At 39.9% G+C, this 282,960-nt stretch overlaps 11 protein-coding genes and 2 pseudogenes across 24 annotated transcripts; 7 read left to right on the plus strand and 6 right to left on the minus strand.

The window, feature by feature from the left end:
* Positions 1–469: 469 nt before the first annotated feature.
* LOC143863604 (tyrosine-protein phosphatase RLPH2-like) lies at positions 470–6,872 on the minus strand. The gene is made up of 4 exons (XM_077374320.1): positions 6,168–6,872; positions 3,114–3,181; positions 2,767–2,946; positions 470–783 (listed from the first exon to the last, which is right to left on the minus strand). Exons 1-4 carry the CDS (start codon positions 6,715–6,717, stop codon positions 601–603), a joined length of 981 nt encoding a protein of 326 aa, XP_077230435.1. The 5' UTR covers positions 6,718–6,872; the 3' UTR covers positions 470–600.
* A 1,811-nt stretch (positions 6,873–8,683) lies between these two features.
* Positions 8,684–16,625, minus strand: LOC143863737 (protein BUD31 homolog 2-like; annotated as a pseudogene). The gene is made up of 4 exons (XR_013240956.1): positions 16,354–16,625; positions 10,674–10,853; positions 10,345–10,556; positions 8,684–9,768 (listed from the first exon to the last, which is right to left on the minus strand). The product of XR_013240956.1 is annotated as a protein BUD31 homolog 2-like (transcript).
* On the plus strand, positions 14,571–15,098 carry LOC143863347 (uncharacterized). Its single transcript, XM_077374030.1, has one exon. The coding sequence runs from the start codon at positions 14,571–14,573 to the stop codon at positions 15,096–15,098; it is 528 nt and encodes a 175-aa protein (XP_077230145.1).
* A 306-nt stretch (positions 16,626–16,931) lies between the features above and the next one.
* LOC143863774 (uncharacterized) lies at positions 16,932–43,024 on the minus strand. Of its 3 annotated transcripts, none has more exons than XM_077374539.1 (6): positions 42,867–43,024; positions 41,789–42,648; positions 40,103–41,563; positions 21,754–21,895; positions 17,447–17,463; positions 16,932–17,386 (listed from the first exon to the last, which is right to left on the minus strand). In XM_077374539.1, the coding sequence occupies exons 2-6, from the start codon at positions 42,587–42,589 to the stop codon at positions 17,198–17,200; spliced, it is 2,610 nt and encodes an 869-aa protein (XP_077230654.1). In that variant the 5' UTR covers positions 42,590–42,648; positions 42,867–43,024; the 3' UTR covers positions 16,932–17,197. The 3 variants fall into 3 exon arrangements, with proteins under 3 accessions (XP_077230654.1, XP_077230653.1, XP_077230652.1); XM_077374538.1 differs by adding an exon at positions 42,746–42,788 and having other exon boundaries at positions 16,932–17,463; positions 42,867–43,018; XM_077374537.1 differs by having other exon boundaries at positions 16,932–17,463.
* Positions 43,025–51,437: 8,413 nt separating this feature from the next.
* Positions 51,438–84,048, plus strand: HDA9 (histone deacetylase 9). 5 transcript variants are annotated; one of them, XM_077374441.1, is made up of 14 exons: positions 51,438–51,613; positions 55,702–55,814; positions 55,921–56,038; positions 59,739–59,813; positions 59,900–60,119; positions 60,239–60,302; positions 62,053–62,145; positions 62,310–62,367; positions 62,534–62,583; positions 62,665–62,755; positions 71,443–71,513; positions 71,795–71,896; positions 83,095–83,161; positions 83,641–84,048. In XM_077374441.1, the coding sequence occupies exons 1-14, from the start codon at positions 51,577–51,579 to the stop codon at positions 83,727–83,729; spliced, it is 1,248 nt and encodes a 415-aa protein (XP_077230556.1). In that variant the 5' UTR covers positions 51,438–51,576; the 3' UTR covers positions 83,730–84,048. The 5 variants fall into 5 exon arrangements, with proteins under 5 accessions (XP_077230556.1, XP_077230554.1, XP_077230555.1 ...); XM_077374439.1 differs by having other exon boundaries at positions 51,441–51,613; positions 62,259–62,367; XM_077374440.1 differs by having other exon boundaries at positions 51,443–51,613; positions 62,259–62,367; positions 71,798–71,896.
* A 1,906-nt stretch (positions 84,049–85,954) lies between these two features.
* Positions 85,955–114,832, plus strand: LOC143863292 (neutral/alkaline invertase 3, chloroplastic-like). The gene is made up of 7 exons (XM_077373977.1): positions 85,955–86,110; positions 88,508–89,290; positions 101,410–101,575; positions 101,754–101,965; positions 112,044–112,537; positions 112,648–112,696; positions 114,033–114,832. Exons 2-7 carry the CDS (start codon positions 88,595–88,597, stop codon positions 114,354–114,356), a joined length of 1,941 nt encoding a protein of 646 aa, XP_077230092.1. The 5' UTR covers positions 85,955–86,110; positions 88,508–88,594; the 3' UTR covers positions 114,357–114,832.
* LOC143864003 (protein FAR-RED IMPAIRED RESPONSE 1 pseudogene) lies at positions 95,255–97,455 on the plus strand (annotated as a pseudogene).
* An 8,559-nt stretch (positions 114,833–123,391) lies between the features above and the next one.
* Positions 123,392–156,055, plus strand: CYP71 (cyclophilin71). Of its 2 annotated transcripts, XM_077374170.1 has the most exons (13): positions 123,392–123,688; positions 127,066–127,151; positions 130,680–130,768; positions 143,503–143,742; positions 143,865–143,986; positions 148,116–148,191; positions 151,701–151,808; positions 151,895–152,071; positions 152,679–152,896; positions 153,241–153,373; positions 153,586–153,809; positions 155,218–155,371; positions 155,462–156,055. In XM_077374170.1, exons 1-13 carry the CDS (start codon positions 123,534–123,536, stop codon positions 155,543–155,545), a joined length of 1,866 nt encoding a protein of 621 aa, XP_077230285.1. In that variant the 5' UTR covers positions 123,392–123,533; the 3' UTR covers positions 155,546–156,055. The 2 variants fall into 2 exon arrangements, with proteins under 2 accessions (XP_077230285.1, XP_077230286.1); XM_077374171.1 differs by lacking the exons at positions 123,392–123,688; positions 127,066–127,151 and having other exon boundaries at positions 143,495–143,742.
* A 1,882-nt stretch (positions 156,056–157,937) lies between these two features.
* On the plus strand, positions 157,938–169,154 carry LOC143863931 (monodehydroascorbate reductase-like). The gene is made up of 10 exons (XM_077374728.1): positions 157,938–158,095; positions 159,063–159,134; positions 162,118–162,169; positions 163,344–163,424; positions 163,542–163,660; positions 163,979–164,198; positions 164,743–164,861; positions 165,512–165,637; positions 168,057–168,197; positions 168,716–169,154. Exons 1-10 carry the CDS (start codon positions 158,045–158,047, stop codon positions 169,031–169,033), a joined length of 1,299 nt encoding a protein of 432 aa, XP_077230843.1. The 5' UTR covers positions 157,938–158,044; the 3' UTR covers positions 169,034–169,154.
* An 8,364-nt stretch (positions 169,155–177,518) lies between these two features.
* LOC143863739 (IQ domain-containing protein IQM3-like) lies at positions 177,519–190,423 on the minus strand. Of its 3 annotated transcripts, none has more exons than XM_077374499.1 (10): positions 188,764–190,423; positions 187,450–187,528; positions 187,287–187,352; positions 187,069–187,157; positions 186,336–186,432; positions 185,535–185,681; positions 185,327–185,419; positions 179,745–179,846; positions 178,032–179,452; positions 177,519–177,897 (listed from the first exon to the last, which is right to left on the minus strand). In XM_077374499.1, exons 1-9 carry the CDS (start codon positions 188,937–188,939, stop codon positions 178,910–178,912), a joined length of 1,392 nt encoding a protein of 463 aa, XP_077230614.1. In that variant the 5' UTR covers positions 188,940–190,423; the 3' UTR covers positions 177,519–177,897; positions 178,032–178,909. The 3 variants fall into 3 exon arrangements, with proteins under 3 accessions (XP_077230614.1, XP_077230612.1, XP_077230613.1); XM_077374497.1 differs by having other exon boundaries at positions 187,450–187,564; XM_077374498.1 differs by having other exon boundaries at positions 186,336–186,423; positions 187,450–187,564; positions 188,764–190,422.
* A 9,565-nt stretch (positions 190,424–199,988) lies between these two features.
* On the minus strand, positions 199,989–225,421 carry LOC143863786 (WD repeat-containing protein ATCSA-1-like). Its single transcript, XM_077374550.1, has 9 exons — positions 225,149–225,421; positions 223,245–223,505; positions 222,991–223,150; positions 215,831–216,006; positions 214,130–214,364; positions 201,480–201,634; positions 201,281–201,370; positions 201,105–201,176; positions 199,989–200,357 (listed from the first exon to the last, which is right to left on the minus strand). Exons 1-9 carry the CDS (start codon positions 225,296–225,298, stop codon positions 200,301–200,303), a joined length of 1,356 nt encoding a protein of 451 aa, XP_077230665.1. The 5' UTR covers positions 225,299–225,421; the 3' UTR covers positions 199,989–200,300.
* Positions 225,422–228,880: 3,459 nt separating this feature from the next.
* Positions 228,881–237,789, plus strand: LOC143863617 (uncharacterized). Of its 4 annotated transcripts, none has more exons than XM_077374340.1 (9): positions 228,881–229,059; positions 229,895–230,017; positions 230,597–230,686; positions 231,829–231,978; positions 234,586–234,659; positions 234,829–234,947; positions 235,339–235,422; positions 236,603–236,725; positions 237,446–237,789. In XM_077374340.1, the coding sequence occupies exons 3-9, from the start codon at positions 230,680–230,682 to the stop codon at positions 237,447–237,449; spliced, it is 561 nt and encodes a 186-aa protein (XP_077230455.1). In that variant the 5' UTR covers positions 228,881–229,059; positions 229,895–230,017; positions 230,597–230,679; the 3' UTR covers positions 237,450–237,789. The 4 variants fall into 4 exon arrangements, with proteins under 4 accessions (XP_077230455.1, XP_077230451.1, XP_077230453.1 ...); XM_077374339.1 differs by lacking the exon at positions 228,881–229,059 and adding an exon at positions 229,642–229,769; XM_077374336.1 differs by lacking the exon at positions 229,895–230,017 and having other exon boundaries at positions 228,883–229,059.
* A 1,407-nt stretch (positions 237,790–239,196) lies between these two features.
* LOC143863695 (histidine-containing phosphotransfer protein 2-like) lies at positions 239,197–258,864 on the minus strand. Its single transcript, XM_077374451.1, has 6 exons — positions 258,670–258,864; positions 256,853–256,983; positions 256,690–256,758; positions 248,298–248,369; positions 241,829–241,901; positions 239,197–239,459 (listed from the first exon to the last, which is right to left on the minus strand). The coding sequence occupies exons 1-6, from the start codon at positions 258,727–258,729 to the stop codon at positions 239,415–239,417; spliced, it is 450 nt and encodes a 149-aa protein (XP_077230566.1). The 5' UTR covers positions 258,730–258,864; the 3' UTR covers positions 239,197–239,414.
* Positions 258,865–282,960: the final 24,096 nt, after the last annotated feature.

Consider the following 282,960-nt stretch of genomic DNA (forward strand, 5'->3'; position numbering starts at 1 on the left):
AGGAAGAGAGAACTTAGCTTCCGAAGCGAATTTCCCATCTTACGAGGAAGTTTCTTGTAACTATGGCTTTGGGAGGTTTCCCATGGTGACCCTTGTATTGCGACCTTTGATCATTTCTCCTTGTTTAATCCCATGTGCATCATGTGAATTGTTATAGCCTTAAAAGATGATTGGCCACTAGGGAAAAGTGTTTGCCTACACCAACAACTGATACAAACAAACGGAGTGGGTATTTAATGTGAAGAGACTTTCAGTTATCTGATGCTGGTAAAGGAAAGTTCTTTTGGCAGAAAAAAAACTATCTGATAATATCGATATTTCTCAATAAAATAGCCATGAATAATAATCAATATATCGTGATAAAACTCTTGACCACAGATAGGTACTGAGAATATGCGCAATATAGGTATTAAAATTATTAACAATGAGTAAGATTCATAAAAGACACATTTCAATAATCCAATGAAAATAGACAAACACATTGCAAGAAATTTTAATTGAAGCTTCAAAAGTATCCCAATTATTCAAAGTATTACATGGATTTGTTATGTACTACTGTTGAAAGTTGTGCAAAATTGATTATGACTGCAGAAGATAAAATCAGTTCTGACCGGTGATAACATATGTATCGGTATCTAGTATGATTTTAATGGAAGGAAGCACAACAGCGGCTATTGGACGGTGTTCCAGTCCACCACCGTTATCGATGATCAGCCTCAGACCTTCAATACAGAGTTCTCCATGGTGACCACTCACCACTATCGTCGGCTCCTCAGATAGTTCCTTGAGAACAGGAATCAAATTTACGAAAAATGTTACAACCCATACAAAAATTAAAGTTCTCTGAAATTAAAAGTGATAAGAAGCCATGGACTGTAATTAATTGGTCAAAAGATAAATGGAATGCGAATTAAGAAAAACATCAGACTACTGAAATTGGCTAGAGCAAGTTTGTAAGTCAATCATTCCCAGCTTGCACAATTGAAACTAAACTTTCCTGCAGTTTTAGTGTATGTGTTTGCAGCTTGTTACTCTCTTCCGACATAACAATAACATGTGATTTCACCTCTTGTTACTCGTTGTCCTACAAAAAGTCGTATCCATTTGAATAAGCCTATAATTGGACAATCTAATTTTGTTCAGGAGTGAGGAAAGAGTCTGATGGAAAATTCTGCAGGAGGATATATTCTCCAAAAGCATAGAAGAGTATTTACAGAAAATGAATACCACCTACATATGAAATTGCATAAGTTGGGTTGTTGGTTTTTTTTTTTTTTTTTTCAGTGGTGGTGTGGGTGGTGGTGCTGTGTGTGTGGAAGGAAACAAGAATTCCTAGCTAGGTGGGTTTTCAATTATGAGGAAAATGATGAAAGAATATGAATTTGCTGAATGAATGGAAATAAAAGAATTCCGAGGAGAGATCCAGGTGGGTTTTCAAAAACTTTCAGGAAAAAAAAGGAACTAGAATAGGCCTTTTTTCCAAGAAAATGAAAGAAAATTTAAGAATGAAAGAGAGCGTGAAAGAATAGAATAAAGCAATTGACAGGGGCAAGTTCAGATGAATGTTTTTACAATACAAAAAGAAAAAAATCCACAAACGCAAACATTGCTTAAAAGTTTAAACGGGCAGGGTCAGGTGAAAGTTTTTACGATACAAACCAAAAAAATCCACATATGCAAACATTGCTTCAAAGTTTAAGCATGTAAATCAACCAATTTAACTACTGAAAAAAAAAAGATAACCACTTATAATGAAACATCTAATAACATATAAATGGTGTTTCTTCCATGAAAATGAGAGAATTGACAGGAATGAGAGCCACTTGATTAGGTGGAGCAAGAGGAATAGAATTCGTTTCCGTCAAGGCATGTTGAATGACTGACTATAGTATGAAGGTACCTTGACTGCTACTGGATAGTGTGGGGAATCAAATCAATTGCTTTACAGCACATCATAAGGCTGACCAAGTCTACAGTATGGAGGTCCCTTACTAGCATTTTTCAGCAACAAGTATATCATTAACGCCAGTGTCCAATGATCATAGAAATGAAGGGAGAAAATAAAAATGGGGGTGGATGGACAGGGGAGGGAGCGGAGATAGCTGATCAGTAACTACTAGGATTTTAAATGCACTCCTTCAAACCCACGTAACCTCATTGTAACCTCTAGATAATTGAAAAGCAACAGTATTTTGGAATCAGAAATAGGAAATCCAACCCAAAGTCCAATCCAATGATGAGGGAAGCTCTCTCTGCCACACCAGCCGAAATTCTTTTAACCTCTTTAATTACCTCCATCCCAGACAATCCACTGCCTTGGTATTCACATTTTGCACAAGTCACTTAGCTTCGAGAACCTTTCAACAAGGTAATGGTGGGTAATCGTGTCAAACAAGCATGTAGATACACATCAGCATGATTGTACGGAGCAAACATAAATTTATTTTTAGTTTTTGGCATATATAAATAAATATTCCTACATTTTATAGATGACTAAAACCTCTGTAATAATACTTTGATATTATAATGCAACTGTGTAGACATGTTGTGTCATTGTGTTGGAGACCTGTCTGTGCCCTATAGATGAGTAATGTGTGCATGGTTCCTTTTGGGTGCTGTTGAATTTCTCTTTTGACATTTCAGTCGTGTCTTTACTTTCGAAACATATTTATAAATTGGGACGTTTTCATAACAAGAAGAATATCGAGATGTCGCTGATTCATAGAGATTTCTATGATTAATAGATATAAACGAAAAGGAAATTACCTTTGGGATTTCCCAAACATTTTTCCTCCCACTGAGAGCTTCCACCTTCGGCAGGCTGGTGTCCCTGGCTTTCAAAAGTTTTAGCTGCTCCTCAACACCTTTTGATTTGTCCAGTCCAGCATGAACAGCTATCAACTTACAGACGCACCTTCCTTTTGAAGTATCAATGCAAACGTTCTCCTGTGGTTAACATTACAAAAAGGTTATTCTAAAAAGTAAAAAACATCATAAAAATGTTCATAGCTCAACACTCTGGGTTCCAGCTCTGATTGCCAAAAAACAATAGCTTCTTTCTAGAAATCAATCAAATAACCAGTATTTCAGCAGTCGTGATTCCAACACTATACCTCTTCGTGGACCCAAACCAAATCCGCAAGGAACTTCTTGTGTTCCTCGGGGACTGCTTTAGCCAAATCTGCAGTGAAATGATAGAACCGAATGTAGGGTTAGTTGGCATTAAGGAAATTTCCATTAGATATCACTTCAAGAATGCCCTAATGTTGTTCAGTTTATTCATCGACATATTTCAATTTTCACCATATTAACATAAAGGAGAGAAATGAGAATCAAACACGTCTGAGGTCCCAAAGACCACAGTAACAAAGAATTCTTTCATGTTTGTCTAAACCATGATTTTTCCACGTAAATGTGTTTTGCTGACAAGAAAGTTGCAACGGACACAAAACCCGTGATTAAGCCCTCAAATCAATTTGTTGGAAATTTATGAATGTTAATTTACTTCAGATCAAAATCTGTCCCTAAAAGTCCATAAATATCAGAAAGTGATAGTTTAGGTTTTTTCAAGATTCTATAGCAACTTCAGCACCCAATTTATCAACCTTGTCATAGGTCTGAAGAGTTCCCTCCAAAGTTGCACAATAAATCATTTATCTTCGAAATTTTAAGAAGACACAGAACTATTGCCCAAAAGGCAAAGATTGCAAGAGATGACAACCCCATAAGCGGGGAGTCTAGAGACGAGGTTCAAAACATTGCAAGCAGCGAAATAATGATATTTCCCAAAGGTACATTCAAAACACCTTAAGCGGTGAAAGAACTGCCTCTAAAATACAGATCATAAAAATCCGGAAAATAAGTCTTAGATCATGTAGGAAACAAGTTTCATAGATATCTCCAAGCCTTCCACACTAAGAAGAACATATGTTTTAATAAGATCCTCGTTGTAGTATCATTTTCGCAATAGACTGATGATTATTGTTAACAATTGTGCCCATTGTCTTGCCGGCACCAAGTCCATTGATCCTTCTTATTCATTGCTGGTTTACTCGTGATTTGTGGCACTTTGTCTTCTGTCTCTTTGGAGTTTCTTGGGTTCTCCCTGGGCACATCGCTGATCATATTGAGTCGCGGAGTTTCGCCTATAGGCAGGACTTTATGGAGCCTATTTACAATTGCCACTATGCGGCTCTTTTAGAATGAAAGGAATAAAAGAGTGCTCAAATGTACATCCAAAGGTGTGAGAAGTTTACAGAGACAAATCTTCTCGGTAGTTGTTCAGTGAGCATCAGTCCTCTCTCTATTTAGTCTCGATGAATTCCTTCCATAGGAATTGGGAGGTGATTAGGTTGAGTAGTATTCACTTGGAGGGCCCTAAACCCAAATGAACCCTTCCACCTCCCGGGAGGTTGAAGCTGAACTTTGATGTGCTTTTTTTAGCCCGTGTGAAACAGATGCTATCTAGATAGAGGTATTGCGAGACTGCATAGAAATGTTTTGTGCCGACAGGGTGTGATGTGAGCTTTTTGAGCCTAATAGGTGAAAAGGATGATATCGAGGCAGAGGTCACGATGCTTCTTAGGGGGATTCAATTCTGCGGGACCAATTGCAGCATATGATCATCGAGGGAGATTCCCTCAATGTGGTCAGATGAGTGAGAGATGGGGCACCATTCCCATGGCGCTTTGCGGATGCCATAGATGAGATTTAGGATTCTTTGGAGGGACTTGATTCAGAGATTAGCCATGCTTGGCGATCGGCCAACTCGGAGGTAGATGCTTAAGCACAATCGAAAGTTGGCAGAGAGGAGATTCTGTTATAAGACCACGCGCTACCTTGAGAGCGTATAGTTCGGTGATAGTTTCTATATTGTTGTTCTTCTCTAATTCTCTTGTATAATTCCTCTTTTTTCTTTTCTTTTTTTCTTTTACTTCGAATTGTGCCTTTAAACCAACTAGGCCTTTGGGTTTTGATTTCTTAAAAAACATATAAATTAAAAATCTTGAGAAGAAAAACTAAAAAAAGAAGTTGATATGCTAGGTGTTGAAAACATCAATTTGCTACGGACAATAAGATGCCAAAAAAGTCCACTAGAGCTTCCCATAGCCGTTATTTATATAGAAAATCTACCCCAACTTATTATCTAAAAAGAAAGAAATCTGCAATCCATAAAATTCCCTCAAAATCTCTTACCAAGCCTAGACACTTTCCAAAGTACACTCAAGGCACAAAAGCGGGATTTTCATCCCAGATAGTAAACCTCCAAAAGGACTAAAGCATATCCTACGAACAAACTTAGAAAATTCATTAAAATACCCAAAAATGATTCAGTAAAAAAGGCAGGGCATGGAGGGATTCCACTCAGCTTTGACCATGTGGTTGTTGATGAAAGGAATGGCATGTGTTGACGTCACCCAATTCAGGTCCTCATTGACCCTTCTTCTTCCCTTCTTTCTATTTCATTTTCCTAAGTAAATTCTAAGAGGAATGCTAGACAGACAGGCGCCCTTGCAAAAACCAGGTAAAAGGGCACCCTCATTGGTCAATATCCATTTTATGATGGCGCGTAAAATTACAATTATAACTTTCATAAGTGGATACCTTAAGGTGCCATTTGGATACGCAGATTTTACAATCTTGGATTTCCTCAAAATCGTATTTGGGAGACTAGAGAATAAGGAGACCAGCCATCGTTTCCTGATTTCTCGCCCTTCTTTCCATCGGCAAGAGAGCAGGAGATCATCCCATGTTTCCAGGTTTTAGAAATCTCAGGATGGGGGAGAAATTTCTAAAACCTGGATTCTTAATTAAAATCCAAGACTCCAAAGAGAAGCGAAACGATTGGTCTCCTTATTCTCTCGTCTCCCAATTGGTCTCCTTATTCTCTCGTCTCCCAACTCTGAGGAAATCCAAGATTCTAAAATCCACCTATCCAAACGGCCCCTAAATCTCCTCCCCTTTTTCATTGAAAAATACTACTACTTAAATACAAGCAAAAGGTAGTGTCACATCACAAGCCCATCTACCCACTTCCCCCACAATCCTAAGAACACATACCCACATTTACAAGTACAACTACCCATAAACATAATAATAATATGCACATATCAGGCAATAACAACAGTATTAGGAAAAAAAAACAAAATGGGAGGAGAAATTCCCACCAGCTGATCCATGTGGAACACCATACGACTCGAACGTAGATCCGGCATCATAAATGGAACCCTTGTACGGCGTCCCCTTCTTTACATTGAACTTGATCTTAATCTCACCACCCCATCTCCTCCCTTGAACATGCATCCTCTCAAACCCTAACCCCTTAAACCACCCTTCTCTCTCCTCATTCGCCTCGTACTCCTTCCACGTCTCCGAGAACGGCGATCCATCCGGCGCCCGCGGGAGGGCTCCGACGAAAGCCGCAAATGCAAAGTCATGATTTCCACAGAGGAAGACATGGGTCTGATTAGGGTATAAAGATGGGAGAGAGATGAGGAAATCAATCACGCGGCGGGTATTGGGCCCGCGATCGCAATAATCTCCTAAGAAGATTATGAGGGCTGATTGAAAGGAAGGTGGGTCAATTAGGGTTTGGAGATTGGACCAGAGTTTTTGGAGCTTGGTGAAGTAGCCATGGATGTCACCTATACAGATGACAACTCTGTCTTTGTTGTTGGTGTTTGGGGATTTTGAATATTCTTCCCCTCTTTCTCCCATATCTCTTTATTTATAGAGGGAGTATCTATCTGGGTTTTTCTTTGTTTTTGCAGAGGGATGTGGATTTTGATTGGGAATGACACTGTGTTTGGTGTAAGACACAGTGTTGGGTTGGGTAAAGGAGAGAGGTTGTGAAGAGGAGTTGTAAGGGTAGACATTGGATTGGTATTGGTTTTGTAACATGTGGCATGTGGCTTGATCAAAGCATGATATTGATAGGTTGAGCAGCCATGGTGGACTTTTGTTGCGTAGTTTGTGGCCTAAAATTTCGATCTAATTACTTAGACAATAGAACAGGGGAAATGGTATATTCGCCCTATTCTTTGACTTTGGGACAGTTCCCTCCAATGTATTGTGACCAAGGTTTAAAATTTCGGTTTCGATACCGGTTTCGGACCTTGAAATTTTAAATTTTCAACCGAAATTTCAAAATTTCGGTCGAAATCTAGTACAAAAATCGAAACCAATATTTTATTCAATATTAAATTTCGGTCATTTCGGTTGAAATTTCGGTAATTTCGGTCGAAATTTCGGTGAAATATTAAATTAATTAAAAAGAAAACAGATTTTTGGGTCAAATTTCGGAAAAACCAAAATTTCGGCCGAAATAACTGACCGTTTCGGTTTTTGGTAGTTTCGGTGTCAGTCTCCACCGAAATCCGAAATTTTGGATTTCAGTCGAAATTTAAAACCATGATTGTGACTACCCAGCATATAATTCAAACCATCAAAAGACATAGTAATTACAGTTGGGGCTCTCATAATTAATGCTCCATAAGTTTATAATCTCTTATATCCTATTGCTAGATCAGGAATCGACATTATTCATACATTGGTAATTTATAATCTCTTATTTCTAATACTTAATAAATAAAAATATAAAAATCTAGTGATATAAGATATAAGAGAGTATTTTCATAGAAAATGTTGTTCAAAGTACATATACTTTACAATACTATATGTAGATACAAATTAGGAGAGTGAAGAAAAAAAAGAAATAAAAAAGAAAAGATTTGTCGAAATTCACAAATCCTAATCGCAAGACATACCCCTAGCATTCTGACAAGATTGGAGGGTGTGTATATATAGAATGTTTCTAACCAAAAGAGTTTAAGACCATCAACTCATCGCTCTCAGTTGAAAGTGTAAGACCATGAAAGTGTAAGACCGTTCATCTCTCTCTCTCTCTCTCTCTCTCTCTCTCTCTCTCTCTGATGAAAGTGTAAGACTATGGAAGACCGCGCATCTCTCTCTCTCTCTCTAAGTACATAGATGATATAAAAGAAACAAAATTTAAGGGGCGGTGAGATTGCAAGAAAAATCAGGTGATAGACTTATTTTCTAATACTTAATATGCTCTAATATTCTATATAAAAAACAAAGCCACCGACAATATAAAATATAAGAGCCCCGACTATACTTTTGAAATTATTGTTGAATTTAAAGTAAGGAAATGATATCAACCCAACCATGTTTTAATAATTGCACTAACTCTTCTTGTCTTTTATTATTAAAAGGATTGTCAGAGGTTAGGTTATTACAGTTCCCAAAAAACTCTCACAAGCCAAGTAAGAAAGAAAAGACTTGGTGCGATTATTAAAACATGGTTGTGCTGATATCATGGCCCTTTAAAACATTCTTCATTGATAAAATGAGTTAGGAATCTTGTGAATATTTTAAAGTATCATTCTTCTTCTTCTTTCAGTGTTTTCTATTGACACAGAAGTTTTTACCTAATAAGAGTTGGTTTGGGACAATTTCTTTTTCTATTGTTATAATAGAAGGGTCAAACATAAGGTTGTTCATTCGAGGAGATCCAAGTGCTTCTGGTACAATATGAAACGATTGAAGTATGTTTGAATTAGTTAATTTTACTTGTTGGAAAGGAAAACTATTTTTAAAATTTCCTACTTTTTTTTTTACACAGGACAAAAGATAATTGGAACAAATCCTATTCAAATTTTATGTAGATGGACTTAACAATTTATGAAAATATCCATCCAAACTAACCATAATCATAGACTTTTATGTAATCATTAATACTTCAACAGTTATTTCTGGTGCGGGAGAGATGCTGGTTGGGCCTGCAAATGCTCTCTCTTCATGGACGAGATATCCAATGGTCTAACGTGCTTCCAAGCTTAAAGAGCCCAAGAGTACAGCTTTGAAGCAAAGCAGCAGTACCACATCACCTGCTGTTGGAACCACCCTCCGCATCAGCTCTTTCCAGCATCCCTTAGGCCCGGTTTGGATGCCGAGAAGATTTTGATTTGGATTTTTCACATTTGTAGCCCTTTTTGCATTGTGATTTGGATACGGATCAAATCCTTGGATTTCCAAATCAGCAACTGACAGTGAAAAAAATCAGATTTCCAAATATGTTGCGGAAATAAGTAATTGGAAATCCACAGATCTGGCAGTTTCATTCACCCTCTTTGATCCTCAACCTCTCCACTCCACTAGGAAGTACCCCCTTTCCCTCTCTGTCTCCCTCAACATGAGCTGGCGGATCTATTCAATTTGTATTCAAAATTCAATTCCAAATCCAAATAGAAAATATGAGGTACCCAAACGGGCCCTTAATTCACTTTCAAGTTGTTCTATCCAAAGCTCGGATTCTTATCAGAAATTTCAAAAATAAGATTAGCAGTTTAGAGGAGTATACCTGAGCTGCATTCCAACACTATTGACTCAAATTGGATTTCGTATTTTCACTTGATACAGATTAAGGGTTCAAAGAGCCAATCAATTACAGGGTTACATGAAGCCCCAACAGTCCGCGGCTTCCATAAGTATCTGAGTATCTCAATCTCAAACAGATACTTTACAGAGAGAGAGAGAGAGAGAGAGAGAGAGAGAGAGAGGAATCGACGAGAACACCTTTGGCAACGAAGATCAATCTCCACTGGCACAGCCCCTGCAACCACAATGGACGCATTCTATAACCTTCTCTTCTCCCAGGTGTTTAGGGACTCGGCAGACACATGTCATGGCGAAGTTGTGATCCCGTGGTTGCATGCATCTTAGACACCAAAACCATTCGTAACCAGACTGCAAATCAAGCACATGCCAAGATGATTAGAAAATAAGCATAAAGTTTTAATTTGAATTGGAACATAAGAAAAAACCCCCAATGCATTCAGCTTTTTAAGGGAGAAAAGTTAATTAAAATTAAATAAAAAATAAAGAAATACGTGGGACAGGAAAGCAATGACAAATCATCGACGATGACAAATCCTTTAACCTGTTTGGCTTCAACAACTGAGAAAGAAACTGAATAAGATCAAAGAGGGAAAAAAGAGAGGGCTTTCAGGAAGAGATTTTGGGTTAAAGTGGACTATGGGATTACCAGTAATTATCAGGGAGAGATTTTGAGCTAAAGTGGATTATGGGGTTATCAGAAATTATCGGTTTGATCATTATCTAACATAACACCCTGAAAGAAACCTGTATCAGCTAACACAATGCATAACACCACAAAATAAGATCACTTGGAGCCAAAGCCATGTTAAAGTAGCAAAGCATGCATTGACCATGAGATACCTAAGCAGATTTGAGAAGGGCAGATATTAGATAGAAATGGGAAAAAAAAAAACAAATTGGAAGAATGGTAAGCAATATAGAGACACATAATCAGATTTACATCTAACCTTTTTTCCATTTGGCAACTATATTGAGATCAGCATAGCCTTGATCCAAGCAAAATTCATATAGCACTTCAGATATTTCTTTTCTTCGGTAGTAAAGATCAAATATGTAGCGACTCTTCTGATGAGCAATTCAGAAGATGGGCCACAGTGCTTCACATTTTCTCTTACCATCATGTGGATCATTTTCAGCTGTTCATGAATACAGAATTTGCGTTGGTATGCAGGCAGTAGTTAGTAGATGCAGTCTAACTAAAAAGAAGTGAAATAAATAAAACTTTTAAATAATGCGTCAAATAATACAACAACCCTCGCTCATCTTTGCCTCTAGCTCACGGAGAGTAGGCTCAATTAGCTCCCATCCATTTGGATATTTGACACGGTTGGTCTTGATCTTTGGCATTCTTGAAACTGCGGACAACTTTGAATTTGTATTTTCCACGAGAGAATAGGCTCGTACTTATGGATCATCAAACTAACAGATACGTCCTGTAAAATATTATTGTCTTAGACACCCTTGTAATAAAAGAAATATTAACCAATAACTAAGACGGAAAATGGCCAGGGATTTTGCTTAATCAAGGTCAAGAAAATGGACAATGTAAACCTTAAATATGAGAATCATCTACAGACTATCAACTTACAATGCCATTCCGGGAAGAAAAAAAAAACAAACAAACAAACAAAAAAGATACTATCAAGTTACAATAGAACATGGCCTTCTGAATAAAACCAGTTTGCAAGCATTTAAAATATTTTTTTACACACCCACATAAGTGTTAGTGTATAGAGTAAACAGCAAACCCAAGACAAAATCGAGATTAAGAAAAATGAAGCTATGGAAAGTTTAAATGAATAAAAATAACTCTGAAGAGAAAAAGAGATTTGTGATGGAAGCACAATTAAGGAAGAAAAGATTAAACTAAAAGAAGAATAATAAATAGATAGAGTAAGATAGATAGATCACCTAGGAAATGACACCGATGGTCTTCCTAGGCCATAACATCGTTGGGTTTTCAAGGCATTACGCTATACCAATGGACATCACATCCAATGTTTTGCAATGAGAGCAAAGAAATCTTTTTCATTCAAAAAGTCATCTTTAATAAACACTCGGCATTCATTGGAATTTCAAATGCCAATGAATACAGATTCCATGTTTGGTTGCCAATATTATAGTGAAGTTCCATTTGACTCCCTGACATGTTCTAGACATCATTATTGCTTTTTTGCACACTTGGCGCCCATGTGGCACTAATGTCCCCTCTCCTCATCTTCCAACCAAACTCTACCAAAAGTTAATTTTTTGGTAGAAGAACGGTGGAGAAGGCCCTCTCTGGTAATGACACCCCTACTTTTTCCACTACTCTTCGAGAAAAATATAGTGCAACCAAACACTACTTACCACTATTCCACCATTCTTCTACACAAACCAAATGCTTGTCTCCTCCCCTTTGACTTCTTATTCTACTACTCTTTGAGCCACCCCCAAACAACCAAACAGACCCTAAAGACTTCTTCCATGAGTTCTAGAAACTTCTCCTACTAAAACTCTAGTACATGGGATGACTTAAACAAACAAAACATTAATCTCTAAAAGTTTCTCAGCTGAACCTCATGAAAATAAAACTAATAACAATACTGTCAATAAATGTCTGAATAGTGTCACATGAATAGTAAAACCCAAACTAAAACAAACTACTAACCCATTACATTAAAATTACTGCCCTTACGAACACAAGAAAAACAATTAAGAACTTATGATGAAACCCCAGCATCATATTCAGCCCCTTTTTTCAATTCTCGTGAAGGATGGTCCCCATCACCCACTCCTAATCCGAACACTTATCATAAAAGAAAAAAAAAATACTAAATGAAGAATTCTTAGATGCTAGCTATATAAACAAATTGGCTGGCATTTGCATAATTTGAGCAATTTATAGTTGCTTCTAAAGTTGGAATGATAGTTCTCCAAATAGAGGTCGGTATGGTGTAAAAAGGTTCCGAAAATCAAGTATATAAAACCAAGATAAGGTGATATCAGCCTTACCCATGGGCTGCTAGACTGTCTATTATGCTTTTTATATACATTAATGATTGTGCAATGCCCTTTGTGCCAACATGGTGTTAAAATAGTTAATAAGCTTTGAAATTGGTGCAAACCTAGGGTTCAGAGACTGTGTTCTGGGAACTTTGGAGCAAAACCTGGAATTGACAAGCAGATAAGGACTAGAGCCGTAAAACAATCTCCATAAGCCATCTGCAAGAATTCTTGAATAAAAAAATTTAATTACAAAGAGTGGTGTAAAAAGACCTGTGATGGTCATTGGGCAACCTCTGCCCGATGATGTCATTTTGTAATTCATTTTCTTTTCTTAATAAATTCACACTGAGCAACCTCTGCCCAATGTCGTCTTACTATAATTCTTTTTGTGCAACCTCCGCCCGATGATGTCATTTTGTAATCCATGGAGATTCGTGGATTTGATTGATGAGATCCGTGACTGTATGGAAGGACACCCTGTCCGGTTTCAGCATGTCCAGCGCTCAGCAGACAGCGATGCCGGTGGATTAGCCAAGGATGGGGTGAATCGGACGTCCTTGGAGATATTTGATATCCTTCCTCTGTGATCTGTATCTTTTTTAGCCTTCTCTTGTTGTATTCTCTCTCTCTCTTGTCTTTTATCTTGCCCCTAGAACTCCTCGGTCTTGGGTTTGCCCCCTTATTAATATTGATTTCACAATTTCAAAAAAAAACAAAAACTCTAAAAGAGAAATTAAATTGGGTGTCAAGAATGCCTGATTAGCTATACATCCCTATCATCGTTTTAAATTTATAATGAAATTGACACAAAACAACCGAAATGTTCTCATTTTCATCCCCGGTGAAACACATACCAAAACTGAAACGCATAGCAAAACCAAAACTGCAAGTGTATTAGTAGAATAGTACCAGTATACGTTACATAATTATATTTATTTTAATTGTATGAGAAATGTGGTGTATGCATTATGGATAAATATTTATATGAAATACATATGAAATGTCGTATGTAGTGAATCATAAGACATGTGACACTACAAGTGTTCGATATTATTAAACCATTATGCATGGTTTTCTTTGCTTGCGTGATATTTGTGTGTATTCTAGAACTCCCTAAAGTTTCATCTTAATTGTTCATTATTTGCATATATATCAATACGTTTTCATAATTTTATACGTTTTTCACCAAAATTTCTATTTGAAACTTACATGTTTCTATTTTCAACATGATCGGAGTGCAAACCAAAATCGAAACCTAAAACCCTGATCCCTATAGACCCCACTTGGTACGAGTCCCTTACCTCATTTGCAAACCTTGGAATAAGCGAGGAGGAAAACTCCTTCCCTTTTTTAATGGTATTTCAAAAAAAAAAAAATGCTTCTAATCTAATGGAAAAATCCTTCACATCACAAATACCACTAATCTTATTGATTATATGTGTCAATCACTCAATTTCCAAGGTCCTCGAGTGCTCTTCTTTGCGCATGTGATCAGTGTTTAAAAATGTGAATGAGGGTCAAAATGCGGCCAAGAAAAATCCTTGTCAACTCGACACGGACGCGACCAAGAATGTGGTTAACACGGCTGAGTACTAGGTTGACGTGATCATATCTTAGGAGAGTAAGGAATTTTTTTATTGACTCTGTAGGGCAAAACACGGAACGCGGTGGCAAAACGTGGAACGCAGCCAAGGGAAAAAGGAGTTGACTCGGGGGAGTCCACGATGGCATGGGGGAGTTTTAAAACTATGCATGTGAAAACATTTGAGGAGTGACCCTCCATCCAAACATTGCTAACAAACGTGTCGATGAAAATAAGAAGACTGGTAAAAATAGCCCTGACCTCCACTTCATTAGAGTCAGTCACACCTCTCGAGCCAGAGAACTCCATCAAAATACCCCCAAATAAAGTTAAGAAACACCCCACTCCCACCGGACCAGCATTCACTAAAGAAGAACCATCAAAGTTAAGCTTTAGCGTATTAGGAGGTGGGGTATCCATTTTGTTTCTTAGAATTAATCTTTCTATCCCTTCCACTAGTGTACTATTTGATAATTCCCCACCAAAGAGATGGCCCGCAGGTTGGGCGATACAAATTGATACATATATGCACTGATTGGACAACATATGTGGTCAATGGGCCAAGGCAAAACGAGGGATCATGTACCCCACTGGTACTATCCTCCGAAATTGGCTCCCCGTGGTGACGGAAAAGAAGCAGCGTACAAAACTCCTTCCCAGATGGTGCCCACCTCCCAAATGTTGGATTAAACTTAATTTCGACGGGAGCTCCAGTGGGAACCCAGGACGGGCGGGGATTGGTGGGGTTTTACGCGACCACTTGGGCAATCTTATAATGCACTTCTCCAAACCTGCTGAGATTTGTGACGCCAACGAGGCCGAGGTCTCGGTCCTTTTATTCGCATTGCAATGGTATGCGAACCACAATTTGGGCCCCCTTATTGTTGAAGGTGACTCCTCCAACACTATCGCATGGGCTTCAAACCAAACTGGTGGGCTGTGGAGGATGGCTTCCAAAATTGATGAAATTAGGGATCTTAACTCCTCGCCTCGTCCGTTATTAAGACACAGAAGGCGATCTGCGAACGACTGGGCAGACTCTCTGGCGAAGGAACGAGTGGATCAAGATGGGCTAAGTATATTTGTAGTCGGGAATTTGACTCTGTAAACTTTCTTTTCTGTTTCTTGTGGCTGGATTCCTGCCTCCAGGGGACTGCTTGTCCCCTTTGTATCGCTTGATCCTTTAGCAATAAATTGTCACATTTATAAAAAGAAAAACATATGTGGTCTAGTTTATACAGGGTTCTGGTGTATAGTTTATGCACAAGGTCATTCCTCAATAAAAAGACTTAGGGTGTGTTTGGTTGCACAAAAACTCGGCAGCCGTAGGAATTCGGCTTGGATTTGGCATGCCATTACACGTTTGGTTTCCAAAATAGCATTGGACTCCCCTTTGACTCTCTTGGATGCCTCTCATGTAATAATTGCTTGTCCGGTGAGGTGGATTCCTTATCCCCTCCTTATGACCAAATTCTTCCAAAAGCAAGGAATTTTGATTGAAGTCTCTCTCTCTCTGAATATATGCCGCGCAACCAAACACTACTTGCACTATTCTCCGAGGTAATTCAAGACAAATCAAATGCTTGTATCCTCCATTTTGACTTCTTATTCCACTACTCTCCGAGACACCCCGTGCAACCAAACACACCCTTAGGTATAGATACTCAATTACAAGTTTACAACAAAGTCATTAGTCAAATCAGCTACTCTATCTCGAAGCTCACTTTAGTCCAATCAGCTACTCTATCTCGAAGCTTTTGAACTGCTTCTAGCCTTCTACTATATGGAGTGGATTCTTAATAACAATCTCCACACCCTTCTCGTACAAAAAGTAAAGATCTTCACAAACTACCACCTTGGGGCTATTCCACCAACATGAGAAGAAGAGCTGGCCCGGTTCTCATTATAAATCTAAAATATTTCACTACCACCGACTAAAAACCCAAAAAAAAAAAAAAAAAAAAGGAAGTCCAAATGTCAAACAAGAAATCGCCTCATAATACAAAAAAGATGAAATATTTCTCTAACCTGCTTGAAGATTTAATGGTGATTAGGATATAATGGGTTTCAATAGAGCGAATCAAATAGTCATATTATATGTGCATGTGATTAGAAATCTGAAATTGACATATCGTAACATGATGTGGGGTTTGAAGGTCCACAGATTCAGTCATAGAACTACTAGAATCAAGGGAAAGAAATTCTTGATCAGAAAAATGATACAAACTAGGGTTTAAATGAAGATCTTTACATGAATCAAAGGATGTCGCTAGAATACAGAGAATCAACTGGAAAATTAAGATGATGCACAAAGAAAAGAAAAAAAGAATCTAGTTAGGGTTTTTGAAGAACAGAGAGCTTGCCTGTCTGCAGTTATTTAGAGTCTCCAGACTGAAAGAAATGGAATTATCAGGCAGGGATTTTCGTTTCCCGTTGGAAACCCTAGAGCGTAGAAGAAGAAAGTAGAGAGGGATTTTCATTTTGTTGAGGCCCTGTTTGTTTTAGATCTTGAAAATTGATTCGAGTCTTAAACTGATTATTAGACTCAATATTAAATGTAATTAGTTTTGGACTCATAATTGAATACCAAAATCCAAAAGCCTGTTCCTTCAGGCACTGTTGTTTTGGATTTTGAGAACCGATTGAGCCCAAAAGTGCCTATTTGACTCAAATTTATGTTATAATCAGCTTTGAACTGACAATCAGCACTCAGAATCTAAAACAAACAGGGCCTTAGATTTTAAGAATAGATTTTGAGTACCAAACTGATAATTGAACTCAATTAAATGCAATTTTGAGACCAACAATCAGTTTTGGACTCAAAAATCGATTCTAAAAATCCAAAAACGAACAGGGCCTTAATTTATGTAACAGAAAAGCTTGATTAACCATTTTTATTATTGAATTATTACCAGCTTCCTGCTCAAAAAATTTCTGACGCTGGGCTTTGATTTTTCTTCCATTTTTTTTCCTTTTTATCTTTCTCAGGATACTCAGGAATTTTCAGTGTTACAAATTTGGTGTGATAATATTACACAATCTACAGAATCATCAGCTATACAAAAATTAAAGATTTTTTTTTAAGTACAGTTTTAGAATCCTTCACTTGACGTTTCAAAATCGGCCACCCCACAGCCAAAGTCCGCTAAAATTGCAGACCGACAACAAAAATGCGCTCAGCATTGTGTACATAGGCGTCTCAAGCATTCAATCAAGAACCATGGAAACGACCTCGAGAGATTCTTCGGCTGCTTGGGCGATTTTGAGTGCCACAATGGATTTGTAGGTTACCAATTCAGCATTTTGCATTAGCATTTGGGCTTTCCTTCGCTTCACTAAAGCAATTTCCACAGCTCTGTTTACTGCGTGCTCGGCTTCCTGGACTCTCTTTATGGCCTCCTGTTTCTCGGCTTCATGGGCTCTCATTATGGCTTCTTCCTGGGCTCTCTTTATGGCCTCCTGTTTATCGGGCGCTGCATATGGACATCAAAGAAAATAACATTAGATGAAGCACTTCTGCCGAATTTGGAAACAGTAATTCAGAAGAACCCAGGAAGGTGGACGCGACGAAAATGTTTCTAATCTTATGTTGAGTGTTCCTTTGCTTTCTCTTTCTTTTGTCTTTCTATCTCGTACATATCCTTGATCATATCAACATATTTAGTAAGCACTTTTTTCCTTTCAAGGACCCACCATATAACACTCCTGGGAACCCTATCATACACTTTCTCCAAATCAATGATATAAAGTAAATTTTGTAATATATACAAACATTACACACGCAATGATAAAATCCCTAAATAACCTACAAAAAGAAAATAGTCATACAAAAAGTGAAAAACCTAAATAAACTACCTTTTAAACCGAAGAATTTTGTGTCATCCACACATAAAAAAAAGTACAAGAAAATTTAGCAGTTTTGAGCTATTGTTAAAAAAAAAAAAAAAAAAAAAGGTTTGAGCTCTGAATTTTAGGTTTGAGCTCAGAACTCACACTTTCTGGATTTTTTTTCTTGCTGCACTATTTTTTGCTACTGTGAAGAAATTTCAACGGGTTTAGATGTGTTTTGATTTCTCAGCATTCGTAAGAATTTTAGATTTAAACTCTTTAGTATTGGAACAGATTTCCAAGGGGTTTTGATATATTTTCTGGTCATTTTAAGCCGATTTTCTGGTTTTTAAACGCATTCTAGTTTCAAGTGATAGCGAGCAGAGTACAAGTGAATAAAAGTTGAAGAGGCCTCCCTTTTTTAAAAAATTTCTTTGTAGGGTTTGAGTTTTGTATCTTTACTTTTTTGTTTCCTTCTCTCTTTTTTTCCAATTCTTGAAGGCATGCGTGCATAGTGTTTTTTTTTTTTTTTTTGTACTTCGTGCCTTCCTTGAGGTTTCATTGTGTTTTCCGCCGACCTATGGTATGTGCAGCACATTTTAGTTTCAAGCGGTTTCTACGAAGTTTGAGCAGAGAACAAAAGAACTTTGAACTCAAGCGATTTCTGGTCTAAGTTCCATACTATATGTTTCCCTTTTCTTTTTTTTTGAATTTTTAAAGGAGTGCATATGACTTTTTCGGAACTTAGAGCTCTATAGGATGTTCCAATGTGTTTTTCGAATATCTACGTTAAATGAAGAGTATTTTTTGTTTTAAGCAATTTTTAAGGGGTCTGACCAGAGAGATGCTTGGTCTTTAGGTTTGAGGCGTGTTATGGGGTTCATGTTTCTAATTTTAGGGCTTGAACTCTGAACTGTATATTTTCTCATTCTTTTTCAATTTTTAATGACATGCAAAAGTTCTTTCGGGTTTTTTATAGAGATTTTGATGAATACGGACTTTTCTAATTCTGTTTTTGCGCTATTCAAGGGATATTTTAAGGTCGAGGTTATTTGAAGTTTTCCATGGAGTTTCTTTTCTTTTTTTCTTTTTTTGGCAAATATTTGGTGCCATGCCTTTCCTTTTTATGTAGTTTCGTTGCTTAGCCTGTAGATTCTCTTTGCCTGTTTTAGTTTTAGTTTTGTTTTAGTTTTTTATTCTATTATGATTTTCGTAACAAGTTTTGGTGTGAAGCTTAGATCCGTGATCTTTTATTAGCAGGTTCTAGTCAATGTCGAAAGTTGTGATGATAAGATTTGTACCATAGTTGTAAATTTAGTTTCGGTGGCCATTTCACTTTGGCCACCGAAACGAAATTTCAGACAATTTCAGACAAAACGTTTCGGTAAGTTTCGTCAAATTTCAGTCAATTCCGGTCAATTTTGGTCGAATTTCAGTCGATTTCGGCCAAAATCTGAAACGAAACGAAATTTTCGTCATTTCGTTCCGGTTTTCGGCCGAAACCGAAACGTTTCGTCCATTTCGGACGAAACGAAACGAAATTTACAACTGTGATTTGTACAGTACCTTTGTTTTTAAGAAGGGCTTGATCTCGGTCTAAAGTGTTTTTATCTAAATTTGGTGTGTTTTCAAAGTTCTGCTTCTGTATTTATCTATTTATTCTTCAATAGGTGGTTATGATCATGGTTTTAAATTTCAACCGAAATCCGAAATTTAGCCTCACTCGAGACCGAAACTAAAATTGGTAATGCAGAAACGATAGTTTTTTTCGGCCGAAATTTCATTTACCACGAAATTTCGTCTGAAAATTAAGGGGCAATTTGGATACGGGGATTTTAGAATCCGGGATTTCTTCAAAATTTTCGCTAAGAGACGAGAGAAGAAGCGGACCAAACGTTGTTTTTGACTCGTTTTTTTACTTCTGGCCCTTCTTTCTATCAGCAAGAGAGTAGCAGATCCTCCCATATTTCCAGGTTCTAGAAATCTCTGGATGCAGGAGAGAATTTTAAAACCTGAATTTCTCACTTAAAATCCAAGAAATGATGTCAGGACCGCATATAGCAGCTTGATCATGAACCCTCTTTTACACTGTTTTCAAACTAAAAACCTGGATTCTAAACTCCGCGTATCCAAACGGCCCTAAGGGATTTCCCCCAATAAATCGAGATTTTTGATAATTATTTAAAATTATCCTGAAATTACTGAAATTTCAGAAATTGAAATTTCGGTTGAAATTCTATACGAGAAAGAATAGCCATTAATTTCGTCGGATTTCGGCCGAAATTTCGGTTTCAGTGAGGACCGAAACGCATTCCGAAAGCGAAATTTGAAACCAGGGTTATGATACTGGTTTAAATTTTCACTGAACTTTCTTCCTATAAGATTTCTGCAGATACTTTCAGGTCAAAGGTTCTCACACTTTCCTCAATTGTGGTGAAAAATTAAATTTATGCAGATTACTTCAAATTGGAAGTCCTATGATAGCTTGCTTTTAACTTTTGCAATTAGAAAATCATATTTAGGTGAAATAATCATAGTTTATACTTTTATACAATTATTTTCAGTTTCTATTCTTTATTATTTTTAGGTTTTTTCGCCAACCGTTATGTAGTGTCAGCTTAGGTTTCCAGCTTTCTATATTTATGAAAGTTTCTTTGTGTAGTTAACCTTAAAGTCTTCATTTCAAAGTAGTTTTTGATAATGTTATTCTTCAATTTTGGGTTGCTTGTTAAACTGCAAAATTTTATATTTTGTTTCATACGTTATTTCTTTCTTTATTTTTGCTATCTTCAAAATTTTAATATTTCTGTGGTAACCTTATTTTGGAGGATCTTGCGGGTTGTGTTTCTCATGTTGTTAAGTTGCCCTGCTAATATTATTCATTTTATGGCTGTTCATTTTCTGTGTCAGGATTCTGGGTCGCACGATAGAAGAACACCCAACATAAAGATGCACACTCCTCCATGCTAAATATGTATCTTCATTGGAGCTTTTTGGTAGTAGTCGTGACCAACAGCCATCAGCAGTCGGCACGTTGGAAAGGCGAGAGCTTCAAGCCCGATTTCTGGTGGCACACCCCCCACACAGGCACTACCCGAACGGAGTGGGGACGGGGAAAGCTACAGGCCCAAAACCTTCGACCCTTCTTTCTAAATGTGGGCGCCCAGTGCACCTCATCCTCATGTTGTTAAGTTGCCCTGCTAATATTATTCATTTTATGACTGTTCATTTTCTGTGTCAGGATTCTTGAACGCATGCGGGTTGTGCTTAACAGAATAAGATGATAGGAATTGATATCTTTTAACTAAGATATCAAACTATCATAGCCATTATTTGTATATAAGATTACGTGCAAAAAAGACAATGCTTGTAAGATTACAGGCAAATAAGAGTATAAGACTGTGTATAACTATGCTTGTAAGATTACATGCAAATAACATTGGGGGGTATCCCGTAAGGCCCTTGGGCTTAGCAGATTACGGGAATGGAACCACGCCCATATGCAAATGACGTGAAAATCGCTCAACGTATTCTCATGACACTGGCAAGTGCACACTGGATTTGCATATAAATTGCATATATGCAAGAACCATTCATTGTCACCCAAACACCCAGGCAAAAAAACATTTAATGGAACCATGCGCATCTCAACTTAACCATAATTTTAAGATGCACAAGTGCATACGTAGATGCCCCATTTGTGGTTGGTCAAACACTTGTGACCTGAAAAACAAAAACACTTCTGACCTAAAAAACTTATTCTCGTAGATAATATAGAACGAGATGTGGGCTTGATTGTGCGTGGGTGGCGGAGCCTTGGATTGTAGTTTAACAGAAAGACTTCATTGAATGCGATCAGAATTAAATCCTTGTGTGTAGCAGCAGATGCAAGTGCAATGGATCTTGCTTTTAAGGAAAACAAAAGCAAAACTAACCTTGCGAAAAACTTTCTGGCTTGCCTCTTCCAAAATGGCTTGCCTGACGCTTGAAAGATCTCTTCTTCCGAAAAAAGGGCTGTTGTATTAGTTGAGCTCTCTTTGGTGGCTGTCCCTGTTCAGCTTTATTTGGTGGCTGTCCCTGTTCAGAGAGATCATTCAGGTTATATTAAAAGAAAAAAAGTTAGGTCAACAGGCAGAATAACTCGGAAAAAAAAAAAAAAAACAGGTGGAATAATTCGAGTGGTAACAACAATTACAAACAATATCATGCCACCAGGCATAATGAGATCAAATATTCCGAGAAAGCAGAAAATTCTAACAAATCACTAACAAACAGATTTCTCAGAAGTAACATACCTGAGAAACACTACTACACTAGCAAACAGTATAAAAAATTATATGATAGTTTTGTCCAAAACCTGACACTTGTCATGAATACATTTCAAGCGCCTGATCACTTTGACACACCATAATGAAACCAAAAAAAAGTAAAATTAAGCATTCAGATTTTTACCATACATCACCAAGAAAATGGGCTGCTATGATGAGCTGCACCTCTCTGATTTCATGGAAAAAACTACAAGCACAAGGAGCTTCTCCCCACAGAAAACATGCATCCAACACAAACTAAAAAGTCAAATAAAAAACAAGCCGTATCATACTATGACTACCAAAGGAGATCCGCATCAAATTTTCAAAACTGCAAATAGTAAAGATACATTGAAGACAAATAAGAAGCAACAATGTGATCCAACACAAATAGAGATGCTTTGGATAGGCAGTGATCCAACACAAATGTGATTCGTTGGCTTAGTTGTTCCCATCATTTTCCCTGGAGATTTGCTAGATTCTTTGATGAAATTCAAGATAGAGTAGCAGGTTTGCGGATCTCTTTTCGGCACGTGAGGAGCTCGGCTAATAGCGAAGCCGATCGGTTAGCCAGGGATAGCGCCTCTAAAGAAGGCTTGGAGATTTACGACTTCCTCCCTTCCCCATAGCCATAACTGGAGTTATTTCCTTATTGTTCGCTCTGTATATTCTCTTTTTTCTTTCTTTGATGTTGTATTGACCATCTCGGTCTCCTTTTCAATGAAAATCTTAGCCATTCCAAAAAAAAACAAATAAGAAGCAACAATCCCAGGCCAAGGACCCAAAAAAAGACTTCATTGGGGCAATGAACCCCCATATGCATATTATCCCTCACCATGCCATAGCTACCAAGAATGTCAACTAGAGAACCACCAAATTCACTTCTCTATCCACATGATAAATTATTTACTAATCATGTCAAAACACTTTTCACTCTACGGTCACAATAATCCTTGTCAAAGAGCTTCAATTCATGGCAATTAGGACATGAGTCCAACCAAAATATATAATGTTGAACTTACATATATCATGGAGTAAGAACAGCCTAAAAAATTGAATTCTACATACTTATCTTCGAGCAACATAAGTGTTACAGATACGGGATGCCGCTCCAGTTACTCTCTTCGATGACTATAATGTTTATCCCTAAGGGTTCGCAAGGGACTTGATTAATTACGTAGTTTTAAAATTTTGCCGAAACCGACACAAAACGAAGAAATGTTTCCGTTTCCATCCCTGCCAAAGCACATATCAAAATTGAAAAGCATAGGGAAACCAAAACCGTCAGTGTATTGGTGGTATATTCGTTAATCTCAGCCCAACGATCTCTCCCGATCACCATTCCTACAAACTACCATCCAGCACAACTCAAACAGCACACTTCTTCACTACTTTGCTGCCCTTTTCCCCACCATCCTTCCAAACCCCAAAGCCCTGTTTGCTTTCACCCAAAACCTCTACCTTACCCATATTTTAATCACCATTCCCATCATCTTGTAAAACAAATTACACCCAAGCTATCATTCCCAACAGCCACTACACTTCAATTCTTTAACCGAGTGCCCATTACCTTAACCCAACTTTCTTGAATCTTGATAGCCAATTTAACCACACCAGCTTTTCTTGATCTTTTAAAAGCCCAAGATTGCTTTTTTTTTTGTCTGGGCCAAAATTCCTTTCTTTAACCTCTTGTTTAACCTTCCAGAACCACACTTGTTTCTTGATATCTTTAACCAACTAAGATCTCTTCTACCCAATAACCTAACCAACTCCCTTCCACCTTAAAGTAACCTCCCATTAACCCACCCAAATAATTCCCTACACAACCACATGAAAGATTTCTATTAGTTTCACTCTTTTCCAAACCCTTCTCAACCCTTTTAACTTCCCTTTTCCCAAGATATAAGACTACCCCTTAACCCCAAGCTTCTGCTGAGTATATTTTCGTTTGGTATCAAAGCTTCCGCTATCCACCCCCTTCGTCAAAGACTAACCTCAGGAGATGACATCACGATCTTTACTACATGAAGCTTGCAAGTGAATCACACCTTCATTCAATGAAACTAGCCAAAAGTACTAAAATAAAGGGCAGTGATAAATCGACTCCCCAAATGGATAAATCGACTCCCCATGTGTCTATCTCTCTCCTCTTTCTCTCTCTAACCTAGAGGAGAGAGAAAGACACATGGGGAGTCGATTTATCACTCCCCAAAATAAATTGACAAAGCAACCCATTTTGCAAGGGCAACTCCAGTTAATGAGAAAAATAGGTAATAAATAAAATTACTCCAATATCATTTAAAAATAAATAAAATTACTCCAATACAACTTAGGTATAACAAAAGGCGTAGAAGAGACCATTCAAAAAAAAAAATGATGATGATAGTACCAAAAATTTGTAGCCGAAAAAAGACGGGAGAGGTTGAACATGTAGCCCACAGGACAGTGCTTTGCACCACAACCATAAGGATCCAGGTTCAATCCCAGCTTGCCAGAAAGGAAATAAATAGCAATAACAAACTTCCAAGCCAAGATGACTCATATATTGTAGGTATAGGTACTTAGAAATGGTAATGAGCATCATCAACCACTAATGGAGTGTAAGAAGCATTATGAACCACTAATGGAGTGTAACATTCATCACAATTGGTGCTCTACCAACAACAGGAATCAACTACAATGTGACACATGGAAAGGGATGACTCTCCTAGTGGCTCGGCTTTGTTTCACACCTACATGCATAGACGACTGATAGTCTCCATTCGCAGCTAAGACGATGGATAAAGAAGGAGACTTTGAACCTCTAAAAACAGAAGTAAATTAATGATCTACGATCAACAACAATGCAGCTAACAAGATTAGAATGAAGCAAATGATACTAACTAAGTAACTAGTAATAGCCGACAAAATTTAAGACACTTTTGCACGTAGCGATTTTAGACAGATAACTAAGGTGGCAAACATGGCACCCCTAAAATAACAAGAACATGTTTTTTTTTCTTTTGAATGGTAATAACAAGAACATGTTACAAGGTAGTAATATGAAAATATAAAAAGATTAATTCACTATAAATTTTTTACTTCATGTAAATAACAAACGCATTTCATGATATTGATACAAAACAAAAGCAGATTAAAACTGCATAATAAATAATGCCAGAGAGCAAAAAAAAAAAAACAAAGATTTTATTTTATGAAGTTGTTGACAAACTGACATGAATGCCGAGAAAAACATTTCCCCAAAACTTGGCACAAATGCCCAGCACATCTCAAAAATTAGACTTTCCTCGTTACGTAATATGAGTAGTGGAAAGGCATCGTATTAGTAGTGTCATAGTGTGAAACAACCAGTTACTCCAAAAGCATAAGCTGTTGGAGAAGGCGTTATTTATTCTTTTATGCTTTAACACTCCCCCTCACGCGTGGCTCCTTTTTCTTTGGGTTGGCCTACACGTCGCACAGGTGGCCCCACTTTTGGGTTCACCATTGCATGTGGATTTTTTACATCAAGGAGGTTTGACCTCAGGAACTTTGCTCTGATACCATGTGAGACAACCAACTACTCCAAAAGCTTAAGCTGTTGGGGAAGGCATTATTTATTCTTTTATGCTTTAACAAGTAGCAGAAAGGCTGACAAAGGCCGCAAATAATTAGTATCTAAAAAATAATTAGTTGACACTGGCCAGAGGTGCACAGAGATACAACAAATAACAAAGTAGTATATAGTAACAAAAATGGTTTTAAATTTTAGCCGGAAAATTTTGTTTCGGCTGAAATATTTCGATTTCAGCTGCTACCGAAACGAAGTCCACTTGTTTCGGAAAAATAACAGATTTTGTCAGAAATTTCAGGATTTCATTAATGTTTCGGTCAAAATATGTGAAACATGCAACTTTTCACATTAAAAAACAAAATCTTTTTTGTCAAAAATGTCAACATTTCGACATGGACCCTGACAAAAATCAACTCCAATCGCAGAAAAGATAAGAACAGCGAGATTAAACTCAACTAAGCCTTTTTCCCAAACTAGTTAGGGTCGGCTAATGAATCCTTTAGAAAATTTTCATGAAAAAGGGGAAAGGATCTACCCGGCTCAAATTGACTAAGTCTAATCCTGACACTAGTTGGGTTCGTCAACATGGATCATTTTCTTCCATGTAGACGAACAGCGAGATTCTTTTAAAATATTTCTAAAAAAATGATAAAAGAAAAAGAAAAACCAATGGCGAAGATCTTACTTGGTTTCGGCCGTGATTTCATACCGAAATGTTTCCTTGATTTTACAAGATTTCTGTCGAAATTTCGTACCGAACCCTAAATTTAAAACCTTGGTAACAACTTTCACTACCATTCGAAAAAACTAACAATTATCACAGCAGAAAAACTAATAAATACAATTAGATAACCAGTAAAAGAGCCCCTCTTTGATGTTCTCGTGACCTTCCTCTTCTCATCTGGGCTTGAAAGTTTTGCAATTGAAAATTTCCAGAAGACACTCTTCTTCTCTTTGGGCTCCCCCCCCCCCCCCCACCCTCCCTCCCTAGGTCGACAGAATCCCCAGTAAAAGAGCCCCTCTTTGATGTTCTCGTGACCTTCCTCTTCTCATCTGGGCTTGAAAGTTTTGCAATTGAAAATTTCCAGAAGACACTCTTCTTCTCTTTGGGCTCCCCCCCCCCCTCCCTCCCTCCCTAGGTCGACAGAATCCCTAGGGAGGGAGGCGGCTCTCTCTCTCTCTCTCTCTCTCTCTCTCTCTCTCTCTCTCTCTCTGGGATGGGAGAAGATGGTGGTCGGATGTTGCCCGGAGATGGGCTGTGTTGGGCCTAAAATCGGTAACAGATATGACAGTGACGTAAGAGTCGAGCTGGAGGATCCGAGAAACCAAGGTGAGGGAGCTGAGTGGCTGAGCCCTGCGTAAGGCGCAAACGGTGACCAACCCGAAGTGTTACTCCGGACAGGCCCTTCGACACTCAAGTCAGTATGAGCAGGAGTGCAGAGCGAGTTTAAGAGTGGTGGGTGAGAAGTGATTACCCTCGTTTATGAGCTTTGGAAGCCCTTTTATAGAAGGAAGCCTGGGGTAGTTGGGGAGTTATTACTCCAGGACAGGTGTCAGCTAGCTATAGGTTCAAGCTCACCTACTCAGCTGTAATTACCAAACTACCCCTGCTGACGCGAGGTCTGTGGTGGGCCATACTTGGGCCACGTGTCGACAGCTAATAGGCTGTTGTTTTTATACCCCATCAGTTGCCCCCCAGTTCTCCAAGTCATTATGGTGACTTGGGGAAGTGTGGTGAGTTACATCTATGATCGGTGGGAGTCTGTCCGGCCTGGGAATCAGTCCGGAAATTTTTCAATCGGCCTGGGAGTCTGTCCGGAATTTGTCAGTCCGCCTTGGGAATAGTCTGGAATTTGTCAGTCCGGCTTGGGAATCAGTCCGGAATTTGTCAGTCCGGCGTGGGAGTCAGTCCGGAATTTGTCAATCCGGCTTGGGAATCAGTCCGGAATTTGTCAGTCCGGCTTGGGAATCAGTCCGGAATTTGTCAGTCCGGCTTGGGAGTCGGTCCGGAATTTGTCAGTCCGGCTTGGGCCGGACTGATTTTTGTCGTCTAGCGAGACGCGTCATATCCAGTCTGGCTTGGGCCGGACTGATTTTTGCACGCGTCATATCCAGTCCGGCTTGGGCCGGACTGATTTTTGTCGCGTAGCGAGACGTGTCATATCCAGTCCGGCTTGGGCCGGACTGATTTTTGTCGTGTAGCGAGACGCGTCATATCCAGTCCGGCTTGGGCCGAACTGATTTTTGTCGTGTAGCGAGACGCGTCATATCCAGTCCGGCTTGGGCCGGACTGATTTTTGTCGTCTAGCGAGACATGTCATATCCAGTCCGGCCGGACTGATTTTTGTCGTCTAGCGAGACGCGTCATATCCAGTCCGGCCGCCGGACTGATTTTTGCGCCGGACTCAATCCCTTTTGAGAGCTATCCTTCACACGAGCACCTTCACGGATGCCCTTAATCTTTTGGAGATACACGTGTATTTTTACTTACGCCCTTGCCTCGGAGTTCGTGCCCATCATTAATGAAAGACACGCGGCACCGTACAGGCGCCCTCGACTCGCGTGCCCTTCATTAAATGCAGACCTCCATCGCCAAGGCTTATAAAAGGAGGGTTTTCACCCTTCATTTTTTACTCTTCACTTTTTACTCTCCTTCTGCTTTTTGCTCTGCCGGTTCGACTCGCGTGGTTGGTGGTTGTGAACGGCTGGGATTTGAGTGCTTTCAGTTCGAAACCGGGAGATTTCAGTTTTGACCGGTAATCTTCTTGAGCGCGCCTTCCATTCGTTTCTTTTCCTGCTTTCATGTCAAGTAGTAGCTCTGGTTCTGAGTCCGGCTCAGGGGAGTCGTCTTCTAGTAGCTCAGGGTCTAGTTCGTCGGTTAGGACCCAGGATAGGCCGATCAGGATTCCAGTGTCAAAAATGGCAAGTCCTGATATCAACGTGGAAATCGTAGATAGTGACGACGAGCTGGTTGGGGATGAAGTGATTTTTGGATTTGAACACCACTCCGCTCCCAACGGACAGTTATCTCCGAGCAGAGGGGAGTGTTGGTAGTGACGCCGCCGAGGCGTCCATAACGTTTCTCCCTAGCCGGGCCGTTGAGGTCATAGCTAGGGCCCGGATGGACGCCAATCCTAAATACAACGTACGGGCTCTTCACGAGGAGAATTACCTTGATGAGTCCATGATGGTGGACATAGGGATAGGTACTGTGTTCCCCCCAGGTTTGGCCTGAGGGAGGCGACAGAGGGAGATAGGGCCTGTAATGAAAGCTCAGAAGTTTGTATTTACGATGAGTCGATGAGGGCTGGACTCAGGTTCCCGTTGCACCCGTTCTTCATCGAGGTCCTCCGACATTATGGACTGGCTCCGGCCCAAGTTCTGTCGAACTCATGGAGGATGCTGACTGGGTTCATGTACCTTGTTCATGGCCGGCTCGAAAGAAATGTGTCTGTACCGCTATTCCGCGCCCGTGCACACTTGAAGAGGCATAAGGAAGGGGGCTGGATTTACATTAGCCAGCACCCGGAGGTGAAAATGATCACTGGCATTCCTTCTTCCATTCACTTATGGAAGAACAGGTTCTTCTACGTCGAGGACAGGGAGTCCACCGAGCCCTGGCCGGTTCCTTTAAGATGGGACGTCCCGGACACAATTGCGCTGAGTCGCAAACCGCTCCTCGAAGGCGAGGATGTGAGGACGTTCGCCCTAATCCGTGAGGAGGTGGAACGAGGGGGCCCCATTCATTGCTCACAGTTTTCTGGGGAAGCGGTTCTAGTCGGGCTTGGCCTTAGTATTGCGACCCCGGCACGTATGTGGCTAGTCTTGCTTTAAAACTCCGTTTCCTGTTTTTCTTGCTTCTGACTAGTTTTGTTTGTCTATGTTAACTTTCATAGATGCAGCAGCAGTCCATGGTAGAGAGAATGAGGCAGGGGGCATTCGGGAAGGCCCAGCAGGGCCAGAAAAGAAAGGCCGTTGAGATGTCGAGTCCGGCTCCGGCCCAGAATACGCCGCCTGCCAAAAGTAAGACCACGGTGAAGCCGGTTGGCCCCTATGGCCGGGGGGGCAGGTTCCTCAAAGACGGGAGGCACAACCAGCGGAGCCCGTCCACCACCACCAAGGCTCGGAGACAATGTTTTTCGGCCCAATTGGGCCGTTCAGAAAAATGACACCAGCCTTGGTGAGAGCCGGGTGGCTAAGGAGCTCCTCAGCAAAGTTCTCCTCGGCAATGACAAGCTTCAGGTTCTCAACGAACCTCCGGCTGCGGCTAATGAGGCCATATTTTCGTCAGCTATCAGGTGAGATGGCCCTCGAGTGCTTGTTTATCTTTATTTCTTGCCTCGCTTTCCTGAGTTAACACTGGCTGGTCTGTAGATTTTATTGTACTATAACGACCTCCGAGAGAAGAGCCAGAAATTTTCCGAGGCAATAACGAAGTCCGAGGAGGAGAACGGAAAATTGATGCAAGAGGCAAAAGAGCTACAGAGGTCCGTTGAAAAGAAGGTCGAGGAAAATAAGCGGATCAGAGAAGAGTTTGCCACTCAATTGGCCGCGCAAAAGGAGAAGGCAACAGAAGCCCTCAACGCTCAGAGGGAGAGGGCCCGAGAGAGGCAGATAGCGGCCATTCAGAAAAGGGAGGACGAACTCTTTATTCTGTCCAGCGAGTCCTATAAGATTGGGTTCTTTGACTGCCTCGAGCAGGTTAAGGAATCCAATCCGGCAGTGGTTTTGACGGGAATGGTTATCCCTGACCCACCGACGATTGGCGGTGACGAGCTAGCCACCACTGGTGCACCCGTGGCCCCGGGGGCGGATCCAGCACGGGATGGTAGCCAAGGGGTGTCTTGAGCTCCCCTCCTTTCTTCTCTTTTGACGATTTCTTTTTGTAATGGTCCCTTGGAGACCCAACTTTTGTAACAGCCTTTCGAGGCCTTATTTTTGTAATGGCCCCTCGAGGCCCTACTTCATGAATGGAAAGTAAATTTAATTGTCCACCCCTTCTCCACTTGTCTGTTTCTGGTCAATACTGTTTGGTTCTATGCTGTGTTGATAACACTCCAGACAGGCGTTTCGAGCTTAGGTTGAACCTGGTCCTGGCGGGGGCAAACCGTGGTGTTCTAACCATCGAGTACCCTAGCTTCAGCGACCAGGTTTCCTAGTGGCGAGTACCCAAGTTTTAGCGAACTGGGTTTCCAAGGAGCTTTGATTTTGCATCCGGACTGGTTCCGGACCAGAAGTGGGCTCCCGGTCTTTGCGGAGACGAGCCGTGGCGAACCAAGCGTCAAGTACCCTAGTTTTAGTGAATTGGGTTTCCAATTTGATGAGTACCCAAGTTTTAGCGAACTGGGTTTCCGAGGAGCTTTGATTTTTGCATCCGGACTGGTTCCGGACCAGAAGTGCGCTCCCGGTCTTTGCGAAGACGAGCCGTGGCGAACCAAGCGTCAAGTACCCTAGTTTTAGTTAACTGGGTTTCCAATTTGATGAGTACCCAAGTTTTAGCGAACTGGGTTTCCGAGGAGCTTTGGTTTTTGCATCCGGACTGATTCCAGACCAGGAGTGCGCTCCCGGTCTTTGCGGAGGCGAGCCGTGGCGAACCAAGCGTCAAGTACCCTAGTTTTAGTGAACTGGGTTTCCAATTTGATGAGTACCAAAGTTTTAGCGAACTGGGTTTCCGAGGAGCTTTGGGTTTTGCATCCGGACTGGTTCCGGACCAGGAGTGCGCTCCCGGTCTTTGCGGAGACGAGCCGTGGCGAACCAAGCGTCAAGTACCCTAGTTTTAGTGAACTGGGTTTTCAAGGAGTACGAAGAGATTTGCAAAAGAGCTTCTTTCATTCACATTCAGTATATATTTACAAAGTCACTTTTACGGCGTGCAGCTTACTACTGATAGTATTTCCGGAGATTCTTGGAGTTCCATGCATGGGGTAATAGGTGCTCCTCCAGCGTTTCCAGCTTATAACTTCCCGGGCGAATCACCTCTTTTATTCGGTACGGCCCCTCCCAGGTCGGGGAGAGTTTTCCGGCCTTTTTTGGTTGGGAGATAGCGGCTTTCCTTAAAACCAGATTCCCTGCTCGGAATTCTCTGGGGCGCACCTTGGAGTCATGATAGTTGGACACTTTTTGCTTGTAGGCGGCGACTCTGATTCGGGATTCTTCCCTGGCTTCCTCCAATAAATCGAGATTTGCGCGGAACCCGTCACCATTGAGCTGTTCATTGAAGTTGGTGACTCTGGGAGACAGGGTGCCTACATCGACCGGTATTACTGCCTCTGTTCCAAAGGACAAGTTGAATGGTGACTCCCCCGTTGGTGTGGGCGGGGTGGTGCGATACGCCCACAAGATATGATAGAGCTCGTCTGCCCACCGACCAGCTTTTTCGTCCAGCCTCTTCTTTATCCCCTGCAGTAGGATTCTATTCGTCACCTCTGTCTGCCCATTGGTCTACGGGTGCGCTACTGAAGTAAACATCTGCTCGATCTTCAAGTCGGAGCAGAACTTTCGAAAGTTCCGGCAGTCGAACTGTTTACCGGTATCAGTTATCAAGACGCGTGGGATCCCGAATCTGCAAACCACTGACTTACAGAAGAAGTTCTGCACGTTCTGCTCTGTGATCTGGGCTAGAGGTTCAGCCTCCACCCATTTGGTAAAATAATCGATGGCCACTACTACGAACGCGCGCCTTCCGGAGGCCGGTGGAAAGGGGCCCAAGATGTCCATCCCCCAAACTGCGAAGGGGAGTAGGCTGATGATCGGAGCCATAGACACAGCAGGCTGGTGAATGGTGGGAGAGAACTTCTGGCATCTCTCGCACTTCTTGACCAGGGTCAGTGCGTCTTGTCTTAATGTGGGCCAGTACAGACCTCTCAGCAACACTTTGATCGCCAGGGCGGCAGGGCCTTGCCCCCTAGATGCTCTCCGCAAATACCTTCATGTGTCTCTTGCAAGGCGTACGTGGCATCGCTGGGCCGGAGGCACTTTAGGTACGGGAGGGTGTACCTAAAGTCTTTGGGAGCCGGTTTGGACTGCGAGATTCATTCAGGCGAGAAGGGCTTCATATTCAGCCTCATTATTGGATGCGCGGAATCCGAACCTCAAGGCGTAGTCTAAAGTGAAGTTGTCTGGCCCGGTTAGAACCAGACCGGCTCCACAGCCGCCCTTGTTCGAAGATCCGTCTACGTGCACTTCCCAGAGCGATTCGGCGGTCGATGGATCCTGTTATGCTGGTGATATGGGGATGATTTCTGTTTCCATTCCGTCTTCTGCTCGCTCATCAGTTGCGATTGCCTTTCCCGCAGCTGGGGTTTGGACAATTTCGGGCTCGGTGATCTGCTGGGGGATGGTGCATTCAGCCACGAAATCTGCCAGCACTTGAGCCTTGATTGCTGGTCTTGACATGTACCGGATGTCGAATTCGCTCAGCTCCACGGCCCATTTCACGAGTCGTCATGAGGTGTCCGGCTTATGGAGAACTTGCCTGAGCGGCTGATCAGTAAGGACCTTTATTGTGTGAGCTTGAAAGTACGGCCACTTCCTGATTGCCATGATTAGGGCGTAGGCCAACTTCTCGACCCACTGGTATCTGACTTCGGCATCGTGCAGGAGTTTGCTAACATAGTAGACCGGTTTTCGTTGGCTGTGCTCCTCACGAACTAGGACAGCTGCTAGAGCCAGGGGGCTCACGGACAGATACAAGAGTAGCTCCTCACCTGGTTCCGGCTTTGTGAATAGTGGTGGGGAGGATAAGTACTGCTTCAGATCTTCGAATGCGGCCTGGCACTCCTCTGTCCAGGGCGCCGTCTTGAGCCCTTTGACTGCGTTGAAAAAGGGCAGGCACCTCTCTGCGGATTTTGAGATGAAACGCTCTAAAGCGGCCACCATTCCTGTCAGCCGTTGCACTTCTCTGATGGTTTTTGGTGGAGTGAGCTCCACCACGGCCTTGATCTTCTCTGGATTGGCCTATATCCCTCTCTAGCTTACCATATACCCCAAGAACTTTCCTGAGCCGACGCCGAAGATGCACTTGGTGGGATTGAGCTTCATCTTATGCTCTCTCAGGACCTGAAATGTCTCTTTCAAGTCGGAGACGTGATCTTGCGCACTTCGGCTTTTGACCAGCATGTCGTCGACATAGACTTCCATGTTGCGGCCGATCTGGCTCCGGAAGAGCTTGTTCACGAGCCTCTGATACGTGGCCCCGGCGTTTTTCAGGCCGAAGGGCATGACACGGTAGAAGTAGGTCCCCTGGTCCGTTACAGAGGAAGTCTTCGGTATGTCTGACTCATACATTCTGATCTGATTATATCCAGAGAAGGCGTCCATGAAGCTCAGCAGTTCGTGACCTACAGTGGCGTCAATGAGCTGATCGATTTTTGGGAGCGGATAGCTGTCCTTGGGACAGGCTTTGTTCAGATCAGTGAAATCAACGCAGGTCCTCCACTTTCCATTTGTCTTCTTTACCAGGACTACGTTTGCCAACCAGTCCGGGTATTGGATTTCTCGAATGAAATCAGCTCTCAAGAGCCTGTCCACTTCTTCTTTAATCGCCTGCCGCCTTTCGAGGGCGAAGTGTCTTCTTTTCTGCTTCACCGGCCTGCAGGTCGGGTCAACACCAAGTCTGTGCGTGCTGACCTCCGGATCTATACCGGGCATGTCCACGGGAGCCCACGCGAAGACATCTGCGTTGTCCTGAAGAAATTCCGTGAGGCTGTGCCGGGTGCCGCTGTCTAGAGAGGAGCCGATCTGAACGACCTTCTCATCATCATTTTTGCACAAGGGGATGGAGATGAGGTCTTCGGCGGGCTGAGTTCCCTGAGCTCCATCCTCAGATCGAGTAACTCAATCGGCAGCGACTCCACCGCGCTTTTGCCCTTGAGTGCCATTGCATAGCACTCCCTGGATTGCGGCTGGTCCCTCGGACTTCTCCCACGCCGTTTGGCGTAATAAACTTCATCTTCTGGTGATATACTGACGCGACGGCGCGGATTAAGTTCTGGCCAGGCCGACCCAAGATAGCGTTATAGACCGAAGTGGCCCTCACTACCAAGTAGTTGATCATGGCGAAAGCTTGGCAGGGCGGCTCTCCGACGAGGACGGGGAGTTCAATCTGTCCCTCCACTTTGACGACCTCTCCTGAGAAACCGAAAAGATCTGAGTTCGCCGGCCTGAGGCGGTCGTCACCTATCATCATTCTCTCGAAAGCGTGATAGTACAAAATATCGGCCGAGCTCCCATTGTCGACCAGGATTTTCTTCAACTCCCAGTTTGCGACGAGCATGGTTAAGACCAGGGCGTCGTCGTGTGGCAGTATCAGATTGTCGAGGTCCGCATCTGAAAATGAGATCTCATTCTCCATCCTCATCTTCTTGCTGCACATGTGCACGGCGTTGACTCGGCGTGCATATGTTTTTCTTGCAGCTGACGATGTGCCCCCAGCGGCGGGTCCGCCTATAATCGTGCCGATGACCCCCTGGGCTGGGATCGGTGTGCCTCTGGTGGTGGACTGGACGGCAGAGGAGATTGACCCTGGGTAGGGGGCGGCGGTGACCGCCGAGGGCTTCGGCCCTGAGGACTTTTCCCTTTGCGCTCACTTCTGTGACCGTCACTTCGAATGTACTTTTTCAAATAGCCCCGGCCAATCAACTGCTTGATTTCTTCCTTGAGCTGCCAACATTCGTCCGTGTCGTGGCCGTGGTCCTTATGGAACCGACAGTACTTCGACTTGTCTCTCCTGTTTCCCTTGGAGAGCATTCTGGTCGGCCACCTCACGAACTCTTCTCTACTGATAGCGGCTAGTATGTGTCTCCGAGAGGTGTTGAGAGGGGTGAAGTTCTCCTCCCTCCTCTGGGGGGACTTTTCTCTTCTGACGGCCTTGTCATCCCTACGCTGTTTAGTAGGGTTCTTGTGCTCAGAGGTTCTCCTCCGATTTGAGTCCAGGGCAGCGAGTGTCTCTTCCACTGATATATATTCCTCTGCCCCGGCCATTAAGTCTGCTAGAGAGTGTGGAATCCGGCGGGCCACTGCTCGGCGGAAATCATTAGATTTAGCATCTGCGAGAAGCGCGTTTGTAGCGGCTGAGTAGTCTAGATTCGGCACTTGGAGTGCCTCCCTGTTGAAGCCGCTGACGAAGGCTTTTAGAGGTTCATTATCCTCCTGCCGCAAGGCCATCAAGGATGTTGTTGTTTTCCTTGGCCTGCAGCTGCACATGAAGTGGCGGACCAGATCTTCCCCGAAGTCGTCGAAGTTGCTGATGGAGTTCGGTTTGATTCTTGAGTAGCAATCCCTGGCCGCACCAGTCAGTGTGGTCGGGAATGCTCTGCAGAGGAAGCCGTCTGACGCGTCGTGGAGGAGCATCATTGTCCTGAACGTCTCCAAGTGGTCCACAGGGTCAATTGTCCCGTCGTATTGCGGGACAGTTAGCATCTTGAATCCTTTGGGCGCTGGGGCGCCCATAACATCGTCGGTGAACGGCGTTCTGCTTGAGAACGCTCTTGAAACAGGCCGGCTCTGATCTTTTGCCAGCTCCTCTATGCGGTGGTCCATTTCCTCCATCTTTCGTAGAATCGGATCAGCTCTACGATTTGGCCAGTCCAGTGACCGGTTTCGCTCCACCGATGGGCTCGCCGCAGAGCCGGACTGACTTTCCGGGCTCTTTCGACGAGGCCGGGATTTTTCTTGTGGCGCGTGGTCTTCATGGGCTCGGTGCTTTTGTGCAGAGCGAGACCGTGACCTCCGGTGACGGTGGGGTTCGGTATGGGCATGCCTTGATCTGGAGTGATGGACTCGCCTGGTGGAGTGGTGAGTCTGGTCTTCATCGTGGCGCGCTGACTCTCCCCTGTGAGCGCGTGACCTTTCCTGGACAGGTCGTGGAGCTTCTGGAGGAGGTTGGGGAGGCGCCTGGAGTAGTTGCTGGTACTGACCGACAAGAGCGGCCATCTGTTGAAAAAGAGCTTGAACTTGATCCGGAGTGGGCGTAGGATTGAGGTGTTCCGAGCGAGCAGGGCTCTGTTCAGCTGTGGCAGAGGTAGCCACCACCTGTGAGGCGATTCGCTCACTCCGGGTCCTGCGAGGTATCGCGACTCGGGTAGCCCGTGCAGTCGGTACCCGAGCACTCTTCTGTCCTGCCATTTAGTATATAGGGGATTCGAACAGCTTTTAGTCTGTGGTCCCACGGATGGCGCCAATCTGTTATGCCTAAAATCGGTAACAGATATGACAGTGACGTAAGAGCCGAGCTGGAGGATCCGAGAAACCGAGGTGAGGGAGCTGAGAGGCTGAGCCCTGCGTAAAGAGCAAACGAGGTCAGAATGACTAACCCGGAGTGTTACTCCGAATAGGCCCTTGGACACTCAACTCAGTATGAGCAGGAGTGCAGAGCGAGTTTAAGAGTGGTGGGTGAGAAGTTATTACCCTTGTTTATGAGCTTTGGAAGCCCTTTTATAGAAGGAAGCCTGGGGTAGTTGGGGAGTTATTACTCCAGGACAGGTGTCAGCCAGCTATAGGTTCAAGCTCACCTACTCAGCTGTAATTACCAAACTACCCCTGCTGACGCGGGGTCTGTGGTGGGCCACACTTGGGCCACATGTCGACAGCTAATAGGCTGCTGTTTTTATACCCCATCAGGCTGATCTCGCAAGAATTGCAGAGATGGTGGCTGGAGGGGCGGAATGGACGGATCTAGGCTCGAGAAGGCTGGATTTAATGGTGAAAGGGCGGGATCTGGTTAGGGTTGATGGAGAAAGTGGGTGGGAGAGTCGTCAGAGGCTGTGAAAGGGCCAGAAGTAAGGAAAATGGTGTCCGGATTCAGGGGAAAAGGAGGAGGTTGGATGTGGAGGTGAGGGAGGTTGTGGACGACGGCATTGAGACGCATTAGTAGCCATGTAGGGTTAGGGTTTGAAGGAGGAAGGAGGAGGGGAGTATTATAGTCTTTAGAGTTACAGTTTAGGGTTAAGGCTTGGAGTATACTTTCGAATGGGATCTGAATGATTTCATTCTAGTTGGGAGGAGGATTCTATTTTTTGAGTTAGTGGAAATAGGTTTTGGAGAGGATGGTGGAAGGATTTGATATATTTTTAATTAAGAGCTGCCGGTGTTTGGTGGCGGTTCGAGGCGGAGGCCGTCGGAGATCGGATGATGATGTTTGGTGGTTGGCTATCATGCACAGTTGGGGTGCACAATAGCTCTGGGCCTTCGAGCGGGATTTTTGAAAATCGAATTTGCCAGCTTGATTATGGTGGATAAATCGATGTGACGTGGCAGGTCACGATCTTGACTTGGTTGGCCCCACAAATATGGCATTTTTTCTGGATTCGATTCAATTGAGGCTATTGGGTAATGTAAGGGCTAATGGGTTTTTCTTTTGGGCAAAGGAGAATGCTCCTGGGCAATTCATACTACGAAAGCCTAGTGACTACTGGTCCCCATTGTAATTTTGTTGGTATGAATATATTGGTCAATTTTCAAAAAAAGATAACCAATAAAAGGGAAGACTGATGTTGCACGAGAAAGATGGTAGAAGGCTGATACTAGGTAAACAGCTACAATTGAAGAAATCTTTACAGTTTCTAGTTTTGAGCCTTCTTGAGTGGCATTCGCAGAATAAGGTAGCTCAGTGAATACTTGCCGCAGACAAAATGGAATGGGATTGCCAGTGTGGAGAAAGGGGCAAAAACATAGATTTTCATTTTTTTTTCTTTATTTCCTTTTTAGTGTGTGAGTGTGTGTGTGTGTGAGAGAGAGAGAGAGAGAGTGTTTGTGTGTGTGCGCGCGCGTGTGCGGCCATGTGCCCATACCAGACTTCCAACAACTCGACTTTATCTTGCACATGGTAAAATGTATACACGAGGAAATTGATACAGTATGAATAACTCATATATTGAAAGGATCTTAAACAATAGGTGAAACATAGAGAGGTGAGCCCTCCCTAACACCATAAAATAACTCAAGGCTTTAAAAAATATGTCCCGGTCGCAAGGTTTGAAGTTAAAGACAAGAAAATCTAAGACAAACCTCACTGATTTAAAACATCGATACCTTCACTAACTTAAAAATACATAACAAATAGCTATGGTAGATTTCAAAAGATACAAGTAGAAATGCATCCAAATATAAGAAATACAAAAAATAATATAGATGATACAAAAAAAAAATCATTCAAAAAATGTGCAAAAAAAAGAAATATGGAAATATCCCAAAGTTTCTCATGATTGTCTTGCCCAACAAACTCGTCCAAATCAGTAACATTTTAAAGATGAGGTACCATTACCCAACACAACACAACACAACAAACTCGCCCAACTAAGTAACATTTTAAAGATGAGGTACCATTACCCAACACAACCCAACACAAGATGAGGTACCGTTACCCAACCCTAGATTCCGGCAATCTCACTATAGCATCCATGTTAAACTAGCCACTCTTTTCCTCCCTCTAGCACTTAAAAAATTCAAGCTTGATATCATAATTTTACAAATAAATGAACATGTATGTATCCAGATCAAGTAAAATAATCTTAAATGACATTCAATTAAGCTTGGAGGATTTAAAATTTTAAAAAAAAAGAAATACGAAAAATAAATTGTTCTCCAGTTTTTATAGAATGCTAGGAAAAAAGACAGTGCACACCCTCAACAACGAAAAGCCATGAGAATCACATTGCAGATTACTGTCAATATATCATGTGATACATTCCAGTCATGGTAGCTTTTTATAACCTTCACCCACATGATGTTGATCCAATAACACAAATATCAATAAATTCCCATTGTTAATGATCAATTGTTCAATTCCTTCATGTGGAATTCCTTCATGTGGAAAGAAACGGTATCGTCATGGCATCTACAATTTACACTTCTGGCATCTACAATTTACACTTCTATACTAAGTATTGCATCTTTTCCATCATTTAGTATTATACGTCCAAGCTTGAAATTTTCATTAACAGCTAACTTACTTTACTGAACCGGGTCATGTAAAAAATATGCAACATGGCTCTATACTGTTGCAGAAATGTCAAAGAAATAAATAACACCTAAACCATAAGGGAAAAAAGAGGACGCGCACACAACTTTAGACATTTAGGACCATCTCATTCAAGAGTATCCAGGCGCAGTCTAAACTGAAATTATAGAGAGAGAGAGAGAGGCACGGCCTAAGCCAATCCTACAGTGACATACTTTCTGTAATAAAAAAATATATTAGTAAAATTGGTCCTACAAATCAAAAAAAACAATAGTAAAATGGGTCCTGATTACCAATAGTACAAGTTAATCACAAACAATATTCCGATATACACATCTTCAACCAAACTGGAATAAACTTATGCAGACGGCCCAATAGCAGAGGGATCCATTCCATGAGAACATATCAAAAACAAAAATATAAAATTGTATACTGCAAGAAGAGGAACACAGTAAGGCATTTTTTACCTGGAAAGCCTCGAAAACCCTAACCAGCGATGATTTTTTTTCCTCCTTCTTTCTTAACCAGTACTCATAGACAGATACCACCATATCCCTCGTCCCTAGATCTGGACAAAGACTAGTAGCCCTGTTCTCGTCAAAGACATCATTGGGATGAGTATAAGCAGCCTTCTCAAACGAATATATAATCTTCTCGAAATTGTCTTCTGAAATATGGCCAGCACTGCCATCGCTGTCATGAAACTTGCAATTCAACTGTTCTAGCCACTCCTCGTCTACAGAATCCAAATCGTAGTTGGCATTCTTACTCATTAGAGCCCTCCCAATTTCATCATCTGCTGTGGTGATGTACACATCAGGCCGCACAAAAGGAACTGCGTCACCATCCCCATAGCCAGACACCTCTCGTATTCCAGGCACGGGGATAATCCTAACAGTAGCACCCTGTGTATTCTTCTCACGGCATTCCCTATGAAGCTCCTTGAATACAAACCAGTCTTTTCGATCACAGAACTCTAGCTTCCAACCACTTTCACCAGTCCAAATCATGGCATGTGTGTAACGATTGGTTGCGCTAGGTCTCATTTCTTGTGCCTTGTGTAGGTATCTTGTTGACCCTTGTGCCTTCACCGCAAGCAACCATTTCTCCTTGGAACCTGAATATTCCAGCACAACCTCAGCCCCACATTCCCTCCAACATCTATCAGATTCGATGACTAAAATGTTCGCACTGCAACATAGTGAGTCTATGTTCTGCTTCAGATCTATTGAGAATGACTTCAATTCCTTAATCTTCTCGACAGAACTAGTCCTTGTACTCTTCCTCCGCCTGTGATTAGTCCTTGGGGAAGAGAGTACAGCATAATCATCCCTAATTCCAAAGAAATCACCACACATGTCAAGGGATTTTTCACGGATAGGAACCGCTAACCCATCTTCTATCGGTGAAACTTTAGCAGCTGAGCCAAACTTCAAGAGACCACTAACCTTGGAATGTAAACCACCATTGCTTAATGTTGTCAGTAACCTTTTTGGAACCCTAGCAGACCTCATAGAACTCCTCCTCTTTTGATGTTTCCGTGACCTCACACTGTGTTGTACTGCTGCATTTTGGCCAGCTAATTCAGTTAATTCGGCAGTGAAATCTAGTGCTCTCCTTGTCACAGCAAGACTTCCAGAACCCGCAATCTCGATTCTGGAAATATCCATCACCGTCGAAATACAAGGATCACTCTGTTCAGAGCCAATATCCAGGGAAGTATTTTCAAATGGGCGTGCTAGATATCTCGCTAGTATGCCTGGAAGATATTGAGAACCAAGAAGTACAACCCAAAACAAGCTCATGAAATACAATGGAGCAGCAGCAAAATTCAGGGAAACCAATGGAACAAAACGCCGAGCCCCAAAAATCGTGCAAATTCCAGCAGCAGGAAAAGCATCACGGCAAGAAGTGCTGTAAGAAAGATGCTGAACACAGAAAAGTTAATAATGAGACTATTCGAAATACAAGACTCGTGGGGAAAGAATCTTAATAAATGCAAATACATTCTGGAAAAATGAAACTTCCATGGAAGAGAAGCAAATGAAACTGTTTCATAAAAATTCGTTTAGAATCGAGAATGAAGTTAAAAGGAAAAACCCAAATCAAAAATTGTGATTACCAATAGAAACAACATAGCAAGAAAAACTTACATTTTCTGACCTACGAACGGCTAAGAAACGAACACCATTCGTGGAGAAAACTCTGGCAATCGACTCTGATGACAAAAAATCCGCCAATTCCGACATTCTCAGCCTCCACCTTCTCATCCAGCCGAAAACCAAACCGAGAAAGAACGAACTAACACTAGAATACTCTATAAACCCGATAAGAAACACCCTCCGACGAACAAAATTGTGCGAATTTGTAACTATCTCAGCAATTTCACACTCTTTATTCCGTTCCACGATTCCAGCTCTAAGCGTCCGAAACAGATTCTTCCTTCGATGTTTCCTAACAAAAGGGATTCCATACATTCGATCTTTCAAAACCCTAGCTTCCAAAACCCTAGCTTCCGGCAATCTCCGCCGCTTCCGATTATATACAATTCCACACATCCTATCCCTATCCACAATTCCGGCCAGATCGCTCGCCGCCGTTTCTCCTCCGGCATCAATTGTGATGTTATCACACTCCGCCGGAGCCGCCGCCTGATCAATCCATCCATTTTCCCCTTTCCAAACCCTAAAATTCGCCGCATCAGACGCATCTCTGCGAGGATTCTCAATCAATCGGAGCCACTCATCTTTCTCTCCCTCCGGCTTCTCCGCGCCGGACTCCAACGAGAGCCTTCTCTTTCCCGACCTTAAAACCCTAACTCCGTCAGAATCTGAAGATTTTACCACAGATTTTGGCACAAAAACCCTAGTCGATCGTCTCGTTCCCACGGACGGCATAGATGATTGAATTTCCGAAAAAGGAAAAGCCTTATCAACTTCTACATAACGTTTCATGATCTAGAAAAAAAACCTGAAAATCTTCCATTAATGCTCTGCAACTCCTCCACTCATTACTGCAGAAAAATCAAAAGAAATCAAACAAAAAAGTTAACATCTCATCGATCGGAAAGGAAAATACCTGAAAGCGCTTTATAATAGAGAAAAAAAAACCTAAAAATCTGCCATTAATGCTCTGCAACTCCTCCACTCATCACTGACGCAAAATCGAAAGTAAGAAATCAAAAAAAAAAAAAAAAAAGGTTAAAATCTCATCGATCGAGAGGGAAAATACCTGAAAATCGAAGCCTCTGAAAAATCTCTTATCGAGGAAAAATCGAAATATTCGTCTTTTTTTTATCTTTTTCTTTTTAAGTTTTCACGTTTTTCTTGTTGGAGAGAGAACGAGAGCGGCCGCACGTATGAAAGTTGTGTCTAGGGTTTTATGTAAAAGATAGAAACAGTGGCAACTAATTTGGACCGTTAGATGAGAAATTAACGGACTAGATTTAAAGTTGGCATAGAATCGTTCGATACCTCCAAAATCGGAGAGATTTAAGCGAGCGGGAGGATACTTTAGATCTTCCCACTAACTACCGGTCTGATTTGAAATGACAAAAAAGCCCCTGACGTGACCGCCAAAAGGACGCTTGTGGAGGAGCGAAAACGGAATACATGAAAATTAAACTATGTTTTGAAATTTTAGATTTAAATTACATGGGGTATTTCTGTCTTCTTGGTCAATGGCGGTGTTATAAGGAAATGACGTAAATACCCCTGATAGGAAGACCGAAAGACATAAGCTTACGTCATTCCCTAATACTAGGAGTGAAGTTACGTAATGAACCTGTAGACTTTTTATAAAAGAGGGGCATTTATGTCTTATTAGACTGAAGAGTCTTAAATTAGCAGGACACCGACTCAACTCCGAGTATTTTGGGAAAAAAAATTAAGGCAATGATATATTTGCACCCCCTGAGGATGATTCACTCCCCTTTGTGAATTCTGGCAGACTTTAACACTTTTTATGGGAAATGATAAATGCGCCCCTTTTCATCACATGGGACACCCAACTGCAGTGTACGTGGCAATCAAATCCATTAGAGTCCTTCTTACGTGAAGTACATTAGCCCCCTGTAGTCATGACACACTGCTACTGGGTGGCCCAAGTGATGAAAAGGGGCGCATTTATCATTCTCCCTTTTTTTATGTGTACAAGGGGTGCGAATCATCCTAAGGGGGTGCGAATTTATCATCTCTGGAAAATTATTTCCACGCTCTTCAAAATAGCCCTTTTTAAGGGTAATTATGACGTTCATGTCCTTAGAAACCCATGTTAATGCTAGTAATCTTCGCTGAATCATCGTGCAAGGGGGTCACAGTCACTCTGTCATGTGGGTCCCACATCACTTGATTGAAAATCATGCCGTGCAGTTTGTGCCGCGATTGACGCTGGGAGTCAAGGAAGACGTCATGATATGTTGATCTGACCGTCAATTTGAGGGCCTCATTAATTGTGCCCCAAAATTCACCACAATGGAATCATCTTAACCGTCCAACATTCCAACCCATTGAAATCAGTTTAATTAAAGAAAGATGCTAAAAAGACAGTTGTGATTATGCACTTTCCTAACTGTCGCTTTTCGGGACCTATGTGTGGCGTGTAGACTTAATCAGGTCCGTTGATCCGATTGGTGACCTCATGTTTGGTTTGAATCTCCTATCTCACCTTGATTGAATGATCTTAGACCCTTGATCTATTAGGCTATTCGTTGAGGATTTGACCAAGATATCTTACTTGGTTATTTTTGTGGGACCAAGACAATATCTATGGTGTAGATCACACATAGTGCCATTATCAAACTAAGGGGGAAATAGGGGCATAACAAATGCATAGAGAAAAGATACATAAAGAAAGAAGAGTGATAAATCCCAAGACACTACTACCAAAAAAAATTAGTTTTTCAAATAGTTCGATAGGGAACAAAAGTCATGCACCTAGCGAACAGTTCATGCGCTCGAGTCCAGGAAACATAGTGCCCGAGTCCAGGAAACATAGTGGGTCCAAATTTTTGGGGTATCCTAAGCATTCATCTAAAAGGTCCCGTCATGTATGGGGTGTGTACCAAAAATCAGCTCCATTAAATCAACCTAACCCTTCCATTTGTGGGGTAAAAAAATTAGTATATGTGGACAAACAGTATTAGTACATTTCATTTTCTCACCTGCAGATGGACACCCTAAGATGATCCATTGGAGCTGAGTTTTGGTATACACTCCATCAATGATGAGGCTTTTCAAATGAATGCTTATGATCACCCCAAAATGTGGGCCCACCCTTGTTTCCTACACTCGAGCGCAGATAAGCCAACTGCAATCGCATGAACTGTTACTTTTCATATACAATGTGTTTAATACGCTAGGATAATTTATATTTAGGGATAATCACATTTACACCCCCTCTAGTTTCTGACACATCCACTTCAACCCCTATAGTTTAAAAGGTGACAAAGACATCCCTTTCTAGTTTCGTTTTGTTTAAGGTTTGCCCCCTCAGCTGAAGGTTCGTCCATAGATTGAAGGGTTAGGATGATCCGAGGGAGCTGATTTTGGGCACACCCTATTTATGTCAGGACCCATCAAATGAACGCTTTGGATCATCCAAATAATGTGGGCCCATACTCGAATCCAAAAGCGTTTGGTAGTGTTTAGATTCAGGTATGGGCCCACATTATTTGGATGATCCAAAGCGTTCATTTGATGGGTCCTGACATAGATAGGGTGTGCCCAAAAAATCAGCTCCATCGGATCATCCTAACCCTTCAATCTATGGACGAACCTTCAGCTGAGGGGGCAAACCTTAAACAAAACGAAACTAGAGGGGATGTCTTTGTCACTTTTTAAACTATGGGGGTTGAAGTGGATGTGTCAGAGACCAGAGGGGGTGTAAATGTAATTATCCCTTATATTTATAAGGTCTCAAATATCCAAGGGAGCTAGTCATGGCCATCAAATTCCAACACAAAAAAAGTACAACAGCTGTTAGGAAGACACCCATGCCAACCTTTTGTCTTTTAATGACAGTGCAATATTTTTTAGGAAGAGACAAAAAAAGGAAGCTGAAAATATAAGAAAATGGGTAGAAATATAAATTAATAGCTATAAGGTACTATTAATATTCCCATCTGTATAAGGTCCTTTATAGCTATAATAATAATCTACATTTAGAAGGTTTTTAAACCTCCGGGGCTTGGCATGGCCACCAATCTCTTTATATATGTACTAGTAAAAAAACCCTTGTGATGCACGGGCCGACAAAGAACTGTACGGACCACGTCATAGGTTGATCTAAACCGTCCATGTGATGGAACACAACATAAATAGGTTGTGCCCCAAAAATCATTTCCATAGGCCGATCCTAGCCCTCCAATCTATAGATGTTTCCATAATTCCTCTTATCTTAAATCGGATGGTCAAGATCACCCTATAGATTTTTAATTAAAAAACCATAAAGGAGGGGGGTAAGATCGAAATTATACGGCTTTAATGGGTGCCTTTGTTAAAAGCATAAAGGAGATGGTAGGATTGAAATTATATGATTTAATGGGTGCCTTTGTTAAAAGCATAAAGGAGAGGGTAGGATTGAAATTATATGAGTTGAATGGGTGCATTTGTTCAAAAAAGTCAAGAAATGTGACGTGTAGTTCTCACGTGATTTTCAAAAAAATAAAAAAAACTCTCCTCTTTTCATCCCGGCTTATTGTAGTAGATATATGGTAGAGGTAAGGTTCTTATTTGGCGCACTCATGTAGGTACTGTAGGTGCGTGTAAATATGATGTGGCCAACCTTGTTCAAAGATTCAAATCGTTTGTTTGATCCAATGATTTCCGTCTTTTCAAAAGCTGTGGTTTAATCAACCTCATTATACACAGCAACGTGCGAACACCATATATTTTCACATATACGACAATGAGCGGTCCATGTAGATTTCATATGGAGTGCGCGTGAAGTCCGGATTTTTTTTGTTTCAAAAAGTACCATGGGCCCACTCCATAGGATAATCCAAACCGTTCATTTGTCGGGTCTATAGAGTCAGACAGATAGAGGGTTAGTATCATCCTATTGAAATGATCTACCTGTACAACAAAGTCCTACTGGGCCCAACAAAGTAACGGTTTGTATCATCACTAGGATGATCCTAAGACTTCTTAAAAAGGGCAGTGTTATCCCCCCTCACTTGCTCTCTTTCCACAGCCTCTACAACACTACTCCAACCGGTCCCTCCCTCCAACATTAACGGTTGGTGGGCCCAACAATTTGTTTGTTTAAATGTTTGAGCAAGGTAGGCCTCACCCATGTATCTTTCAAAATGAACCGTACGGCCCACACCATAGGATGATCCAAACTGTCCATTTGATGTGCCACATCATAAATAGGATGTGTCCCAAAAAATCATTTCCGCATGATGATCCTAGCCCTCTGATCTAGAGAGAAACTGCATATATATTATGCAAACCTCTATCGATCTTAGGGTTGCGATCATCCTGTGGCAATGATTTTGGGGCACAACCTATTTACAATTTTGTACCGAGGCACGAAGAAAATATTTTGTGGCTTGGGTCATCCCGTGGTATGGACCGTACACTTCATTTTGAAAAACATGTGTGGGGTCTACAACTGTGCCTTAATGTTAATGCACGACTCACACCATAGGATTACAACCCGTCCATTTGATGGGCCGCAACATAAATAGGTTGTGCCCCAAAAATCATTTCTATAGATGATCGCAACCCCTCCAATCTATAGAGGTTTCAATAATATGCAGTTTCTCTTTAGATCATAGGGCTAGGATTATCCCGTGGAAATGATATTTTGGGGCGCAACCTATTTACAATGTGGCCCATCAACTGGACGGTTTGAATCATCCTATGGTGTGGTCCGTACGGTTCATTTTGAAAATTATGGGAGGGCCTACCTTGTTCAAAGATTTCTTATTTTGGAAAATATGGGAGGGGCCTACCTTGTTCAAAGATTTCTTAATTGTTGGGCCACCAACTGTTCATGTCAGGGGGAGGGAGGGAGACCGGTTGGAGGAGTGTTGTACCGGATCGATATCACTGCCCTTTAAAAAATATTGGAGTTCACGCTCACAAACCAGATAAAAACGCTCACCGACAAAGTTGACCACCTCAACTCAAAGCCGGGTTATTTTGGATTTTGAGAACCAATAGTGAGTCACCAATAATCAGTTTTTAACTCACAATCGGTTCTCAAAATCCAAACCAAACAGGGACTGACAATTAACAAAGGGAAATGGTATCCACACTACTATATTTTGATGATCACACTCCTCACTTTATTAAAGTACGGTATGTCCCGCACCATAGGATTATCCAAAGCATCCATTGTGGATTGTGGAGACTATTTCAATGTTAAAAAAGAAAAACACATATACAGAACTTCTTCAGATGGAACCCAAATTCGGGTTTCGGGTCGGGTCAGGTTGCCCGACAGCCTGACCCGACCCGACCCGATTTCCAATTCGGGTTGATTTTTCCCAACCCGATTTGTGAAAAAGCTTAACCCGACCCAACCCAAATTCGGGTTGAACTCGACACACGTGGGAATATCCAAGTAACAACGATGGTTTCAAATTATATATAGTGCTAACGTCCTCACTACCATATTTTATAATGTCACTACTCACTTTATTAAAATATACAGTATGGCCCGTACCATAGGATGATCCAAACCGTTCGTTAGATGGGCCACTGCCTACATAGGTTGTGCCTGAAAAATAATTTTCATAGGTTGATCCGAACCCTCCGATCTATAGCGGGTTATATGTTGATCCAAACCGTCCATGTGATGGAACACAACATCAATCGGTTGTGCCAGTAAAATCATTTCCATAGGTTGATCCTAGCCCTCCAGTCGATAGAGGTTTCTATAATTGTTGTTCCTCTTCAGGTGCACGAAATCTGTCAATATTTTGCAAGTGTCCTGCATGAGTAATATTAAGTAGTTATTTCGTCATTGTCATATGTCTTTACATCTTCTTGGTAGTTTTTTCCGTAATTGTCATAGACAGGTACCCGGGTCGGTACTTTTCATATGTAGATTACGATTTTACCTTCAAATAATTTGTCAAAGAGATAGATGTTAGATACCAACAAAGGGGATAATGGTAAAAGAGTAATGCTGATGTGTAAATCTCACATAAAAAGAAAAGAAATTCCTTTTTTCTGTAGCTATATAGTAGTAGATATGTTGTGGTATATGTACAGGTAGAGCCCACTCTCTTCAATAATACAGCCATGAATCAAAATTCATAATGAGAGAATTTATATGGTGGCTGACCGTTAAACAACAAGGGCAGAGAGAGAGAAAAAGCTCTCCCCCCTGTTTTTTTATCCAGGTCAAACCCCATTTTTTGACTTTTCCGTTGATAAAAAATCAAGGGGTTGAAATTTTCTCTCTCCACCCTTTATATGTCTTTATATGTGAAGGGCGGCCACCATATAATTTCTCTCTTTATGAAGACTTTATATTGCACATGGCATGCACGTGAAGTCAGTATTTTTTTTCAAAATGTACAGTGGGCCCACTCCACAGGAAAATCCAAACCGTTCATGTCGGGATGCAACATAAATTGGGCCTAACTCAGCTTATCACCGTAAGACGATCTAACCCTCCGATCTAAAAAGTCATACAGATAGACGGTTACGATCATCCTATGGAAATGATCTACTGGCACAACAAAGTCCTACGGAGCCCAATAAAGGAATGCTTTGTATTGTCCTATGGAGTGGCCCCAAAATGAGTTCGTATTTTTATTTTTTTTAAAAATGGAGTTCACGCGCACACACCATATAAAAACTATCTTTTATGATGAATTCATATGTTATGATAGATGTACAAGTAGAGCCCACTATGTTCGTCCTACTCTTGCATTTGTTATTGGAAAAATTGCCACGGGGGACGTCAAAATACGAGAATTGCCCACGGGGGGCACACTTTTGAAAAATTATTAGAGAGGGACGAAATGGGGTTATCAAGTCTCTAGAAGGGGGTTATCAACCCTCTTTAACAATTTTTCAAAAGTGTATCTCCGTCGGCAATTCTCGTATTTTGATGTCCCTCATCGGCAATTCAGTTATTCTTATCAATAAAATTTGAGGTGGGGTTCCTAGACAAATTCCAGGTGAAAAAAGAAAAAAGAAAAACACACACTTTGTTCAATGATCCAGCGATGAATAAAAATTGACACCCATCGGACGGTCTAAGAGTCCGATCTGTGGCTGTTAATTGGACGGTGTGAAGACAAAAAAGCAAGTGTCCGTATTAATAGTCCAGAGTTTTGAGGGGTTTTGGAGCATAATTACTGAAAAAATCCTAGTAGGATGAAAAGCTCACTTCCCCCGTAAAATTGGCTTCGAAAACTAAGTTATTATCCCTTCCCAATTTCATGTGCATCACACGTTTTCTATTAATTAAGGGTACATTTCATATTCAGGTGATTATATGTTTTCTCCTTTGGATAAGAACAAGAGAGCATATTTATTAAAAAAGAAAAAAGGGAGTGCATTTAAAACATGAAAATTCCTTTCAAGTTTCAAAAGAAAATTATTTGAATTTCTTCCCAAATTTGTTTATTTTTTTATGGGCAAGCTGGGGTTACGCAGGACCCCTACCAGATATTAAGAAGGGATTTGCTAGCGTCCATTGCATAAGGCATTTCGCAGATGGTCTGACAAAGGCTCGCTTTTCAGCAGAATTTGTCTTCACTCACAAGGTGGCAGCTATCAGATGCAACAGACCATCCGCGAAATGCTTTATGCGATGGACGCTAGCAAATCCCTATTAAGAAATAGAAAAATTACAATCTTCCAAAAAAATCTTAACATTAAATAGATACGAATAAAACATGTGAAACTATGAATTTCTTACATTTGTAATTCTAATTAGTTGCAAAGTCGTACTTCCTGCATGTAATCCTTATCTTATCTCTGTACTGCCCATTCCACCCTAACCAAATACAATTCTACTCTTTCTATGTACTTGTTTCATGTTTACTTCTAATGAAGCTTTTTTCACACATTTTTCTTTATATTCTTTAATCTGTTTGCTCCCCGCATTTTCTCTTTTTTATTCTTTTGGCCTTTTGCTTTTGCTTCTGCATTGCTCCTTCCCACTTTGGTAACCAACAGTTGATTTTGGTGCCGTAGCCAAAGCCTCCATAGATGGTCTGGATCATCAAACAAGTGGTCCCACTTATATTTCTACTTGCTCATCGTCATGATGAGATTTTATAAGGTGTAAGCCCTTACAGTCCCTTATTTTTCGATGAGATTTTATAAGGTGTAAGCCCTTATAGTCCCTTATTTTTCAAAAAGTACTGTACGGATCACGTCATAGGATGATCCAAACCGTCCATAAGATGGAAATAGGTTCTTCCTCAAAAATCATTTTCATCGGATAATCCTAGCCATCCGATCTATAGAGATTTCCACAATATGCAGTTCCTCTTTAGCTCCGAGGGTTGGGATCATCTAATGGAAATGATTTTTGGGGAACAGCCTATTTTAGTATTTACGCTGTGTTCCATCTTATGGACGGTTTTGATCAGCCTAAGATGTGGTCCGTACAGTACTTTAAAAAAATAAATAAATAAGGGACTATAAGGGCACCTTGTCTTTTCTTTTGCGATAGGCCTGAGCCTCGAGGGAGTTTATTGAGAACCGTAATAATCTTTTGCGGCGGCACTTTAAATTATAAAAGACAAGACATATTTGTGTAATTATTAAAACATGGCAGTGCTAATATCATTTCCCCTCATACAGTATACTCATTACTCGATATTGCTGATTCGGATTTTATCGATTGAATCCCTTGAAAAACCCTAACTCCTGCAGTATTCCCCTCTTTCTTCAGAAGCCTGCTTCTCGAAGGCTCAGCAATGGCGGAAATCTTATGATTATTTTCATTCTTCTTCACCATTAAAATGCCTTCCAAGGATAGGATCGCCTACTTCTACGACGGTACCTTGCTCTACTCAAATAAGTTTTTTTTTTTTTTTTTTTCTTGATTGGATTTTCTGCAGGAGAATAGCCTCTTTCCTGTTATTATTCGTTCGTTCTTGAATAAATTCGATTACGCACTCACTATAGAACATGATCGTTAGTTCTTTTGCTGTTATCATGAGGAATTTTTTTTTTCTAACTTGCGCTAGGACTGACACCTAACACACGACAGTTAAGTATAGGTTTTCAATTCTACCCTGCAAAAACTCTTACGAGTCGTACAAGTCGAGTCGCTGGGATTTTGAGTCGAGTATCATGGGTGACTCGCCTCGCCTCTATTGAAGACGCTTACGAATACGAATTGTCTGGTGACTCTTACAAGTCGCTGGAGTTGAGTCGAAAAACTAAGACTCTTACGAGTTAAGTTGAGTTGCTGGGCCAGGCTTTCTTGTTTTGATGGTTGAAAACTCGGAAGCTGGAACTTAGAACTTAATTATTATTTTTGAATGGTAGGCAATTCCATTAAATGCGAAAAGAGGCCAAGGAGGTCTATATAAATAAAGAGATATAATAAGAAAAAGAAAGAGAAGAACAAGCCCCACTACAAGGGTCAAGGAGGAACAGAGTCAAATAGCCCAACTCTCTCCCTAGAGACACCATCTCTAGCTAAACTGTCTACTACACCATTAGTTGACCGCCTAACACGTTGGAAAGAAATCGATCCATCCCCCACCCTATCTTGGATCTCATCGAAAAAAGAGGCAAATCTCCAAGGGAAGGATGAGAGCCACTAAGCCACCTTATCACATTGAGCGAGTCTCCTTCTACTACTACCTTATTCAAAACTTCATTCTCAAGATACTTTATTCCTTGGTATGTAGTAGTCACCTTAGCTTCATCAATGTCCGTCCCAATGGGACCCGTAAAAGCCCATTTTATAGCTCAAAATTCATCCCTCAAGACTCCCCCAATTCCGACAGAACCAGGGTTCCCCATGCTAGACCCTTCAAAGTATAGCTTCAAAAAACCATGTGAGGGAGGCTCCCAGTCTTATTAGACAATCTTGGGTTCTTGGCCTGAACCACACCAAATCTCCTTCCAACCATACCATTAATCATAGGTGGATACAAATCTAAAGCAAGGAAGGGTTTTCCCCCATGATTAAGTTCCAAGTTCCACCCATAACTTAATTATTTTTGTGCATGTAAGTTACAAGCCTATAGTTATTTATATTTTTGGCTTAATGCTTTATCCATGTGCTATTGGGTTATATTGTTTACATGCTTCATCTTTTGATATATAATTATATTTTTTCAACTAAATTTCTGTTCCCGTAAAAAACTCTTACGAGTCACGAGTCGAGTCACGGGTTGACAACTATATATGGTATGGGACTAGGTGGGACCCATCTTGGTATGGGATAGGTTTAAAGGGCCAAGACTAATGCGCTCCATTAGTCCCAAGGCATTTGGTATAATTGTTAGGTACCTAACAGAAACTTTTCCAATCCCTTTCGCGTCCTATATTTCGGTGAGGGTCTTTGAATTATCAAAAGAGAAATTACTTGTTTACTTCGAGGAGAATCAAGACATACAACTCAATTTTTTAGATAACTTCAAAAATTATCTTCTTCGTTAATTCACCACAACTTAAATATGAAAACAAATTTTGTAACTAACTCCACTACTACCCAAAGACTCAAATCAACACAATACATAACCTTTATGACCCAACTTTCCTAAACACTCTCCAACAACTCCTACTAGCACTTACCCATGACTCTACTAATCCTTAACCGTTCAAACTAAGAGATTCACAATACCTACATAGATTGTATCCCATGTAATCGCATGCACATTGCCCAACCCCAAGCACATTATCCCATCATTCTCCCCTAAGAACTATCTTGTCCTCAAGGTTATGATCTGGATAACGTTGAACACATTCCATTCAACAAAAAAAGATAACGTTGGACACATGAATGATAGTGCCTACAAGTAGCATCTTCCTCATCAGCTCCACTCCATTGGAAAAGCACTTCAATGACAGCCCTTTTGTGGCGCTTCACCATGCGAGAACCTAAAACACATTATGGGAATCGTTCTTCTTCCTCCAATAAAATAGGTGGAGACCTTTGGATTTCCACGGCTGACCAAATCATATTCTTTAACTGTGAGACATTAGGCAACCAGACCGATGCGTTGTGCTGTTTGATATGGACCGAAATACTTAGAAGATAATTTTTGTGGCCTCCTAGACCCTGCAGACACCTGTCCATACGGATGCAACCTTAAGTATACCCAATCTCCAACTTCAAACTCCCTATCCATCCGATGTAGATCAGGTTGGCATTTCATACGAGCTTGGGCGTGCTCCAAATTGTCTTTCATGATTTGTACACAGGATACATTGATCTAAGTTCATCCTCAACATCCTTCACCTTTTTTGTGCTTGGAATATATGGAATTACTGTAGGCGGCACACCGTACAAGGCTTCGGATCCTTGGGTTGTGTTATATCATTACTCGACCCAAGTGAGCCACTTCATCCATTCTCGAGGGTGTTGACTGCAGAAGCAACAAATATGGGTTCGCCAGTTCTAAAGAAAAGCAACAATGTTAGGTTTCTGGGCTTCTATTTAAGATGTCGGTTAGACCATTTGTTTGAGGATGATGTGGCAAAATGAGTTTGATTTGATTTCCTTGCACTTTGAAGAGCTACTGTCAAAATAGGCTTGTAACTATCAAATCACAATCATTGGAGTTCAACAAAGGAAGCCCGTGTAATTTAAAAATATTGCAAAGAATGCCTGTGCCGTTGTTGTTTCTGTGTATGGGTATGATAGAGCAATAAAATGTGCATATTTCATCAGGTAGTCCACCACCACAAAACTAAGGACTTTCTATGTGTGATCGACAACCCTTCTATGAAATCCTTAGAGATATATGCCCAAACCCGAGCGGACATTGGCGGGGGCCCAAATGGCATGATCAAGCTGCAAAAACAATGAATTTTCCTAATTACAATGTCTAAGATTCCTAATTGCATAATTTGTGAGTCTAATTTTATAACAGGTTGGCTCACCCATTCCATTATAGTCATTCTAATATCTATTATCCCTGGTCCCTTTCTTATATTCTATTTGCCACTAATTTCAAGTTCTATAGGCACACAATCTATATCTTTAGACTAATGGGTGTATTGTGCGATTGCCCACAACAACGCTAGTATGAACCCCTTCCTGTGCAATAGCTTTCCTTGCCACTAGTTGTGATCTCCACACTGTCCTCTATGGATTTCAGTCTTGATCTCTTGATGTTCGACTGCGAATATGAAAATTTAAAGGCAGTTCCATAAGTTGCTTACAAAATGCAGTACCTTTTGTAGAGTCTCGTTGTTGGCTTCTATTTGGGTTATTTGAAAAGAAAGAAGCGCTCATATCTTAAAAAATTACTCCAGAGGTTCTTTTTTCATACATGTGAGGATCGTATTGCTTGTCATAATGCGGGTGAAGATCTTACCTGGCTTTAGACCTATCCCTAGCTATGACCTTTGGACGGGGTTTTGCTCGTTTGAGGAGGGGCCAATATTCCCTCTCCTCTATGGTCTCCCTCGAATCCAGGCATGGTAAAGCTGATCTTTGATGGCTCAAGCATGGGTAATCCTGGACCAGATGGAGGAGGAGGAGAGAAGCGCGCGCGCAGGGGGGGGGGGGGGGGGGGGGAGGGGGTTGGCGGCGTCCAGGAGCGCACTAAGGGATTCCTGATCCAATATTGCCATGTGAGGGGATAAGCTAATAGTGATGGGGATAGATTGGCCTGAGCTGGAGTTGTCAGGGCGATGATGGAGTACTATGACTTCTTCCCCCCCTTGATTTGTTGTACCCTTGTAATCTGTTTTTGGTTTGTTAGTTTCCTTTGTCTTGGTTTGGCTTGTAGCAATCATCTCGGTCGTGGGGTTTTCCTCCCCCCTTTTTTCGAATTTTTTTTATAGATATATATTTTATTTAAAAATGCAAATCTAACATAATTTTGCTTTGTAATTTATTATTTCAGCTTACTACCTTTTCGTTTGCACTCTTGTGAAAATGTGTACAAATGTTTCAGGTGACGTCGGCAATGTTTACTTTGGACCGAATCATCCCATGAAGCCGCATCGTCTTTGTATGACCCACCATCTTGTGCTTTCATACGATCTTCACAAGAAGATGGAAATCTATGTTAGTTATGGATACTTCAACTACTATATTTCTATAGTTTTGTGAATGATAATTAAGGCCATATTGTTCAAATGGATACTGATGGAATCTTTTTTAATCCATGCAGCGGCCACACAAGGCATATCCTGTCGAGTTGGCCCAGTTTCATTCTGAGGATTATGTCGAGTTTTTGCATCGGATAACACCGGATACTCAACATTTGTTTGCAAATGAGTTAGTTAAATGTATGGCTGAAATCTGCAAAATCCTTTATAGTTTTTGTTTCCCCTTAGTTTGCACACCGATTCTAGTCAAAAACTTTGTGGCTGACAGACTCTTTTGGTCCTTTTTTTTTTTTCCTATTTTCAACGGGATTTCTCATGTTCTCTTGGATTTTCCTTTTTTTTTTTTGTCTTTTTTTTTTTTTCTATTTTTCTACGTAATTTCTCATTTTCTCTTGGACCTTTCTGTAGTTTTTTACATTTTTTTCTGTTTTTGATCTCATTTCTGCTGTGAATGTTGTGAATGATAGAGCATCCCAAATTTATGCTGGCATTTGATCTCATTTCTGTTTTTTTTCCTGCATTGGTGTCATCGAGTTATTCGACATTACTTTGGGATGCTCTATCATTCACAACATTCAAATTGTACGTACTAAAAAAAATCACCTGCTCTATCATTCACAACATTCAAATTGTAGTTACTAAAAAAATCACCTTTATCGGTAAAACCTTAACATGTCTAACTCAAATTGAATCATATATTGTAAGATTACTGAAGCATTTTAAAAAGAGCTGCTAGGAAAACGAGAACCTGTTTTCCTTAGAAAAACAGGTTACCTAGTGTTGACACATTTGCAAGAAGACAGAAAGAGTGCTGCACGGGTATGGACTGAACATGGCTTCCCACATTATTAATTTTCAGAAAAATAAATGTTGATCTCTGGCAATTGGATGCAGAAAATCCAACCGGAGTCTCTTCGCCCCGTCAATATGGCATTGGAGTTGGAGGAGATTCCGATTGGTGAAAGATGGTCCGCCGCCCATACAACAATGATGTCGTATTTGTCAGGGGGAGAGATTTCGGTCGACATTTGTCACATTTGGTCCTGGGTGACAGCTTTAATGGTGATGGCATTTGTTTGAAAATTTAACCCTTGAATGAGGCTATTTTTGCTATTTTTGCATTTGTTTTGATAACCATAATATGATAGCGTTTTAGAAATTTTTTCCTATTAGAAAATAAAAAAAGAAATATTTAAAAATATGTAAACAATAAGATATGGTCAAATTAACCATATTGTAACCTATGATTTAGCCGACGTTGTGAATTTACTCCTTGTACCGACACGTGTGTACACGCATGTTGACACTCCTTTTGACATTTACAAACGTTCTGCTAGAAGTAGGGGTGCAACTCGGGTCGGGCTCAACCCGAACCCAACGGGTTCAACCCGATTTTTCCTGGGTTGGGTTGGAGTACCAAGAGTTCGGGTTAGGGTTGGGGAAAGCAAACCCGATTCAAATTCGGGTTGGGTTTGGGTTGAGCCGTCGGCAACCCGACGAACTCGAAACCCGATCTTTTATCGTGTGGTATTTTGGTAAATTAGTATAAAGCTAAGGGCTTAAGGCTCTTCAGGTAGTTTCGTAAAACCAAACCCAAACAACTGGGTATAAAATCTTTTTTCACTTCGTCTCTCTCTTATTCGTTTCATCTCCCCTTTTCTCTTTCGCTTGGACTCCAAGGCCAGATGCAGAGATGGCAGACACACGAAGAAGGTCGGTTTTGTCTCTATTTATCTCCCCTTCTCACTTCCCATGATTTATTTTTGGTTCTCTTCTTCTTATCTCCAAGTGTAGTCATTTGAATATTTCCATTTTTAAAATTTTTTTAACAGCTAGAAAAATTTCTGTTTCTCTCTCCCTGTCTGTAGCTGATGGACCACAACCGATCAAATGAGGAGGAGGAGGAGGAGGAAGAAGAAGAAGAAAGAAGTAGAAATGAAGGGTTTACTGAGTTTGTTTCTTTTTTCCCTCGTCTGTTTCTCTGTCTGCATTCAGTGGTCAGTTGAGGATGAGGTTTTTTTCCTTTAATTTTTAATGTCAGATGAAATTTTGATCCGTCCCTGTATGCAGCCTACAGTAAATTTCCATTTCTGATTTTTAATGGTGGAAATTCGGGTAAGTCGGGTCGGGTTAGGGTTGAATGAATTCGGATCGGGTCGGGTTCGGGTTGGCTGTCCTCGGGTCGAGGTTTGGGTTAGGGTCGGGTTAGGGTTGAGCTAATGCTTGTTCGGGTTGGCATCAACTGGACCCAACCCGACCCGAGTTGCATCCCTAACTAGAAGTGTCAGACTTAATGTTGGTGCGTCGACACATTTTTAACCATGTTAATTATGAAATACTATTTTATTATTAAATATTATGTTTACGTCTTTTTAAAGCTTTTATAATGTAACTCTTCTTTTATTATTAACTCTTTAAGTAATTTTATTGCAATCTTCTCTCCTCAACTCTTCTTTTATTATTAACTCTTCTTTAAGTAATTTTATTGCAATCTTCCCTCCTCCACTCTTCTTTGATTATTAACTCTTTAAGTAATTTTATTGCAATCTTTCCTCTTCTATCCCCCTCTCCTCAAACCTAAAACCTAAACAAACTCTCCTTCCAATATTATATTCATTGTATCCAATTGGTATCTCTTTCCCATTGCATATTGGATACTGAAGAGAATTAGATTAGATTGATGATTGAATTGTAATTTGAGTATTTTATGTGTATTTTACACTTGTAGTTGCTTGATCCTACAATTTTTTTTTATAAAATGAATACATATTTATCTTGATGCATATTATGTTTGATAATGTGTTATTTTATGTGTGTGTGTGTGTGTGTATGTGTGCGCGCGCGCGCGTGTCCCCATTTTGTTTAAGCGTGTCCCCATTTCTGGATTTTTAGGGGTTGCTGTGTCGAACACCTCATATCCGTGTTGGCACTAGACACACGAATTCCTGTCAACATATCGTAGATTGCAATTGTATAGAATAATCAGACCAATCAAACATTGGAAAGAAGTATTTCATGTCAGTGTGTCTTGTTTCCCATCAGCCCATACTATAAAACTAACCTTAAATCCATAAATACTCATAAATCGTGTATCCTTGTTTTTCAGTGAATCATTTACTTCTAGTGAAACAGGAATCGGGTTTGTTAAAGGAAATTCTTTATGTTTATTTAAGTTTTGTTTACGTTAGTATGATGACCCATTACATATGGCCCCGACGGCATGGATGCAAATATGTTCTAAGTGAATTATATATAAAGCAAAGTGGTCGGAGGCTTCGTTCCTCTTTCTTCTTTGTTCTTCCCTCTCCTTCTCTCTTTTCTTCTCCATGAATTTCGTGCTCCTCCAGGGTTTGTTTCTTTTTATTTTTACTATAACAAAGCTGAATTATAAATTGTTTTCAATAAGTCAAATTATTTAATTGGATTTGGATTGTAAGGGCTGGGATTTTTAATTTTTAACACAGATTTCAACGCTTAAGTTCTTTTTATTAAAGGTAGTAGACTTTTCAGACCTTTATGCTGTGGCAGTTATTATCCTTGATTGTTTAGTGCGTGAGTGCTACGATCCTGAGTCAGGGTGAAGTGTAATGATCTTAGTTTAAGTTATTTTTCATGCATCGAAAAGTTTGCATTTCAATGCCAAATTCCCAACATTTTTTTGCATACAATATCATAACATTCAAAATGTATATTTCCATTAAGCAAATAATTTTCTTTGCTTTCAATTGATCAAAAAGAAACTTTAAATTTTGTCTCTGTCAGGTGACAATCATACTTTCGTATAATTATTTAGAAGCAATATATTTTAGAAGCAATTCGTGTTATTATTCTGTCCTGTTACTTGGTTTTGAAGTTAATTACTGACAAGTCCATTTTACAGATAACCTCGGTGAAGATTGCCCTGTATTTGAGAACCTATTTGAGTTTTGTCAAATTTATGCCGGTGGTACAATAGGTAAGCTCAGGTGTTGCAACAATGCTTATGAACACTGGTTTTATCATGTTACTTATGTGTCTCTTAACAACCTATTTATTACGCAGATGCTGCACGCAGATTAAACAATCAACTCTGTGACATTGCCATAAATTGGGCTGGTGGTTTACATCATGCTAAAAAGTGTGAGGGATCCGGGTTTTGCTATATCAATGACATAGTCTTGGGAATTCTAGAGCTTCTTAAATATCATGCTCGAGTTCTATATATCGATATAGATGTCCATCATGGCGATGGAGTTGAAGAAGCCTTTTATTTCACTGACAGGTAGTGATAATTGCTTGTTTTTTAATTAAAGTATGGATGTGCTCAATATCACATTCTTTTGAAGGATTCAGGTGAGTTAAATAAAATTCAATTAAAGATCAATGTCTGCAATGTGACAGGGTGATGACTGTTAGTTTTCACAAGTATGGTGATATGTTCTTTCCCGGAACAGGTGATGTTAAGGTGATTTTCATCCCTCTGATCATATTTATGAGTACCTAAATGATGGGAATTTTGAAATCTTCATTCTGTGTCGATTTGTTACTGTTAAGATCTGCATTGGAACTTGGCATGTAGGATCATCATCAAGTCAACTATCCATGGTTCAAATTTTGTGCAAAACAGATCACATTTGCTATGGTTTTGGTGGCTAAAAGAGGGTTGATTTGTTAATTAATACAAAAATGGGCCATGGGCCATTTTTCTATAAATAACTTACGGGGGTATTTTAGCAACTTCACTTTATTTATTTGTGTGAAAATTCACATGGTGGGGCATCTAACAAATGATTTTTATCTTTCTTGGCTATTTTTTTCCTTTTTTCTCTATTGAGACTGTTAGGGTTTACTCCATCCCTCTTCCTCTTCAACTTGATCGTCTTCTTTGATCCTTTTTTTTCCCTTCCTTTTTGACTACTTAGCATTAAATTTCTGTGGCAAAGCACATGTTTGCTGTGAAAGCATGATGAACATTTTTATGATCTTTCCATGATCAATTTAGTTATAGGATCTGATATGCGCATCCTGGTATGACTATGATCTTCCTAGTGTAAATTTCTTTGAACGATTAGAACCTTTTGTATTTTTATTTAAATTTGATGAATTCTATGATTCAAGTTCTTGGCCCTAATATACCACAATGGATTTGTGCCTTTGCCCATTTTTTTTTGGAGACAATGAGATGTTATTAAGGGAAAAAAGAAAATTCCAAGAAGGGCAATGATCACCCAAAATTGAATTAGTCCTATGAACACCTTCGTTTGCTAGAACATTTGCCACATTGTTGGCCTCTCACGAAACAAAAACGAGATGCCCCCCCCCCCCCCCCCCCCCCCCCCCCACACACACACACACACAACCAATGTGCCCATCTTGACGATTCCAAGCTTTTTCGAAGCACCCAAGGTGTTGGGTCGCCTGCCACTCACAGTTGCCACTCATTTCGTTTACAAAAATCTTTAATCTCATTAGGAGCATTATAACCTCAGCTCCCCTAGAGTTTGCCTGGTCAGTTGGGCCGGAGAATGCTTTCACCACCTCACTTTTCTCATTCCTAAATATGCCACAAATACTCATCACACTTGGGTTTCCTCAGGAGCATCATCAAAGTTCAACTCCAGTATTAAGCTGCGTCGTTCTCTAGTGTAAAACTGTTTTCTATTTGGGGTTTGTTCCAGAGATAATTTCACTCTTAATGCAGCACAAACCCAATGGTCCTTCAATCCAGAAATAGCACTTCCTTTCCTCTCGGAATATCTAGAGCCACAAACCAAGGAAGGCCTTATTCCTAGGGAATAAATTCCCTAGCTCTAGACCCCAAAACTTCTTGGGTCTACAAACCTCCTCTCAGCTTACCAAATGTTTCAGCCTATAAATAGCCTTCACCACCTCTGTTGGAATCTTGAAAAGTGACACAAAATAAGTGGGTAGATTAGAAATGGATGCTTTAATAAGTGTAGCCCTGTCCTTGGAAGAGATATCTCTTATTCCACTGCTCCAGCTTCCGTGCCTTTATGTTTGTTAAATATAGCGCAAGACATCGGGTTTTTAATTGCATGCTTAGGAAACTCAAATATAGAGGACTGTACTTTTAAATTTGAGTATAGCGCAAGACATTGGATTTTGCATTTGCATTGGAGTTCCGTCCTTTTTCAGTTTTATTTTTAGATTCACAATGGAAGGCAAGTTTTAATGAGATTCTTTTGTTTTTGAAGGAAATAGGCGAAAGAGAAGGAAAGTACTATGCCATAAATGTCCCACTCAAGGACGGAATTGATGATGCCAGTTTTACTCGACTTTTTAAAACTGTAAGTTCTGAGTTTGTATACGGTATGCCTCAATAAGTGTGCATATATCATCACGGGATATTATTTCATGGTGTTGATGGTAGAGTTTTCCTTACAGTATTTCAACTCTGTAGATTATTGCCAAGGTTGTTGAAACATATATACCAGGTGTTATCGTTCTGCAGTGTGGGGCTGATTCACTTGCTGGGGACCGCCTGGGCTGTTTCAACCTCTCAATTGATGGTGCTAGTTTCCTTCTAATTGAAATTCCATTTTTACTATTATTTCTTGAAAGCATGAAATATCCTTAGCGGTAGTGTTGAGAGATGTATTGTTGGTAACAAACATGTATATATTATGTTTGCCTGGATTTAAATGTCTGCCTTTGTCATTTTTTCATTTCCAACAGGGCACTCTGAATGTGTAAGATTTGTAAAGAAATTTAATTTGCCCCTATTGGTGAGTTTACGAGGCTAAAAGTTGTACTTGCTATTCAAAATTGCCATCTATTAGACATGAAAAATAATTCTCTTCTTGCAGGTTACTGGGGGTGGAGGATACACAAAAGAAAACGTAGCTCGTTGCTGGACTGTTGAAACTGGAGTTCTTTTAGATACAGAGCTTCCAAATGGTATGATGATGTATGATGTATCCCTGTTTCACATATTTTCTCTTTCGAAGAATCACATTTGTAAATCTTGAAGCAGATGGCGTGTGGTTATGTTGTGGCGAATTTTCTATTGGAACTGATGTGATTGATCTAGATTATCTGTAGCCATGAAAAGCTCCCTTGTTGGCTTGGAATCTCGCTTTTGAAACTAAATTCTTCTCGCTTCTCAAATTTAGCAGAAGTGCGCTTTCAAAATGCTTTCTCTTAATAAGAGCATGGTTCCTATTTAGATGATTATATTTTTCCTAAAAGAGTATTTTTCTCTTTTGGCAATTCCAAATGAGTGCTTTTAATCCTTAAAGAACCCATCTTAAGTTTCAAATAAAGTTTATTCGATTTTTTTTTCAAGAAATTAATATATATATATATATATATATATATATATATATATATATAGAATAGCAAATTTGTAAAACTATGAATCCCTAAACATGTAATTCTAATAAATCATTAATTTTTCTTTAATAACTTGTGACCTAACTTACATTAACCCTTATTCCTCTTATTCCTTAACATATTGTAACACTATCTCTTTTTATACACCTCCTGTTCTCCGTACTTTCCGAAGTGCTTTCTTTCTTGCATTTTCTCTTTTCAAACCCCTCGCTTCCTGCTTCCGCTTCTCTCATTCGCTTCCCACTTTGGCAACTATGAGATTATCTGTATCAAAGAGTTGTATGTTGAGGTCTATTTTATACACATCCCGTTTGCTTCAAATGAGGCTTAGTACATACTTGATGTTTACTTCCCATGACGCTTTGCACATGTTCTCTTTACTTACCTAATTGCTTCCTCAGTGCTTTTTGCTTCTTTCTTGTGCTTCTTGCATTCGCTTCCCACTCTGACAGCTATGAGATTATCTGTATCAAAGAGTTGTATTTAAGCGGTAAATTTCTGTTACGGATCTGCCTCAAATTACTTTTTTTAATGCATCTCTTCTTTGACCGCATTGTTGCAAACCATGGGTTTATGATTTTGTTGATTTGTTTTATTTAGTCAGCATTTTTTTATGCATGCCTGTTACTTTGGGCTGATAGATTATGTCTTGTGCATATCTTGTTGGAATGGTAGAAGACATTTCTAGTTGTCCTGGCCTCCTAGGTTCTGTGGGTTTTATTATCTCTCAATAAAATAGGAGCAAGGGACAGCGGATCCCTAGTCCATCTCCCGCTTTCTCATAAGTCATACCTACGGTCCATGAGTTGGTTTGTTATCTCTGGTGCACTGTTTCCCTTTTATCATGCGTTGGTAACATAATTTTTCTCTCAGGAGTCTTCCCAAATGAACTGATTGTTGATTGTTAAGGCACAAGTGGACAGGATCTTTGTTTGTGAAGACATTTGTGTTGCGTTTTTTTTGAAAAGTGACAAAATTTCATTGATAATATGAGGAATACATTGGGGACAAGGAGTCCCAACTGGCACTCCATAATATCAAATAAAACTTGCGAGGGCGTACCCTGGGACAAGATGAACTAACAACAGAAATTCTTGATCCTCATTCCGTGCCTACAATCAATCGAAGGGAGACTTTTCTCCGATTATGCCCAACCAACTACCCTTCACTACTATCCATCTAACCATACTTCGTCTACCTCTAAAAAACTTCGTTAGCAGCCACTCTACCGCAGTCTTTTAGTGATAGCATAAAAAATCCAGACAAGATAACCAAAACTAAGCGAAAGATTCAGACCTTTCAAGCCTTATTTTGGTGAAAACCATGCAGAGCGAAACTGGATGTTCTCAATTCATGGGACAAGTACTCAATTCTGCTCACCGTGCTCATGCTTCACTTATAGGAAGAGAAATCAATAATTCCAGAGGGGAGCCTTTTCTCTTCTATCCCTCTCCCTTTCTGAATATGCTTCTTTACCTAAACTTTTTCTGGCCTAACTCCCTGGCCAGTATCACAAAAATACCCTTGAACTTTTAATAAAACTCTGATCACCACTAAGACCACAGGGATTGCTATCTACCTGTGACTTAGCACCTAAGGTAGTCTCCCCAAACACCCTAATTTTTCCAAAAAAAGACCCAAAAATCTCAGATTCTAGAGAAGGTACTGATGCATGAAAGAGATTTAATGATTCGCAGACTGAAACAGACTCAAAAACCTAAGGACTCTTCAATATGTCCATAGATAGCTCCCTAATTACCTAGGTCCTCTTTCCCATTCTTCTTTATAGCCTCTTTTCCCTTTTCTCTCTCAAGTCCCTTCAGTCATGGATTCAAACATTGCTTTTGTTGCTTCAAAATTCTCCTCATACCCTATTCCGAAGACATCCGCAATAGATAGCATGTCTTCAAATTCTTCCGATGGATGTCCGCAGTCCTCCGGTGGTGCTAAATTATCTTCCACCAATTTTCCTTTTCCTTTGAAGTCCTCCTCCGGGTACAAACACTCTCTGACTAGTTGACTAACCTCCTGATTCAGCGAGTCAAGAGAAACTGGTTCCTCATGTGATCCCACCTTCAACTTTTCCAACCTCATGATCTCTGCTGCCTTCCCCTCTTGCCAGCGAGCCCGGCGAAGTCGCCTTTCCCCTTCCAAAACCTCCTTGAACTGGGAAGAGTTGAAGAGAGGCCCGCAGACATCCTGGACCACATTCTTTTCCAATGAATTGATGGGGTCCTCCTTAGAGCCCCTAGCGTCTGAATTGAAATGCTTCCACTGCTTCTTTAAAATACTCAGAGTTAATTCTCTCGGCGTATGGGATTCCTTTCTGGCTAGTTTCTGTAATCCAATTCCTTCAACAATTCTAAGTCATTTACTTCAAAAGTAAATTCTTGATTACACTTTCTTTTCCTCTCCTGGACTCTTTCGACCCCCGACATAATCGAAGTGGAAGGGTTATCAACCTCTTGTAATAAGTTTTGAGCTTCAGCTACAAAATTGCTCTTTCTAATTTCATCCTTTCTGAAGCCACTGAGAAGACCTCTTTTAAATAAAGAGAGACCGCCTCTAGTGGCCAAAAAGCGAGCCTCATGTATTGACCTTTCTATGCATGCCCCCCCTCCTCCTCTTCCAAATCTGAAGGCACTTGAGAGGCCGAGATGGACATGCGCTATCCTCCTTTCCAGAACCAACCACGTTTTTCGAATTCCTCGCCTTCTTTTTTTTCCGTTTATTCTCATTGGAGAACCTTTTTTCAATTTAAACACCCTTTTGTCATCCACCGACTGTAGCAAAAAGCTGTCAGTGAGATCTTTTCGATTGGCCTTTCCCAAAGCGCCAAATGTTTCGGCATTTAAGGATCTCTGATAAGCCCCTTTTCTACGCCAGTCCATCGATCCACGCATTGACGCTTTTCTGCCACCCGACCTCCCTGACGATTTTTTAGGAGGCGAGTTAGGAGACTCAAGAAGGGGCAATTCAAAAGGAACAGGTGGGCTTACCAACGGCTCCTTGTCACTAACACTGTTCTCCTTGGGATTAAAACAGGGGATACCAGTTGTCTCCTTCGGATCGGCTAACTCCGGTGATCCCTCATCGGCGGCATGGGTCTCAAGCCCTTCAAACCGCACATAATTCTTAACGCTGAGATCCCCGACCACCGACACGCCAGTGCTATTAAAACATTCCTCATCCACCGCCTTAACTCTCACAGAGTAAATGTTAGAATCAATCCGAAGGTTGATAAATGAGGGGAGAGAATTCCACTGAGGCGAGAGGACCGGAGCAAAAGCATAAGCCAGATAGTGTTCATGGTTTCCAAATAACTGGGCCTGAGAAACCTGTCCCAAATGCTAACCAAGGGCCTCAAGAGTAGATAAGGACCAAGTATGAAGAGGGATATCATAAAATCTGACTTTAATAGTTATGGCGCCAATATTAAAGGCAGGGAACCAAGGCTGGAGGGAAGATATAAACTCTCCCAACGCTTCCCCGCCACGCCTGAGGATCGATTGGCCTGGGAAACTGATTCAAAACAAAACAGGATAGCCGATGAACTAATGGAAAAAGGTTTATTCAAATGAGGAAGACCCCAGCAGCAGTGCTTGGCCCAAACCCAGATATCTTCCAAGGGCCATCCATTATTTTTTTAAGATCCCAATAAGGCAATTTTTGAGGATCCTCTTCACTCAGACGGAATGTCTATTATCGGATGATCATGTAAAGTTTCAGGAACCGGTATAAAGGCTGGCTTTGGTCTCCAAACCTTGGCCGGAGCGGGCTTGTTCTTTGGCCCGGAGCACTTCCTACAGGAGATGCACGCCCCAAAATTTCTATACTGGCAATGTGGGCACATCCAATTGCTTCCATTTGAAGGCCCCTTATTGTGAAACTCACTAGCTCTTCGACCAGGGACTTTACGGGCTCCAAAATCCATCTGTCTCGTTCTAGTATCCCATTCCTCAATACTCCCTAGAGATCCATAATGGGATCTAGGGGGGGGGGGGGGGGGGGGCAAAATGATCTTACCAAACCTTCGCCTTGACTAAACGAACTTAGCGATTTCCGACAACAAATATTAGGGACCCCCAGAGATTGAAATACCTCCATTGCAGAGTATCCAGTATTTACACAGGCAAGGAATGGCTCCGTCAGGCGCCCCAGGTTGAGACCACATCTACATATCACCTGCGGGAATATCCCGGCGGCGACTGTAATAATCCCCAATGCTCATCTTCTTTGCAAAGCCGACATTTGTGTTGCGTTGGTAACATAATTTTTCTCTCAGGAGTCTTCTGAAATGAACTGACTGTTGATTGTTTGTGCCTTGATCAAGTGGACAGGATCTTTGTTTGTGAAGACATTTGTGTTGAGGTTGTCCCAAACATCCCTCGTAATTCTTCCTTGTGAACTGAAGTTGGCATGTGCTTGTCATTTTATATGTTTAGACATGCCATTTCAAAAAAAAAAAGTGTTGGGGGGGGGGGGGGTGTCAGACATGTATTATAAAAAAAAATTGTTAGTCATGTGGCACAATAGAGATGGCTGTTAGGGGCATCCCTAACACGATGCGTCTTCCTAACATCTCTCTCTCTCTCTCTCTCTCTCTCTCTCTCATCCTTCAGAACTTGGTTGGAAATAAATGGTACGCTGAAAATATAATTCAGTAGGGGGGGGCAATGATGGGGTTAAAACAGAGTTTTTTTTTTTTGCATTTCTATGTAAGTGAGGGTCAATATAGTCAATTTAATAATTGATAAACCATTTTTCATAATTTAGGACCGTATTGTCTAATCCTTGCACCTGCAACCTTCATCTTCCTCTCTTTCCATTGGAAATCCATAATCCCTTCTCCAAATGCAAAAGAAAAACTAGATAGCCATTTAAGCTTATGGAATTCTGTGTGATATCCAGACAGATGATTCCAAACTATATGATTTTAAAAAACAAAGGCATGCTATGATTGGATTGAGAGGTGGCCGGAGGACCGAGAGCTTGCCGGAGGACTGGCAGTGTCCCTGTTGCCGCTACCATAATTTCAGTTGGCGGAAAAGATGTAGAAAATGTAAGCAAGATAAAGGGAAATCGGCTTCGCTATCTTGGGGGGGGGGGGAGTGATTTCAAAGGGAAATCTAAACCAGAGGTAGGTTCTACCCGTAGGGACTGGTTCTGCCCCCCCTGTAGGTACCTTAACTTCAAGTGGAGGGAGAACTGCTGTTGGTGTCGACGGATCATAAACTCCTCTAACTGGGTTACTCGTGCTCGCCCTTCACCTCGACTGGAGATTGATTATGGTGAGAGCAATCGTTGGCCTGATACTGGTAAAATTATCTCACATGAGATTGGAGGTAATTCGATTTTGACCATCTCGGGTAGGGAAGTGGAAGTCCGAATGGATTTCCTAAAAGCCTGTCTGATAGGGAAAAAGAAAGACCACAAAGGATCTTTGGAGGACCTCTGGCTATGGGCTCAAGAGTTTTGAGATATTCCATCTCTACAATGCCCCTGTATCTTGGCGAAGGATGAGTTCCTATTTATGTTTGAATCAGATCTGCAGGCCTCTCAGATCCTCACCAAGGGCCCTGAGGCTCTGGGGAATCAGTTGCTCTCCCTCTCACCGTGGAATAGGGAATTTATTCAAGGAGTGGAACCTTTGTGGGTCAACTTCTATGGTATCTCGTTACTTGTTTGGGCTATATCTACAGTGGAGGCCATAGGGAGTCTTTTTGGTAAGGTCCTGGAAAGAAAGATGGAAGGCAGTCATCAGTACTGTATGAGTTTTGTTTCGGCCAAAATCTTAGCCCCCTGATGGAAATTTTCAGGTCCCTTTGTTAAAATCAGGATTCTAGATCATGTCTATTCCATCGGGATTGAAATCCCGGAAAAATCAGACGAGTATTCTTCGACTAAATCCTCTTTGGATCCTGCTGGTTTGGACATTTCGACATCGTCTCTGGCTGAAGGCCATATGAAACCTCTAGGATTGCTTTCCGGCGAACTCTCGCCCCCCCTGCAAAATTCAAATTTCGAACCAGACCAGAGCGCTCTACCCAAGGTTGGATTTGACAAAGGTCTTGAGATTGCCGTGATGGGACTTGGAAGCAAGAGCCTTAATCAATCCTGGTAGGGTCCGAGTCAATTGATCCTCCTCCTGCCCCTGGACGGAAAGTTTCGTGGCTGGAGATATCTACCAAGATGAGCAAAAAAAGTGGTTACCAAGTAAGAGCAAGGAATATTTCTTCTGGAGAGACCAATCTTGGTATAAAATTTAAGGCGAGGTGGCAAGATCAAAAGAAAAACTTTGTTCAACCTTTCTAGAGAAGTCCTTGGGAGCGATAAGGGTGCAAAGCAGTAGTTGGCTTCAAAAATCGCTTAAATTAATCACCCACCCACCCAGGGTTGGCTTCGCCTGCTGCTAATTCTCTATAAATTCCCCCAGTCACTAGAAGACTTTCGCTGTTTGGATAGGGGGACCAACCTTCTAGTATTTTCTACTGATGAGAGGCCCTTAGGGTTAAATTGTACTGCACAAGCTTCCCTAAATCTATTCTTTTTTGGTAAGGGGGAAGTAGACAATAAATTTTCCCTGTTAGGAGCACACTACTCTAAGCGAAGTCCCCCGTGATCTACGGACACTACTCTTTACTTTTGCTTATTTATCTTTACTATATAGGGGTTGGCCTGGGTATAGAGTTTTGAAGAGGAGTAAGAAGCGCAAAAGAAAGCTTTTGGAGCCTCTAGGTTTTCTGGGCAAATTTCTCTTAACCTCAATCAAGTAGATATGGATAACGAATTTTCTTCGTGCTCTGGAGGTAGGAATAGACGGTTTATTTGGAATAGACGGTTTATTCATGGAGATTCTGGTTCTAGAAAACATCCTCAAGAAAATGAGGTCGATGACCTATGACGAAGAGAGGGCTTCCATCAATGATCCGACCCACAAAGAGATATCGGGAGACCTTCTTCGAAAGCAGTGGAAATTATTTAAACTAGAGGCTGAAGATCGTCCCTTCACTATGTACAGGCTCTGTGAGATGGACTCGGTCAAGGATATCCATTAGCCGCTGTACAAACACCCTTTCTTCAAATTGCTGTTAAGCGAAGAAAGGGATGCGAGGCGGCTGAATTGGGAAACCAACAAGGTGGTAGGTATCCGCCTGTTGGAAGAGAGGATTGCCAACCGTAAAAACCCTGAATTCTTGAATCAGATTCTGTAGCACCATCTCATTGACATGCCGGATTTCCAAATCCAACATATAATGGAGGAGTTGGAGAAGTGCTCGGCATAGGTGAAGATCTAATAGGGCTTTTTGAAAGGAGGAATGAGGTTGTAGAAAGAATCATTTGGAGTCTTAAAAAGAAGATTGTTAATGGAATGATGAAGGGAAGAAAAGATATGTGATTGCCTTTTCTTTTTTCCTGGTCCTGGGTATGCCCATTCAAGTTCTCTTTGATATTCTGTAATGCAGGAGGGGACTCCTGGTCCCCAATGCTATTCCAATATCAATGAAACATGTCATTTTTCAAAAAAATAATTTAGTTTACCCTTTACCTCTTCATCAAGCTCTCAATTGCAAGAATCTTCTACCCAAGGTGCTGTTTTCACTTCAGAATCCTACTCCTGCACCGTCACGCATATTGAGACCTCTTCTTCTCAGTGTAGGTTTCTTCAAAGTTGACAATCAATTCCCCTTTTACCGCCGCCATTGTAATATTTCTATATTTTTGGAGTTCAAGATAAGTTAATAATCTTTTTTTTTTTTCATTGACCAAATCAGGAACTTTTCTTTGTTGTATCAAATATGTGTTTGGTTTTTAATGTAGGTAGTCTTCAAAGGATTTCCTACACCTCGGTAGTTGCCTAGGTGACCAGCCATGGGTTCGATCGCCTAGGGAAAACTCACATACACTTCCAAAGCCTTGGAAGTTGCTTGTGTTTGTTGGTGGCCTCCTGTGACTAGGTGTTAAGAAATTTTCTCATAAGAATGTTTTCTAAATGATCTTGTGAAGGGTGATTTGTTATTTTGGTTATCTAGTACTTGTCAATCTACTATGTTTGTTACAAGTTCTATTGTTCTTTTCCTTTGCTTATGTGATCCTTTATACATATGCTTATGTTTCTCCTCTATGTTCACCTCAACCGTGGACTATGTTAGTGATATGAATTAAGCATGTTGCAACAATACTGACTATTTAGTGTCACATGATATGCCTAGTAGCTGAACTTGTGGTTTATGGATTATCTTTCCTTGCAGAAATACCAGATAACGAGTATATCAAATATTTTGGTCCAGATTATTCGTTGAAGATTCAGAACGGGAATATAGTAGGCAGTTTTTCCTTGAGAACTCATTGCTACTATTTGTGTTTTGATCATGTTCAAATCTCGTACTCGATTCGGAAAATAGGCTTCTGACTTCCATGTTCATGTTGGGCCAATCAATCATTGACTCAACTTTTTCATCTATGTTGGAGTTGACTTGGAGCCCATCTGAACTGAATTGATTGGCGAGCTCTTGAACATTGATGTCAATACAGCTTTTATTCTAGTGCAACCTGTGGATTTTAGCATCGTCCTAACTCCAGCTGTGTGTTTGGTCATTGGAGCAGGAGAATTTGAATAGCAAGTCCTATCTTGGGACAATCAAAATGCAAGTTCTTGAAAGCTTGCGGTGCCTCCAACATGCTCCTGGTGTACAGATGCAAGAGGTAAAGATAGCTTAAGGTCTTTTAATTGTGGAGGAGGTTTTTCAAGCCTTCCAATGTTTTACCATGGGTGCTATTATTCATTTGGATCTCTTTCTCATGCTTTTCATTTGTGCCATGCTAACTTCATCCTCTATGAGCATTTTCCTTCGTAATATAATGCGGACTATTAAATAACTTTATGATATCTCTAAAATGATTGTGGCCTTGATGAATGCACAGCTTTTTTCTTTTCTGTTTGAAAAAGTGGTCAAAAACTTATTGGTTGACATGGAATTTGGCTGATTCAACTTGGTCTGTTTGTGGTTATAAGTAGTGCCATGACCAAGTCAGGTTTTATATATAAAAAGAAGAGAAATTGTAGTCTCCAATGATCTACTTGCCAAATCTATTATAAAACTGGTGAGTTTGCATTGACTTGGCTGACTGGGACTCAGAAATTGGAAGGTGATTACTGTATTGCTGCGTTTTTTGAACATTAGTGTATAAGATGATCCGAGAGATGGATCACTCAATTTCAAAGTAGTTAGAAACATGGTTTGCCATAAGAAAACAAACTGGAAACCAACATAGAGATGATCCCTATGAGAGGGATATTGTAATTATTTAGACCCGGGATCTTTGACCAGGATTGAGGCGGTCCCAGAAATGGGTGGGTTCTGTAGGATTATCAATGGCCTTAATTGCTGAGTGACCCTTCTGAAGCCCATCCTGTCTTGGCTCAGGGACCATGAGCTTAACCAAGGCTCATAATAGTCCCAAGGATAATACATTGATTAGTGTCATTTCTAACTGAATAGTTCTCAGTTAAAAGTAATCGAATTTCATATTTCCTGTTTCTCTGTTGCCGTAAAAAGTTGAGATTCCTACAGGTGATGAGTCCGGTTATCTTTTATCTTCTTCTTCTTGCAATAAACCTCTGATTTTTTTATGAGTAATGCTATAGTGTAATCAACTGACTTCAAAATTTTGTTGCAAGAACTAAGCAAAACAACCATCATCATTTGTAGGGACCACCTTGAATTGGGCAATTCTCACTTCTGACTGCTTGCCTGCTTGGTTAGAAGGTTGTGGGTTTAATTTGCTTTTCATGGACGACCTTCTCTGTTCTTAAGGCTCCGTTTCTTTCGACGTAAAAATGAGTATTTGTTTTATGTTGTAAAGTCATACCCGGGGAGTGTTTAGTCACACAACATATGCTGGTGGTGTTGGATATATGCATCAAACGTTGGAGAGAAAAGATAGAGATGTTAGACATCCGAGGACTAGATGGTGGGATCTTAAAGGGGAAAAACTAAAGATGTTTAAGGATAGAATGCTTAAAGAAGGACCTTGGAGTCTTGACGAGGGGACTAATATTATGTGGAATGGGATGTCTAGTTATATCAGGAAAGTGGCTATGGAGGTACTTGGAGAATCTAGAGGAAGTGGGCTGCCGTCTAAAGACACATGGTGGTGGAATGAGGAGGTCCAAAAGGCGATTAGGTCTAAAAGAGAGTGTTATAAATGCTTGTGTAAGTGTAGAAATGAGGAGAACATTGAGAAGTATAAATTGCCTATTTAAGAAGCTAAGAAGGCAGAGGGAAGCTACATGCAAGGCATATAAGGATTTGTACCATAGGTTAGGGACGAAAGAGGGTGAAAAAGATGTCTACAAGCTTGCTAAGATGAGAGAAAGGAAGAGCAGGGACTTGAATCATATAAAATGCATCAAAGACGAGAATCAAAGATTGTTAGTAAAAGAAAATGAGGTTAAAGTGACGTGGAGAAGTTACTTCGATAAGTTGTTTAATGGAGAACCTGTAGCGAATTTGGGAGAACTTGATGACGCTTTTGATGATACTAATTGGAGGTTTGTTCGTAGAATCCAAACATCAGAGGTACTAGTAGCTATGAAAAATATGAAATTAGATAAGGCTAGGGGGCTTAACGATATTCCTATTGAGACTTGGAGATGCTTGGGTGATGTGGGTTTGGTTTGGTTAACTAGATTATTTAACAATATTTTGAAGACTAAGAAGATGCCTGATAAGTGGAGGAAGAGTACATTAGTACCCATTTATAAGAATAAAGAGGATATTCAAAGTTGCACCAATTACCGGGGAATTAAGCTAGTGAGTCACACCATGAAGCTTTGGGAGAGGGTAATTGAGCATAGACTAAGAAAAGAGACTAAGGTGTCAGAGAATCAGTTTGGTTTCATGTCTGGACGATCGACTATGGAAGCTTTCTTCTTGATTAGGCGGTTAATGGAGAGATTTAGAGAAAATAAAAAGGACCTTCATATGGTTTTCATTGATTTGGAGAAACTGTATGATAGGGTTCCCAGGAGTGTTATGTGGTGGGTCCTTGAAAGAAAAAAGTGCCTACTAAATATGTTGATGTGATTAAGGATATGTATGATGGATCAATAATTAGTGTCAGAACCACGGATGACACATCTAGTGAGTTTCCAATTACAATAGGACTGCACCAAGGATCAGCTCTAAGCCCTTATCTTTTTACGCTAGTTATGGATGAGCTTACGGAGGGTATCCACGCCGTGGTGCATGTTATTTGCAGATGACATAGTATTAATTGATGAAACCAAAGCATGAGTAAATGCTAAATTAGAGTTATGGAGAACTACTTTGGAATCCAAAGGTTTTAGACTGAGTAGGACTAAGACATAATATATGGAATGCAACTTCAGTAATGTAAGGAGGCGGGACGAGGTTGTAGTAAATATGAGTGGACAGGAGGTACCTAATCTTTCGCTATCTTGGTTCAATTCTACATAGGGAGAGATTGAAGAGGATGTTGACCATAGAATAAGAGCAGGTTGGTTGAAGTGGAAGCTTGCTTCAGGAGTTCTGTGCGACCGTAAAATCCCTACCAAGTTGAAGGGAAAGTTTTATAAGACAGCTGTGACGCCAGCCATGCTGTACGGCTCAGAATGTTGGGTCACCAAGAAGCAGCATGTGCATAAGATGAGTGTAGCGGAGATGCGAATGCTTAGGTGGATGTGCGGCCACACAAGGTTAAATAGAATTAAAAATGAAGACATTCATAAAAAAGGTGGGGGTAGCACCAATTGAGGAGAAGATAAGAGAGCACCACTTAAGATGGTTTGGACCATCCGTCTCAAAAAGATGGTTTGGACCATAGTTACCGAATTCTTCATCCGTCCTCCGACCTGCGATCCAGGGTCGCACGATCCCAAACGTGGTACACTAGCGACCCGAATCGCAAAAAATGACAACCCGCGGGAGAGAAAGAGAGAGATGCATATAGACTAAGGGAGAGAGAGAGAGAGAGAGAGAGAGAGAGAGAGAGAGAGAGAGAGAGAGAGCTACAAATTTTATATATTTTGGGTTGGATTGGAACTAGAGCTTCTTTTTGAAAAAAATATGTAGGGCATACATGAGGTTTTTTTTTGTTTATTAAATGGTAGTATGGACCATAGTTGCTGGAAACTCCTTGGGTGGGTGGGAAACCCGTTTCCCCTAAAACGCGTTTATCGTGGGTGGGAAACTCGTTTCCCCTAAAATGTGAGAAACGTGTTTCGGAAACGTTTCCGAAATATGATAAAAATTTGGAGAAATGTTTCCGAAATGCATAGGAACATATCATAAACTTATGTAAATCATGTGTGAAACGCACGATAAACATATGCAACACTAGTAGAAAACGCACACGAAACATGTGGAACTTATGAAAATCATTTTGGAAAAAACACATAAAAAATTGTGGAATAGATATTAAAAAAGAAAACAACACAAAAATAGCTGTGGTGTATTGCCCATTTGGTCAGGTTGCCGAAGGCCTCAACCCTAACCCAACCCAGAATTAAATCATAGTTGGCCTTAACCCATCAAACCTAAGCCAAAATCAGGCTGTCAAAAGTCTTTTGGGCCTGATCAAGTTGCACCCCTAGGGCAACGGACATACGGATCAATCTTGTACTTTTGGTCACTTTCGGGCCCAACCCTGTCTGTTATTCAAAACCTGACTTTTGAGTTTTGAAGTGAAAAAAGTCATGTTGTTTACAAAAGGGAGTCAATTCGGACAGTTCTCATTCACCCATTTCCAGACACTTCATCAGCTCGAAGAGAATGAGAAGCAATGCCAAACAAGACCCAAAGGCCCATGAAATGGATGGTCTGGAGCAATCTACGCAATCATCAATGTAACAGTGGTGTATGTGCATCCTTGAATTACAATGAGGTTGGGCTCCTCTTTAAGTGAAGTTATGAATGAGATGTAGCTAGGTAATGATTCTTTAGTAAAAACACAGAGTTACCAGAGTAAAATGTTGACATTTAGAAATGCCATAAGCAAATATTCCTAACAAAAACAATCCAGAGCATTGGTTCCTACAGAATTTCCGCAGCGCTACTCACTTTTTCTTCTCTCAAACGTCAACAGACCTGCAAAAAAGAGCAGCCGATAAAAAAACTCTATTAACTATCGAATGAAAGCTCAAACTTTTCAGATGAATTTTCAACACGCAGTAGAGTGTTATATGGGCTAGGAATAATAATGGATCAAATGTATATCTATACAAGTTGAATGGAGAAAAAAGAGAGCGTTGAAGGTAATAAATAAAAATGTTCCTCATACCTTATTCAATGTAATGTAATTGGCACCAAGGTCCCGGAAAAGGCAACCATGCTCCAAAACAACGATTTTTATTTGATAGATGGAATCTCAATGGTAGTAAATGTTTCACCATCGAGATAGTAGGAACACAAATGATCTTGTTTCCAGTCCACCTTAATTCTCCTATTTCCCCATGAACCTTTAATAAGACTAAAATAGTTCAGTTTGTTGTCAACAAGGGTACATACTTTGGACCATCCAGCACCATGTAGTTCCCATATCGTAGCAGGAGGAAAAAAAAACCCAAGGTGCTCTCCCAATCTGAACATGAGATTATCTCAAACATCTCCGTTCCAAGATTCAGTGAAAGTATGCACATATCAGGATGGAATACAGGTCAATATATAAACCGATTCACGCTCACAGAATTTAAAGCAGGTGGAAAAGGGACTGGCACTATTAATCAGTCTCCATTGCTCATCAATGCCAACAGTAATTATCTCGCTTGTAGATTGATCTTCCAGAAATCGAATCACTTTATACTCTTCGGTGGCTTGATGAAATCCAAACCCTGTCTTTATAGCTCTATCATTTTTCAGATATAGTATTGAATCCTTTGTAACTGGATTGAGTATGTTTATATGCTCCTGTGATTCTTGTGGGTATGTAGAGTAACACACAATTCCATTAACTGAGCCCCAAACAGTGCCTTCAACTGGTCGCTCTCCATTCGTCATCATCCTGACGTTATTTGCGTCATCATCCATGGCATACATATTTTCACCATCAAAATCCTGGACAAGGTACCCAGAATTTTGCAGTGTCCGATTTAGCTGAATGAGAATGAAGGCATTGCTGTTTATTATACTAAACCAACCCGAACATACAAACCTTAGTCGAACGAGAGACATAGCCGGCATGAGAGATAGGATTTTGAAAATCATATCATCTGGAAGGTCATCCAATACTGTCTGGAAATAATGAAGGCATTTAATGAGTGGTCCATATGAAATACATCCAGCAAGTACATTATGTAATAATTTTATCATTAGAAAAAGAACAGAGTAGAAATATACATATTTCTATTTTCTAAACAATAAGGGCCCGTTTGAATGCAGAGAAGATATTTGATTTGGATTTCTCACATTTGCAGCTATTTTTGTGTTGTGATTTGGATCGGATAAATTCTTGAATTTCAAAATTAGTGACTGGCAGTGAAAAAAAAAACAAATTTCCAAATAAGCTGTGGAGATAAGAAATTAGAAATCAACAGATATGGCAGTTTTCTTTACGATCTTTGCTCCTCAACCTCTCCCCTGTAGTTAAGAAGTATCCCCTTCCCTCTCTGTCTCCATCAACATGAGCTGGCAGATCTATTCATTTTGTATTCAAAACTCAATTCCAAATCCAAATCCAAATCCAAATCAAAATTGAGGTATCCAAACGGGCCCTAATAGAAATAAGGGATTTGCTAGACTCCTTCGCTGAAAGCACCTTTGCGCCCATCCTCTGCATGTGATGACAGCCACAGCGGTGAATAAGACAAAATCTGTCACAAGTCAACATAGATGGCTGTCATCACATGCAAAGGACGGGCGTGAAGGTGCTTTCTGCCAAGGAGGCTGGCAAATCCCTAAAAATAAATATAAATCAATGCTTTTACGGGATTATTAAGAAACAATTTTCGGGAAAACTGAAAATGTTGGAACAAAATGAGGATGATTTAAGCAATTGGAAGTTCACATCTTGGAGTAACTATCTTGAAAGATTAAAGAGCCATATGTGAATGACGTACAAATTTATATTATGTGACATACTTTAGGTAAGGATTAATAAGAGATTCTACCTCCATAAATACCCTACGTATCTGTTAACAATGTATTTTGTGTGTATATGTGCCTTAGGGGCAGTATGGTCATTGTACTTTTCTTCTCTATATAAATACATAAGTGGGGGAGAAGACCTAACTCACAATTCTTCTCTACACTGTTCATCTCTTAACATGGTATCAGAGTCCTAGGGCATGAATGCCTTGGGACCACCATTAAAATCACCCCACCCTGCTTCTTCCTCACCATCATCAAACCCTAATCCCTCAATCTCTTCCCGGCATTGCCGCCCCTTCCCCCCTTGCTTTTCCATTGCACCCAGCCCTCGCCCCTGGTTCTTTTCCCTCTTCTCTGTTACCCCTACACCCCCCCCCCACCTCCCCCCAATCCCTCTCTCTCTCTCTCTCTCTCCTTCTCTACGTGCAACAACCCAGTCCCTCGCCGCCTGTTTTCCCTCCTCCCTGCACTACCCTCGCCCCCCCTCCTCTGACCTTCCCTCCTCACCCCAACCCTTCTCCCTGCGTTTCCAGCCCTCGCCCACTTCCCTGCACTTCCACCCCACCCAGACGCACTTCCCTGCTCCTTGCCACCCCCCCATCCCTGCGATTCAGCCCCTCGCGGCTCTAGCCCTACCCCCTCCTCCCCTTCGTTGGCCTTCTACCTCTCTCATTCTCTCTCATTTTCTCATTTCCCTTCCTTACCCTAAGTTTTTCCTCCTCCTTCATTCCTCTTCCTTAATCTCTCTTCTTCTACCCTCTTCTTTCTCTATGGCCTAAATTTCCCTCTGTATTCTCGTCTATTTATCTCCGCAGCTCCGATGACTTGTTTCACCACCTATTTCTCCTTATCTGTCTATCCTTCTCCTTCCCCTTGTTCTATGTTCAGGTCCGGGGCCGCGGCTTTCTAGTTCACCATCTTCTCTGAGGTCCATCTCTTATTGTCTTATCACCCGTCTATCCACGCACCACAGTGTGCTTGATTGTCTTCTGTCTCTTATCTTCATATGGAGCCTCCAGTCGTTACAGATTCTACTAAAAGTCCTGCCCAAGGGGACAATGCTTCTATTCCCCCTCTTTCTACATCTTCCACTTCTACAGCTCCATCTTCTAGCTATACCCCATCTTCATACTCTTCGTCTGTAGAGCATTCTTATCCTCCTATGACCTAGGAGAAGCTTGATGGATCCAACTATCTGAGTTGGAGTATTGCTGTGGAGACCTACCTACTTGGTCGTGGTAGGATTGCTCTTATTGAGCGGGACCCCCCTCTCCCTTCCGATCCCTCCTACGATCGTTGGCGACAGGATGATGCTGTGATCCGCTCACTTCTTTGGCAGAGCATGACTCCTCAGGTTGCTTGCCCCATGATGACCTTGCGGACGTGCAAGGCCATCTGGGATCACACATCTCTGTTGTACTCTGGGTTTTCTAACCTCTCTCGGATTTGCTCTACCTACTCTGAGTGGATCTGTCTTCAGCGTGGTGATGCCCCCTTATCTGATCACTACAACCATTTTATCTCATTATGCCAGCAGCTTGATGCATTTATGCCTTTGAGTACTGATCTAGCCGTTCTGACGAGACAACGTGACCAGCTTCGAGCTGTTCATTTCTTGGAGTCATTGGGACCAGAGTTTCTTCCATTTAGACAGCAACTTCTTGGCTTAGGGTCTCTACCCTCTCTGACGAAGATTTATTCGCGCGCCCAGTAGTGTCTTCCTACTGCTTCGTCTCAGACGCTTCATTCTGATGGCACGACCCTTGCAGCATATGATGGTGGTGGTCGTGCTGGTCGTGGTGGTGGTATGGTTGGTAGGGGGAGAGGCCGTTCGGGCTGCGTCAGTGGAGGCCGGGATATTTCTAGCTGTCGTGTTTTTAGTGCTCGTGGCCGACCCTATTGCACCCATTGTCGGAGGGAGGGTGATTACGATGACACCTGCTAAACCCTTCATCCAGAACTTCGCCCTCCTTGCCAGGCTCACCTCAGTGCTGCAGATTCCTCTGATGTGTCGCCTGCTCCATCTATCTTGGGCGGTGCTCCACAGGCCGCTATTCTAGGCGGTGCTCCACAGCCAGCCATTCTGAGTAGTGCTTCCTCTTCTGCACCGAGAATTACATTCACCATCTCCAGAGCCAATTATGAGGAGCTTCAGCACCTACACCTTAGCAGCCATTCACCCACAGCTGGTTACGTTACCCCATGTAGTTCACCCACTACTCTCCTCACTAGGTCGAGTCCCTGGATTATTGATTCTGGGGACTCCAACCACCTTACTAGTAATTGATCCTCAGTTCCTTTAGACCCTTCTCCTCTTTATCTCAGTCTGTTACACTTGCCGATGGGACTCTAGCTCCCATTTCTGGCATTGGGACTCTCGACACCCATCAGTGCTTTACCTTATCCTTTGTCCTTTGTGTTCCCAAGTCCCCTGTATCGGACTCCACTCCTTCTCAGGTCCCAGAACCTAATCCACCTCCGGCTCCATTGAAGGTCTATCAGCGGCGTACGTAGGCAGAGCCTCTTCCTCCTCCTCCTCCCGCGTTGTCGTCGTCCATTCAGCCGGAGAAACTCGTCCCTCATACTCAGGTACCTTCTCCTTCCTCTCCTGATTTAGCGGTAGATGCACCTATTGCCTCACGCACTACTGCCCATCCTATTTCATCATATGTTTCTTATGATCACCTAACTCCATCATTTCGTACTTCTGTCTCTTTGTTGTCTTCCGTTTCTTTGCCCAAGTCTGTGCAGGAAGCTCTAGATCATCCTGGATGGCGTGCCGCTATGGACAGTGAAATGGCGGTGCTTGAGGCAAATCACACTTGGGATCGATATTCATATATTCCAATGAGAACTTTCTTTTTGAAAAATTATGTATTACATAAATGGGGTTTTTATATTTTGTGTATTAAATGTATGTAGTGTGTACCATTGAATGATATTCTTGTAAAAATATATGAAATTATATATATATATATATATACATATGAGAATAGAGTTCCTAAGGTGTCACCTCATATAGCTTATATGAGGTGGCGCTCACAAAACATAAGGGGCCCACATTTTTGGGGTGATCGAAACCACTCATTTGAAAGGCCCTTAGATGGGTATGGTGCCTACAAAAAATCAGGTCCATAGGATCATCCTAACCCTTCCATTTATGGAGGTTAAAAATGGGCAAATTTATGGAGGTTTCTACCCATCCATTTCAACCTCCACAAATGGAAGGGTTAGGATGATCTTATGAAGTTGATTTTTTGGGCACACCCTATCTATGTGAAGGCCTATCATATGAATGCTTTGGATCATCCAAACAAAGTGGGCCCCTTATGTTTTTAAGCGCCACCTCATATAAGCTATATGAGGTGACACCTTAGGAACTCTATTCTCTCTCTCTCTCTCTCTATATATATATATATATATATATATATATATATAGAGAGAGAGAGAGAGAGAGAGAGAGAGAGAGAGAGAGAGGAAAATGATTGTGAGCTTGAAGCTCATATAGCTTACATGAGCTTGAGGGCCCAAACACATGTGGGCCCACATTGTTAGGATGATCCAAAGCATTCATTTGAAAGGCCCTTACATAGATGGGCTATGTACAAAAAATCAGCTCCATAGGATCATCCTAACCCATCCAAAAGTAGAGGGCAAAATGGACAGACACTGTTTGCCACAAATCTGCCCATTTTTGCCCTCTGCTTTTGGAGGGGTTAGGATGATCCAATAGAGCTGATTTTGGTACACACCATATCTATGATGGGGCCCTGCAAATGAATGGTTTGGATCACCACAAAAAATGTGGGACCTATGTGTTTGGGCCCTCAAGCTCATATAAGCTATATGAGCTTCAAGCTCACAATCATTTTCCTCATATATATATATGGGAAAGGTGTGCGTACTCGGTCGAGTAGATAAGCTTATCTACTCGGTCGGGTTAAAAACAGTGGGGGCCCACATTTTTGGGGTGATCCAAACCATTCATTTGAAAGGCCCTTACCTAGATAGGGTGTCCACAAAAAATCAGCCCCATAGGATCATCCTAACCCATCCAACAGTGGAGGGGAAAATGGGCAGATTTGTGGACAAGCTGTTTTTAACCCGACCGAGTAGATAAGCTTATCTACTCGACCGAGTACGCACACCTTTCCCTATATATATATATATATATATATATATATATATATGTGTGTGTGTGTGTGTGTGTGTGTGTGTGAGTCTGAATTAGCACTCCAAACTGACCATGACCTCGAATAGCGAACAAACATAGCATACCCTAATCGTACCGCGTACTGGGCTACCATTGTACCCATTCCCGTACCCCGTACCGGAACGAACCGCGTTCCAGGTAACATTGGCTTGGACATATCCAACGTAGGCCTTTGGATGCTTTGGTGAGAAGAAGCGACTCGTGCCAAATTGATGGAGTAAAAAGAGGTAGGGGCAGACCGAAAACAACTTGGGTAGAAACAGTGAGGAAAGACTTGATAGCTATGAACATGACCTTGGATAGGATAGAATGGAAGAAAATGATCCACGTAGAAGAACCCAACTAGAACCAGGATTAGAGCCAGGTAGATTCCTTTTACTTTCTTCATGAATTTTTTTCTAAAGGATTCATTTTAGCCGAACCCAACTAGTTTGGGACAAAGGCTTTGTTGAGTTGAGTTGAGTGTTGTAAAAATGAACATAAAACAAATTTTTTGTCCTTTTTATGTCAAAAGAAACGGAGCTTAAGTGATTTCATCACATAACCTCTCAACTGACCACCGCGGCTGTAATTTATTGCAGGTTCCTCCCGATTTCTATCTTCCAGATTTTGATGAAGATGAGCAAAACCCCGAGGAACGAGTGGACCGTAAGTGAAATTCTGAGATACATTTACCTTTAAGACCATGTTTGGCAATAGTGATTTTTTTTTTCATAGAATATTACCTTATCAAGTGTTGTGAGTGAGGTAGATAGAACGGGAGATGGAGAGAATTGATAGGGTGTGAGTGAAGAGAGGTTGAGAAGTGGCTGAAAAACCGGAACAAGAAAATCTCTACTCAAATTAGTGTTTTTGTTGTCCTTGTTTTTCAGCAGCTCGGCACCTTCTCTATACTCATGCCCTCTTAATTCTCTCCCTCTGCCACCCTCCTCGCCCCTCTTCCACCACTTGATAAGCTAATATTCTATGGAAAAAAACTTTCATTACTTCTTCCAAACATTGCCCTAGTGTCTTCTTGACCTTTACTGCATTTCCTATTTAGTTGAGATTTAAGTTTATATATGCAAGAAATCTACCAGATATTGGTTTTATGTTTCTTATTCTATGGAAAATCATTATTTCCTCAGAGCATACCCAAGACAAACAAATTCAACGTGATGATGAATATTACGAAGGCGACAATGACAATGATCACAACATGGAGGATGGTCTGTAAAGATTTTGGTGTCATTTCTCTTCATTTTTTTCTTCTGGTGGTTGGCTGGATTCCAAGCTTAATTAATTGCCTGTGGATTTTGAATTTCTAAATTAGTCGGATTTGAGCCAAGTACTGTTCATGTTTATGTTTTCTCCCCTTATTTATTCTCTAAAATGGCAGTTTCAGCGTTCTGCTGCGTTGGTGTCAGCAAATATTGGCAGGCCAATACTGCCTATGTTGTATCGGATGATAGTGAGAATCTGTAAATTGCATTGGTCAGGTGTATGGGTGTATACACTGGATATTTTTGTATATTTATTTAAATCATTTGTGACCACCACTATCCAATCGAAGTTTGTTCTAGGTACACTAATGTATGGCACTGAAGCTTGGTGTATTGTAGTGTGTAGTTTTGGGGCATGTTTGGCAAGTGGCAACCATGAAAATAAAATTCATGGAATATTTGTTTACCCAAGGTGAAAAGAGGAGCAGAGAGGGCTTGAGAGAGACTTGAGGCGGCCTTGAGGAGAGAATGGGCTGGAGAGCAGAGACAATAATTTTTTTTCCTGTTTTACACTTTCATAAAGAAAAAAATCCTGTTTTCCAGCCTAACTCTAGCCCTCCTCACTCCCTCATCATCTGTCTCACCTCTCATGTCACTCTTACACTAGGTAAACAAATATTCCAAGAAATATTTTTTCATGGTTGTCAAACCTATGGAGCAAGACCATGTAGTCCAGTATTTTTCAAAATGGACTATGCGGCACGTACCATAGGATGCCCAACCCGCACATTTGAAGGGCCACAAAGGTTGTGCCTCAAAATCTCAATTTTCATAGGATGACCCTAGCCCTCCTATCTATAGCGAAACTTCATAGTATAGAAACCTCTACAGATCAAAGGGCTAGGATCATCCTATGGAAATGGTTTTTGTGGCACATTCTATTTACATTGTGGCCCATCAAATGGACGGTTTGGATCATCCTATGGGGTGGGCTGTACAATCCATTTTGAGAAATACTTGACTATACGGGCTTACATAATATAAAAAAATTCTATTCTCACAACCGGTGTTTCTCTCTTCAATCTTTGGAATAAAATTGTAGGAATATTTGTTTACCCAGCAGCAGAGAGGCTGGTGAAAGAGAATTGAGAAGGTCGTGGGAGAGCATGGGACTGGAAAGCAGAGAGAAAAAAATTCCTGTCCAACTCATGCTCTCCTCACCCCCTGGCCCCTTCTCACCTCTCATCTCCCTCTTACACTGTAAATTCTACAAGGTAAATTCCTGTTTTGTACACTAGTTACCACTATTCTACAAGGTAAATTCTAGGTTAATCATATGCTTGTCTCCTCTCTGTTGACTATTTAAAAGCAAAGTTTTAAATTTCGGTTTCGGGGGTAATTTCGGTCTCCACCGAAAATGAAATTTTAGCCGAAATTCGGTAGACGCGCTCGAAATGTAGTTTTGTTGGACCGAAATTTTCTGCTGAAATTTTGTAAAGGAATAAAAATTAATATTTTATCAAGAATTGCGGCGAAATTTCGGTTTCGGTCCCACCGAAATCCGAAATTTTGGATTTTGGCTGAAATTTAAAACCTTGCTTATACCACTAATCTACGAGGTAAATACCTGCAACAAGGTAGAGGGTTTTCCTTTTTTGAGGGAAAATGATATATTTGCCCCTTTTTTTTTTTTACTCTGGACAGCCCCCTCTAGTGTAAAAGAGTACCCAACAACGATAGATACAAGGGAACCCTTGCACAAAGAGCCTCAAAAGGGCTCTTCATTGGATCCACGTCATTGTCAGTAACATTTTAAAATCGGTTGAAAAAGTAAAATCAGTTACATCTGATGACGTGATCCAATCAAAAGCCCTTTTTTGGCTCTTAATGCAAGGGCTCCCTTGTATCTATCATTCCTCAAATTTATAAATACACTAGATGGGGCTGTCTTAAGTTAAAAACAGGAGCGGACAATGTTTTAATCCACGAGGAAATGGGGATTGGTGGTATTATCTACGAAATGATGGTGTTTGCACCATACACATGTCAATTACACTATGATCACCATTGTCGGTCCCACCTAAATTTATGCAACTGAAAAAGAAGAGAAAAAAAGAGGAAGTTCAAAAAGTACAGACTCACGTGGAGGATATCTTCATGACGATTACAGCGGGGCCCCTCATAAGTAGCAACAACCCGAATACAAAATAGAAAGTACAAACAAGAGGGGTGCGATATCAAAATAAGGGGGTCCAAATTATTATCCAAAATGAAACTCCTCCCCTCTCTGGCTCTCTCTACTGTATAAAGTTGAGGTAGATATCAAACTCCTGTTCGAAAGCTCACATAATAAATAGCTGATTTTTTTTGAAAGATTTAGGACTTGGTGAGTGAGGTGAGTTTTTTCTTCTTCTTTCTAATCTTCTCTTTTTATCATTTTTTTCTCTTAATTTTAATAATCTCTATGCTTGATCTGTTCTTTTTCTTCTTTTATGTTGATGATGCTTCTTTTCCGTAGAAATGGAAAACCTAAATTTTGAATTTTCGATTTTTCTGGTTAGATTTTTTTTTTTGAACTTGATCGAATCAAGAACGTTAATTCATTTTTTCTTTTACTTCTTCAGATTTTTTTTTTTTTGTAATTTCATACCTGCTTTTCCACATTTTTTGTCAGAAATCGTAATTTGTATGTACGCGTTCTATTTTTGTTGATTTTAGTGTTGATCTGTAGAGAAATGGAGAACCTAATCTCTGGATTCGAAAAAAATAGTAGGAACTGAGAAAGAGAAAAAAAAATTTTCTTGTTTTTATGTTGTTCTTTTTCTCAAGATTTGTGATCGGAAGTCGGTGATCTTGATTACTAATTTAGTAGAAATTGATGAATGAGAGGAGTTTTCTTGTCGTAATTTTTACTTTTTTAGGTCTGTGTTGATCTGCGGCTCTTTGTCGATATATAGGGCTTTGATTTGAGAAAAAATTATTAGGAACTGAGAACTTGCAAGTTTTTCCTTATTTTGTTTTGGATTGTTCTATTGTAATTTCATGTCAGCCATTAGCAGATTTCTGTTTCTTTTCCTGTATAAACTGAATAGCTAGAACAAACTGATTTGTGAGCTCTTCCAGTAAGGGATTGTTGGATTATATGGAAAAGAAGTTTAGAAGCTGATGAACTACTAAATGCAATTCGCATGGACTTTTTTTATTTTGAATGGTAATTCACATGGACTTTAAGCAAGTTTCTTCTCGTGTTGTTGATCTCATCGTCTAGAATTTTGAATTTTATTTGTGTAACTGTTGGGAAAGTGGGCTTGTTTCCCAAGTTACTCACTTCGAGTGGGAAACTAAATAAAGTTAGTTTTTTTTTTTTAGGTTTTTCAAAAACCTATGGTATAAAGGCCTCTTCTCTTAAATGAGAAAGGTGTGACAGCTACACATAGAGAAAACTGTGCATAGGTTTTCTCTTGGGGTGTGAGGAGAGAAAGAGAGGAAGAGAGAGAAGGAGAGAGAGAGAGAAAGAGAGACGAGGAAGAGGGTTTCTTCTTTGGGTTTCTTGAAGGTTATCTCTCAGGTTTTTCTCTCGGGTATGATCTTGGTTGAGAAGCAAGGAAATGGTTATAGTTTGGTTGGTGGGTTTGGGTTTAATCCATTGTAATCCTTGTATATTGTTTTTCTCATAGTAGAAGATCGTTTTCTTGCCCATTGATGTAGGCATCTTGCCGAACCACGTATAATCTCGGTGTTCATCTTGTGGCTTGTCTTTATTTTTATCTTTCCGTTAATTTGTGCACGATTGGATCGGATTTGCCCGGCGGATTTTCTCAACAATAGTAGCATTTTCTGAGCTTTTCTGTTCAGAAATTATGTGAATCGAGGAAATCATTAGGAACTGATGTCTGAGCAATTATTCTTGCTTTGTCCCTGATTTTTATGTATTTTCATGTCTGTGGTGTCGGTTAGGTTTTCTGTCAGTGTTGTCCTGTCGGTGAATCAAAGCTCTTTGTAGCAATTGCCTGTCTATGTAGGTTTTATGTGTTCTGTCTTTGCAAATCACTGTGTGAGAACCGCCATTTAAAAAAACTCACTGTGTAAGACCTAGATTCTTTGGATGAAACGGTGATGTTTTGGTGTGATTCCATGAATGTTTTACTTATTTTATCTTAATGTAAACTGATTTAGTGTGGAGGAGACCATAATCTTTTGCTGCATACATTTGGGATTTGTTCCTGTTTATCGCATTCCATGGAATTTGTGGAAGAATTCTTTCTGTCTGCATATGAATTTTTGCCTTACGGGTGTCCTGTTTGTCAATCTCATTCAGTACTCAATACCAGAATGCTCTGTATAAATTGGTAAGATCATACTGTAATGTATGCTTAGATTTTGGGTTATGTCATTAATTTGTTGCTTTAAACACTGACGACTTGTAGAGGAAAAAACAGTTTTTTTTCTGTACTTTGAGTTTTGCTTAGAGTGTGAATTTCTGTCTCTTATTTTTTTTTATGCAGATAATTGTATTTTTAAAATGAAAAGGTAAGGCATCTCCATAAATCGTAGCCCTGCGAGTATCTGTCTGTAAACTTTATGGAAACTAGGCTTTGAAGATAAAACAAGGCAGTCAAATACAGAATCTCTATAAATTTTACTCATATAGTATTACCTTAATTTCATATCTCATGGACCTGCAGAGTTTGAAAATCTAATAATGTAGGGACTAGATTACTATGTCTTTTGGCAGTTCTGCTTTGCTCCTTTTCTGGAATTGACTCCAATTTACTCTGTCCCTTCTGCTTAGATATTGGAGCTGAATACCGAAGTTGATACACTCCTTCTGGAAGGATACTGAATTGAACAAAATCAATCAATTCTCATTTATATAAATATGACAATGAGCATTTCAGAGGCAGGTTTACAAGTTCTGCCAGGCAGCGGACCAAGCCAGTTCTGTCCTAATCCATGTTTGAGTAGTTCAAAGTCAAAACTCCCTTTTAAATCCAATGTAAACTACAAGAAGAAGAGCGGGTATTGGTCATTAAATTATTTGATGCCCCTAAATTGCATGGGGGCATATGAAATTCATCAGGTATCTGGTGTAAATCATAGAAGTGCTTCAATTGATCAGTCTAAGTTTTGGAAATGTAAATGCCAACGGGGTGACAGTATCAATGAGGCAATCGGCGAACAAGGAAATGGAGGCTGGTTTAAAGATTCCTCCAACATATTAAGCCCAATCCATGGCGAGGTGAATGCCCAAAAGGTTCTATGTTTGGAGGAGGTTCAACACTTGAATCATGAAAAAGAAGGTTTCATGACTAACGGTGCTGCAACTAAAGAAACTACACACTTGAATGACAGAATCTCTGCGGAGGATGATGCATGGAATCTTCTACGGGAATCTATAGTTTACTATTGTGGTAGTCCTATTGGAACAATTGCTGCGAAGGATCCGTCAAGTCCCAATGTCCTTAACTACGATCAGGTCTTCATTCGCGACTTCATTCCATCTGGGGTCGCTTTTCTTTTGAAAGGGGAATATGATATCGTTCGGAACTTCATCCTTCACACACTTCAGTTGCAGGTACTATTGTTTCTCTAATATTAATAAATACACACACAGACACATACACATATATGCATGGGTAATTATATGAAGAGACACTCGTGTCAAGGTTGTCCCAAACAGCTTTCATGATATTGCCAGGTCTACCAAAACATAGATATGTTTGTCATTCTATAAAAAAAGGGTCACTCTTCTCATAAAGAAATGGTTATTAACGAATAGGGCAGAATAGGGAGGGTTGTAAGGGACATCTCCGACACTGATGGGTCGTCCTTGCATCTCTCTATATATGTATTATGTATATGGGATTTGCTAGGGTCCATTGCAAAAGGCATTTCGCAGCTGGTCTGTTGCATGTCAGACCAGCCATCTCGTGAATGAAGACAACAGGCTAGCAATTCCCTATTCCCTATATATATATATATATATATATATAGAGAGAGAGAGAGAGAGAGAGAGAGAGAGAGAGAGAGAGAGAGAGAGAGAAGTGTCTCTCTCTCTCTCATATATATATATATATACTCTCTCTCTCTCATATATATATATATATATATATCTATATCTCTCTCTCTCTCTCATATATATATATATATATATATATATATATATATATATATATAGGATTTGCTAGGGGCCATCGCGGAACGGTTGTTGCATGAGAGAGCAGCCACCTCAGATGAATTAAATGAATAAGGACAACATCTGTTGAAAAGTGAGCCTATGTGAGGTGGCTCCTCTCATGCAACATCTGTTCCGCGAAATGCCTTCTGCGATGGTCCCTAGCAAATCCCATATATATGTATGTATGTATATTATATATGTATGTATGTATATTATATACATATATGTATATATATGTATGTATATAATATATATTATATACATATATATACATACATACATCTAGAGAAAATGGTTCCTGCAAACGTGTGCATGTAAGCTTACCTGCACACGTTTGCAAAAACAGGTGTGGGCCCACATTTTTTGAGGTCCAAAGCATTCATTTGGAAGGCCCTTCCATGGATAGGTTGTGGCCCAAAAATCAGCCCCATTGGATCATCCTAACCCTGCCATTTGTGGAGGGAAAAAATGGGCAGAAACATGGACACACAGTGTCTGTCCATTTCCCCCCCCACCTTTGATTGGGTTAGGATATATATATTATATATGAGAAAAGTGTCTCTAGTCTGCCGACAAGAGATCATTCTCTAGTCCGCCGACCAAATCACATGAGTCCCACATTTTTGTGGTGATGCAAAGCATTCATTTGATAGGCCCCATCATAGATAGGTTGTCCACAAAAAATCAACTTCATAGGATCATCTTAACCCTTCGATTTGTGGAACTAAAAAATGGACAGATTTGTGGCGGTTTATAGCCGTCCATTTTTTAGCTCCACAAATCGAAGGGTTGGGATGATCATATGGACCTGATTTTTTGTGGACACCATCTCTATGTCAGGGCCCATCAAATGAATGCTTTGCATCACCCATGGGACTCATGTGTTTTTAGTCGGCGGACTAGAGAATGATCTCTAGTCGGCAGACTAGAGACACTTTCCTCATTATATATATGTATATAATATACATACACGAGGAAGTCTAGCGTCAAGCGGCTAAAATCCGCTTGATGCAACGTGGGTTTCTATTGGTTGTAAAACACCTTGGTGGCATCCCCTGCTTTTCACTACGATTGATACATCGGCAAACTAATTGGTTAAAATGGCCAAGCTGGCATTCCCTTCTTTAATGCATTTTCCTTGCTATATTGATATTCTTGACCGGAGTAAATACTGAGTAAATGGACACTTCTAAGGTATCACATCTCAGCATGTTGGGGCTATTTTAGTCCACCAAAAAACAACTATTTATTACGTATCTCCCATCTACCTAACGAGTTCTGTATATGGTGTAAGACCTTAACAACTATATGGTGGAGGTGGCACCCTTGATATTTGATCCAACAACAGCTCACTTTTTGAGAAGATGCTGTTGGATTAAATATCAAGGGTGGACCCCCACCGTACCAAGGCCTTATAGTTTGTAAGGCCTTACACCATTTAATCGAACATGCTCTCAAGGGTGGTACCTCCACAGTACCAGGGTCTTTTAGTTTGTAAGGCCTTACACCATATAATCTCTCTCTCTCTCTCTCTCTGTCTCTCTCTCTCTCTCTGTCTCTCTCTCTCTCTCTCTCTCTCTGGAAGGACGTCTCGAGTGTATTTGAGACCTTTCAATTAAATGGTAATATTACTTTATGCGTGTCAGCGTGTGCTGAATCAGTACACTTTTAATATGTAGACAAACTACATTTAGAAACATCTATAGATCAAAGGATTAGAATCATCCAATGAAGATGATTTTATGGGCAAGGCTCATTTATGTTGGGGCACAATAAATGAATGGTTTGGATCTTCGAACCAGGTGGGCCCCAGTTATTTAAAAAAAAAAAAACGCTTTTGTTGGTATCCACCTTGTTCAAGGATCTAGCTTCATTATCTACCATATCGATTCTTGACCTCATATATGGTGGCGCCTAACTATCTTAAAACCCATTTTGGTTTGGTGAAAGCTCTAGCCCATTTCTTTATGCAGACCTAAACCTTTATTAAGACCTATTTTATTTTGTTCTTCAGCTTTCCATATCTATTGTGTAGCCTTCTAAGTACCAAAACATATCATAAATAAATAGAGTGTATCTTAAGATACTTTCCTGTGTTAGAATTCACAAAGAATCCCTAACAAAGTAGCAATTAAAAAAAAAAGCCTCTATCGTTTATAGAGAAATACTAATCCCAGACTTTTAAGTCCATTTTGGTCCTTCAGTGCATAATCAAAACACATATAATTGAGGAAAACAAGAATGTAATGGAAAGAAACAAAAAAAAAATTATAGTAAAGAACACGTTTCAACTTTCAAGCCTATCAAAACAAAGTCATAGCATGACTTGGAGCTTCTAACACTTAGAAATAATAATAGCATACACGAGTCACATTAGAATGTATAACTGAAATCAAACTTGACATTCTTTATCTACAACAAATAGAATTTGTATTTGAAGAAGACATTCAGTCAATATTCTTGCTTGAAACCTCCTTTCTAGCTTTTTTTGCTTCTCTCTCCTAACTCTTGAGTCACCCCATTAGCTTCACATGCGCAAAATGTTGGATCATATTTATCATACCATTAGATGGAGTCACATTTATATTGACCTTGCAATTATAACCAATTAAACCATTTAAATAAGATGTCAAAGAATATATAGTAAAAGTCAACAAGGTAATGTCTTATATTTATCTTTTACGGCAATCATAAAACTCTCTCTTTGTTTTTTTGCTTGACTTGTGAATATGATAATTCCTGATTCAAAGATACCAAATAGGGTATAGTTAAAGTGGATCAATAAAATGGTAAAAAAATTAACCTCATTTAAAAAAAATTTAATTGCTCTCACATGGACAATAAAATCTCTCCCATGTGCTATACTAGTTAGAAGAATTCTAATTTCCAACATTTAATTGCTCTTGCATAAATAAAAAACTCTTTTAAAAGATATGTAGTTATAGAAAAAAATAGTAATTTTAAAAATATCGCAATTAAATGGCATATCCACCATTAAAATATTACTAACCTCTTTGCATGTACTGGCATTGTGACCTGACTTCTTAGAAATACTATATTTCCTTGTCTTCGTGTGGCTCAGCTCCACTCCACCTTTTTATTCTTTTAGGGGTATCCTTTGTTTTTTTTTTATCTCGGAGGACACTTCTCACTCTTAGTTTTGGACTTCCTTCTTCGCCCTTACAATGACTATTACTAACATCTACTTTAGTATTTAGAGGTCACTCAACAGATTTATTCTCAATTTTGATTTTTTCAAGCCCATCTTCTAGAATACGCAATGCATTGTTGAAGCTCGCTTATGATAATGATGCCTCTTCTAAATATTTAATAGACATTTGAAAAAGATAGTTGATACATTGCACCCTATATTTGAAACGCTCATTGTCTTCTATATTACGACCTTCACCAACGCTTTGTTTACTCTTTGCGTTTATAGTCCATCTTCTTAGTTTATAATCGGATGGGATCTCTTGAATTAATGAGAGTTTATATTACGACCTTTGTTTACTCTTTGCGTTTATATTCCGAAAAGTTCAACTTGGCATTTCTTAAATATTTCTCATGTATATGAAGACACTAATTGTGCTTCAAAGGCTGATCTAATATTTAATGTGAGTTTTGTATTCAAGGTTCTAAAATCAACTTCCATTTCTGCCTCACATCTATTCTTTATAGCAATCTCATTTTGTTTTACAAACTCTGTCAATGATGTTTTCGACGTGACATAACTATGAAAGAAAAAATTAATACTTTCGTTTCGTTGTGATGTAGACATTTCTGCATAGAAATTATCTTTTATAAATATTAGAACCCATTGGAAGCGATAATCATATAATGATTGAAGCCACTCTTTCTCTTCCTAATGTAGGGTAGATTTTGAAATCATCATCCTCCAACTATCTTCAAACTCATCAATTGTTAGACAGTTATAAATGCATTTATCAAATGCTGGTGTAAATTTTTTTGAGAATGTGCCACAGACAAAATCGGTGTTGAGCTTTTGGAAACACCTCTGCAATCGCTGCTCTAATTGCCAAATCTTGATAAATAATTATCACATTTGCCGGTTGGACACCCGTTGCTTTTAGCCAGGTATTCAACACCCAAACAAATTATTCTTTTCTCATTTGATATCATGGCACAACCAAGCAATACAGATTGTCTACGGTGACTGACACCCATAATCGGAGCAAATGGCATTGAATATTTATTGGTCAAGTAAGTGGTGTTAAAAGTGACCACATAGGAAAAATAATAACAATTCATCTTAGACTTGACATTCACCCAAAAGACGTTTCTCAGACGATCATCTTCATCTAAATCAATAGCATAAAATATGCAGGATTCAAAAGCTGCATATTCATAAAATACTCATAAAGAGTTTGGGCATCTCCTCTTACAAGGGCTCGACGTTGTTCTTTGTCAACAAAGTTTCTGCAATCTTTTTTACTATATAATAAATTTTCAACTCCACCCCTCTGTGCACCCAATGCAACATAAATCTTAGGGTTTGAAACTCCTACTTTGGCCTTAGTCAATATAATGCTCTTGTCCGGTGTACTTATCTTTCTATGCGACTGATGATGACCAATAAGTGCTGGTAAGAGTTCATGGTTGTGTTCTTTAATGAATGTAGTGCTGATAGAGTTCATGGTTGTGTTCTTTAATGAATGTTGTCACCTCTAGTTTCCCTAATTTAGCTCTATTGACTTTCGTCGATGCCTTACAACCATACCTCGTGATTGCCCGTGGCTTGTCAGCTTTGGAGTTATCCTTTTTTAAACCATATTTTGAACAAACAAATTTTCCAGCAATAAAGGTATGATCCTTTTCTGATCGACGACTCCATTCAACTTAAGTACCGAAGCCCATTCTGTACCCATATGCATTGTAAAGTAACTTTGCTGCTTTTAGGTCTTCAAATTCCATACATACATGTGGCTCTAAGTTCAAATCATCATCTATACTGATAACATCTCTCAAAGGAGAATGCTATAAATTCAAATAATCATTGTGTCTTTTAGTAATGTCATCATGTATTGAGCTAGATTCAACCATGTTTTAATGTGATCCAAAACAAGGTGAACATTTGTTGAATCTATGCACAAAAGCAAATACAATATTTAGCACATTTCGCCCTTAACAAGCTAAACTATTAAATTTTCAGAGTTTTGAAACAATGCATGACATCACAAAGAGACAAATGAAAAATGGTGTGAATTTGAATATTTTTATTATATAAACTTGGGTGAGTCAACGGAGCTTGCAAAACCTCGTACATCAATACTTAGACCACTTATTGGTCATCATCCGTCGCATAGAAAGATAAGTACATCGGACAAGAGCATTATGTTGACTATGGCCAAAGTAGGAGTTTCAAACCCTAAGATTTATGTTGCATTGGGTGCACTGAGGGGTGGAGTTGAAAATTCACTGTATAGTAAAAAAGATTGCAGAAACTATGTTGACAAAGAACGACGTCGAGCCCTTGCAAGAGGAGATGCCCAAACTCTTTATGAGTATTTTATGAATATGCAGCTTTTGAATCTTGCATTTTTTTATGCTATTGATTTAGATGAAGATTATCGTCTGAGAAACATCTTTTGGATAGCTGTCAAGTCTCAGATGGATTGTTATTATTTTTCTGATGTGGTCACTTTTGACACCACTTACGTGACTAATAAATATTCAATGCCATTTGCTCCGATTGTGGGTGTCAATTACCATAGGCAATCTGTATTACTTGGCCGTGCCTTGATATCGAATGAGAGAAAAGAATCATTTGTTTGGGTGTTGAATACCTGGCTCAAAGCAACGAGTATCCAACCGCCAAGTGTGATAATTACTGATCAAGATTTGGCAATTAGAGCAGCGATTGTAGAGGTATTTCCAAAAGCTCGACACCGATTTTGTCTGTGACACATTCTTCAAAAAATTCCGAAGAAATTAGGTTAAGTAACTAGGGTTGATAAAAATTTTATGCCAGCATTTGATAAATGCATATATAACTGTCTAACAATTGATGAGTTTGACGATAGTTGCAGGATGATGATTTCAAAATCTACCCTACATGAGGAAGAGTGACTTCAATCAATATATGAAGATCGCTTCCAATGGGTTCCAGTATTCTTAAAAGTAGGGGTGTAAACGGATCGAATTCGAATCGGATAGTGCTATATCTGAATTCGAATTCGATTGCAATATTCAATATCCGTATCCGTATCGACGGATAATTATTATTCGTTACCGAATTCGCATCCGACGGATATTGTTCGAATTCGGATATTATCCGTATCCGTTTATTCGGATTCAAATCGTATCCGAATATCCAAATTTGAATAAATCATATCCGAATGTCCGAATTCGTATCTGTATCCGAATTCGATTCATGTCTGTAACTTTAAATCAACTGGTTAAATATCCAAAATTATCTAATTGAAGTTGAATTCGAATGCGAATATCCACATCCGTAACCGGATATCCGAGTTTGCATGCGAATCCGGATATCCGAATTCGAATACGAATTCGGATATACGGATACGGATGCGGATATACGGGATAAACGGATGTACTTATCGGATTCGGATGTTAAACGGATCGGATGCACCATTTACCAGATTCGGATCGTTAAGAACCGGATATCTCCTAAACGGATTCGGATAATATCCGCTTGAAGCAGATTCAGATAATATTTGCTTTAAACGGATTCGGATGCGGACGGTAATCGAATTTTCGAATATCCATTTACACCCCTACTTAAAAGATACTTTCTATGCAGAAATGTCTACGTCACAACGAAGCGAAAGTGTTAATTCTTTCTTTCATAGTTGTGTCACATCGAAAACATAATTGACAGAGTTTGTGAAACAATATGAGATTGCTATGAAGAATAGATGTGGGGCAGAAATAGAAGTTGATTTTAGAACCTTGAATACAAAACCCACATTAAAGATTGGATTACCCTTTGAAGCATAATTAGCGTCTTCATATACACGAGAAATATTTAAGAAATGTTATGTTGAACTTTTCGGAATAGCTGCTTGTATCATAATAAGTTGTACCGATGAGGGAGAAATCAGACGATTTGTAAAAGAAAAAACATTATAAAGTGTCGTGGAAGCAGTCGACAAGCGAAGTTTGTTGCATTTGTCGTATGTTTGAGTTTGAAGGAATCCTTTGTCGGCATGCAATGTTTATCTTCCAACTCTCATTACTTCAAGAGATCCCATCCGATTATATATTAAGACGATGGACTATGAACGCAAAGAGTCAACAAGACGTTGGTGAAGGTCGTAATATGGAAGATAATGAGCGTTTCAAATGGAGGGTGCGGCGTTTCAACTATCTTTGTCAAATGACTTAAATTTTTAGAGGAGAGATCATTATCAGAAGCGAGCTTCAACAATGCATTGCGTATTATAGAAGATGGGCTTGCAAAAATCAAAATTGAGAATAAATCTGTTAAGCGGCCTCTAAATACTAAAGTAAATGTTTGTAATAGTCATTGTCAGGGCGAAGAAGGAAGTCAAAAACTAAGAGTGAGAAGTCCTCCAAGATAAAAAAACAAAGGGTGCCCCTAAAGGAATAAAAAGTGGAGTGGTGCTGAGCCACATGAAGACAAGGAAATGTAGTATTTGTAAGAAGCCATGTCACAATGCCAGTATATGCAAAGAGGTTAGTAATATTTTAATGGTTGATATGCCATTTAATTGCAATGTTTTTAAAATTACTATTATTTTCTATGACTTCTACTGCATTCTTTTAAAAGAGTTTTTTCTTTATGCAGAGCAATTAAATGTTGGAAGTTCGAATTCTTCTAACTAGTATAGCACACATGAGAGATTTTATTGTCCATGTGAGAGAATTAGAATTTTTTTAAAAGAGGTTAATTTTTTTATCATTTTATTGATCCACTTTAACTATACCCTATTTGGTATTTTTGAATAAGGAATTATCATATTCACAAGTCAAGCAAAAAAACAAAGAAAGAGTTTTATGATTGCCGTGCAAGATAAATATAAGACATTACCTTGTTGACTTTTACTATATATTCTTTGACATCTTATTTAAATGGTTTAATTGATTATAATTGCAGGGTCAATATAAATGTGACTCCATTTAATGATATGATAAATATGATCCAACATTTTGCGCATGTGAAGCTAATGGGGTGACTCAAGAGTTAGGAGAGAGAAGCAAAAAAGCACAAATGAGGTTTCGAGCAAGAATATTTAGTAAATGTCTTCTGAAAATACAAATTCTATACATTTTAGATAAAGAATGTCAAGTTTGATTTCAGTTATACATTCTAATGTGACTCTTATATGCTATCTTTATTTGCAAGTGTTAGAAGCTCCAAGTCGTGCTATGACTTTATTTTGATAGACTGGAAACATTTTCTCTGCTATAATAAATTTTTTTGTTTCTTTCTATTACATTCTTGCTTTCCTCAATTATGTGTTTTGATTGGGCACTGAATGAGTCAAAATGGACTCAAAGTTCTGGGATTAGTATTTCTCTATAAATGATAAAGGCTTTCGTTTTGAATTGCTATTTTCTTAGGGATTCTTTGTGAATTATAACCTAAGAAAGTATCTTAAGATACACTCTATTTATTTATGATCTGTTTTGATACTTAGAAGGCTGAACAATAGATATGGAAAGCTGAAGAGCAAAATAAAATAGGTCTTAATAAAGGTTTAGGTCTGCATAAAGAAATGGGCTAGAGCTTTCACCAAACCAAAATGAGTTTTAATATTGTTAGGCCCCACCATATACGAGGTCAAGAATTGATAAGGTAGATAATGAAGCTAGATCCTTGAATAAGGTGGATACCATAAAAAGCTTATTTAAAAAAAAATCACTAGGGCCCACCTGGTTTGAAGATCCAAACCGTTCATTTGTTGTGCCCCAACATAAATGAGCCTTGCCCATAAAATCATCCTTATTGGATGATTCTAACGCTTTGATCTATAGATGTTTCTAAATGTAGTTTGTCTACATATTTGAGAGTTAGGATCATCCCATGGAGATGATTTTTTCACTTGTGCTTCATAAATAAAAGTGTACTGATACAGCACACGATGACACACGCATAAAGTAATATTACCATTAATTGAAAGGTCTCAAATACACTCGAGACGTTCTTCCAGAGAAAGGTCTCAAATACACTTACCTAGATAGGGTGTGTACCAAAAATCAGCCCTATAAGATCATCCTAACCCTGTATTTATGGAGGAAAAAATGGGCAGAAACATGGACACACATTGTCTGTCCATTTTCCCCTCCACCTTTGATTGGGTTAGGATGATCATACATGGCTTATTTTTGGTACACACCCTATCCGTGGAAGGGCCTTCCAAATGAATGCTTTCTTTCGGCGTTTCATTATATAATCTCTCACTCTCTCTCTCTCTCTCTCTTATATATATATATATATATATATATATATATATATATATATATATATATATATATATATATAGCAGAAGAGAAAAGGAGAGTGAATTTCTCCCAAAATTCTATGAGAATTACACATCACTTTTTTTTGACTTTTTTAACAAAGGCACCCATTCAACCCACATATTTTCAATCCTACCCCCTCCTTTATGCTTTTTAAGAAAGTCACCTATGAAAGCCACATAATTTCAATCCTGCCCCCCTCCTTTATGCTTTTTTAATTATGGAAACCTCCATAGATTGGAGGGCTAGGATCAGCCTGTGGAAATGATCTTATGGGCACAACCTATTGATGTTGTGTTCCATCACATGGACGGTTTGGATCAACCAATGATGTGGTCCGTACAGTTCTTTGTCAGCCCGTGCATTGCACGGGGTTTTTAACGCGTGTGTGTGTGTGTGAAAAGGAGAGAATTATTTGAATTTCTCCCAAAATTGTATGAGAATTACACTTTTTTAGACTTTTTTTTTAACAAAGGCACCCATTCAACCCACATATTTTCAATCCTACCCCCTCCTTTATGCTTTTTAACAAAGGCACCCATTAAAGCCACATAATTTCAATCCTACCCCCCCTCCTTTATGCTTTTTTAATTATGGAAACCTCTATAGATTGGAGGGCTAGGATCAGCCTATGACAATGATTTTACGGGCACAACCTATTGATGTATTATTCCATCACATGGATGGTTTGGATCAATCTATGATGTGATCCGTACAGTTCTTTGTCGGCCCGTGCATCGCATGGGGTTTTTTACTTGTGTGTGTGTGTGTGTGTGTGTCTATATATATATATATATATATATATATATATATATATATATATATATGAAGAAAGTGTTAAGCTCACCAAACTTATGGTGAGCTTAAGCGCCCCAATCACATGGGTCCCACATTTTCTGTGGTGATCCAATCCATTCATTTGCAAGGCCCTATCATAGATAGGGTGTGTACAAAAAATCAGCTCCATAGGATCATCCTAACCCCTCCATTTGTGGAGGACAAAAATGGGCAGATTTGTGGACAAATAATGTCTGTCCATTTTGACCTCCACAAATGGATGGGTTAGGATGATCCTATGGAGCTGATTTTTGGTACACACCCCATCTATGTTAGGGCCTTTCAAATGAATGCTTTGGATCATCCTAACAAAGTAGGCCCCCATGTGATTGGGCGCTTAAGCTCACCATAAGTCTCACCAACACTTTCCTCTCTCTCTCTCTCTCTCTCTCTCTCTATATATATATATATATATATATATATATATATATATATATATATAGAGAGAGAGAGAGAGAGAGAGAGAGAGAGAGAGAGAGAGAGAGAGAGAGAGAGAGAGAGAGAGTTGATATCAGCACTTGTTTTGACAACGGAATCACACCCTTCATTTTGAACTTTTTTCTGTCTAGCTATTATAAGTTGTCATAGCTCCCAAAAAACTAACAACAGCCAATCAGCAAACTGTTTAATAAAGTGAATTGTGTCATTATCAAAAGAAGGGAGTGCGGGCAGCTCGGTCCACAACTTACTCCAGTCGACTGAGCCCGGGCATTTGTAACCTGAGACACTAATTGGAGCTCATCAAGTAGTATTCCAAGTCTGGATTTTAAAAGATCCAGTGGAAAAGAAACAATCTGTATGCATGCGTGCACAAGCACTGAATTTTAAGAAAAAGCACTGAATTTAAAAGTTCTCCTGGTTGTTTCATAAACTGATGTAGCAGCCATCATTTAGCAGAAGCATATCTGAAAACGTATCAACCTTCTTATTGATCTTTCCTATAGAACCTTAGGCATGCTATTTTGTTATCCTTAAGTTTTGAATCTGGCATTTCGTCATTGCTAAACACTCTTGAAACCCTCATATGATGACTAGTCAGTCAATAGTTGTTAAGATTAGGACAAATGGCATGCACAATGCTCAGAAATGATTTCTTTAAGCTATATAGTTATTAATGATATTAGGTTAGTATGATTGGATCTATGTGGCTATGTATCCTCCTTTTCAATCTAAGTTAATTTTCTTATGAACTTCTATCTGCTCATTATGAACAGAGCTGGGAGAAAACAATGGATTGCCATAGCCCAGGTCAAGGGCTCATGCCTGCCAGCTTCAAGGTGCGGACTGTTCCTCTAGATGGTGATGATTCTGCAACTGAAGAGGTGTTGGATCCTGACTTTGGAGAGGCAGCAATTGGTCGCGTGGCACCAGTTGATTCCGGTAACGAAAGTTTATAATGCTAACTAAAGTTTATAATTCCAATTCTTTTTCATAAAGATGTTTGTTTATCTTGGTATTAATTTACCCTATGATTTTTTTTTCTGCAAAAGTTGAAGGTTGTTAAGATGTGATTTAATTTCTCGCTTTGGTGTCTGAATGTCTTCATCTTTCATTTAAGGATTATGGTGGATTATACTGCTAAGAGCGTATGGAAAATGCACTGGAGATCTGTCAGTTCAGGGGAGAGTTGATGTCCAAACAGGAATTAAGATGATTTTAAAGCTCTGTCTAGCTGATGGTTTTGACATGTTCCCGACATTACTGGTGACGGATGGTTCGTGCATGATAGACCGTCGCATGGGAATTCACGGCCACCCTTTGGAAATTCAGGTGAGTAAAATATCTTTATCCTGAACAGTTCAACACCATTACCATCCAATTATTATTAACTTTTGTGTTGTGTTTCTTTTTTATTTGTTACGGATTCAAGACCAAGAAGATCAACCTGTACCTATTACCATGATTCTCTGCTCGACAACATGATAAATCAAAGTAAATAGGTACCTAGTTGATTACAACTTTAAAACTAGTGTAATCTTCAAGTATTATTGTGCTTCCTCCCAAAGAGATGCCCACTAAGAATTTAGGGTTCAACTGTGCTATTTCCAAAAGATGAAGTGGAGTCTAAATGAATGCCTAGTCTTTAGCTTAGTGTTTCATGGGCTATCGAGTGGGCTTGTAATGCCTGTCAACCTCCAGTAGACTTAAGCAAGGCTTTAAATTTCGGTTTTGTTCAGCACTAAAACGGAAACTTTTCATTTTCAGTGGAAATCTTGTAAAATTACGTAAATCATCACATAAGCAAGAAAGTCATCCATAATGGCTTAATCACATACACCTATTAGCATGCGTTGTCGCACATATCTGGAATAGTGAAGTCAATAAAGAAGTACAATGTAATGAAGTATAAGAAATTACAATGACCAGTCCCCCTCCAAGGACCCCAACTCTATGTCAATACCACATTGAGTTACGAGGTATTATTGGTCTTATGTCGTTCCGACATCCCATGCATAGGATATGGTTACTTTGCTATGGGTGGTGTTGTCTACCAAATAGCATTCTCTACATTAACAAAATGAAATGCAAATCATAACATCTTTTCATTTTTTTATCGTTATGACCATTTCGGTCAAAGTTTCGGTATTTCGGTTGAAATTCAGTCAAATTTCGGGGAATTGAGTTCATTGATATTTCGTTTCGGTGGGGTGGAAATAGAAACATTTCAGTCGTTTCGGAGAAATATAAAACTATGGACATGAGAGGAAGGTGACGACCTCCATCCAGGTCATGCAAAACCGATCATGAATTTCGTTGGCAGTAACATAACAATATGAGCTATACTCATAGTTTCAAAACTCTTCCACATCATCTTTGACCCCCCCCCCCCCAGTCGACTCCCTCTTTCCTTGGCCGTGTTCTTGTCCGAATCCGCGTTTTGCACTCCAAAGTCAATCAAAACTCCTTTGAATCTCCTAATTTATGACCGTGTCAACTGAGTACTCAGCCCTGTCAACCGAGTACTCGACCGCATCATACCGAGTCGACTAGGATTTGCTTGGGCCTCCTTTTGATCTGCATCTGCGTTTTGAAACACTTTATGGCCATTTATTCGAGTATATAAGATTCCTCAGGTTAGCAGCTTCAACCACCTTAGCTGGCTTCAAATCTAAACTACCTCTTAGATGTCCAAGAACCAGGTTGTCCAAAATTTCAAATTGATAACATCTTTTTGGCGCTCTACTCGAGTTCTTGGTTGTAAGATGTATTGATTGTGCATAATATAGGCTTTTGAGATTGTAATGAGCAAGATCAATATTTCTTTTATCTCATGGCAAACATTAGAAGACGAATTAACACTATCAACAGCATCAAGGATGGCGATACGATGATTGAAGATATGGATAGAATCAAAGACATGATCATTGATTTCTACTCAAGGCTCTACTCACAGAACATGATTGGCGTCCCAAAATTAAAGGAATCGATTTCAAATCCATCAATCACTCACGGCAGATGGAATTGGAAAAGATATTCGCAGTGGAAGAAGTGGAGAATGCAATCTTTTCAATGGCTAAAGATAAGGCACCGGGGCCCAACGGGTTTCCGATGGTGTTCTATCAAGAATACTGGGAAATCATCAAGGAGGACATCATGGCGTTCTTACATGAATTTCAGGAGAGGGGAGTCATCAGCAGGGAGGTAAATTCGACCTTCATCACTCATCCCCAAAATTGAAGGTATAAGAGGTATCAAGGATTTCTGGCCGATTAGTCTGATCCATGGTGTGTATAAAATACTGGCAAAAATCTTGGCGAGGCGACTGAAAGGGATAATGGCTCACATAATTTCTGAGTTCCACGGTGCTTTACTGGACAAGAGGCAAATTCTGATGGCATTTTGATCGCAAATGAGATTCTTGATACATTAAAAAGGGAGGGAAACAAAGGACTGATTGTAAAGATTGACATTGAGAAGATATATGACCACGTGGACTGGAAATTTTTGGATTTCATCCTCAAAAAATGAGTTTCGGACACATGTATCATTCTCTATACTCTTAAGCTCTAGAGGACTAAGACAAGGAGATGCATTGTCTTCTTATCTATTTATCATGGTGGTAGAAACCCTAAGCTTGATGATATCCAGAGCAGAAAGTAGAGGGTACATTAGAGGGCTGAAACCAAGTTGCAACTCACCATCGATAGCCCATCTCTAGTTCGCGGATGATACTTTTATCTTCATGGAGGACTATGTTGAATGGATTCTTTGGCCCCCTATGCCGAATCCGTGTCGGCACGTCTCCACATGCGAATCAGATTCACGAGGGACATACACCCGGATTCTTATTGTAGCCTATTGTTTTGGACGAATCCGATTCTTCGTTGTCTCTTTTCCGCACAAATCCTGTTTTTTCGAGCAAATCCGATTTAGCGTTGTCTATTTTAAAATGTGAATCCTGTATATTTTCCCTATAAATGTGTTTTCTTAACTTTTTTTTATATGAAAGCATAACCCGTACTCTTTTAATAAAAACCCTAGTGCCTCGACCCTCGAACATCGACCCCCTTCCTTCTTCGACTCTCTTAATACAAAACTCGCAACGACCCTCTACCCTGGATTTTTCCATGAATATATTATACATATACAGATACATACACACACACACACACACACATATATATATAGAGAGAGAGAGAGAGAGAAAAGTGTAGCTACACATACGTGTAGCTAACTTAGCTACACCGACGGCTTAAAATACAGTGGGCCCCACATTGTTTGGGTGATGCAAACCATTCATTTGATGGGCCCTCACATAGATAGGGTGTGCCCAAAAAATCAGCTCCATAGGATCATCTCAACCCTACGATTTGTGGAGGCAAAAATGGACGTGTAAAAACCTTCACAAAATCTGTCCATTTTTGCCTCCACAGTTTGAAGGGTTGGGATCATCCAATGGAGCTGATTTTTTTAGCACACCCTATCAATGTGAGGGCCTATCAAATGAATGGTTTGGATCACCCAAACAATGTGGGCCCACTGTATTTTAAGCCGTCGGTGTAGCTAAGTTAGCTACGCGTATGTGTAGCTTCACTTAACTCATATATATATATATATATATATATATAATTTTAATTTTGAATAGGGATCCTGGGGAGGAAGAGGGTTCAGGCTACCTACAGCTTCTGAGCATCTTCAGAAGGACAGTTGAACGTTTGCTCGAAAGGAATTAAGTAGATAAAAGAAGGCAGGGATAAGCAAAACGGTGGAATACTCTTAATAGTGTTCTGGGGTTGTACCTTGCTGATTGGACGTTTTTTGGAAGGCATAGTGGAAGGTTGATGGAGAATTTGATATGCTAGGAAATTCAGATGTTGGAGTTCTGTGAGATTTTGGAGTATTATACAGTCTTTTGTGCCTTTTCTTTTGGAATCCAGGAGTAAGTTCCTGGATCATCATACTATGTAATTTCTAGAGGGACTGCTGGTCCCCATGTATATTTCATGGTATGAATATAATAGTCGCTTTTCAAAAAAAAAAAAAAATTGAAAATTTTATTTTATTTAAAATTTACCGATTCTGAATCCTACTTTTGGGGGCTTGCCGAATCCAAGACCTCGAATCCGTGTCGGATCCCGACACGCGAATCCGAATCCATGCAACATAGATTGAGGATGATGATGAGTCTATTGCTAACTTGAAACGTACCTTTCGGTGGTTTGAAATAATTTCCGAAATGAAAATCAACTTCTCGAAAAGCTCAATGGCCGGTATCAATGTGGAAGAGGAGGAAGTTGAGAGACATGCGGTTGCATCTCTTTGGGATCCTGTGGTGGAACGACTGGAAAGAAAACTCACCACTTGGAAGAGGAAATACATCTCACTTGGAGGTCGAATCACCTTAATCAAGGCCGTGCTTGCAAATATGCAGGTTTATTTCATGTCTCTGTACAAAATTCTAGCAAAGGTAGCTATGCGCATTGAAAATTGCAGAGAGATTTCTTGTGGGAAGGAGATGGAGAAGGAAAAAAGATGAAGCACCTAGTCAATTGGAAGAGGGTATCTAGAATGAAGAAACATGGGGGTTTGGGGATAGGAAGAATCAAGTTACGAAACAAAGCACTGCTGGGTAAGTGGTTGTGGCGATATGGTGAGGAAAAAACAGCTCTATGGCACAAAATAATAGGTGATAAATATGGTGATGAAATGCGAGAAATCCAAGAAGGGCCAAGTGATCTGGGGCATGGAGATCAATCTGTAAGGTACAAGATGATTTTGAAGCACTGGTTCGATACAAGATCGGGGGAGGGATCAAGTCAGATTTTGGGTCGATACATGGCTCGGATACGTCCCAATGAACACTAGATACCCTGAGTTATTCCGACTGGCCATCAATGGAGATGCTAAAGTCTCAGATTACATGAAAAGGGATGACGAAAATGGGAGGGGATTCTAGGACATTCGATTGAGAAGAGATTCAAAGGAGGAAGAAATATAGGCTTTCATGTCAATGCTCCAGATTCTGAACTCATGCTATTGCTCTTAACCGAAAGGTTAGAGAGAGAGATAAGTGAGTTAGGGTAATCTCCCCCTGACTCATATCTTTATACTAAAACATAAAGGAATGTACAAAGTCCTAAATGCCCTTAGGCAAGTTGTATATTCCAACACTCCCCCTCAAGCTGGAATGTAGATATCATACATTCCTAGCTTGTTACATATATCACTCAATTTTGACTTATTTAAGGACTTTGTAAACATATCAGCTAATTGGCCCCCTGACCGAGTAAACACAGTGCAAATCTCTCTTTTCTGGATTCTTTGATGGATAAAATGACAGTCCACTTCGATATGTTTGGTGCGCTCATGGAAGACTGGATTGTTGGTAATGTATATTGCAGCTTTGTTGTCACAATAAAGCTGTGAAGGAGAAGATGAAATGAAGCCAATTTCATAAAGAAGTGAACGTAGCCAAATAAGTTCCGTGCTTGTCTGTGCCATTGCCCTGTATTCAGCCTCGGCACTGGACTTAGCTATAACATCCTGCTTCTTACTCTTCCATGAAACAAGATTGCCACCCACAAATGTACAATACCCAGTGGTGGACCGTCTATCTGCTGGGGATCAAGCCCAATCTGCAGCAGAGAAGCCTTCAACTTTCATATGGCCATGTCTTTTGAACATCAATCCCTTCCCTGGAGCCCCTTTCAAATACTTGAGAATCTGTATCACCGCAGCCCAGTGAGAAGTACGTGGAGAGCTCATATACTGACTGGCAACTCCAACAACATATGAAATATCTGGACGAGTAACCGTGAGATATATTAGTTTACCGAGAAGCCTGCGATACCTGCCAGGATCCTCTAACAACTCTCCTTCTGGAACAAGTTTCACATTAGGATCCATGGGTGCAGAAGCTGGTTTAACTCAAAGATTAACTCAAAGATTGCCTGTTTCTTTTGACAAGTCCAAGACATACTTTCTCTGTGATAGGAACAAGCCTCTAGAAGAACGAGCAACCTCTATCCCCAAGAAATACTTGAGCTGATCCAAATCCTTAGTAGAGAATTCCTTTTGCAAGAAGGTTTTCAATGTATACCTTGTGAATTGCTCCCTGTGATGATTATGTCATCCACATAAACTATCAATAAAATACACCCAGCTGAAGAGTGATAACTGAAGACTGAGTGATCCACTGCGCATTGTTTCATGCCAAAGCGCATGACTGCCTCACTGAATCTCCCAAACCACGCACGCGGAGATTGTTTGAGGCCATAGAGTGACTTGCGTAGGTGACACACGTAGGAGGAAGTCTCCCCCTGAGCAACAAACCCAGGTGGTTGCTCCATATACACCTCCTCAGTCAGGTCGCCATGGAGGAAGGCATTCTTCACATCCAGCTGATGAAGGGGCCAGCTATGATTAACAGCAAGAGACAGGCGCACACGTACATAGGGAATTTTTGCAACTGGACTGAAGGTCTCAGTGTAGTTAACACCAAAAGTCTAAGTGTATCCTTTCGCGACTAATCGTGCTTTTAAGCGCTCGACAGTACTATCAGGGAGGTATTTGATGGAGCAAACCCACCGACAACCAACAGAACGAGCACCAGGGGGTAGGGAAACCAGATTACATGTATCATTACTATGAAGAGCGCCCATTTCTAGGTTCATAGCATCACGCCAGCCACGTTGTTCAAGAGCCTCAGCCACTAACTGTGTTAAGGACATAGAAGACAAGGAGGAAACAAAGCTCTGGAAGGTACTGGTGAGCTTATCATAAGAAACAAAATTCGAACTAGGATGTGCAGTGGAACGGGATCTCGTATGAGATGCAATAGGAGAATTAGAAACAACAGAGGAAGGCGGAAGAGAAGATACTTGAGAGTGGCAGAGAGGGATCATCGGCTCAGAAGATGATTGTGCGAGAGGAGGTAGAAGAGACCTATCGGTAGCTTGGCGCCGCTGATACTGCTGTGTAATTTTAGGTGGAGCTGGCTTCTCCAACGTGGCAGAAGAAGTAGAATCTGCAGAAGCTGGCTGTACGGAAACAGGAGATGACGGAAGAGAAGCAGGTAGATCTGGTAAGGGAAGCGAGACCTCGGACTAAAGAAAAGGGGTGAAAGATGTCGTGCCATGTTGGAAGGATGCCTCAGACTCAAAGAATGTAACATTGGCTGAGACAAACCAGCGACGCATACAAGGGCTATAGCAACGATAGCCTTTTTGCATACGGGATACCCCAGAAAGACAACGCTCAGACTGTGGATCGAGTTTGTCACGGCCAGGTCCAAGGTGATGAACAAAACAAACGCATCCAAATACACGAGGTGTTAGAGGAAACTGTTCCTTACCAAGAGATAAAATCTCGAAAGAAGAAGCACCCTCTAAGACGGAGGAAGGCGATACACATCGTGAGAAGGGCATCACTCCAGTATGGCTTAAGAACACTCTTCTGAAAAAGAAGAGTGCGACCTACTTTAAGCAAATAACGAAGTTTCCTCTCAGCAACATCATTCTGTTGAGAGGTGTACGCACATGAAGACTGATATAGAATCCCATGTTGGGAGAGATAGGATTGAAAGCCATTAGTATCAGAAAAGTATTCTCTAGCATTGTCAGTACGAAGACATTTAATATTGCAATTATATTGATTCTTAATTTCAGAATGAAATGTGCGAAAAGCAAAGAACACGTCAGATCGACTCTTCAGTAAATATAACCAGGTCATGCGTGAGAAGCCATCAACAAACACATTAAAATACCAAGCCAGTACTGGACGCGACCCTAGAGGGTCCCCATACATTAGAATGGACTAATTCAAATGGACTAGACACTCGACTAATGACCCGGGATGGAAACGACACACGACGGTGCTTCCCGAGTTCACAGGACTTGACTGAAAACTAGAAAAAGTTCTGGGAAGCAGAGAAGTCTGTTGTAGCCGCTGAAGTGAAGGATGCCCCAGGCGACAATGCCACTGAAATGTATCCACAGAGCTATGTAAGACAGTAGGCGGCCGGCCGTCAAGACGATAGAGTCCATCTACCTCACGACCCGTTCCAATCTTCTTCCCAATCGAGAGATCCTAAAACAAGCAGTAAGATGGGAAAAATGAGACAGAACAGTGAAGAGATTTAGTAATTTGGCTAACTGAAAATAAACTAAATGGTGATTTTGGTACACATAAACAGAAGATAAGGTAAGAACAGGATGAGGGGAGATATGACTAACACCAGTGATAGGTGTAGTGGACCCATTAGCAAGGGTGATAGACGAGAGAGCGAAAAGAATGAAGTTGAAACTAATTTCCAAGAAAGTGAATTTGGGGGGGGGCGCTGATACCTTCGACTCAGAGGAAACGACTTCTTCTCAAGAGGAAAAAGACAGCATACCGTCGTGCCTCATATGAAAGTTTGGCCGGAGTTGGGGTTAGGGTTTCGCGACGAGAGGGAAGGGGGGGTTTCGGCTATGTGAGGGTGGCGGAGAAGGTGGAGGCTGATAGAGAACCCTAGGGATCAGAAAACCCTAAGGCTCTGATACCATGTTAACCGAAAGTTTAGAGACAGAGATAAATGAGTTAGGGTAATCTCCCCCTGACTCATATCTTTATACTAAAACATAAAGGAATGTACAAAGTCCTAAATGCCCTTAGGCAAGTTACATATTCCAACATGCTCAATATCAACCGAGGATGCCAGAATATGGAAGCTCGATCCCAATGGAATTTTCTCGGCAAAATCTTTCTTCTCGGCAATGAACAAGGGAAGTAAGAATCGAAACAATGAGCAGTTGTTTGGAAATCAATTGCTCCTCCACGAATTAGGGCTTTCGCTTGGATAGTCATATATGGAGGAATCAATACATGCGAAAGGCTTAAAAACCGGAAATTACAGATGGCTAGTATGTGCATTCTGTGTCGGCAACATGAGGAGACAATTGACCACCTATTGCTTCATTGCCCCTGCTCGAATTACCTGTGGACAGATGTGTTGGAAATCATTCGATGTCGCATGGGTGTTTCAGCAGAGTATCAGAGGGGTACTTTTGGGATGGACTGGGGGAGCATTCGGAGACATTGGCCAAGCACTATGGAAATTGATACCATATGCTATTATGTGGAACATCTGGAAGGAAAGAAATAGTCGAATATTTGAGGAAAAGACTAGGAGAAGAGGCTGGGTGCTACTCCAAATCAGGATAGAAATGATATCCTGGGTCAAAAGCAAGAATGAATACCCACTATGGAGTTGGGGAAATACTCAGAAATTGGAAAGATGTTGTATGGGAGAGGAGAGTCAAGGTCAAAATCACACCTAAGTGGACACCACCACCGGAGGGATGGTATAAACTCAATTTCGACAGGAGTGCTATTGGTAACCCAGGAAAGGCTGGAATAGGTGGGGTAATACGTGATTCTATGGAGAAGATATGGATGTCTTATTCTGGTCCTGGGGGTACCGTGAAGGCTCATCTCTTTGGTTTAAAATGGTTCTCACGGAACAACCTAGGACCCCTCATTGTCGAAGGCGATTCAACTAACACATTCACGTGGGCTGCAACTAGTTCAAATGGACCATGGTGAATTCGGGATTTGATTTCAGAAATTAAGGACTTAGTGGCTCAGATCAGACCCACTCTGGAACACGGAAGGAGATCTGCAAACGAGACGGCTGATTATATGTTATGTAAGAGATGTCTCTATATACGGCTCCTGACTTGCAGGACCTCCAATTGTTATCAGGCTTATATGTGATGTAAGCCAAAGGCTATTGTAAACACGGGGCTTTGGGAACAACTTGTTCCCTGCCCGGTTTCTCTTTTTAATAAATGTCATCTTAAAAAAAAAAATTTCTTTAATCTCTATATAACTTGACCTACCTCTCGTTAATTCAAGAAGCACCTTTAATTAAATTTTGTATTTTTTTTTTTTTTGGGTACATAAGTGTGGGTTTCGCCAAAGCAATACCATGTCATTTATTGTTTGGAGAATTTTGAGTATAGATTTCCACGAGCTCTATCCATATCAATGATGTTCCGAGAACCATCATCAAATCTTTGAATTATTAGGATTGGGCTTTTATACTTAATCTACTGCAGAGTTTGATTCATGCCATGTGAGTAATCTTCCATTTATTGAGCTTCTCTAGGAAGTTTGGACTGTCAATGCATTTCCTTCCAACGATTTAAGCATGCATCTCCTTCCAAAGGGGATTACTTCCTAATGATTTGGACTGTCAATAGAGAACCAGGCTTGAGCCATAGGAATCAGTAGATATGGTCTCTGTGATCTGCAATCTACATTGCTTTGCGCACAACCTCAATTTCAATTAGACGGGTTTTCTTTAAGACTGAAATTGCTGTGAATTCTAACAGTTTATCTTCATGATTTGTGAACAATAATGCAGGCACTATTTTATTCAGCCCTACTCAGTGCTCGGGAAATGCTTGCTCCAGGGGATGGGTCGGATGACCTCATAAGGGCATTAAACAACCGTCTGGTTGCATTGTCATTTCATATTAGAGAATATTATTGGGTTGATATGAGAAAACTCAATGAAATCTACCGTTACAAAACAGAGGAATATTCTTATGATGCTGTTAACAAGTTTAACATCTACCCGGATCAGATTTCTCCATGGCTTGTAGAGTGGATGCCCAGCAAAGGAGGCTATCTCATTGGAAATTTGCAGCCTGCTCACATGGATTTCCGTTTCTTCTCTCTTGGAAACTTGTGGTCTATTGTTTCCAGTCTAGCAACGAGGGATCAATCACATGCAATATTGGATCTCATTGAGGCCAAATGGAGTGATTTGGTAGCAGATATGCCATTCAAGATATGTTATCCCGCTCTCGAAGGTCAGGAGTGGAAGATTATCACAGGCAGTGATCCAAAAAACACGTTAAGTCTCTATAATTGATCATTATCATTGTCATTATCTTATGCCTTCGTATGTAGGTCATTTCTCTTCCTCTCTCATTCTCCATCCCTAATCTCAATTCCTGGTGCAGGCCCTGGTCATACCATAATGGAGGTTCTTGGCCAACTTTGCTCTGGCAGGTTAGTCAGCAGTTTCTTCATTCTTTTTTTTTATGATATTTCTTCCTTCTCCTTTGAATTTTAATTAGCTTCCCTGTATCCGGTAACATCCACTTGAACTTTAGTTATATTATGAAGAAGGTTAGTAATGTTGGCACTTTTTTTTTTTTTAAAGTTGACAAATATTTTCATTGATACTTGTGAAAGATACATTGGGGACCAGAGGTCCCATCTTGCGTTACTTAGTATCGATAAAGCTTGGCCAGGAGCATACTCCTGAGCCAGAGAAGCTAAAAGTAAGTTAATAAAAGGAAAAATTCAGGGTCGCACCATTCTGCATCGTGCCCTCTTCACTAACCTGGCACTGCCGCCCAAACAAAAGGAAACCCCTTTCAACTCCCTTCAGAACTGACCTCCTCTATTATTATATTGAAGAAACATCCAGCAGCTTTTCACACCAAACCTTCACACTCCTTTTCTAAGAAAGTGATGTTGGCACCCACTACCAAGGTTTTAAATTTCGGTTTCGGGCGAAATTTCGGTCGAAATTGGGTAAAAGGTCAAAATATCGTTTTTGTAGACCGAAATTTCGGTAATTTCGGTCGAAATTTCGTAAATGATTAAAATAATATTAATTTATCTAATATTTCCCGAAATTTTGTACATTTCGGAAATTTCGGTTTCGGTGCAATTTCGTTTCGGTCGAAATTTAAAACCATGCTCACTACCATGTTTTGTTAATTGCACTAACTCATCTGCTCTTTTATTATTTAAACAGCTGTCAAAGGTTATTACAGTTCCCAAAAAGCTCTCACAAGCCATTTAAAAAATAAAGACGAGCTAAATTTGTGCAATTATTAAAATGTGTTAGTGCAAATATCAATCGCATATGAAGAATGATATTTGCAAGTGCGCCACAGTTGCTATTTAAGTTGGCCAAAAAGTAAAACTGTGCAGCAATCCAGCCTGTTTCCTATCGGATGGCCGGAATCTAGAGTTTTTAACAACTAAGGAGCTCACCTGAATTAGGTTGGACGTTACATAGGATGGGCAGCTATAGATTCAGACATAACATGAAACCTAGACTCATGAGGTCTAATAATGATCAGTTTATAAACTATTAGACTTGCCTCTTTATAGAAATTTCTAAAGCTTGCGATGAAAATTGTCATTAGCCTAAAACATGACCAAGGGTCGCCCGAAATAAAACCCCATCATCAAATATACTAGCACTATTGTGTGATGGTTCAACACTGTTTATGGTTCAATTTGGCAACCTTCTTCATATTGAAACTCTGCTCCATGGAATTGTAGATGGATTGATCTTTTGTAACATGTTTTGAGTGTCTTGTTACAGCTGACAGTGGCATGCATAAAGATGAATAGACCAGAGATAGCTGCTAAAGCCATTGAGATTGCAGAGAAGCGGATAGTAGCAGACAAGTGGCCCGAGTATTACGACACTAAAAGAGCACGTTTTATTGGCAAACAAGCATGCCTATTCCAGACATGGTCTATAGCAGGCTTTCTTGTGTCAAAGATCCTCCTTGCCAACCCGGATGCAGCGAAGTGTCTTATGAACGAAGAAGACTCAGAGCTTCTCAATGCATTCTACTGCATGATAGATTCAAATCCAAGGAGAAAACGCACTCGAAAGGGACTCAAGAGCTACATAGTATGAGCTTTCAGAAATTCCAGAATTAAAATGGCGTTAAATTGCACTTACCGTGAGCTCAAGTTCGGTGGAATGACAGGTTCGGGTCCTTACACTTTGTATTGTTGTATGTAGCTGTTAAATTGATTATTGGTGGGTAAGTTGGAATTAGACCCTCGATTTGATTATTGCGACCCTCACATCCTAAACCACTGGGGCACGAGGTTCGACCCTGTATAATATGTATTTCTTTTAATCTGAACACTAATGTGATAAAAACCAAAATGTGCTGCTAGGATGAGGAAGGGGGAAGGGTGTGACCGTAAAAAGAAGAGGAAAAAAAAACATAACAGAGACTAAGAAATGCTGTGTTCTCTATGTAATTAAGAGTCTCAGATACAGTCTGAAAATTATTTGCATATAATCTCATATGCATATGATTTAAAGTTAAAATTTATAATTATTTGCATACAATATCATTAATGAAATCTATGTTCTTTGGATATCTTTGCATTCAATATCATGGTTCTCCTGTCCGGTCTTTAACTCTTCATCACTGTCTGATCATCCTTTGCTGATGCTGATTGGATTGTGATCCGAGCCCTTTTTGGTCGGATGACACTAAGCTCATCATCGAGATCCAGCCAGACTGAACCTTGCTGTTGATTTTCTTACTTCACCATTGCCGAGTAAAACCGAGAAAGGTATGTTTTTGAATCGCTTTCTGATGCTCATCTTGTTGCCAAATCTGACATTACCAAAGTCTTACTGCCCACAGATGTTCTTTCCGTTGATCAGAATTTGGTCAATCCATGCCTAGAAGAAATATTGTCATTTGCAAATAACTGTTATATGGGTTTTATCTTGTTAGTGGCTTTCAAAGAGGCTTAATCTCCTATTTGCAAATAGGGAACTGCTAGCGTCCATCGTAAAAGGGTTTTCTCGGCTGGTCTGACGTGCAACAGACCAGCCGCAAAAAGCCTTTTGGAATGGATTTTAGCAAAAGTTTAGGATTTTTGCCAATATGCTTCTATTCTTTAAAGTTTATTTTATCAATTGGAAACAAGAAATAGCAGATTAGCCAATAAGCTAAAAGCTAATTTCCAAAGCATCCCTAAAATTAGCTTTCATTAATTGTCTTAGTTATTATTTTTGAAATGACAAATTTACCCTCATTTAAAAACTTAAACTCACCATTTTAATCGTTTTTTAACTTGCACCTGTAGCATTTCTCCAAGCACTATTTATGTGTCATTTTATCTTCTATGAAAGAAGGCTTAGGGTCTATTTTTGAAGAGTTTCTCCTCTTTAACCTTCTATTCTTCTTCTTTTTTTCTCTCAGTACGGGTATACTTGTGGTCTCGAATTTGGAGTGCAGCCTGGGGTTCTCAGCATAAGCATTGTATCCTCGGGGCTTGTTTCCATGTGGCCATATGCATAAGTGGGGAAATTAAAGTCTATAAGAGAAAGCTTCAGCTTGTCTTGCCTACCTCTAACCTTCTTTCTATCTTCTCCATTCAGTGTATGCCCGTCCCGCTCCACTCATATTCCTATTGGGGTAAGTTAGTAACTTATAGAAACTTTATGCCCATCGATTCTATTTTGATTCTCACATGATGCATTCTAAGTAAAAATACGAATTACTTTTGTAGTGGCAATTGGAATGATGAATAAACAGAACCATATAAAAGAGATGCTGTGAATATTCCCAAATAGGCTACTGGGGCTATCAACTACTCGGCCATCTTGGAGATGAATAAACTGAACCATATAAAAGAGACGCTATGAATATTCCGAAATAGGCTACCTGGGCTATCAACCACTCGGCCATCTCTCCGAGAGACAATCTCTATTTTATTCCCCAAAATAGAACATGGCCATATAAGTTGATCTGTAGAAACATCCCAGGTATGAATCTATATTTCGATGTATCGACTTTGTATATTTGCGTCTTCACCATTTGATCATTCACCCTACCAAGTTGTCCCAACAGTTTTTCAAACAGATTGGAAGCTATGCCATTAGTTTCCATAGATGCAATTTTGTCATGGCAGCAATATGGGTGGCAAACACTGTTTATATGTCTTAATTGAAACAGAGCTGGTCCCTGGATCAACATTCTTATGAATTTTTTTTCTCAAGAAACCCAAATTTTCCTGAAGATGTTTTCCAAACAGATTGTCGGCTATTCGGAATCCAAACTTAAACAGATAGGATCTTGACACATGATTAGAATCTATGCACAAATTTAAGATCCTTATCATAGTATTCGAAATTATTTTCAATCCAAGTAGGATCCGAAGAACAATCTAAATCTGATCAGACTGAAAAGGGATCGGAATGGATTGTGCTTAAGGCGAAGTGGATCTCCGGGACCAGCTCTGTTTCAATTAAGACATATAAACAGTGTTTGCCACCCATATTGCTGCTATGAGAAGATTGCATCTATGGAAACTAATGGTATAGCTTCCAATCTGTTTGAAACACTGTTGGGACAACTTGGTAGGGTGAATGATCAAATGGTGGAGACGCAAATATACAAAGTCGATACATCGAAATATAGATTCACACTTGGGATGTTTCTACAGATCAACTCATATGGCCATGTTCTATTGTGGGGAATAAAATAGAGATTGTCTCTCGGAGAGATTTTACCATAATCAAATCATTTCACTCTGTATCACGAAAAAAATAATGATAATGTCACTCATTACATCATTCTTGCCTTCTCCATGCTTTGATTGATTAAGCTTAAATTTTACACCTTAATAAAGGATTTGGTGGGATAGATCCCATTCTCCAACAATACCAAGACACGAATGTTTAGGATCATCCCAAACAGCCAACCTAATGTTGTCACGTACTTGATGTCTTTTCCATCCATGATGCCATTTACCACGGAATCAGACATTTACCATGCTTTTTACTAGAAAGAAAATGACGGGAAAAAAACAGTTTGATTTCTAGGGCTGTTTGGATGCACGGTTAATCTTTATTCCCAAATTTTTTTAATGTAAAATGGATTTTCCAGCTCTTGGTACACTCATCTTCTAGGAAAATCTATCTAACTACTATATGTAAAGGCGGAATCGTGGGTTAAGTTCTTCCACCCTTTGCCAAAAATCACATCTATATCCCAGCTGTATTATGCCTATTTTCTTTAATAATAAGTTATGATATTAATTACTTTCTTTAGGGTAAAATCGTAATTTATATACAATGATGAAACAACTATTTTATATTACTCATGCAGGACACTTGCAAAATATTGACGAATTCCGGGCACCTCAAGAGGAACAACAATTATGGAAACCTCTATCGATTGGAGGGCTAGGATCAGCCTATAGTGATTGGAGGGCTAGGATAATATTAAATAATATTAATAATTACTGAAGAGGAACAATAATTATGGAAACCTCTATTGATTGGAGGGCTAGGATCGGCCTATATCGACTGGAGGGCTAGGATAATATTAAGGGCAAGGATAATATTAAATAATATGAATAATTATTTAATATTATCCCAAAATTTCAGCCAAAATTATTGAAATTTCGGTCAAAATTCTATACGAGAAAAATAGTCAGTCGTTCATTGATTTAGTCGGATTTCAGGCGAAATCTGCGAAATCCATAAAAATCAATTTAAAAGATACTTCAACTCAGTAATTTTGGCCGAAATTCCAGGATAATATTAAATAAGAGATAAAATCCATATTTTTTTGGGATATTCTTTAAATTTCGGAACGGGATTTCGGGGAGAAATGAAATTTCGGAACAAAATTTCGAGGCAAAACGAAATTTTGTTAGAAATTTCATACCATTTCGGGTTGACCGGATTTGGATTTCGGTCGAAATTTCAAACCATGCTTAAGAGCAAGATTTTAAATTTCAATTTAAGTTTCGATCGTCTTGGAAATGTGGACGTTTCGGTTTCAGATGAAAATTTCAGTAAAAGATAAAGTAATACTGTTTTTCTTATTATATGAATAGATCCTAGGTAGTTGTTCCTTTTAATCAACTCCAATATTAGATTGGCACTTTATTTTGCACTATTTGAACTGATATTTGGGTCCCACGTGCAACGCACGTGCATTTTTCCTAGTATTTTCAAAAGCCTCAGCTTTATTCCACGTAGAATTGCATAAAACGAAGGGATTTGCTAGACACTTTCGTGGAAAGCCATTTCATTCCCGGCTTTTGCATGTGATGAAAGCTATGTCAGATAAATTAAATGAGTAAGACAAAATATGCCAAAAATTCATGTGCGGCTGTCATCACATGCAAAAGCGGGCGCAAAATGACTTTCCGCAAAAGTGGCTAGCAACTCCCACAAACAAATTTTACACATTTTTTAACCTCCATTTTAAAACAAATTTTACACCCATTTGCACTTAAGAATAGTCTTACTGCTGAAAAGATTATGACAGGAAAAAAAAAGTTTGAATTCTAAAGGGCCCTTTGGATGCACGGACTTATTCTCAACACTTTTTCATGGAAAATGAATTTCTCCGCACTTGGTACACATCTTTTATGAAAAATATTTTCAAAAGGCTCACTTTCTTTTTGGGAAATGATTTCTGCGCTCCAATGTTTTGATAAACATGCGTTCAAATTTTTGCCGTGTAACATTTAAAGGGCTGTCAGACGGATATTACGGTTCTCAAAAAGCTCTTAAAGCCCTTAAACACTACATATGTTTATCAAAACAATTGAACACAAAAATGGGCATAAAATTTGTCTTACACCAGGGGCTCAATTCCTCTTTCTCCCTCTTTCACTTACCAGTGACAACCATAGCTTTATCATTGTCTACCAATTGAACGATCATGTCACTCGGTGTTAGACATGGAATTTCAACCACGAAGGCGTATGAATTTGGGTATTCCTTCTCTTCTGTTCGCATCAGTGCGAAGGATGCTGCTTTGTTTTTTGGAACAATGGCAAGGAGGGTGATGTCAGCTTCAACTATACACGCATCATTTACAATATATATCCTCTGACTGGCTCGTGAAGTTCACTGAGAGGCATGAACGCAAAACTACAATATTCATCTTTAGCTTTGAATTGATGTTTCCTCACTACAAGAAAATGAAAAGAAAGTTGGAATCATCAAAGCCAATTTATGTCTGTCCTCGATACTTGATACTCCACGAACTTAAGAGACGCATTAGAAGAGAGAATTAGGTTGCACCAAAGAAGCAGGATTCTTCCCTGGGAGCCTTCGATTCCCGCTTTCGATTCCCGCTCTGGCAACATTGAGAAGGATTCTTCCCTGGGAGCCTTCGATTCCTGCTCTGGCACCGTTGGGTTGCACACACTCAAGCTAGCCCTGGATGCATTGAGAAAGAGAGACAGAGAGAGAGAGAGAGAGAGTAATTAAATATGCAGCAAAGAACAAAAAAGGAGGAGCAAAAAATTTAGTAATTAAATATGTATTTTAAACATAAACAATTTTAAGTAGATTTTAGTAAGAAAAAATAGTTCAAGCAAGCTTGATCTAGATCTTCTTGGGCTTCTTGTCTTCTAGCTTAACAACGGTCATGGTGAGCACCCCATCCTTATAAAGGGCAGAGATCGCATCTTTATTCAAATCATCTGGAAGCAAAAATTTTAGAGAGAAGGTGCCCAAATTCCGCTCTGCTCTTACGTACTTCACTCCTTCCTCTACCTTCCTCTTTCGCTTACCGGTGACGAGCAACACTTTATCATTGTCTACCAATTGGACTTTCATTTCACTCAATTTAAGACCTGGTATTTCGACCACAATGGAATATTAATAGGGGTACTCCTTTACGTCTGCGCGCATGGAAGTGAAGGATGCTCCTTCGTTCTTTGGAACAGTGTCGAAGAGGGTAATATCAACCTCAACTTTACACGCATCATTGACAATGTATCCTCTAGCTGGGTCGCGAAACTCACTTAGAGGCATCAATGTAAAACCATAATAATCATATTCAGCTTCAGTATTGAATTGGTATTCCGTCGCTACATACAAATCGAAAGAAAGTTAGAATCATCAGGCCCAAATAATAATAATTATTATTTTGATCGGTAAGCCAGGGTTAGCCGGACCCGTACTGGTATATTAAAGAAACAAGACTACTCCCCAATCCTTTGGAAGGGAGCAGAACAACCAAGGTCATGATATCCTTGATATCAAAACAAGCAAGAGAAGAGAGAAAACACGTGAACTCTAGAGCCGGTCCTCATGATTAAGCTCCTAATGATCCAAGATGTCTTTTATCTTCTGGCTAAAATACCTTAGTCTCTGGCTCTTCCTTAGCTTTTGAAACTTTTGGTGAGAGGGAGAGAGATTATGGCTCTTCCTCATCTTCTGCCCCAAATTATGGCTCTCCTCAATACTCAAATCTTCACGAACTCGAGTGAAAGAAGCATTAAAAGGAAGAGAGAATTAGATTGCACACACCCAAGCTAGGCCTGGATGCAAGAGAGAGAGAGAGAGAGAGAGAGAGAGAACCACACTTAAAGCATTAAAAGTTATTGATCGTCCATGTTAGTCTCGAAGATGGAAGTGGAACCACACTTAAAGCTTCTATCTCCTTCACCACTGAAGAGAAAAATATAGGTTTGAAACTAAAAAAACATAAACACTTTCTTGTAATTCAAAGAAGTCAGAGAATGTTACCTTCCATCGAATCCATCCAAACAGACACCTTTGTAGAGCACACAAACAAAAACCCAAAAGCTGAAGAAGGATAGATTTTCTTAGCAGGCTTTAAAAATTATAAAAACGGATATGATATACTTTGCCCACTCATATTCCCAATTTTGCCTCGTTTTATGGTTGTGAAGATCAACAGGCAAAGAAGTCACAACCCTTTTATCGGATGGGGAATCCAAAAGTCGCATGGGAAAATCCAAATGTTTTAAGTTCGTATTTAAAAATGAGTTTTTGCTAACAAGAACTACCCACTAATGCTCCTCCTTTTTGTTATGATATCGACACTCCTCAAAACCTATCTCTTTCTTACAACTTTCTAGGGGTGTCAATGGATCCAGACAGTCCGATGGATCGTCCGAATCCGAACGTTAACGAACGGGATCTAAACGTATGAAGAGGATCCATAGGCATATTTCGGATCATCAAATTTGGGATCCGAAAAATTTTGGATTGTGTATGGGCACGCCACAGATGCCCATTGGTTAGTCACGATCCGAAATGGTTTACAAAAATACCCTCCAAATTTTGTTAATGTTAACCGTTCTATGAAGGGTATTTTGGTCAAAACCTCTCTATCACTTAATGAATCGGATGGGAATGCAATTTCACTTATTCCAATCGTTTCATTTCATACTTTGACGAAGGAAAAGAGGGAGGGGTTTTGTTCTTTATGCATCATATTCTTTGATAATAATTATACATTTGTGTATGTAATTTTGATTAGTTTTATTGTTTACAAGCATTATTATACACATAGATTAAACATAGATAAATTTTTAATTTAGTTGAAGAAAATGCATAGAGACACACTAATAGTGGACTGTCATTCTATCTCTTTTTTTTTAAAATTAATTGTTTACTTGCTTAGTGGGACATAATAGGACACTCCGATGGACGGTCCGAATTAAAATGGATCACGATCATGACGTGGAAAGTAAGATCCGAAGAACAATCCGACTCCGACCCGACCGAAAAGGAATTTGAATGGATCGTGACCGTGACATAGGTGGATCCGACCCGACGTGGATCCATTGACACCCCTACAACTTTCCGGTCAAAGAGAGGACTGTTGATATCAAAACAACAAGGAAATGGAAGAAGACAACTTTTACATCCTTCTAAAGACAACTATTTGCTTAGTGGGCCCCACTTGATTGATGATCCTCTTATAATAAGTCGTTAGAAATGAATGGTTTGGATCATCAGACAAGTGGGGCCCACTAGGCAACTGTCAGGATCTTCCTTACTTCCAACCATACTGTCACCCTCATATGCATACATTGTTTCTTGTTCAACTGGGTATCTTTTTTCTCAGCCTACACAATAGTACATATATTAGGACGATAGATCACACCAAAAATCCATCTCCGATGGCAGTCCTTCTCCAGTCTATTGCCTTTCCCATTGATTGTTAGACACCAACATTATGCCCAGTTTGGATTGCAGGAAAAATGTTTCTTGTGGAAAGTTTTTCCCTAGATTTTTTTTGTTTCTGCGATTCAGATGGAAATGATATTGTTGTGGCTTATTTAGAGTGGGGGTGTCAATGGACCCATACAGTCCAATGGACTATCTGAATCCGAACATAAACGGACAGGATCTAGACACAATATCAGGATCCATGGACACATTTCGGGGCCAATCATAGGATCCGAAATTATTACCGAACGGATCCAAACAACCAACAACACAGCCCTAAATTCAATTTTATTATACTATTTTATGAAAGGGAAGTGATATTTACGCCCCTTTTGATCACCAGGGACACCCAACGTCAGTGTATCGATGGCAAAAAGGGAGATGATGTACTTTATGTCAAAAAAATCCAGTGGCTTTGATTGCAAAGTACACTGGCAAATGGGTGTCCCTAGTGATAAAAGGGGCGTAAATATCATTTCCCTTTATGAAAGTATCCTCTAACATTTAATAACTTTAAAGTATTTTTGTTAGGAGAATTTTAGTAAAAATAAGGCAGTTGTGTTTTTTTTTTTTCGAATGATTCCTATTTGTAGTAATTTTTCATTCATCTCTCTCAAGTCTTCACTCATCATCTTCTCCTCCTTCTCTAACCATTGACCCCAGTCCCTAGCAAGGTTTTAAATTTCCACCGAAATCCGAAATTTCGGGTTTCGGTCAACCCCGAAACTGAAATTGGGTAAACTCGAAACGTTACAAAATTTCATTTTCCCTGAAATTTCAGTCCGAAATTCAAGGAAAATCTCCAAAATTAGAGGAGAGAGATAGACACATGGGGAGTCGATTTATCACTCCCCTGGATTAAATCCGGTTGGCTTTTTCCAACCCTAACCCTAACCCAATCTAACCCGAGGCAATCCTAACCCAACCCAACCCAACCCTAGCCAAAATGGGGTTGAACCCGACCCAAGCTGCACCCCCTACTCAGGGAGGCGTGGGCCAAAGCGAGGGTTTTATTCACTTCTCCCGCCCTCCCGATTCTTATTTCTTTTACTACCACAAAACCTCGATTTAGGGTTTACGGGTTGGACTTAGATCTATATAGTAATGGAGGAAGCTGAGAACGGTAAGGAAGCTAAGAAAATGGCGGAGAGCGAGGAAGAGCAGATGATCGGTCCCGGTCCTGTAATCGCCCGTTCTCGCCCAAAACGCCCTCTGCAATTCGAACAAGCCTTTCTCGATGTTCTTCCCTCTGCTCACATGTCAGTTCTTTTCCCTCTTTTTTTTTTAGGGTTTTGAATTTGTTGTTTTCTATACTTAGGGTTTCTAATATTTTTCTTATTTTCTTCTTTGTTTGTGAGTTGTAATGCTTTGTTGTTTATGTCAGTAGGATCTATTCTTCTTACACATCATTTGATTCTTTATGTGTTATGCCGAGATGAGATATGAACTTTGTAACCCTAAAAACTTTTTTTATTGTATAAGATGTTTTTTCTCTGTCTGTTTGATTAAATCTTTGGGAGAATCCCACCAACATGTTATAGTTTTCATTTACTTATTTGGGTTGATCTTTATAGATAAGGTCTATATTTGACATCTACTTTTTTAATCTTATGGATATTGCGAGTGAGAGTCCCTCACTTTGCATCTTGAAAAAAAAACATCACTAGTATTTGGTGCCGATCTCGTTATGAGGCGGTATTTGTGGAGTTTGATGCCATTGCCATTGACTTCTTTTTTGTTTGTGAATAGTTAAACTATTGATATTATTGGAAACAAATAACAGAAAACAAGAGCTCCTGAGAAAAGGAGCAAAATGTTATAAATCTGACTTTTAGTGTCAATACACTATACAACAATTGATTCCAAAATTCTCAAGATAACCCATAGCTGGATTGCATACTCGATGGATGTGAACAATGCTGCCTGATTTGAATGAAACCAAAACCTTCTCCGTTGCCCCAATGGATATGACATGGTGAAGATGTTTCTTCTCTCTTCAACATCTTAATCACAATGGAAGTAATGCACTAGAGCTGATACCAAATATTATGGAGCATATCAAGTATGTTGAAGCTGACAGATTTTACGAATATAATCCCATAAATCAGGGAAATATCATGTCAAGAGCCAGTGCTCTTATAATGGGGCAGAAAATAGAATGTAAGGTGCTGATTTTCAATGAGTGAACGCAACAAAGTAGAAGATTAACCGTAAAATTTAAGTTATAAAAAACTGGGTGAAAACAGTTTTTACATCATATAGAAAGTTCCTCCTTACCTGCAAAATACTTCCCTTCCTAGAAACAAATGCCATAAATTTTTACCCTAATTCCTCTCGCTAGCTAGTATGGCTTCATGAAACTTTTCCATTTAATGTACTCAGTGTTCATCAAGTTTCCTCAGAGAGAGGAATGATGAGTAGCGATCCACATCTCTTTGATCTTCATGTTTGAATTTCTTCATCAATTGCACCCTCATTTCCTATGAAATTCACAATTTTGTTGTAGGTTATTTCCTTAGGATTTGTTTCCTTTTCAAGTATGCACTCTATTAGCCCAGCTGGCAACTCGAGAGGAGGGGGAGAGGGAGAGGAGAGGGGGTGGGGGGCGGGAGGGTGAATTGGGTTTCTAACTAAGATTTGTGGACACGGCCACGAGTGTCGGACACGACAAACCCCAAAATTTAGAAACAGGGACACGGCTAAAATATAAAGTATATATAATCTTGATTTGTGGATATAGATTTGTGTGCCGAATTTCGACACGATATGGGTGTTTGGCATGGAAACCCCTAAAAATTTAGAAATAGTGGTACACCCATACATGTACATACATATAATGTTTCCGTCACTTCTAGCAGGTATTTGGAAGTGTCGAAAAGAGTGTCGACACTTGTGGACATGGGTGTCATGTCGTGTCCGACACGGCACGTGTGTCAACAATAAATTCAAAGTGTCGGCCCAATCATAGGTTTCTAAACTTTTGCTCCTTTGAAAGACTAATTAAAATTAAAACAAAGAACAAAAACAATGAATTACTTGGAGGGTAAAAAGGAAGATGCACAATGGTTTGGCACAATCGGGCCTACATCCACTCCACGTATATCCCATTCGTGGCTTCTGCTTTATGGACTTCTTGCGGGCGAAGTTCAAGCCGTTTACAAGCTTTATCCCCAAAGCTCCTTCCCGAGGTTGAATCCGTGCGTCGTACACTTGTCCGAGCTTCAACTGAAAGCTCACTTCAAAAGGTTGACAAGGTGCCCTCCACTGTAGTACAAAGATGAAAAACAAAGCCTTCTCAAAAGAAAATACAACAATAAGCTCAGTACAAAACACTCACAAAGATATACAAGTTGAAATCCTACTCTAATACCTCAAAAGATTACCAAATAGATGCAAAAAGGGTTTAAGCACTCAAGAATATGCTCAAATAGGTTTAGAGAGTGTGTATTAAGGGTTTAAGGGGGTGGAACTCCTTTATATAGAAAATCCAAGCCAAAAGTAGCCGTTATGGCCCTGTAACAGCTAGTTAAAAACTAGCCGTTATGGCGATCATTGCATTTGTCTTGGAGGAGATAAAAGTCAAGTCTTTTTAAGTATTGGATTGTATAAATAACCAATTATCATTGCATTTTCTCCGATGCCAGTGGTTAATCAGAAATTTATGTCCTATTATCTGCTAATGTCCTATTCATTTTTGAATTTGGGGGGCAGGTTGTAGGTCTGCTTCTAATATTAAGTTTTTGGTCCATGCTGATCTTCCTATTTGTTCATCAGCTCCGTGCTAATTTTAGGCTAGGTTTTAAATTTCGGTTTCGGGGTCGGTGTCGGTTTCAATCATCATGAAAATAGACACATTTCAGTTTCGGTTGGAAATTTCAGCGGAAATCATGTAAAATACACGGAAATGTATGGAAACATATGCAAATGACAGAATTTCAAGATGAAACTTCAGGAAATGTTAGAATAAGCACTTACTTAGAAAACATCACACAAGCAAGACAATCATCCATAAGGTTTAGCAGCATCGAACACCTAGCGATAATTCAGTACATTTCACATTTCTCATGTAATTCATATAAATATTTCTATATAATACACGCACAACATTTCACATGCAATTTATATAAATATAATTATATAACACATACTGATATAGTATACCACTAATAAAACTTAGGATCTTGGTTTTGGTATGCGTTTTGGTGGGGATGGAAATGAAAACATTTCCTTCGTGTCAGTTTCGGTGAAAATTTATAACCATGATTTTAGGAGGCTTGGTGTTAGTGCTTGGGTGGAAAGGGCTCATCATAGGTCCTTTTATATGTTCTGGATTCAAACAAACAACTAGTAAGATTAACATCTCATGTGAAGACTTGGTGGAGCTGGGTATTTCTTTATATATTGGGAAAAACTTCCATAATTTCGGACAATTTTGAATTTGATAGTGGCTTAGTTAGTTCCTATATGGTGCAAATGTATTTGTTCTTTCCGAGAGTTGATTTATTTATTCTTTCAGGAAATGCATTTATGCCAATGCTATATTATTTTAGAAAATATTACCAGATGCACCATGGTATCTTGATAAAAATATTTGAAGTCTTGCTCATAGTCTTTTATGGATGACATTTTATCATAGGTATGAGAAAAGTTACATGCATCGTGATGTGGTCACACATGTTGCTGTGTCAACAGCAGATTTTTTCATAACAGGAAGCATTGATGGTATGGCATTATTTATTCACCTTCTCTTTTTTTATTCTTTTGAATATGATGATACTTTAATCGGGCTATTTCTTATATTCACATATGGTTAATATGCTTTGTTTGAAAAGTCATAAAACACAGCATTTCCATATTGGATAATTCATTCATGGGACCCATTTGTGTTAATATCAAAGGAATACTACATGACTAATTGATGTAGTGCAAATACGTAGGTGTTTCAAACCCAAACATTGGATGAGGAAGGGTGACTTTTGACGAAAGAATTTTTTATGAATTTCTGGTAATTTAATTTGAAATTTTAAAATATTTTTGTTGGATTTAAAGAAGTCTGTTTTTTGGAAAAAATAAAGTTGTTCGAAGCTTCAAGAGTTTCTATTTGAATAAGGAGTTTTAAGTTGAAGTAGGAAGGTTAAAATAGGACCGATTTATAATTAGATTAAGTTAAGATTGGAGTAATATCTTTAGAAGAGATTTGAAAGAGTTTTCTTTGGGAAGTTTCTATTTTTGTTATGAAGGAAATTTAGTGTGTTTAGAACTATTCTAGAAGTGTTTAAGGTTACAAAGTACTTTGGAAAGGTCTAGGATATTTGTGTCTAGGAAGGAAAGTATTTTGGAGGCGAAACGAGTCTATTTATGTGATGGAAACACAGTATTTGGGTAGTCTTTGATTAATTACGAAAATTAAAGTTTATGCAAGGAGTCTTGTTCTTTTCTGCTGTTTTCCCTTTGAGCCAACGCTATATTCTGCTCCCCTTGTCATTTATTGATGTGTGTGCTTGGTTTTGTTCTGGGTTGAATTTATGTTCGAAGATTGATATTGTGTTTCTGCTGTACTTCTATCTACGCCCTATCTGATATATATGTGCGCACGTGTGCGTGTGGGAAATGATATATTCGCCCCTTTTATTTACTTGGGACAGCCCCCCTCTGGTGTAAAAGAGTAGTTGTAAATACACTAGAGGGGGCTGTCCTAAGTTAAAAGGGGGGGGGGGATATATTACTTTCCTTTATATGTATGTATGTAGGGTTTTCATTTTTGTTGAATAGTAGAAAGCTTCATTAAAAACGACCAAGATGGTAAAAAATACAAGAGAACTGAAAAGGAATATATGAGTAATGAGAAAAAACAAAGAAGACAAGAGAAAAGTCAAAGGGGAAGATAATCAATGTCCGCAACAATTTCATATGCATGAAAAAGAGAATCACACACATAAATTGCATTGACATCAAATTTTCCTCTTATCAGAAGATGTTCTATTAATTTTGGTAGGGATCGTACACCTCCGGCTCTATCGACCATTAATTACATTTCTTGAAAAAAGAAAACATCTCTGATTATCCATCAAGAGGTTCCCTGTCTAAATACTACTTTTAATTATTCATGCTCAAGAAGGGGGACTTCATCAAATATCTGTTTTTGTAAACAGATTCTCTCGGGTCCGACATTTCTTTTACTCCTGGAGAAATAGTAAATTGAACTCTAAAGATTTCGTTTTCTGAGTTATTGTCGACTCTTCTGTAAAGGATTCTCTCCGAACTGAAAAGGAATTATTCATGCCTGCCTTTGAGCCATCTCAGATGATTTCATTTAGACTCTTTTGTAAGAGAGTCCTCCGGAAGAGGAATTTCCTTGAGTCATTTCATTTTTCTCCCGGATCCCGGAAGAGAAAGGTTTGTTTGTCATCTTTCTCCCGAATCCCAGAAGAGAAAGGTCTTCTGTCTGTCATCTTTCTCCCGGATCCCGGAAGAGAAAGGCCTTCTATCATCTTTCTCCCGGATCCTTGAAGAGAAAGGTCTTTTGTCATCTTTCTCCCGGATCCCTGAAGAGAAAGGTCTTTTGTAATCTTTCTCCAGGATCTTGGAAGAGAAAGGTCTTCTTCCTTTTGAGTCTAGAAGAGACTCAAAAGAGTTCTTTATCCTCCTTCTCCTGGATCCCGGTAGAGAAAGGTCTTCTTCCTTTTGAGTCGCCCGGTAGAGACTCAAAAGTACTTCCCTCATTTTTAGATGGAAGGAGAATTGTTAGTTCTGGAAATATTTACCTTTCCTTTCTTTCTTTCTTTCTTTTGCTCTTCTCTTCCTTTTCATAACCCTTTTTCTCTCTCTAAAGGATCGGATCCTCTTTCTAAAGGTTCTTCCTTCTATTTATAGAATTCTCTTGAAGTGATTGGCAACTGTCACCTCACCCCCTATCTCTTCGCTTCACGACCTCCACTTCCCCCTTTTGTGGGGAGTTGCGTAACTTCCTCTTTTTGAAAAGTGGATGACACACTTCTTCTTTTGCGAGAGTTATTTTGTTCCCTAAAATTAGGGATCTCTTTTCCCTTAATGGTGTGCTCCTTTTTTTGTTTTCTTTTCTTATTGAAGTACTTTAACTTTATGTTTATCTTTTTTTACTTTAGGGAATAACGTGATGCGTAACCACGCCTTTTCTCTCTCTTCTTATTTTACTAAGAGATTTTACTATTATCTCCTTTTTATAAAATTTCGAGTCCAACAATCAAACTGCTCAAAAGCCTCTCTACGAGCCCCATCCCCGGCAAGCCTTGGCAGAAAGAAATATTCGAAGAGGCAATGATTTATTTAATGTCATTAAAAAAGTCGTTGAATCTCCAAGGGGGAAGGTGAGAACCGGACAACTATCGATCCCTTGATGTATTGTGCGCACCTTCGCCTCATTAGAATACTCCAGGCTGATAGGGTTTTCATTAATTAATTTATTTATTTAATTGGAAACACTTCAGAGCCAAATATTTGAGATAATTTTCATGAGTTAGGAATATGGGATTCTCTTCCACTGCCTTCGTGTTGTCGTATTATTTCGAGGTTCTGTCAATTTGTTGATTCTGATTCTTTCCTTTCTTTTTATATGTTATCGTCTCTTCAGTCTAGAAAATTCTATGCTTGGGCTTGATCCGATGTCTCAATTGGAAGGTGCTCTGTCGCAACTCGCAGCCATGAGGTTGTGAGAACTTAACAATCAAAGAAAGAAAGAAAAAAGATAAAAGAGAAAAAATAGTTGTGCTTAAAATTGGACAAAGGTGTACCAAAAAGTGTGTCCCACTGCACACCTTGTTTCCCACAGACCTGTTATAACTTCTTGCAGCTCGAGTACTTTATATGAAGAACATACCTGTTACAACTTCTTTCGAGTACTTTATATGAAGATGCTCTGTTTCTCTTTGTACTTTAGTTCTGTTTTGTCCATGTTATATTTTGTGCTGTGGTGAGTTGTGGCTTCTTGTTGTTGTTCTTCTTTTTGACCATGCCATCTTTAACCTAAGTTATTATTTGTAAGTTGGCATGCTTAACAGAGGCAATCATTTGCTGTATTGAATAAGTTTCAAGTCATAGTAGTTACAAAATTGATGATTTTAGTGGTATGATGAGGTGTTCTGAGATATCTTACATATATTTATTTGGCATGGTATTCTATTTTATATGCATTAATTGCTTGAGTATCTGGTTCCACTATACCATTTCTTGTTTGTAGACTGACTTCTTACTTTGTAATGCTTTTCTAATTAGGGCATTTAAAATTTTGGAAGAAAAAGGCCTCCAGCATAGAGTTTGCTAAACATTTCAGGTCTCACCTTGGTGCCATTGAAGGTCTAGCTGTGAGTTATCATCTTCCATACATGTGGTGGATCATCGTAGCTTTTCTTTTTATTTTTCTAATGGATTATATATTGCTTTATGAATCTCAATAAATCTTAAGTCTAGTTCAACACTTGTTTTCTATGTTCAATTAGAAATTTGATGCTTAGGTAAGTGATAGTGTTTTGAATCTTTGATAGTATTGGGTATTGAAGCATGTTGTTTGATCTGATGTAAATTTGTAACTGTGCTTTACCCACCATGTTGGGGTATTTTTAGTCATATAGCAACTTTTAGTCGTGGAAGGGTATTTTTGTCAAATTTTGAATATGTGAGGTCATGGTATATAATTTCTTATTGAAAGGGTAAATTCATTGTGACGTCGACTTGTTTTTAAAATGTCACATGATGTCTGAGCCAACCATGGGGCTCTAAGGTTGATCTTTATGCCAGATTGTGTAAAGGAAGTATCATTACACATTATATGTTACTAAAGCAAGCTCTATTTAGATCTGTTAGGTATTTTCTCTTTTCAAATAAAATAATCTTCTCTTCATTTTTATTTTCATGCCCAACCATGAATCCTAGGTCTTAACCTATAGCCTGTCACCATTTTTTATCAATAACAATTAAGACATTTTATTAAAACAAAAGTAGGGTGTGCAAAGATGTCCTAGATTATCTATAAAGCTATAAAGGGAAATAAACCATATGATCTCGTCAACAATAGGGAAATGGTCTTTCAAGATGGTCAATAAAGCTATGTATCATCCTAAAAAATACCTATAGCGGTGGCTAAATCGAGATCTTGACTTAGCACATCTGTAGCTAAAATGGAATAATGGCAACTAATAAGAGTTGACCTCTAAGAGCCCATCCAATATAGGTAGGATTGGGTTCAGAATGTGTAGGATCATCATGTTTGGATAGAAAGGGCATCATTCCTAGGCATGGTTGGGAGATGAAGGCGGAGAATAAAAGTAGTTTAAGGGGATGCATGTTTGGTTGGGCAGCTACCTTTGAGAGGATACACACTATTGATTTTCTTAGACAAAAGAATATGTTGATAATTGATCATTGCGCTCTTTGTGTTGAGCTTGGAGAATCAGTGGACCATCTCTTAGTCCATTGTAAGATGGCTAGTGAGATTTGGGGAAGATTACTGGCCAGATTTGGGATAGCATGGGTGTTCCCAGCTAGGTTTGTAGAGCTTGTGGAAAGTTTGGCTTTGGGACCATTGAAAAGGAAAGGAAAAATACTATGGCGGATCTCCTTTTTGGCTACGATATGGGTTCTTTGGAAAGAAAGAAATGCAAGAACTTTTAAGGGATTCTCAAAGGGAACACAATTTCTGTTTAACAAGGTGATTGCGTTAACCATATCATGGGCAAAAACTTTAGAAACTTTCAGATTTGTATCAGCATATGATATATGGCATGGGTGGAGAAAGATTTGTAAAGGGTCGACCATCGAACCCAAAATTGTTCAAAGGTGATCGCCTCTCGGACAAAGAATTCTGAAGTTAAATTTTGATGGCTCTAGCATGGGGAATCTCGAGCCGTCAGGTATTGGAAGCATGGTTATAAATTTCGGCCAAAACGGAACGAAACGGCCGAAACGAAATTCACATGAAGTCGTTTCTTTACAAGATTTCGGCTAAATTTCACCAAAATCCCGAAATTTCGCTGAAATGTCGCTAAAATTTCGGTTGAAATTTCATTTTTAGCCTTTTTTTTTTACAAAATTTCCACAAAAAATTTAAAAATGTCCACCGAAATGTTATAATTCCCACCGAAATTTATGAAATTTCCACCAAAATAGCCGAAATTTTAACCGAAATCGCTGAAATTTACACCGAAATTTTAGACAATTTGGTCGAAATTAAAAAAAAAAAAACCGAAATCATTTACATATTTTTACATGATTTTTGCCGAAACCGAAATATTTTGGTTTCATTGGTGGCCGACATCGAAACCGAAACCGAAATTTAAAACCTTGATTGGAGGTCTGTTGAGAAATGAAGAAGGGGTAGTGATTTAGGCTTTTCGAGGCCCGATTGGGGTGGCGGATGCGAACGAGGCGGAGTACGTGCCATACACCAACGTATCAAATTGCTCCAAAACGTGGATTTGAACAAGGTGGTGATCGAAGGGGATTTCTTAACATTATTAGATGGCTTCGAAATTCACACGGGATCCCTTGGAGATTTGCTGCGTTATTTGATGAAATTCAGGACAGGATTGGGGGCACATCAATTGTATTTAATCATGTAAGGCGGTCTGCCAATTGTGAGGCAGATAAATTAGCTAGAGAGGGAGTATCTAGAGAGAGTTTAGAGTTATTTGATTTTCTCCCTCCCTAATTTTTGATTCCTGTAATTTTTCCTTATTCTGGAGTTGAGCTTTATCATTGTATTCCAAGGACCGCCTCGGTCTCTATTTCTTATCAATGAAAGTCTCTTACCATTCAAAAAAATAAAATAAAAATAAAAGTAGTTTAAGGGTGTAATGAAGGAAGGAGGAAGGGGGAAGAGAGAAGAGAGAAGAGAGAAGAGAGAAGAGAGAAAGATGGTAATGTACTAATGTTGGATTAGGATTAAAATGATCCCTAGCCCTTTATATTATAATGATGAGAACAGATAAAGACAAAGGGACCCCTAAAGGCAATACATACTTGGCCCATTAAGTTAAAAAGAAAATGGAAAAATGCAACCCCCTCCCCCTCCCTCCCTCACACACACACACACACACACACACACAACCCCACGCCACACACACACACACACAAAACTGGATTAAGGATACCGTTCATGCCTAGTGCGACTTGACCAAGTCGCCTGAAGAAGTGAAGGGCCCAAAGACTTGGGAGATCTGCCAACTACTGGGAAGATGGAATGAATGGAGTAGACATGATGCTGGCTCGGACCTTCTCTCCCTCGAAATGAATGTCGATCTCGATGTGCTTCATACGCTCATGAAACAGAGAATCAAGAGTAATATGGATGGCAGACTGGTTGTCACAGTGGAGATAATTAGAAAAATCAAGGGGCAAATTAAGTTCTGATAGGAGAGACCGTAACCATATAATCTCACAGGTGCCATGGGCCATCATGACCTGATACACTGCTTTGTCCTTGGAATGGGAAACAACTGCCTACTTTTTATTCCTTCAGGTGACTACGTTTTCTCTCACAGAGATACAATACCCAGAAGTAGAACGTCGATACAATATTCCTTCAGGTGACTACGTTTTCCTCATCATCGTACTAACTAAAGATCAAGGTTTCCAGGGTAGGATTCGAAAGCGGGATTCGAAGGTTCCGGGGATGGTGGGGAGCGAGATTCGATTTTTCGCCAGGGATTCGCCGGAGAGTCGTCGGAGAGCGATAAAAAATTAATAAAAGATAAAATTTAAGGAAAAATACCTGAAAATCAAAATCTAAGCATTCAACTGTACACCATTAAACATAAACATGATTCTCCAAATACCGAAATCATAACAGTTTTTCATTCAGGAGCCAGGAGGCCCAGGACTCCACCATTAAACAAAAAATTCAGTTTTCAAAAAGCGAAATATCAAAATTATTACAGAATTTCTCCAGTATTTTCAAATAAAAAGAAATAAAGTTAGGCTTTTCTCTTTCCCTTCGAATAAATATGATCAGTTCGTCCTCTTCCTTCCACATTTTCTGTAAAGGAGAAGTTTAAATAAATGAATTAATATTTATAAGACTAATTATCTTCACTGGGAAATTGAAAGTGTTAAAGATTTTGTACCTCCCCTTGTACATTCTCCACGCCCCAGGAAACTAGTAATACGACCTTGAGTGTTGGATGGTCGTCCAATTTCAAGTTCCGAGCTACTGACCACTCTTGGAGTCCCAGATCCTGCAGCTTCGTCATTGTCGTCTAAGTCACGACTAGTGAGTGAAGGACTTGAAGGTAATGACTGAGATGACGCACGAAATGTAGAAGGTCTAAGGAAATCATCATCGAGATCCTGCCATCGCATATCCTCCATTCTGATAGAGGAGTCATCCATAACTGGGAGCTCTGGGTTGATGTCCTATTTTCTATTTGGTTCTTCTTTGTATGCAGCCGCATTATATCTAAATAATAGATTCCAAATTAAATAAATAATTTGACATAAGTAATGAAAAACAATTATTACATGCAAAACGAAACAAACTTAAACCTGGATAGGAGTCGTAGATTTGAGTGGATGTACACAAGGGTATCACTCTCTGCAGAAGATGTGCTGATAGGCTGTGTGAGAATTTTGATGGCCACTGACTGTAACTCTGGTACATGACTTCCATGAAATTTCCACCATTTGGTCACACACATTGGGATCTTTCGCATCCTCACTGGCAAATTTACTGGAAAACCTTCTAACCCTTCCTATGAAATCATATAACTGACGTCTAATCGTTCCACTCATCTCATCATCAAGGGAGAGATCCTTAATGGCTTCATATACAACATCTATGATTTCAGGGTCTTTATCTGAAAATAAAATTGAATAATCGATCAGTTGGTAACATAAATGAAGATAAATACAATTACATTATGAAATTCACAATATGAGAAACAATTACATACCTGGGGTGACTCGTTTACCACCGCATGGTGCTGGAATATTGAGATATGCAGGGTCATAATATTTTGGAGTGAGTACATGAGCCAATGCATGCATTCGAATATTGATCTTCCCCCATCGTCCCACCACAATACCATGAATATGATTGTACATGTCAGGCACATCTTTCAAGTTATCTTTTATTTGTCATAACATATTGTCCATGCTTTCGTACACTTCTGATATCAGACAGCCTTCCTGGTCAGTGAACTTAATCATTTTATAGATGGGCTTCGTAATTAATAATGCCTATGTTATGTTCGTCCAAAATTCATCAGAGACTACACAAGTAGTTGTCATCTCGCCTCTCTCTATCATCACTTTGTCGGTGCAAGTATTTAACCAATCTTTCCAAGCATCTGTTAATACTAGACTTGGCAAACGAGTGGGTCGGGACGGGTCAACCCGCGGGTGGTGCGGGTGCGGGTCACACGGGTCAGAATTTTGGTGACCCGCATTTTTGCGGGTCAGAAATTTGATGACCCGCGCGGCCCGCGGGTGGGCCGGGTTAACCCGCGGGTCACCCGCAATTATAAGCAAATATAATATGGGATTTAAATTCTCCTGATTTGACGTGATTTGACCGCACCCAAGTTTTTCCCGTAATTGTAATAACTCTACACATGTTTGTCGTATTTTTCTCGTTATTTTATAATTACATAACCATTTATCCGTAATTTTTCATCTAAAACTTTATAACTCAGTTATTTACTTTTCTTTTGTGTAATGATTACGTTTTTTTTACTTTTTCTTTTGCTAGAAACCTTCGCCCTCTGTGCGCATCTTTGCACAGCGTTTAAAAAAAAAAACGAAATGTTACCAACACTGCTGAGGGCACTCTCACTTTTTTAAAGGTATGGTATGGCCCACACCATCGGATGATCCAAACCGTCCATTAGATGGGCCATAGGCAAAATAGGTTATACTCCAAAAATCATTTACATCTGATGATTTTCCAAGAGCTGGTAACATTCTCCAATAAATTCTTAAAAATTACTTTAAAATGCGGGTGCCCGCGGGTTGACCCGGCCCAACCCATCTTTTTGCGGGTTGGGTTGCCCGCGGGTCAAATTTTGGCGGGTCACTAAAACCCAGACCCGTGCCCGCAAATTTGCGGGTGGGCCGGGTCAACCCGCGGGCATGGGTCGGTTTTGCCAGGTCTAGTTAATACTGTCATCTGCAACGCTATAATGAGTTGCAAATCTAGTCTTCGCAACTTTCAGCAACTCAAACTTCGAATTGCTTCTAAATATAGCAAGAGCCTGCGAATAATTGGTAATATATTTGACGACATCCTTGCTGGAACGGTAAGTCTCTCCAATCCAACCTAAGTGGTTATGCTTGGTCAAGTCTTTGAATATCAAATTTAATATGTGAACCACACAAGGAGACCAAAATATGTGGGGACAAACTTTATTAACCTCTGTCCCAGCAAGCTTGCAATTGGCTGCATTATCTGTCAGCACTTGCACAACATTAAAAGGCCCTACTTCTTCAATGGCATCCAACAAAAACTTTGCAATGTTTTTCCCTGATTTCTCGATGGCAGAGAAGTCGTGCGCATAGAGAAACATTGAACCAAACATATTCGATGCCAGTACATTAATTAGGGCTTTGTTCTTCACGTTTGTCCATTCATTTTTCTCTCAGAACACCAATAGCTCTTGTTACATTCTCTTTCTGGTCCAATAAAATTGTTCTTGCTTTCTTATAAGAAGGCAACTTGTATCCAGGCACAAAATTGGCGGCAGTTATCATCTCTTGAAAATATGGAGATCGGAGGACGTTAAAGGGAATCCCATTGGCGGCCAAAAATCGCAGCACTTTATGATCAACATCGTCTCTATCCTTTGCTCTAAAAGACTTGCCAATTGGTGATTCACCAACCTTACTTGAAGAAGTCGCACCAGAGCTGGTAGACTTGCCAAGCATGTCTAACCGCGATTTCTTCAATGGCAGTCTCCCAGGTAAATTCTCTGCTCTTTGGACTTGGCTTCTGATGTGCTCTTGTAATTGTTTGTCTTTTGCAATTGCACTGCAATATGCTATTCCTTGACCTTGACCTCTTGGTGCTTTCACAAGGTGTGCGCGCACCCTTGTATAAGTCCTAGTGTAAACCTTCTTACAGTGCTTACATTTTCACTTTTTGGTTCCCCCATGTTCTTTGCCAGCTTTCTTTCCTTTGACTACGTGTGACCATAAAACTGTCGCTGACCTTGCGTTCGGACCCAACACTATGTCCCCATCATAATCTTCTTCCACATATTCTTCATCATAGTTGTATTCTAGGTCCCCTTAAAAAACTATGTCATCATCACCTACACCTTGGCCTTGAAATTCTTGGTCGACAGTCTCGTCCATCTTTCCTCAATTGCTTCTGACAAAATCAAATTGTAAAATATTTGAATAGTATGATAGATATTTTCTACTGTGAGTGTCTTAATGCATGCAAGGGTATGTAGGGGTAGGCTCAGGGTTGGGTTTCCGTGAGAATTCCCGAGGGTATTCAATATTTTGCAGGGGTAGGGTCAGGGTTGGGTTTCCCGTGGCGCAGTGTCGAATCCATTGGATTTATATCCAACAGACCGTCTTACGTGGGAATTTTCGAGGGTATTCACTATTTTGCAGGGGTAGGGTCAGGGTCGGGTTTCCCGTGGCAGTGTCGAATCCATTGGATTTATATCCAACAGACCGTCTTACTTGGGAATTCTCGAGGGTATTCACTATTTTGCAGGGGTAGGGTCAGAGTTGGGTTTCCCGTGGCGCAGTGTCGAATCTATTGGATTTATATCCAATAGACCGTCTTACGTGGGAATCCCGGGGGTATTCACTATTTTGCAGGTATGTTGTACTTGAGAGACTGTATAATATTTGTCTTTCATCAAAATATAAAACTACATGAAACATTACAAAGATAAGAAATAACATTAAGCAATAATTGAACAATAAAGTTAACTACCATTACATAAGCCCTATTTGAGAATACAAAATAGTAATCAACTAATTAACTATTACATAGACCTAATACCCGTTCAGCAAAATACATCATCAAAATACAAATAAATCACCCCCTTGCACTGCTCCTAGAAGCAGCACTTGCCTCACCAGTCCCATACCATTCCCAAAAAATAGTTGTTCACCTCTCCAGGGGTGGGGTTGTTCTGAACGACAACGATGGTTCGCCGATTCCAGTCTCTATCAATCGCATTCACTGTCCTCATCTTCAAGGATTGAGGGCGAATGGAGTCCGGTACCTAAACATCCATCATCGCTATGTGATGTTGGGCTCCAAAGTACTGTCGGAGGATGCGCAGAGGCAAGTAAAAGGAAGTGCTCTGGAAACCCATTATCCGAAAGCACTTCTGACCAGAAGTCTCGAGGACCACAGAGGAAATGGGAGCTCATGGGAGAGTCCACTCAATGTCCTTACTTTCGCGACCCTCAAGCCATATAGCCCAACTGTCGCGATCATCGAATGAAACCAACACCTCCCGAGTATTAAAACTCCTCGTCCAGGCTCGTCTTGGCAAAGGTGGTGGAGCCAAAATTCGTAATCTCTCCACTAGTCAAACCTAAATAAAAAAAAGTTAGAAATAATAATTATCCATAACCAAGTACATCATTCAAGCATTTTTAATAAACCATCCAATACTTACATAAAGAATGACGAAACTTCCCAAGAAGTCAGATCCAGTAGATCGGCGAGCACTATCTAGGCTATCAAAAAGTTCCGCTAAAACAGTAGGAGCTAGATTTGCACCTTGGCGAACTTGATCAACCAAGTCTACAAAATATAATGGAATCAAGTCTGTTGACTCTGATTGGCCCGGAAAGAGAAACATTGGATAAGCACATAAGGCTAATGCATTTTTACGGCAACGGCGATACTCCATATCCAGTTATCTACTAGGTGAAAAGACTAGTACTAGCTTATGCACGAAGATACTACTTGCCTGACGGTAGTGACCTAGGGACTTCTGTGGCACGCCAACCAGACGTCTCAATGCCTTATCATAGCCTTCCTTAAAGGAAGGCTTGAACATGGGACCATCAGGAGAAATGCGGAGCATCATGCAAATATCTTCATGAGTCGGACAAAGCTCTTGCATTCCAAAATGAAACACATGCAAATCTGGATCCCAACAACTGATTGCGGCACGAATCAAACCCCAATTAACACAAACAATGGTAATATTGCGTAATCTGCATAGGCCCACTGTGCCAAGATTAACTCCTTCCACTTGATGCAACCCATTGATCCATGCCAGTAAACCATTGTTGGAGACTTCAGCCATTCCGCTCGCCATCACTCGTAAAGGGCCCACGTAGGCTCGTATGTAGTCTCGTATTGTTATCGAATGACAAATGATAAACAATATCTTATCAGCTCAAAAGATAAGCTAATAAGATAGGCCCACCGTAAGCTGCATTGAATATCAAAATATGGCTGGGAAAAATAATTTCCCTTTAATAATTTCCAACACATATCTGGGGAAATGACTGGGCTAAAATCACTGCCAAATGAATGGTTGTACAGAGACATTAAGTCAGAGACAAATTGAGTTTGTACAACTACAATGCTACAGTCAGCAATTCAACACATTCAATTTGAGTCGGAGATAAAAAATCAGCAATTCAGCACATTCAATCATAAACAATATTTGATAAAAATATATTTGCACAATGCTATAATCAGCTCATTCAATCTAAATAATATTCAATTTTGAACTCAAACTCAATTCTCAAATTCTAAAATTAATTGGGCCTAAATGTAATTTTGAATCAGTAAACACTTTTGGAATCAAAATTCACATCTCATGTAAGGGATATCAATTTGCAACACCTTTAGTGCCACTAACAAGATCATCCATCAGCCCCCTATTAGCCAAGTATATGTTTTTTCAAAAAGGACAGTGAGGCAACTTCTTAGGATGATCCAAAGTTCCAAACCATTTGTTGGGCAACTGAATGTACCCCATTGATCATTTTCACAGGATGATCATAATCGTACCATTCGAGAGATGATCCATGGCGTACAACACGTTATGCCTGACAAATGAATGGTTTGGATCATCCTATCAAGTGAGCTCCACTGTACTTTTGAAAAATCACTCAGTTGTGCTATATTAAAACATGGTAGTGCTAACATCAGTAGCCAAAAGCCACTGCCAAACCCAAATGTTATCAGCACTACTGTATTTTGATGCGGGCACTCCTCACTTTATTAAAAGTATGGTATGGCCTGCACTACAGGATGATCCAAACCGTCCATTAGATGGGCCACAGCCTAAATAGGTTGGGCCCCAAAAATCATTTCCATAGGTTGATCCTAACCCTCCGATCTGAATGTTTGAGCGTTGATCCTAACCCCTCTATAGATCGGAGGGTTAAGATCAACCTATGGAAATGATTTTTGGGGCAAAACCTTTTTAGGCCGTGGCCCATCTAATGGATGGTTTGGATTATCCTGTTGTGCGGGTCACGCCATATTTTGTAATAAAGTGAGGAGTGCCCTCATCAAAATACAGTAGTGCTGATAACATTTCCCACACAAACTGATTAAAAGAGGGGGGGTATCATTTTCACAGAAACTGTGTGAGAATGGTTTCTGTGTTCGGTTTCTCACACAGAAACCATTCCCACACAGAAAACCCATCCACATAAACCATTCTTTATTTTTTAGTTTTTTTTAAAAAAATAGAAAAAAAATATAAAATACCTACCTTCTTCTTCTTGCCGGCGGGAAGACGTCGTCGGATGGCGAGGAGAAGGGGGAGTGAGAGGGGCGGCAGTGAAAGAGAGGAGAAGAGATAAGAGAAGAAGGGTTTTTTCCTTTTTTAGGGTTTGATTCGTTTTATAAGCTTTTAAAATGAAATTACCAAAAAAACCCCCACTGAAATACCACCCTTACAACAAAAAAGATGGCCATAAATGTAATTTCACGTCAAAAAGTTGGGATTCGCGATTCCCATCACTAAAAGAACGGATTTGATGTAATGGGAATCACGATTTTAACTTTTGTGATTCCTGAATCCATATTACTAAAAACCGCGGATTGTATAATCATAAAACGCGTATTTACCATTTCTGAATCGCGATTCCGGTGGAAACAGAATCGCGATTCCCAAATTAGGATTCGCGATTCCGATGGAATCGATTCGGGATTCCCCAGAATCGGGGAATCGAATCGAATCACGATTCCGATTCGCGATTCGGGGAATCGCGAATCCTCACCTTCAGCTACGAATCCTGCTTCCTTGCTAAGATAGCAAGTTGCCATCTGAGGAGTATCAGAGCCCCCTTCTAGGAGTGTGCTTTAGATAGCGAAGGATATGGTGAACGACAGCCTGATGCGGAGCACGAAGAGCGTGAAGGGACTGGCTAACAACACTCACAACGAAGTTGGGATCTAGTCAGTGTTGGTTTAGATATATTAGCTGATGTACCGGACGGTATGTGGTGGAGGCAAGGAGAAGCTCTCCCTCATCAGCATGAAGGGAGTGTTTTGAATCTATCGGAGAGAGAGAGAAGGACGGCACCCAACATGTCAGTGCCTCGGAGAAGATCAAGTACATATCAATGCTGAGAGAGAACAATCCCCTAAGGGGAGCAGGCAACCTTGATGCCAAGAAAATATCGCAGATGACCATGTCCTTAATGTAGAAGGCGCTCCCCAGATCATACTTCATCTAAAAGGTAAAGTTATGAACTTATGATCAGCACCAATGATGACAATATCATCAACACAAGAAGGAAAGCTATCCTGAGGATGACACGCTGAAGCACTGAAACTAGGCATGAAGGGATTGTTTGGGCCCGTAGATCGACTTGAGAAGGTGACATACCTTTACAGTTTCCCCTTGAATATGAGTCCCAGGTGGCATATCCATGTACACTTCCTCTGTCTTGTCACCATGAAGAAAGGCATTCTTAATATCAAGCTGATGGAGAGGACAATCATGATAAGCTGTCATGGATATCTTCACACGATCGGAAGAAAACTTAGCCACTGGGACAAATGTGGAATTGTAGTCAAGCTTTGTATCGTTCAATAGAGCCATCTCCCTTGTGTTTTGCAGGAAAGACCCACTTGCATCCAATGGCGCGATTACCATGATGTAAGGGAAAAGTTCCCAGGTATTGTTATTTTGAAGAGCTACTATTTCTTCAACCATCACAGTTGTCCAAATCGAATGGCTCATAGCCTCACGAATAGAATGAAGAACCTGATCAAACGAGACAACCGACTGAAAAGTTGGATACGAAGGGGATAACACCTGATATGAAACTTAGAAATAGGATAAGGAGTTGTACAAGTCCTACCTTTGCGAAGGGAAATAGGTAAATTAGTGATGTCAGATCATCAGTTTGTCTGGAGGAGCAGATCGTCAACATGAAACACCTTTACAATTAAAAAGAAAGAGACATTGGAGGAAATAGTTTAGGAGATGAAGGCACTGGGAGAGAAACAAGGAGATGAATATTACTCTCAGTAGGACTCCCATTGTTTTTTTGTCTGGCTGCTATATGCCTTTATCACAGCAAAGAGGGTTTTCCCCATAGGCAGACCTATTTTCTTGTATCTTATGGCAGCGAGAGGGATTTTTCCATCAGAAGACCTCTTCTCCTTTTACTTGATAAACCTGTATCTCTCTTCATATTCCTTCCTCTAATTTTTGTTATATTTAAAAATACTAAAGAGGAATTTTTCCATCGGAAGACCTCTTCTCCTTTTCCTTGATAAACCTCTATTTGTTACTGCTCAAAAAAAAGAGACCTCTTCTCCTTTTCCTCGATAAACCTCTATCTTTCTCTGTATTCCTTCCTCCTCTAATTTTTGTTATATTTAAAAATACTTCTTACCTACCCAGTATTGATGCATGACTCTATCGATACTTGCCAAGGTCTTAGTGTCAACTCTACCTGTAAGCTCTCAGCTGAATTCAATTTTACCTTTCAAATTATGGTCTTACCTTGGCATATTCTATTATTATGAGAGAATAACTACATTGTTTTATTTTTGCCAATGTTGCTTTTAAGTAATTTTTCTCCTCGTCCTCAAACAATTCCATATTTTATGGGCTGTTGTCAACCATGGTTTGGTTCAGTGATGCAGGTTAGTGTTGATGGCTTACTGTGCTGTACAATTTCAAATGATCGTTCCGTGAAGATTTATGATGTTGTTAATTATGATATGATGGTCATGATGCGACTGCCATTTATTCCTGGTACTGTTGAATGGGTTTACAAGCAAGGGGATGTCAAAGCTAAGCTTGCCATTAGTGATCGAAACTCCCCATATGTGCATGTATATGATGCACGTGCTGGTTCGAATGAACCAATTATTTCGAGACAGGTTCGTTACTATTTTGGCAGTTGACTATTTTGGAAGCATAGCGATTAAAATCTAAAAAATTGATAACCTTTTCCTTATCCAACATGGTAGAAGTTCTTTCATGTGTCATATTCTCTATGCAGATACACATGGGTCCTATAAAAGTTATGAAGTACAACCATATATTTGACGCTGTAATATCTGCAGACGACAAAGGGGTCATAGAATACTGGTGCCCTATAACTCTCCAGTTCCCTGAAAATGGGTATGATCTTGTGATAGCAAATATTCTTTCAGTGCAGTTCTAGATTATTGTTTAATGCTGACTGGGTTATGGGTATGATCTTGTGATAACAAATATTTTTTCATTGCATTTCTAGATTATTGTTTAATGCTGACTGGGTTACAGTAACTATTCTGCAAATCATAATTATTTGGTTCAGAGTTTGTTATATTGATTGCAACAGGCTTTTATCGTGCCTGCAGTGATGTTTGATGAACATACGACATCAGAACAGAGGAACAGGCTCTTGCACATGCTACACAAGTCTTGATCTACTTTCATTTTGACCAAGTTGATCTAAAGTTAGCCATGTCCTAGTCCTAGCATCAGTAGGTCAATCTGCATGTTGTGTCTGCGATGTAAACAAACCTGGGGCTTCTGCTGGGTTTAGCAGTAGTGGTCATGCGAAGAAAGAAAAAAAAAAAAGTGTCAAATTTATTCTTCCCTTTCCATCCTTCTTTCTTTCCCCCCTCTATCCTCTGTCTTTTTATTTCCCTCTTGCAATTTCCCCCCTTCTGCACAAACAGTAGCCAACAGCCAGCCTGCCTCTCTTTCCCTCATTTCTCCACTTTCCCTTTCCCCCTTTCTTTGTTTCTTTCTCCCTACTTCACCCTTCGACTAGCCTAGGACTGCTGTCCCCCTTTTCCCTGATCCAAAATTATATTTTTTGGATATTGAAATATATTATTGCGGAATTAGAAGCAATCATATAATTGAGGTTGATGCAGCTTTGATACCACTTGATTCGTCGCGGATGCTAGGATCTTGTCCGTTCTAATGATGGAACACGATCTCACGGGTTTTCTTGAAGACTCGTGACTAAGCTTGGATCTTCCTGGGACTCTGGAAACTCTTTATCTTTCTTGAGGAACATGCATGTGATTACAATTTGAGGGAGAAAAGAACATCACAAATCTAATGGAGAGGAAAAACTAACCCTTCTTCAAAGACTCTTTCAATAACTACAAATACTAAACATAACATGAATTGCCTTTCCAACCTAGAAAGATAAACATACTAACAACTAAATAAACTGTCAGACTACTTCCTCTACTTCTGTTACGTAGGGAAGGGACATCAATTCAGTAGTGAAGAAAAACAAACATAGGGAAAAAGGAGTGGGAGAGATTCTCCCAACTCACAGATCTACGTCTCAGTGCATGGTGCCTCTGTTTTAGAGAAAAGAGATATTTTTCTTCAAACCCTCAAGATGTGTCCTTCAAAGTGCCCTCTTCAATTCTCTTTTATCCCCCTTGGTAGACATGCATGTCCCCTTATAATGGTAGGGGGTTCCCTTCAACCCATATTTGTGTGCTTACTAAAAATAGTTAGTTTGCATACATACTAAAAAGTTAGTTTCCTATAATTCTAAAATTCAACTTTCTAAAAATAGTACAATTCGAGTCTAACCAAACTCACTAAATATCATTAATTATGTTCTAATCCAATGGGACACTCAAACTCCATCTAAGATAAGTTCTAGTACTCCTAACGTAGTCCCTATTAACACAACTCAACTCTCATAGAAAAGTTGCAAAGTGTACGGCTGGCTGCCAACCTGACGCCAACCCTCCTCCTTTATCTTATCCTGGCTTGGGACAGACTGTGAAAAATACAGGCGGAGTTAATGTAGCCCCTATTAGGACTTCTAATTTAACTCTAACTAGGACTAGAATTCTTCCAGCATCATATGCAGTTGCAACCTAATTTTTCATTCATAGTATACATCAGTGTGCAAGCCACATGTTCTGAATACGCCATGTTTAATGATATATAGTGCTCCCATCTGGGCTTGCGTAGCTTCCTAGGATGCTTCTCAGTATGGACCCTTGATCTTGGCCCATGCTGCTCTGAGATCCACTTTGATCATCCCTCGCACCTGCATCCCTCCTTTCCCCTTTGCCTCTCCTAGAGCTGTCGGCCAGCACAACCCTTCGCTACATCCAACAGCTCAGCATCCTTGCTAATTTGCCGCCCTTCTGTGACAGCCATCCAGTGTTGTTACTGTCTTCATGCTTTTCTGCTGTATTTCATCAAATCACAGAGGATAGTCCTCCCTTTCCCCTCTTCACTCTCCTTGCTGTCCTGTTTAATTTTTCTTGCTAAAACTGCAGTTACAACCGTTTAGATTCCCTTCATCACCTTGTGGATGCCTTCACCTCCTCTGATTTCTATGCATTTCTACCATTTCATCACCTTTCTCTTCATCACCATCAGCGGCGGTTGGTACAACCCTTGGATGGAACGCCGCTACTGCTGTTGCTCCATCCCTTCTTAGGAGCTCTTACCGGGGGACAAATGTCGTCGACTGTATTTGCATCCCTTTTCCCTTTTGGTCAGCCCACTGCCCGCCATCTGCCCATACCTTTACCCTATCCTTGCTGTACTTTCTTCTAGCCCTAGTTTGCTTATTTGACGTCATATCACATTGTGAATAGATTGGTACATTATTGTTTCAGCTCATTTATAGACTTTGGTGAATTTGCCATGCCATAGAAATGAATTTGCTACTTTAATTGAAAATCTTAATTTATGCTCCTAAAGTTCTCTAAAAGAACTATCGAACCCTAGGTTTGCACCAGTGATGCAAGCGAAGTTCATAAACAAGCCCATAATTCCATAAAAATTGGTTCGAGAGAAATAGGCTCAAAGGCAACCGAAACATCATACCCACATCAATAGTGGGCCTTATAAAGCTCCATTTGTCACGGAAATTTGCAGGCTTGGTCATTATGATTTTTGAAATTTTTTAATGATTTTTACTTATTTTTTGGGTGAAATTTTAGTAATTTTTATTAGGCCATATGTAATGAAAACATGATTAAGCAACATGTAGTACACTTTTTTATTTTTATTTTGGACTGCTCTAAAATATAAATGAGGTTTATTTAGTTTGATCTTAGGGCTAAGATTCTTGTACCAATGGTTATTGTTAAACTAGAGTTTTACGATATTTTGGACCTGTATATATGAAGTTTTGATGTACTTTCCAGGAGTTTAATGAATAGTTACGAGTTTTCCCTTTTGGGCTGTGTTTCACCCTACTATGTTGATCATGTTATGATAAAATGCTAGTGTCATTTTGTCTCTTTGGCTTTGCTTCTTAATCTCTATTGGATTGTTTTTGTGATTATTCAATTATTTAGCAAGTCCTTTACTTTTGGTGGATTCCTAGTAGATTTACTTTCACCACTTATTTAATGTGTTCCTACGCTTCAAAGATTGACACCTTGTCTCATTCTGGCTGGTTATCCATCCTCTTCAAAATTGGTGCCCAAAGAATCTTTGATGGAGTTCCCCCTCCAAGTGGAAGAGCCAAGTACGGAATCACTGAAAATTCAATATCGCACATGAATAATAACTCTGCTAACTCAAGAGCCCTACAATCGGGGAGAGTTTGAAACCAGCTATAGTGCTCTTCCTTTTGTTTATCCTCAGCCCGGACATTGCCTTAAGCTACCTTAAAATACACTTAAAATTCACAAGCTAAACCTCACAATCCTACAATTGTAATTAGAGACTTTGATTTTGAAATAAGAATTTGAATTGGTTTTGGAGGCTAGATCTAGATCTAGCAAATTTCTAATTTTGGAGGGCTTGAACTTGTAAATTTCGTCGAAGGCAAGAGACTCCATTGGGCTGAGCAAGATACGACTTATTTGAAATTCATTGAATGAATAATTCATCAAAATGAATCTTTCTGTTAGATTTCAGATATTCTATAGTTCCTTCCCGTGTTAATTACCAATTCTTGGTCATTGAGATTCATGGGCGATTCGGATTAAGATTTAGGGATAGGGTTTCATTTGTGAAATGCAAATGGGCGATTCGGAGTAAGATTTAGGGATAGGGTTTCATTTGTGAAATTCAAATGGGTGATCGACATGAAAGACTGAGGTGGTCAATACTATATAAAACCTAACCAAAACACCAACAAAAACATAACAAATGCTTAAGGGCAAGAGAAATCAAGGAGGGTAATCGAACAACTCCATGTTATTTATTATATTGTTATTTAACCTAGCATAAGCACTAATTTTTTTTTTTTTTTTTTTGAAAATGATAAGCACCAATATTGTTATTTAACATATTGTTTGTATGTGGCATGCAGGGTGAGTTTCAGGTTGAAAACTGATACAAATCTTTTTGACATTGCAAAGTGCAAGACCACTGTCTCTGCAATTGAGGTACAATATATACAGATATCTTGAACATCTTACGGGTTTATTTCCATGTGATCATCATATATTTTTCTCTAGGACTTCCAAGTAATGTTTCACATCTAGTTCCAGGGGTCTGTAAGGGGATTAGTCAAAGGTACAGCCCGACCCGAAAAGTCTTGGATGAACCTACAGTAGTAGTTTACCAAAGCCAAGAAAAGATCTTCAAAATATATATACCTTTGATGGGGGATCCCATTCCTCTATGGTGAAGGCGTAGCTATTTCACTGCAATCTATAGCCGGCACATTGGATAACTTGTTGGAAGAGGCTAATGATTACTTTTGCTAGATCTCTTGGACATCTTACAGGTTAATTTCTACGGTTTTCTTCATCATATATTTTTCTCTAGGACTTCCAAGTAATGTTTCACATCTAGTCCTAGGGGTCTGTGCTTTTTCTGTGCTAATGAGAGGTTGAGCTTGATCAGGTTTACAGCTATTTAAGAGGCGTAGCTAGCGGAGATGTGAATGCTTAGATGGATGTGCGGCCACACAAGGTTAGATAGAATTAAAAATGAAGACATCCGTAAAAACGTGGGGGTGGCACCAATTGAGGAGAAGATGAGAGAGCACCGCTTAAGATGGTTTGGGCATATCCAACGTAGGCCTTTGGATTGCTCTAGTGAGAAGAAGTGACTCGTGCCAAGTTGATGGGGTAAAAAGAGGTAGGGGCAGACCGAAAACAACTTGGGTAGAAACAATGAGGAAATACTTGATGGCTAGGAACATAATATAGAACATGACCTTGGATAGGAGAGAAGGGAAGAAAATTATCCATGTAGACGAACCCAACTAGTGTCAGGATTAGACTTAGTGCGTGTTTGGCATACCGTTTAAAACACCGTTTGGCGTTTGAAACACCGTTTTGGGGCCAAACGGCCGTTTGGGAGTGTTTGGGTACCCAGCCACCGTTTGAAACGCCGTTTGAAATGCTGTTTTGAACCCTCAAAACGGCGTTTTGCAAACGGAGGGGGGAGGTCCATTTGCAAAACTCCGTTTTGAACGGAGTTTTTGGGCTGTGGGTTTTTACATGTTTGCCCTTACCAAAACCCATTTTTACGTATATGCGTGCGATTTTATGCGTTACGTCAAATACAAAAAAGTGAGGGTGTTAATATCATTCTTGAGGACACAAATTTGTTAAATTGTTAATATTTAATTCAAAACAAGGGGCTGCTGATATCATTATATGATCTCTTAATTTTAATTTTTTAAAGACAAAAGAATTAAAAGAAACCCTAGTTTCTTACTTTCTTCATCTACTTTGCAAAGTTGTAAACCCTCTCACGCTTCACTGCCTCAGCGCCTCCACTCGTCCGTCAAATCCGGCCGCTGAGAAGAAGGTGAAGAACCCCAAAGGTATAGCCTTTTTTTTTTTGGCAATGATGTTTAATTTTAATAGTGTTTGAATGAGATCGTAATGACCTTTTAATATTGGGCCTAATGAGAGAGTAGTTGAGTTACATTCAGGCCAACCAAACAATGCCCTTTTTGGTCATTTTACCACTAAAACTCCATTTTGGGGCATTTGCAACCAAACACATAATACCTCCGTTTGCCGTTTAAATGCCGTTTTGATCTGGCCAACCAAACATGGAAACGCCATTTGGCAAAACGCCGTTTTAAACGCTATTTCAAACGGTACGCCAAACACACCCTTAGTCAATTTGAGCCGGGTAGATTCTTTCACCTTCTTCTTCATGAAAATTTTCTAAAGGATTCATTAGCCGACCCCAACTAGTTTGGGACAAAGGCTTAGTTGAGTTGAGTTGAGTTGAGCTATTTCATTGCAATCTATAACAAGCAGATTGGATAACCTGTTGTAAGAGGCTAATGGTTACTTTTGAAATTTAGGGAAAGGGAAGGATTCTGTCAGTATCTCTGGATGGATTTGCATGATGCCTAGATGCCTCGATTTCTCTTTGGTATTTTTGGGCGCATCCTAATGTAATCTTAAAGTGCAATTTGGTGTTTTCTGGATTAGTTGACCACCCTTTTATTGAATTGCAAGTTAGTGCGAAGAAGGGCTTATATGCATTTAGAAATACTTCAAGTTATACTTGACATTTTTCTAATTGCAGGGGAATAGGAATTTACTTAGTCGAGAGTTGAGAGCTGAGGGAGGAGTTGAGGCTCGAGTTCCACTTCTTCTCGGAGCTTAAATCTTATTATATTCCTTCATTCTCTTGTTTTGTGTCTCACTCCGCTACATAGGTTGCAAGACTTTTCACTTCCTCTACTTCTTGTCTGTCTTCATTTGGAGAAAACATGTCCTTATCACCACTAGGACTGCCACCAGCAACACTGTCATGCATATCACCAATCTGGCAATTCACTAAGATTGGGTGAGCCTCTTATTTTTCAAGCCTATATCAAAATGACCGCCAAAAATGATTTGCCCTGAGAGCTACTCAATTTCATTAGTTTTTAGTTGCTTCCGCAATTGAAAATACAACCATTCTTTTGTTGTTTCTTTTCTGGCAGAAAATATGGGAAAGAAAGGAAATGAGCGAAATGCTGTGAGGATATAATGGGGAGAGTAAAAAAAAAGGATTTTTGGCAGGGCGGTTAATTGTGCCATTTTTCTCAGCATTGACTCTCTCTCTCTCTCTCTCATTGCTAGAAAAACCAACATCAAGAAATGGGTTTATGATGAAGAAGATGTCATAGAACAAAGAAGTCAGAAGAAAAAGGAAAAAGGACAAACATAGCACTTCTATTATTTTGTTGTTAGAAAGAAAAAATATGGTTATTTTTGTCATTACAGTTTCATCTCTTGCATTTCTCAAGTCACGAAATAGAAATTGCTACCAAATTTTTAGTTTAAATAGATTGTTTATTTTCACCGAAGGTGATGTTTCTTTCCGGAAGCGTTAGTTGTTCGGTCCCTCGATTGGGGACCTCACTTGCGCACACGACTCTAGCACTCTAGCATGCAAGCACAGAAGGGAGAGGTTTTACTGAGCTATGCCCTCCTTCTCAGTCAGAAGCCTCCCTCGCACGACTCTCAAAAGGCCAAAGATCTTTCTTGTCTCTCTTTTTAACAGTGAAGCATAGTGATTCTTGTCTTCACTTTTAGAGTACTTGCTCCGTAGCAAAAGATATTTCTTTTTTAGATACTGCCGTAGCAATTAAGGATCACTGATTGAATGTTCTTGTATTTTTAAAGTACTTGTGAATATCAAAGAGTTTTGTGTTTATGTATATTTTATATGCATCTATGTAATATTATATTGCATTTTTTACGCACAAATAATATCAACAGAATATATCTTAATTTCTGCATTGGCATATTGGTTCTCTGAATTTAATTTGTCACGGACCTCATTTCGATCTGCATTCCAGCATACACAATTGTGGCCAAGTTATCGTAGATGCCTATATATCAGGATTTATTGAAAGTCATTCATGATCTCAAATACCTGTGAATATTTTTCCTTCCGCAATTGCAATTTCATTTCAGTGCTCTTTCAGGTGAGCTCTGATGGTAAGCAATTTGCTATTACATCTCCCGATCGTAGGGTGCGCGTATTTTGGTTTAAAACGGGGAAACTGAGGAGAGCGTATGATGAGTCTCTTGAGGTAACAGTTATTTCCTTTGAAAGCTCATCTTTGAGATCCTTAATTTTTGCTCATCTTTCCAATAAGCTAGTGCCTCTGGTGATTAGGTGGCCCAGGATCTGCAGAGGAGTGATGCTCCATTGTATCGACTAGAAGCTATTGATTTTGGGCGAAGGATGGCCGTTGAGAAGGAAATTGAGAAAACAGAAAATGTGCCACAACCAAATGCAATTTTTGATGAGAGCTGTAACTTCTTAATATATGCAACTCTGTTGGGCATAAAAGTAAGACCCCTGTCCTGTATTCTCATGTTAATCAGTTGGTTGCATTTACAGTGGCATATTAAATTCTCGGGGCTTTATTTTTAACAAACTATTTATAGATTTTTCAAAGCATGTGTTATTAGTTATTACGCCCTTTTCTGATTTTCTCTTAATTTTTTGAGCTCATGTAATGCAATTTATTCTTGTAAGCAAGTTCAATGCTCATGACTTATATTTTCCTTTTCTTGTAAGATGCCAACTAGCTGACTGTACCGGAGTAAGAAGAAAAACAAAAAGCTCTAATTTCACCGTTATGCCATTTTTTCATTTATGTAAGACTGGCTCAAAAGTGTCACTAGAACTATACAAATAAATGTTGAAGTGGAAAATTTTTATGAATAGAAGTTTAAGCATTGAACTAATTGGCAGTTGCCAATAAAAATGTGTTAGCAATTCTAGCAAATGATCTATATCGGATGTGCTTGAGATCTCTACAACAAGATTGCCTTATCTTTATTCACGTTTCTCTTAACAATGTTCTCAGTTATATGCATCATGTCTGCCTGGATTCCTATTCCGCCTCGTTTCATACATCAGTTGAGGTTTCTGAATCATCTTTTGCCAACAGATTGTAAATCTGCATACAAACAAAGTTGCCCGAATTCTTGGGAAGGTGGAGAACAATGATAGATTCTTGAGAATTGCTCTGTACCAAGGTGACAGAAACAGTAAAAAGATAAGGAAAATTCCTGTTGCTGGAGCAAATGTTAATGAAAGCAAAGAGCCTTTGACAGATCCTACACTTTTATGTTGTGCTTTCAAGAAGCATCGGATTTATTTGTTCAGGTACTGAAGATTTTCCACAAGATGTAATTTATTGTGATTAACTGTGGTTTAGAATATTTAAATCGTAAATGATGAACGTTGGAAATCCTTGGAATTGTGGACGTGAATGGAAATTTTGAAATCATTCCTGTTGTAAACTTTTTGATATAAAATTTCTTAATGTTTTTTTTGTTGTTATTTAAATTGGCTTGTGACCACAACCAAGTGGTTTTTGGGAAAAAAAAAACTCTTCCATCTAAGATATGGGCTCAAGCCCTAACTTGCTAAACACTTCTATTTTCCAAGTATTGAATGACCTTGCTAGCTGATTCCAAATTTTGACTTTCGTGCTGTGGTGTAAACAGCCGGAGAGAACCAGAGGAGCCCGAAGATGCAACTAAGGGAAGGGATGTCTTCAACGAGAAGCCTCCTCCCGAAGAACTTTTGTCTGTCTCAGATATTGGAAAATCTGTCACGACTTCTCTTCCTGACAATGTGGTAAATTCATATCATATTTTATTCTTTTAATGGGTTATTGGTATTACTATCATTGGATTTATGCGTGGAGTTGACTTACTAACATATTGGTTTTGTGCTACATTAGTTTTTGGCTGTCTGGATGTACAAGATGAACACACACATCAACCTTGACGCATATGCTTTCTTCAGAGATTGTGTGTAACGGGCTTCTTCTTTATTTTTTTTATCAGATCTTGAACACAACACTAGGGGATATGCACATGAAACTGTACCCTGAAGAGTGCCCAAAAACTGTGGAGAACTTCACAACACACTGCAGAAATGGTTATTATGACAACCTCATTTTCCATCGTGTCATTAAAGGGTTCATGATACAGACAGGAGATCCTTTGGGAGATGGCACGGGTGGGCAGTCCATTTGGGGAAGGGAGTTTGAAGACGAGTTCCACAAAAGGTAAATTGCCAATCCACTTATTTACAAGTTAATCAGTATGCTCTACTAAAGAAAAAACGGAAGCTAAAACTGTATTGTGTATTCTCTCCAAATAAAGCTCTTCTCCTAAAAGACACTGTGACTTTTGTTTCCTTACCTGTTAGTTGACACTTGCCAGTATATACTAAAAAGTATATCTTTTCATGAGTTTCTATTTGAATTGGAGAAATTAGTGATAAGGCGTATTTCCTCCTGAGGTGCGAGGCTTTAGGCCTGACGAAATTTCTGTATTTTTCAATAAAAAAGTTTAAAAATAAAGCAAAAAAATAGAAAATACCAAATAAACTATACCTCATGAAACAATTTGAAATTTTAAGTACAAACATAAATTGATGTCATCGTTCGGTAAAAGTGGAGATAACAGTAGTTTGTTCTGAGTTGGAGCTTCTGTGGGATTGTTAAGGTGTAGACTCTGTTTTTTGAGAGTTTACATCTCCTGGCAGATGTAGGGATCTGCAGCAAGGTCTTTTGGTTTTTGTCGGGGACATGTTGTCCCGTTCTGAATGTAATTTGGTCCATTTTATATAAAGCTGTTACCTTTAAATAAAAAAATTACAAACATAAAAATAGAAAAAAATACCAAATAAATTACTTCAATATTTTTTAAAAAGCATTTGTTTTATGTATGCATCGAATTCTATCCCATGTATACTCCTATGGCCCTCTACAATTACAATATGGACCCAAAGGACACACGTCTATGATGGCTGCCAGGGGGCAGCGCCCTCGATGCGTATAATAGGGGCATTTTCGTAAGGTAAATATAGCATAGTTTCCGTGTATGCATGAAACATTTATACTGGAAAAAAACTCCCTGAAACCTAAAAACTCCTTAAAACAATCAAGTAGATGATTTTAAAATATGAAATAGATATTATAAGACCCCCCCATCCCTCCCATCCATTTAAACACCAATGAGGGTTTAAGTTTAAAGAAAATTGAAAAATCCAATTAAAAAATTAAAAAAAAATTGAGGCTCGGGTGGCAAAATCGTCACCACGTGATGGAGTGCCTGAAAGGATTACGCCTTTCATCTGAGGCACATGCCTTAAGTTAAATGGCGCACGCCTTTTTGCTTCTCACCCCAAAACACATGCGCCTTTGTTGGGTCATGCCTTTCCCCTTGCACATTGATGCGTTTTAGCTGCGCCTCACCTTGGGTCATGCCTTGAGGCGTACGCCTTTGAAAACGCTGGGAGATAGTTAAGTTATTTGTTTAATTTCTTGGACCATGTCACACCCTTTCGCTTCATACTAATTCTCGAATTTTCTACCATTTTATTAAATTCCAAATCTATGATTAGTTGATTGCAGTTACTGTGGCTATACTTACAGCTGGTACATAAGCAGATTCATATTTTTCCTGCAGCTTAAGGCATGATAGACCCTTCACTCTGTCAATGGCAAATGCGGGAGCCAACAGCAATGGGTCACAGTTTTTTATTACCACTGTTGCCACGCCATGGCTAGACAATAAGCACACGGTCTTTGGTAGAGTTGTAAAGGGAATGGATGTGGTACAGGTAGGAAGATCGTGTAACCCTGAGTCCCTGACTAGCACCACATTTCTTGTTCTTAACAGCTAATTTGTGAATCCTATTTGTATTGGGCAGGCCATAGAGAAGGTGAAGACAGACAAGACAGACAAGCCATACCAGGATGTAAAGATCTTGAATGTGACTGTTCCAAAGTCTTAAATCTTGCATTCTTTTGGTAACCAGAATGTAAAGATCTTGAATGCGACTCTTCCAAAGTCTTAAATCTTTCCTTCTGATAATTTATGTATTTGGTATATGGGAGACCTTTCTTCGCTTATGGGGAAGCTCTTGCATCACATGTCAAATATGTATTACTCCAGATACCTATGTTAGCACTTGTAATGTACTATCCAGAGTATGTGAGATATACTTATTTTGTAGGTAGTATATGAGAAATACTGTAATATAAAAAGGGCAGCCCAGTGCACGAGGCTCCCACCATTGCGGGTTCTGGGGAGGGCTAGATGTCCGCAGCCTTACCCCTGCTTTGCAGAGAGGCTGTTTCCGTGACTCGAACCCGTGACCACCAGGTCACAATGTATTATCACAATGGACCACCAGGTCACAATGAGATATACTGTAATATGTGATATCTAAATCCTCGTACAATTCAAGAGTATCTTATATGTAATACAGTCTGTCATATCCTCTACTTTGAAATTTTTGCAAGGCACCATGATTGTTGTCATGACAGTGATGCATATCCATGTCAAAGTATCGAACCCAATTCTTTTCTGTGCTCACAAATCTGAATTATTTGTGGATTTTCGAACATTCCGAGTACGTCCGTGGCTTGTGGAGAAAGCAACGGTTCATTAGAATGTTGCCACCAACTGATTGTAGTAAAGGTACGTATGGTATTAGTAATATAGAGCATTCTCTGTTCTTATTTGTTCTTGCAATTGATTTTGTCATTGTATAATGAGCAGGTGAGTCGAGCAATTTAGTGTAGCCAACATGCATGATCATTCAGCATCTTCTCTTTTGTGATTCCTCCTTATCCTGTCAATGTCTTACATATGACATTATATTCTTTTGTTTTTTTATTCCTTAGAAGTCTTTTTCTTTTCAAACTGCTGCCCTCTAAGCTTCACAAATATATCATTGATTTTTTTTTTTTTTTTTTTCAGGCAATATGCTTTCTGTAGGACTGGAACAGGATGAGAGCGGGTTACTATCTAAGACTCATCTGTCTATTGAATTTTCTCTCTTAAGGCCGTGTTTGTTTTAGATTATGACAACCGATTGTGGAATCACCAACCGATTATTGGACCGAAATTTGCATTAAATTTGAGTCCAATAATCAGTTTTGGACACACAATCGGTTCTCAAAATCCAAAACAAACAGGACCAAAGCAATAGAGGGATATGGGAGTCGTTTCCTAAAAATGAACACAAAATATTCAAAGGTTGACATGAAAAATGAAAAGGTTTTCATTTGTCAGCTTTTGAATGGAGTGACGAGCGTGAAAACAAGAACATTTGACTGAGTGGTGTCTTCTCACTCTCTTTTCTGTACTGACGTCATTGCCAACATCAGCTTGACAATCATGGAAATACAAGGATATGTAAAGGGGCATGTTTGGCAACCATGAAAAAGATATTCATGGAATATTTTTTTACCTTGTGTGAGAGGAGGAAAGAGGCCTGACAGAAAGGGGGATTTGAGGGGTGGTGACTGGTGAGTAGAGCATGGGGGGTTGTAAACATGGTTTTAAATTTCGACCGAAATCCGAAATGACCGAAATCGGGTACACCCGAAATGTTACTAAATTAGTAAATTCCAGTCGAAATTTCATCTGAAATTTAAGGAATTTCACCCAAAAATCTCGACTTTTATTATCGACTTTGTGATCATAGGTTCAATCCTAGCTTACCTACCAAAAGAACTTTTTCCTATAGAATATTTTTACATATATTTTTTACCCTAGATCCAATTAGCTCATTATAAATTTCTTCAATCATGTTTGGCAACCCTGAATTTTTTTTTTTCTGAAAAAAAATCTTTTCCGTTGTAAAAGAATCAATCTACCCTTTGATAACACCCTTTTAAGGTAAAAACTATAGGGCGATGATATTTTCACTCCCTCTGCAGCACGCATTCGCCTCGTAAAAAAGCGTTAATGTTGCCCACTGTTCACATTATAAGGGGGGCGAATGAGTACTGCAGAGGGGGTGAAACTATCATCTCTCAAACTATATATCACAAGAAGATTTCCAAGGTTTTGTAGTGGGAAAATCTTACCTTAAATAAAATTTTACCCCAAAAAATAGGCATTACCAAAAAAATGTTAATGGTTGCCAGACATAGCCAATCTATATAGTTGGTCCCACACAAGATCAACGGTCACGATCAAAACACCATCTCTTTGGCTAAAAATCATACTAGCACTGCTTCTAATTCTAAATCAGCTACTAAAAACACAGTCGTGGCAAATCCAACGTCAGCAGCGATTGACGGTCCAATATTTGCCACGTGGACGAACCTCACTGAATTCTACCTGCCCGAGCATCCACGGTCAGCCAATCCCGGGCAGCCCACTACCTATAAATTTGACTATTCACATAACTACTTTAAAGAGAAAAAAAAAAACAAACCCTCAAATTTCTCATCTTTCTGGGTTGATTTTTTCTTGAAGAAGCTTCGAAAATCCATCCATGGCGGAAAAGCATTTCAAGTACGTGATCGTTGGTGGTGGTGTTTCAGCTGTAAGTTCAGATCCGATCTTCTCTATTACATGATTCCTCTTTTTTTTTTATTTTTTTTTATTTTATCAATTTCTACTTTTTTTGAGTTGTTTTGATTATTACTGATTATCGATGATCGGATAGAAATTCGAGTTTTTACTTTTGAGTTTTTTTTTATCCTTTGTGGATTTTGTGTGGATTTGAATTTGTACGAAATTTAGTTTGAGATGTTGATCAGATTCGGTTTTGTTGTTTATATAGATCTAGATTTAGTTTTAAATTCTATTTTATGGTAGGAAGCTAGGTGATGCAATCCTAGGATGGATTACAGCAAAAACCACAAGAAAAGACGCAAATTTATTCCAAAACTCAAACAAACAATGAAGTAATGAAGGAAACAATGATCAATACGTGCTTAGATCCTTAGTAGAACATTAAGAGATCAAGCGAAAGAAAATTCACAGAAAAGTTCTCAAAGAACTCAAAAGCCTAAAGGCAAATTTCCATTCAATAATTCAAAAAAGTCTGCCTAAAATAACATAACTAGAATCTAAAATCTTGACTAAAACTTACCTAAAATGCCCATAACTTGCTCAAATCACAATAAAATCGTGTGATCTTGGGCTCAGTAGATAGGTAATTGAAAAACATTTCTAAAAATACCAAAATCATGCCAAACGGATTCGATTTGTTGCCTAAAATGGTGGCTACAAATAAAATTGATGAAAATAATAATTAAAAATAGGAAACTTCTTCCACGCCTCACGTTCTTGGCAGTTTCCATCTGCATCACTAGGGTTAAGGATATCGAAACGTTTTGCATAATTTTCACAATTTATCTCTTGATTTCAAGCAAGAGATTTCTAAGCATTCATCGTTGATTTTTAGATATAATTTTGTAACAAAACTCAACTTACTTTGTTGAAATATATTTATTCACTCTTTCGCTTGAAAGTTTTAACCCCTTTATTTTATTTTATTTTATTAGGGGTATGCTGCTAGGGAGTTTGCTAAACAAGGTGTTAAGTCAGGAGAGCTGGCAATCATATCCAAAGAGGCGGTATGTTCTTGTTTCCTCATCTGCCTTTCTAGCTGTTCCAAAAGTATTTCTAGCTGTTCCAAAAGTATTGGTAACTACTGGTTTATTTGTTGGTGATTTCGTAATCTGGCTTAACTTCTGTGGGTGATAGAGTACTTTTCAACTTATTTAACTCTGTTCTAGATTACAGTTTTAAACGGCTTATGGGTTGTAGATGCACTTATTTATATCCAATTTTACTATTATATGGGTAATTTGTGATTCTCTATATAGTATATCTATATTAATCATTATATAGAAGATGCGAATGTTTGAAATTTACTTGTAAATTTTTAAATGAGTTTATTTTAGGTGACTGACTGGCTTATGGGATGAGATTACTTTAAATGGCCAATTGGACCTACTGGATGCCGCTTCAATAGATGTCTTGTGTCAACAGTGACACTCCAACAACCTTGTGTACAAAGGCATCAAGTGATTATTGAATTTCTCACTGAATGGTGTGTCCCATTCTTTTCTAAAAAGCTCTAAATTTTCGTCATCAGAGTTCAACTTGGGTCGAGTTTTGGGAACTCGATTTGAGTTTTTACCTTAAAATAGTATCGGGTTGATTCCTATTCAGTTTTTAGCAAAATTTCAGCCCGACCCGACCCAAGTTGCATCCCTAGCTCTTCTCTTTTGCTTCCATATGTTATATAGATGTTCATGAATCACACAGAAATAACTCATCACAGAAAGAAGCCATCCAGAAAGTAGTCATCCAGAAAGTGTCTGAATACTTCACTGGGGGTTGTAGTGATTGTCACAAGGGCTTCTGTAGATTGACATTAAGGAATATGAATTTCATGTTTCTCGTTTTTAAGTTTATAACAAAACTACCTGATGAGAGCAACATCAGTGGTGGTGAATGTATTTGCACAATTGAGTGCCTTGTTGAAAATGTCGACATTATGAAGTAAACCATAAACATTAAGGATGAATTCTAGTGGTTGCTGCTAGATATATAACACCAAATGCCCTCTGATGCTCCCATTAGTGTACGGAAGAGATCAGTGACGTGTCTTGTTGGTAGGGAACTTGAGCTTATGCTATTCACATTGGAACAAAAGGAACAATCATTTGAGACACTTTGGAAAATTTAAAACCAAATGCCTAAAAATGAAAGTCCTCTCATCATCTAAGCCATTCCTTATAACTTCAATTTATCTAAAGCGAAGTAAATGAAAATCCAGAGTTTAGAACTCGTGAAAGAAGAACAATCTGACAATGATTGGAATAAAGAAGAGATAAAAGAAAAGTTGTTTTTCACAAAATGCAATCTGGGACTGTGCATCGAACCTGGAGGGAAGAACAAAGTTTGTCAAAATTACCTAAGGTTGGTTACAAAGCCAATGATAGTGTTAAAATATATCAGGTGAGACCGTGAGACTGATAGCAAAATGTTTAAACCAAAGACATGGTGTGATTATAACAGCCAGTTTGTCAAGATGGCTACAGTAGGAAATAGGAACTATAATCTCATTGATAAGCATGAAATGAATGAACTGGTGTGAAGAAGTGTCAAAACTGCCTTTCTGCATGAGAAACTAAGGGGAAAGATCTACATGGATCAGCTGTTCAGGTATAAAGATGAGCACTTGTGCAAATTAAAGACGGCTGTTTATGGTTTCAAGTAAGTCTTAAAGCCAGGTTCTATCATCTATATATTGCTTCCATTGTAGAGACATAAATATTTAAAATATTCGTCAATTTAGTCATAAGATAATCTCATGTTTGACTTCATAAGGAGGGTGTTTGAAAGAACAAAAGAACTTATAGTGATGTTTCAAAAATGCGACTTAGGTTCACTAAAGTACTTTTAGGGTTGATGTAGATGAAACCAATGATGATTACACATGCCCAATTATAAGAGTGACTTCATTATGCATGTGCCAAATAGAATTTTCTTTAGAATTCATTAGAGAGCGTAATGCCGGTTAAGGAGAGTGTCTTGAAGATACTCTGTATTGGTATTTGTTGGGTTACTTCAATGTCTTACACTTGCACAACTTGATTTTCACATATTAGACTAATGGCTCATGCATGGATCAAGCACCAAACATTTCGATGCAGGGAAATTCCCTGGAAATGAGTTTTTCAATGTTTGATTAGTTCATTTTCCATGGATTTTTTTCCAAAGTGAAAATTTTCTCTCTTGTCTAAGACAATTTCAACCCAGCTAGACCCTGGAATTCTTTTTCATGGAAATTCTTTTATGAGAAAATCTTAGATAGGTGGAGTAGTCAATGATGAAATCTTCATGGGGGGTTATGGACAGGAATGGTAATGCTGATTAGGCTGTAGATCCAAATGATTGGAAATGTATATCCGAGTTCTACAGTTCTGTTAAGAACTTACATTATGAATTGGGCAAGAGCCACAAGACAAAATATTTTAGATAGGTGAAAATGGTACTGAAAATATAGCGCTTTAGCAGCAGCAATGACTGGAATAACATGGCTTAAACAAATCCTTGCAATCCTAAATGAATAAATTTGTGCCTCTGTGATCAATTGCTTTCCCAAGGGATTCAAGGGAAAGCTCTCTTTGGAGTTCATGCAATGATTTTTTAATCAAACTTGTTAGTATCTTTGTAATTTGTGTTACGACTAATTTAGGTGATCAAATAGAATTTAATCCATTCAGTTCTAAATGGTAAAAAGTTTGTAGTCTAATACAAATGTTGATTACATAAATTTTTTCATTTCTGTTGGCTTTTTACAGGAATTTAATTGGAAAAATATTTCAGGCAAGAGTTTAAAAAATTTCTGATTTTTTTTTTCATTTTCTAAGGTAAAAACGTCATTGTATTTTATGCTTTATATTTGATGGCATGGTTTATCATCATTTCAACTGATAGTAACAAAGACAGCTGTAGTTTTACAGTTGCTGGGGAAAATATTTTGCATCTCTCTTTTACATTAAAAGCTTAGTCCATACCAACTGATATGTGTTTTTTCTTCAGGTGGCTCCTTATGAGCGCCCGGCACTTAGCAAGGCTTACCTTTTCCCTGAAGGTAAGTAATACAATTTATGCTTATGTCTTTTGCTCTTGTTTTGGCAATGCAACTCTTTCTGGTGATGTCGAATTTTACAAAATAGCTGTAACTGTTTCTATAAGTTTCAGGGCTTTTGTTTCTTTGCATAAGTCTAAACTTTCTTTACCTCAGAGAAGGGAAAATACAAACCAACTCATTCCCTAAGAAATCACTGAATGAACAATCTACAGATTGCAGTATTGCATACTCCAATTATCCAGGCTAGCCGCCACTACATTTTATTTCACTGTTGACCTACCTAGTTAACCCTGGAACACCCCCAAACCTTCCGAACGAGGGACTCGGACATCCTCCACCAGTTATTGGTTCTGGTTAGCCCAACACATTGTTGAGGATGCCCAACCACCCAATAGAACACACTGAATGAACATTTTTCAGACCCATCCTCATACTTTCAATCTGCATTCAACAACATTGGATCGGTTTTGACAGCATGCAGGGTGCAGGCTTTTACAGATACCTTTGTTAATCACGTATATTAATGCAAATGAATTTCTACTATGAATTATTAGTGTACCTTCTATCAATCAAATGGAAGAGGTTCCTTAAAAGATATTAAAAACTTTAAATTTTGGTTGATTAGATATATTTTTATGTGTGCTCGATAAAAGTATAAGTTTCTGCATTTTCTTTCAACATTTATTTATTGTCTTGAATGTGGTTTACATTGTTGCTTTATATCTCAATATCGAATACTGTTTCATCAATTCAAAATGATCTTCTTTTTTGCCCATCCTAGAAAATTTTACTGTTCTTTATATTGCATACTACCAATGTGAAAATGCTCCAATGTAGGTTTTTTTTTGGTTTTATTTCTGTAATGAATTTGCCACACCTTTTCTTCCAATTTGTTGTTCCATCAGTGCAGACACCTTTTGTTTCGTTTTCTAATAGAATTCCACTATTGCCATGGTTCTATGGCCAAAAAAAATAAAATCACAGTCTAGTTGTGGCTTCGACACACATTCTGAAAATTCATTTCAGGGGCATGTTGGTCATTTTCTGGACGCATGCCAAAACAGCCACTAAACCTTGATGATGTTCTACAATGGAACCCTGACTAGTATTTTTTGTTTTCATGTATCTTTTTTTCCTTAAGCGATTTCTCCTTACTGTTAGTATCCACTTTCAGGGGCTGCAAGACTCCCAGGGTTTCATGTCTGTGTTGGGAGCGGTGGCGAGCGACTACTTCCTGAATGGTATACTGGAAAAGGTACTTGTTTGCTCACCATGTCAATTTCAAATTCTACTTGTAATCCTTAGGACATGGGATTAGTTCTAGCATTTGCACAGCATATGGTTTGCCTAATGTTCTGACTTGTGGCTGCAGGCATTGAGCTGATTCTTAGCACCGAAATAGTAAAGGCGGATCTTGCTTCCAAGACACTCACCAGTGCAGCTGGAGCAACCTTCAAATACGACATATTGATCATTGCAACTGGTTCTGCAGTATGTATATAACAATGAAAACATTAAACAACAATGTAATTTTTTTTGTTTTTTTATCTGTTTTCTTGTGCTATAATCTTAAAAGTGAAGCCAGAGTTCCCTTATCTCTTATCTGCTATCATAATATTGCAGTATTATGGTACAGTGGAAGAATGTAGCAAGTTACCTGCAAAATGATCAAAAAAAAATTTATATAGCATGTAGACTGTTGCCAAAACATCCATGTTTGAAGCGTGACACTGGACTTATTGACAGTTCCTGCATTTTGTAGAAACCTTCCACAGTCATGTATTCATTAATTTACCAAGTGTTTTGCAGGTTATTAGGTTGACTGATTTTGGTGTTCAAGGAGCAGATGCCAAAAACATCTTTTATTTGAGAGAAATTGATGATGCCGATAAGCTAATTGAAGCGATAAAGGCAAAGAAAAATGGAAAGGCTGTGATTGTTGGAGGAGGATACATTGGTCTTGAACTTGGGGCAGTGATGAAAATCAACAACTTCGATGTTTCTATGGTGTACCCTGAACCGTGGTGCAGTACGTTTCAGTTAAAATCCAGCATTTTCTTGGATTTCTAGCTAATGCTTGCTTCCCTTTGATTTTTGTACTGGAATGAATTTTAATAGAACAAACCTTTTTTTACCGACAGTTAGCATCCACTTTAAACCCATACTTGGGGACCTAAATCTGAAGAATTTTAAGATTTCCATAGAAGATATTTATATGTACGTCTTAGAATGAAAATTCTTGACCACGCTCGAGTTATTATTCCATTTTATCTGAAATTTGCACCTCCCAAATTGCTGCTGTATGCACATTATCTATTCTTGAAATGTGCTCACTGTCTAGATTATTGATGTACAGCGCTATTTATTTCATTTTCAACACATGCTACAATCCCACATGAAAGTTAGAAACCTGAAAGAAAAATTACTTGGAATTTCCATGCCTCTTACCTGCCTCGTCAGAAATTCCATGCTTTCTCCTTTTAGTGAAAACCTCACAATAATCATTAGTTTCTTTGGGATGCCATTCATGAAAAAAGCACTTGAATTTCTGACTTCACTCTTTTCTCGTGCAGTGCCTCGGCTTTTTAGTTCAGAAATAGCTGCTTTCTACGAAGGTTACTATAAAAAGAAAGGCATTGAAATCATAAAGGGGACAGTGGCAGTTGGATTCGATTCAAAAGCAAATGGAGAGGTAAGCTGCTAAATTTTAATGTTTAAACTACTGTTTCAGCATTTCATGCAAGTGGCATTTAAAAGCTAAACTCCATCAAATATGATAGAGATAATTGTAATGTTTAAACTACTGTTGCAGCATTTCATGTAAGTGGCATTTAAAAGCTAAAGTCCATCAAATATGATAGAGATAGACAACCCTTACAGCCCCTCCTTTTTAATTAAGGTTGCACTATTTCACCAAAAAAACAAGAGTAAAGATAGACAACCCTTGGAGCTTTTGGATCCCCCACCCCTGATGTTCGACTTTCAGCTGTTCTTACATTTGTTTGACTTAGTTTTGTATTGACCATCTCAGTCTTCAGCTTATGGCCTTTTTGCTTTCTGATTAATATATCATTACCATTCAAAAAAAGAAAAAGAAGCTAAACTCCATCTAGACTTGGTTTGGGTAAAAAGGGGTAACTATTTATTTCTGAATGCGTAAAAAAACATGATCTGAGTAATCGAAAAACTCCTTGAAGAAAAGGCTTGAAAAATCTCTAAAAATTAGGCTACACAAAAGCTTTTAAAACTCGATCAAGTGCTTAATCAAGTTTCAATTCCACTCAGATATGGACCCTCGTTTCTAGTCAAGATTCAAGTTCTCACAACATTGAAAATTTTCAGGTAAAGACAGTAAAGCTAAAGGATGGGAGAGTGCTGGATGCTGACATCGTTGTTGTTGGTGTCGGGGGTCGACCACTAACAACACTATTTAAGGGCCAAGTTGAAGAGGAGAAAGGCGGAATTAAGGTAAGTTACTTTTCTATTCCCTTGAAAATCTGGACCATACTAGTCACTTTACTTAGGTGATCTGTGATAACTGCCCTTTTGGGCACTACTTTTTTCCCACCGAAACTTCACAAATATAAGAAAAAAGAAGAAAAGAAACATTTAATCAGATTCTTAATTTAGTTTATATGTGACATACAGAAGTTTGTCGTTGATATTAAAAAAAAACAGGATTTAACACTGAAAATATCAAATTCTTAATTTAGCATAACTTACTCTAGTTTAGTATTTCTCTTGAAATTGTCTAGCATATTATAACAAGTACTTATTTTCAATGAACAAATAACTGAAGAATGTTTTCTAATACCTGGATTCACATGAATTATAGACAAAATGCTGCAGCTAAAGTAGGGACCCCTAATCATGTTTAGTCGAGTTGCTTTCAACCCGAACCCAGCCCAGCTCATATTTCAACCCGACATTTCCAAACCTAACCAACCTAATTTACTTATTCGGGTTGAAAATCGAGTTGAATTTTGGGTTGAAAGATCAAGTTGAGTTAGTTAATCTGTGCAAAGATAGAAAAATTGAGCTGAATGGACTATGGAGTCATAAATCATAATGCAATATCCATAACTTATTACTTTATTGATTGCTGCACTAACAAAGTTTTATTGGGACAATGACACAAGTACAAAGAATTTAAATGCTTGCACTGAAAGGATTCAAAATTTTACAGACTCGGTCTCAACTTGGTTTTTTGACTAGGTTGAGAAATTTCAACCATAAACAAACCCAAGGTTGACAAAAGCCAAACAAAAATCGCGTTAGATCACAGTCGGTTTTTGGGTTGTAGCTATAATGGTCAAAACATAATTGACCCCACACATATACTAATCAGTGATCTATGCATATTGATAGAACGACAACAAAAATGAAAAATCCAATAAGGACCATATAGTTATGAGTTATATACTAGTGGGACTTACATAAAGCGCCTAATGGCAAACAAATAATGATCACCAAATTCATATTAATCGATGATCTACAACTGAAGCTAAGATGGAGGGCCCAATAGTTAAGAAGTCCAAGGGACCCTCATATCCGTATGTTGCCTAACATTTCTTTCCAGCTAGAAAAAAGCCATATCCGAGGTTTTAAGATGAGTGTTTTCCTTTCCAGATGGAAAGGTCCATCCATCTTGCAAAGCCTTTATTTATGCTACCAAACAAAGGAGTGTGGTGAAAAGTTGGAAAAGGTTTTCCTTTCCACCAGTTTCCACCAGTTTCCTGCCTACCAAACATGCTATGAAGGCAAACTGGTACGGGCCAGTTTGGGTGGCAAAAATAGTTTTAAAACTCCCCCGCAACCGCATTAACTCCCTTTTACCTTCGTCGCGTTGCGTGTTGCACCACATCCTCATTCCGCAGTTTGCCCTACGAAGTCTAAAAACTCCTTTCACTCTCCCGAATTATGACCCTGTCAACCGAGTACATAGCTGCATCAAGCACGTTCTTGGCTGTGCCCGCGCCGAGTCAACTAGGATTTTCTTCGGAATTAAACACTTGGTGTGATTATTGATTCTTCTGGTGTTGTGCTGAAGGCTTTCTTCTGGCCCCGCAAGTGAATGCGATTCAAAAAAAGCATAGGCGAAAACTTTACTATTTGGAATTTTGGACTTTTGTATCATCTTTACATGTGAACGAAATGATTGAAGGGGACTCCACGTATGTTCCCTCACGCGCATAAAATGAATCATTGGGTCCGTGGAGATTGGCAGGGACAATTATAGAAAATTTTAGATTTGTCTGATAGACTTAATCTGTCATTCCAACACAAACAATGATATGCAAATAAGATGGAGGACATTTTTTGAAAAAAAAGGCGTAGAAATAGATCAGTTAGTAATAGATGATAGTCCCGTTGTAGCAGTCTTGATTTTTAGGAAATGGGGCGACTTTGCACGTGCACAGTAGGAGATTCATGGCATCAGTTTGATGGCTGATTTCAAATCTGTCTTGCTGAAAAAGTTATTTCTGTGTAGTTTGGCATTTCAGCAGGGACACCTCATCCCATGCTCTTTTTTTTCTGTTGTAATGATTAGCTAGATAAAACATTGAATTTTGTAGTTTATGATATGCATGGGATGTTCATTGGGATCAAGACCATTTGGATCACTCATGATGTTCTATAAGATCAATGGTTTCAAATACACATGTATGTCCTGCGTTTTTTTTAATGGTACATATATGTCCTTTGTTTGGGAGACAAATTGATCAATAGCATAGATCTAATGCTGACTTTTCATCTAATCATTCTCTTGATAATATTTCCATGTTATTTCTTCCAAAACTTACTTGATTACCTGGCTATACGTTTAAAATAACTGCTTCAACAGAGTTTTACTAAACCCCTTTATGGCGGGATAATATGAATGCAGACTGATGGATTCTTCAAAACAAGTATCCCTACCGTGTATGCAGTGGGGGATGTGGCCACCTTTCCTTTGAAGATGTACAATGAATTGAGGAGAGTGGAGCATGTTGATCACTCCAGAAAATCAGCTGAACAAGCTGTCAAGGTATACTTTTTTGCCATGCCTGCATTTTTGTTTCTTTCTTTCCTTTTTTATTTTTTGCGGATTGAGCCTTCTACTCAATGGTCAAGGCTTTGTTCTTCAGCCGGCAGGTCGGAGGTTCAATCCCAGCTTACCTACCAAAATAAGTTTTTTTTTTTGTTGAAAAAGTAACATTTTATTAATCGAGATGCCACAATACAAGAGTGGGGACAAGATGTCACAAATATACCTCATTCAAATTGCCACCCGCTTACAACAAAATGCATTTGCTGAATCTCCTTCAACAATAAGAGGGCCAGACGAAGGCTTCACAAACCATCTGAATTCGTATATGAGGGCTCAAGTTTCCGTTTCATTGGATCCACAATACTCAACTGGTCCCGAGAACGATTGAATGATATTCACATCCGAATCTCTAAAGAGTCAAACCAATTCCCTTACGCATTAACATCTTTATCCATGCTTTCATGTTTATCACGCCAAGTTGAGTAAAAGAACACTAATTTTGTTCAATTTTACAGGCCATCATGGCAACTGGAGGCAAATCGATCGAAGAGTATGACTACCTCCCATTCTTCTACTCCCGCTCCTTTGATCTATCATGGCAGTTTTATGGAGACAATGTTGGAGAGACTGTCCTATTTGGCAACAATGATCCAGCCTCGCCGAAACCCAAGTTCGGATCATACTGGATCAAAGATGGGAAGGTGATTGGAGCCTTCTTGGAGGGCGGAAGTGGTGATGAGAACAAGGCTATAGCCAAAGTTGCCAAGGTTCAACCTCCAGTTGATAATGTGGACCTTGTTAAGGAAGGTCTCACATTTGCGTGTAAGATCTGATTTGAATGATAGGAAGTGGGTACTGCTTTTAATATCTATGCTTACTTTTAATGTAGACGTACTGCTTTTAAGTCTGTTTGAGAATGTTATTTTTATTTGACAGTTTCAACAGGTTTCTTGACTTCCAGTGTTAGTGAGTGATGTTTTTACGAGTGTGGTCTTATAAAAGAGAAGCAGAGGGATGGTTTTGAAACTTTACACACCATCTCAATGCAATATCTTTGAAGAATATCCTGCTGCAGTCATTACAGAAAATTCTTCCCAACTTTACAAATTCTTCTCATTCCAAGCTGAAGAAACAAGCAGAAACGACTATGATTGACGGCCAAAAATAGTACTCTTTGAATACCAACAAAATTGGGTTCTTATTTAAAAATAAGATTAATTTAATCTTAATTGCAAACAAGGCAGTGAGGCTTTCATTAAGAAACTCTTTGAATATCATTTCTGAAACTAACCATACTTGCAGATAATAATATGTAACTTCAAAACCATCTGCATGTGACCACAGCTCAGATAGCTTGAATCCTTCAACAAAGAAATATTAATGGCAAGGACCATAGTAACAGGGGCCACCAGTGTGTGTTATTGATCAAAATTCCTGAACAAATTGACACATAATTGGATGGATCTCTTTTTCAGCACAGTAATTTGTCATGATAGAGTTGCACCTCAAATAAAACCCAATGAAACTAAAATATAAGACAAATTTGCATTGGCAAAATCTTATTAAATGGAGATCTGATTTCTTACCTGCTAGTGTTGCCTCGACAAATCGAAGGGTTGGGATGATCCTATGGAGCTGATTTTTTGGCACAACCCATTTATGTGAGGGCCCATCAAATGAATGCTTTGGATCACCCAAACAATGTGGCCCCCACTGTACCACGGAGTAGATAAGTTATGTACCTCTTCATTTTTATCATTTACCACAAAAAATACTGCTACAACATTGCCATGATTTTACATATATAAAAATATGAGAAAACATTTCCTACACACTTGTATAGGTAAGTTACCTACGCACTACCTTAAAATACAATACAGTGGGGGCCCACATTGTTTGGGTGATCCAAACAATTCATTTGAATGGTCCTCACATAGATAGGGTGTCCACAAAAAATCAGATCCATAGGATCATCCCAACCCTACGATTTGTGGAGGTAAAATGGACGTGTATAAACCTTCACAAATTAGTCTATTTTTTACCTCCATAGTTTGAATGGTTAGGATGATCCTATGGATCTGATTTTTTGTAGACACCCTATCTATGTGAAGACCATTCAAATGAATTGTTTGGATCACCCAAACAATGTGGGCCCCCACTGTATTTTAAGGTAGTGCGTAGGTAACTTACCTACACAAGTGTGTAGGAAATGTTCTCTCTCTCTCTCTCTCTCTCTCTATATATATATATATATATATATATATATATATATATATATATATATATATATATATATATATATATAAATGTTTCTTGAATTATATATTTTCAAATAATTTTATTTTTATTGTTTTTTCACGATATAAACCCAAAAAAGTAAAAATAAAATGAGTAAAGGGTTTCTGCGCTGCGCTCGAGTGCAAAAACAGGGGTGGGCCCACATCATTGGGGGATTTCTAATCAGTGGAGAAGTCATCTTTACTACTTTTAATCCTTACCTACATTAATCCTTCCTCAACCAACTAAACCCCTCTCTTCCAATGAGGCTTATTAAATGTTTCATGTGATGCTTCCCACACATTTTTTTGGTTATTTTCTTTAGAGTATTTTGTTTCCCACACTTTCTCTTTTCTAAACAGCTTACTGTCTGCTTTCACTTTTCATTTGATTTCTCACTGGTTGAGAGTGTCCGGAGTGTGTAGATGAAAAGGAACTGCAATGACAACACCTTAAGAATATAATACCAATTGCAGGTAAGAAAACATTGGCCAGCCAATAGTGTTGTAATCAATGAAAGTTTCTGTTTGCAACAGAGAGTAGGCAATCAACAAGCAGATCTTCCATTCATCGTAAGACTCATTATAATCATCTATAGCATCCATCTTCTCATTGTGCACAGAATCATCTGTATTAAGGCCCTTTTCGATTTAGATTCTGACAACCGATCGTGGGGGACCCAACCGATTATTGGCTCAAAATTAAGGAGCTGTTCGTTTAAGATTATGGCAACCAATTGTGAGTGCCAAACCGCTTATTTGACACAAAATTATGTTTAAATTTGAGTGACTGAAAATCGGTTGCCACAATCTCAAACGAACTGGGCCTAAATAATTTTGGTCCACTAATCAGTTGGGTCCCCTGCCATCGGTTTTCAGAATCTGAATCAAACAGGGCCTTAATAATCCCAGACAATCCTCATTTGATGGAAGGCTCAGTCTTTCACATGTTTTACTTGGAAGCTTATTATCTGTTGGACAAATTATATGTTGTCCAGTAGGGTCTGATATATGGCTTGATTGAATCCAGAAATTAGAAATGTAAATAAATCAGTACTTAGCTTTTGTAGAAAACGTTTATGTAAAACAGATCGAGAAGAAGAAGGCTGAGTCGTGCCACTGGTCACTCTCCTTAAGAATCGTATCCGCCCCCTACCGGTGCAAACCGGGATCGGCGAACCGATGCTCCAAGATAAAACAGCCAAAGTTGGCTCCAGTCCACGTGCACTCGCTGACTGGTCCACCCAGAATCACCGTAGAACTGTGCTCAGATCAGAACGGAGGAAAGGAAGAAGACAAGCAGAAACTTTGATATTTCTTCTGTAAAAAACTATATCCTCCAATGGTGCTGTTCTCTTCTTTTTATAGATGAGAATATGACTGTTGGAGGATAATTAATCACCATTAAAAGACCAAAACGTTTCTCTTTTAATCACCATTAAAAGACAAAAAACGTTTCTCTCTTAATCACCATTAAAAGACAAAAAACGTTTTCTCTTTTAATCACCATTAAAAGAAAAAAAACGTTTCTCTCTTAATTACCATTAAAAGACAAAAACGTTTCTCTTTTAATCACCATTAAAAGACAAAAACGTTTCTCTCTTAATTACCATTAAAAGACATAAACGTTTCTCTCTTAATTACCATTAAAAGACAAAAACGGTTTTGGTTTTGAAAACACACCACAAGCACACTCACCAAGGTCTTGGGTTCAAGTCCCCACATATGCAAAAGTCTTTTGCTTTAAAACAAGAGAGGGAAACATAATTTGAATATTCCCTCCAAATTTTTTTAAACAAAAAGAAAAAGCATCTTTGATTTTTCAAATCTTTTTATTATTTTGTTTAAAAATTCTAACAATCCCCACAAGATTCAAAATACAGTTGAAAATTGAAAACGGAAGTATCTGAGCACATTAGAAAATAGAGTGGATTCATACCGGTGTCTTTTGGACTTCAACCGATATTTAGGATAAACAGATTACGTTACCGAGTACGGGTAGAGTTAGACTCCTTCAACCTTTCCTCGTGGGTGTAACTGACTAACCTGTTATCCACACTCTACATTCGATTCCTTGGTGATTCATTCACAGTTTTGGAACATTTTGACCTTGTTCCCCTCTTGGTTCTCATGAATGTTTTAGAGAATTACTCGTTAAATTCTCATAGGAAGCGGCCTTACCTCCACATTCACTTAGGTCAGTCATCAAGTATGCACTGCAAGTAACATACCACCCAATACAGGTTATGATATGATTAAGAGTCTATAACTCATCCTCTCTCATTTGCAGTGAACACTATCTTTCATCATTTTGCATCTAGGAGTAGGGGGTGATAGTGTTAACAAACCATCCGGTGACTTGTTAGTACCCATTGAACCAAATTCCAGGGATCTCCTTTCACATTGGTTGGGTGTCCATCACTAATGATTCATGCCACGAGCTTTAACCCCATTCCTTGCGATGTCTCATAAACCACCTTGTTTATCTGTGGTTTTGTCAGAGGATCTGCCAGATTCCTCTCCGACCTTACAAAGTCGAGTGCTATTGTTCCCTCACTCAAGTATTGCTTTACCAAATTATGCCTCAGGCGTATATGCCTTCTTTTGCCATTATAGGTCTTACTTTTGGCCTTGGCTAAAGCAGCTTGACTATCACAGTGTAAAGACACTGAGGGAACCGGCCTTGGCCATAAAGGCACATCTGCCATAAAATTCCTGAGCCATTCGGCTTCAGCTCCTGCTAGGGCTAAGGCTATAAATTCTGCTTCCATAGTGGAACTTGTACTACAAGTTTGTTTAAGCGATTTCCAAGAAGTCGCACCACCACCAAGGGTGAATACATATCCACTGGTAGACACTGAATCTCTTGAATCAGAGATCCAATTCGCATCACTATAGCCTTCTAAGACAGCATGAAACCCCCTAAAATGCAGTCCAAAATTTATTATACCTTTTAAGTACCTCAACAACCTAGTCAAAGCCCGCCAGTGTTCATGTCCTGGTCTATGTGTGTGTTGACTGAGTTTTCCAACTGCTAGTGCAATGTCAGGTCTAGTACAGTTCATTAAATATGACACTGAACCTATAATACTTGAGTATTCCTTTTGGGATACCAACTCACCTTTGTTTTTCTTTAGGTGTACCTGACAATCTAAAGGTGTCTTTGCAGGTGAACTATCATATTGTCCAAATTTCCTTAGAATGCTCTCTACATAATGAGACTGAGATAATATTATTTCATTTTCTTTTCTGATGATCTTCATCCCTAAGATTACATCAGCTTCACCCATATCTTTGGTTTCAAAATTTGACATTAAAAATCTCTTAGTAGATTTTACTATGTCCAAATTAGTACCAATAATTAGTATATCATCTACATATACACAAAGTATTACACCTTTATCCCCATTAAACTTACTATAAACACATTTGTCGGATTCATTTATCTTATACCCATTTGTAATTAAGACACTATCAAATTTGTCATTCCACTGTTTAGGTGCTTGTTTCAAACCATACAGTGACTTAATTAGTTTACAAACTTTGTTTTCATGACCAGACACAATGAATCCTTCAGGTTGTTTAATGTAAATTTCTTCTTCTAAATCTCCATTTAAGAAAGCTGTTTTTACATCCATTTGATGTATTACCAATTTATGAATAGAAGCTATAGCTAATAATATCCTAATGGTGGACAACCTAGCAACAGGAGAATAGGTATCAAAATAATCTATCTCATTTTTCTGTCTAAAGCCTTTAGCTACTAGTCTTGCTTTAAACATGTCAATTGTCCCATCAGGTCTTAGCTTCTTTTTAAATATCCACTTGCTATCTAGTGCTTTTGTTCCAGGTGGAAGGTCCACTAGTTCCCAAGTGTGATTTTCTATTATGGAATCTAATTTACTTTTAATAGCTTCTTTCCAAAATACAGCATCTGGAGATGTTACAGCTTCAGAGTAAGTTACAGGATCTTTATCTATTAGATAGGTGAACATCCCATCTCCTAGATTTGTTTCTTTTCTTTGTCTTTTACTTCTTCTGAGTTCTTGAAACTCAGAATCCAATTCATTTTCAGTTTCAGGTTGATTTCTTGAATCATTACTAGGTTCTTTAGGAATTTCTTTCTTCATAGGGAAGTGATGTTCAAAGAACTCAACATCCCTAGATTCAATTATAGTGTTATATTCAAGGATATTTTCAACTGATTTCAAAACTAGAAATCTATAGGCTGTACTATTTTGAGCATATCCTATGAATACACAATCACATGTTTTAGGTCCTAGTTTTCTTTTCTTAGGTTCTAGTATTCCAACCTTAGCCAAACAACCCCAAACTTTCAAATGAGATAAACTAGGCATTTTGTTATGCCAGAGATCATATGGTATTTGACCTTTTTTCTTTGGAGGTATCCTGTTATATATATAACAAGCTGAAAGAAGTGCTTCCCCCCACAAGTTCAAGGGTAAACCAGAACTTATCAACATAGCATTAAACATATCCTTTAATGTTCTGTTCATTCGTTCTGCTATACCATTTGATTCAGGTTGGTACGGGGCTGTGGTTTCATGGATAATACTATTATCATCACAGAACTTAGTTATAGAGTATTCTGTACCTCTATCTGTTCTAAGTCTTTTAATTCTTCTATCTAACTGATTTTCCACTTCATTTTTATATTTGATAAAGGCTTGTCCAGCCTCATCTTTAGTTCTAAGAAGATATACTTTAGTGTATCTAGAGTAATCATCTATAAAGGTCACATAGTACCTTTTACCTCCTCTAGATTCAAGATTTCTAAAATCAGCTAGATCACTATGAATTAACTCTAATAAGTCAGATTTTCTTTCAACACTAAAGTGAGGTTTCTTTGTAAATTTTGTTTCAACACATATTTCTTTACTAGGTTCAATTTTTTCATTTATTAAACCTAAATTACAAAGTCTTTTAATGTAAGATGCACTTCTATGTCCTAATCTACCATGCCAAATATCAAAGGATTCAACAATGTAAGCAGAAGAAGATGATAATTTTTCATTCAGGATTTCAAGTACATTAAGAACAAATAAACCATTTGCATTGTAGCCCTTCCCTACAAATACATTATTTTTGCTAATGATTGCCTTGTCTGCTTCAAAAGTGAGCTTTAGTCCATTCTTGTTCAAGATCACACCAGACACCAAGTTACGCCATATATCCGGCACATGCAGCACCTCTTGAAGTGTAAGTACTTTCCCTGAAGTTAACTTCAGCAAGACCTTGCCTTTACCAACGACTTTTGAGGTCTGTGAGTTCCCCATGAAAACTTGATCCCCTTCCTTAACTAAGGTGTAGTTGTAGAAGGAGTTTCGGTTTCCACAAATGTGCTTGGTAGCACCAGTATCCAGAACCCACTCCTTTGGATTTTCCACCAAATTTACCTCAGTCACAACCGCTGCAATCACATCTGCCTCGGTTAAATTAACCTTGGCACTGGACGAACCAGTCTTTCGGTGTCGGCAGTCCTTCTTGTAGTGTCCGGGTTTTCCACATTCAAAACAGACTCCTTTCTTTTTGGGTCCAAATTTCTTGAAGTTCTTTTCTTTCTTCGGTTTCAGATTCTTAGACCCATCATTCTTAGTCTCAACAATGTTTGCCTTAGAGGTATACTCTTTGGCATTTTGTTGCTTATATTTTAGTCTGTTTTTCTCTTCGATTTTAATCCGAACAACTACTTGGTCTAAGGTCCATTCTTTTGTCTTGTGTTTCATTCCGATTTTAAAATCTTTCCAAGACAAAGGCAGTTTCTCAATAAGAGAACCAGCCACGAATGTGTCAGGTAACTTCATACCTTCCTTAGCCAATTCTCCAATTAGGAACTGATACTCATCTATTTGAGCAGATATAGGTTTCCCATCTTCCATAGCAAAGTCTAAAAAATTCCCTATCACATATTTCCTATTTCGAACATCCTCTAAATCATATTTAGTTACCAATGCATTCCAAAGATCAGCAGCATGTTCAAATGAATAGTATACGTTATAAAGGTCATTTGACAAACCATTCAAGAGATGGTTCTTGCAAATATAATCAGCATTATTCCAGTTTTCAAAATCAGCAGAATCTTCATATGGTTTTGATTGTGTAAGAACAAAAGCGGCACCAATTTGTTGTAGAGCAAACAAGATCTGTTGTTTCCATCTTTTATAGTTCAATCCAGTAAGGCGTTCGATCTTGGAAAAATCTGGAATGATGTTGAGAATTCTGTTCACAACAGAGGTGCGAACAACCGTTGGATTGGAATTCTCAACAGAGATGGTATCAACAGAAGTTGGGTTCGGATTATCAGAAGCCATATGATCAGATTTGAAAAATACGATTCTTAAGATTGTTGGACAAATTATATGTTGTCCAGTAGGGTCTGATATATGGCTTGATTGAATCCAGAAATTAGAAATGTAAATAAATCAGTACTTAGCTTTTGTAGAAAACGTTTCTGTAAAACAGATCGAAGGCTGAGTCGTGCCACTGGTCACTCTCCTTAAGAATCGTATCCGCCCCCTACCGGTGCAAACCGGGATCCGCGAACCGATGCTCCAAGATAAAACAGCCAAAGTTGGCTCCAGTCCACGTGCACTCGCTGACTGGTCCACCCAGAATCACCGTAGAACTGTGCTCAGATCAGAACGGAGGAAAGGAAGAAGACAAGCAGAAACTTTGATATTTTTTTCTGTAAAAAACTATATCCTCCAATGGTGCTGTTCTCTTCTTTTTATAGATGAGAATATGACTGTTGGAGGATAATTAATCACCATTAAAAGACCAAAACGTTTCTCTTTTAATCACCATTAAAAGACAAAAAACGTTTCTCTCTTAATCACCATTAAAAGACAAAAAACGTTTCTCTTTTAATCACCATTAAAAGAAAAAAACGTTTCTCTCTTAATTACCATTAAAAGACAAAAATGTTTCTCTTTTAAACACCATTAAAAGACAAAAACGTTTCTCTCTTAATTACCATTAAAAGACATAAACGTTTCTCTCTTAATTACCATTAAAAGACAAAAACGGTTTTGGTTTTGAAAACACACCACAAGCACACTCACCAAGGTCTTGGGTTCAAGTCCCCACATATGCAAAAGTCTTTTGCTTTAAAACAAGAGAGGGAAACATAATTTGAATCTTCCCTCCAAATTTTTTTAAACAAAAAGAAAAAGCATCTTTGATTTTTCAAATCTTTTTATTATTTTGTTTAAAAATTCTAACATTATCATCATATGTAACACACAATGTGCCTCCTCCATTTTTTTCTCCTTAGGCAGTTGGACCTCATTCTGTGCATGTAGCTCAATAGGGTCACTCAATGTCTGAACATCCAGCAACTCTGGGATGGTTGATGCCCGATGTTGCATCAGTACGGGTATCGAATGTTCGATTCAGCAAACCTATAAAGAAAGATTAGTGGATTTACCAAAATATTTTTAATTTTATTGAAGTAAATATAATATTATAAAACTCAAAACATGCGGTAATTGTAAAGTTCGGTAAAAGTATCCTAGAAAAGACAATTAAAAGATACCTAAAAGCATCACCGCGGATCCTCAAGTATTGGAATCTGAGATGTGTTGGACATGGGTACTTCACCCATTCAAAAGAATCCATGTAACAAAGTTGACATCTCTTTCAGACAATCTTTCTCATGTTGCAATGACACCGCTCCACTTTTTATTCCATCATCTTCAGCAGATTTACAAAATTTTGGCTCACCAAGTTCAAGAGATCCAACAATAATAGACTTTTTCCTGATTTGTCTATATGCTGCTCCAGCATAAGAATGTGAATAGAATCTGGAATAGCATCTATTCTCTGCTCCTTATGCACAGGCCCGTTAACAATCCTGGACAATCTTCCTTTGTTGGAGATCTCTTTCACATGTCTCACTTGGAAGTTATCACTACATAGATCACACCTATGCAATTGGCTTCATGAATTTTCTACTACTCGGGTCACCACTGCCTTTTCAGAATCCTAACTGTTCTTAAACACTTCAGACAGTTTTGGAAACTAAGAGACATCTGCAGTAGAAGCTCACTGTTACATGATTCTACTTCCATTTCATTCCGACAATTTAAACATTGATTCGATCAGCGAAGTACAGAATTGCAGGTTCAGATGGTTAGACATTTGACTGTCTGTTATTCTGCCTTGTGCTCTAGGATGGTGAGGGGATGAACAGAACACTTTGGAATTGAAATTCCTTGGATTGCATTTAAATAAGCACTTTCCAATAACTTTAAGATATTGAGAATGAACAAGGAACATTCTCTCGATTTTCAGTGAGATTTTCCAAACTAGGAAGAAAAACAGTACAAGGAATTTACATAGAGGTGATTAGGAGAAAACATCCACGAGGCAGTAGCTGAATGCTGAGAGTCAGATGGGACCATGGTAATTCATCTAGACATCCAAGATCACATCAGCACTATGGATATTGGGCATGCAACTGAATGTGGGTGACATGGAACTTAGGGGAATCATACACGTGGAGGGCTGCCTGGACACTGAGGAAGTGGGAGGGGCCATTGGTGAGAGGTTCACAATCTCCAGAGCTTTTAGCCTTAGTTCCAAAGGATAGTCTTTGACACATCCAATTCTTGGACCAGCTCCTGTTGACCATTTTGAGGGCAATTGATGCCCCAACTGGTATGAATTCAATGCCGTCAACGAATTGATCCTCTGCAATAATGCTGACGGAGGCACCACGGCTATTATTGGGCTTTGAAGACCACAAGATAAAGTACTTTTGTAGCAAACTCTAATTTCATCAACTAGTGTTGCTTCAATTTGGGTAGCTTTAGATTGTTCTGATGTTACGAATTTTGCAACTTCGTCAGAGATCTCATGTCGCGTAGTTTCCGGATCTGTTGGGAATTCGGTCTTCTTTTCCTCTGGAATTGTTTTGCCATCCTCATAATAGTCTTCATTAGATGATGCACAAATCTATATCAATTCAAGAATTATAGACACATCATCAAAATCAATTGTTGTTATTAGAGCTAAGAGCGCACAAGTTAGGCCCTGTTCATTTAAGATTATTCCAACCGATTGTGAGTCCAAAACCAATTATTGGACTCAAATTTACATTTAATATTCAGTCCAATAATTGGTTTTGGACTCACAATCGGTTGGCATAATCTCAAACGAACAGGGCCTTAATGTGGTACGAGTATGGATCATAGGATGCAAGAAAAAACCAGAATAAACTTTTAAAAGATCAAAAAGAGCTACATACCTGAACTTTATCAAGGTTGACTCCATTCTCTTCAAGGAAGGTAGAGAAAACCTTGAGATTCTCATCGGTTGGACGGTAATGTCCGCTGTAAGCCCAGATACACTGCCACAAAAGAAGAGTCGGAGGATAAGCTATAGGAATTGAAGATTCAAGACAGTTTCACGGATGGTAATATCCACTAGAAACCCATATAAAATGCAACCAAAGGAAGTATTTTGGAATCAATTTTAGTTTATCTTTGTAATCTGGACAATTAGAAATTGTAGAAATTGTAAGTACACTGAGAATAACATTCGGTTACTAAATACGAAATTGTAAGAATTCGCGCGTCTTTATGTAGATGAAGGTATTTTGTATTTTTGTGTCCAAGAGACTTTGTACACTTAATGCCTGCCTCGAAATGCCACAAATAAACCAATTCTTAAAACTAGTTACCATTAAGGTCTCTTTGACACGTCACAGCTGTGGTGCATCGGCATGATCTCCCATGGCACTGAGACCTCCTATAGGCATTACACCAATGCTTAAAACTAGTTACCATTAAGGTCTCTTTGACACGTCCCAGCTGTGGTGCATCGGCATGATCTCCCATGGCACTGAGACCTCCTATAGGCATTACCAGGCTCGCCTAATATAATTGACCTTTATTAAACAATTCATGATAGCCAATTGCTAGCATAAAGTATCCACTTAAACTCATCTCTATCCAACTGCCCACCAAACAGAAATACCAAGTACAGATACCCAATCAGTTTTCCAGAAGGCATGGTTCAATATGTCATCAAACACATCCTGATGAGAACAAAAGTTCAGCTAGTTTTAAGTGCAACATCACTACCATCAAGAAGCGGTACCGCCAACAGTGTTCTATGTTATATTGTAATGGAACCCATTTGAAGAGGAGGTGAGAGGTGATCTTTGAGCTGGATATGGATAAAGCCCCATGCCCAGATGGTTTCACTTTTGCGTCCCTTTAGGAAATTTGGGACCTTGTGAAATCTGACATAAATAGGATGCTTGCAGAGTTTTCTGAAAGTGGAAACATCTGCAAACATTGTAGTGTCACATTCATCACTCTCATTCTGAAGAAGGATGAGACGATGAAGATAAAATAATATTTTAGTCCCATAGTGGGAGTTTGTATAAGATTCTTGCAAAGCTCATAGCAAGAAGATTGAAAGGGGGTTATTACATGGTATCAGAGCGGTCGATCCAAGCGACCTGCCGATCACAACATCCGTGAGTGCGTCCTCCGACGGACCGCCTATCTAGCCGTCCGTCGGGCATTGCACCCATAATCAACACTTCTACTAGTTGCGCCAATCCTACCTCTTCTTCCTTAGCTTTTCTTTCCCTATTCTTAGGTTGCAGTATCTGCCCTAGGTTTTCGTTCCTTTTGTTTTCCTTGATATGCCATTCTCCATCTCCATAATTGCACACCTTCTTTTGGTATTTCAAAATCCAGTCTTTTGATTCATGCACCCATCAATTTCATTTTCTATATTTCCCCTAGTATTTTTAATGCACTCATTTTTTTTTCAAGACCCCATATTTGATATATGCATTGTTTTTCACGCATTGTCCCGATATTTGTCATCTGAGCCGCTTGTTATTGTTTTTTTCCCTTCCCCATCCCTTTTTCTTTGTCCTATTTCAGTTGAGGTACTTCTTCGAGGTACGTGCCTAAAATTGATTACTCTACTTAGTTGAGGGGCCTCCATTCTTTGAGGTTCGTGCCTGAGAGAGTCAAGTTCCATGAGGATCGGTACTTACTGACCCAGGATTTTTCGCCTATCGTGGCCCATTCTTGCCTATCATGGCTCATTCTTGCTCATTCTGGCATTTGTCTATCTTGTCCAATTTAGTGATCCATTTCTACTCGCCCATCAAGGCTTGAGTATCATCTAGCTCCTTTGAGGCTATGATCTATTAGCTTTTAAGCCCTCTTCGCGACACATCAACAAGCGACGTCTTCTTCGGCATTCAATATCGGTTATCATCGGCAACAACATCAAGGGATAGTCATCATCAATCTTCAGCAATGCTCTTCAAATCAAAAGATTCTATTTTCTTATGGGGAGAAAATTTTATTTTCTTATTGGGGAATTTCATTGTAATCAAACGTATGTTGATTTTTCAATCCACATACGTTTGAGGGGGCATGTTAGAATATGTGAGATCTCACAATCAGATTATGTTGAATTCACACCGTTGGATGACCATGGTGCTAGATTAGGCAATTGGGTTGAGTGGGGTAACCTGGCTAGATTATGTAGATACCTTAGCAATTAGGCTAATCTTAGTAGGTAGGATTTCTAGAATTATTTCTTGCCTTGGTTATGTTTATTTCTTTCTATGTTTATCTTGTATGTGCTCTATATAAGCACACCTTGAGATCCATTGTAATATATTCAGAAATTAGTAAAATATCATAATTCTTCAATTACAAGGTGGATATTGAGAATGTTGGGTATATAATATAACCCATGTATGTTCTAATATAAGCCCAATAAGATAATGGACCGGTGTAGTGGGCCTACATTGGCTAGAGTCCATTAACCAGTCAATAACCCTAGTGTATCTCTCTATATAGGGGCTGGAGGCAGCAGACTAGGTATTCCAAACTAGATACCCAAGGTGTACTGCTTCAAGCAACCTTGCTTGACTCTAACAGAGAAAGCATATGATTTGGTGGAATAGGAATTTGTCAACTATCTTATGGAGAGGACGGGTTTTGGTGGTCGTTGGAGAATATGGATTTATCTCTTTTGCCTACTTCTCCATATTAGTCAATGGGAAAGCAGTCGGTTTCTTTTAGTGCTCTATTAGAGGCAAGGTGATCCACTTTCCCTTTTTCTATCTGCTTTAGTTGGTGAAGCCCTAAGTAGGTTGATTTATATGGCCGAGGAGTTACTGTTGGTTGAGGGATTCTCTACTGGGAAGAGTGGGGTATTAGTTTCCCATTTAAATTTTGCGGATGACACGGTTCTCATTTGTGAGGACTCTGTGAAGCAAGTGTGAAACCTCAGTTCAACGTTTCAAGTTTTGGTTTCAGTATGTGTTTCGGCCATGATAGAAATGGAAACATTTCGGTTTCGAAAGAAATTTTTGGTGGAAATCCTGTAAAATATAGAAACATATGGAAATATAAGCAAACGATGGACATTTAAGATGAAACTCCAAGAAGTGCCAGAATAAGTACACATACACACTCAAAATGCATCAAATAAGGGAAAAAAACCCACCTATAATGGTTTAACAATATCGAATACCTAGCGATATGCGTTGTCGCCCATATCTAATAATTTAGTACATATCACATTTCACATTTCATAAATATTTATACATAATACATACACTGGATTTCACGTGCAACTCAACTCAACTCAACTAAGCCTTGTCCCAAACTAGTTGGGGTCGGCTAAAGAATCCTTTGGAAAATTTTCATGAAGGACCGGATTTCACATGTAATTCATATAAATAATTTGTAACCCATACAGGTATAGTATACCACTTATAAACTAAGGTTTTGGTTTCGCTATGCGTTTCATTTTCAGTATGTGTTACGGTGGGGATGGAAATTGAAATATTTCATTCGTTTCATGTCGGTTGTGGTGGAAATTTAAAACTATGCTTCACATGTGTTTTACAGTAGTTTGAGAACTTTGAGGAAATGCCCATGGCCAAGATAAAGGGAAATGATATCAGCGCTGCAATGTTTTGATATTTCCGCTCAAGTTTCTTGTCTTTTAGTATTTAAAGGGCTTGTGAGAGCTTTTCGGGAACTTTAAGTCTGTAATAACCTTTCGGCAGCCCGCCCTTTAAATACTAAAAAACAAGAAACTTGAGCGGAAATATCAAAACATTGCAGCACTGATATCATTTCCCATTTATGATGGGAAAAGTTTTATGGTGGGTGTCTATATGAAGAGGAATAGAGTGACCAAGTTAGTGAAAGCCTTCGGATGTAGAATGAAGAGACTCCTCTTTCCCGACCTTGGCTTACCTCTTGGCTTTGGTATTCCTTCCAAGATGCAGTGGGCCCAGCATTAGAGCATATTGATAAAAAGATAGACAAATCAGAAGAAATGCTGCCTAAGAGGATCGAAAAATTCCAACGAGTCATGTGGTGGGGAGGAAGGAAGAGATTATAATGCTAGGTAAAATGGGAAATCACTTGCAAAACTAGGACGAAAATGGGTCATGTGGACAAGGAATTCTGTATTTCTTCGAAAGTGGCTCTAGAGATTGTGACAGGATAGGGATGCTCTATAGAGAAGAATTATCATGGGCAAATATGTGAAGGAGTCTGAAGTTCGGAAGCAAGAGAGGTATGTATGGTTAAAGCTCATGTGCAACGTGATCAGTTTGTAGTGCCGAAGAGATTTTTTTTACACTTTATTAGGTATTAGATTGGAAAGGGGAGAGAGGGTTAAATTTTGGAGGGCTTGTGGATTGATGTGTTAGACTTTATTTAATTTGAAATTTAATGCGGAACTTAACTCCGACCAAGGCGATTAGATTCAAAGATCACGAACCCCTCTAGCTTTAATGAATCACAAACACGCTGACAATGGATGAGTGTTCTTCTAATTTTAATAAGACCTTAAGGCTCGATCGATGGAATCGCAGGCACAGTTTTCCTCTCAGATCAGGGACCTTCTTTATGATGGAACTTTAGCTATAACGTATGAGTGTTGTTCCCATCAAATGCAACCCATATTTATAGATTTTGGAACACACGAATTTGTGTCCTTCCACACCTCTACCACTCACGTGTTTTAGAGTTTCAAAACACTTGGGATTTATCCCTAAGACTCCCTTTGTAGATACAACACAGAGTGAAATAGGAAAACCGACATTTTCTTTAAAGTGGGTCCCACCAATGTGGGCCACACACTAAAATGCCAAAATGATGGTGATCCTCGCATGTTAGTGAGTGAGATGGGCACCGCTTTTATGGACTACTACGAGAGATTCGGGGGTCGAGAAGTATGGTTTTGGTCCTGCTGATTCAATTTCAAAGATGAGGAAATTAGTCGGTTATTTATCTCTGTAGTTGTGTTGTTCAGATATAAGAAATTTGATAAGTAGTTTTGTTGGTTATGTGGTCACATTTTATTCATGAAATTGGTTAGTAGTTTTGTTGGTTAAGTGGTCACATGTTATTCATGAAATTGGTTGGATTGTTATTATTCTCGCCACTGATCCCAAAGGTGCCTTCTCCATTCTATCTGTCTTCCTTTACTTGGTGAAGGGAGACTGGTACCTTTTGATTGGTGAAGCATTGGAAAGAGGCTGTCCCTCCTACAGTCCAATGTTTATGATGGACAGTGACCCACCAGAAGATCAACACCCTTAATATCTTAAAAAGAAAAACTGGCAATTGGCGAGCAGATGTTTGTTGTATTTGTGGGAGGAAGAGGCCTATAACTCCATTTCATTGTATGTGGGCCAACCTCTGCCCCATGTGTAGTTTATTTTTCTGAATAAAGCATTCCTTTGGCATGTCAAAAAAATCATTGCAATTAAAAAAAAAAAAACTATTAGCTTTTCTTTTGAATATCGACCTCACACATTACCTTAATAACCCCATTCTCTGCAATGAATTGTCCAGCTGCTAATGTAGCACCTCCCGCAAGGAAGCTGGAATGATGAAATGTCCCTTTCTTTTTCTGAAAGCAGAACAATAAAAAAGACAATTTAGCTCTTAAATGGTGTGCCGCATATCCAAATTTCAACATAGTGAAAACTATAAAACTAGAAGTGATTTTGTTTGTTAACTATTACCTGACCAGCATAAAGCTTTTTAGAGGTGCACATAACAAAAATCCATTTGTCCTTTTCAGATCCAGTATTTGTATCGAGAAACTCTCCAGTTTGTTTGTGCACAATTTTCCCCTTGATTAGAATGTACTCATAAAACTCTCTCTCGTGCTGAAAACAGTGAACACTGAACATTGACTGAACAAGATGCCAAACATATTACTATTCACAAGCACTGAAACTAGCAATTCCACTATGGTCATGAATTGGAACAGCAGCATTGTCAAGCCTGGTCTGCCATTTACCATTGCTGCGATCCAAAAAGGCGGAGCAATTATAAAAGATATTTGACTAGAAAGATGAATTAAGAGTAAATATTCCTCTAATTTTTCTTTCCTTTGACCAGTTGATTGTTTGTCATGAGCTTAGAAAACACATTCCTATGAAATAAGATAAAACATACTCAAATCCAACTGCCAATTTCTGGAAATTGAATTTGAGTCAATGTTGTTACATTTTGAGCAATGTTCTGAAAAGCGAATTGTATTGTAAAATCATACAACAGCTAGACTGAAACATAAAATCACACGTTGTTCCTTATAAGACAAAAACATATGTCTAAGTCGGTTATGTTTGGAATTCCAGATCTAGTTCTAATCGGTTTATTACGTTCTGGTTTATTACATTCCAGAGGGTTTCTATATAGTAGACATAGACCATTCAGACCAATTATGCAAGATAAAGAGATTAGACATGCTGTTTTGACCTACATGAGTCAATGTGTTTGGAGATTAAAATTGATATCCAAAACAAGAAGTAACTTACAGGACCCATGTATTTAACGCACTGTTGTCGAAGCAATGATCTAGAGCATTCCTTGAGATCAACATCTCTGCCATCTCCAATGTCCAGCCTGCAGATACTGGGATAAATAAGCCTTTTAAAGATGGAACGTGCTAAATGAAACAATGCAATTAAAATTGATATCCAAAACAGAAGAGCCTTGGAAAGAGGGCTGGAGTGACTCTCCAATGCCTAAGTCAGATGTGGCAATAATACGAGCTGATGTGAGCTCTGAGAGAAATAAAAAATGGGTGATTATGAGATACGGACCTCCAGGTCTATCCCCCTTTTATAGACTAGAGTCCAAGACATTAAAGGAATCTTGTCTTTCATGGAATCTTGCCTAATTGGGAGAGTTTCCTGGATTGGTTTCCAAGTTTATCCCGCTAAGATGGTTCGGGGTTTCTAGGGTTTCTAGATAGTGAAATTACCCTTGTGCCCTTATCACCTTTGAGCCTCCAAGTGCCACGTGCCAGTTCTCCATTGGGTGTCGAATTTTTCCCTTAACAAGAGTAGTTTTGAATATTGAATAAAGTTCGAGTTTGCAGTCTGTACCCTATGCTAAAAAGGAGAGTTATGATGTTTAATCATGCTGAGTTTAAAGTGGCCATAGTACCTCTAGTGTTTACAATAAGTATGTCGATGAATGATGAAACTCCTTTTTGTGTGCAAGACAAGACAGTTTGGTGAAAAGCAGAGAACCTACTTTACTCACCAGTAGAAGAAGGGCTGGCGGGCATTGCATTTGCACCATTCGTCATCGTAGAAAAGTAAGTTGTGTCCATACCGATGTCTTGGATCAATCTATGGTAAGAATAATGAAAGAAAAAAATTAGTCAAGCCTTTACAACTGAATCAAATCCAAATCTTCTTACAAATTAAATTCAAGAAATGATCATAGAGAATCAAAATCTCATATATTTTTGGACTTACAGCTTCAATCCAATGTTGAAAAGCCAACATCTTTGCTCTCAGATCTTTGGACAATCCCTTTCCAACCTGTTGAAAGCAAATTACGTGAAAGAATAAGATCTACAGATTTCTAAACTATCTTAAATTACATTGAATTCATCATAAGCAGATTGAAACAACATGCCTTTGAAGCATTCAAAGAAACTCGACTCCACCGCGAAGCTGCTGTTTCCGGTTTCAAGTAATCGAAGAAAGAAATCGTGCTATGATTCAGACGAGCGAAATCAATTGCTTGCCACCTTCAAAAAAGTATCAAGAACACACAAAAAACATGAAGAATCTTAAAATAACAAACAAAAAGAGAATCTCATGCCCCCGACCCAGGAGCACAAGCTGGGGATGTGGGAGCAACCGCATGCCCACAGGGCTCTGTCCCATAAGCATCCAAAAAGTTTTCAATAAATTCATAAATCTCAAACTATTCCTCAAATAAGGTGTGAATATCCGAAATAGGGAAGTTACAATCATCAGATTAAGTTTTCAACTATCAAAGAATAAACTAAGGCCACGTTTGGATACCTCATGTTTTTGTATTTGGATTTGGATTTAAGTTTTGGATACAAAATACATCAATCATCCTCATGCCCATGTTGTAAGAGAGGGAGGGAGCGAGGGTGAAGGTAATTGCCGCACATATGGATTTCCAAATAATGTCTCGCAGAAAAGATTTGAAGATCAGATTTTTTTTCCACTGTTGTAGCTGATTTTGCAAATCGAAGGATCCGACCCAGTTCCAAATCTCAACTGCAAATGTGAGAAATCCAAATCTAAATCTTGTGGGTATCCAAAGTCCAAACGGCCCCTATGTAGTTTCTTCCGTAGTTTTAAAACTCTCCTCCGTCATCACGGACTCCTCTGAGTCTACTCCCTTTTCCCTTGTCCGTGTTCCATAGCTTGCCCTACTCCTTTGAGTCTCCCGAATTATTACCGCGTCAACCGAGTATTACTCGCCCTTGTCGTGCCGAGTCAACTAGGATTTTCTTCGACCCTGTTTTGACCCGCATCCATGTTTTGAAACAAGTTCTCTCTTCTAAAGATTTCATCTAATGCAAGTCCAATGCTTGTCTCCTCCCTATTGACTTCTTATTCCACTACTCTCTGAGTCTATGCCGCGCATACTCAACTCAACTCAACTGAGCCTTTGTCCCAAACTAGTTGGGGTCGGCTAATGAACCCTTTAGAAAATTTACATGAAGAAGGTGAAAGAAAGGATCTACCCAGCTCAAATTGACTAAATCTAATCCTGACACTAGTTGCGAACTCTATGCCGGCGCATCCAGGAAGAAAAGATAAATTTAGCATTGAAATTTGAAAACATAATCCTAATATACATAACTGTGTATTTAGTATTTACCAAATCTAATAAAACTTCCTCTCATCTATCTCACACTCTTAACAGAAGTAAAACAAGCAAGGTGGGGAAAATTGAGACATATACCAAAGCTCTTCCGCGACAACAGCGGAGTCTGCTAACTTGCGCCGGGTGCGGTAACTTTTGTAAACCTTCTGCAACTTCACTGCAGCTGTTGATTCATAGTCGGCGCATTTCGGAGCTTGGACGACCGTTGGATTACGTTCAACATCGAGCATTAGAGTCTGTTGCTGGACTTCCATTAAAGAAGTTGAGAGTAAAGTATTTGGTTTTAGAGTTGCAGAAACTGAATGGAAAATGGGCTTCTTCTTTTTATCTATTTTATTTTGATAACTGATATTCGCACTACCATATTTTAATAATTACACTAACTCGGATTGTCTTTTATGATTTAAACATCCGTCAATGGTCCTAAAAGCTCTCACAAGCCGATTGAAACTGAAAAGACAATTTGAGTTAGTGCAATTATCATTAATAAATGGTTGTGCCATTATCATTAGCCTTAATTTTTAATATATATTTTTTTTGTGGGCAGGGGAAGAACCGGGCAGAGAAGCTAAGAGACATGAGAGAACGAGAAGGACGGTTGGGCAGTTGGTCGGTTCACTGGGTTAGCGTGCTGTTGAAATGACCTTGAACTTCGTGTTAATTACGGGAGAAGGACACTTGTAGTTTTTTATTATTTTTTATGTTATTACAGGTATTAGGAACACTAGTCGTTTTTTATTATTATTTCTACGTTATTAGCGGCAGTTGCTCTGACTTTAGACCGCCCCACTTAACGTAGACTAAAAAATTGGAGTATTTTAATTTTGGGAAAAACACTTTCAAAACGGGGCTTCCTTTTTTAAAATAAAAACCATGCACTTAAATGACCAAACTACCCTTTCTAAAGGCTTAATTTTTTTTTCTCCAATGCCACCGCCATTATACCTAACACGGGGCACTCAACGAAACATACTAGTGTAAAATCCAACATCAGAAAGAGAGAAAATATTTATGCGCAGTATATGTGGATTCTCCCTTTCCTTGAATAGACATATTTTCAACATCTCCAAGGGGGAGGCCCTACGGAGTGGGTCGGGCACGGTTGTGATGCTGGAAAACAAAACTGGGGATGATAAAAAGATTTAGAACCAGGCAATATTTACATAGTGGGGTCGGGGCGTGATAGGTAGTCTGCCAATGACTGGAGAACTGATTGGCCAAATAACCCCAGCTTGCCTATTAAAAAAACTGACCCAAAAATCTAACGTAGACTTTGAATCATTTTTCCAGTGCTACCAGACTACCTATCCCTGAGCCAAATTTCCTCCGTCCTTGTATTTCTCAGCGGAGATATTCCCTCTAGCGTTGGTCGCATCCGGCCACCTAGAGATTACTTGGCATTGCCATGAAAATTTACTCCCCACTATATCCTAAAGCAGCTCCCTAGTCAGGGAGAGGGAAGCACATACTACAAAAGCACCTCTAGGCAGGGATGAAAAGCAAGTGAATAATATTTCTTTAATTTTCAGAGTAATTTATGAAGAAATTGTTTTATATTTCTAAAAACTCAGCTGGCTGGCAATGTATATTGTTTGCATTGAAGAGTGGGATCGTACGATAAAAAGACCAAAATCCTCTCTTCTTCCCTAATTTTTCTTTATTTTATTTCCACCACCGCTGATAAACATTGCTGCAACTCACAAGAGGCAGAGGAGGAAGAAGAAGAAGAAGGAGATGTAGATGGAGAAAAGGAGAAAAAAGAAGAATATGACGCTAGAAAAATGGAAAGCATTGGAAAATGAAAAAGAAGAGGAAGAAGAAGGGAAAAATAAGAAACAACGTCGGAAAAAAGAGAAGGTGCTAGAAAAATGGAAAAAATGGAAAAAAAAAAGAAAAAGAGAAGAAGAATCAACGCCGGAAAAAATGGAAGATGCTACAAAAAATTAAAAAAAATTGATGAAGAAGGAAAAGTTGGCATCAAGTGGGAAAAGTTAGGAGTCGAGTCGAGGGGTCAAGTAGGAAAAGTTGGAGTCCATTAAGAAAAGATGGGGTCAAGTCGAAAAAAGTTGAGGTTGATCCAACTTTTCTAAACTTGACCCGAACTTTTTTTTTGGACTTAAAATTTTCCTTAACTCGACCCCAACTTTTCCATCTTGAACTTAACTTTTCATAAAACTTCTCCTAGCTTGACCTTAGCTCTTTCTTCTTAGTCTTCTTTCTTTTATTTTCATTTTTCAGGCCATCTTCCATTTGTTTACCGTCGATTTTTTACTTTTCCTTCTTCATCTTCCGTTTCATATTTTCGGCGCTTTCCATTTGTTCGAGTTGATTCTTCATTTTCCTTCTGCTTTCCTCCTTTGCTTCAAAAGGAGGAGAGCATTTTGGTCTTTTTACCAACAGATATTTAAGAACTTTGCCTAATTTTCAAGCGCATTCTTAATAATCGCGCTCGTCGTAACTGTCTCGGTGGATTTCAGCTCTATGATTTTTGGCTTATTCGTAATATAAATAGTCAGAGCACGTGTAATGACTTGTTGGAAAAAGATGACCCCACCCAACAACACCAAATTGGTAACAGTACCTAACAGAGGTCAGATAATGTCATTTCACTATGGGCCCACTGAAAAGCACTGACTAAGTGACTAGTGACTTGTGTTAGGAGGGATACTTTAGAGTTTAGATAGTAATGTTTTGATATTTTTCCTTAAGTATAGGACAAATTTTCTGGATGTCAAGCCTCATTGTACAACGTCATGCAAGTAGACCCCACTATAACAATAGTAAAATACTGGCTCTATTATTTGGGATAAAGCTTGGATCCAAAAGTAAAGTTTATGGACGGCTCAGATCATTTTGCTATAGTGGGCATGCCAGTTTGCATTCCAATTAACTCATACTCCTTTGAAATGTTGTGGGTACCATCAGCTCCAACAATGGAGGATGGACCCACTCAAACAAAACCACCATGATTTGGATTGTCCTTTCAACACTATCTTTAGGATAGGCCTCATTTTTTAAGTAGGGGCCCGGGTGCGTAACACCTTCCATTCCCGCAACCAGATTGTGCACTCACTTGTGGGAAAGTAGAACAGTGTTGTACATTAGTCTATAAGGGTCCTAGGTCCCTAACCTAAGTGGTGACTCTTGTTGATTTTCATGAAATCGAGTTCCAACCCGATTCTATGGAAATCTTATTGGGGTGGTTTGGATACATGAATTTTATAACCAATGATTACAACATCTTAGATTTTACAAGCTATAACACATGTAGGACACATTTGGCTACCTTGAATTTTTTTTCATGGTAAACTAGTGTCTCTAGAGGCGTGTGAGGTGGGTGAAATGGCTAAAAATCGGAAGAAAACCAGCATGTCCAAGTTGAGAAATGGCTAAAAATCACGAAATGAAAAACCTCTACTCAAATAGGATTGACTTTTTCCTGAATTTTAGCCACTTCTCACCCTCATCTCAATCATGCCCCCTCAAATCTCTCTCCTTCTCCCACCCTCTCTCACCACTCGGAGACACTAATTTATCACGAAAAAAAAAAAAACCCTGGCTCCTAGACATGGCTGTGTTGTAAAATGCAGGTTTTATGTTACAAACCTGATCCGGTTCGCAACAGATTTGATCTTCTCAGAGGAAAGATCAGCCTCTTAATCCACTTCGAGGGCTCCTTTCTGCACAAGACACGTTTTGGAACAAGTTTCTTCATTTCTCCCTTAAATCTGTTACAATTATTTATAATATAACTCCTAAGAAATAGTAACAACTCGTAGCTATCCTATGTAACAAGCCAAAGAAATTGGTAACCTACCAAATAGCAATAACTCACACCCGACAAAATAGGTAGACACGTAACATTTTAGCTGATAAAATCCAAGATTTTACAATTCTAGATTATAAAATTCATGTATCCAAACGAGCCCATTACGTTAAAAGTCTCAATCCCTACTAAGAAAATCAACATCTCTCTCTCTCCACCAATAATCGTCCTGTTCCACTTCATGTTTTCCTATTCTAAAGTGACCCACCAATGGCAACTTGAATGAAAGCAAATAAACTGCTTTACAAATCGTGATTTCACTTTCATGGAGAAAAATAATATTGTTGACACTAATAGCAAGTTAGTGCTTCTCGCTTTGATTAAATTGAATAGAAATATTTCAAGATAAGCACAGAATTTTTGGACCACTGCATGGCCTGCTTCAACATGTAAAGACCCTCCATGTGATTCAAAAAATGCCCCATTTTGAGTCCAAAGTTTGATTAGTAGACTGAAAATTGCATTTAATTTTATACAAACATAAAACTCTACAACATTGTACAAGAAAATTATGCTACAAATCCCCTTTTATTTTTCTGATCCTTGTTAGATGATTAGCAGACATCATTTTGAATGGTTTAAGATGATTCTTGTGTCTCATAACTGAGTTGCTTGAAATTTTGTTTCCTTTTTAATAATGGCATTTGCATTCAAAACAGGCCAAATAGTCCATAAGTAGAATCCTTTACCTACTTTTTCAATGCCAGCATATCTGTCCTGTGGTACCAATTTTGAGAAAGATGGCACTAAAGTCACCGAATGGGAAAGTTATCAATCCCTAGAACAGAATATAATATAACTTATAGGGATTTGCTAGAGTCCATCGCAAAAGGCATTTCATAGCTAGTCTGTCACATTTCAGAAAAGCCACCTCGTGAATGAAGACAACAACTTTTGTCTCCATTCACGAGGTGGCTAAATGCCTTTTTGCAATGGACCCTAGCAATTCCCTAATTTATATATTGGGTGACAGGCAAGCATTTTCTCAAATTTCTCATGAGGTTATGTCGGCACACAAGCTCTTATTCATTAGACCGTATGGATCCACTTCCGATCAGATCTTCCTATGTCTTAGTGACGATCCATTAAAATTTCTTATCGGTCAGTTCATAAGATGAGTGTAGCGGAGATGCGAATGCTTGGATGGAATTAAATATGAAGACATTCGTAAAAAGGTGGGGTGGCTCCAATTGAGGAGAAGATGAGAGGCACTGCTTAAGATGGTTTGGACATATCCAACGTAGGCATTTCGATGCTCCGGTGAGAAGAGGCGACTCGTGCCAAATTGATGGAGTAAAAAGAGGTTAGGGCAGACCGAAAACAACTTGGGTAGAAACATTGAGGAAAGACTTGATAGCTAGGAACATGACCTTGGATAGGATAGAATGGAAGAAGACGATCCAAGTAGAAGAACCCAACTAGAACCAGGATTAGAGCCGGGTAGATTCCTATTACCTTCTTCATAAATTTTTCTAAAGGATTCATTTAGTCGACCCCAACTAGTTTGGGACAAAGGCTTTGTTGAGTTGGTCAGTTCAGATTCGGAGTGTTCTTCGAGTCCTACTTCCATGATCCATTTCAAATCGGACCATCCATCAGAATTCGGAGTGTTCTTCGAGTCCTACATCCTATGTCTCCGTCATGATCCATTTCAAATCGGACCATCCATCGGAGTGTCCTTGTAGGTCCTCCTTACAATTTACATAGAATTCTCAAAAGAGGGTGAATGCAAGTGTGACCAATAGCTGCAAGGGTAAGCCGCAGCGGTGGCAATTTAGTGAGCTGGGAACATAGGGTCAATGGTTAGAGAAGGAAGAGAGGAGAGTGAGAGAGAAGAATTTAAAAAAAAATACTAAAAATAGGAATCATTTGAAAAATGTATATAATTTACTTTTACTAAAATATCCCGAAAATAGTAGAACAAAAATCTTAGGACTGTCCAGTAGGCTCCCGCTTTGTTGGTTGTCTGGATCCAATTGGTAATATTTCGGATCCTATGATAGTGTCCCAAAATGTGTCCATGGATCCTAGTAATGTGGTCTGGGTCCATTGACAACCCTAATGGCGCCTTCAAATGAGGTCCAAATTTCCTTCAAATGTGGCACAGACAATTAGGGGTGTCAATGAACCTAGACACTCTGACCGATTTAAAGGATCCAATATCGTATCTAAAGGATCAAGATATGGGCACAATACCGTATCTATTGGATCCCTATCCTAAGGTCCAAAATTATTTCTGATCATGATCCAAATCTAGCTGCAAATTCCGATGGAGTGCCTTATAATATTTCTGATCATGGTCCAAATAAAAAAAAGGGGCGGCCCAGTGCACGAGACTCCCGCCATTACGGGGTCTGGGGAGGGCTAGTTGCACACAGCCTTACACCTTTTTTGAGAGGCTGTTTCCGTGACTCGAACCCAGGTCACAATGGAGCAACCTTAACGTTGTGCCAAGGCTAGCCGTAAAATCCGATGGAGCGTCTTGTATCAAAAATATTTTCATTAACAAGGGAGCACTCAAAATCATGTTCAAAGAAACAGATCATTTCATTTTTCTATTTTTCTATTTTTTGTTGCAATTCAAAGCAACAAAGAGCATTTCATTTTTTTATTTTTTTATTTTTTGTTGCATGATGATTCCCCTCTCGGCCGGAGAGACTTTGGATTACTTATGCATTGCAAAATAGCCATGGACATTTAGATCAAATTATTAAACAGATTTGGCATTTCTTGAGTGCTCCCTGTAAAACTCATTAATCTCTTTATGGGTTGGTCTTCAGTCCCCTGGAAGAAGAAAGGTAAACTGCTGTGGACCGTGTCCTTAGCTACCATTTGGATGATTTGGAAAGAAAGAAATGCGAGTTTTTAAAGGTATTTCAAAAAGTTCCTCTTACGTCTTACCTATTCATCAAAGTTATTGCTCTAACGATCTCTTGAGTAAAGTCTCTTCCTTGTTTCAAATTTGTCTATGCCTTCAACTTATGCAAAGGTTGGAGAGATGTTTGTTTAAGTGTGGAGATCAAGCAAAAAGTCCTGTAGGAATGGGTTCCTCCTGCGCCTGGGTACTTGAAGCTTAACTTTGACAGAGCCCCGGTCCAGCCAGTATTGGAGGAGTCCTGAGGAATGAGGTAGGGGAGGTGATTTGGGCCTTTGAAGGACCCATAGGGGAGGTGGATGCTACTGAGGTTGAGGAGAGAATAGTTCACCAAAGGCTTAAAGTTGATAGCCAGACGAACGTTTGGATAATGTAGTGGTTGAAGGGGACTCCTTAAATGTCATTCCATTGGCTCAATGGTTCGCAAAATCACCCTTGGAGATTCGACCGGTTTTTTGATGAAATGTTAGATTGGGCGGGATTTTCTCCTATAGTTTTTAGAATGTTCGGCAATCGGCCAATGTGGTAGCTGACAGTTTGGCGAGAGAAGTCTCTAAGGAAGCCTTGGCCCTGTTTGATTCTCTTCCACCTTTCGTGTTATTTTTTGTTTTCTTCTATGTTTATGTTGTTTCCTTTGTATCGACCATCTCGGTCCTCTTTGTTTTGCAATAAAATTGGCTATCAACCAAAAAAAAAAACAAAGATTCCCCTTAGTTTCTTTTCTCTTCCCTCCCCTAACCCTAGCCCTAATAATGAAGTTGTACCTAGAACACTCTGATAGACAGGTCCCAATTCGAATGGATTGTGATCCTAACTAAGAAGGTAGGATCCAAAAGCCACTCCGAAAATGATTCAATCAATGCTCTGTTTGGCTGCATGTAAAACTACCTTGAAGATTAGTGGTAAAAGTAGTCAATAGAGAGGAGACAAACATTTGATTTACCATTACCAATATACAAAGAGGGGGGGGGGGGGGGGGGGGGGGGGGGCGGGAGAGAGAGAGTAACATTCTCCAAGCCAAATTCCACCTTTTTTGAAAAATTTGGCTGGGAAGAGGGGACATGGATGCAACATCACCGAACATGCAATAATTACCTATGAAACATGTCTGGTAGTCTCCAGGGATTTTGATGCCACATTGGCAACCAAACTAGAGATTTTGCTGACATGGCACCCAAATGCAAAGCAAAACCCCTAAACTATCCTGGCCTTTGTGCAACCAAACACACTACGGGATCTGAATGGATCGTGATGAAGGCATAGGTGGATCCGATATGAAGTGCCCCTCCATCTATAGTAAGGCTTATCAAATGGATGGTCCAAATCAATCAAAGGTGGGACCCGCTATAACGAGCACAACTCATTGTACTTAAACTGTTACGGCTACATCGAACATGTAAAGAGAGAAGAGAAGAAGGTTTTGGGGAGAAATCATGAATCAGAGAGATCTCCCTCACGCACATATTTATTTATATATATGTACCTCATATACATGCAAAGACATAAATACCCCTCACAAAGAGGGTGCGCACATATACTACGAAATCCAACACTCTCCCTCAAGCTAGAGAATGTATATCATACATTCCCAGCTTGTTACATAAATCACTTAATTGAACCCTACTCAATGGTTTTGTAAACATATCCGCTATTTGATCATTTGATCTTGTAAACACAGTGCAAATCTGCCCTTCTTGAATCCGATGACGAATAAAGTGACAATCCACCTCTATATGTTTTGTCCTCTCGTGAAAGATTGGGTTCATGGCTATATGAATGGCGGACTTATTATCACAGTGGAGAGACGCAGGCGACAAGTCAGGTAACCCAATCTCTGACATGAATGACCTCAACCAGATCAGCTCACAACCTGTATATGCCATGGCTCTGTACTCAGCCTATGTACTTGAACTTGATACAACTTCCTGTTTCTTACTTTTCCAAGACACTAAATTACCCCAAACAAAAGTACAGTAACCATTCGTAGACCTCCTGTCTGTAGGAGAGCCTGCCCAATCTGCATCAGAGTATCCCTCAATCTTCATGTGACTATGCTTTCTGAAGAGGACTCCTCTACCAGGAGCTTTCTTCATATATTTCACTACTTGAATGACTGCCAACCAATGAGAAGTCCGTGGTGCACTCATATACTGACTCACCACGCCAACTGCATAAGCGATATCCGGACGTGTGACAGTGAGATAAATCAATCTCCCAATTAAACGTCTGTATCGGCCTAGATCCTTTAGTAACTCCCCCTGATCAGGTGAGAGCTTGACATTCGGGTCCATGGGAGTCTCAGCTGGTTTTGCTCCCAGAAGACCAGTCTCCTCCAACATATCTAGTGCATACTTTCTTTGTGATAAAGATAGCCCTATACGTGAATATGCTACCTCTATCCCTAGAAAGTATCTCAAACGACCAAGGTCTTTAGTGCGGAATTCCTTCTGAAGGAACTTCTTCAGCCTCTGTATACCCACACTGTCACTTCCTGTAATTATGATATCATCAACATACACAATCAGAAAAATCCTACCATCTTTGCCCTGAGAGCTGAACACTGAGTGATCTACAGCACATTGTTTCATTCCAAATTGTATCACCGCCTCACTAAATCTTCCAAACCAAGCACGAGGAGATTGTTTTAGACCATATATCGCCTTGTGTAACTTACATACAGCATTCTGCATCTCCCCCTGAGCAACGAAGCCAGGAGGTTGCTCCATATATACCTCTTCCTGGAGATCACTATGCAAGAATGCATTCTTGACATCTAACTGATGGAGAGGCCACGACCTGTTGACTGCAAGGGATATCAGAACTCTGATAGAAGGAATCTTGGTCACAGGAGAAAATGTCTCAACATAATCAATGCCATACGTCTGTGTATACCCTTTGGCAACCAATCGAACCTTCACCATTTCTACCGTCCCATTAGGTAAATATTTCACTGTGAAGACCCACTTACAACCCACCACCTGAGCACCCGGAGGAAGAGAGACCAACTGCCATGTGTGATTCTCTTTCATAGCACACATCTCTGCTTCCATTGCCGATCTCCAACCTGGATTAGCCAAAGCCTCGACAACAGAGGGAGGAAGAGAAACAGAAGATGGAGATGACAAAAAGGAATTGTACAAGGGTGAAACATGAGCATAAGAAACCACATTAGAGATAGGATGATGAGTCGTATGAGAACGTGTACGAGAGGCAATCGGAGCTTCAACAGGAAAAGTACTTCCCTCAAGAGCATCAGGTGGGCTAGCGAGCTGTGATGAGGCTGGAGGACATGAAGGGGCATCTTGAGAAGCAGGATGTTGATGTCGACGAGAATAAACCTGTAGAAGTTTAAGGGAATCTACAGATGACGAAATCGGTACTGAGACAGGTAACGGGACAGGCAACGGCAACGGAACCTTTGGGTCAGGAACTGGAGAAGAAATAGGTCCAGTAAGATAGGGCTTATCCTCAAAAAATGAAACATCAGCAGAGACATAAGCACGATGAAGTTGATGACTATAACACCTGTAGCCCTTCTGAGTGCGAGAATAGCCTAGAAAAACAAATTTAATCGCTCGTGGTTCAAGCTTATCTAATCCCGGAGTAAGGTCATGAACAAAACACGTGCAACCAAACACTCTGGGAATTAAGGGAAAGGGATTCCCAGAGGGATGCAAGACAGAGAAAGGAGATCGATTATCGAAAACAGATGATGGAAGGCGGTTCGCCAGAAAACAGGCGATGAGAGTGGCTTCAGCCCAATATGATTTAGGAACATGCATTTGGAAAAGAAGAGTCATCGCTATGTCCACAAGATATCGAATTTTCCTCTCTGCAACCCCATTTTGCTGAGAGGTATGGGCACACAATGACTGGTGAATAATTCCACGACTCGATAAAAAATCCTTAAAACCATTAGAAACAGAGAATTACTCACGTGCATTATCTGTGTGTTGGCATTTAATGGAATATGAATACTGAGTAGAGATTTCAGCATAAAATGAGCGAAATATATTAAAAACTTTAGAACGATCTCTTATTACATATAACCAAGTCATCATTGAATAATCGTCCACAAAAATAATAAAATAGGGAAGCAACTGGGTTTTCCAGGGGGGGCAAACATGGAAGCGGCTGGGTTTTCAGGCGGGGCAAAAGGTTATTGGGATCAGTATGGTGGTGTGGCACTGGAAAGGAAGAGGGGCGATCAAGATCAGTTAGGGTTAGGGTTAGATTTAGGGTTATTGCTAGGTTAGGTTTAGAGATGAACTGTTTTTATTTTTAGGGCTTGTGAGTTGAGGTACCTTCAATCGTGATCTGCAATCATCTTCAATCTTCAATCGCGACACAACTCTGATACCATGTTACGGCTACATCGAACATGTAAAGAGAGAAGAGAAGAAGGTTTTGGGGAGAAATCATGAATCAGAGAGATCTCCCTCACGCACATATTTATTTATAGCACATATTTATTTATATATATGTACCTCATATACATGCAAAGACATAACTACCCCCCATAAAGAGGGTGTGCACATATACTACGATATCCAACAGAAACATTCCTCCCATCCCAGTGCTTACTAAAAGAAGAGTGGAGAATTTTCTGGCATCGTCTACAGGTTTTTCTACCAAGCAAACCCAAAACCATCTGTTCATGAAAGAGTGCTAGATTTTACAGCAGAGATTATAACTGTGTTTGGTGGTTTGGATATTTATCCATGGCAGAAACAATAGAGCAAGACATTTTATATACACATAAAAAAATAGAAAACAACCACCGTGGGGACACTCATTCATCGAAACTTAGTTCCTAAGAAACAAAAAGAATGAGATACTGATAAATATACAGGGTAATAGATGATGCTCTCAAAGCGATACCTACCGAGATAAAGAAAGATAAGAAGACAGGATTCAGTCACTCCAGCTATCCCTATCCAAAGACATCTGTCCTTTTCCGCTTCCTTCGTCCTACAACATTGTTGAAAACAAAATGAGATATCAACTCCGAATGCAAGTCCACTGATGAATCCATGCACGTAGAACAGAGCACAAAGCAAGGTGTGAGATGCCTCACCAGATTATAGTGGCAGACATTTTCATAAACAGTGATCAGGTTGCTGTCAGTTGTGCAAACAACCACTCGAGTCATGGTTTTAAATTTTGGCCGAAACATTTCGTTTTAGCCAAAATATTTCGATTTCAACTACTACAAAAACCCACATGGAAAAATACTAGATTTCGTATGAAATCTCAGAATTTCATTAATGTTCAGTCGAAATATATTAAACATGCAACTTTTCAGATAAAAAAAGAAGTAAAATTTCTATTGAAATGCCGACATTTCAACAAAAACCCTGACAAAAATCAACTCCACTCGAAAAAATGAAGAACAATATACCTTTAAGATATTTCTATAAAAATGGCAAAAAGAAAAAGAAAAACCAATAGCGAAGAATCTTACATTGTTTCGACTGTCATTCATACCGAAATGTTTTCATGATTTTATATGATTTCGGCCGATATTTGGCACCGAAACTGAAATGATTCTGTCTCGCTGACGACCGAAACCGAAATTTAAAACCTTGACTCGAGTATATGTTGGTTCCAAGGGCCAACAACCGACAAACATCCAAACCTGCATCTTTGAAAATGCCTAAACACCATATTCCAATCAACGCATTTCACACACACACACACTGTGAGAGAGAGAGAGACCGCTTCAGTAAGGTCTGAATTGGAGGGGGACCAGACAAGGATTTGTCTATCATTGCTTCCTGTGTATAATTCCTGCAACCCAGCATGGAAAGCACAATACAATACAATTCAGAGACAACACATTTTGACTGATGTCTTAAGAGCTGAGAACATGAGTGTGGATGGCATCAACAAACCTGATCCTGCGAACTAAACCAGCAACAGTTTATGCATTCATAGTGGCCATGAAATTTCATGGATGTCCTACCCGACCATATGTCGAACGCCTACAACAACAAAGAAGGAAGTTAAAATACAGATAAAGGGTTTGCATCATATTGGCTAGCAAATTAAAATGTTCCAACAGCTCGAAGACAGTATTGGGTTATGAAGTACCTTGACGGCTGACATACATGGAACAAAAACAAGCGATGAGTCATCAGTAACAGCCAGCTGTATTGCTTTGCTGGTTTGTAGTCGCATGGCTTCAAAGTTCACTAACGTGTTGCACCCAGATTCAATATCCCACAACCTTAGTCTAGAATCAGAGCCTGAAGTTCAAAAGGAGGGCAGACTCTTTTTCACAGCCTCAACACAAACCAAAAAAAAAACACATTCATAGCTACCACAGAGACGGAAATGGAAACTGCGAGGAAGTGCAGGTTTTGTTGGTTAGTTGGTGGGCATGCAGCAAGCATCAGGAATGTGAAAATTTTAGACCCATGCCCATGCACATGCAAAGTGAATGTCTACCAACTCAACTCAACTCAGCTCAACTAAGCCTTTGTCCCAAACTAGTTAGGGTCGGCTAATGAATCCTTTAAAAAAATTTCATGAAGAAGGTGAAAGGATCTGCCCGGCTTAAATTGACTAAGTCTACCCATGCACATGCAAAGTGAATGTCTACAAAATGGATACAAAATCAGCTTAGAAATAGAAATGCTTCAAACAAAATGCTGACATGTTCAAAGACCGCATGCAATGCCAGCTCAAGCAAAATTTCCAGCTCAAACATACAAGACTTGTTCAACTGTAACTCCCTTTAATTCTTAATTTGATTTTGACTCTAGCGAGACACTAGGAATGGCACAAGACATTTTATTTTAAATGTGTTGTCCCACGAGATAACAAGAGCGACACAAGACATTGAATGTTAAATGTTTTTTTTAGAGATGGGCTTAGGCTCTTAAAGTTAAGGCCCTGTTCATTTGAGATTATGATAACAGATGGTGAGCCCCCAAACTGATTATTGGACTTAAAATTACATTAATTTTTAGTCCAATGTAATTTTTAGTCCAATAATCAGTTTGGGGGCTCACCATCGGTTATCATAATCTCAAACGAACAGGGCCTAAATGTTTAGAATCACTTCATCTGGTACTCGCTGCTTTTGTTTTTGCCAGGAACATGAAACTTGCAAAGCAAGGTGAATGAAATTTTCTCTTTGATATATAATGGGAAGGAATCATAGATTCTTTTTAACCAGGTCAGGTGATTAATGACTTCATATCCTCCATCTCTCCTTCTCTCTCTCTCTCTCTCAACTTTTCCCCTCCATCAACACAGCCAAAAATCCCATGTACAGCAGCCCACATCCGTAATTTCTTCTCAGCCCAAAGCCACCTTGTCATCTGTCATTCTCAGTTATATCATATTCCTAACAGCCACCCTCTTTCCTACGAACAGCCCCTTCTTTCTTTGTCAGCCGACCTCCACCTCTTTTTCCACCTTATTTCGGGAAACCTCCTCTTACAACCAATTCAAAAAACAAAACTAGTTCTTGAAATCTACAATAACTTAGATTCTTGTAACCAAATTCCCTTGTAGCATTATTAAATCTTTAACTACCTTTTGATTTCTTAAAAACCACCTCCCAAGATTCCTTTCTTTATCGAAACCGATTCTTGTTCTTTAACTCCTTAAACAGCCCAACACCCCATAAAACAAATTATTCTTCGATTCTTTAACCCCCAAGAAATCCCCTTCCCTTACCAGACCAACTCCATTAGATTACCCACGTCTTTCCCTACATAACCACCTTCCCTTCATCAAAGATTTTCATTAGTTTCATGCCCTTTTAGCCCCTTTTCCAACATTACTCTTTAAAGCATTTTAACTACACTTTTCCTCCCCTTTCGTTAGTTTCCCTTCCTTTTTCCTTTGACCTACCTAACCTAAGACCACCTTACCCTTAAGCTTATGCTACAGCATCCGTGCATTTCATATCAGAGCTTCCGCTATCCACCTCAGCGTTAACGTGGGGATTAGAGATTTGAGAGGGTATCAATTCTCTGATACATCTTCAGTGGCTGCATGTCTCCATCTCCTCCACGTCTTCCAGCTCCTCTCTACGAAATAAGGAATCACAAAAATCCAAAAGAAAAGAACTAGCAGCGGGGTACATATTGTTTACCACACTTTGGTATCTATAGTGTAGAGTCCTCTTCTCTCCCTACTTCCACCTACTGGTTCTTCGTTGGGGTTCCACGGAGATTTTGTTGCTTTGTATTGCTAATGAAGATCACTACCCTTCCCATTAAGTATGATTTCAGGAACTTAACGTTGAAATGCACCACCTTATCCTAGCTTGCCATTCTCAGCCAATCCTTCTCTAAAACCCAGAAAGGGATGTCCACTATTGCTTGGCATATCTTTTGTTAATCCAGCTTTATAACAACGCTCACTAATATTCTCTATTGAAGTATCAAGCAGTCTTTGTGCTTATATTGGCAATTTTCTCCATAATAAGTCATGTTGAAGACATTGAATCATGTCTCAGAGAATCAAGAAACACCAACTAATTCTTTTTTTAATACATGTAAACAGAATTTTTTGAGAAATAAAATTGTACATAAGAGAATCTCATTACCCCAAGCACCAATCTTAACTCATTGATATTTTCTCCCACGACTCCAAGCTCCCTGTGCAGGTTAACAGTTAAGAGGATACTTTTATAATGTCTTTCTACTATTAAAATTTTGTTTCACAGGATAATTCTCTAGGCAATAATTTTTTTATTTTTTTTGAAATGGCGGAATATATTGATAAAACGGAACCGAGATGGTCCTCAGAATACAAAGGAAAAGAAGAAAGAAGAGAAAAACAAAACCACCAAATAAAATACAATTAGGGCGGTAAATAATCGAACCACTCTAGACCCTGCCTAATGACCCCAGATTTAGCTAGACCATCAGCTTCTTCATTAGCTGATCTTTTAGCATGGGCAAAAGAAATCTCTGATCCTGACACCCAATCCGATACCTCCTCAATAAGGCTAAGAAATCTCCATGGAGGAGAAGCTTTACCAGCAAGCCATCTAATAACATTGGAGGAATCCCCTTCAACAATCACCTTATCCAAGACATGTCTTTCAATGTGAAGGATACCATAATACACTGCTTTTACTTTAGCCTCTGACGAATCAGAAATCCCATTCGGACCGGAGAACGCCCACTCCACAACACCTAAATGATCCCTCATCAGGCCACCAAAACCTGACGAACCCGGATTTCCGAAGGATGCTCCATCCACATTTACTTGTAGAAACCCACGGGCGGCAGAACCCACGTTTGAATTGTGTTTGACCTTCTTAACCCTTCCATACAGATGAAATCCCATCTTTCCCACAAATCATAAGCCGACACGAATCTGAACAGTGGAAGACTTTTCGCCCATTGAATAGATAGAGCAATAATCCTCTGATAAATACTGAAGGCTGAGCAGGCTTTTCCATCAAAGACCTTACCATTTCTTTCTTTCCATACTGACCACCAAAGAGCTAAAAGGCAAATTCTCCACAACACCTTCCTTTCTCTTTCCAAGGGACAAAATCCCAACATTCCAAAAGAATAGGGATTGATTGGGGAAAACCCATTGGATACCAAATCTTACCAAGACTAAACCCCAAATCACCCTTACTACTTTACAATGCATAAACAAATGATCAATAAATTCTCCATCCTCCAGACATAACGGACAGTGATCAATCAACCATAAACCCCTTCTTCTCAAAAACTCAATGATTTGGATACATCCACTACTAACATACCAACCAAAAAATGACACTCTAGGGGGCACTGAAAGGACCAAACCTTAGCCACAAAAGAATCATCACCACCCGCAACAATCTTAGCATAAATAGATTTCACAGAGAAGATTCCGGAGGTATTCCAAATACAAATTCTTTTATCCTCACCAGATTTCTTAATATAGCATTTCTCGATCACCTCAAACAAGGAAGATAGATCCTCTAATTCTCTTTCAAAAAATATTCTTCTAAACCGTGGACACCAGATCACTTTCTGATGAATCTGATCCACTCTTTCGAAACAGTCACATACAAAAGCATTCTTGTCTGCAGCCACTCTCAGTAAATCCGGAAATAGCGAACCCAAGGGCTCATTTGCGCACCAAACATCATACCAGAACCTGATACGCCTTCCAGAATACACTCTGAACTTGCAACCCTTTCTAAACACATTTCTAATACGTAGGACATCCCTCGAAATCGTAACCCCTCTTCTCTCGAAAGCATCATCTGATTCCCAGTTACCAGCAAGCACCCCGTACTTACTCCCAATTACTCTAGCCCATAGGGCCTGATCCTCCTCCCCAAACCAATGGGATACCCTTCTTTTCATTCGAACCCCCCCCCAAAGAAACCTTCGTTATATCTTCTCTATCCTCAACCCCACACTTACAGGGCATTTAAATAGCGATAGGAAGAAAACAGGAAGATTTGCCAAAATTGCCTTTAACTAGGGTCAATCTGCCCCCTTTTGAGACTAGTCTTCTTTTCCAAGTCTCCAACCTTTTCTCAATTCTTGCAACTATAGGTTCCCACAGAGCTTTATTTGGTCTCCCCACTCTTAGTGGAAGGCCAAGATAAGAGGAGGGAAGCTTTTCTACCTTACAGCCCAAAGTAGCTGCACAACTACTAGTTTCACAAGAAGATAAGTTGATTGCGAACATGCTTGATTTCGCGAAATTAGACCTCTGACCTGTAATCATCTCGTAGCATCGAAGGGTTGCCTTGAGGTTCATCACTTTCACTTTGTCCAGCTCACCGAAAATTAACGTATCATCTGCAAATTGAAGTATTGAAACTTCCACCTTGTTCTTTCCTATCCTGAAACCTTCTATCAGACCCATTTCACTACCTTTCTGAATAAGCTTGCTAAGAGTTTCCGCAACTACGACAAAAAGAAAGGGAGATAAGGATCCCCTTGCCTCAAACCCCTCGAGGATTTAAGGAATCATTTTGCCGAGCCATTAATCAATATTGAGAACCAAGCCGACGAAACACATCTCCTAATCCAACCTCTCCATACATTACAAAAACCCATTCTACCCAGAAGATAGTCCAAACAATCCCACTCTACCCTATCCAACTTACAAACCACCCCTTTTTTCCGAGTCGGAGATAATCATCAATGGCTTCATTTGCTACCAGTGAACAATCCAAAATCTGCCTCTTGTCCACAAAAGCACTTTGGCTATTGGAAATGAGCTTTGGCAACACTACTTTTATTCGATCTGCCAGCACCTTTGCAAGCACCTCATACAGACATCCCACCAAGCTAATAGGCCGGAAATCTGATATCTTGGAAGCTCCTTCTATTTTGGGGATCAAGGTAATAAACGTGACTTCCGTTCCTTTATCCAGTTGCAACCCCTGAAAAAATTCTTTGAAGAATCTGAAAATGTCACATTTCACCACCGACCAAGAAGACTGGAAAAATGCTAAACAAAAGCTATCTGGTCCAGGAGCCTCATCTCTGGGAAGAGAGAAGAGAGCTTTTTCAATCTCTTCCTCACCAAAAGGAACTTCCATCTTTGAACTCTCCTCCAAAGAAAGACAATTAAAAACAACATCCTCCGAGATAGGACGTGATAAATTCTCGGAGGAATAGAGCTTGGAATAGAAAGCTAAAATGACTGAAGAGATGCCTTCTTTTGATGACACCATCCTACCATCTTCATTGAGCACCACAATTCTATTCCTTCTCCTCCTAGCACTTGCCATTGCATGGAAATACGTTGTATTTTTGTCCCCTTCTACCAACCACTTAACTCTGGACTTTTGCTTCCACGTAATCTCATCATGCAACAAAATAACCTGATGTTCTTGCTTTACTTTCCCCATCTCTTGACACTCCTCATCTCCCCCCAAACCACTCTCTTCTAGAGCAGTAAGCTCTACTAGCCTATGCTCCAGCGATCTTTTCCTTTCATTCAAACTTTCTTTTTTTCCGCTACTCATTCCTTTAGTTTCTCTAGCCAATATTGTATTTCAGCCAATTTTAGCAGAAGGCATCATGTATCATGAAATAAAATGTAACTGATATATGTAATAAGCCTGAGGGCAATATAGTTATTGTACTTGTATTTATAATATAAATATCATAATGAGGGTGAGCAAGTCTCCAACTCTGTTCATTCTCATTCTCTGACTCTAACATGGTATCAGAGCCCTAGGGTTATGATGCCCTAGGGACTGCGAACGAACGTCTCCGCCATCCACCATCGCTTCGCCTCTCTCTCTCTCTCTCTCTCTCTCTCTCTCTCTCTCTCTCTGTGAACAATACCCGTGAACAGTACCATGAACAGTACCCGTGAATTGTACCATGAACAGTGCCGTGAATAGTACCTGTGAACAATATCGTGAATAGTGCCGCCCCCTCCAACCCCTCGCCATCCACCATTATCTCGCCTCCACCATCGCCACCCGCAACACTTCCGCCCCATCCTCGCCTCCCTCAACCCTTGTCCGTAGCCCCTCTCCCCTCTCCTCACCTCTAACCCTACCCCATCCCTTTCTTTTCTCCCAACCAACCCTCCTACTTCTTCCTAACCCTAAACATCAATTTCTAAACCCTAACCCTACCTTTTTTTAACATCTCTCGCTTCCTATTTCTTGTTTTTCTTTCCCTATTCCTCCTAACACCGTAATGCACTACATTGTCATTCTACTACCCTTCTCTCCCGTTCGCAGCTCCGTGGTTATTCCCTATGGATGTCTACTTGTGCCTTGATTCCGTTGTATGTTCTCGTTGGAGCCGCGTTTAGCGTACTCTTCTTCATTTAGTTTGCCCATCTTTTCATCTTTCTTTGTTTTCTGAATTGGATCATCGTTAGGGTTGTCTTTTTTCTCTTTTGTTTGTCTTTATGGATCCTGTTATTGAGAATCCATCCTACTGGTGTGACCAAGTTTTTAAATTTCAGTTTCGAAAAGCGTTTCGGCCTTCACCAAAACCGAAATTTTCGGCCGAAATCCATGAAACAAGATGAACGCATATTTTATTACGTAGAATTTCGCCCGAAATCCCCTAAATTATTTCGACTGAAATTTTGGGAAAGTATTAATAATTAAGAAAATCTAGCTTTTTGGGTGAAATTCCTTAAATTTCAGCCGAAATTTCGAGCGAAATATTGTAACTTTTCTTGTATATCCAATTTTGGTTTCGGGGTTGACCGAAACCCGAAATTTCGGATTTCAGGTGAAATTTAAAACCTTGGATGTGACCCATGAGGTCCGTGCGACACCCTCTTCGGTTCCCACTTCGACACCCTCTTTGGTTCCTACTTCGACTGTCTCTGTGGATGGTTCATTCCCACAGATGACCACCGTCAAATTAAGATGGGGCAAACTATGTGACTTGGAAAGCTACAGTTGAGACTTACTTAGTTACTCGGGATAAGGCCCATATTCTTCGTCGTGATCCTCCTCGTACTATGGACCCTACCTATGATTGATGGGAACAGGAGGATGCTCAGGTCCGTACCCTACTTTGGCAAAGTATGGCCTATCATATTGCTAGCCCCATGATGCTTCTTCCTACAGCCAAATAAGTCTGGGATCAGACTTATTTCCTACAGCCAAATAAGTCTGGGATCAGACTACACTGCTTTATTCTGGAGTGTCCAACATCAGTCGCCTCTGCTCCATGTACTCTGAGTGGATACGTTTTCGCCATGGCAATATGCCCACTCGCCTCTGCTCCATGTACTCTGAGTGGATACGTTTTCACCATGGCGATATGCACACTGCTGCTCACTACAGTTAGTTTGTAGCCCTACGCCAGACGCTTGATGTATTTATGCCTCTCACGTCCGACCTTACTGTTGTTGCTCGTCAGCGGGACCAGATACGTGTTGTTCATTACCTTGAGAGTTTGGGTCCTGAGTATACACAACTTCGTCAGCAGATTATCAGATCTGGATCCATTCCTTCACTCACGGAGGTCTATTGCCGTGTTCAGCAGTTCTCTCCTAGTGACTCATCGGTAGCAGTGTCTGTTGATGGCTCCGCTTTAGCAGCATATGATAACAGTTCTCGTTCGAGCCGTGGTGGTGGTCACCTTGGTGGCGGCTGAGGACGCTCCTTTTGTACCTATTGTCAGAGAGAGGGCCACCATGTTGATATTTGTTTTCAGCTCCATCTGGAGCTTTGACCTCCACGTTTGACCCACATTACTACTGCTGGTCTACCTGATACTCCTGTTCCATCTGACTCGGTTCCTGCACCTGCTACAAATACACTGACCATTTCACTGGCTGATTATGATGAGTTTCAGCGTCTTCGCTTGCGCAACAGTCCAGTCATTGCGAGTTTTGCCCAGCCAGGTAGTTCTCTGGCATCCTTACTTAGTAGCTCCAGCTCCTGGATCATTGATTCTGGGGCTTCGAACTCACAGGTAATTTCTCTTCTCTTAGCTCTTTTCGCCCTTCTCCCTCTGATTCCCACTTGGTCGCTCTCGCCGATGGGACATCCACCCCTATCTCGGGCATTAGTACTCTTTCGCCCCATTCTGGGCTTACTTTATGTTCTATTTTGTGTGTGCCTAAATCCCCTTTTAATCTCATTTCTGTTAGTTAGCTTACGGAACATTTAAATTGCTCTCTCATTCTATCCGTCTTATTGTGTCTTTCAGGATCTTTCGACTGGGAGGATGATTGACTCGGTCCGTAAGCATGATGGACTCTACCGCTTAGATAGTAGCCCACCTCATCATATTCTGCAAAGCTCTGCTAATTCTTCCTTGTGGCATTGTCTCTTAGGCCACCCTTCTCTGCAAAAGCTTCTCCGGTCGTCACCTGTGTCGTCTACAATTCAGTCTTTTGATTGCGACTTGCGAGTCTTGTGAACTCGGGAAGCACGGTCGTGTGTCTTTTCCCTCTAGAGTCGTTAGTCGTATTGAGTCATTTTGCTTTAATACATTCAGATGTATGGGGTCCTTCACGGATTATGTCACATTCTGGTTACAGATATTTTATTGTGTTTATGGATGATTATTGTCGTGTTACTAGGTTATACTTGCTTAAGGATTGCTCTCAGGTTTTTCATGTTTTTCGCACTTTTTATGCAGAGATTGTTCACCAATACAATTGTAGCATTAAATGTTTGTGCATTGACAACGCCAGGGAATACTTCTCTACTGAGTTTCAGGATTTCTTATCCTCTCGTGGTATCGTGCATTAGTCTTCCTGAGCACATATTTCACAGCAAAATGGTTTGGCTGAGCGCAAGTTGCGCTACCTTCTCGATATCACTCGCTCTATGCTTTTTCAAATGCGAGTTCCTAAGTCTTATTAGACTGATGCCGTACTCACTGCCTGTTTCTTGGCTAACCGTCTTCCATCCTCCATTCTAGATGGATCTACCCCTTTTTCCGCTCTTCATCCTTCGGATGAGCCCTTTCCTCTGAATCTGCAATCGTTCGGATGTGTCTGTTTTGTCCATAATCTATCTCCAAGTACTGATAAATTGGATCCTAAGGCATAGAGATGTGTATTTCTGAGATACCAGAAAGGCTATCGTTGCTATAGCCCACGGTTGAGACGCATGTTTGTTTCCGATGTCACCTTCTTTGAGTCGGAGCTGTTCTTTTCTCCCTCTCCAGGGAATGCTTCTGTCATTTCAGCGTCGTTGCTTCCCCTTCCTATCCCTGTTCTTCATGATCCTGTTGATCATTCTAGTCCTCCTACTACAGATGCACCGTGTCACCCACGGCCTGTTACTAAGGTCTACCAAAGACGAGCGAAAGAGAAGGCATCTGATGTCATGCCTGAGCAGGTTTCCACCCAGACAGAGATCCAGACTGCTGCCACTTAGGTACCCGTTTTTTCTAATCATGTTACTTCAGTTGATTCACCTATTGCATCTCGTATGAGATCTCGTTAGACTGCTCATCCTATTTCTTCAATTGTTTCTTATGAGCATCTCACCCCTTGTTTTCACAGTTTTGTCTCTTCCTTGTATTCTGTCTCTTTGCCCAGGAATGTCCAAAAGGCACTAGCTCACCCTGGCTGGCATTCTGCTATGGATGCTGAAATGGTGGCCCTTCAATCTAATCATACCTGGGATTTGGTTCTGCTTCCTTCTGGAGCTCAGGCTGCTAGTTGTCGCTGGGTATTTGCCATCAAACACTTGCCAAATGGAACCATTGAGTGACTTAAGGCGCGCCTTGTCGCTAAGGGCTACACCTAGACATATGGCCTTGACTACACAGAGACCCCTTCACCAGTGGCTAAAATTCCATCTGTCGAAGTTTTTATCTCCCTCGCTGTCAATCGAGGCTGGCCCCTGTATTGGCTAGATGTCAAAAATGCCTTTCTTCATGGGCAGTTGACTGAGGAGATGTATATGGAGCAACCTCCTAAGTATGTTGCTTAAGGGGAGATGTCCTCAATTTGCAGACTCCATAAGTCCTTGTCTGGACTAAAACAATCTCCAAGAGCAGGGTTTGCCCGCTTTAGTGATGTGATCATGAGATTTGGTATGTGACAATGTGCAGTGGATCACTCGGTGTTTAGTTGTTGTTCTGATCCAGGGCATATTCTACTCATTGTTTAGTTGTTGTTCTGATGCAGGGCATATTCTACTCATTGTTTATGTAGACGATATCATTATTACAGGGAGTGATACAACTGGCATATAGAGGTTGAAAGTGCTCCTACAAAAAAGAGTTTGCTACAAAGGATATTGTATGCCTTCGATACTTTCTAGGGATTGAGGTTGCACACTCTGGTACTAGTTTATCACTTTCACAGAGGAAATATGTTCTAGATTTATTGGAGGAGACTGGTTTCACAGGGATGAAACCAGCAACTATACCTATGGACCCTCTTATGACAGAAGAATGAGATTTGATGGATGATCCTGGTCGGTATCGCCGTTAGTACGGAAGCTTATCTACCTCACTGTTACTCGCCCAGACATTTCGGATGCGGTTGGTATGGTTAGTCAGTTTATGAGTGCACCTCGCACTTCTCACTGGGCAACAGTAGTTCAAATCCTTCGTTACCTAAAGGGGGCACCAAGGAAAGGCCTTCTGTTCAAGAAACATGGATATAGTCGAGTGGAAGGATTTTGTGGTGCAGATTGGGCGGGATTTCCAGCAGATAGGAGATCCACCACAGGCTATTATACCTTTGTTGGAGGCCACCTTGTATCATGGAGAAGTAAAAAGCAGGATATATTTTCTAAGTCTAGTGCAGAGGCAGAGTATCGAGCTATGTCTCACATGAGTGGAGAACTTCTCTGGCTACGATCTCTCCTATCTGAGATTGAGTTTCCATCATCGTCTCCAGCACAGATTTACTGTGATAATAAAGCTGACATCTACATTGCTACTAATCATGTGATTCATGAGAGGACTAAGCATATCGAGGTAGACTGTCATTTTATTCGCCAGAGGATAGAGAGAGGCGAAGTTCAGGTTGCTTTCACTCGATCTGTAAATCAGCTAGCGGATGTATTTACCAAGTCCTTGAGCAAAGCTAAACTCAATGACATTTGTAACAAGCTAGGAATGTATAATATCTACATTCCAGCTTGAGGGGGAGTGTTAGATATATGTAATAAGTCTGAGGGCAATATAGTCATTGTACTTGTCTTTATAATATAAATATCATAGTGAGGGGGAGCAAGTCACCAACTCTTTTCATTCTCATTCTATGACTCCAACAGTAACCATGAACCGTAATAAACTTCAATGTGCCACATCTGCCAATGAAAATCTTACTAGCAGGTTAGAATCATCTAATTATTCACCACCAAACATAGAAAGGATATTTCATCAAGAGATAGACAAGAGACAATATCTCCTTGATGTACAAAAATAGCCATAATTCATTGCGCATGTGGCATATTTTCTTGGTGATCAGGACCAATGATATAATGGGCCATCGCAGGGTGACCTGGTGAGACTATGTCCAATACCGAATAGGGATATCATTTGCAAGATTAAGACAAGGAAAAATCAACAGCTTGAAGATATCTTTCAGGACATTTTTTCATCATGCTTGATCAAAGGTCTAGAATCATCCAATGAGGGTGGAACCAAGGGTAATATGCTGGACTTGTGACGAGCAACAATATTCATGATAATATTCATGGACCTGATCACCATACACTCGGCACGGGTCCATGCTCTGCAATGATTGTTTCCCTTAACGAAAACAAGGATCGTTCAAAATAATTTTCTCTTTGTATGACCATAGTTAGCAAAACATGATTCGGCAAAAAAGCGGAATGGGAAATTTCGAGTTTGATACGGTATTGATTCAAAAATACGTAATAAAAAACGGAAACACAAAAAAAATGCATTTAAAATTTTGACATTTACAAAATATAGTGGGGGTAAAGTTAGAAAGTTGGCCAAAAAAACGTGTTTAATATTTTAAAAACACCTCGTTTCAAACGTTTTCCCATCATAAAAGTTTTAAACGGAGTATCAAACGGCAACCCATTAAAACACCTTTTTTTTCCAAAAAAAAAAAGCCTTTTAAAATGGAGTTTTGCTAACTATGGGTATGAATAATTTATGCCATTCTCAGTGAAAATGATGATTCCACTCGTAGGCTACATCTGATCAAGCTAATCCGCGCAGCCCGGCTATGACCACTATTGAGACGAGCAAATCTATGCATTCTAGTATTATACACTCCCAATGCAAATGTTGAACTCATACCATAGCCAGCAAAACTTTAAAAAAAAAAAGAAAAAAAAAAGAGGATAGAACCACAGAAAAATGGAAATTGACCTGCGCTTAATAGATACATGCCATCTGCGGTAACTTTCAGCCCAGTCACAGCACCATAATGAGCTGTAGCACGATTACGACTGGACATCATCCCCGGATGTAGTCTCTGTTGTAGTCTCTGCCCCGCATAGCTCTTGGCTTGGCTTTGACTTCTACAAAAACCTGTTCTCTTTTGTGGTATCCTGACCTTTGAGAAAGAAGAGTCGCATGCAGGCAAGTACTGTGACTCTGATCCCTGGTCAAGAAAAGAAGACAGTTCATAAGAGTAGTCAAGGATTGCCATTCAAAAAAAGGATTCAGGTACCTCTAAAGCCAAAAATTCATGGGTCAAAAATCCAATGTGTCTGTCAAATATAGGGAAGGGTCCTTAAAAACTTTGAAGACAGGGATATGATGCACAATAAATACTTTTTACTGTATTTTTTTACTGCACATGCAAAATATGCATGGAAAAATATGGCCTTAATGAATTTATTGTGCCCGTCTGTCACAGGAAAACACTTTATAAAAAGAATTCAATATCATATATGTAATAAAAATCAACCACAATAAAAAAAAGATATTATCATGCATGCAGTCAGGCCCTAAATTTACACACAAAAAAAAAAATGATTACACTTTCAATCATTCATATTTTAATCTATCAAACTATACCAAATATTGGCAAATGACTAATAAAATAAAATTAGCAACAATGGACTAATTAATTCAGGCATGAGTGATGGAAGTACCACATTTTATTTATTTATTTTTGAATGGTGAAGTACCACATTTTATAATCTAAATACTACAAAAAATAAATTTTTGTGTAGCTTAAACTTAAAAGTACAATATTTTTTTGGCTTAGTTTCTGTATATAGCTATATACATTGTGTGTCCAACATACCTGCAAGTGAAGCTACAGCTGATTTAGTAGATTGCCTTAGCTATCTGTTGCAACTTGGTTTCTGTTAACTTACCAACTTCTCCAATAGCTTAAGCTGTTGGAGAAGGCGTTATTTATCTTTTATACTTTAACACTCCCCCGCACATGTGGCCCACCTAGCAAACACGTGGCACATGTGGTCCCACTTTAACTTACCATTGCATGTGGATTTTCGCTATCCGGGAGGTTTGAACTCGAGACCTTTGGCTTTGATACCATGTTAACTTACCAACTTCTCCAATAGCTTAAGCTATTGGAGAAAGGCGTTATTTATCTTTTATACTTTAACAGTTTCAACTAAAGAACGAAACATAACTGTTTTAGGTAGTAAAGTAGTATATCAAAATAATCAAGATGATAAAAACGGAGGTAAAAGAATCTGATGAACTGCACTCTGTGAGAATAAAATGGCCACATACAATTCCTGTGACTTGATCACATCCATCGTAAACAAAAAATAAGTAAAATCAAATATGGATCAGAAGGATCTGAGGGGTATCCTTAATTCAAGTGTCCTCGTCCTGTACTCAGATACTATGCAATGAAGACATAAAGCAGTATATAAGCTGAAAGTAATTATCAACCTGATTGTCTAGAAAGCAACCTTGATTAAATTTTCTTTTTATTCAGCTAGGATCACTTTGAATATGACATGAATATTAAAGATTAGAGATACAGAGAGAGAGAGAGAGAGAGAGAGAGCTTTTGTGCATGTGTTTGTACAAGTGGTTATTTCTCAAAGGAATAGAAAGAATTTAGAGAGAGAGAGAGATCACCCTTGTGTATGTTTTCCCAAGGAGTGGTGGCCTTCTCCCAAGTTGAGATTGAGACTGATCCAAAAGTAGAAAACATCCTGCACGCCGAATGTCCCAAAACCGTACTGCGCCGTCACATCCCCCAGTCACCAAAACCCATTCACTTGAATTAGACCATTCCACAGCCATTACTCCATCTGCCATATGAGATATGGTACATGAAGGTTTTGGTATGCAAAGAATTCAAGGTAGGAACCAACATGCGGGACACAAACTGAAATCTTTCAGCAAATTAAAAAGGAGAACAATTTGGTTCTAGGCACATTATTTTGAGAAAAAGATACTATCCATTTATAAGATAAATTTGCAACAATATTTCCCATTAAAAAAAAGTTAGCTAACAATATTAGTAATGGTTCATGAGATGCCCCATCAGAGGCATAGAACTTCAAACCACTAAGGACCTATGCACATTGAAATTTGAAACAAACAGTCATAATTCATGCAACATAATTATTAGAAGGTGTATATGTGCTTAAGGGCACTTTGGTCTTTGTACTCTTCCTTCCTTTATATAAATACATAAGTGAGGGTGAGCCATTCCTCAACTCACATTTTCCCTCTCATTTCTTCTCTTCTAACATGGTATCAGAGCCCTAGAGTTGTGGTGCCCTAGGGACCTCTCTCTCTCTCTCTCTCTCTCTCTCTCTCTCTCTCTCTCTCTCTCTCTCTCTCTCTCTCTCTCTCTCTCGCGCGCGCGCGCACGCCTCTAACCCTGACCCATCTTGCCACCCTCTCTATCTCTCGCCTAACCCTAACCCGACGCCCCTACCCTCTCCTTCACCTCCACCCGCCACCCCCTACCACCTCGCCTCCCTCCCTTTCTCCCTAGCCCTCCACCCGCAACCCCTACAAGCCCAACCCGATCGAAACGAACTAAGGGAAGCAAAATTACCCGTCATGTGGTTCGAGCACTCATAATCAATAATCCAGGAACTAGAGGTAGTGAGAAGAGACGCAGACGAACTACCTAGCTGGGCAAAACCTATAGTAGGTGGCCGGCTGCTCCCATGCGTTGAAGCTCCTCATAGTCGGCTCTAGAGATGATGAAAGTACCATCAGGGGCGGCGGGCTGGCGGAGGAGGATGTAGAAGCATCAGGAAGACTAGCAGCAGTGATGTGAGCAGAGCGGTGTAAACAGAGCTCAGGATGTAAGACAAAGCAAGTAACCATATGATGCCCGGCCACCTGACAGCGAGTGCAATAAGGGTGGCCACGCCCACCTATACCGCGGCTACCGCCAAAATTCCTTTAGTTCGCGTGTTGATTTCCTTGGCCATTAACCATGGTTGGCCCCTATATCAACTGGATGTGAAGAACGCCTTTCTTCATGGTGACCTCACTGAGGAGGTGTACATGGAGCAACCTCTGGGGTATGTTGCTCGGGAGGACATGTCCTCCTCAGTTTGCCGCTTGCGGAAATCTCTTTATAGCCTAAAGCAATCTCCTAGAGCAGGGTTTGGGAGATTCAGTGATGCTGTTATGCGGTTTGGCATGAAACAATGTGCAGTTGATCACTCAGTCTTTAACCATCAGTCTGACGCCGGATATTTTCTTTTGATAGTGTACGTTGATGATATTACTATTACTAGGAGTGACTCAGTGGGCATACAGAAGTTGAAGAAAGAGTTTTCCACCAAGGATCTACGTTGCCTGAGGTACTTTCTAGGATTGAGGTACCTATTCCAGCAGTGGCCTTTCCCTCTCACAAAGAAAGTATGTACTAGACTTATTAGATGAGACGGGTTCTCTTGGGTGAAACCTGTTATTGTGCCTATGGACCCGAATGTACAACAACTTCAACCAGATCAGGGAGGATTGTTAGATGATCCTGGCAGATACAGGATGTTGGTTGGCAAGCTTATAAATCTCACAGTCACTCGTCCAGACATCTCATTTGTTGTAGGGGTAGTTAGCCAGTATATGAGCTCACCACGTACCTCTTTGGGCAACGGTGCTTCAGATTATCAGGTACTTGAAAGGTGCTCCAAGGAGAGGCATATTGTTTAAGAGGAATGGTGAAGAGAAGATAGAAGGGTTCAATGGTGCAGATTGGGCAAGATCTCCAGCAAATAGGAGATCAACCACTGGATATTGTACGTTCGTTGGAGGTAACTTGGTGTCATGACGAAGCAAGAAACACGACGTTGTAGCTAAATCCAGTGCAGAAGTTAAATATAGGGGGGGCCATGGCACACACGAGTGGAGAGCTCATCTGGTTGCACTCCCTTTTGTCAGAGATTGGTCTCGCTCCTTCATCTCCTTCACAGTTGTATTGTGATAATAAAGCTGTCGTTCACATTGCTACAAATCTGGTCTTTCACGAGCAGACCAAACATATTGAGGTGGATTGTCATTTCATCTGTCATAGGATCCAGGAGGGCGAGATATGCACAGTGTTTACTAGATCAGTGGATCAGTTGGCTAATGTGTTTACCAAGCCATTAAGTAAGGCGAAGCTGAGTGATATTTGTAACAAGCTAGGAATGTATTATATATACATTGCAGCTTGAGGGGGAGTGTTAGAAGGTGTATATGTGCCCAAGGGCACTTTGGTCTTTGTACTCTTCCTTCCTTTATATAAATACATAAGTGAGGGGGAGCCATTCCTCAACTCACATTTTCCCTCTCATTCCTTCTCTTCTAACAATAATAAATGACATTTGCTGAGAAACAAAGAAATAGTGAAAGACCACAGTTAGTGTCATCACTTGATTTGTTGGATGCATAAGCTGTGCACAAGTTAACAAGAGAGCCATATGTTAAAACATGTACACGTGCATAGCCTATGGATATACACCATGAGAACGCCCACCAAATTATAACTCTAGCTAGACTCACCAACATCTGGAAGTCTACAGTAGGTACATCTATGCCAAATTAGGATGACGGAGAGAAAACATTCCCCGTAGCAGATAGATGATACATGCTATCACCTTTCACATATAGTTGGCATGACGAAAAAATATAGATATCTTTAAATCTTCCATGGGCAGTTCAACCTCGGCTTCATTTGAATCTTTGATTCTATAGAGCTTGGAAAGGCTAACATGACTTCTTCTTTATCATCCCTAAACAGCCCCCTATTGTCAATGGCCATAGTTATCAAGTTGAGCTCCCATCCAAGAAGAAGGCAAGTAGGGGTTCTTTCCATATCTTCATATAAGTCTATCGCTTCTTACGTAAGTAGGCAGAAGAAGAAGAAAAAAAGGAAAAGAACCCAGACATAGGATAGAGGGAGTGTTACTCCCAACAGCAATCAATCCAAAGCAACACTTATCAAGTACACATAATCTCCGTACTCAATTTCTTTTGTCTTCTCTGTTTCCCGATCTCTCTCCCTCCTCACTTCTTAAAATCCCACCAGGGAGTTCCCCACAAGGTAGGATAAAGGGGGACAGGGACTCCAGTTTATAGCAGTCCCAAACCACTTGAATGATCACTACTACAGAGATTGCATTTGATTGCAATGAGTCCCGTAAGAAGACTCATCCTTTCCCTTTATGTGTACTCCCTATAGTTGCAGAATTTCCAACGAGAAATGAAGTGCAGCAATTGCCCTCTCTTTCCGCAAATGCCTCCTACATTGGGAATCAGGATTCCGCCGAACGCATCTTCACTCAAACCCATATATTCCTCGAAGAACACTTTGAAAGGCCATGCGATGAATAATCAAAGGTTTCTCCATCAACGAGGTGCAATTAACAGCACAGAGCTAGAGATGTACTATTTCTCAAATTCACTGAAATGAAAACATCTAAAGCTGATATTTTGCAAAAAACATTTTTGTTTTCTATCTCTCTAAAATCAATATCTAAAACAAAAATGGTATCCCCGCATGCAAACGATGTTGCACACTAGATGAGCTAACATGGCTGGTGAAATTAGTGAGACCACCACTGACACCTTACCATTGCAGAGATGGGCACGTTGACTGCACCAATCATGTCAGCACATCGAATCACATCAACATGGTTGGCACATTGGAACAGCATAAATGTAAATGAAATTCTCTTACAGAGAACGATTTAACCAGTGTATCAAGCTATTTGTCTTATATTTCTATGTGAAAATCTACTAAAACGATGTCGTACAGTTAAATTTATGTGTATTTTGTTCATTAGTATAAACCCAATGGTTATACAGATCTTCTAGGATAGTTTTTCTATCCTGCACAAAGAAAGATTTCTTTGTATCATTTTCCAAAAAGTCATGAATGAATAGTATTGAAGTATACTACCTCATGGACAGAATGGGTTTTGGATCAAAATGGAGAGATTGCATACTTAAAGGTTTATCGTCAGCATGGTTCCTGATTCTCATCAATGGCTCCCCTAAAGGATTTTTAAGTCTTCTAGGGGCCTAAGGCAAGGGGACCCTCCATCTCCTTTTCTTTTCGTGATTGTGGCGGAAACCTTGAGTAGGTTAATTGAGAAAGGAAAGGAAAAAAGTTTAATGTAGTGGAGGTTTCACACGTACAATTTGCAGATGACACGCTTTTGTTTAGCTCACTCATCCTTTGAATGTGGTAAATTTGAAAGCTATTCTCCGATGTTATGAAGCAATAATGGGTAAAAGATCAAATTTACATCAATCAAGAGTGTTTGGTTCTGACTTGGAGGAAGGCATATTGCAAGGTCTAGCCGGCATCATGATTTGCAAAGTGGACCTTTTCCCTACTTTTTATCTTGGTTTGCCGTTTAAGGCTGGCAGAGCTAAAAAGAAGTTGTGGGATCACATTGTGGAGTGGGTTGATAAGAGACTGTGTACTTGGAAAAGGAATTTGGTGTCTAGGGTAGGACGAATCACTCTCATCAAAGCAGTGCTAGCCAACATTCCAATCTATCAGAAGTCAATTTTTAAGTGTCCTACTAGCATTGCGAAAAGAATTGAACAAATTCAAGGGCGCTTCCTTTTGGGGGTTGGGTGGGGGGCAAATGATAAGAAGGGCACCCCATTGGTGAAGTGGGATGAAGTCTGCATGCTTATCAAAGGTGGAGGCTTGGGAATCAAAAGGATAAAAGAAACAAACATTGCTCTTCCGGGTAAATGGCTGTGGAGATTTGGTATGGGGGAATCCCATCTTTGGGTAAAAGTTATAAAAGGAAAATATGGGGCGGCACCAACGAACTGGCTGTCAGAAGACAAGTTTAGCTATCAAGGAATAACAATTTGGCAACACATTATGAGATTCACACATATGCTTGAAGTGGGTATTATATTTAGAGTATATTCAGGGTATAGAATCCGGTTTTGGTTTGATAAATGGTGTGGGGACCGAACTCATAAAGACATGTTTCCGGATTTGTTTCTAATGACAATATTCAAGGAAAGTTTTGTTAGAGACAACATGGAAAGAAGCGATGAGATGGTAGCTTGGAAGCCTCAATTTAGGAGAAATTTCTTTGATCGAGAGACTGAATCCATCACAAGCTAGCTAGAGTTCCTTGAAAGGGCGTACATTAAACAGGATGAAGAAGACAAACGGGTTTGGATATCGAATACTTCTGGGGAATTCTCCGTCAAATCTTTCTACCATGTTCTAATGGCTACCCCTGTGTCCTCCAAGGTAGCTAGAGTGTGGGCAATCCAGGCCATGGTTTTAAATTTCGGCCAAAATGTTTCGTTTCGGCCGAAATATTTCAGTTTCGGCACAAACCGAAACGAATTTCACCTGAAGTCGTTTCTTTACAAGATTTCGCCGAAATTTTGCCGAAATTCCAAAAGGTCGCACCGAAATTTCATTTTGGACTTTTTTACAAAATTTCCACCGAAATGTTATAATTTCCACTGAAATAGCTGAAATTGACACTGAAATTTTAAACATTTCGGTCGAAATTAAAAAAACGAAATCATCATCATATTTTTACATGATTTCGGCCGAAATTTCGGCCCGAAACCGAAACATTTCAGTTTCGGTGGTGGCTGAAACCGACACCAAAACTGAAATTTAAAACCTTGATCTAGGCTCCTCCTAGAGCGTGCCCATTCGGTTGGGCGGTGGTTTAGGAAAGGATTCAGACGATAGATTTCTAGCGCAAAAGAAAGATTCTTATCATTGATCACTGCTCTTTTGTCTAGAAGCGGAAGAATACGTGGATCATATTCTTATTCATTGCAAAATGGCTAGGGAGATTTGGTGCATGGTGTTGAATAGATTTGGAATTTGTTGGGCTTTCCCTGCAAAACTAATAGAGCTCCTCTTGGGTTGGTCTGCAACCCCTTGGAAGAGAAAAGAAAGGGTACTTTGGAATATATGCTTTCTAGCTACTTTGTGGGTGATTTGGAAGGAAAAAAAATGATAGAATTTTTAAAGGAAAATCCAAAAGTGCCAGTTTCCTTTTCACCAAAGTGATTGCATTGTCGATTTCTTCAGTGGGAGCCCTTCCTCTGTTTAAATTTGTTTCTGCCTATGACCTTTGGAAACGGTGGAGTGAAGTTTGTGGTAGTGTAGTGAAAAAGAACAAAATTGTACAAGATTGGAAGCCTCCTGTGCCAGGTTTTCTGAAGCTTAACTTTGATGGGTCTAGTCTAGGGAATGTCGGAGTTGGGGGAGGTTGTATGGGCCTTTGCAAGCCCCATCGGTGAAGCGGATGCGGCGGGAGCTGAGGTGAGAGCAATATATCAGGGTTTGAAATTGTTGGTTAGAGATCAAATGACCAACGTGGAGGTAGAAGGAAATTCTTTAAATGTAATACGGTGGCTAAAGAGGTCTCAAAAACTGCCTTAGAGATTTGATAGGCTGTGAGATGAGATGTTTGACTGGGTAAGATCTAATTCAATAGTCTTTATGCATGTCTGTCGCAGTGCAAACAAAGTGGCGGACTCCCTTGCTAGAGAAGGAGTCTCTAAAGAATCTCTAGCATTGTTTGATTCCCCTCCCCCTTGACATTTTGTCGTATTTAGTTTGTGATGTATTTGCTCTTTATTTCCTTTTTATCGACCATCTCGGTCCTTCTTCTTCGAATAATATTGGCTACCATTGTCAAAAAAAATGATCAAATGCTTAAGCTTTTGGAGTAATTGGTTGTTTCACAAATAGCAAAACCAAAACTACTGATGTGATGATGACAATAACACAATTATCAAGAAACAATAGCAATTTCCATGCATCATCTTACCACGGTGACCAGATAATGTGTGGGTGAATGCCCCGGAAGCAATATCACATAGACGAACTTGAACATCTTCAGTTCCAGCGGCTATTAGCATGTGAGAAGTAGCTATCGAAGACATAGCCATCCCATAAACCTTTCCAGGCATTTTGAAACTCATTTCCACCTACAGGGCACCACATAAATGCAAAAGAGAACTCTGAACTTTATATCACCAAATGCAAGCAAAAATGTCAAAAAATAAAATAAAATAACCATACTTGAGTTGTATTTGTATCCCAGACATTGATGTAATGGTCAAATGAACCTGTAATGAACAGCCCTGTGTCAACAGGATACCAAACAGCTGATGATACAGCGTATTTATGTCCATGCGAGTGTTGCTTGTCGACAACCCAAAGGCACTTATGCTTTGCAACCAGGCCACCTCCCTCATAATCTGTTGCACGCTGAACATCATAAATGGCAGCTGATCCATCCGATGCACCGGACAACAGATACCTCCCCTCTGTCAAATCAACCTGATCTTGTTGATTAATTGCGTGGCCAATAACTTAGGGTGAGTTTGAGTGTCCAGCCAAACTGCAATTGGGGTGAAATTTTGGACTTTTTAGATTGCAGTTGCGCAATCTAAAAGGTCCCAAATTGCACCCAAAATGCAATTTCTGTGTCCATCCAGACTCACCCTTATAACTAAAAATTATCTAAAACACAACTGATAACCGGTATTTATTGAAGACGCAAAAACTCTTTACCGAATAGTAAGGATTAAAGAACCCGGATTTCCATTAATTCCAAATACAATGAGATGGAGATAACAGTGATTAGAGTGAACAACAAAGGCCGCATTAAATTCTTAATGACCCAATTAAATTCATAAATCCTAACAAACGCATTCCTATTATCCTATAAGCCCTGTTTGGAATGCTGGAATTTTGTAAAATTCCCACTTTTTTAGCCATGGAAAAAAAATAACTTGAAACACCTCATTTAATTTTTATTTAGAGGGACCTTCAATTTATGATGATAGAAAAAAAATTCCATCCACGTATAAGAACCCAACTAGAGCCAGGATTAGAGCCGGGTAGATTCCTTTCACCTTCTTCATGAAATTTTTCTAAAGGGTTCATTTAGCCGACCCCAACTAGTTTGGGACAAAGGCTTTGTTGAGTTGAGTTGAGTTGAGAAAAAATATTCCATCAAAAGTGTTTTTCTTGCAATCCAAAGAGGGCCATAGATTATGAATTCTCTTAGTCAGCTAATCATAGAGAATTTTGGAGAAGTGAATGGCAGAAAAACTAGAGTTTTTTACTGCGTCCGGAAATTATATGATGAAATGACTGAGTCTTGACAACGGCTCAGTGAGGGCTGACAAAAAGAATCTGATTTCCATTAACTCCAAATAAAATGAGATGGAGACAACATGAATCCTAATAAACACAATCCTGTAGATTATGAATTCTCTTAACCAGCTAATTGCAGAGAAATTTGGAGAAGTGAAAGGGTGGAAACACAAAGAGATGGAGACAACAAGGACCAGATTAAATTCTTAATGATCCAATTAAATTCATAAATCCTAATAAACTCATTCCTATATATATTATAAATTCTCAGCTAATTGCAAAAAACATTGGAGAAATGAAATGGTAGAAACACTAGTGTTTACGGCATCCGAAAAGTATGACATGTGCATGTTAGTGGTTTATATATAGTTAGTTAGAATGTAGTTGTTAAAGTAAAAAAGATAAAGAACGCCTTTCTCCAATAGCTTAAGCTTTTGGAGAAGTTGGTAAGTTAACATGGTATCAGAGCCAAAGGTCTGGAGTTCAAACCTCCCGGCGGATAGCAAAAATCCACATGCGATGGTATAAAAGAGAAGGATATAAGTTTGTAACACAGTTATTATATGGTTGTGGGTTATGTGTTTTAGGGCTGTGGGTGTTAGTTGTTTGATGTTGTGTCTTGTAAACGGACACATGCTAGCTTTGAGCTTTGTATTTAAGTAGTTGTATTACATAGAGAATTTGCAACCAAAACATAAACTAATGTTTCGAGAGAGCTATGATTCCTCAATCAACCTCTCTTTTTCTATCTTTTTCTTTGTTTGTATATTTGTGTGTAACAAAGTATATGATGAAATGCGTGAAAGAGAAAGGGAATAAACCTGGAGAGTGTTGATAGCACCTCGGTGAGGGCTCACAAATTCCTTGCGATTGGAAAGCTCAAGAGAGGCCAGGCGAGATGAACGGACACGATTTGCGAAGGCATGAGGGCTGATTCTTCCCGCTTCTCGATCTCCGACTTGTTTCCACATTTCCGGCGCATTTTTGGCCGGGATCCAATCGGTGCAATGTCGGAAAAAATGAACCGAGAAATACACAGAAGGGAGTTTTTATATTAACACGCAAGGAGAGGGTTTTTATTTGGATATGTCTAGTTAATGAAGCGGCCATGGTTACATACATCGCGAAGTACGGAGATGGGTTTGTCGCGGATCGCGGGTGTACACCTGGCTTATGGTTGTGGATCTTGACCGTCTATTATAGTGGTCCCCACCATGGATGAGCACTCTCTAGTTTCTGTTCTGATGCTTGTTCTCCAATCAATGAATTTCAAAGTAGCACATAAATATAAAAGAGGAGTGATAGAATAGAATAGAATGAAGGACGCCCTTGCAAAAATCAGCTCCAAAGGTGCCCGCCTTATCGGTAGATTTTTGCAAAGTCAACATGTTTTCCACTTTTTTAGGCGCATTCCACTTTTTTCGAGCTTCACTTTGCAAAAATCCACCGATAGGGTGCCTTTGGAGCTGATTTTTGCAAGGGGGCCCTTCATTCTATCATTCCTTAATATAAAAATAGCTAATAATTCACACAGTGATGGCTTGTTCTCCAATCAATGATGTTCAAAGGTCGTGCAAAGGCATTTGGCGGCTGAATTTTGCATGAGAGAACAACCACACAGGCTCCTTTTTTCAGCAGATTTTGTCTTATCCATTTTATTTACCTAGGGTATGTTTGGATGTGCATCATAGACTCAGAGAACAGCGGAATAAGTTGTATGGGGTGGCATGGGCGGATGTAGAAAAAAAAAATTCCATTGGATTTTTGTGGAAAAAGGGAGGAGACAAGCATTTATTAGGCGAATGTATCATTATGAGTGGAGAGAGAGGGGAGAGAGAGAAAGAGAGAGAGAGCATCATTCCCTAGAAAATTACATGGGAGACTTCCAAGGTAAAGCTGATGTTACCTCCATTTTTCCACAAAAATCCATTATTTTTTACTAGCAACAAAACGAAGCATAAGATTATGAAAATTTTCTATTAGTACCTGTTTATACAGGCAATTGCACCCCTCCCTCTCTCTAATGCCCTCTGCTTTCTCTCATGACCAACTAAAGTCTTCATTTTTTTATTTTTTATTATTCTCAGACCAAGTACACAGTACCAAAAGGAAATTCTGCATCAAAGGAAGGGCAAAAGGCAAAAAGTAAAGGTCTATTGTAATAATGAGGTTTGAGGGAAAAAGTAAAAAAGATATGGATATTTTTGCATTACGTGAGGATACGGGTTCACTACCTTGTCTTCTGTGCAGGTGTCACAACAAAGAATTGCATCTCTAACTTGCAAAACGAAATCCCCTTTTGCTAGCACCTCAATGAGATTTTATATGTGTGTAAATTTGTAGTCCATTGGATTGCCTGTGATAGACACCTTTATAGATAGGAGGGTTAGGATGATCCCGTGGAGATGATTTACACGGTGTATGTAGCCTATTTACGTTGTAGCTCAACAGGTTCACCGCAACATGTAAAATTTTAGGAATTATTGAAATTTTCAATGTAAAAAGCAATTCTATTTTATTTTATTTTTTATTTATTTATTTTTTTTGGCAGGGTTGGGGGGAAGTTTTAGAATTCATTAAATCACTAGCATTCTTGGGACATGCTATGCATGGCTGTAAAATAGTGGACCCCACCCATGTGTAAGTGGGCCCCATTACATCAAAATATGAAGTGTAGTGTAAAGCGGTGGGCGTTTAACGTGCTACAAGAGACATCCTCTTGGCTCCCATCCTCAAGCAAATTTGCCCCCCTTCAAGAAAATTCTTGGCTCCGCCCATGGGTAGACCTGGCAAATGGGTGGGTCGGGCCGGGTCAAACCGCGGGTGATGCGGGTGCGGGTCCACGGGTCGGGTGAGGAAATGACCCGCATTTTTGCGGGTCAGAATTTAGGTGACCCGCGCGGCCCGCGGGTGAGGCGGGTCAACCCGCGGGTCACCCGCAAATATGGGATTGTAATAATTATCTGGATTTGACCGCATCTGTTTTTCAGGTAATTGTCATAACTTTTTATGTTTTATTGGTATTTTTTTCGTAATTTTATTTGTAGGTAATTTTTCATCTAAAACTTTATAATTTAGCAATTTTACTTTTTCTCTGTAATGATTACTTTTTTTTTGTTTTTCTGTTTGGTAGCAACATTTGCCATGTGCGCATATTTGCACCCCGATGACGCCACATGCCGAGAAGTTCCTGGAAGAGAAGTTTGGTAGCAAATTGTTATAAAATAAAAAACATAAGAAAATATTATCAACACTCTGTTTTCTTATGACCGCACTCTCACTTTATTAAAAGTATGGTATGGCCCACACCATAGGATGATCCAAACCGTCCATTAGATGGGCCATAGCCTAAATAGGTTATGCTCCAAAAATCATTTCCATAGGATGATCCTAACCCTCCAATCTGAATGTTAGAGGGTTGATCCTAACCCTCTATAGATCGGAGGGTTAGAATCAACCAATGGAAATAATTTTGGGGCATAACCTATTTAGGATATGGCCCATCTAATGGACGGTTTGGATAATCCTATGGTGCGGGCCATACTGTACTTCCATACCGTACTTTTATAAAGTGAGAGTTCCCTCTAAAAAACAGTACTGCTGAGTGATGATGACATTCTAAAAAAAAAGATTAAAAAATGCGGGTGCCCGCGGGTTGACCCGACCCGACCCATGTTTTTGCGGGTTGGGTCACCCGCGGGTTAGATTTTCACGGGTCACTAAAACTTAGACCCGTGCCCGCAAATTTGCGGGTGGTCGGGTCGACCCGCGGGCACGGGTAGCTTTTGCCAGGTCTACCCATGGGGGGAGGAGACAAGGATTTAGCTAGAATACCAGACAAGGATTTAGCAAATTTGCCCCTTCCCAACCCTAGAGTATCTCCTAAATTGACCTTACAACCTGTCTCTTCTATAAAATCTCATCTAAATTGCCTTCCCAAGAAGAAATGTCACAGTACCCCTCGTCTCCTCGAGCAAAAAATGGCAATACAATGTTTTAATAATTGCACAAAATTAGCTTGTCTTATCTTGTTAAATTGGCTTGTAAGAGCTTTTCGGACTTGCTGAGTGTAGCTTATGCTCTACTTCAGCAAGATGAGCAGCGGAAAGCTGTAATGCAATCCCCCGATTCTCTTATCTGAGAGGTCCCCTTGCTATCAGTCCGTGATTGAGATTGCTTTCACACTGGCAAAGCGGGGTTTCGGCCAGCCGGTTTTACCTACTATTGGATGCCCCTAATAACCAAAGAATGGCGGGCACTTTTCCTTGTGTAGATCCTATTTCAATGGCAACTTGATGAGTCGATCCGCCTACACTCCTTGCCTTTACTGCCATATCGGGAGTTACTCTCCGTATTGGTTGATGTAAAACAGCTAGAGGATTTGTTTGTCTTTTGTTGAATATTTTCACAACTCGATAGATAAAGCCAATAAAAAAGAAAAGACAACTTGAATTTGTGCAATTATTAAAACAAGGTAGTCCCGATATCAATAGCCTTTTGCAGTAAATCATTTTGTCTTTTGTTACTTAAACAGCTATCGAAGGTTTTTACAGTACCCAACATGTTTTGAGAAGCAAATTAAACAAAAAAAAATACAATCTGACTTCGTGCAGTTATTAAAACATGGTAGTTCCAATATCAGTAACCAAATGTGTATGTAGCACATATAAACATAACTTGCGTTTTTTACCCCTCGCGTAGAGAGACTGATCCCAAGCTACAAACACGCAAGGTAAATTACTATTTATATGTGCTGTACGAATCTATTTGCTTTCTTCTTCGGCCTTTATTTTTGTTGGTTTTGCACAAATAGTCTCTTCATGGAAGATAAGATTCTAAAATAGTGCAATAAGGACTTATCTTTAAACTGTCAAAGGGTGGGTTTTCCTTTAAACGTTGGATTTGAGATATGGGTCTGAGTAGTTTTTTTTCTATTTCCTACCCGTTGTTGATTTCTGTTTGGGAAGTTTAAAATAACCCACCACCTGTTTGACATATGGTCTCTATGAATTCTAGCTATTGTAAAGTACATAGTTCGCTATGTTTGTAATCTTAAATTCTTACAGTTTATATCCCCATTATATTTTATCAGTTTCAAGTGTTAGGCTTTCTCTCATTTTTAGTCACATAGATGCAAGTTCTAATCATCAACACCTTTCCAATGCATTTTTGTTATTTGAAATTGGCACACTATTGTTCGTCCCAAATGCGTAATTGGAATACTTTTCTTTGTAAACATTGAGAAGTCAAATTGATGCTCATACAAGGTTACTTCAAACATCTAGATGAACTTGCTGAAAATTTGGACATGTAGGTTTAGGAGATGTCGTGGCACGGAAACCAACAAGTGAGAGACTGACTAAAGAAGTAACGTTGATTCCTGCTGTTGTCAGAGTCACAGTTGTCGAGAAGCAATGATCTAAGCATTGATCAATCTCCACTGTAACTTAAAAACTTTTACAAGCTGAACTCGTCAAAGGCTCATATTTAGTAACTTCTACTTCTTGCAAGCAGTGGCATTATAATCACAGAGGTCAAAGTCAAGCATTCTTGTTTCTGTAATACAGATTGCTCAAGTGAATTTGATGTGATGCTGATGCAATGGGATGCAGCGAAAGTAGAAATCAGTATTGACTGGAGAACTGGATGACTAGACAAGATCAAAAGAGCCAGTTGTTGTGGACAGAGAAGTGCGTCCTTCTATAGCAAAGCTGGTTGTGGACCCATCTTATTTAACTGTCTGATATGGCTCCTTAAAGTTGATCATGACGAATGTGACGATGAATTTGATTGTGAGGTTCACTGCGTTTCGAAATCCTCATTTAGATTCTTGCTCCTACATCGGGAGTTGGGAGTCTTATTCTGTCCCTATATTACTCGAAAGGAAGTGTTATTAGACCCCTTCGGGAATTCATTGCATGATAGAAAATCATATTGGCTAGTGATTGTGAGACCCCACTTCTTGATATAGGGACATCAAAGGCCTCCACCCTTCCATTCCTTAGATCAATAAAGTGGGAGGGCAAAGCTTTTGATTTTTATTTTTTTCACATTGTCAAACAGTTGAACAATGATAGAATAATGTTTATTTATATTTTAGTGTCTTGGGGTTTTCAACTAAACTGAAATATATCCATAAAAGAGCTTAAATCCGTTGATTTTTCTAAAACTGCAGCACCAATCAGGTATCTAGGGCATATGTGCTAGTTTTAGGGCATTCATTGATCTTTTTCTTGAAATTCACGGCTTTTATTTTGTGGTGAATGTAGGTTTGGAGAATCTCTGTGGAACATATATCTTTGATTCTTTTGGATTGGCATCCGACGTGGAAACAGAAATTTGACCAGTCATCATGGACGGTATGTGGAGCTCTTCACCTTGTAGAGTGCACTGCTTTCCATTTCTTAGTAACTATGATTTTTTTTTTCGAAGTAAATTAGCGTTTAGCATATGAATTTGTGAATGTGTTGAAGGGTTTGATGAATAAACTGAAAAATATTTTATGGTTTTCTTTAGCAGTTTGAATTTTGATTTTGATTTTGATATCTTAAATAGGAAATCATGTATATTACGAGAAGCTTCACTTCAGTTTAATGAGGTCTTTTGTTATAATCAGTTTTTTCTTGCGTGCCCAAAGATATTCAACTTTTTTGACGTATAGTTGACGTATAGTAAATGTGCTCTTTTTTAATAGTTTGATGTTTTTTTAAATATTAAATCATATTAATATATATTTATGAGAAGGAAATTTGTTATAGCTTGTGAAGTAAATTGATATATGCATCACCTCTTCTTTTTTAACACTTGTCTCTTTTGATGTCATAAATCCCAAGAAGCTTTACAACCAAGCAAAGAAGTTTAAATTTTAAAATAAAGGGCAGCCCAGCGCACGAGGCTCCTGCCATTGCGGGGTCTGGGGAGGGCTAGATGTAAGCAGCTTTACCCCTGCTTTGCAGAGAGGCTGTTCTGTGACCCGAACCGGTGACCACTAGGTCACAATGGAGCAACCTTACCGTTGCGCCAAGGCTCGCCCTCTTTAAATTTTAAAATAAAGAGCCATGCTAATATCAAAATAGGCAGCTGTCAGTTATGCATTCTATTGTGTGTATGGGCTTGATATTTTAAACTGAGGTTATATATTTGGAAGTCCCATTTCAGTTAACCTTGGGGTTATATATTTTGGAAGTCCCATTTCAATTACCCTATTTCAGTCTCATGGGGTAGTCACTTTTGAGAGAATTGTGTTGGAACCTTTAATCAGAAAAATATTTATTATGAGGATACTTCATTTCAATGCTGTGTTATTTTTATAGCTATGACATTGTTTGCGAAACATGAAAGTATGAATCTTTGATGAATAAATTGAACAAAATGCATCATTAGAATAGAGTTTCTCTTTTGAGAACCTTCATTTCGGTGTGACGGTTTATTTCCTTAGTTTATTTGAGTGGAAGGCCATTCAAAGTAATGAAGTTTATGATTTTATTTTACTATATTTCAGTTGATTCAGAGCCTTCCATGGAGGAAACCATCCTGGTGGGTGACGACCTGATGATGGGGCCACCATCTCCTCTCATACCTCCAGAAATTGCATCTCATGTACTTGAAGGCGTTGATTTATGTGATGGGATTTTGAGGAACCTTTTTTTGTGTAAGTTTCATTATAGGCTTTATTAGTAACTAAAGTATTTTTCCTTTGTAATATGAAGTGTATGGGTTATTTGAGCATTGCAATGCAATAAGTGGTGGTGCAACGTAGTCGAAGGCATAATAATATGGTCTCATTGGGAGTATCCATTGTTGGTGGGAATGTCCTTCAGTCAAGGATATGATAAGAAGAAGAAAATGCTTCAAGGCGCGTAATCGCTTTCCTTAAGACAATATTTGCCCCCACCAGTTGTGTGCAAAGGGGATCCACGAATTGCCTCCAAGATACAATGAAGCCTTGTAGAACAATTCTACAAATGTTTGATGATGCTTTGCACAAGCAGAATAAAACCAAAACACCTTTTTAGAACTTCAAACCTTAGAGAAAATCACTAAAACTGTTTCTGCAGAAAACAGATTTTAGTGCACTGTTTTATGAACAAAACTATCTTGAAAATACAAGTGAGAGAGAGATTGCTTTTGAGAGAAAACAAGAAAGTACAGCAATAACTGTTTTTTTTTCATCTTTGAAAAGACAAATTTCTGCTCTTATTATAGAGCACTAGATGTCTATTCTTCAAGAGAAACATCTCTTCAAGACATCCCTTTGATTGGTTTGAATAATGACCATTCGATCACAACTCTTTATGATTTAAGTGTCTTAGATCACCCACAAAGTGTCCTTTACGTTTGAAAAACATCCATGATTCTTGTGAAAGAAAAGACATGAAGAAAGGATGAAAAACGGAAGTGAAAAGCCATGTCTATTTTCTCCCAACGGATAGTTTTTCAAACAGCCGCGGTCGCCCGCCGGCATGCGCCTGTTCATTTTTATTTTTTACGATCCAAAGAACCGTGGTCGATCGAGCCTTCTGCGGTCGACCTCCGACACCTCCCTGGAAATCAATTACGTTTCCAGTAACCAATCCGCGGTCGCCCAGGAAACCCCGGTCGATCGGCCCTGTCTTAAAATTCTTTTTATATTTAAAATTAAAAACTTGTAAAAACATTTTAATTTCCAAATACTACTTTGCATTTTGAAAATTCTCTAACAATCCCCCACCATTTTTAAAATGAAAAATAGTTTTCTCATAAGGCTTGGAAATTTTATGCATAGATGAAGGTATCTTACGATTTGAACCTTCACTTAGTGATGACATATCAAAGTTAGCCTGAATTGCATAGTAGACGTATCTTTGAACTAGCTATTCTATTCGGCTAACCGGACATACCATTACACATAAGATTTCATCTTTATAGGTAGTTTATAAAAGCCGACACGTGTATTGGCCTTGTGTCTGTATCTCGGTTTTATGAGTGCTCTAGAGACTAGCCAAGTCTCATAGGAAGCGGCACCACTTTCACACTCACATATGTAGGCTTAAGAGTGCCCCTGTAACTATAGCACCCTAACATCCTGTTACAAGCCTATTAAGAACCAATTGCTCATCCTCCTCCGTTACACATTACAGGTACCAAGCACTTTACCTTGGGATGAAAATTACATATATTATAGTGCTTGCAATCACTCCATATGATGTACTTGGGCTCATTGAACTCAAGACTTGATGTCTCTTCAAGCGTTGAGTTGAGTTTCTATCATTGGTGATCATTGGTTATTGGCTTTAGACCCATCCCCATTGATGTCTTAAACACCAAATCTCTTGCAAGACCTTTAGTTAATGGATCGGCCAAATTTTGACTTGATCTCACATAATCGATAGTTACTACTCCATCAGTAAGTAACTGCCTAATAACACTATGCCTAAGCCCAATATGCCTGGACTTACCATTGTACACATGGTTATATGTCCTTGATAGTGTGGCCTGACTATCACAATGCACATATATCGATGGCATCGGTTTAGGCCAAACAGGAATTTCTATCAGCAAATTCCTCAGCCACTGCTTCTTTACAACAAGACGCCAATGCAATGAACTCTGCTTCCATGGTGGAAGTAGTTATGCATGTCTGCTTCTTCGAAGCCCAGGAGATAGCTCTCCCACCAAAAGTGAATATCCATCCACTCGTTGATGAATGATCAACAGATAGTTTTTCGAACAGCCGCGGTCGACCGGGCTACCGCAGTCGCTCGCCGGCATGTGCCTGTTCATTTTTATTTTTTACGATCCAACGAATCGCGGTCGACCTCCGACACCTCCCTGGAAATCAATTACGTTTTCAGTAACCAATCCGCGGTAGCCCGGGAAACCCCGGTCGACCGGCCCTGTCTTAAAATTCTTTTTATATTTAAAATTAAAAACTTGTAAAAACATTTTAATTTCCAAATATTACTTTGCATTTTGAAAATTCTCTAACATCTATTAGGGGTGCAACTCGGGTCGGGTTCAACCTGAACCCATCGGGTTCGACCCGAAAAAAAGTCAGGTCGGGTTCGGGTTGGAAAAAAGGGTTCCTCGGGTCGGGTCGGGTTGAACCTCATCAGGTTGGAACTTGGGTCACTCGGGTTCGGGTTGAGTAAATGGTTCCTCAGGACGGGGTTGGGTTGGCCTCAACCTGACCCAACCCGACCCAAGTTGCACCTTTAGTATCTATTAGAGTTTCATTTGAACTTGAGTTTAGGAAATTGATTGCTTTGTCATGCTTTAGGCTTACAAATCAATGACATTGAGCCGTTCTGTCAAGATGAGATCGCAATGTACCGGCAGTGTTCTGAAAAACGGGTCAGATGTTTTCTCTCTGTTTCTCATTTTGATTTACTTGCTTCAATTTGAATTGGATATATTGTGGCACCATACCATTCAAAGACGTGTACTTGAAGTACAGCTGATATTATTGGTGCATTGATTGATTATTTATTTTGTGTTCACACTTCACACAATTGAATTTCAGGATAAAGAACTAAGGCAGCGACTACGAGATAGTGAGCATAAACTGGGACTATCAATGCCTTTAAATGAAGCAAAGGAAAGAGCTGATCAGCTTCAATCAGAAATCACATCGTTAGAGAGGTAAGAGGCTTAAAGCATGACATGTTCATTGATATACTGTAAGGAAATGATATTTCCACACCTTTCCCAGCATTTCCACCTCCTTTGGTTGTTTTTTTCTGCAAGTGACTTTATTTTCTGGAAAAGACAAACAAAACAGGATGGAATTCAAACCTTATCCAATGGATGGTTGTAATTATGATATGTTTTTTCTTTTCTGAATATTTCCTTTTATGTATTATAAGATCTCTTCAGTAAGCCATGGCAGCCCCCTAGGAAAGTTTGCTCTAGTGGCTGATTATCTTAGATGAGACCAAGAATTTAACACCTCGCTGTCATATAAGAAGTGGAGTTATATTTTCCTTTTGATGATGGTTTGAATTCTCATATGCTGTTCAATGTAATTTTCTAGACGCATGATTCTTGCAAGTGGAGTTGAAGGCATGGATGGGTTTCGCCAGCGATGGAGTTTGCATGGACGGCTTGAAGATACCAAGTATATCTCACACCTGTCCTTGATTGATTCTTTCTTTTTTTTAATATTCTTTTTTAAAACCATTCATATGTTGGCCCCTAACATAGATAGGCCATGTCTCAAAATTCCTCTCCATAGGATGATCCTACCCCTCCAATCTGTAGGGGTTTCTATACTGTGCTGTCCATTTCAAATCTCCACATTGGAGGATTAGGATCATCCTATGAAGAAGATTGTTGGGGAATGGCCTATCTACTTCGAGGGCCAACAATGGAATTATTTAGATCACTCAATAATGTGGGCATCCCCATATTTTTTGCAGCACTTGCATGCACATCCTTTCACCATATAAAAAACTACACATTCCACACCTCATATCATATTCATAACCCCATCCATCGTCAGGGCTTAGTTCTTCAACCTGGAGGTCGGAGGTTCAAGCCCAACTTCTTACCAAAAAAAAAAAAACCCTTCCATGGGGCAGATGTGGCATTTTAGATCTCGTCTTATTTCTTGCTCCCTCCTAATGTTGTTGCATCTTTGCATTTTACAAATTGGTTCTTCCGAGATTGCTTGTTGGATTTTCAATACACAATTATCAATGAATCATGTTTCGTAGACTTCGTAGCACATAACATGAATTTGAGATGCATCTCTCTTGGTTACGGCTCAGATCTTGCAAATATTTTGTGCATCACTGCATATGATATGCCCATTAGTATATTCCCAATTCCATCACAAAGCTTACATGTAGACATCCTCATGTTGCTGGAGTTCATATAACATCATGTAGCCAATTTCATTTAGTGTCCAATAACTCACTGATCAACTTGGAACTAACGTGAATTGGTTCGTTTGGCTGGTTTCTGCGAACTCCCATTTTGTAAAGTGGCCCAATTTGTCTGGCTTCCAAGTACCAAGTTATACGTCCAATTATCAGATGGCATAATTTGTCCGGGCTCCAAGTACCAAGTTGTAACTCCAATTATCAAATACCACTTTTTTCATGAAATAAGGGGATTCTTTCTTTGATCAGTTGAAAGGAAACTCAGAAAATGAAGTGATTTGAGTCAAGTTTGAGTTTATGGTCATTAATTACTTGGAACTCTATTTAGGTTGCTGATAGTGAGACTTGCATCCTCCTTTATTACACAATAGTGATTTTTCACTAATCTCTACTTTTATCATAATTTTTTTACAGGAAGAGATTAGAATCCTTAAATGCGGGAATGACAAAGAGATTAGAATCCTTAAACATGGACATGGCTAAGAAGACAACGGAAGAGCAGGGAGGAAGCTCAAGCAAAAAGAGATGGTCGTTTTGGTAAATGTTTAGTTACCTTCACTTATGCTTTTCTGCTCAGTTGCCTTCACATCCATGTACATAGGCACTATAATATACCCAACTCAGATCTTGAAAGCCAGAATTGCTTCAGCTACTGAAGGGCTACCTTCTTAAATAACTCGAGTATTCTAACATAACTTTATCCTCACCGTCCTACTTCCTCCTGTTTATGATATTAGAAACCTTGTGTACTAAATAAACCCTACCTTATGGACACAGCTATTGGTGGGCGTGTTCAGAATCTCATTCGTATATCAAGGAATATGCAATTTATGCAAGTAATATATTATTAATGATGTAAGCCATCTCCCATGGTCCAGAGCTCCGATGCTTTGCCCATTCTACCAGTTGGATGAGTTTCCCTCCACCGACAAACTAAACCCAATATCTTCAATTAAAATTTGAGGGCTGTATGAAGAGCCATCTTGCAAAATGCACATTGGTTAACAATGTGACTTTTTCTTTTGGAAAGCACTTCCCAAACAGGATTTCGTTTGGAAAATAAAGATGAAATTGGAATTGACCGACGATTTTGTCAATTCCACAGATCTTATTTCATTTTGTGGGGATACGAGCTCACTTCCTTGTCTTTTGTGCATGTGTCACAACATGGGATTTCATCTTTATCTTCCAAATGAAATCTATTTAAGAGTTACTAGAGACTAATATCACTGTTTTTCTCTGTTTTCTTTTTGTTAGGTAAGCTACCGGAAGGATGTTGAATGTCGATGCCGCAATTCTAAGAAGAGATGCATACCCATGACCATAGTATTGCCATTACACCACCAAGTAGTATTGGTTCCATTGATTGTCATGTGAATTCATTATATTGATTATTTGGTGTTCTCTACCATGGCAATACATACATATTGAAATCCAGTGGCTCAATGATCATCTGGGTCAATGTGTTGCTACAGGGAGGCTGGCATTTTGGCCTTTTGGAAAATGTATTTGGTATTGTCTTATTTCCCCGAAGTTCAAAAGACAGTACTTTGTCTTTTCAAGTTGTTATTTATAAATTCTTAGTCTTTATGCTGCCAGAACTGACCTTAAACTTTGTGGGGTTCGCCAAAGACTTACTTTCAATCCTTCACCATTCCCAAAAGGGAATTGCTAGGGTCCATCGCAAAAGGCATTTAGCGGCTGGTCTGTCGCTCGTCAGACCAGCCACCTCGTGAATGGAGACAAAATTTGCCTTTTGCCATAGACACTGGCAAATCCCTTCCCAAAAATACAAGATCTTTCAATTACACCAGTTATATTTTTGTCGTTTTTAAAGTTAAGTTTCTTCTTCCTTTTTTTGTTCTTTTTGTTCTGCTTTTAGTTAAGGTTCCTTTCATTTCTGTATCTTCAATCATATTAGTATCAGGGAGGGGGGTTATTGTCCCCAGACTCCTACATGTGGGATTACCAGTACATTGATAATCTTTTGATTAGATAGCAAGCAATAACATGGTGTGGCTGTTAAAGGCCCTTTTTGTTTTGGATTTTGAGTATACTTTCCAACAAAAATTTGCAGTGGCTAAAAGATCGAAATGTGAGAATATTAAGGGTATGTTTTGCTACCATGAATATTTTTTCATGAAATCCCTGCTGACCTAGCATGAGAAAGGGGCACAGGGCGAGGGTATGAGGAAGAGAGGTTTGAGGGCGTGGTGAGGAGAGTATGGGATGAGGATGAAAAACAGGAGAAAAAATGTTCTAAAGAATGATTGTTTTCCAGCCCATCCCATGCTCTCCTCACTCACTGCCCTCTCAATTTCCTTAAGTTTTTTTCATGGCTGCCAAACATGCCATGTATGGCAACAATGAAAAATTATTCCATGGAATATTGTTGTGTCCAAGTGTGATTGGGAGAATTGAATTAGCACTAGTGGAGAGCATAAAAAAATTCCTAAAAACTACCTACCAAACTAGTGGAAAATATTACCTATTTAGAAATGGTTTTTTGTTTTACTAGTTTTTAAGGAGCTTTTCATGCTCCCCTCTCCCACCCTCCCAAGTCCCTGCCCATCTCCCACAACTGACCCCACAAATAGTCAATGGAATATCTTTTCATGGTGGCTAAACATGGCCTAAATGTAAAAAAGATTTTTGCACAGTACAGTTTCAGCGTTTCTTTGTTTCAATAATGGCACACAATTCTTTCTTTTCAATTTTATTTGTTGTTAACAATTCCCAAAATGCTACCAGGGGCCAATCACAATTTTTAGTAAAGCATGGACTGCCATTATCATTTCCCTTTAGTATAGTATAGTTACTTTAATAAGGGCTTTGATATGGACACCCCTTCTTATTTATTAGAAAACCCTCCCTATCTTGAAAATGTAGGTTCTATCCCAGCTTACCTACCAGAAGAGGGTTAGGTTATCAGCACCCTTTGAAAAAATCCAAATTGTTTTGAAACTCTAGGCAGCACTGGATGTTTTCAACTAAGCAATGAGCTAGTATAAAGAAACCAATCAAAGAAGGCTTCAATTTTCAAGCTCAATCATACAAAGAAATATGCCATCAATTTGCTAAGATTCAAACATTATTATTGTATTACTGATTTGTCTCTCCCAGAAAATCTACCAGTAAAAGAGCAAAGTTCCAAGACAGAAATCATATTCTCTATATTTGTTTTGTCACATATTTGAAAGGATATGCACCATAAACAGACCAGAGATTACTTTTGTTGTTTGGCATCAATGGCACTGATTTTCTGCTCCATCTGCACCAAAAGACAAAATCCATGAGAATCAGAAAAAATATGAAATCTCTTCTGTTTTCTCTTCAAGTGATAATTAATTTTTTTTGTCAAATATGGTTTATTTCAAAAGACGATAGGGGGTTCGGGGCAAATCAGATGCGACCGTAGGATATATTATATGTACAACCAATGATGAGGCTACTATGTAGGATAGCCATGATAGTGTATGAAGCATGATAGAAAACACCAGGAAATCCAAATTACAGAAATTTGGAGTCAATTTATTTTAGATAGGTGCTTGATCAGTATCAAGGCTTGTTAAGATGTAACAAGTAGGTGAAACATTATATCCTTGACTATACCAAAACAATAAACATCCAAGCCATACCTTAATGGTATGTTGGTAATTCTGTGGTATCGTTATTACTACAGATTTTCTAGAAAGCCAATATGAAAAATGTGGAGCTTAGGTACACTAGAAGACCACAAGCATACTTCAACTATGCACCAAACAGGGTCTAGATTCGGTGACTGAATTTCTTGAACGAACACAAAAAGACTACCATGCCAGCTTGAAATAATCAAAAGTTCCAAACACCACCATACACCTACATGACAAACTAAATTCACATAAATTACACAAAACAGGGAATGTTCTGTTTCGCAGGAAGTTATTACGCAGATATGCAACAAAATATTACCATCTTAGCTTAAAACAATCAACATTGGGTACCTACACACTGAAGTAAATTCACAATATATATATATATATATATATATATATATATATATATATATTAGGAAAAGGATTGTACGCTCGAGCGTACCAAGCTTATGGTACGCTCGAGTGCCCAATCACATGGGTCCCACATTTTTTGTGGTGATCCAAAGCATTCATTTGCAAGGCCCTATCATAGATAGGGTGTGTACCAAAAATCAGCTCCATTGAATCATCCTAACCCCTCCAAAAGTGGAGCACAAAAATGGGCAGATTTGTGGACAAACAGTGTCTGTCCATTTTTACTTCCACAAATGGATGGGTTAGGATGATCCTATGGAGCTGATTTTTGGTACACATCCCGTCTATGTAAGGGCTTTCAAATGAATGCTTTGGATCATCCTAACAAAGTGGGGCCACATGTGATTGGGCACTCGAGCGTACCATAAGCTTGGTACACTCGAGCGTACAATCCTTTTCCTGATATATATATATATATATATATATATATATATATATATATATATATATATATAGAGAGAGAGAGAGAGAGAGAGAGAGAGAGAGAGAGAGAGAGAGCGGTTTATACACACAAGTGTAGATAAGTTATCTACACACTAGCTTTAAATACAGTGGAGGCCCACATTGTTTGGGTGATCCAAACCATTCATTTGATTGGCCCTCACATAGATAGGGTGTCCACAAAAAATCAGCTCCATAGGATCATCCTAACCCTTCGACCGTGGAGGCAAAATATGGACAGATTTGTGAAGGTTTATACACGTCCATTTTACCTCCACAAATCATAGCGTTGGGATGATCCTATGGAGCTGATTTTTTGTTGACTATCTATGTGAGGGCCAATCAAATGAATGGTTTGGATCACCCAAACAATATGCCCTTCACTGTATTTTAAGCTAGTGTGTAGATAACTTATCTACACTAGTGTGTAGAAACCGTTCTCTCATATATATATATATATATATATATATATATATATATATATATATAGAAAACGCCATAGGATCATCCCAACCCTACGATTTGTGGAGGTAAAATGGATGTCTTTAAACCTTCACAAATTAGTCCATTTTTTGCCTCCACAGTTTGAATGGTTAGGATGATCCTATGGATCTGATTTTTTGTGGACACCCTATCTATGTGAGGGCCTTAAAAATGAATGGTTTGGATCACCCAAATAATGTGGCCCCCACTGTATTTTAAGCTAGTGTGTAGATAACTTATCTACACATATGTGTAGGAACCGTTTTCTCTCTCTCTCTCTCTCTCTCTCTCTCTCTCTCTCTCTCTATATATATATATATATATATATATATATATATATATATATATATAATCAGTTCAACAGGAAGTAGTAAAGTTCTCATGCAGATATGCACCCATTTGGCTATGCCCACACTAATCACTTTTTTTTTTGGGGAAAAGTAACGATTCATTTCATAAAATCATAGTCTTACAGCAGTTTGGGGGCAAGAAGTCCCCAAAAAAGACAAGATTTTAATCCATAATAACCAAAAGAGTACAAAGATCAATTGTTCGAGCGGAAACCCTCCAAAAAAGTTTCATCCCAAATGACGGGAGTGGGGGGACCCGATGCCCACACTAATCACATCTGAAAAGTAAAGAAGATTCAATGTATATTTCATTTTACCTGAACCATGGCCTCAAATTTGCTTCGCAAGTTGAAGTATTCATGCTTGAGCCCATGTAAGGCCTGCAGACACCTAAAGATAAAATGCATTTCTATCAATGAACGAAAAAAGGTTTAACCAAATTAGAAAGGTATGTATGGATATGAAAAGTCCAAAGAAGGAAAAAATGAAAAGATCAATTTAAATAAATAAATTTGAATGGCATCCTTTACAAAGGTAAATTAACTTCTTCAATGGGTATCAATGTCATAACAAACCATGTTCAGTGAAACAGCAGTGTATATATGGGAAATGATATCTGCAATCCTATATTTTGGTAATGGCACTCCTCACTTTGTTAAGCACTTTTCTGATTAGATGTTGATAGCTTTTATGGTAATTTTAAGAGACTTTTAATATTTGATTTAAAATATAGATTGGAGTCCCTCCCTCCCTCCCCCAGTGCGTGCGTGTGTGTTTTAAAGCTGCAATGCACCTCTTTTTTTGTTAAGGTGCCTAAAGAAGGGACACATTAAATTTCTGTGTGAAGGGTCCATACAATTTGGTAATATCATCATGACACCTCATATGTATGTGTCATCAAGTGTCAAGGTGTCCCAAAAGTCGCCACTCCAAACAAAAAGTTAGTCTCTAGGTTATCGCTCTTTCCTCATTTAGTCACTTGCAGTCTTGCACTAATTGTGAGACCTATAGTGAGTGCGCCACATGATAGAGAGCATGACACCCATGAGGAAAGGCAAATGCCCACAACTAACATTATTGAAACCATAGAGTGTCCCATAAGATGGGAGCGAAATCGACAACAGACATTAAGGGAAGCAAGATCTCGGAAGTGAATACCTTGAAAGCTTTCCTTCTAATGCACGCGACAAAGTTGAGATTGAGCCCCGATCCGACAAGAGGAAAAATGGCAATCCAACTTTCGCGTACAAGCAAAATTCACCCCAAATCCACCAATCACAAGTGACCCACAACAAGGCCTACCACAATCCCACCAATCTATCGACTTCAAATGTCATGTTCACCATCATCGAATATACAGACAAATTCTCTCCAATCCGTGCAAGATCAGCCCAATCAATAGGGCCCAAGCTAGCCGTCGTTAACGCCCCAAGCTAGCTAGATTGCAAGCCTCAAATGACTTCAGTTGCCAACCTATCATCATGAGGGTTTAGTGACCCTACAAAAATAGTATAAAAGGGGTTGGGTGAAACTCTCTAGCTCAAACCTTGAAAGATCACCCTATGAATAAGATGGGGTCCTCGCTACGAGTGCCCTGCACAAGCACTTCCATCCACTACATGCAAAAAAGAATATAGGGGCAATTGTTATCCCTAAAATCATGGAAGTAGTTCCAAAAACAGGGTTTACTTTAGGGCCCACGCATTGTAGGACCAGCCTCCGTTGTGCACCACCGTTGCTACTTGTTTTTTTTTTTGATGACGTAGGGTGTCCCCACCCCACTTTGACGTCATAGTGCAGCCAATCCCTTTTTATCCCTTCAGCAAACCATAACTATGTGATCAATGCTCCATCCCCAATAATCCCTGCTTACAATATTGCTAAGCATGGCACGATCAACCCAAATCCTTAACCTATGCAAAATATGCATCAAACCAATCCTTACCTCCACGCTTACAAAATACTCTTTAAGAATAAATCCCACAAATTCTTGCACAATCAAGACATCTTATTAGAAGATAGAACTAGGGCATAGTACTTTAGGGTTAGGGATGTAGAACCAATAGGGAAGGAAACTATTTCTTGTAGCTCTGATACCAAACTGGCTTAGAACTAGTCGAATCTAGCTGATATAGGGTTTGAACGAACTTTCCAAAAATAGAATCAGATCTAGGTTTAATCTTAACAACCAACTATGAAATCTAATCGTTGGAGCTTGAGATAAAGACAATCTATAAATATGACAGTCGAGATTAAGTCAATCCAATTGTTAGATTTAATATCATATCCGGTCAAGAAGATTCTCACAAATAACAATATCCAAACACAAGTATCCATGAGAACTTTAAAATTTGAAACAAACAAAAACAAAGGGCTTCTTCAATTTCGAACAAGTAGAAAGTAGATGGTGAAGATATTTTTAAGATGAAAAGGAAGGATGAAAGATAGAAACCTAGACCCTCTCACCACTATATCAAAAGGTTTTGCACCAATGGGTGATCGAGAACTCACTTTGAGATTGAAAGTATACGAAGTCTTCAAGGTTGGTTACGCAAACAACGATTTCTTTTAATTATTAAGTTCAAAATTTTGATGGCACTAGCCATACAATATATATATATATATATATATATATATATATATATATATATATATATATATATGAGGATAGAGTTGCTGCGCTCGACCGCAGCTAAGCTTAGCTGCGCTCGAGCACAGAAACAGGGTGGGGCCACATTTTGAGGGGGATCCAAAGCATTCATGTGATGGGCCCTTTCATGGGTAGGGTGTCCACCAAAAATCAGCTCCATTGGATCACCTTAGGGTGTCCATTTGTGGGGCCAAAAATGGACAGATTTGTGGACAAACAGTATCTGTCCATTTTTGGCCCCACAAATGGACACCCATTGGTGATCCAATGGAGCTGTTTTGGTAGGCCCCCCATCCATGATGAGGCCTTCCAAATGAATGGTTAGGATCACCCCCCCCCCCAATGGCCCTACCCCCTGTTTCTGTGCTCGAGCGCAGCAACCCTTCTCTCTCTCTCTCTCTCTCTCTATATATATATATATATATATATATATATATATATATATATAGAGAGAGAGAGAGAGAGAGAGAGAGAGAGATTCTCAAAAACTCCTAGAGATTTGATGGCCCTAGGTCTACAATATATAGATTCTCAAAAACTTCTAGACTCTTCCTAAACGACTTCAACTAAAGACACTTGTGGACCCTCGAGACATAAAACCCTAAACTAGAAATTTCACACACAAAACCTACGAAAATAAGAAAACCCCATCTCTTTTCTACGAAAATAAAACCTAGCCTTAACCCCCCTCCCTCATCCTTTAAAATTGCAAAACTTGAAGGGCATCAACCTTCATTCGAATCCACAAGATTTACGATAGTTCAAATGAAAAGACTCAATTACCCTCAACACACGCGCGCGCCCAGCCCACCACACATATAAAACATGTTGTGGAAAATAGATGGGCCCTATCTTTATTTCAGAAATTGAATGACATAAGTAGCTTAAGAAGTAGGGGTGCAACTAGGGTCGCGTTGGGTCAGGTTGAGGCCAACCCAAGAGTCCATTTCTCCAACCCTAACCGAACCCGACTCTCAACCCGAACAGGGTGAACCTGAACCCAACCCGCATCATTTTTGCTCAACCCGAACCCAGCCCGGACCCGACCCGAGTTGCAACGTTAAAAGGCAAATAGCGAAAGAAACAAAAATCAAAACAGAAAAAACTAAGAAAATGAAAAAAATAAAAATAGGCACAGAGCACCGTTACATTTCTCGCCATTCGTTTCTGCCATCTGGATGGACTCTCCAAATGAATCCCTTCATTTTTGCGCCCATCATCTTCATCCTTAAGTTTTGAACCCTTACCTATAAGCTGGATGCTCGAAACTTTTAGCTATTGGATGTTTTGCAATGAAAATAGAAGAAGGCCAACTTTATCTACAAAACCATTCATGCCAGTTGGTAAACAAGGAAGAACTCTGCTTTCCTACAGCACGTGGAAAATAGATAAACAATTAAGAAGATTCAGAGAAAAACGTTGACTATGAGAGAGAGAGAGAGAGAGAGAGAGAGAGAGAGAGAGAGAGAGAGAGAGCGAGAGCATAGGGAAGAGGGTATTGCCATTAATGAGCATAGAGAAGAGACAGGACAATGCATGGGGAAGTGGGAAAGCGGGTGCTGTTATTATTAATAAGAGAGAAGAGACAACACATAGCTGTTATTAATAAATGAGAATAGATTATACATTTAATGTCTATGGTAAAGCATAAAGAAAGCTCTTGTTTCTAAGGTTTTCTATTGAAACTTTATTTTAAACAAATATTAACATATTAAAAATTAGAAAAAAACAAAGAATGTCGGGTTACACGTTGGGTCGGGTTGCATGCAACTCAACCCTAACCGACCTGATTTTTTTCTCAGGTTACGATTTTCCAACCCGACCATTCCCCAACCCAACCCGCTAAAAAATCGGGTTGAGCCCGACCCAAGTTGCACCCCTATTAAGAAAGAAAATACAAAAATACCTCTTTGAAATTAAATGTATCACAAATGACTCAATCAAAACCCTACGACTAAAATAAAAAGGAAACCTTAGCACTAATGATGAGCATCTTCTTCCCATTTAACCCCTTAAGTCTTGTGAATGATGGCCCCCAATAGTTAGAGTTAAGGCTTCAGAGGTCTCTAGTTTTTTAGATGAGCATTGCAGAAAGAGAGAGGGAGAGAGGGAGAGAGGGAATGTACAATTATGTTATACTTTTCAAGAAGTGAGAATACAGGTCGGGCAACCACTACCACCCCGGCCGACACTACCTAAAAAAGACAAGTTTATGGGGTATAACAACTTAAAAAGGGGCGGAAATGTCACCCCCTTTAATTTTACATTGTTTGTCCACTCATAATTTCCAAGAAGCTCCATGAAGTAATTGAAGAGAATATGGGTATCCAGTCATTGAGAGGGAAGACTAGAAACTGACCCCATGGAAGAAGAGTTCCCTGTCATTTGGTGAAAGAATCACTGTCATTAAAGCATCCTTCTCTCCAATTTATTTTATGGACTTGTCTAAGATTCTCAATCCATTGAATAAAGATCGAAGAACTCCGAAATAATTTCCTCGTATTCCATCAATCAGTAACCCAAGGTTCTAAACTTCCATTAAATGAGCACAAATCCCGGTTGATATTCCCATGATCTCTTGTTCAAGGAATGTCCCCTGACTCCTTAGAACATATGGTAATACGGAGAAAAGGAAATTGTTTGAAGCAATGATAGAACGAAAAGCACCTCTTGTTACAAAGAGGAGAGAGAGAGAGAGAGAGAGAGAGAGATGACGAGATATTGGACATTAAAGAGAGATGATGAAAGCAGGACTTCATTTTCGCAACGGTGCTAGGAATGAGATCCTAAAATGGTGCCTTCCATCTCTACAAAGCATAAAGGTATTCATATTACAAATCTTACTAAAATAGCTCACATTTTACTATAAGCCTATTATTTAGTTTTTGATGCAGCAAGCAAGGGAAAACACTTGTTAATAGATGGTGCCAAAAATTAAACAGTTGATTATGTAGCATCAATTGCAAGAAGGGTGTGTTGGTATGTCAATGAATTGGTCTAATACGATAAACGAGACTTCACAAGTTTCAGGACTTGAAAGAGAAACAAGAGGAAGGAAAAGTCAACCATGTCTGGAAAGGATTACTCTATAAAGATCATTTCAAAAAAAAAAAAAAGGATTACTCTATAAATCTGGTTAAAAGAGTAAACACGGACAAATCCAAAGAACAAAAATAGGGAAATGATAAATTCGCACCCCCTGTAGGATAATACGCACCCCTTTTGACGTGAATTGTGGTCACACTTTAGTGCCTTTTGATGTCAATTCACATTAAAAGGGGTGTGATTTATCCTACAGTGGTGCGAAAAAATCATTGCCCTGAAAATATAGCTGATAAGAAAAAGCACCTATGAGATCTCATTTGAGTCTCTGCTATAAGTTTGCTGGTTGAGGATGATTTTGTCGGTTTAATCTGTTTCTCAAAAGAAAATCAAGATGAAGCTGTATTAGAAGCAGCCCCGTCTAGATAATTGAGAGAAAAAGACCTTCTTTCTAGTGACAAATTTTATGGAGAGCAAAAGGAAAAGAAACGTATCATACCTTCCTAATAACTATTTTTCTAGTGACAATTTATGATGAAACGTATTATACCTTCCCAACCAACTTCTATTAAATGGACCACAAAAGCAGGATAAAAATGCATGCAATGTAGTTTATAACTAGAGCCTCGCCTTCCGCCATCACAGTCTCCAATGATGACCTCCCTCCGGACAGAAGCATGCACCTCCGGCCTCTGTACCTTACTCTCAACTACAACAACAAGAAGGTAGCAGCGGTGCTGGTCGATAATGGATCAGCCCTCAATATCTGCCCACTCCAGACAGCCGTCGCCCTAGGATTTGAGCGAGGCCCATCCTGATCCCCAACTTCTATTAAATGGACCACAAAAGCAGGATAAAATTGCATGCAATGTAGTTTACAACTAAATATTGCAAATTACTAGAAAATTTTCATAAATTCAGCAATTTTTTTCAGAGAAGAGTCCACCATTGTGTGGATTAGAAATGCCAAAGCAAAAATGAAGTTTGAACAGAAAAGATAGAAGAAACAGATGTAACAACTATAGCTCTACATGAAAAGAAAAATTGTTTAGATACTATTGATACCCCAATGGACATGGAAGTTTGTTACTTACCCTTCTCGATTATTCTCCTCACAAAAGTGACGGAACTCGACGCAGGCAAGTTTTATGCGCTGAGCACCTACACTGCAAACACCAAATCCAAAGAAGAGAATTAAGTACAAAACTACTTCAATTATGTGCTTGAAAGAAAAAGTGTAATAAATGTAGAATCTTATATAAAATTACAAAGATCCTCCCATCTCTATGCTAATATAGTTGTTTAGGGAGATGCAATCAAGAGTCCTAGAAGATCAAAATCAAATTAAAGAAGAACAATCATATGGTCAATTAATATAGAACAATATGCAGGTTTATCTTACATTTCAAGAATGCAACTCAAAGAGAGAATAGGTCATTAGGTGCTGTGCCTATAACTCACAATACATTAAGGCCACGTTTTCCTTTTCTCTAGAGGCCAATTACATGGTATCAGACACTCAATTTGCCATAATCGTTGTGCTAGACATGCAAACATACTTTTTAGGAGAAACTTGTACTTCACATTCCTTTTGGGGCATTACTGCTCTTTAATATTTCTTGAGTCAATCATCAGAGTCGACTTAGTTCTACCTTTGTCAAGTTATCATTCAGGTTCTCATCCGATGTTGGCACTATTAAGTCAAGACTCGGCCAAGTTAATGAAAGTTGATCATGTCAACCATTGACTTCCCAGGTCGACTCAGTTTTACCTTGGCTGAGTTCTAGTCCAGGTCCGAGATTTTAAACATTAGGTATTCCAAAAATAAGTTTTTATGCAGTTTTGAAGTACTACTTATCCAGATAAATTTCCAAGAATAATGATCCCATGGCATAAGTATCATGCTCATTGTTAAAATGCAGCAAGTGATTGTCACATGTCCAATAGATACCAAATAACCAAACCTTTTATCACATGTCCAATGGATACCAAATAACCAAACTTTTTTGCACCAAGTGATTTTGAAAAAGACATGAAGAGTCAAAATATCACTTATGCCATTGTGTCTTTATGAGTTATATTCGAGAAGAGAATGAGAGAAGAAGAAAGTGACTTAGTGATCTCCCACTCACTTATGTATTTATATTAAGATAAGTAAAGTACAAAGGCCACTATGCCCTTAAGTACGTTACATATTCCAACAGTCCCCCTCAAGCAGGCATGTATATATCATACATTCCTAGCTTGTTACAAATATCGCTCAACTTAGCTTTGCTTAAAGATTTGTAAACATATTAGCCAACTGATCCACAGACCGAGTGAAAACTGTGCATATCTCCCCCTTATGGATTCTCTGACGAATAAAATGGCAGTCTACCTCAATGTGTTCTGTTCGTTCATGGAAGACTGGATTGGTAACAATATGTATTGTAGCCTTGTTATCACAATACAACCGAGAGGGCGAAGAAGGAGCAAAACCAATCTCAGACAACAGTGAACGCAGCCAAATATGTTCTGTGCTTGTGTGTGTCATGGCTCTGTATTCAACTTCCGGACTGTACTTGGCTATGACGTCTTGCTTCTTGTTTCGCCAGGACACTAAGTTACCTCCTACAAAGGTGCAATATCCAGTGGTCGATCTTCTGTCGGCTGGAGATCCAACCCAGTATGTATCGGAAAAACCTTCAATCCTCATATTACCATGGCTTTTAAACAGAAGTCCTTTTCATGGAGCGCCTTTCAAGTACTTGAGAATCTGAACTACTGCAGCCCGGTGAGAGGTACGTGGAGAGCTCATATACTGACTAACCACCCCTATAACATATGAGATGTATAGGCGAGTGACTGTGAGATATGAGTTTACCAACTAGTCTCCTATATCTGCGATGGTCATCCAATAAGTCCCCTCTTCTGGAATAAGCTTCGGATTAGGATCCATGGGTACAAATGCACGCTTCACTCCAAGATTTCCTGTCTCATCCAACACGTACTTTCTTTGTGATAGATAGAGACCTCGAGAAGACTATGCTACCTCTATCCAAAGTAAGTACCTCAGGTGACCCAGATCCTTGGTGGAGAATTCTTTATGCAAGAAGGTCTTCAAATTCTTTATACACCCTGAATTACCGCCAGTAATGATAAGGTCCTCAACATATATTATCAACAAAATGCAACCAATTGAAGACTGATGATTGAAAACAGAATGGTCTACGGCACATTGTTTCATGCCAAAACGCATGACAGCCTCACTGAACCTCCCAAACCAAGCTCGTGGAGATTGCTTTACACCGTAGCGAGATTTCTGCAGGCGACACACAGAGGAGGACATCTCCCTCGAGCAACATACCCGGAGGTTGCTTCATGTACACCTCCTCAATAAGGTCGCCATGGAGAAATGCATTTTTCACATCCAACTGATGGAGAGGCCAATCATGAGTAACGGCCAGAGAAAGTAGCAGACGAACTGATGGAATCTTCACAATATGAGAAAATGCCTCTGTATAGTAAACACCAAAGGTCTAAGTATGCCCCTTAGCCACTAAGCGCACTTCCAAGCGCTCAACGGTACCGTCTGACAGATATTTAATAGAGAACACCCACTGACAACCGACAAGGCGCGCACCAGAAGGCAGAGGAACCAAATCCCAGGTTTGATTGGCGTGAAGTGCACCCATCTCTAGGTCCATGGCGGCATGCCAGCTAGGGCGAGCAAGGGCCTCGACCACCAACTGTGGTAAGGAAATAGAAGACAAGGAAGACACAGAGCTTCAAAAAGCAATGGTTATATTTTATTTTATTTTATTTTTTGAATGGTAGCGGTTATATTATCATACGAAACAAAGTTGGAAATAGGATGCGCAGCAGAATGGGAGCAGGTGCGCGAAGCAATAGGAGAATCAGAAGGCATAACAGAAGGAGGACGAGATGATACTTGAGAAGTAGAGGCCGAGATCACCGGCCGGGAAGATGATGAGTCAAGAGGAGGTGACGGGGTATCCACATGCCGTCGCCGTTGATAGTGCCTCGTAGTAGCAGGAGGACCAGGTGCTGCCGAAACTGATATAGATGCAGGGTCAGATACAGGTGCATCTACAGGAACAGACAGAGGGGCAAGTGGCAGCACAACTCGGTTGGGGATAACTGGAAGAGGAAGTGAAATCTCCGGTTCAAGAACAATGGTATGATGTCCATGCGTCTGAGTAAAGAATGGCTCTGACTCAAAAAATGTCACATGGCAGACACAAACCACCGTTGGATACGAGGACTGTAGCAGCGATATCCTTTCTGGCTACTAGAGTAGCCTAGGAAAACAGCGCTCCTAACGAGGGTCCAACTTATCACGACCAGGACTTAGATGGTGAACAAAACAAACGCAGCCAAAGACCCGACGTGTGAGAGGAAAAGGATCCATCCGAAGATGTGAGACCGTGAAGGGTGAGTCACCATTAAGAACCGACGACGGGATATGATTAGCAAGAAAGCAGGCAGTAAGAATGGCATCACTCCAATAGATTTTAGGTACTCGCATTTGAAAAAAGAGAGTGTGGGGTACCCCAAGTAAATAACGCAGTTTCCTTTCAGCAACACCATTTTGTTAGAGGTGTAGGCACAAGAAGACTAATGGAGGATACCATGAGAGGAGAGGTAATCCTTAAACCCGTTTGATCCAAGATATATTCCCTAGCATTATTAGTTCATAGACATTTGAGAGTGCAATTATATTGATTTGTAACCTCACCATGAAAAGTACAAAATGCAGAAAAACCTCAGAACGATCTTTAAGTAGAAACAACCATGTCATACTCGAATAGTCATCAATAAATACTATAAAATAGTTATAACCAGAACAAGACGCGACCCTAGGTCCCCATACATCAGAATGAACTAACTGAAAAGGACTCGACACTCGACTGACTACTCAAGACGGAAAAGACACGTATGGTGTTTCCCGAGTTCACATCACTCGCACTAAAAAGGAGAGATGGTCCAGGAACAATATGTGCATCTGCTAAAGTCGCTGAAGAGAGGGATGTCCAAGGCGACAGTGCCACTGATAGGCATCGACGGTACTATGCAATGCAGATGTGGGTGGGCATCAATTAGACGATAGAGCTCATCCACCTCACGAGCCGATCTAATCGTCTTCCCAGTCGAGAGATCCTGAAAGAGACAATAAGAGGGATAAAATGAGATAGAGCAATTAAGACTTTTAGTAAGCTACGTAACCGAAAGCAAACTAAAGGGAGGCTTAGGAACACATTAGACAGAGGATAACGAAAGGCTAGAATAAAGATAGATACTACCAACACCATAGATGGGAGTAGTAGTCCCATCAGCAAGGGTAATAGACTGGGAGACAGAATGAAAAGGGCAAAAATGGGTAAGCTAAGAAGACTTACCAGTCATGTGGTTCGAGGCCCCCTAATCAATAATCCAGGAGCCGAAGCTAGAGAGAAGTGTGGCAGGGGAATTACCTGGCTGGGCAAAACTCGCAGTAGGAGGGCGAGCACTCACGCGAAGACGTTGAAACTCATCATAGTCAGCCCAGGATAAAGTAAATGAATTAGCGGGCGGCACAGCATCAGCAGTAGTGGGAGGCAACCCATCAGAAGAACTGCCAGCAGTAAGATGTGCCAAGCGTGTCTGACGAAACTAGGGATGAAGGGTATAACTGTATAACTAGTGTCGACATGATGACCCTCTCGCTGACAATGAGTACAATATGGCATATGGGCGGCCACAACCACCACCAACACGCCCCTGCCACGGCCAAAAGGACCACCACCACGACCAAAATGACTGCTACCATTAGAAGCTGCCAAAGCAGTGCTACCAACCAGAACAACAGGTGAAGAGTAGGGCAAAAGACACTGCTGAGCACAAGAGTTGACCTCCGTGAGGGAGGGAATAGATCCAGAACCAATGATCTGCTGTCATAGATGAACGAACTCAGGACCCAGACAGTGAAGATAGCGGACAACAAACGGAGCTGATCTCGCCGGCGGGTATGCACAGTCATGTCAAATGTGAGGGGCATAAAGAGATGAAGCTTCTGACAGAGGGAGACGAACTGGCTATAATGCGCAGCGAGAAACAAATCACCACGGCAGAAGCGCATCCACTCAGAATATGTGGCACAAATGCGTGTAACATTTTCAACCCCGGAATAAAGAAGTGTAGTATGATCCCAGATCTGCTTCGATGTGGGAAGAAGCATCATCAAGGTAGTTATGGACGGAATCATACTCTGCCAAAGAAGTGTACAAATCAACGCATCCTCCTGCTCCCACCGAGCATAGCTAGAGTCAGTAGAGAGGGGAGGATCCTGACGAATAAGGCTAACCTTCCCGCGAGCATGGAGATATGTCTCAACGACGACTTTCCATGTCAAGTAATTGGTCTCATCCAATTTAACAGTAATCATCTGTGGGAATGAACCCTCCACATGAGAAGAATAACTAGATGATGGAAGTGCCGAGTGTGGTTGTGTTGCACAGATCCCATTAGTCGTGCCGATGGTGGGTTCCTCAATGACGGGAGGATCCATAAAGACAAAGACAAAGATATGGAGAGAACTACAACCACAACAAACGGCTAAGAAACAATACGAGAATGGAAAACTAGATGGGGCCAAAGATCATACCGCGGCTCCGAAAAAGAGAGAGAGAGGGAAAAGAAAAAAAACATAGAGAGGAAATGCGCAGAGCCGCGAACAAGAAGAGGAAGGGTTATGATAGGATTTAGAACACGGAGGCTTAGGGGTTTTTCTTTTGTGGGTTAGGGTTTCAAGAAAGGGGAGGCGAAGGGGTTTCGATTGCCGTTGTGAGGGGGCGGGGACGGGGACGGGATGCCACGGGGGGTTGGGAGGGGAGGAGGGTGCACGGGGGCTAGGAAGGGGGGTGTCACGCGTGTGGGTGCGTGGGTGGGTGGGTGGGTTGGGGGGAGGAGGGGGCTGGGTTTTGCAGGGAGGGGAAGTGGAGTGGGGTGCCGTAGGGAGGTGGGTTGAGAAGAGGGAGGGAGGGAGAGAAAGAGGAGGGAGAGAGAGAGAGGGATGAAGATGGGGTACGCTAGGGCTAGGGTTGAGAGAGAGAGAGAGAGAGAGAGAGAGAGAGAGAGAGAGAGAGAGAGAACGGTGGTCCTTAGGGGAGGAAACCTTGGGGCTCTGATACCATGTTTGAGAAGAGAATGAGAGAAGAAGAAAGTAAGTTGGAGTGATCTCCCCATCACTTATGTATTTATATTAAGAGAAGTTAAGTACAAAGACCACTGCCCTTAGGCACGTTACATATTCCAACAAGTTATGACCTCATGATTGAAACCAGCCATCAGAGAGAGACCCGTTGGTGGGGGGGGGGGGGGGGGGTTGTCTTCTCCGATGCCCATACCCTCACAAGTGTTAACACTGAGAGAGAGGAAAGTTGCATCGCATAGCACTGGAAAGTGCAGCCTCACAATGTTTACAATGAAAGAGAAGAAGGTTGCAATCATAGAACACCAGAAACTATGGCCTCACAAGTGCCAGCAAAGATAGAAAGAGCGAGAGATTCAAGACTTCGAGTTTTTATCCAATTTTATGTTTTAATCAGTACCGAAGGACCACCTTTGGCCAGCTAGACTCTCCTCTGGCATCATATTAGTTCGGCGGGAGAACCCAGGTCACAGACAACTACAAACTTGATCATAAGCACTAATTTGATCACAAACTTCAAGCATCCTATACTCACTAATGTTATCCACCTCTTTTGGTTACTTCTTTCCAAGCTCATAGGTTCTCTTGTACCTAATAACCTATCAAAGAGAAGCAATTAAACAAAAGAGAGAATCCACTTCAATTTATAGTTCTTTCAAACATGGCTATTGCTATTTCCTTTTTCTTAATTAAAGTTCTCATAGTTAAAACCTCTTCAAGAAACAATTTAGAAACCTTCAGAAGGCCTTTGATGTGCTGAAAATTATTTTATGGAAAATATTTTTTTCCTCAAGTTTTTTTTTACTTAAAAATACATTTTACCTTTGTATGTGCTGAAAATTATTTTATTGAAGTATTTTTTTTCTTCAATATTTCCCTGAAAAATGCATTTTACCGTTTGGTTCATATCCTCAAGTTTCTTTGGAATATTTAGCTCTCCTGTTTGGTTCATATTGGTCGTTATTTTCATGAAAAAATATCTATTGAAAAAAATAAGTTTTTCCCTATTGAGCCTGATAAAATGTGAGTTTTTATATTGTAAATAGATTGGATAGATTCTTGATGGATATCTAAAAAGGTCTAATCGAAAGAGATTGGCACAAAATTTCTCATCTGCAATTGGCTTGACGTAAAGGGGTTATTGGGGTGTAACTCTGGCAAAATTTCTCATCAACAAATGGTTTGAAACCAAGAAACTTATCATCTGATAATCTCAATGGCTGAAACTGTTGTGGCAGCCCACTTTCCAATAATTCTTGCTTGCATGGACTCATAAAAACATATCCTCTAGCATCATCATCTAACCATTTTGCGAAACCAATATGTATGACATTGACATATTTCCCAATTTGGATGGACAACAAAATGTTTTTCTACAAGATGTTTTATGTCATTGCTATGTTGCAAGGGGGAACAATTTTATTTGTGCCATAAATTTTCTCATTGAAAACACACAAGACATTGGTTTATGTGGCATTTTTGTTTTTTTGAAAGGGCATATAGATAATATTAATAAAAGAGACCGAGGAAGTCCCAAGGGAAGTACAAGATAAAATAAAAGAAAACAAAAACAGAAAGAGTACAATAATCAAGAAGCCGGGAAGTCAAGGAGGAAGATGGTCAAACTGTTCCAAGCCCTCCTTGAAAACTCCTTCTCTGGCTAATTTATCTGCAATCCCGTTTGCCGATCTTTTCACATGATATGCGTGAAGGTGAAAACATTTTCAAATGCATTATTTTATATTTTGAGGGTCCGCAAAGAGAAAACATCATGTTTACATAAATAAACATTTTATTGCAAATCCAAACTGGTCTAACACAGTTACACATACAATAAAGATTCACATGATATGCAACAATAATCGTAGTATGAAAATCGAGCTCATAGCGAGACCCACAACTACCCCCTCGAGTTTTATTAATCAATAGCTATTCTGATCAATGGACAAAATTTTGAGATAATAGTATTTTGCAAACAAAATATAATAAAAATCACTACAGGGGATAAAGGCCACACTAAAAGTTAATTATAAATGCATCTTTTGAATATATACTTTACAAATAAAATTAGAATAAATCTCATCCAAATCTGTAGATTTTGGAATGACACGAGACTTTCTTTGTACCCCTGAATCGATGCTTATCACAAACATCCATTCACATCTAACTAAATTGGTAGTATAAGAACAAACAGATAACATCCCAGTTGGATGTATAATTTGCTTACATATTTTCACGTAGACTACACAAAAGTTCTCTAATCCAAACTTGCTCAAACAGACGAACTAATAAATTACCTGGAGCTACTTCCCTTCAGTTGGTGAACATAAGCATCCGCCTTCTGGTAATCGACAACAGCTTGTTCCCTGCACATAAATAAACAACAATCAAATCAAACTTAATTAAAAGAATAAATACTACAACATAAAATCCATCAAAAGACATTAGGATTCAATATACAGTGATTTGGTCAATTCTGCCAAGATCCTTTCTGAGTCATCACAGAATAAGGCGATCACTTCAGCTACAAAGCCGGGATTGTTTGCATCTTGTAACATCTGAAGTTGAGTGAATTGCTCATCCAGCAATCCCTGTGACAAGTAAGATTACAAAGCATGACTAATGGAATGTCTCCCAATAAGAACTGCATATATATATATATATATATGAGAAAAGAGTTCCTACACACTAGTGTAGATAACTTATCTACACCCTAGGCTTAAAATACAGTGGGGGGCGCATTGTTTGGGTGATCCAAAGCATTCATTTGATGGGCCCTCACATAGATAGGGTGTGCCCAAAAAATCAGCTCCATAGGATCATCCTAACCCTCCAAACTATGGAGGCAAAAAATGGACAGATTTGTGAAGGTTTATACACCCCCATTTTTACCTCCACAAATCGTAGGGTTGGGATGATCCTATGGAGCTTATTTTTTGTGCACACCATATCTATGTGAGGGCCCATCAAATGAATGCTTTGGATCACCTACACAATGCGGCCCCCACTATATTTTAAGCCTAAGGTGTAGATAATTTATCTACACTAGTGTGTAAGAACTCTCTCTCTCTCTCTCTCTCTCTCTCTCTCTCTCTCTCTCTATATATATATATATATATATATATATAGAGAAAACGGTTCCTACACATATGTGTAGAGAGTTCTCTACACACTAGCTTAAAATACAGTGGGGGCCCACATTGTTTTGGTGATCTAAGCCATCCATTTTAAAGGCCCTTACATAGATAGGGTGCCTACAAAAAATCAGATTAATAGGATCATCACAACCCTACGATTTGTGGAGGTAAAATGGATGTCTTTAAACCTTCACAAATTAGTCCATTTTTTGTCTCCACAGTTCGAATGGTTAGGATGATCCTATGGATCTGATTTTTTGTGGACACCTTATCTATGTGAGGGCCTTAAAAATGAATGGTTTGGATCACCCAAATAATGTAGCCCCCACTGTATTTTAAGCTAGTGTGTAGATAACTTATCTACACATATGTGTAGGAACCGTTCTCTCATATATATATATATATATATATGAAGGATAAACAGGTGGGGTCCATTGATGATGTTCACCACTATAGGAGAATCTGATTCAACCCAAATGTGATTAACATCATATATCCTTTCAAATTTATAAGACACATCCAAGCAATCCCCATATACATGCTGAAAACAAAACCCTCTAGATTCATTCACTAGAAGAACTGATCTAATTGTGACCGATTCATAACAGAATATAATTCTATTAGAGATTGACTACCCTACACAAATGTAGCACAAGTAGACCGGGCCTGAAGGTTAAGAGAAATCCCTAACTGGGTTCGATGTTCTACCATTTCTCAATCTATAAAGTAAAATAAACATGACATCCATAGGTACGAAAATAAAAATTTTTTGACTGCGCTCAAAAAATCTCCGCAAACCGAAGATCTCAATAGAAATAGGAAAATCCAATACCAAGGAGATCCAACAAAAAGCTCTAAAACCAAAACCAATCACAAGTTTCCTCAAAATCAATTAAGTAGCAATAAAACCAAATCCCTAAATCACCCAAAACGAAAAACTGAGAGAAAAAACAATATTCTACTAGAATGCACAACATAAAACTATAAAAAAAAATAAAAAAAATTGAAAAATCCAGCAACAGAATCGAAGAAGAATTAATTTAAAAGCGCAAATTCAATCATACACAAAAATTAAAATCCCAAAACAATCAAAACAACAACAACAACAAAACAAAAGAGCACTCTACTCAAGGGTTTTACCTCGCGGAACATGGAATTCACCAAATCGTTGAGCTGTTCCTTGAGTAGCATGGATGCCATGTCTGTAAAAACAGGCCCAAAAGTTTCTTACAAATCTCCTCTCTTCTCCCTCTCTCTCTCTCTCTCTCTCTGTATTTATAGAGGGGTTCCAGAAATGGAGAGGGAATTTTTTAAGAGGTGTTGAAAGGTATGATTCGAAAAGATTTTCTCTCTCACGTATTGATTGAGTATTCTCTCTCCTCGGGATTAAGGTTATACAATCGCCCTTAGTGTTGTTAAAAATAACAAGTATGCCACTGATTGTTAATATAGCTAAATTTACTTGCCTCAACAGTATGATATAATATGGCCCCATCCTATATTATTAAGTGGACGGTTTGGATCGATCAAAGGTGGGACCCACTTTTCTATATGACAATGGGGTCTTGTCTAAGGAAGTATTGTTTTATCAGGGTCGAACGGGTTGGAAAATCATTTTAGGGTCAAGCCCTTCTCTTCCTCGGACGAGAGCCCCCTCTACCGATGTTTGAAATTTCGGATTTCAGTCAGTACCGGAATCGAAACGTTCTGAAACCAAAATTGCTAAAATTTACCAAATTTCTCGGCGAAATTTTCAATAAAATTTTAACTTTTTTATTTCTTTACACTGAAATACAGATTTTTTTTGTCTTATGAAATTTTTGAGCAATGTGAAATAGACAATTCATTTTAGAAGAGAGTTGAGAGTATGTGGTAGAATAGTGATTGGGGTGGTGGCTTTTTGGTAATTATTAAGTGGAGTGGATGGCATTTTTTCAGTCCACTCGGGGATGGGTCCCATACAAGCTTTCGTGTTCAGGCTAAAATGTTCTCTTTTGCTTTTAACAGAAGGCCTTTTCTGTGTGGTCCCCACTACGAGGTGTTAAAAAATCTAAAGGTCCGAAGACCGCAATTTGGGCCGGGCTCACTTCGGCCCGATGATAAAAGTTAAAACTCAAAAATAACTATGGATTGAGAAGGCTATGAAGACGCTCTCTACTCAATCGAGGTTCTATATATTGTGGAACACATGACATTAATCACTATTTTTCCTTTGACAAGAATGCCCGTTAATTTGTCAAAATGACAATTATAGCCCTAATTGCTACAAATGGCAATATTAGGAAGGCCGTTTGGAACAATCCCATCTCACAAATATCTCCATAAATTTAAACATATTGCAATTTTACTTGACATTTTCATAGAACGGTAAAATCCCGAATTTTTAAAAATATATTGATTTTTTTCATTTTCATTATTTACGTGAAAAATATCACGATAATATTGCGATATTTTTACGATTCTCTCGACATAAACCCAAAAAAAAAAAAAAAAAAAATAGGGCTTTGCTAAGGGCACCCGTTAAGGGGCATTTAATTGCCATCGGGATCCTGAATTTGCACTACTTTGAGATTTTTACACATGTCTTGAGGTTTTATTATAAAAAATGTGTAAATTCAGGATCCCAATGGCAATTAGATGCCCCTTAACCGGTGCTCTTAGGGCACTCGTTAACATATCCCGAGATTTTTCTAGTTGTCTGCATCCCTTTGAAAATAATTTCAGATCCTATTATAGGGATCCGAAATGTGTCCATGGATTTTGGTAATGTGTCTAGTTCTTGTCCATTGAAGTTCAGTTTCGGATGGTCTATTGGACCGTTTGAGTCCACTAAGACCCTGAGTGGAACGATTTTGAAGGATTGATTTCAAATGGAAAGTGAGTAGAATTTGTCGAGCTTTTCAACACGTGTTCAAAATATTGCATGGTCATTTATATCAATAGATATTGACATATTTTCTCGTGCCCTGAAAAGATTGATATATATCACAGCCGTAAGTATCGGGTGGAAAGATTTTGACAAGATTTATAAGATTTTGGCGAGATTTTGTTAAAATACTATTTTGGCCAATGATATCTGCGCCAAGGTGTTTCGAGAAACAAGCGCTCCACTTGTTTGTCTTGTAGTATTTAAAGGGATTTTAGAGGATATTACGGTTCTCAAAAAGCTCTTTAAACCCTTTAAATAGTACGCGACAAACAAGTGGAGCGCTTGTTTATCGAAACACCTTGGCGCAGATATCATTTCTCTTGATAAATTTGCCCCCAAACATTCCCTATTTGCCCCTTTTAGTTTAAAAACTAGTTGTAAAACCAATTGTCAAGTAGGTTACCCGCTGGAGTAAGCTAGAGTAAGCAACCGATAACACATTAACTTTTAGAACTAAGAGAAATGGGAGAAGAAGAATCATTTGCCAAGGGTCAAGGTGGCAAACGGGCTGTGCTGGCATCCGGTGCGCCGAACACGGCATGACCCGCCGTGCTGGCACGGCATGAATGACTTGTCTTCACGAGCCGTGCTGACACGGCACGAAGCCCGGCATGACAAGGCACAACATGGTTATCAGCACTGCACTGCTAGTTTGGGGAAAAAGTGGTTTTTTTTAGGGGGGGGGGGGGAGAGCATGCCCCATAAAAGTAAAAAAAAGAGGCTAGTTAGGAGGGTATTTCCGTATATTTAGCAATTTAAACTCTTATAAACCAAAATTACCCCCCTAAAAGTAAAAAAATAGTTGGTTATGGAGGTATTTTCGTATATTTAACAATTTAAACTCTTATAAACCGAAAATACCCCCAATAACAACTCTAAACGACTAGTTTTGGGGGAGGGGTAGTTTAGTAATTTGCATATTTTTACCAAAATACCCCCAACAACTAAATAACGGCTAGTTTTTTGGGTATTTTGGTAACTTAACATGTTACCAAGTTTATAAATATCCCTCCCCTCTTCCTTCTCACCATCACTTACTCTCTCTCTAATCACCTTCACTAGTCTCCAATCACCTTAATTCCTTCATTACTCTCTCTAATCACCTTCATTACTCACTCTCTCTACAGTCACCCCTCTCTCTAATCACCTTCACTAGTCTCCAATCACCTTAATCTCCCTCATTACTCTCTATAATCACTTTTATTGCTCACTCTTTCTACAATCACCTTCTCTCATAAGTCATAACTTATTCTATACTTACTACAGATGAAGGCCGCCGAGTGACGAGTGAGAAGAGGCGTCAATTGGAGATTAAGAAGAAGGAGGTGCTCAACAACTTACGTAATTCCGTGGTCGGTTCACGCTAATTGATTACATAAGTTGAGGCACCTCTAATTACTCAACCTTCTCTCTTACTTATTTAGGCTTTAAAATAACATAAACTCTTTATTTAATTTTTTAAAATGGCCGATTCACACTGAATATCCCCCCCCCCCCCCAACCTTGGCCTTAACCCTAACCAAGTCTTAGACAATGAGGAATCTAAACGACAATTAACAAAAGCTTGTATAGGACATTGGAGTGGGAATACTTATACCCCTGAATCATAATATCAAATTCCACATTGTTAGACCAAAAATCGGTAACAGGTACAGTAGTGGCGTAAGAGCTGAGAGCGAGCGACGAGGGAGGTTGAGTATGAGTCCTGCGGTGAGTGCTTAGTCCTGCACAAGGCAAGCGAGGTCAGAAGACCAGACCGGGTTTTACTCCGGACAGGCCCTTCGACACTCAAGTCAGTATGAGCAGGAGTGAAGGGGAGATGTCTTAAGAGTTTAGGGAGAGAAGGAATTTTCGCATTACCCATTAGTCTGAGCTTCAGTCCCCTATTTATAAGGAAAATCTGGACAGGTGTCCAGGACAGGTGGCGGCCTGTGAGAGGCTGGATCTCACCTACTCTGAACAGGTGGCAGCCTGTGAGAGGCTGAGTCTCACCTACTCTGGGACAGGTGGCAGCCTGTGAGAGGCTGGGTCTCACCTACTCTGGGACAGGTGGCAGCCTGTGAGAGGCTGGGTCTCACCTACCCTGGGACAGGTGGCAGCCTGTGAGAGGCTGGGTCTCACCTACCCTGGGACAGGTGGCAGCCTGTGAAAGGCTGGTGTTTTCACACCCCATCAGTTGCCCCCCAGTTTTCCAAGTCATTGAAGGACTTGGGAAAGTGTGATCACTCGTTTTTCTGGATGGGGAGACGTTGTTCGGGGGTGAATCGAAGAATTTAGCACGGAGTCCGGAGTTCCCAGTCCGGAGTACGGAGTTCGGAGTTCGCAGTCCGGAGTACGGCTTCAACCGGACTGGCTCCTGGCGCATTACAGAGTCATTATATCCAGTCCGGAGTTCGCAGTCCGGAGTCCGGAGTTGGGAGTTCGCAGTCCGGAGTACGGCTTCAACCGGACTGGCTCCTGGCGCATTACAGAGTCATTATATCCAGTCCGGAGTTCGCAGTCCGGCGTCCGCAGTTCGCAGTTCAGTCCGGAGTTCGCAGTTCGGAGTCCGGAGTTGGGAGTCCGGAGTACGGCTTCAACCGGACTGGGTTCTGATGCTTCATAGAACGCGTTATATCCAGTACGGTTTTTTCCGGACTGAATTTTGTCTTCTAGCGGCCAGTTCGGTGCGGACCGGACTGATTTTTGTCGTCTTGTGAGAACGCGTTATATCCAGTACGGTTTTTTCCGGACTGAATTTTGTCTTCTAGCGGCCAGTTCGGTGCGGACCGGACTGATTTTTGTCGTCTTGTGAGAACGCGTTATATCCAGTACGGTTTTTTCCGGACTGAATTTTGTCTTCTAGCGGCCAGTTCGGTGCGGACCGGACTGATTTTTGTCGCCTTGTGAGAACGCGTTATATCCAGTACGGTTTTTTCCGGACTGAATTTTGTCTTCTAGCGGCCAGTTCGGTGCGGACCGGACTGATTTTTGTCGTCTTGTGAGAACGCGTTATATCCAGTACGGTTTTTCCGGACTGAATTTTGTCTTCTAGTAAGATCGCGTTATATCCAGTACGGTTTTTTCCGGACTGAATTTTGTCGTCTTGCGGCCAGTTCGGTGCGGACCGGACTGATTTTTGTCGTTTTATAAGAACGCGTTATATCCAGTACGGTTTTTTCCGGTCTGAATGCGGAGTACGGAGTGCGGAGTGCGGAGTGCGGAGATCCATTCTTGGGACGTGAATGTTTAAGCGCATGCTTGATCGTATTGATGGTGGGAGAATGTGTCCGTCATAAATAGGGGACACGTGGCGCAATCCGGATGACCTCGAGATGCGTGCATCGCATTTATTGCCCCACCGCCTCTTAAAAACTATATAAGGAGGTTTACCCCCCTTCACTTTTTACTTTTTACTTTTCATCTTTTTTCTCTTCTTGCTCTGGGAGTTTCCACTTCTCAGTTCGCAGCTCGCAGTCCGCAGATCGCAGATCGCAGTTCGCAGCCCGTAGCTCGCAGTCGCGTTCCAAGGTCTTTACGAGCTCCACTCACCGGTATTCCTCTCAGCCCTTCCTTTTACTATGTCTGGTAGTACTTCCACTTCCGAGTCCGGTACGGGGTCCTCCACTAGCAGTAGTTCGGAGTTTATAATGCCTCAGGAGCCTGTAGTGGCTAGGGCGTCTGATAGGATAGACCTTGTAGATAGTGACGACGGAGGGGATAAGGATGAAGTGATCTTAGATCTGAATGCCACTCCACCCTTGACTGGCAGTCTCCCGCGAGCAGGAGGGAGTGTTGAGAGCGACGTTGCTGAAGCGTCCACAACATTCCTTCCTGGCCGGGCGGTGGAGGTGATCGCTAGAGCGCGGATGGATGCCGATCCAAAATACAACTTGCGAGCTCTAGTCGAGGAGAACTACCTCACCAGGTCTATGCTGGGAGATATCAGGGATAAATACTGTGTGCCCCCGAGATTTGAGCTGAGGGCAGCTATAGAGGGAGACAGAGCCTGCAACGAGAGCCAGGATCTCTGTATTTATGAGGAGTCACTGAGGGCAGGACTCCGATTTCCGTTGCACCCCTTTTTCTCAGCGGTGCTGCGATACTACGGGCTAGCCCCGGCCCAGGTAGCTCCGAACTCATGGAGATTATTAGTTGGGTTTTTATACCTCGTCCACGGTCGGTTAGAGAGGAGCGTGACTTTGTCACTGTTCCGTGCTTGTGCACACCTGAAGAAGCATAAAGAAGGGGGCTGGATCTACATTAGCCAGCGCCCTGAACGGAAGATAATCACTGGCATTCCTTCGTCGATTCACTCGTGGAAGAATAGATTCTTCTATGTTGTGGATCAGGAGGCCAGTGAGCCCTGGTCCGTCCCTCTAGTGTGGGACACTCCAGATACCTCAAAACTGAGTCGAAAGCCGCTTCTCGAAGGTGAGGACAGGATAACATTCGCCTTGATGCGGAAGGAGATTGAGCAATCGGGCCTCATCCGTTGTAAGGAGTTTTCTGAAGAGGCGATTCTGGTCGGGCTGGGCGTGAGTGTCGCGACTCCAGAACGTATGTAGCTAGACTTGTCTATGCAATCTGTTTATTTTTTATATACTTGCTTCTGACCGTTGGCTGCTCATTTGTCTTGCAGAGATGAAGAAACAATCAACCGTCAAGAAAATCAGGCAAGGAGCCCAGCCACGGGCACAGGAGGGTGCTGCACAGGCACAACAGGAGCGCCAGAAGAGAAAGGCAACTGTACTGGGGAGTTCGGCCCCGTCACGGGGCACTCCACCCCCATCTCAGAGGCCCAAAACTACGGTGAAGCTAATAGGCCCCTTTGCTCAGGGCGGTGGCTCTTCTAAATCCGGTGGTGCTTCTACCGGAGCCGGTTCTGGGGCTCGTCCTCCTACGGGACTTAGTGAGCATGTCTTTCGACCCAATTGGGCCGTCTTGAAGGATGACACTGCCCTAGGCGAGAGCCGAGTAGCAGCAGAGCTCATGAGCAAGTGTTTGCTGCGGAAGGACAAGCAACAGGTCCTTTACGAGCCGCCAGCTACAGGAGAGGAGGCTGTGTTATCCTCAGCCTATCAGGTAAGGAAGTGGTGCTTCGATTTGCAAACTTTCTGCCCATTTCTTTCTTTCACCATACTGATGCCTGTTTCTTTCTGTTTCTTTCTTCAGATCTTGCTCTACTATAATGACCTCAAGGAGAAGAGTAAGAATTTCTCCCAAGCCATTACTGCATCTGAAGAGGTGAACGGAAAGTTGGCCGCTGAGGTGCAGGAGCTTCAAACGAGCATCGGGCGAATAGAAGAGGAGAAGAGGTTGTTGAAAGAGGATTTGGCCGCCGAGAAGAGGAAACTGGCCAAGGCTGCTGAAGCCATGGAGGCTCAAAGAGGAAGAGCTACTGAAAGGCAGGAGAAGGCAGTGAAAGAGGCCACAGAGGCAAAGGAGGCTGAACTTTTCAGCCTGTCGAGCGAGGCTTATAGTCTTGGATACTACGACTGCCTCCAGGAGCTCCAGGCCTGCAACCCAAACCTATTGATGCAGAACATGACTCTCCCTGCCAGGCCGAAGATTACTGATGAGGAGCCAGATACTCCTGCTGATGCTCCTGCTGACATCACCTCTCTTCCAGATGCTTAGAAATTTTTTTTGTTTGTTTTTGTTTTGACCTCTTTTTGTAATGGTCCTTGAGACCCTACAGCTCTTACCAGTTTTAAAGTGAATTTTGTAATGGCCCTCGAGGCCCCACATATTCTGCTCAATGAAATCACATTTGTCTGTCTCTGATACTTCTCAACTGAGTGATTTGCTTGACTTTGTCTTTTTAATTTTGATAACCTGTGAATGAGGCTGTTGATGGTCGAATTGTGACGAACTGGTCTTTTAACAATTACCCAAGTTTAAGAACTGGGTTTCCAGTGAGTACCCAAGTTTTGTGAACTGGGTTTCCAGTGAGTACCCAAGTTTTGTGAACTGGGTTTCCAGTGAGTACCCAAGTTTAAGAACTGGGTTTCCAGTGAGTACCCAAGTTTTGTGAACTGGGTTTCCAGTGCGTACCCAAGTTTTGTGAACTGGGTTTCCAATGAGTACCCAAGTTTAAGAACTGGGTTTCCAGTGAGTACCCAAGTTTTGTGAACTGGGTTTCCAGTGCGTACCCAAGTTTTGTGAACTGGGTTTCCAATGAGTACCCAAGTTTTGTGAACTGGGTTTCCAGTGAGTACCCAAGTTTAAGAACTGGGTTTCCAGTGCGTACCCGAGTTTAAGAACTGGGTTTCCAGTGAGTACCCAAGTTTTGTGAACTGGGTTTCCAGTGCGTACCCGAGTTTAAGAACTAGGTTTTCAGATATAAAAGTGACACTGAATTTGCAAGAAGATTATTTATTCATAACAACAAATATACAAATTTACAAGATCACCTTTTCACGCCGGATAATTCGACTACTGATAATATTTCCTGAGGTTTTTGGAGTTCCATGCGTGGGGTAATAGGTGCTCCTCCAGTGTCTCTAGCTTGTAGCTTCCTGGCCGGATAACTTCCTTCACTCGATAGGGTCCCTCCCAAGTTGGGGAAAGTTTCCCTACTTTCGTCAGCTGGGAGACGGCTGCCTTTCTCAGGACCAGATCCCCTGTCCTGAATTCTCTGGGGCGGATTTTGGAGTCGTGATAATTCGACACCTTCTGCTTATAAGCGGCGACCCGGATTCGAGATTCCTCCCGGATTTCTTCTAGTAAGTCGAGGTTGGCGCGGAGTCCGTCGCTGTTCAGTTGCTCATGGAAACTGATGACTCTGGGAGATGGGGTGCCTATATCAACAGGTATCACGGCTTCAGTTCCAAAAGAGAGGTTGAATGGTGATTCACCAGTCGTCGTGCGAGGAGTGGTGCGGTAAGCCCACAGAACATGGTAGAGCTCATCTGCCCATCGGCCAGCCTTTTCATCCAGCCTTTTCTTTATCCCTTGAAGCAAGATCCTATTGGTTACTTCCGTTTGCCCATTGGTCTGGGGGTGAGCAACCGAAGTGAATCTCTGTTCAATCTTTAGGTCAGAGCAGAACTTCCGAAAGTTCCGGCAGTCGAACTGTTTGCCGTTATCTGTGATTAAGGCACGGGAAATCCCAAATCTGCAGACCACTGCCTTCCAGAAGAAATTCTGTATATTCTGCTCAGTGATCTGGGCTAGAGGTTCTGCCTCCACCCACTTGGTGAAGTAGTCGATGGCCACTACTACGAATATGCGCTTTCCGGAAGCCGGTGGAAAAGGACCAAGAATGTCCATCCCCCATACTGCAAAAGGGAGTGGACTGATAATTGGGGCCATCGCCACAGCAGGCTGGTGGATGGTGGGGGAGAATTTCTGGCACCTCTCGCACTTTTTAACCAGATTCAGCGCGTCTTGTCGTATGGTGGGCCAATACAATCCTCTGAGGAGTACCTTGATCGCCAGGGCTTTGCCCCCCAGATGTTCTCCACAGATTCCTTCATGAGTCTCTTGCAATGCGTACGCGGCGTTACTTGGTCTCAGACACTTCAGGTACGGGAGAGTGTAGGACCTTTTATACAAAATGTCACCGCTGAGGGAGAATCGGGCGGCTCTCTGTATCACCTTACGGGCTTCCTTCTTATCTTCGGGAAGTTTCGCGTCCCGTAAGTAATGAATGATCTCATCCATCCAGCACGGCTCGTTCTCCACCTGCATTATATCTGCGGCTTCTCTTTCGATGCTAGATCTTTGTAGAAATTCCATACGTATGCTTCCAAGAGTGGTGTATCCAGAAGCAGCCAGCTTCGACAGTACATCTGCTTTGGCATTTTCTGTCCGCGGTATTCTGATGACCTCGAAACTGGCAAACCGGCTGGAGAGTTGATGAACCTTAGCAAGATACTTAACCATACGCTCATCTCGGGCTTCGTAGACCCCTTGGATCTGATTTGCTACCAGCTGTGAGTCGCAGTATGCTTTTAATTTCCGGGCGCCGGTCTGAATTGCTAGGTTCATTCCGGCAAGGAGGGCTTCATATTCTGCCTCATTGTTGGACGCACGGAATCTCAGAGCATAATCCGCAGTGAACTCCTCAGGCCCAGTGAGGATGAGGCCTGCTCCACAGCCGTTTTTATTTGAAGAACCGTCGACATATACTTCCCAAGTTGGTGTGCTGGTCATGGAGTCCTGCTCTGCCAGGGGTTGCAAGATTTCTGTCTGAGTTTCTGCTATGCATTCGTCAGGAACCGCTTTCTCTGCAACTGGGAGTTGTACCGTTTCAGGGTCGGCGACTTGCTGGGGGATGGTGCACTCTGCTACGAAATCTGCCAGTACTTGGGCCTTGATGGCTGGCCTTGGAGCGTACTGGATGTCGAACTCGCTCAGCTCTACGGCCCATTTCACAAGTCGTCCGGAGATGTCTGGTCGATGGAGTACTTGCCGAAGCGGCTGGTCAGTCAAGACCTTTACAGTATGAGCTTGAAAGTACGGTCTTAATTTTCTTGCAGCCATTACCAGCGCGTAAGCCAATTTCTCGACCCGCTGGTACCTTGTTTCTGCGTCGTGAAGAACCTTGCTGACATAATAGATTGGTTTTTGCTGGCGGTGCTCCTCGCGGACGAGGACAGCTGCCAGTGCCGTGGAGCTAACGGAGAGATATAGAAATAACTCCTCACCTGGCTCCGGCTTTGATAATAATGGCGGGGAGGACAGATACCTTTTCAGCTCGTCGAAGGCAATCTGGCATTCTTCCGTCCAGGGCGCAGTTTTGAGGCCCTTAACCGCACTGAAAAAAGGCAGGCATCTCTCCGCCGATTTGGAGATGAAGCGACCCAGCGCCGCTATCATTCCCGTGAGCCGCTGAACTTCTCTGATGGTTCTTGGGGCGGTAAGCTCTATCACAGCTCTGATCTTCTCGGGATTTGCTTCTATCCCTCGCTGACTCACCATGAATCCCAAGAACTTCCCCGAACTGACACCAAAGGTGCACTTGGTGGGGTTGAGTTTCATGTTGTGCTTCTTGAGGACCTGAAATGTTTCTCTGAGATCAGACACGTGGTCCTGTGCGCTTCGACTTTTGACCAGCATATCATCCACATACACTTCCATATTTCGGCCGATCTGGTTATGAAAAAGTCTGTTCACCAGCCTTTGGTAAGTAGCTCCGGTGTTTTTGAGGCCGAAGGGCATGACTCGGTAGCAATAAGTCCCTTGATCTGTGACGAATGAGGTCTTTGGTATATCCGATTCGTACATCCTGATCTGGTTATATCCGGAGAAGGCGTCCATGAAGCTCAACAGTTCATGACCCGCTGTGGCGTCGATGAGCTGATCGATCTTCGGGAGCGGATAACTGTCCTTGGGACAAGCCTTATTCAGATCAGTAAAATCGACGCAGGTTCTCCACTTTCCATTAGTCTTCTTGACTAGGACTACATTTGCTAGCCAGTCCGGATATCGAATCTCGCGAATGAAGTCAGCCTTCAGAAGCCTCTCCACTTCTTCTTTTATTGCCTGTCGCCTTTCAAAAGCAAAGTGTCTCCTTTTCTGTTTCACCGGTCTGCAGGTTGAATCGACACCAAGCCTATAAGTGCTGATCTCTGGATCGATGCCGGGCATATCGGCAGGAACCCATGCAAAGACATCTGCATTGCCCTGGAGAAACTCGGTGAGTTGATGTTGAATGCTACTACTAAGGGAGGAACCGATCAGAGCGACTTTCTCACCGTCCTCCGGGCACAGTGGGATGGAGAGTAGGTCCTCAGCGGGTTGAGTACCCCTGAGTTCGTCCCTTACATCAAGCAGTTCGATTGGCAGTGATTCCACTGCGTTTTTTCCTTTCAGTGCCATTGCATAGCACTCCCTTGATTGAGGCTGATCTCCGCGAACTTCCCCCACACCATTAGGGGTTATGAATTTCATTTTTTGGTGGTAGGCTGAGGCGACTGCTCGGATCAGATTCTGGCCAGGCCGTCCCAAGATAGCATTATAGACCGAGGTGGCCTTCACTACCAGGAAGTTAACCATGGCGAACGCTTGACATGGTGAATCTCCGACAAGAACAGGGAGCTCGATCTGTCCTACCACTTTTACGACCTCTCCGGAGAAGCCGAACAAATCTGAGTTCGCCGGCCTTAGACGGTCGTCGCCTATCATCATTTTCTCGAAGGCATGGTAGTATAGAATATCCGCTGAGCTCCCGTTGTCCACAAGAATTTTCTTTACCTCCCAGTTGGCAACGAGCATGGTTAACACCAATGCATCGTCGTGGGGCAAAATAAGGCTGTCCAGATCTGCGTCTGAGAAGGAGATCTCATTCTCCGTTCTTGACTTTTTGCTGGTTGTGTGAACGGCGTTAACTTGCCGTGCATATGCTTTTCGAGCAGCAGAGGAGGTGCCCCCGGCGGCTGGTCCGCCCATGATTGTATTGATAACCCCCCTTGGTTGAGATCGGGGTGCCTCAGGCTGCGCGTCGGTGACCTGAGAAGTCTTATCCTGAGGAGGGGGCTGCTGTGATCTTCGAGGGCTACGGCCCTGGGGACTCTTTCCTTTGCGCCCTTGGGTGCGGCCGTCATTCTGGATGTATTTTTTCAAATAACCCCGGCTGATCAGCTGCTCAATTTCTCCCTTGAGCTGCCAGCAATCCTCTGTGTCATGGCCGTGGTCCTTGTGGAACCGACAGTACTTTGAAGGATCTCTTCTGTTTCCTTTGGAGATCATTCTAGGCGGCCACTTCACAAACTCCTCCTCACTGATCGCTGCCAGTATGTGCTTTCTAGAGGTATTGAGAGGTGTGAAGTTCTCTTCTCTTCTCTGAGGGGGTGGAGACTTCTCTTTCCTGGGAGGTTTATCCTCCCTACGCTGTTTAGGCAGATTCTTCTCTTCAGAGGTTATCCTCCGGTTTGAATTAAGAGCTGCCAGTGTTTCTTCCACTGTTATGTACTCTTCTGCCCCGGCCATGAGATCCGCCAGTGAGTGCGGATTTTGCCGAGCCACCGCTCGACGGAAATCATCAGATCTTGCACCGGTGAGGAGTGCGTTCATAGCCGCTGAGGGATCTAAATTGGGCACCTGTAGTGCCTCCCTGTTGAAGCGGCGGACGAACACCTTCAGGGGCTCATTGTCTTCCTGTCGCAAGGCCATCAGGGAAGCTGTTGTTTTCTTTGGCCTGCGGCTGCTCATGAAGTGGCGGACGAGGTCCTCTCCAAAATCGTCGAAATTGTTGATGGAGTTTGGTTTGATCCTGGAGTACCAGTCTCTTGCCGCGCCAGTGAGCGTCGTTGGGAAGGCTCTGCAGATGAAGCCGTCGGAGGCGCCGTGGAGGACCATCATTGTTCTAAATGTCTCCAGATGATCCACGGGATCGGTAGTGCCGTCGTACTGAGGGACAGCAGGCATCTTAAATCCTCTGGGTGCTGGAGCACTCAGGACATCCTTAGTGAATGGCGTTCTGCTTGAGAACGCTCTAGAGGCGGGCCGGCTCTGATCCTTCGCCAATTCCTCTATCCGGTGGTTCATCTCCTCCATTCTCTGTAGCAGCGGATCCGTTCTGCGGTCTGGGGACCTGATTCTTCCCACAAATGGGCTTGCCGCAGAACCGGACTGACTTTCCGGACTCCTACGACGAGGTCGAGATTTTGCCGGTGGCAAACGATCTTCGTGAGGCCGGCGCCTCTGCGTGGAGCGAGACCGCGATCTTTCGCGGTGATGAGGTTCTGTCTGGGCGTGCCTCACTATGGGGCGATAAACTTGTCTAGCGGAGTGATGAGTTCTGCCCTCCCCGTGACGTGATGACTCTCCCCTGTGGACTCCTTGGGCAGATCGCGGGGCCTCTGGAGGAGGTGGAGGGGGTGCTTGAAGTAGTTGTTGGTACTGACCAACAAGGGCCGTCATCTGCTGGAAGAGGGCTTGGACTTGCTCCGAGGTGGGCACGGGATTGTGATGCTCCGAGCGAGAAAGGCTTTGGCCGGCAGAAGCGGCCACTACCATCGAGGCGATTCGACCACTCCGGGTCCTGCGAGGTAGCGCGGCTTGGTCGTTCTGCGCAGAAGCTAATCGCGCACTCTTGCGCCCTGCCATTTTGTAAGTGAGATGTAAGAACAGCTTTTAGTTCTTGGTCCCACGGATGGCGCCAATCTGTTAGACCAAAAATCGGTAACAGGTACAGCAGTGGCGTAAGAGCTGAGAGCGAGCGACGAGGGAGGTTGAGTATGAGTCCTGCGGTGAGTGCTTAGTCCTGCACAAGGCAAGCGAGGTCAGAAGACCAGACCGGGTTTTACTCCGGACAGGCCCTTCGACACTCAAGTCAGTATGAGCAGGAGTGAAGGGGAGATGTCTTAAGAGTTTAGGGAGAGAAGGGATTTTCGCATTACCCATTAGTCTGAGCTTCAGTCCCCTATTTATAAGGAAAATCTGGACAGGTGTCCAGGACAGGTGGCGGCCTGTGAGAGGCTGGATCTCACCTACTCTGAACAGGTGGCAGCCTGTGAGAGGCTGAGTCTCACCTACTCTGGGACAGGTGGCAGCCTGTGAGAGGCTGGGTCTCACCTACTCTGGGACAGGTGGCAGCCTGTGAGAGGCTGGGTCTCACCTACCCTGGGACAGGTGGCAGCCTGTGAGAGGCTGGGTCTCACCTACCCTGGGACAGGTGGCAGCCTGTGAAAGGCTGGTGTTTTCACACCCCATCACACATCAACATAGCCAACAACCTAATAGTGCTAGTGGGACCCAAGCTCCTTCTAGCTGTAAGCCCCGTAGAGATAGGAATTCATGAGCATGGAATTTTTATACTCTTGAATAAAAGAAAGATACTAAAGGAAACATAGAGGAAAGAGCTATTTGTAAATTTTATAAAAAAACTTTAGTTCTAAGACTTCAGGTGGAACAGGGCACTTGCAAAGGCATGTCGACAAATGTAGTAAACAACACGGGTCATTAGACTCTATGCAAACCCAATTAAGCCATGCTTATAGTTTATTAAGAACATTTTCTAACACTCAAGATACGAATATGAAAAAACTAGCAACATGCATAATACATTTTGAACAACTTCTTTTTGCCGAAGATAAAAATTTGAAAAACATGCTAAAATAGTTTTAAATCATGCTTATGAAAAAGTATTTAGAAATACTATAAAATCATATTCTTTTCAAATTTTAACATAAATAACAATTTTTTTTGTTCATAAATAACAATTGATTTCAACTTTTGTAGATCTTAATGGAAAAATTACCCTTCTGGTATTTGGACTACTAAACAAGGTTTATGCTACATTTGTATAACCGCATACTATAATAATTCCAACTATACATTAGAAAGAAAAATTATTTGTTTTAGTATTTTAGAATTCCTACATACTGTAGATGTTATATCAAAATCTATATTATCTACTACTCGCGAATATAATATTCTAAATAATTTTTTTTCTATAGCTAGTAATAATAATATCGCAATAGATTTATTAAAATCTCAATTGAGACCTATTTTAAATGAAAAACTATTTCATATTAGATGTGCATTCCATATTATAAATTTAATTGTACAAGACGGTTTATCAGTTATTGCACCACATATGAAAATTATTAAGAATTGTCTTATTTTTATTCATTCTTCATCGGTTAGAAGTCAAGATTTTAAAGTTATGTGTCTAAACTACGGAAAAGATTATATGAAATTCAAATTAGATATTAAAACTACGTGGAATTCAACATATTTAATGTTAAAAACATGCTTTGATGTAAAAGATTTAATTACATCATTTTGCAGTGAAAATATACCTCCACCTCACAATTACGATCTAACTTTAGAAGTTTGGAACACTTGTGGCATTAGTATGATTTATTAGAAGTATTTTATGATGCAACTAATATTTTATTGGGTGTTAATTACTATTCAACTTCCTATTTAATGGACCCTAAGATGAAGATACTAGATTATAGGTCTTATTAGAGGAATGCAACAAAAACAAGGATAATAAATTTGGGGTGACTATAGAAGAAATTAGAGATTTATTAAAATCTATGTATAGTTTATGAGTCACAATATGGACATACAAGATGGAGTTCTTCAGGGAACTCTCGACTTAGCACACTGATAAACAAAAAAAGGACTAAAACCTAATGATACTCCATCTTCTAATGAGCTATCATTATATTTGGAGCTTCTTCATACCTGATGAATGGGATAATTTAGAACTTTTGACATGGTTGAAAGCACATGGAAAAAAGTTATATAATACTATCTGCCATAGCCGTGGTTTTAAATTTCGACCGAAATCCGAAATTTCCCGAAATTCTGAATTTCGGCCTTTACCAAATTTCGGCCGAAATTTCAGAATTTTGAAATCAATTAAATATTCTTTTTAAATTATTTCCAAATTTCGACCGAAATTTTGGAATTTCGGTCGGAATTTCAGTTTTTGGGAAGTCTGAAACCGGTACTGAAATCGAAATTTTAAACCATGGCCATGGCATGTGATCTACTAACCCTTGGGTGTCTACAGTACCATCGGAGTCTACTTGTAGTACACATGGCAGGGTCTTAGATGATAGACGGAGAAAAATGACACAAAAAACAATAGAGGTATGCGTGTGTCTCAAGATTGGATCGATGCAGATGATAGAGCGCAAGACAAAAGACAAGAAGATGACTCAACCGAGTCACCTGAAGATTAATTAAGACTTTGAATTTTTAAGTTATAATTTCCAATTTATAATCCATAATGTAATTGTAATTATTTTTAAATTTATTTTTATAGGGGTAAAGTGTTTTTTTTTCTTTGTATCTGGGTGGGTTAGAGGCAAGGTTCTATGTCCTCCTCTTGTAATTATTATTTTTATATTAATAAAATTTTAAGGTGCTACCCGGTTCTTGGATAAACATCTCTCTCTCTCTCTCTCTTGGATGTCTCCTCTACTTTGAAATTGACCTTGAATTTGAGAGAGGAAAATTGTTTTGAAAAATTACTACACACACACACACAAACCTATATATATATATATATATATATATATATATATATATATATATAGAGAGAGAGAGAGAGAGAGAGAGAGAGAGAGAGAAAACGGTTCCTACACATATGTGTAGATAAGTTATCTACACACTAGCTTAAAATACAGTGGGGGCCACATTATTTGGATGATCCAAACCATTCATTTTTAAGGCCCTCACATAGATAGGGTGTCCACAAAAAATCAGATCCATAGGATCATCCTAACCATTTGAACCGTGGAGGCAAAAAATGGACTAATTTGTGAAGGTTTAAAGACATCCATTTTACCTCCACAAATCGTAGGGTTGGGATGATCCTGGGATGATCCTATGGATCTGATTTTTTGTAGACACCCTATCTATGTGAGGGCCTTTAAAATGGATGGCTTGGATCACCCAAACAATGTGGGCCCCCACTGTATTTTAAGCTAGTGTGTAGAGAACTCTCTACACATATGTGTAGGAACCGTTTTCTCATATATATATATATATATATATATAGAGGAAAGTGTTTCTAGTCGGTAGACTAGATAAGCTTATCTACTCCGCCTTTTAAAAAAATACAGTGGGCCCACGCTTCTTGGATGATCCAAACCATTCATAGGATAGGTCTTAACATAGATAGGGTGTGCCCAAAAAATCAGCACCAAAGGGTCATCCTAGCCCTTCATTTTGTTGGGCATTGTGGTTCTCAGAATGGACACATATAAACGTCCACGTTTATATGCGTCCATTTTGGACACGGTGTGCCCAACAAAATGAAGGGCTAGGATGACCCTTTGGTGCTGATTTTTTGGGCACACCCTATCTATGTTAGGACCTATCCTATGAATGGTTTGGATCATCCAAGAAGCGTGGGCTCACTGTATTTTTTTAAAAGGCGGAGTAGATAAGCTTATCTAGGGGGTAGACTAGAAACACTTTCCTCATATGGAGGAAAGTGTTTCTAGTCGGTAGACTAGATAAGCTTATCTACTCCGCCTTTTAAAAAAATACAGTGGGCCCACGCTTCTTGGATGATCCAAACCATTCATAGGATAGGTCTTAACATAGATAGGGTGTGCCCAAAAAATCAGCACCAAAGGGTCATCCTAGCCCTTCATTTTGTTGGGCATTGTGGTTCCCAGAATGGACACATATAAACGTCCACGTTTATATGCGTCCATTTTGGACACGGTGTGCCCAACAAAATGAAGGGCTAGGATGACCCTTTGGTGCTGATTTTTTGGGCACACCCTATCTATGTTAGGACCTATCCTATGAATGGTTTGGATCATCCAAGAAGCGTGGGCTCACTGTATTTTTTTAAAAGGCGGAGTAGATAAGCTTATCTAGGGGGTAGACTAGAAACACTTTCCTCATATGGAGGAAAGTGTTTCTAGTCGGTAGACTAGATAAGCTTATCTACTCCGCCTTTTAAAAAAATACAGTGGGCCCACGCTTCTTGGATGATCCAAACCATTCATAGGATAGGTCTTAACATAGATAGGGTGTGCCCAAAAAATCAGCACCAAAGGGTCATCCTAGCCCTTCATTTTGTTGGGCATTGTGGTTCCCAGAATGGACACATATAAACGTCCACGTTTATATGCGTCCATTTTGGACACGGTGTGCCCAACAAAATGAAGGGCTAGGATGACCCTTTGGTGCTGATTTTTTGGGCACACCCTATCTATGTTAGGACCTATCCTATGAATGGTTTGGATCATCCAAGAAGCGTGGGCCCACTGTATTTTTTTAAAAGGCGGAGTAGATAAGCTTATCTAGTCTACCGACTAGAAACACTTTCCTCCATATGAGGAAAGTGTTTCTAGTCTACCCCCTAGATAAGCTTATCTACTCCGCCTTTTAAAAAAATACAGTGAGCCCACGCTTCTTGGATGATCCAAACCATTCATAGGATAGGTCCTAACATAGATAGGGTGTGCCCAAAAAATCAGCACCAAAGGGTCATCCTAGCTAGGGGGTAGACTAGAAACACTTTCCTCATATGTATATATATATATATATATATATATATATATATATATATATATATATATATATATATATTGTGAGCTTGAAGCTTATATAGCTTATATGAGCTTGAGGGCCCAAACACATGGATCCCACATTTTTTGTGGTGATCCGAACCATTCATTTACAAGGCCCCATCATAGATAGGGTGTGTACCAAAAATCAGCTCCATTGTATCATCCTAACCCCTCCAAAAGCGGAGGGCAAAAATAGGCAAATTTGTGGCAAACGGTGTCTGTCCATTTTGTCCTCCACTTTTGGATGGGTTAGGATGATCCTATGGAGCTGATTTTTTGTACACACCCTATCTATGTAAGGGCCTTTTAAATGAATGCTTTGGATCATCCTAACAATGTGGGCCCACATGCTATATGAGCTTCAAGCTCATATAAGCTATATGAGCTTCAAGCTCACAATCATTTTCCTCATATATATATAAGTTTTGGTGATGAATTAAATCCGTCGCCATAAAGCAAATATCTGTTGCTATATGTAATTTGCAACAGAAAAACCTCCATCTCATTAATAGTCACCGTTAAAGGTTTCCATGATGGAAAATTTTTTGGTGATATGTTTTTTTTAATATAAAAAAAATAATTCAGTTTTTTTTTTTTTCCAAATGACAAAAAATATTTCAGTTTTTACCAATGGAAAAAACCATTGCCAATAATCCTTTAAGAAAAAATAATTATGTTGGCTGTCCTCCTCCTTCTCCTCTTCTTTCTTTCTCATGTTTTTCATGTTTTCCTTATTCTTTCTTCTCTTTTCTTCTTTCTATCTTTTTCTTTGTCTGTCGGCCTCACACAAGGAGAGAGAACGAGCGGGGGCTCTTTATAAAAAAAGAGAATTTTTTTTTTAAATGTCATAAAACATATTCCATATCAATAAGGGAGAAAAATCAAAATCTATGTGAGAACCAAAATATTATTAGCTAAGGGTTTTAAAAACTATCTCCAAAAACATAATTGTTGCATATTAAAGAATATAAAAAACTTATTAGCTATGGATTTTAAAATTGTCGCAAAAACATAATTTTTGCATATTAAATATATTAAAAATAAGGGATTAAGCCTCTAGCTCAATGGTCATGGCTTTGTCTTTAGGTCGAAGGTTCAATCCAAGCTTACCTATCAAAAAAATATATATAAAAATTACTAGCGATGGAATTTAATTTCTGTCACTAAAGACATGAATATTTAAAAAATATAAAAATATAATTAGCGAAGGTTTTTAAAAATCCGACTCTAATAATATGTTAGGCGATGGATTTTAGAGTCCGTTGCTAATTTTTAATTAAAGGAGATGGAACTAATATCTGTTACTCAAAATCTTCTGTCGCGATGGATTTATGGGGCACTCTAAATCCATCACTAGAAGGGATTTTTCTTGCAGTGAATGTGACATGGAATGATTGTTTTTTATGGCTTTTCAAGCATTTGAAAGTTTAATCCTTTCATTTATTTTTAGTTAAAAAGATAAGTAGGGCGCGAGTGTGGGGGGGGGGGGGAATATTTGTATCAAAATCGGTGATATTTTGAAATGTCAGAGATAGTTGTGACATAGATTGTACCTGCACTAGTGAATCAAGGATCTGAGACTTCCAAAAAGTCATAACCCAAGAAGAAGATAAAGTCCATCGAGCTAAATCTCCTCTCCCCAAATATTTTCCATAGTTTTACAATTATAATTCGACTTAGAATTGTGTAAAAGAAGTTGTTGTTGAAGTCTAACTAACAAGTATATCCTCTAAAAGGGATATTAAAGTAAAAAGATTAAATAATGTGATTTCCAACAACTGAAGCTTTTGGAGTAATAGGTTGTTTCACATGGTATCAGAGCAAATGTCCTTGATTCAAAACTCCTTGGTATCGACCTGCAAAGGCCAACCCAAAAGAGGGGCCAAATGTGTCATGTGTACGCCAACCCTAAAAAAAGCAGGGCCACACGTGACAGGATGTTTCAAAGCATAAAAGATTAAATAACGCCATCACCAACAGCTATAGCTTTTGGAGTAATTGATTATTTCAGGTTTTACGAGGGACCATTACCAACTTTCAGCTTGTTCAGAACATAAAAAGGGAAATGATATCACCACTACCGTACTTTGATGATTGCACTCTTCACTTTATTAAAATGTACGGTATGGCGCCCACCGCCCACCATAGGATGATCCAAACCCAAATCATTTCCCTATAAAAATTGATCTTTATATATGGAATTTGCTAGGGACCAAATGTGTCATGTGTGTTGCTTTAGTTTTTGTGCCAATATAAAACTGAAAGTAACAAAAGAAAATTTAAAATTTCCAAGAAATACCCATAAATTCCTTAGGCAAATATTTGTGACATGATTTCAACAACTAATAAAACTACCCTTTTGAAAAGTGTAGAACAAAAAGAGAAGTGTCATTATTAAAACAATACATACATATTCCCATGAGATAGGACCTAATTCTGTCTCAATCATTAAGAAGGATAGTGATGACTTTATTCAAAGGAATGGCCTCATCTTAGTAGAAATTGAATATGATACCTTCTCCCTTAAATTATATGAGAAAGAATACACAAAAAGTGACTTTTACTATCAATGGTAAAAGGCAATTTTTTGGTCATACAAGGGGCGTAAGAGGGCACGCATGTGAAATCAAGACCGTTGATCTTGTGGAACAACATGAGCGATTAGGATAATCCTATCAAGGTGTTCTCAATGGCATTTGATTGAGCTTATAGTTGTCGTTCAGATTATTGGATCTGATCAAGTAAATGAGGCAGAAGTGGAGTTCAACAAGTATCTTTTAGGAAGAGTGCAAAAGCGATTTTTTTTTTTTTTTGTGCATTTTCAGAAGGAAATGATAAATGCGCCCCTTTCATCACTTGGGACACCCAGCTGAATTGTACGTGGCAATCAGGTCACTTCATTCCTTCAAATGTGAAGTACATCAGCCCCTTTGCAATCAGAGATACACGGTAGCTGAGTGTCCCAAGTAATGAAAAGGGGCGCATTTATCTTTTACCTTTTAAAAATGTATACCTATACGAAAATCAACAAAGCATCGTGGAATTAACACATTGAACGGTTAGAATCGTGTCGATTCTGCTAAATGGTCCATCCATAGCAAAGCATAAAGCCGTGTTCGTTTTAGATTGTGACAACCAATTGTGGGCCCAAACCGATTATTAATTTGGAGTCTAATAATTGGTTTGGGCCCACAATCGATTGCAACAATCTAAAACGAACAGGGTGTAAGACACAAAGGTTTGGGTCATTGAGCTATGACCCCCATTTGTAAGGAAAGTCATCTACTCTACCAAGGCAGGAATTGAAGACAGCCCTATGGCACATTCTCAATGTTGGGCTCTCCCATTGGTCTTCCTCCGCCGCGATATCATTTTCCTTAATTTTATTTTGTAATATGGGTGTTTTCTACTAATCAATCTCCCACACCATACAACAATACATCAACTACTATTCATCACACCGTTGGCGGTTGTATGGGGATCACAAATCAACAAGTGGACCATTGTTTATTTTTGTTTTAACTATATTTTTGCCTGTCATTGATCGGATGGCTAGGATCGTCAAGTACTGCAAAGCTTTGCTGGATGAATGGTCTAGATCCCTGTACAAATGGCCCACAAGATCATTGCATGCCTTATCTTGCATCAGTTACAATTTATACAACGATGAAAGAGATATATTTATTCGTTATTGGTAGAATACAAATATAGTACTAGCAACTGTTTCAAAACTCATACTAAGGTGAGAATTCGACTGAGGTGAGTTAATGATTGACGTGATCTATTTTTCCCAAGTGTTTTTATGGGTAAGCTGGGGTTAGGCAGGCTAGGGGTGGACCTCAGGTTAATTTTTGGGAATTCGGGTTGAGATTTTACCTTAAAATCAGGTTGGGTTCGGGTTGATTCCTATTCAATTCATTTTTTAGTAAACCCAACCCGACCCGACCCAAGTTGCAACCCTAAAGCGGACCCCTACCAATATATTAAATAAAGAAAGATGAAACAAGAGCAGGAACAAAATCACTGCCCAAACCTTAGAACAATGTCTAAGGAAAACTCAAAACAAGCAAGGGAAAAGAAAATACACGTGATCCCTAGAGCAGAGCCCCATATTCAGGTGGAGCCATGTTTACTGTGATCTAGGAGGTCTATCATCTCCTGGCTATATACCTCTTTATACTCTGGCTTTTCCTCCACTCCTAAACCTCTGGGGATTTTGTTTTTCTTTGATGGAGGAGATCTGTTTTCTTTTGTTGGGGGTGCTCTTCTTTGCCAGCTTCGTGTTGACTCATTACTTTCATTTGTACAAGTTCAACATCCTGATTAATGGCTTGGCTCCCGGTGGTTTTCATCCCACTCACATCTTTAGACGTGGGTCGTGGCCTTTCTTGAGGATCCAGTAATTATTCTCCGATTGATTCCTCCTCAGCCAACACATCATAGAGATTATAAATTACTAGTGCTTTTGATGGGCAATCTCCTTGAGATTTCCTTTAGTCAGATGAGTCAAAATGAGTTTTGGTTGATTTGCTACAGAAAAACTTTGATTCCAGCAAAAAAATGACCAATATTATTAAACTCACTCAGGCAAGTCAATGATTAACACGGGGAGTTTTTAAAGCTGTATAGGTTTAATGATCTTTCTATGTTTAAAAATGTCTAAGTCTATCATTGCATCTAGGGGTGGACATGGTTCCGCTTCGAACCGAGGAACCGAACCGAACCGGCACATATGGTGCCGGTTCGGTTCGGTTCGGTTCCATATTTATATGGTTCGGTTCGGTTCTGATATCCTGAAACCGATGGAAATTCGGTTCGGTTCTGGGTTTGGGATCCCGGAACCGAAAACCGAACTGAGAACCGACCCTCACCTTAAAACCCAATGCCTCATCGCTTGATAATATCACGCCACCCCCTTTTAATTCACCCCTCTTTAATGTGTTGATTTGCCTTTAAAATTTTAATTCACCCCCCAAATTTGTGCTTGATTATTCCAAATTTGTGCATGTTTGTAGGTCATATATAATTTTTGCATTGTCCAAATTTGTGTAAATTTGTGCCTGATTAGTCCAAATTCGTGCATTTTAATCTTTGTAGTTCATATATAAATAGGACCGAACCGATTATAAATACGATTAGGCAAAATATCTACATTTGGTGAAGGTTGGGTAAACCCAGAACCGAACCGAACCGATTATATATGGTTCTGGTTCGGTTCGGTTCCAAACATATATGGTTCGGTTCTGGTTCCAATTTCAGGGAACCGATTATATATGGTTCGGTTCTGGGTATACCCCAGAACCGAACCGAACCATGTCCACCCCTAATTGCATCATCAAGGCCTTAATCGGCAACTATTCTCATTCTCCCGCTTATTGATCTAACAAAGAATGAGCAAAAACAAGAGAATGGGAATCACCCAAAGTGACTACGTGTGGCTAAAAAAAGGTTAAAATCTCATTCTTTCCTGCCCTTTGTGGGGATTTGGAGAAACGGGCACTACGGGTCAAGTTTGCCAAG

The sequence above is a fragment of the Tasmannia lanceolata genome, unplaced genomic scaffold (assembly GCF_043159265.1).
Source record: "Tasmannia lanceolata isolate RefF3 unplaced genomic scaffold, GAP_Taslan_0.1 ptg000044l, whole genome shotgun sequence".
NCBI classification, from domain to species: Eukaryota; Viridiplantae; Streptophyta; class Magnoliopsida; order Canellales; family Winteraceae; genus Tasmannia; species Tasmannia lanceolata.

Coding starts and splice junctions, on each gene's coding strand:
- LOC143863604 (XM_077374320.1), bottom strand. CDS start 6,717: ATGGGAGAAAGAGGGGAAGAATATTCAAAATCCCCAAACACCAACAAC. Junction 3,182..6,167: donor TGTTCCACATGGATCAGCTG/GTGGGAATTTCT, acceptor ATTTCACTGCAG/ATTTGGCTAAAGCAGTCCCC. Junction 2,947..3,113: donor TGGTTTGGGTCCACGAAGAG/GTATAGTGTTGG, acceptor TGTTAACCACAG/GAGAACGTTTGCATTGATAC.
- LOC143863347 (XM_077374030.1), top strand. CDS start 14,571: ATGTACCCCACTGGTACTATCCTCCGAAATTGGCTCCCCGTGGTGACG.
- LOC143863774 (XM_077374537.1), bottom strand. CDS start 42,589: ATGAAACGTTATGTAGAAGTTGATAAGGCTTTTCCTTTTTCGGAAATT. Junction 41,564..41,788: donor CCGTTCGTAGGTCAGAAAAT/GTAAGTTTTTCT, acceptor TTCTGTGTTCAG/CATCTTTCTTACAGCACTTC. Junction 21,896..40,102: donor GGGTTTTCGAGGCTTTCCAG/GTAAAAAATGCC, acceptor CTCTCTGAACAG/GGACAGCCACCAAATAAAGC.
- HDA9 (XM_077374439.1), top strand. CDS start 51,577: ATGCCTTCCAAGGATAGGATCGCCTACTTCTACGACG. Junction 56,039..59,738: donor TGCAAATGAGTTAGTTAAAT/GTATGGCTGAAA, acceptor TCCATTTTACAG/ATAACCTCGGTGAAGATTGC. Junction 62,584..62,664: donor AATTTAATTTGCCCCTATTG/GTGAGTTTACGA, acceptor CTCTTCTTGCAG/GTTACTGGGGGTGGAGGATA.
- LOC143863292 (XM_077373977.1), top strand. CDS start 88,595: ATGACAATGAGCATTTCAGAGGCAGGTTTACAAGTTCTGCCAGGCAGC. Junction 112,538..112,647: donor GGCAGTGATCCAAAAAACAC/GTTAAGTCTCTA, acceptor TTCCTGGTGCAG/GCCCTGGTCATACCATAATG. Junction 112,697..114,032: donor GGCCAACTTTGCTCTGGCAG/GTTAGTCAGCAG, acceptor GTCTTGTTACAG/CTGACAGTGGCATGCATAAA.
- CYP71 (XM_077374170.1), top strand. CDS start 123,534: ATGGAGGAAGCTGAGAACGGTAAGGAAGCTAAGAAAATGGCGGAGAGC. Junction 143,987..148,115: donor CTCCAGTTCCCTGAAAATGG/GTATGATCTTGT, acceptor TGTGGCATGCAG/GGTGAGTTTCAGGTTGAAAA. Junction 155,372..155,461: donor AGGGAATGGATGTGGTACAG/GTAGGAAGATCG, acceptor TGTATTGGGCAG/GCCATAGAGAAGGTGAAGAC.
- LOC143863931 (XM_077374728.1), top strand. CDS start 158,045: ATGGCGGAAAAGCATTTCAAGTACGTGATCGTTGGTGGTGGTGTTTCA. Junction 164,199..164,742: donor GTACCCTGAACCGTGGTGCA/GTACGTTTCAGT, acceptor TTTCTCGTGCAG/TGCCTCGGCTTTTTAGTTCA. Junction 164,862..165,511: donor ATTCAAAAGCAAATGGAGAG/GTAAGCTGCTAA, acceptor GAAAATTTTCAG/GTAAAGACAGTAAAGCTAAA.
- LOC143863739 (XM_077374497.1), bottom strand. CDS start 188,939: ATGGAAGTCCAGCAACAGACTCTAATGCTCGATGTTGAACGTAATCCA. Junction 187,353..187,449: donor TTTCTTTGAATGCTTCAAAG/GCATGTTGTTTC, acceptor TGCTTTCAACAG/GTTGGAAAGGGATTGTCCAA. Junction 185,682..186,335: donor GCGTTAAATACATGGGTCCT/GTAAGTTACTTC, acceptor CACTGTTTTCAG/CACGAGAGAGAGTTTTATGA.
- LOC143863786 (XM_077374550.1), bottom strand. CDS start 225,298: ATGTGGAAACAAGTCGGAGATCGAGAAGCGGGAAGAATCAGCCCTCAT. Junction 223,506..225,148: donor GTGCTATCAACACTCTCCAG/GTTTATTCCCTT, acceptor CAACAAGATCAG/GTTGATTTGACAGAGGGGAG. Junction 214,365..215,830: donor TTGGGAAAACATACACAAGG/GTGATCTCTCTC, acceptor TTTCTTGACCAG/GGATCAGAGTCACAGTACTT.
- LOC143863617 (XM_077374340.1), top strand. Junction 231,979..234,585: donor TTTGAGGAACCTTTTTTTGT/GTAAGTTTCATT, acceptor GTCATGCTTTAG/GCTTACAAATCAATGACATT. Junction 234,660..234,828: donor GGCAGTGTTCTGAAAAACGG/GTCAGATGTTTT, acceptor ATTGAATTTCAG/GATAAAGAACTAAGGCAGCG.
- LOC143863695 (XM_077374451.1), bottom strand. CDS start 258,729: ATGGCATCCATGCTACTCAAGGAACAGCTCAACGATTTGGTGAATTCC. Junction 256,984..258,669: donor TGAATTCCATGTTCCGCGAG/GTAAAACCCTTG, acceptor TACTTGTCACAG/GGATTGCTGGATGAGCAATT. Junction 241,902..248,297: donor GAGGAGAATAATCGAGAAGG/GTAAGTAACAAA, acceptor TTTTATCTTTAG/GTGTCTGCAGGCCTTACATG.